This window comes from Rhinoderma darwinii, chromosome 1 (genome assembly GCF_050947455.1).
Source record: "Rhinoderma darwinii isolate aRhiDar2 chromosome 1, aRhiDar2.hap1, whole genome shotgun sequence".
Taxonomy (NCBI): domain Eukaryota; kingdom Metazoa; phylum Chordata; class Amphibia; order Anura; family Rhinodermatidae; genus Rhinoderma; species Rhinoderma darwinii.
In genome coordinates this window covers 67,660,355-67,948,091 of record NC_134687.1, presented here as the reverse complement: position 1 = coordinate 67,948,091, position 287,737 = coordinate 67,660,355, and the positions used below count along the sequence as shown (strand labels likewise).

At 42.6% G+C, this 287,737-nt stretch overlaps 1 protein-coding gene across 1 annotated transcript; it reads left to right on the top strand.

Annotated features, from left to right (window-relative positions):
* Window positions 1-81,489: 81,489 nt before the first annotated feature.
* KCTD8 (potassium channel tetramerization domain containing 8) lies at window positions 81,490-247,986 on the top strand. The gene is made up of 2 exons (XM_075859498.1): window positions 81,490-82,615; window positions 246,909-247,986. The coding sequence occupies exons 1-2, from the start codon at window positions 81,817-81,819 to the stop codon at window positions 247,367-247,369; spliced, it is 1,260 nt and encodes a 419-aa protein (XP_075715613.1). The 5' UTR covers window positions 81,490-81,816; the 3' UTR covers window positions 247,370-247,986.
* The last annotated feature ends 39,751 nt before the right edge of the window (window positions 247,987-287,737 follow it).

Here is a 287,737-nt window from a genome sequence, read left to right as displayed (position 1 = left end):
AACTCCAAAGTGCAAGGTAAGGGGCAATCCGTGATCAAGGTGTATGAAAGAGATGTGTCTGACTAAACTTCACAGTCAGACACATTTGTAACAGTTTAGCTGTGCTCCTATAATGCAGTGGGACTGTTAGTTCATCTCCATTAGATTACTGTGCTTTGTTATTCGTAAAGGCTACAACTACAGCAGGAAGCCATATGCAGACATAGAGCCAGTATGACATGCTGTGAGATTTAAAAGGGTTGTCTCGCAGCTCTGGAGATCCGTGGGAGTAGGAAGGGACGCTCTATAAGAGTAGCTCTGGTGGACCGGGCACGTCCGTGCATTTTATAGAAGGCTATTTATTTTGATGGGTGGCATGTAGTCCTACATTTCCCCTGAAGCAATTGCCAAGGCATAGAGAAGCTGAACCCGCGGCGATCAGCTGGATTCTTTTTCAGAAGGGGTTGTGTTAATGAGACAACCCCTTTAAGTTGTAAAGTCTGCCATATTGTGAATACAGCTTTGACTATAAGGGTGTGTTAACACTGGTTGGATTTGCTGCGGATAAGGCTACATTCAGACGAGCATGTATGATTTGCGCGGCATTTTTGCTACATTTCATGTTCATGTGCATTGTATATTGGCATCACTGTGCTTTGCGTGTGGAATGAGTTTTTCATGTCCGTACAAGCACTTTTTTAATTTTTTTTATTTCTCTGCTGTTCTATGTAACTGATGCGTGAGACACAGACAGCACACAGATGTTGTCCGTGTGCTGTCCGTGGTTTTCACGCACTCATAAACTTAAATGGGCGACTAGATGTGCAAAAATGCACCAATATAGAACATACAGTGAGTTTCATGCAACTGCCACTCGCTGCGTGAAAACTCACGCATGTCTGAATAGCGCCATTGAAATGAATGGGTCTCGACTTAATGAGCCCTAAGTCTGCTGGAAATCCGACAAAGTTTCGGCAGGGAATTTCGCCAGAAATTGTGTGAATTTGGTGCACACTTTTGAATGGATTTGCCACTACGGAAGCAGAAGATGGGATATAAAAATACTCACATTTACCTCCCCTGATCTACCGTAAGCTCATTAGGAGTTCACTGACACTACTGGCCAGACAATTCAAGCACTTCTATTAGAAATATTACACCACAGCTTGTCAATACACCTCGATAATCATATCAAATTAATAAAAATATATAGAGATGAAGCAAAGGGACAGGGGGAACGCTGGGCTATATAGGCACTTGGCTTAAGGGTTATGAAAATATAAAAATTTATTTAACAATAATATAAAATATAAATAAGCCAAAAATCAGCATAATGGGTGATCCTACATCACCAAAAGGATGTCACATATCCGGCCAGGAAAAGGTATTAAAACCACATTTTGGAAATAGTGCACAAAAACCCAGTTAGGGGAGTACATATAGTAACCTAATTCACATGTGAAAATACAATGCAGATAATGTGTAGGAATACGATGGCAAGCATATATGTACATCCAAGGTTATTACAGAAATGTAAAAATAGGTAGAAAACACATTTGGATTTATGTGCTAACATATTTTCTACCTATTTTTAGCCCCTTCAGGACCAGCACTAGTCCTTACAGTGTATCCGTTTTGCCTGGCGTGTTCCTTTAAGTAAAATCAATCACAGTTATAAACCAGTTATAACGTTTTTATTTTATTTAATAAGCAAATTACCACTTATTTGATATGTACTGTATGAAACGTAACGTAACCTATTTTTGCTGTTTGACACCATTTTGCAGTTTACATATAGAATTAGCCTAAATAAAATGCTGAGCAACTTTGTAAATATATTTATTTACTTATCTTGTCCTTATCCTGAGTTAAAGCCTCTATTATAGTCCAGTGCTTTATTCACAATATTCTGTTGGTTTTAGAGCTGAAATCGCTCAGCATTCTTTGCTGGCTCAATGTATGTACCAGGTGCGGACATATCGACAATGCAGCCAGATCCGGCTGCACAGGGGCCAGGAGGGTGTGGGGGCCCACTCAGCTGCCCTAAACGCTGTGCGCATAGATCAGCACCGGGCCCCCATCCTCTCTGGGTTCCCATGCCCGAGCCATAAGGAGGCCCGCGCCGCTCATCATATTGCATTTATGGGCCGGGCAGTTCGGGCCCCCTCATGCTGGTAGTGTCGCTAGCAACAGAGGGGGCCCCGGTGCTAGCGACAGCCACATTCAATTGTATCTGCGTCCTCAGGACACAGATATAATTGAATTCTATAGGCTACAGGCCACGTTAGGCCTGCAACCTGTAAAGCGCTGGGAAGACTCCCTGTGCAGGCCGGCATGATGACATCACTGCATCACGCTGGTCTGCGCATACGTCCCGCCCGGAGTCTTTGCAGCGCTCCGTCCATTACGGGAACGGGGCATGGTAAGTAGAATTATTTTTTTTTGGGGGGGAGGGGCTATGTGACAATATATGGGGGGGCAGGGTAGCCCTACATACAAGGGGAGGGGGGCTGTGTGACAATATACAAAGGGAGACTATGTGGCACTATGTACAAAGGGGGAGGGCAGTGTGGCGCTATCTACAGGGGATTCAGTGGCGCTATATACAAGGGGGCACAAAGGGGGCACAGTTACTGATGGGGCACTTTTATTGTGTCAAGCACTGAGGGATCATTATTACTGTCTGGGCCACTGGATTACGAGATTGTTTAGAGGATGTGGTATAGGTGGGGAGGGTGCTGGAAAAGCGAGCAACCAAACATGTCTGTGTGCCAAATTCTGCAGAGACGAGTCGTGGCTGGAATAAGTCATCACCGTGGTCTGGGCCAGATGGAGGAAAAAAAAGGAAAGTGAACGACTCTAATCAGAGAAACCATCACCTGTGAGTCACTAGACATAAATGTGCTGTAATCACTTATATGGTCTGCAGAGCTCCTGTGTATAACTGGCATCTACCATTACATAGTCACTACATGGTGGTAATATTGGTCTTTGTATAGTGTTTTTTATTCAGTAACAGTATGGGGGTATTATTCAGTAACAATATGGGGGTATTATTCAGTCGCTATATGGTTATGGTGTGGTGGTATTATTCAATAATAATATGGGGGTATTATTCTTTAACATTATTTGCATTATTTATGTTTGTTACTTGTGTTTTAAACTAGTAATAAAATGTGCAATATAGATTTGTATAGTTTTATATGCACCCGGGCGTGGTTAGGTTATGGCCGGCCCAGGCACATTCTTTGCACAGGGGCCCTCTGCAGTCTGTATCTGCCTCTGGTCTGTACAGTACGTTCTCTGTAACCTTTACACCAATCACTGTACCATAATCCTATAGGAGAAATTAACTCTTCCACAGCCTTATAGAAGCTCAGTTAAGCTTGAGGGATGTGCTTAAAAACAAGCCTGCTGATTGTTTCCGATAAGGACTTATAAAACTGTAAATGCCAATCTAGTTTATAACACATAACTCAGGATCATTGTACGTAATGCAAAGTGTTTACAAAGTTACTCAACATTCTATGCAGATTAAGCCTATATAAAAACTCAAGAATGGTGTTTAATGGATGACATACCCCTCAATGTAACAGTAAAGTCATGAAGTTCATGAAACAGCAAATGCAATCACCTTCAACAATACCTCTCTGGGATTCGGATATGATGAAGATGAACAGAGTGCTGTGTTATATTGGATTCTAGCCTGTGAATTTCATGTATATCTGATATTTAGGGCTTCTAAGCTACAACATACAGAATTTAGAGTTCAGGCATAGGATCAATTGTTACAATGTTGCTTTTGTTTCCTGTACTGTAATGTCAAGTGCTACATGTTACAGTTCCATTATACTACTTGAATATAGTATAATAACATGATAATAGATTATGAAGGGAAATGGAGGATTTTGTAGCATTTTTATGGACTTCTGCTTCTTACCATAAACGTTAACAGCAATATCCTGTGCGCCAATACATTATGAAGACAGGAAGGAAAGGTCAGGACTGTCCGCCTTGCACCTTTATGTGTAGAAAAAATGACACATTTCTCTGCTGCTCTTTAGGTCATCCCAGCTGGTAAAATCCGATTTTACTTTCAATTTACTTTCTTTGTATTGACCTTTTCAACTGACTACATAAGATCTTTGCAGTTTGTTCAAAGGTTTTTTTGTGAGATCTGGTTGAAGTTTTAATGGATTCTTATGAATAAAGTAAATTTTACTAGTACTCACTCCATAGTACAGTATACGGAGATGGGACTCTTTCTCTATTCTGCCTCTCCATGGACTTGCTAAATCTTACCTAAACGAAATATATCTCAATTGGACCAAGGAATCATGAATAATTCTGTACTCGTCTTATTACCAGTTAATTTATAATATAGTCTTTAGTAAAAATGGCTACAGTCATTTACTCTTCATCATCTTCATCTTCATTTTTGCTGAGTACAATCTATTTTTTGTTAAAAAGGTCCTTTAATGATAATGTTATCGCAGGGGGTCCCACTGCAGCCACCCCTAGCGAACAAAGCAAATAAAACATTATTACGTTTTTATTGAAATCAATGATAACGGGTTGCTGATGGATTAGCATGGCAATATGGAACCTAAATGTATGTGCCTATTTGGCCATGCCAGACTACAAGTCATTCTGCAAAAAATAAGCTATCATGCAGCTATAGCGATGGGAAATTAAAAAATGATGGCTCTTGGAATGCGGCAATAAGAAAAACAAATACAAAATCACTTGGTCCTCAAGGTCCAAAATAGACCAGTCCAAGGGGATAAGAGATGGGGTTTTCCTTGCCTCATCTCCCATTAAATGCAGAGCTGATATAGATGCCTCAAATATAGATGACTTTAATTTATTTAGATTTAGATATAGAAAACTAGACATTTTGCTGCCACAGATATAAAGCGTTCCATTTGCTTTATTAGGATCTTGTACGTTAGACAGTTAACTTTTTCTTTTATCACGTTATGGTCTTCTTTTTATCAGAGTGGTGTGAACAGAGCCTGTACAGCAGCACGCAGGGTGTTCAAAACTCCCAATCCCATATTCTCCCATTAAAAAAAAAAAAAAAAAACACTTGTAGAAACCAACGATGGATTCATGGGACTTTGGTCCAAATGTCAGTTCACCATATTGAGGCATCTCTGTACCCCTTTGGTCCCTAACTTTTTACTAGAACAACCATAATAGCTTTTTTTTAATTCTTTGATTTTCTTTTCAAAGCAGCTTATCTAATGCTGTAACCATGCAGTCAGCCATATACACTATGTTTGCTTTAACATGGAGACAAAATGCATCAGGAGATTGCTCCATTTACTTTAAAAGGATGCAAATGTATCTCCTCCAAATGGAGGAAAATGGTCTCATAGTTCATTGATCTCATAGCTCAGCACTGATGGAGTATAAAGACTGGAACACGTGATCATAGATCTGTCCTCTGGTCATTGTAGATTCCTTCCAGAGTGATGCATTGATTGACATAGGAACAAACGAGATATAGGAGCTGCACTGTAGCATAAAGGTATGGGTGCTATCCTCAGAGGAATCTTGAAAAAAGACCTCAGCAAAGTTCAACCACAATCCAAAAGAAGAGGCAGCACTCCAGTAATGTAGGAAAATCCAAAATTTATTCACCCAACATACAGGCAACGTTTCACCTTCCCATTGAAAGTGCCTTCACTGGAGTGCTGCCTCTGTTGGATTGTGGTTGAGCATTGATTGACATGGTAGCCCAGTTAATGGCACTTTAGAGACAGTTTTACTATTTTTGAGGATAACTTTACATATTCTGTCTCAGGGAGTATTTCCTGAAGTCTCCTGCTGTCTCTTTTTAAGGAGAGTTGGTATTCCGTCAAAGCTTCAAAGGAGTCTTAGAGATGTGATAGGTACTATTCTTACAAGCTGCTCCTGCCATCATCTTACTATTGTGATTGAGAGAGAGATATCGTCCACTAAACTGTCTAATAAGCCTTTATTTAACAGAAAGGTCAAAATAAATATTTTAGTAGCCAATTTGCTGAGCTGATAGAAGGACACAATGCAATATTAACATTTGTATGGGAAATGCAACCAGTTACTGAATGTCAGCCCAAGATGTCTTGTTTTGATGATGTCTCAAAACAATTCCAACTCAAAATAGACAGATGGAAAGATAATAGATAGAAAATAGATAGAAAGATAGTAGAAGATATATATATATATATATATATATATATATATATATATATATATATATATATGTGTGTGTGTGTGGGTGTGTGTGTGTGTGTGTATATATAGATAGATGGATAGATAGATAGATAGATAGATAGATAGATAGATAGATAGATAGATAGATAGATAGATAGATAGATAGATAGATAGATAGATAGATAGATAGATAGATAGATAGATAGATAGATGAATAGATAGATAAATAGATAGCAAGATAGTAGAAGATATATATATATATATATATATATATATATATATATTTGTGTGTGTGTGTGGGTGTGTGTGTGTGTGTGTGTGTGTAGATAGATAGCAGACAAAAAATGGCGACAGCACCCTGCGACACTAATGCCACCTAAACCACTAAATATAAATAAATATGCACTAAAACTAAATCTACTTACAAATAGGGAGGTTCTTAGTGCACATTTTGATCAAAAAGTGTTAGCCCACCTGCCACGACAAGGCGACCTCTGTAAGGTGGGAACCTACGCTGCACATACACCCAGAACTGGGACTAAGCCTACATATATACCTGGGGATGGTAGGATCCAGCATTGAACTGATTAAAATCACTCAGGGCAGAATGGGAGGAGTGCAAGAACAACAAGTGGAGGCAGTCACTAACCCCACATATATGGATCACATAAACACAACAAAAATTGAACAGCACATTCCAACTAAATGATACAAAATGTATGCAGGTGCAAGAACACCTATGACTGCAGATATACAGCAGACAAAAAATGGCGACAGCACCCTGCAACACTAATGCCACCTAAACCACTAAATATAAATAAATATACACTAGATAGATAGATAGATAGATAGATAGATAGATAGATAGATAGATAGATAGATAGATAGATAGATAGATAGATAGATAGATAGATAGATAGATAGATAGATAGATAGATAGATAGATAGATAGGTAGATAGGTAGGTAGATAGATAGATAGATAGATAGATAGATAGATAGATAGATAGATAGATAGATAGATAGATAGATAGATAGATAGATAGATAGATAGATAGATAGATAGATAGATAGATAGATAGATAGATAGATATGAGATAGATAGATAGATAGATAGATAGATAGATAGATAGATAGATAGATAGATAGATAGATAGATAGATAGATAGATAGATAGATAGATAGATAGATAGATAGATAGATAGATTGATAGATAGATAGATTGATAGATAGATAGATAGATAGATAGATAGATAGATAGATAGATAGATAGATAGATAGATAGATAGATAGATAGATAGATAGATAGATAGAAAATATATAGAAAGAAAGTTAATAGAAGATATAACTGTAAATGTGTATATATATAAAGATAGATAGATACATTAATAGAAAATAGATCTATAGATAGATAGAAACAAAGAAACCTATGACTATATTGTACATCCCGTAGCTTTCCTACAGTGCCTTGCTTAGCATCTATTGTATGGTACTGTATGTTTTAGTCTGATATTTGCACACTAATGTACTTAATTTATGGCATTTTATTTAATTTTGGCCTTCTGCCTTTGTTTTGATTATACACATTTTTTAATCTCTATCCCCAATAGAGTTGCTGTAAATAAAGTATTTTGCTCTGTGTTTTAATGTTCATTCCATCAGAGCTATTGAACTGAACAATAATGATTTCCTTACATGATATCCCCAGTCTACATCCATCTGTTCCCATTTTAATGTTACACTGAAGCATTCTTAATTTCATCTACATTGTCTAATCACGAATAATTTATTTTATCTCCAAAGGCTTCCGTAATGTCAAGCAATTTCCCCATACGTTAGCTGCCTAAACCCCTCTGAGTGTGAATGGGGGAGAGGGATATTGGTGTTTACCACAGTTATACCTACATTTTCAGATTCGTAATGAAATGAGGAGCTTTTTTTTACGTTACTATTTATTTTTATGGCTCTAGTACAGGGGTCAGCAACTTGTGGCACCAGTGCCATTCACTACTATGACAGTTACGGAAAGAGCGTAGCTCAGTGATTTATGCTGTTTCCTCAACTCCTGACCATGTAATCAGGAAGTGGCCGGGAGTCGGCATGAGCACAAAAAGCCAGAATGTGTTTTAGTATACCCCGTTCTAGAGATAGGTGTGGGTACCAGAGGTGGGAGCCACATCTATCTGACATTTATGATCTATCCTGTGGATAGGTCATAAATGTCCTTCATGGGAAAACCCCTTTAACTTCTCTGGCACTGCAGCAAAAATAGAACAAACAAACAAATGTTTAACTAAGGCTTCGTTCACATCTGCGTCAGGGCTCCGTTCCGACGTTCCGTCTGAGCTTTCCGTGGGAACGGAGCCCTGAAAGACACAAACGGAAACCATGGGTTTCCGTTTCCATCACCATTAATTTCAATGGTGACGGATCCAGTGCCAATGGTTTCCGTTTGTCTTCATTGTGCAAGGGTTCCATTATTTTGACCGAATGAATACCGTAGTCGTAAACGACTTCTCTTTATGCACCAAAAGTTACTGCTGGCCTTGGACTTCCAAAATTGATGGACCCCATGGTTACCTTTCATAAAAAAGACTGTCTTACTGAGATAAATAACCATTGAAAAAGATCTACTACATGAACTCTTATAGACCTTTTTATGTGGTTCAAACCTTCAGATCGTTTGATTATTTTGCGCCGACTCCTCACTTCTTCACTAGATTATGGGACAGACTTAAAAATGTGTACAGGTTTATATCAGCTGCTGCCCGATTATTTCCGAATCCTCACTTTTTCCAAGCATGCATACACAGACCTTCGAGTAGTGGACAGATACAAACCTGTATCGTATTGGGGATATGTACAAACTGGCTGAAGATGAAGTATTCAGGTTAATCACTTTTTGAACGCTTTGAAGTCGTTTTCCACAGATGTTACTGTGTATTCAACATTCGAGGGCCTGAGTTTACATTCTCCTGATGGCCATCACATTCTTTCTCATATTTACTGTATGCTTGCTTTGTTTCTCTAATAAATAAACTTCCCTACATGATTTTATGGGAACAGGAGCTGCAGTAATCTAAATTCTTCTCATTGTGCGAATGGTAAGACATGGCGATTAGAACAGTCAAAATCTCGAAAAATTTGTCTTTAGTGGAAGCCAATTATAAAGTTTTCATCTAGTACTGGCTGGATTAGCTAAAATATTCCCTTCTCCATCACCATTATGTTTTAGAAACTGGGCATGTAGAGACGCCCTTTCATGTATGGGGGGTTGTTCAGTTTTTGGAGTTATCTATAATATATTATACTCTATTAATTTAATTGATCTTTGGTTATTCTCTTCTCATGCTTTGTTAAATGAGACTGTCTCGGGAGTGTCTAAACATTCTCATAAATTAATCTCTCTTATATTTTTAGCATCAACAATTGCATTCGCTACTTCATAGAAGAAAGCAACTACTAAACTAGAACTAGTTAAATCAATATTGAATGGGACAATGGTTGCACTACATAATGACAAAAAAAAAACGCTTCTTTGTCAAATTACTTGAATTCCCTTGCCCGTCTTTGTTTAATTCTCTTCAACCTCATTCCAATATTCCCTGTTACCTATTTTTTTACTTCAATCTGTAAACGTAAGAAACATTCACACAAAAGTTTGTTATTTTATTGCAAGTTTTTTTAAATCTCAATAATAACTATTGAAAACCAAAGTACAGAAGTGACCGGTGAGGTCAGGGGGCAGTCATACTATATGTTAAACCTGTGCAGCTGCAGCGGCCCTGTGAATAAGGGTGCCAATTGCTACTTTTAAAAGAAAATAGCTGTGCTCTTTACTTTTTCTTGAAGGGAATGTACTAATGTTTTCCAGACTTTAAGATCACTGGTGAATCGCAATCCATCAGAGAAATTGGTACATGTTTTATAAAGTGCTATGAAGGATGTGCTCTATGACAAGTACCTTGCTCTAAGCAAATTAGATGTAGGAGAACAAGAGGCATCTTTTCTCTTCTTGCATAGACGGTCTCTGTTGTAGAGGCCCAAAGAGTCTGAAAGGTGTCATATTACATAACGATTCTTTCCTAAAAGAACTACTTTTATGGGGCTATTCAGACATCCATGAGATTTCACGCAGCGAGTGCCTGTTGCGTGAAACTCACTGCATGTCCTATATTAGTACATTTTTGCGCACATTATCGCCCATTGAAGTCTATGTGTGCGTGAAAACCACAGATTGCCCACGGACGGCATCCGTGTGCTGCCCGTGTTTCACGCATCAGTTGGCAAAGAAATGCAGAGGATTAAAAATAAAGAAAAGAAGTGCTTGCACGGATGTTAAAAACGCATGCCACACGCAACGCACACTGATGCCATATGCAACGCACACTGATGCCATACGCAACGCACACTGATGCCATACGCAACGCACACTGATGCTGTAATGGCAGGAAGGAGGTGAAGGGAAAGTGAGCCCTAATCTACCCACCGCCCTGTCCCTGCCTACTTGCAACGACTCGCCCTAGGCGACGAGGTACAACTGGGCGGCGGTCCCTACGCTGGCTAAGTGCACAGGAAGACAAACAGGGGACACGCAAGGGAAGGGGCAGTAGCCACGGAACGCCACGAGGAAACGGGGCGGCGAACGAACAGTCAGGACCAGGACGAAGTGAGTACACCCGAGCGGGCACGGAGACAGAAGCAAGCCAGGGGCAAAGCAAAGCAGGTCAAGCAGAACTGCAGCAAGGCAGAAGCACGGCAGAAGCAGGCTGGAGCAAGCAGCAGTGGGGCCAGGAATCCAAAAGAATTACAAGCACTGAGGGAGAGCACAGGGCAGGTAATAAAGGGCAGGGGGCGGAGCTAACTCCGACAGACCAGGCCGCGATAGGCTCTCCCACTCCTGAGCCTGCCACCCTGGTTGGTGGGAGATGGTGTCAGTCGAACAGGTCTGGCCTCAGGTGTGGATTGATTAATCCCAGGAGAATAGCTAGATGAAGTACCTGGCAGATCCCTAACAGATGCCATACGCAATGCACACTGATGGCACACAGACATTAACTGCATGAAACACGCTGCATTTTTTACGCACGTAAATCTAACACGCTCGTGTGAATGTAGCCTAAGGCTACCATATTACAGCTCTGTACAACTAGGAGGATCTACGGAGCTGCAATAGTCTTATATGACCCCATAATTGAGCAACCTGGACTAAACCCTACGACAATGCTGTGTAATTGCCCTGATAAGGCTAGCTTTGCATAGATGATGTCTCTAAAGCTATAGCTGTATTTCTAGGTGAAAAAAACTGCTGCATATAGCAGCAGAACTGTCGTGTGGGGATATGCATGATGGACCATGGTATTGCTATATAGGTTATCTATCCCACTGAATAGCTGCTGAGGGCACCAGTGTGTGGCACCTGGACGTTTTTTTTGTGAAGCATTAGGGTTTTGAATTCTGTTACCATGAAGAAAATATTTAGGGGCTATTTTTCTCACCTCTAAAGCCATATTCATCCAAGGATGCTGATTTTATTTATTTGTGAATTTGATAAAGCTTGAATTGCACTTTAAATATTTACCAGGTTTTTTTTACCATGGGATCTAAGAAACATGTAAAGATTTTAAAATTGTAATTCTCATCCAGATTTCTCCAAACAATATAATGTTAATGTTGTTGTCCATCACACTATATTTTACTTTATTCAATTGGCCTCTAGAGTTAGCCTTTTGCAAATTAAATTACAACTTACATAATTTACTAACACATTTTAACCACAAAGGAACATCAAAATCACATTAAGAATGAAGAAAAAAACATTTGTTATAAATAATTTAGGATCATAAAAATCTTAGGACTTGACCCAGATAAGCTTGTCAGTTCTGGCTTGCAAAGAGCAAGAAATGCAGATTTAACTGCTCTGAGTGGAGCTCAAGAAAATTACTCAGACCTTCTCATAAAAGCCAGGAATTCAGATATAACAATGCTATTCTGTGACATGTTGCTATAACTCTTTTTAAGGAGTGGTATAAAAATTAGGCTCTTCCAGGCGTGCATAGATGGAAAACGGAGAATGTTAGAGAGGGGAATGTTAGGTGAGGTCAGGCGTGGGGATCATTTAAATGCTAAGCAAACAAATTTTGACCTACCTTTAGAAAGCAAGCTACCAGCAAGTCAGAAAATGACATGATTTGCGGTGCCACTCTTAAAGAGATAATATATGGAAAAATGGTCAGTAAAATTACCAGCAGATTAAACCCTATTACTAACGTTGCAGATTTTTAGCTCTAATCCATTCTGTGATCCATTCTGTAATGCAAATGAAATTGGACGTCACATCGCAAGCCTAGGGAGGCAACCAGTGTCGACAGAAACCATCAGAAGGTGCTTGCACGACATTGGGCTACGAGCCAGATGTGCAGCAACAGGTGATTCCATTGACCACACGCCACCGCTCTCAAAGGCTATCATGGTGCACAGCAAGATGGCAATGGAGGCTGTAATGGAGGTCTAGCCTCTTCAGGGATGAGTCCCGGTTTTGTCTCGGACTGAATGATAGCCAGAGATTGGTCTGGAGACAACGTGGGCAACGCCATGAAGAGGCCTTCACAAGGGAACGTCACACCTCTCTTACTCCCGGGATTATAGTGTGGAGTTCCATAATGTATGGTAATCAGACCCCTCTAATTTTCATTTCAGGTACACTAACAGTTCAGTGTTACATAAATTTGGCCATGTTACCAGTGGTACGGCCAGTCCTCCAAAGTTTTTCACCATGTTGCTTGTGCTATTGTGAGCAGCCTGCATGGCTTAAACGTGCTACCATGGCCTGCAGTGTCTCTGGACTTGTATCCTATCGAGCACATCTAGGATGTCATTGGTCGGCAATTGCAAAGGGAAAAGCCAGCTGCCAATCTTGAAGTGCATTCACTGTGGCGTAACATTTCTCAGACAACCATTAATAACCTCATTGTAGTATGCCAAAGAGTGTAAGTGCGTGTATTTTAGTGGGTGAGGCTCAAACTTGATACTGAATACATCAAGATGTTTGGAATATTTTGTTTCCATTTGTTTATAATTTACATATCATTAACATGTCTGTTAATCCTGTGATTTCCACAATTCCACAATTTATATATATATATATATATATATATATATATATGAAAAATTGTCCACAATCTAGCAGCACTGGTAATAGTGAGCTGGTGCACGTCCCAGGGACTTAACCATTGTCCCCAACTGAATATAAATCTACAAAATAGACAGCACTCCAAAATTTGGTGAAAAAATATTGAGCTTTTATTAGCTTTGGTGCGAAGTTTCGGCTCCACACTAGAGCCTTCCTCAAGCAATCTTCAAGTGTACAAACAGTGGTATATATAAGGCAGTGACAATCAACAGTTATCAACATCATCATTAAAGAAGAGATGTAAATTTAATACAAAGTGAGCAAAATACGTTTCAAAATACAAGTGGTTATATGACCACATGCGTATATTTGCCATTGTAACATAGGACAAAGTGTCTAAGTGCTACAAAATAAAAGATATACATGACTTTACGTAACAGACTGATGATTAAGTGTAAGTGACATCTGCAACTTTGATGAGCCTAGTGAGCTTTCTCTTGCATCTCTTGTGTGTCTTTTTATTTCTGTCTATTCATAAGAAAATTATCTAATTTTAGGACAAGTGCAATCTAGAAATAATTAATCTTTCTGATTATTGGAAGGCCTCAGGCACATAGTTGTATTCAGGATCAATATTACACTGATCCAGAGTACAGTGCCTGCAGCCTGCTATGGGACCGTACTGTGCCTCTGTCTACAGTTGGTGGTATACAAAGGTACATGATGTGTCCATAGCCAACTATGGGTGACTCAAATATTCTTTTGGTAAACAAATAGGATGTCATATTATGAAGATATTCCCACGGAGGAACCATATGACACTGTACGGAGTGTCTACGGCTCCAAAATATGGACCTGTAGCCATTTTGAGTTCTGCAAAACAGGGTACATGCATGAGCCCTTAAAAAATGTTTAAAAAAGTAGCACAAGTACAGTTTTAACTTTTGAAGCAAAGATCTATGTAGAAATATAAGGCACCCAAAGGTGGTTGTGTAATGCAACATACTGTATGATTCAGCACAGTTGCCCAATACTGCATCTCTACTCAGACTCACATGGACAAAGTCCGCAACTCCCCAGTCTTCCAAGTGTGTGAGGCAGGGGCGTAACTAGGAAAGACTGGGCACCATAGCAAACTTTTGACTGGGCCCCCCCCCCTCCCCTGGGTGTCACACAACCCCACCTGGGTGCCTTTTTTACAAACCCCCCCTTTTGATAACGCCATACAGCCCCCCTGTAGATAACGCCATACAGCCCCCCGTAGATAACGCCATACAGCCCCCCTGTAGATAATGCAATACAGCCCTTTGTAGATATCTACAGAGGGGGCTGTATGGCGCTATCTACAGAGGGGGCTGTATGGCGTTATCTACGGGGGGACTGTATGGCGTTCCCTACAGGGGGGGGTATATGGCGTTCCCTACAGGGGGGGACTGTATGGCGTTCCCTACAGGGGGGACTGTATGGCACTATCTACAGGGGGGGGGCTGTATGGCGCTATCTACAGGGGGGGCTGTATGGAGCTATCTACAGGGGGGGCTGTATGGCGCTATCTACAGGGGGGCTGTATGGCGCTATCTACAGGGGGGCTGTATGGCGCTATCTACAGGGGGGCTGTATGGCGCTATCTACAGGGGGAACTGTATGGCGCTATCTACAGAGGGGGCTGTATGGCGTTATCTAGAGGGGGGACTGTATGACGTTATCTACGGGGGGGGCTGTATGGCGTTCCCTACAGAGGGGGCTGTCTGGCGTTATCTACAGGGGGGACTGTATGGCGTTACCTACAGGGAGTCTGTATGGCGTTCCCTACAGGGGGGGTCTGTAGGGAACGCCATACAGCCCCCCCTGTAGGGAACGCCATACAGCCCCCCCTGTAGGGAACGCCATACAGCCCCCCTGTAGGGAACGCCATACAGCCCCCCTGTAGGGAACGCCATACAGCCCCCCTGTAGGGAACGCCATACAGCGTCCCCCCCTGGTAGGGAACGCCATACAGCTTCCCCCCTGTAGGGAACGCAATACAGCGCCCCCCCTGTAGGGAACGCCATACAGCGTCCCCCCCTGTAGGAAACGCCATACAGCGTCGTCCCCCCTGTAGGGAACGCCATACAGCCCCCCCTGTAGGGAACGCCATACAGCATCGTCGTCCCTGTAGGCAACGCCATACAGCCCCCCCTGTAGGGAATGCCATACAGCGTCCCCCCTCCCAAAAAAATGCAACCTACAGTGTGTCCCAATAAAAGACATGTATCCCCTATCCACAGGATAGGGGAGACATGTGTGATCGCTGGCAGCGATAGGGAGAACGGGGGAGCCAAAGTCCCCCTGAAGTTCTCCATGACTAACCTCTGACTTCCGGCGTCTGCGCAGCTCTGTAGAAATGAATGGAGCGCTGATCACGCATGCGCACAAGCCGGACCGGCGCTCCATTCATTTCTACGGAGCTGCCGACACAGACCCCGGATGTCTGAGGTTTGTGATGGAGAACTTCAGGGGACTTTCAGTCCCCCGTTCTCCCTATCAGAGCCAGCGATCACACATGTATCCCCTGTCCTGTGGATAGGGGATACATGTCTTTTGCTTAATGGCAGAGCGGGGAGATACCTCCCTGCTCTGCCGTACTGTTCAGTGGCGTCCCGCTGTAGCAGCCATAGCGGCTGCTAGCGTAGCCTCCGGCCATGGTGGGGGCCCGTGCCGGCGGGCGACACGGGCCCCCTCATGCCGCGGGCCCCGTAGCAGCCGCTACTGCTGCTACGGCGGTAGTTACGCCACTGGTGTGAGGGTCCAGAGTACCAGGTTATACAGGATTACAATAGAATTATTTTGCATTATGTTTAGAATTATACATTAAAATCCGGTTTGGGATTATTTTGGCAGGATTTTTAGACTATCTTGGGCGTTTGATTACATTCATTCACAATACTGTGAAAAAATGTTTTTCTTGTCTTTCATGCTCCTTATTGGTCAAATGAATATTTTCACCGAATTGGACGTGTTGCCTGGTTTAACCATATGTTTTTCTGCCACCATTAGGCTGGAATTATGCATGCAGTTTTCAGGACAGTTTTTGCGGCAGTTTTTGTTTCAGTTGTTTTATAGCCAAACACGAGAGTGGATACAATATAAATGAGATTAGTCTTTCCTCTATACTTTTACTCCTTTTTGGATCCACTACTGGCTTTGGCACAAAAAAAACTCCATGGAAAAACTGCCACGAAAACTGCATGATGTGATTCCAGCCTTACAAAACACATAAAATTACAGGAGTATTTTCCTCCACAAATGCAAACGCCCATTGATGGTTCTGATTCATCTGTTTACAGCCTATTTAAATACCATATTTAGTCATAAAACCTATAATATTTTTGATGCCTGCGGTCAGAGCTGTTCCCTGTCATTTTTTAGCATTATGAAAAGGACATTTTAATCTTCCCAGCTGCTCTTATCTGAAAGGTAATAATTTTCAGTAGAGGCTGTTATCCTGACATGCTGGGTCATGTGTAAATAATAAATGTATGTTATCTCAAAACGTCATTTGGTCTGCAAGGTAGAATTTTTGTAGTTTCATAAAATGTTCTTACTGTCTCAGTCATCATCTCTGTTGATAAGGTATGGCTGGAATGGGAAATAATGTAAATATATATATATATAACAAAAAGTACAGAAGCAGCACCATTTTTCAGAACTGTGGAGTCAGGGTGCAATATTCCCGGTTGGACACGTGACCAGTGTCCCTAGAAATGTAATCAAATCCTCCAAAATACGAGACAGTACTCCTTAGTTAGTGGAAAAAGCGGGTTTATTCACCACATGCGACGTTTCAGCCCTACTCCATGGGACCTTTCTCAAGCATGAGAATTTTGGAGGATTTGATTATATACATGCATCATTATAAACAATTGCTGGTGTGACCGCAAAATGTAGCAATTTTTCTGTCAATTCAATAGATATTTTACATGCTGCATCCATAGTCAACAGTTAAAGTTGTATAATAAAACATTACAGCTTCTCCTGATAACATTTAACGGGGCTATTTGCAAATATCGAAGGTTCAGATTACACTAGGTTATTCGATGGGTGCATAGATAGGGGCCCAGCCCACTATAAACTGTGAAGAAGTATAATGCACACCAATAGGAGTAGATTCAAAAACAAGAATATTTATTTTATGCTAGTGTGCACATTGGCATAACATAAATATTCTTGTTTTTGAATCTACTCCTATTGGTGTGTGTTATACTTCTTCACAATTTAAAGGGGCTATATCACCAAGACAAATTTTTTTAATTTAAATAAGCAAACTGGCTTCTCAAACCCATAGTGATTAGCTGTCATCGGCAGGGAAAGCCTGCCTGTCTGAAAGCCTGTCTGGTCACTCATTCCCCATGCAGCAGCTATGTAGCATGTAGCAAATGAATGACTTTCTATGTAATTCAAGGAGGGATGGGTCCACCAGAGTGGGAACCGCTCTGACGTAAAGATGGGGGGTATTATGGAATCATTAGTTGAGCAATTCCAATGAGTGAAAGTTGATGGAATTGCTATGTGAGCGATTCCCCAAAGTCAGCTGGAGACTGTCTGGAACAAGCGTGCAAGTAAATCCGCTACCTCAAATCCATCACAACTCTAAACAACAGAGTCTAGGGCTACTCCATGGTCTCCACCAGAGCCCACCGCAAGGCAGGTTGGATTTGGCTGCATAGAACCCAGGTTACTTTAACAGAATTCGGTGTTGGACAAGAGGTGCAATGCAGACAATACCAGATCAGGTAACTAGACAGCCATAGGGTAAACATAAAGTCCAAATCACAAAGCTAGCGGATATCAGGAAGTGCAGAGGTCAAAACCAGCCAGGAGCAGAATGTCCAAATCAGTATGCAAGGGGTAAATCCAGAGACAAGCCTAGGTCCAGTTCCAAAAGTTCAAATAGTCAAAGGTACAGGGTAGAATCAGGACCTTAATCAAACACATGCAAACAAGGAGAATCACAAGCAAAAAAGACGGAACCAAACCAGATTTAAATACTCCACCCTACAATCTGATAGGAAGAAAGACAGAGAAGTAGGATAGGCTCTGCAACTAAAACCAGAGCTGCCCAGAAGCTAGACTAGTAGTCAAGACAATCTTAAAGGGACGGACGTTTCCTAACAGGGGGTCTCTCTGTATATAGACATCACCCTCTGTGATGTCCATATAAATTGGCAATAATAATTGGCGAACCCAAAGAACCTCTAGAGAGATTTGGGCCATTTCTGGATGAAAGAGACCTTTTCAGGATCGTTATGAAGACCCTAAAAGGAAATTATGTAACTGAGGAATATAGGCTCCTGTTTCTTGCACATGCAATTCTCCAAATTAGCATAAAGAGAATTTTCATGAAGCCGTAGGAAAAACATATGAGTCCTCAGATCCTTGGAGTATATGAGAATATCATCAAGGTAGAGCAATACTTATTGATACTGAATGTACCAATATATTAAACAAGAAAAACGTGTATCACACTGCACCTCTAATATGAATGGAATAACTTTATTACATCATCACATAATACAAAAAAGACACAAACAAAATTAAGAACATTTGAAAATGCACAACCAAGTGCCAGACCCAAATCCTAGCCCTCCGATTCATCCACACATAGTGTATATACAGAGAAGGTGTCTTATCTATGGCGGCCAAGTTGCGGTTTTGAGTTGATCCGCAATGTGTATTCCAATGTGATCATTATATTCCGTCCCTGGCAAGAGAGGGCTTTAGAGCAGTAATGAGATGCACTCTCAGTCTCTCACTGCGCATTCGGCTGATGGTGGTAGTGTGGCTTCCGGGTATGTCAACTGACGGCCGGGAGTCACATGGCCAGACGTCACGGATGAGGTGGGCCATTGTGATTGGCTGTTTGTAGGGGCATTGCCTCAGCCCTGGGGGAGGAGTATTAGCTATATTAACTCCTGGTCCCGAGTGAAGCGTGCCGCTAACATCCATGCGAGCATGCTTCCGTGTTGTGTAGCAGAATATCTGTTACTGTCTAAATATCGCTGGCATCATAGCCAGAATGACGAAGTTATAGACCCCTGATGAAATATATGTATAGAAACGCGTAGGGTCAGTTTATTGAGGGATCATAGCGTAGGTGACGCCGGCATCGTTGTTTACCCTAACACCAGGTGATTTAGGAGCGGTAACTGCAGGCTCTGGTGTGTTTTAGGGTCCAATCCACTGATACACCAATGTTTAAACGCTGATCCCATATATATCTTTCAAGAATACTCAGTTAGATGTGGGTTCACAAATGAACCAGTAATTACAGTATTTGTTTAATACGTTTTTAAATAGCACGGTGGGGCTTTTTCACAGTGGTGATTGTACCCCTGTTTTTAGAGAGTTCTCAAATAAAATGTATAAGTTTTACTCATTTATCACTTCAGTGAATCACAATTTCCTATACCTTGTGGGAGCACAAGTAAAAAATATCGTAAAATACAGTGAATTACCTAGCCCGCGATAGGCTTGAAGATAACCTTTCACCTCCCCATACATGTGCAGCTGAGTGCAGCACGTAATAGGGAGGGCTGCACAAACCCTGGGGCAGTTTACATTTTTTTTCTACCTCCCTCCGTTATTTAGATATTGGTGCCGTTATATTTGGCGCCCGATATTTAAATAACCCCCTAAACAGTCAACGGGGCATGTACTGGCAAGGGGGCGTGTTACTATGGCTGTGACACTGTCCAATCAGATATGGACAGTGCCACAGCAAGAGCAAGGAGAGAGAGTGTGCGATTGCAGTCTTTTCACCCGAACTGCCAAGGGGGCGTGTCATTCTACGGACAGTGTAAGAGCTGGGGAGTGCTTGCACTGTCCGTAGCAGTAACACTTCCCCTTGCCAGTTCGGCAGACAATACAAGACTGATCTCTCGCAAGAGCTGAAGAGAGGAGAGCGCGCTCCCTTCTCCACAGCTTTTACACTATCCGTAGCAGTGACACGCCCCCTTGCCAGTTCGGCAGAAGATTAATCTTGAAAGCTTGAGAGTGAGAGCGTGTGTCACAGCCATAGTAACACGCCCCCTTGCCAGTACATGCCCCGTTGACTGTTAAGGGGGTTATTTAAATATCGGGCACCAAATATAACGGCACCGATATCGAAATAACGGAGGGAGGTAGAAAAAATTTAAAGTGCCCCATGGTTTGTTCAGCCCTCCCCATTACATGCTGCACTCAGCTGCACATGTATGGGGAGGTGAAAGGTTCTCTTTAAGGACAAATCACTCATGGAAAACAGATAATTTTGAGTAATGAACTATGAAATACAAGAAGTATGAGCAAATATACCCAAAAGCATGTGAATATCAAAAGCTTATCTCCTTAACAGATCTAGAAGCTTAAACCAATATGCTGATCCCTATAATACAGGAAGAGCAAATGGAAATGAATGTAACAGTGTATGTGATCTCACAAAAATTGTCAGGAAATGGGAATCGGTTCATGACTCTGGCTCCATGACGGTGAGAGGACCACGCGCATAATTTGGCAATACACATGGGGACCTTTTTGTTCACAATAGAGACATGGTGTCAACCATGGAGGATGTGGACCCACTGGGCCACTCCATCGTAACGGAGTAGCAGCTGGCCAAACAAATATATATATCAGTCACTTGGTCGTCACAGACACAGGACTTGACATGGACACTGGACATGGATACTGAAGTCGTCACAGACACAGGACTTGACACGGACACTGGACACAGATACTGAAATTGCCATAGACACTGGACTTGACACGGACACGGATACTGAAGTCGTTACAGACACAGGTCTTGACACGGACACCGGACTCGGATACTGGAATAGACCATGGAACCTTTGCAGACTAACACAAGGTTAGAACAACGTTGCTCAGTCACTGGGCTAATGGGCAAGGTTCCTAAAATAGTCCACCGTGTCTAGGGATAGGCTGGTGACACTTTTACTGGTGCGCACGCTGGCTCTTTAAGAACATGCACCAGCATGTGTGCCCTATGGGTACAGTCTGAGGGAAGTGGAGGCAGAGAGCAGAGTGCGCCACTGTCCCTGGGAAGGGAGACGCTAGCGGAGACCGGAAGAAGGGAATGCCGGTGTTCAGCCACTGCGGGCATTACACAAGGACCTTGAGTCAAACGGTTTCTCACTTCAAATGACAGGACTGTGCAATCCTATGGTATGGGTTCATATGGAAATACAGCTACAGGATTGTTGGAGGCTAGAACCAGGTCAGGGTAACAACGGGCATGTTCCCATTTCTGTGTTCTCCTGGAAAATAGACATCCACTCTGATATCTAGGGAAATTAGTCTAAAACAAAGGGGGGAAAAATAAGCAGCAAAAAAGCCACAAGTGTGCTCACCCAATCTACATTCTGGGATTTGTAGTTCCTCAATGGAGTGCAATAGGAAGGGGGCTTGTAGGCAGACAAGAAATTCAATGTAAGAAAGAAAGAAAGTTCCTTATCACATCCATAGAATATATAGTATAAAAGGAGCTTAAAGGGAACCTTTCACCTCCCCCTACATGTGCAGCTGAGTGCAGCATGTAATGGGCAGGGCTGCACAAACCTTGGGGCACTTTACATTTTTTTCTACCCTCCTCCATTATTTAGATATCGGTGCCGTTATATTTGGTGCCCGAAATTTAAATAACCGCCTGAATTTTCAATGGGGCGTGTACTAGCAAGGGGGCGTGTTACTATGGCTGTGACACTGTCCAATCAGATATGGACAGTGTTACAGCAAGAGTGAGAATAGAGGAGAGAGTGTGCTTGAGTGCGCGCGCACATTCTCACTTTTCAGCTTTCAAGATCAGTCTTCTGCTGAACTGGCAAGGGGGCATGTCACTGCTATGGACAGTGTAAGAGCTGAGGTGCGCTTGCACTGTCCATAGTAGAGACACGCCCCCTTGCTAGTTCGGCAGACAAAGTACAAGACTCATCTCTCGCAAGAGCTGAAGAGATGAGAGCGCGCATTCGCGCTCTCCTCTCCACGGCTCTAATACTGTCTGTAGCAGTGACACGCCCCCTTGCAAGTTCGGCAGAAGACTGATCTTGAAAGCTGAAAAGTGAGAGCGTGCGCGTGCGCTCGCGCACACTCTCTCCTCTATCCTTGCTCTTGCTGTAACACTGTCCATATCTGATTGGACAGTGTTACAGCCATAGTAACACGCCCCCTTGCCAGTACCCAACCAATTGACAGTTCAGGGGGTTATTTAAATATCGGGCGCCAAATATAACGGCACCGATATCTAAATAATGGAGGAGGGTACAAAAAAAATTTAAAATGCCCCAGGGTTTCTGCAGCCCTACCCATTACATGCTGCACTCAGCTGCACATGTTTGGGGAGGTCAAAGGTTCTCTTTAAGAAATCTGGAGCGCAAATGTACAGGCCAGGACAGGGGCATAACTAGGAAAGACTGGGCCCCTAGCAAACTCTTGACCGGGGCCCCCCAGGTGCCACAAACAGCCCCCCTTATAAATAGTGCGCCCTGTAGAATGTGCCATACAGCCCCCCTGTAGAAGTGCTATATAGCCCTGCCTATAGACAGTGTCACACCCCATATGTAGATAGCGCCCCACCTCCCCCTTGTTGATAGTTCCATACAGCCCCCTGTAGATTTCGCCATAAAGCCCCCACTGTATATAGCGCTATACAGCTACCACTGTATATAGTGCCACACAGCCCCCCCTTATTAGATAGTGCAGCACAGCCCCCCTTAGTAGATTGTGCCATACACAGACCCCTGTAGAATGGCGCCACACTCAGCCCCCTGTAGATAGAGCCACAGTCCTCCTTGTAAATAGTGCCATACAGTTCCCCCTTGTGTATAGTGCCACACAGCTCCCCCTTGTGTATAGTGCCACACAGCTACCCCTTGTGTATAGTGCCACACAACCCCCCTTTGTGTATAGTGCCATAAGGCAATGGCACATCCGAGAAAGTTGTATCAGCCAGGGGTATGTCACTCAAACATGGAAAGGTGGGATTGGAGGCAGGACTATGTGACTCTTCAGGATAGCGGCACTGCCCCATGACCCGCTAATGAGTAATTAGCATATAGCGTGCGCCGGTTTAAGAGTGGATTTTAAAGATTTTGCTGCATCTGAAAAAAACATACAAGGGAATGTTTGGAAATATTGTCAGGTTATGTATTACGGTTCAAGGGGTTAAAACTACCTGACAGATTCCCATTAAATATACAATGAATTGAGAACAAATCCATCTGCCCTGCAATTTTGTTATTATAAATATATCCTACATAATTACAGATCCAGAACCAAGCTCTTGTCACGTTGGGTTCGTCGACCCACCGGGCCGTACCGCCTTGGCGGTATGGCAGCTGGCCAACAGGGTGCAGGTAACAGTCTATAGTTCGTATAGGGTACCTGTGGCAGCTCGGACAGTAGCAAGGCAGGCTCGGCTGGGTCTAGGAAGCAGGCAGACGTCAGGCGTGGTGTAGCAGGACAGCCGTGGTATGCAGCACAGCACGACTACAGCTCAGCACGGCACTTGACCAGGATAGCACGGGATACTGGATACAGGATACAGGTACGGGAAACACTGGAAACTGGAAGACACTAGGAGACTATTTGCATAGACAAACTTTGGGTATGACAACAACGCTCAGGAATGGGACGAAGGGGCTGGGCCCTTCTTATAGCCCAGGGTGCTCTGGGAGCAATCAGCTCAATCTGCCACTTGCGTGTGCTTTGGCTTCTTAAGTCTGGACCGAGCTCGCGAGTGGTCACTGTGGAACAGGACGGCCGTATGTGCAGACATCTCTGGAGAGAAGAGCGTCGACTGGATGGAAGGAGTTCGTGGTCAGCGACCACGGACGTTACAGCTCTGACATATATACAGTTCCACAAACAAGCTCAGTACATATATACAGCACCAGAACCAAGCTTAGTACATATATACAGCACTAGAATAAAGCTCAGTACATAAATACATCACTAGAACCAAGCCCATACATATATACAGCACTAGAACCAAGCCCATACATATATACAGCACCCGAACCAACCTCAGTACATAAATACAGCACTAGAACCAAGCTCAGTACATATATACATCCCCAGAACCAAACTCATTACATATATACAGCACCAAAACCAATCTCATACATATATACAGCACCAGAACAAAGCTCAGTACTTACATACAGCATCAGTACCAAGAGCCAGTACATATATACAACACCAGAACAAATACAGCTAAATTTAGTGCAACCCCTGCCATATAGGTTAGTAAAACTACAGCTCCAAGCATGGCCCGAACAATGGTATGGATATGATGGGAGATGATGTTTCACAAAAAAAAAATCATACCACCCATCATCTCAATGCAGATCATACAGTGACTACAGTGCTGATTAGAGGCAGAATAAACATTTACATTAAGTAACTCACTGGTGATGTCTCAGATTATAGTTATTTTCTTCTCCCTCCGGTCTAGACATCTATGATGAATTTCTCACGGCCACGACCCATTTCTGCAGTTTTCCACTCAAATGTCTTCAGCTTCTCACTTTTAAAACATTTCTGCACGAATAAACAAAGTTAAAATTCTCAATACCTCTAAATATAATAAAGCGCCATACACTGCACCTCTAACTATAATAGCGCCATACACTGTGTCCCTGATTATAATAGTACCATACACTGTCACACACACACACACACACACACACACACACACATACACACACACACACACACACATACACACACACACACGCACGCACGCACGCACACACACACACACACACACACGCACACACACACACCATGCCCCCTGTAGATAGTGCCACATAGCCCCCTGTAGATAGTGAACCCCATGGAATCTCTGTAAATAGTGTCGTACATAGAAGCCCCTGTAGATAGTGTCCCACATACAGCCCTCTGTATATAGTGCCTACATATGTACTACAGAGCTGCAAGGCAATAGTGCTAACCACTGAGCCACTGTGCTGCCCTAAATATAGCTTCCCCTATAGATAGTGCTCCACGTATAGCCCACCTCTGTAGATAGTCTCACATATAGCTCCCCCTGTATATAGTGTCCCACATATAGCCCACCCCTGTAGACAGTGCCCTACATATAGCCCCCTGTAGCTAGTGCCCCACAGGTAACCCACCCCTGTATATAGTGTCCCACATATAGCCCACCCCTATAGAAAGTGCCCTAAAAAATAGATCCCCTATTGATAGTGCTCTACATATAGTCCACCCCTGTATAGTATCTCACATATAGCTCCCCCTGTATATAGTGGCCCACATCCACACATATAGACCCCCCCTGTAGATAGTGGCCCACATATAGACCCCCCCTGTATATAGTGGCCCACATATAGACCACCTCTGTATATAGTGGCCCACATATAGACCCCCATATATATAGTGGCCCACATCCCCACATATAGACCCCCCTGTAGATAGTGCCCCACATAAAGACCCTCTCCCTGTATATAGTGGCCCACATATAGACAACAACCTACTATAGATAATGCCAGTCACAGTTTTACATACTCACATGATCCCGTTCCCACGCAGTCCGATGGCAATACAAATCTGCTCTCTTCTGAGCAGGTCTGCTGGAGCTGAACGCCGCCGCTAGCGTCATTGAAAGGCGCTGATTGGCGGGGCAAGTCATTTTGCCCCGCCAATCAGCGTCATTGTAAGGCGCTGAATGGTCAGGTACGGAACATGCCCGGCCATTCAGCGCTAATGCATGTACTTGGTTGTCGCTAGCACCGGGGCCCCCTCCGGTGCTAGCGACACCTACGGGCATATGGGGGGCGTGTCGGCTGGTGGCATGGGCCCCTAAAAAGCTGCGGGGCCCGTAGTGGCCGCTATGGCGGCTACAGCGGTAGTTACGCCACTGGGCCAGGAGCTGCACATGTGCGCGATCAGCAGGGTAGAGACACAAAAAAGCAGCGGCTTAGAAGGGAATGTCGTGCATGGAAGCAATAATATGGCAAGTTATGGGAACTAGATTACTAGAGTTGTGTAGTTAATCCAGGAATTTATTCTGACTTCCATATCTGGAGTAGGGAAGAAATGATTTTCCTAAGATGAGGAAACTTGTCTTCTGCCTCATGGGGTTTTCCCTTTTCGGTGGATCAACATTGCGGGAAAATAAGTTGAACTCGATGAACTGACGTCATTTTTTTAACATTACTATGTTACTATAGTACTATGTTAAGACTTTGTACAACTTTGAACATGAGTTGTACGGAGCTGTGATATGGCACCCATAGACGTCCTCTAACTTCATAGATGTAGCCAATTGCGGATTAAGTAGACCATAGGCACTGGGCAGTTCCCCAAACTTGGGCCCCCCTCTCCCACCGCCGCTCTGCTGTGCCTATAGTGAACATCACCTTCCTGTGCAATCATTGACAAATTTTTACGATTCTCCTTGTCAATGGGCTGTGTCCCTACATGTTGACAGTCTCCAACCATCGCTGACAGTATCACACTTTGTAGGGACACATCCTCTTGACAATTGGAATGGTAACACCAATTTTCTATTAGACCTGGGCTACACAAAGACTTTATGTGGATTACAAGGATTTGCAATTACAGGCATGTCAGGAGAGCTGACAGATCCTCTATAAATCCAGTGAGTCACAAGTGATATCTTCTCTGATGGGAGTCAATCTCTTCTCTTTTGTTCTCCATCTGACACAGACCGTTATGGTAACTTCTCCTGATCAGACATCTTTGCCCCTCGCTTCTGCAGCCATTTCAAGCCTCTAAAGAAACACAACAATTCAGACACCAAGGCCCAGGCCCATATATAATAGGGGTTGTCCGAGCACAGACCTGTTTTTCATACTCATGAGCTATCCACAGGATAGGTCACCAGTATATGATCTTTGTGGGTCCGAAATCCGTACCCTGCACTTATCAGCTTATGTGGCTGCCTCCGGGCACTGGATGTTGTGCAGTGTTCAGTGCCCATAGTGCCGGAAGCAGATGGCTCCATATACTGCATAGCAGCTGTGCCGCAGAACTTCAACTCTGCTTCTGTTCACTTGAATAGGAGCAGAGCTGCAATATTGCAGCACACCTGCTATACTCTGACCGGAGACATCTGCTTCCGGTACGGACATTCAGTGCCAAGAGGCAGACAGAGTAGCTGATCGGTGCGGAGTCCGGGGGTCAGACCCACACCGATTATATACTGATGACTTATCCCGTGGATAGGTCATCAGTATGAAATAAAGATTCGTGCCCGGACAGCCCCTTTTACTCAGACTAATACATTTTGACCCAGACCAGACCCTGGAATACATAGACCTCAGACCTTCTAAACTATTGCAGTCCCCATACCAGATCCCCTAAACAAACATAGACCCCAGAACAAGCACCCTAAATAAATACGGACCCCAGATCAGACCCCCTAAATACAGACTTTGGCCCAGACCCCTAAATACAGACCCAAGACCTGATCCCCTAAACTAATAATGCAGACCCCTTAAACTGATACAGACCCCAGACCAGACCCCCTAGATACAGACCCCAGACTCCTTAACCCCTTAAGGACGCAGCCTAGTTTGGGCCTTAAGGCTCAGAGCCCATTTTTTAAATCTGACATATTTCAATTTATGTGGTAATAACGTTGGAATACTTAAATCTATCCAAGCGATTCTGAGAATGTTTTCTCGTGAGACATTGGGCTTTATGTTAGGGGTAAAATTTGGTCGATATATTCAGTGTTTATTTGTGAAAGATTGCAAAATTGAGAGAAAATTTAAAAAAAATAGCATTTTTCTGAATTTAAATGCAACTGCTTGTAAAACAGATGGTTATATTACCCAAAATAGTTACTAGTTCACATTTTCCATATGTCTACTTTAGATTGGCATCATTTTTTGAACATTCTTTTATTTTTCTTGGACGTTACAAGGCTTAGAACATGAACAGCAATTTCTAATATTTATAAGAAGATTTCAAAAGCCTTTTTTCAAGGTACCTGTTCAGTTCTGAAGTGGCTTTGAGGGGCCTATGTATTAGAAAGCTCCATAAAACACCCCATTTTAAAAACTAGACCCCTCAAAGTATTCAAAACAGCATTTAGAAAGTTTTTAACCCTTCAGGCATTTCACAGGAATTAAAGTGGAGGTGAAATTTGCAAATTTCATTTTTCTTGCTGAATTTCAATTTTATTCAATTTTTTTCTGTAACACAAAAGGTTTTACCAGAGAAACACTATAAAATATGTATTGTCCAGATTCTGCCGTTTTTAGAAATGTCCCACATGTGGATCTAGTGTGCTCGTGGACTAAAACACAAGCCCCAGAAGCAAAGAAGCAGCTAGTGCATTTTGAGGCCTCTTTTTTTATTAGAATATATTTTAGGCAGCATGCCAGGTTTGAAGAGGTGTTGAGGTGCTAAAACAGTAGGAATCCCCCAATAGTGACACCATTTTGGAAACTGAACCCCTCAAGGAATTAATTTATGATTGTTGTTACCATTTTAACCCCACAGTTTTTTCACAGTGCGTAGTTTGAATTGGGCTGTGAAATTAAAAAAAGACATTTTTTTCCAATAAGATGTCAGTTTTGATCAAAATGTCTTATTTTCACAGGGAATACAATGTCCCATTTGTTGCCCAGTTTGTCCTGAGTGCAGCAATACCCCATTTGTGGTGATAAACTGCTGTTTGGGCCCATGGGAGGGCTCAGAAGGAAAGCAGCGCTATGTGTCCTTTGGAATTCAGATTTTGCTGAATTGGCTTTCGAGTGCCATGTCGCATTTGCAGAGCCCCAGAGGTATCAAAGCACTGGAAACCCACCAGAAGTGACCCCCATTTTGGAAACTACACACCTCAAGGAATTCATTTATGGGTGTTGTGACCATTTAGACCCCACAGTTTTTTCACAGAATTTATTTGAATTGGGCTGTGAATTAATAAAAATTTAATTTTTTCCAATAATATATTGTTTTGGCTCAAAAATTCTTATTTTCACAAGGAAAAAAACACCCCATTTTGTTTCTCAATTTGTTCTCAGTGCAGCAACACCCATTTGTGGTGATAAACTGCCGTTTGGGCCCATGGGAGGGCTCAGAAGGAAAGCAGCGCTATGTGTTCTTTGGAATCCAGATTTTGCTGGATTGGTTTCCGGGTGCCATGTCGTATTTTCAGAGCCCCAGATGTATCAAAGCAATGGAAACCCACCAGAACTGACCCCATTTTGGAAACGACACTCCTTGTGACCATTTAGACCCCACATTTTTTTCACAGAATTTATTTGAATTTGGATGTGAATTTAAAAAAATGAAATATTTTTCCAGTAAGATGGAATTTTTGATCAACATTTCTTATTTTCACAGGGAACAAAATACCCCATTTTGTTGCCTAATTTGTCCTGAGTGCGGCAATATCCCATTTGTGGTGATATACTGCCATTTGGGCCCATGGGAGGGCTCAGAAGGAAAAGAGCGCTATGTCTTTGTCGGAGTCCAGATTTTGCTGGATTGGTTTTCGGGGTGCCTTGTTGCATTTGCAGAGCCCCAGAGGTATCAAAGCAATGGAAACCCACCAGAAGTGACCCCATTTAAAAAAAACTACACCCCTTAAGTCATTCATCTAGAGGTGTAGTGAGCATTTTGACACCACAGGTACGGTGTAAAAGATAATGCGCAGCAGATGGTGCAGAGTGAGATTTGCAATTTTCTATATATATATACCATGTCAGTGTCCGATATATTGTGCCCAGCATGTGCCACCGGAGATATACACCCCATAAACTGTAATGTGGGCTCTCCCTGGTACGGCAATACCCTACATGTGGCTGTTATCTGCTGCCTGGGCACATGGCAGGGCTCAGAAGTGAGAGATGAGGGGGATAAGCTGTGCGGAGTGCATCAGGGTAAATTAAAAATCAAGGGATGTATGATCAATTCTAAAACAATCTTTCATACAGAGCCCTGGTTTTTCGGGACATGTGTCACATTGGTATATTGTGTCCTTCCTTATCCCCCTCTTATAGCAGACTTTGCACCTCTTTTGACTTTTTCCCCTTCTTGCCAGTTTGGGGAACTTCTCCTGGAAAGTGTTGCCCTGGTACGATGCGTGTGGCCTCACTTCCAGAAGTACTGGGTGCTCCCTCTTCTTAGCCCCTAAAGATTAGGTTCTTGATAGCCACCTCTTGAAATTCCAGGAAAGTTCCCCTCTGGCCTGCACATCGACGTAGCATTGTACAATGCCATCTGTATGATGTGCACGGCCAGCTTCTTATACCACACCCGCGATTTCCGCATGGCATTGTAGTGCTTCAGGACTTGATCTGACAAGTCCACCCCTCCCATGTACCTATTGTAGTCCAGGATGCAGTCTGGTTTGGGGGTCTCTGTACTGGTACCTCGTACAGGTGCATGGGTACTGGTGTGGCCATGTATTGTTGTCAATACAAGGACATCTCTCTTGTCCTTGTTCTTGACACACAATATGTTGCTGTTAGAATGTGCCCTGCTCTCATCCCTTCTGAGTGTTTGCCCAAGCAGTGTTTTAGGGAGGCCGCTCAGATTTTTTCTAGCAGTGCCGCATGCCACAGTACTTCTGGAAGTGAGGCACTTGAAGAGTGGGACGCTGGTATAAAAATTATCCAGGTAGAGGTGGTAATCCTGGTCCAGCAGTTGGTGCACCAAATCCCACACGATTTTTGCATTAACTCCCAGTAAGGAGGGGGGGGGGCATTCTGGGGGCTGAATACTGCTGTCCTTCCCTTCATATATTCTAAATTTGTACGTACACCCTGATGCACTCTGGCACAGCTTATATATCTCCACACCATACCTTGCCCTCTTACTCGGCAGGTACTGGCGGAATTGAAGCCTCCCTTTAAAATGTACCAAGGACTCATCAATAAAAATACACTTCTTGGCGGTGTATGCTTGTTCAAACCGGGCACTGAAATGGTCTAATAGGGTTCTCAGTTTATACAAACGGTCAAAACTGGGGTCATCTCGGGGTGGACACTGCTCATTATCAGTATAATGTAAGAAGCGAAGTATTGCCTCATAACGCATCCTGGACATGGCCATACAGTACATCGGGGTGTGGTATAAGATGTCCCTGCTCCAGTAGGTCCTAATGGACGGCTTTTTCTGAAGACCCATGTTCAAGTGAAGTCCCCAGAACTTGCCCAACTCTGCTGCATCTACAGGGGTCCACGTGTGGGATTGGGCATTAAATGATGTGGGGTTCCTAGTAATATACTGTTGGGCATATAAATTTGTTAGGACACCATAAGCTCTATAAAGTCAGAAGAAGAACTTGAAAAAGTCCATTTCACTGAGCCCCGCCGTATTAAATTTTATTCCTGAGCTGCCCGTGTACTCGGGGATTTGGGGCTCATAAATGTCTGGTGTGGGGTCCAAATTGGGTCACTTTGCTCTGGGGTTTCAACTGCGGAGGGGTCATTTCGCTTGGGGGTTTCAACTGTAGTGGTGGTCCTCGGGCGTCTCCTAGGGGGTTCCTCTTCTTCATCACTGGATGAGGTGGTGGATAAATAAAACAGAGTCTCACCATCCGACAATTCTGTGTCGGAGGCAAAAAATGAATATGCCTCTTCGGCACTAAATGTCCGTTGGGACATGTTTGTTTGCTTCCCTAGCTAGGAGCAATAGGCTGCTACCTAAACCAGCCCAAAAAATTGGTGTTTTTATAGAACGAATGGGCTTCCCTGAGACTAATCCTAACTACGGCGAGGGTTCCTAACACTAAACCTAACTAGATTTTATTTGAACTTCCCTGACACTAAATCTAACTACGGCGCCTGTTCACTGACACTAAATCTAACTAGATTATTCCGAGCTTCCCTAAAACTAAACCTGACTACGGTGACGGGTGCCTGACACTAAGCCTAACTAGATTATTCCGAGCTTCGCTGACGCTAAACCTAACTACGGTGATGGACCCCTAACGCTAGATCTAACTACGGTGACGGATTCCTGATGCTAAATTCCCTGACGCTATACCTCACTACGCTTTTTGACGGTTCCCTGACACTAACTAACCCTAATACTAAACTAACTAGTTAAATTGTCTAAATTAACTGTTTTTTTGTTTTGTTTTTTAATTTTTATATATTTTTTGTTTTCTATATTTTATATAGAAAAAAATAATCCCCAGGGACCAAGAAATTGGTCCTGAAGACTAAGAAGTAGTCAGTGATAGTCGATCACTGACCAAAAACGTGGGGGAACACAAGGAGGAAGGGTACAGGAGTGGGTAGTGGATGGGAGAGGTGGGATGCAGAAAAAAAGCCGTTTTTTAGACTTTTTTTTACTTTTTTAGGACTTTGCTCTTCTCTCTCTCTTCTCACAACCGCTGTGAATGCCTCACTATCTCCAACAGAGGTGTTCAGGGCGGGTGCGGCAGGATGTGATGTCAGGGAGAGGAAGTTTAGACATCGATCGCCGTTATTGGACAGTTACTCACTGACTGACCAATAGCGGCGATCATGGAGGCGGGTCCATCGCGACAGGTCCCGACGTATTGAGCTGTGGTAGTTTGCTGTCCGAAACAGTAGCTGTCACAACTCATGCACGCGCCGGCGGAAAATGGTGCTGCATTTTCCCTGTGACGTACTATTCCGTCACTGAGCGGTCAGCATGACGGCATTGTACGTCACTGAGCGTTAAGGGGTTAAACTAATACAGAATCCTGAACAGACCCCCTAAATACAGACCCCAGACCCCTTAAACTAATACAGACCCCAGACCAGACCCTCTAAATACAGACCCCCTTTAAACTAATCCATCCCCTTATACTTACATAGCAGCTCAGTCTTCTCTCTGGAATATTGCTGCTGTTCTAGGACCTGCAGGTCTCTAAACAGTAACAAGAACTGCAGACATAAGGTCATGTGACTATCACTGTGGCAAGAAACATTAATTTTACTTTTTCACTGGCTTTTCAATTGCTTTGGTTGTGTGACATCATGCTGCAGCAAGTTATAATGAGTCAAGATAAACTTGGCTACATCGGTATGCTTTTGATTTCATTCATAGGCATATTGAGTTTTTTTCTCTTGGATTCATGTGGAATATATAAAATATTTAAATTGTGGAATACTCCCAAAAAATTGAAACAGAAGTGGCAGCTGCTATATCGATAGCAATAATCACATAATAAGTAGACTAGAGGAACAGATACCGTAGCAGTAAAACATGATTAAGGATTCTCCACAACACAGCTAATAAAGTTACTTTTACAATTAAACTTTTAAGGTTAGCCTTAAATGCTCATTCTTAGGCTTAAGATTTATTAACTACTGAGCGTCTTTTAGCAGCTACTGTAAGTCATTTATATAAAGAATTATGGAATAGGCCTAAATTGGCTTTTGGTTTTGAATTAGTTCTTAAGATTCAATTCACTTTTTGCATACATAGTCTATCACGAAAAGGCAATTGAAACACTTTGTATTCATTAGAAGTTCACATTCGTTTGCCTTTCTCTGAATCAGCAAAGTTGCTGGAAAGGTTCACACAAGGTCTTTTTCAATCAGGCTGTTATGTGGTTGTATTTTAGATGGGAACAGCATAATAATACTTTTATTTATCGGTATTGTGAAATTCAAATGTTAACCCACTTATAGAGCAATTACATTTTTCACTTGTACATTCTCACAGTGGGGAATTTTAAAATGTCGCTTTGTAACTGAAAAGGGGTCTTCTAAAGCTAAAAAGTCAAGCTTGTAGAGTAGGTGCTGTGCTGTCACAATGTTTTTCTGATGGTGCAACAATACCTTCATGTTTCTAATGTATGAATTTACAAGATAGTATTGGCCCCTGCAATGGGAGGCTAGGTTTGATAGAGAGATATAATATACATAATGTAGTAAACACTTTCAGAATATTGGACCAAACCATTTTAAATAATTCTTATGTTGGCATCACCTGGATTTTCTTTGCAATAACATTTATTATCTTGGTAAGTAAATTTTGCCAATTATCAGCTACTAGGCGCCAAATACGTACTGTAGAAGTAGCGATCTTCAACTTTTAACGCATTAAATCACAGTGGCAAGAAACTTTAACTTTACTTTTTCAATGGTTTTCAATGGATTAAGTGTAAGTTATTATGCTGCAGCAAGTTATCAGAGTCAAATTAAGGATTGCTACATCTCTGAATGCGGTGCCATCTGAGGGCTGGCATTGAAAAAGTAGTTACTCTGCCGTACGAACAGAAGTAAGATGCTTAAAAAATGGACTCTTAATATTTTTTTCTGGTATGTAGGTATCCTTTAAGAAATTGTGTTATTATCTTTTTAACTTTTAAGAATTTTTATTTATTCTTTTTAATCATTCTATCTGCGGAAATCCACAACGTGGATCGGAAGCAACATGCCGCACACAAGTCTGTTTTGTGTGGCTGCTGACTGGCTGCTCAAATGTAAGTTCCTGTTGGTAAATTAGAGACCAGTGCAGAACCATGTATGAGGCAATGTGTTATAAGAACACTTCTGTATCAGAAACTACTCTATGAGCGCTAATGATTGGCACAATTTTAGAGGCACACAATTCTTGCTAGATGTTATTACTGTATGGACACTATCATTTGGCTTATTCAACTGCAGGGCACTGCAGGGTGGAATATCTGAAAGGTGACACAACTGTATAGGTACTTGGTAGCCCTAGTGTAGGGATCATCATATGCTATAGGCACAAAAATTTGGAAAAATGTAGGGGCATCATTGGCATCTCTACGTCTGAGCAATCAGAGAACACAATATTCTCGATGTATGGTTGGTTTTAGAGCTGGGGTCAGAATAATAAGGGATAGGCATTATTATGGTACCACAAAGTGGCCACCTTGCCTCCCCTTTCTCTATACACTACAGTTGTAGATTGTTCTTTAACAATAACTGACCCCCTTTTGAAATTTATTTGACCCTTGGTACTTATGATAAAAAGGAAATATTTTAAGATGGCTGAAACCTCTAAACGGAGCGGTCGCATGGTCTAAGCGTTCCCTGCAGTCCTGTGCTTAAGCGGCTCATGGCGGTGATTTCTTGCGACTTTCTCTTCATCTGGCAATCCGGGTCAATGTGGTAGTGCACTCACCTGCTTCTAGACGATTTCGGATGGCAAGGTCTCCGTTCTGTGTAAGAGCCAGTGGACTTCCGGCGGACTTCCGGGTAATCCTGCGAGGGACGGCGCCGCTGCATCCCCGGTTCCTGTCGGCATCTGCTCCTGTCTGCTCCTGTGGGTATCTGCAACCTCTAGCTGGCTTCGGGGACCTGCACTGTCTGGAGGATAAGATTGGTGGTCATACTCACCTTGGGATGATACTGGAGCCTCCCTTCTCAGTTCACTCCATTTTGCGGCCTATATTTCGGTTGGATCCCCGGACTAAATTAAAGTGCGGGTGGACTTACCGGTACTTACGGTTTCTTGCACAGGCCATCAACCTGGTTGTTGTATAGTGAGCTATATAGGGAGCTTACCGAACATATCACTGCTAAATTAAGTGGAGGATATGGTGAAACGGAGGGGCAAAGCTGTGGGCCCACGGAAATTGACGGCCTACTTCAATGTGGAGGCTGATAACCCAATAGTTAATACTAACGTTCTATTCTCAGGGGATGCCCCGCTGGGGGTATCTTCCTCTCCCCCGCTCTTTCACCCTTGGGGGTACCCTCTTTGGTTCAGATGGAGCCCGAGATATGTGTGTTGGATATAACTTCTCAAATGCAGCCATCCGCTAAAAATGGTGGAAGGACAGAGTCTAATGATAGGGCAGTGTGTGACCCCGCGGTTGTGGGCTCTGTTACTTTGGAGGGGTTCCCATCCTCCTCAGCTCCCCTGACTGAGGATTTCCTTAAATCTATGTTGATTGTTCTACAGAATAATATCTCCCTCCAGGTTTCTGCTCTGACTACTACTTTAAAAACCAATATTAATGCTCTTGGTGTACGGACTGACCAAGTAGAGAGAAAGATGGTGGAGTTTTCTTCAGCTCAGAATGAGTTTGTGGATGCCCACAACACGCTGGAGGAGGAAGTTCACTGGCTAAGATCTAAGTCTGCAGATGCGGAGGATAGATCCCGGCTCAATAATATAAAAGTGAGAGGAATTTCTGAAAGTGTCTCGTCATCTGACATCGCAGGATACCTTACATAATTGTTTAAAGCTTTGATCCCCACTTTATCAGAGATGGACTTGATTTTATATAGGGCCCATCGCATACCCAAACCTAAGACGGCTCCGGATAAGGTTCCTAGAGACATTTTAGTGCGAGTTCATTTCTTTCTCATTAAGGAACGATTGATGTCGACAGCTAGATCAATGGAGCATCTCCCGGAACCATTTTCGGATGTCTCCCTTTTTCCGGACTTATCGGCAGCAACGCTGCAGGCCAGGAGGCAGTTTTCAGCTATTACACAGGCCTTGCGAGAAGCCCGTATCAAAGATAAGTGGGGGTTTCCAGTTAAGTTACTGGTCTATAACAATGCAGGTATGACAGTGATTTCTTCGGTGGACGAGGGGTTCTCCTTGCTAAAAAAGCGGAATATTTCCTCACAAGGCCTTGCTTCTTCTTCCCGTCGCCCCCTGGTTTCTTTACCCTTGCAGATTACTGAGGAATGGTTTTCTGCTGGTCGCTCCTGGGGCTCAACCTGAATGTGCTAAAGGCTGTCATGTCTGTTGATGATTTGTTTTTTGTTTTCCTAGTATAAGCACAGGAATATATTCCGTATTTTTCGTGTCCCTCCGGGTTTTTTCTTCCAGAGTTACAGTGCGATGATGCACCAGGACTTTTTTTTTGTTTTTTTCCCATTTGTATTTGTCCTATTTATTCCTTTCTGTGTGTATGTTTATTTGTACTTCTTTACAGGGATTTAATGTTGTGCTTAATAGCTCTTCTAATGTTATTTGGGATGTCATGCTTATTTCTTCATCAAACTATAGGCTGGATAGCCCGATCGGCTACATGGCACTCCCCGTCTCTTCAACTAAATGCCTCTTATACTCTCCTCTATTAATGCTCATGGGCTAAATAGTCCGCTTAAAGATAGTCTATTGTGGAAAGAGGCTTGTAATTTAAGGTGTGATGTCCTGCTGGCTCAGGGGACTCATTTTCGTTCTTCCTGGGACCCAGTGTGCACACACAAAGCTTTCCCTCATGTTTTTACTGCCTCTGCTGATATTAAGAAAAAAGGGGTGCTTATAGCTGTCAAAAATTCTGTAGCTTTCACTCTTCATACATTAGAGGCGGACCCCTTGGGTCGTTTTCTCATATTAATTTGTAATATTAACAATGTGAAATATACTATTGTAAATGGGTACTTTCCCAATAAGAGACAAGGCAATTTTTTTTACAGGTTGGCATTAAAGGTGGAGGAACTTAAACAGGGCCGTCTTATAATTGTGGGAGATTTTAATACAGTACTAGATGGTGACTTGGATTCTACTAGGGTTGGTAGGCGGAGTGATTTTCTTTCATGTCAGGTATTGGAGGAAGGGTTATTTGATGTATGGCGATGCCAACATGGTTCTGAATGGGATTATACGCTCTTCTCCTCTCCTAGATTATCTTTCTCCCGAACAGATTACCGTATTTTTTGGACTATAAGAGGCACCCAGATTTTAGAAAACAGAGAATAGGAAAAAAATTATTATTCAGAGAGCCAAATTTTTTTTAATATTTTTTTCATCGATTGAGCAGTGGGAGGGCTTACTTTTTGCGGGACGAGCTGTAGTTTTATTGGCACCATTTTTTGGTACATACGATTTTTTTGATCACTTTTTTTTTTATTTCATATTTTAAGCACTAAGGTGACCAAAAAACTATTTTGATGTTTTCAATTTTTAAACTCACCGTTCGAGTTAAATAATGGTATATTGTAATAGATCAGACTTTTACAGACACAGCGATACCAAATTATTTTATTTTTTACATTGTGCTTGGGGAAAAATGGGAAAAGATTTTTTTTTTTACTTTTAATATATATATTTTTTTTACTCTCCTGAAAATGTATCTAACATTTTTTTTTATATACATTTTGGCTACATGTGGAGTTACTGAAACAGCGTAACTACACTGTTTCCCTAACTCCCATAGTAGTGAATGACAGTTACGGAAGCAGCATAGAATGCGAGGTGCGCTGTTTCCGTAACTACTGTTCAGTTCTATGGGAGTTACGGAAACAGCGTAGCTCCGCGAGTTACGCTGTTTCAGTAACTCCACATGTAATCAAGTGGCCGGGAGAGCACAGAAAGCTAGAACAGGGTTTAGGGGGCCCCGTTCTAGAGATAGGTGCGGGTCCCAGAGGTGGGACCTGCATCTATCTGACATTTATGACATATCGTGTGGATATGTCATAAATGTCCTTGATAGAAAAAACCCTATAAATGCCGCAGTCACCATTGACCACGGCATTTAACTAGTTAAAGGGGTTTTCCATAAAACACATTTTGCGGGACGAGCTGTAGTCCCACTGCTGGGACCCCAAGCGATAAGGGGAACAGGGGACCGAAAGTCACCCAAAGCGCTACATGAGAAGCCTGGATTTCCGGGTTTTGTGTCCATCTTATCTGTTCCGCAGCTCCATAGAGATCAATGGAGAGCCGCTCGCGCGCGCGCAGAAGAATCCTATTGATATCTATGAAGCTGCCGGACACAGAACGCGGAAGTCACATCTTCTCATGCAGTGCTCTTGGTAACTTTCGATCCCTGTTCTCCTTATTGTTCACACATGTATCCCCTATCCTGTGGATAGGGGATGCATGTGTTTTATGGCACAAGCCCTTTAAACTGCCAGGAACAGCGAAATTGCTGTTCCTGGCCGTTAGAGCAGCGTGTCAGAAGCGGACACCTGCAGTGTATGGAGCGGGCTCAGTGTGTGAGGCCGCTCCATACATAATCCCCCTCCAGCTCTATGATGTATCAACACGTCATGGGTCGGGAAGGGGTTAAGTAATGAAGCGGTCATGGCGCCCGGCGATGCCAGGTCCCTTGACTGCGGACTATAAGACGCAGGGAGTTTTTAGCAAGATTTATTCTTGCTAAAAACGGTGTCTTATAGTGTGAAAAATACGGTACTTTCTCTCTGATAGACAAACGCTATTGTTGGCAAGATCATCCTCTATAGGGGGCATTACCTAGTCTGATCATGCTCCGGTTTCATTAACTGTTGAGGAAAGGTTTAAATCTCCTCCGCCCTCTCAGTGGAAGCTTAATGATTATAATTATCTCACCCTGCTTACCAGACTAGGATTAAGGATGCTCTCACTACTTATTTTGATATTAATGCTCCATCTGTTACTAACCCTTATTCTTTCTGGAATGCTCACAAGGCTTACATGAGGGGTATCCTCTTTCAGGCCTCTGCTCAAGCGAAGCGACTAAGGGAAAAAGATGTCACAGATACGGTCACTAAGATTTCTCAAATAAAGAGTCTTAATAAAGCTTCCCATTCGATATCTCACATGCACACATTACGTAACCTACGGGCGCACTTAGGAATTTTGTTACAATCTAGGTATGATTATACCCTGAGAAAGTTTCAATTAAGCTCATATGTACATAACAATAGAGCAGGCACTCTCTTGGCTAGGAAGGTAAAGCAGTCTGCTGGGAGATCTAAAATTGCACACCTAAAGGGGGAGAAGGGAAGGAAAGTCCGCGGTTGACAATTGAACAATTTTGCATATATTATGAGGATTTATATAATTTGTCCTCAGACCCCTCTACTTATCAACCTTTACAACAGGAGATTTCCTCAGTTTTAGATAGCGTACAGCTGCCTTAGATTAGTTTAGATTCTCTGAGATCCCCATCTGACGCTATATCTAGTACAGAGGTCTCTAAGGCTGTCTTCTCACTTAAACCATTTAAAGCGCCAGGGCCGGATGGTTTTACAAACACATTTTACAAAAAGTTCTCTGATCTATCATTACCTCATTTAGTAGCGGTATTTAACAAAGCGGCAGACGAGGGATCCTTGCCAGCAGAAATGCTCTCGGCACCTATTGTTGCTATTCCTAACCCTGGAAAGGATCCTGACACCCCATACAATTTTAGACCTATCTCTTTGTTAAATTCAGATGTTAAGATATTCTCCAAGGTGTTATCTGACAGGTTGCTTCATGTCATTCCAGATATTATCTCCTCTGACCAAGTGGGAGACAGGCACCTGATGGTACCAGACGTTTTATTGATCTAATTCAATGGGTCGAGCATAAAAAAACTCCTTCTTTATTATTAGCCTTGGACACAGAAAAAGCATTTGACTGAGTGAATTGGATGTACCTTTCTAATACCTTGGAGAAATTTGGTTTGTCGGGTTATAGTAAATCTGCCATTTTAGTGTTATACTCCAACCCTTCGGCTAGAGTTCTAGTTTCTGGTTTCCTTTCAGAGCCCTTTTGGATTTCGAATGGTACTCATCAGGGGTGTCCCCTCTCTCCGCTTATTTTCGCTTTAATGATGGAACCTCTTGCTGCTGCGTTTAGAGAAAATGGGGGGATCCAGGGTCTATTCACAAAATAGGTCTGTACGCTGACGTTGTTATTTTAGCACTATCACATCCTGAGTTATCTCTGGTAGAAGTGCAGGCCACTCTGGAGAGGTTTGGCCGGGTATCTTATTATAAGGTTAATCCAAATAAATCTCAGATTTTGAATATGGGAATATCTAACTCCACCCAGTCGTTGTTAGCTGTTAAGTATCCATATAAGTGGAACGTTGATAATTTACAGTAGTTGGGTATTAAGCTTTCCTACTCAAGTTCTCTCTTGTTTTGCTATAATTATTCTCCATTGGTTTCTAGAGTTCCGCAGCTATTGGAGAAATGGTCTACTTCTCTTATCTCCTGGGCCGGCAGAATAGCGCTTATTAAAATGTTGTTTTTACCAATTATCCTATATACGTTTCGTACGGTCTCTCTGCACAAGTATTATATGGCGAATATTTTAGACCAAGTTAAAAATTTGTGGATGGCTAATGGGAAGCGCTGGATGGGCATAAAACAGTGTGCGGCGGGTACTTCCCTCATAGCCTGCTTGAACAGGGCTTCTTTCTCAAGGGCCCCTTTGCGGGTCCCTCTGTTGAGGATAAAAGCTTCTATTCAAGCGTGGTCTTATCTGCTTCGCTGCCGTATAATGGATGAGGGTGGGTCATTGAAAAATATGCCTCTTAGGTACTTGTATTCTTTGTTAGATAATGTTAATATTGATGCCTGGGAGTCTGCAGGCATGAAGACTATCTCTTCTCTTTATAACGACTCTACCTTTAGATCATTTCAGGATTTATCCGCTTGTTATGGTATCCCTGGAACAGATTTTTATAAGTACCTCTGTATAAGACATGTGCTTTCCTCAGTGGATGTGTCAAGCCCGTTTCTCCCACGTCAAGCCATACTGTTTTACGCTAATAAACTTCCTAAGGTTAAGGGCATTTCTCTTGTTTATGGCTTATTTACTTCCCTTACTCCTAATGTTAAATTATCATATATATCGACATGGGATGGCAATCTAGGTTTAGATATATCTCTTCCAAATTGGTTTAAGGCCTTGGCTTGGGTGAGACGGGTTTCTAAGAGCTTGATACATTGGGAGATGTCTAGGAAAATTGCTTTCCGATGGTATCTTACATCTGCAAGTGTGGCTAAAATGTCTGACACAGCATCGGAGTCTTGTTGGAGGGGTTGTGGAGCAAAGGGCACGTACATGCACATGTGGTGGGAATGCCCAATTGTTTTCTCCCCCTGGTTGATCACTTTCCGGCTCATCTCCAATATCCTGAAATCTAACATATTTGCGTCTCCTGGATTGGCCCTGTGTTTCCTGGGGGTGGAATTCCTTCCTGCCTCTGGGCATAAAGTTATGTCCCATGTTATACTTGCTCATGATAGCGCGTAAATGGAAGTTGTCGGATCCTTTGACTAAGATGGAATTAGTTAATCAGGTTCAGTTTTCTTACCTTATGGAGAAGTCGTGGGCTACTAAGACCCTCTAGTTAGTTTAATTTGAAAGAGCATAGAAACCTTGGAGAGAATTTGCTTTAGTTCCAGATTTGACCTGAGCTCCACTTTCCCCCTCTTGACTCTGTATATAGAGTCGATATTCTGATTGTTGTCAGTATACTTTGATCGCTTTGTCTCCTGTTATATATAGATGTCTCCTGTTATATAGAGATGTTATATGTAGATCAGAGCTGCTCTTTTGTATATTTTGATTGATGCTTATGAATCTCTGTAATGTATGTGTGAATCTATGAATCTCTGTAATGTATGTGTTATTTTTTGTTTTGTTTATATGTCCTAGGGACATCCTCATGTTGAGTATCCTCCCTTTGTCGGAAATAATTCAATAAAAAAATCTAATAGAAAAAAAGGAAATATTTTATTTTTTTAAAAACTGCAATAATTCTTGATAATGATACATTTGTTAAACCACAGTTTACATGATAACCTTATATTATTTAACTGATTAGTAGTTCCTCACATAGACCTTGCAGAACATGAAGTGATTGTTCTATACGATAATACGATTCTAGAGGACAGCTACAGCATCTCCATAATGAAGCCATTAGCTATACTGCATGTTTTCTTATATTAGAATATGAGCACTCAAAGCAGCATGCATATGGAATAAAGCTGACTTTGTATGCACAGTATAATTAACATTATAGATTGCACGCATCCTGATCTTCCCCTGCATGAGTAATCGGGCTCATGTGTTTCATTTTGGACTTTTACCGATTTAATTTTTTTCTTTGCTCTTGAGCCTGGTTTACACGAGCGTGTGCATTTTGCGCACGCAAAAAACGCTGCGTTTTGCATGCGCAAAAAGCACTTAACTGCTCCGTGTCTCATCAGTGTATGATGCGTGGCTGCGAGATTTTCTCGCAGCCGCCATCATTATGACACTCCCTTTGGATGTTTGTAAACAGAAAAGCACGTGGTGCTTTTCTGTTTACATTCAGAGTTTGACAGCTGTTGCACGAATCACGCAGTTCGCACGGAAGTGCTTCCGTGCGGCATGCATGGTTTTCACGCACCCATTGACTTCAATGGGTGCGTGATGCGCGAACAGCGCACAAAGAAAGGACATGTCGTGAGTTTTACGCAACGCACTCGCGCTGTGCAAAATTCACGCACTGACTGCACTGCCCCATAGCCTAATATAGGTGCGTACGACACGCGTGAAAAGCACGCGCGTCACACGCGCGTATATTACGCTCATGTAAATGATGCCTTAGGCTAAGAGGTTTACTATTAATATAACCCTCCCGTGAAATGCACATTTCAACTTTTAGAATTGCATTCATTTAAATTATATTTAAGCTGCTCACATATTTTGTTTCATTTTAAGGGCCAGAAGGGGCTGTGGCAATGTGTTTTGATTTTGGAAATGTATTCATACTAATCAATTAAATTCCACCCATAACCTTAATTTTATACCAGATGTACTCAAAAATGTGACGTACGATTTCTTACAGACTTACACTTTTTTGGGGTTAGGCTTAAGCTGGCCATACTCATAAGGTATCTGTCGGGTGAACGCACTGTCAGACACTTCTAACAGTGACTTATCTCTTATGAGAAAGAAAGGATTGGGTATTTCAAAATCCAACGTGCTTAGCCATTGTTTCCCCAGACATCTGCAGTCGAGGGACAGTCCAAAGCTCACACATCTCTGATATCTAAAACTGCACAAACATATTAGAATCTGTCAACAATCTAATGTCAGATTTAGGCTGAATTCAGACGAACGCAGGGAAACTTAGACGTGAAAAACTTACGTTTTTCACATCCGAGTTGCCCCGTGCGTGTCTCAGAACCCCATAGACTTGAGTCTATCGAGGGATCCGTGAAAACGGAAGAAAATAGGACATGTTCTATTTTTCAACAGACCCTTCACACGGTTCATTGTAACAAAGGCAGTGTGAACGGGCCCATTTTTTTAATGGCCGTCACACAGACATATACCACGGTCATCTGAATTCGGCCTTAGATAGCAGAGAAGTGTGAGAAACACAATCTATCTTTGATAGCCCTGAATTTCCCTTCACTGATAGCATTGAAATTATTTCTGCACTTCCCCTGCTTGCTTCACTCTAGGCAGATACGTTGGCTAATAGATTGGAGAAAACAGGGCTCTGATAGATCTTTCTGTCTCATTTCTGCTCTCTATGCAGTACTACATAACACAGTTAGGCTGGGTTCACACGACTTATTTTCAGGCGTAAACGAGGCGTATTATGCCTCGTTTTACGTCTGAAAATACGGCTACAATACGTCGGCAAACATCTGCCCATTCATTTGAATGGGTTTGCCGACGTACTGTGCAGACGACCTGTAATTTACGCGTCGTCGTTTGACAGCTGTCAAACGACGACGCGTAAAATGACTGCCTCGTCAAAGAAGTGCAGAACACTTCTTTGCAACGTTATTTGAGCCATTCTACATTGAAGTCAATGAAGAGCAGCTCAAGATTTACGAGCGTCACAGACGCCTCGCAAAATACGAGGTGGAGCTTTTACGTCTGAAACGAGGCAGCTGTTTTCTCCTGAAAACAGTCTGCCATTTCAGACGTAAAAGGCACTTCTCGTGTGCACATACCCTTATAGTACAGGGTGCAAGATTTGTATTTTTTTTTGTATTTAGTGTGTTCTGCCCATTCATATAATTCAATAATATCTTTTAGAAACACCCTAAAACTCTAAAAATCTTTGCAAATGATAAAACAACATTTATTGAGCATCAGCTCTCGTTGCATTTCAGTTCTGTCTATTCTCAAAGTCAGACCTGAGTATATTGCATAGATTTTACATGACAGAAAGTATAGGTGCTCCTCCTAATTAGACACCCCTTGAGATCCGGAATCAGGAGCTCTTCATTATCGTTTAACAGCTGTGCTCTCTGCAGGATGTGTTCCTGTGAATAGAAATGGCTACTAGTGTTGGAGTAAGTGTCCTCTAAATAAATAAAACTGACATACGAGAAATAGATACAACCTAATTAGTCTGAAGGTTACATATTATAACTCATGTATGCTAATATTAGATCTTATTGAACTTTTATATAAAAATGTGTTGTTTTGTGTTCTTTTTTTTATCTTTTATATATATACTATTGCATTTTAATGTTTAAATGTTATCTGTTTCAAGCAGGAAATTATCCAGGGGCCAACATACTGCATAAGCAAATGGCTTCTGTAGTCATGGGGTCATGCTGCCGCCTTAGGGTATGTTCACACGGCCTATTTTCAGACCTGAGTCGGGCGTTTTACGCCTCGAATTACGCCTAAAAAGACGGCTCCATTACGCCTGCAAACATCTGCCCATTTCTTGCAATGGGTTTTATGATGTTCTGTTCAGACGAGGTGTAATTTTACGCGTCACTGTCAAAAGATGGCGCGTAAAAAGTCGCCCGCGTCAAAGAAGTGCATGTCACTTCTTTGGACGTTTTTGGAGTCGTTTTTCATTGACTCCATTGAAAAACAGCTCCAATTACGTCCGTAATGGACGCCCCGCGAAAAACGCCAGTACTTGCAAAAACGTCTGAAATTCAGGAGCTGTTTTCGCCTGAAAACAGCTCCGTAATTTCAGACGTAATTTGTTAAGACGTGTGAACATACCCTTAGGGTATGTTCACACGCAAACGCAAAAATTTCTGAAAATACGGAGCAGTTTTCAAGGGAAAACAGCTCCTGATTTTCAGAAGTTTTTTAAGCCACACGCGATTTTCGCAGCGTTTTTCGCGGCGTTTTTTACAGCCGTTTTTGGAGCTTTTTTCAATAGAGTCTATGGAAAACGGCTCCAAAAACGTCCCAAGAAGTGTCCTGCACTTCTTTTTCGCGACCGTTTTTTTTACGCGTAAAAAAACGCTGCGAAAAACGCTCTGTCGGAACAGAACGCCGTTTTCCCATTGGCTGTTTTTCGGCCGTTTATGTCTCGAAAAACGGCCAAAAATAGACCGTGTGAACATACCCTGAAAGGGGACTATTTACAATAATGAGCCAAAAGCTCACAATCACTGCTTAATTCGTAAATTGTAACCACCCTGAGAAATTTGGATTGTAAGGCATATATTGGAGGTGCTTAATCAGGTATTTTATGACAACACCTCCCTCTCAGCTCATGAATTGTATGGTCACTGGTGGCAAATTTATTTTGCAGAAACTAGTGATTTAACGGACCGTGTAAAGGGTATAGCGTCCACGGCCGCGGACCGCTGTTCCTACGCAATCCTTGGCGGCCGCGGCCATGGATCTGTTAGTGTTGTGTCCCGTAGGGAGCGCGCGCACACTCGTGCCCAGCTTTAAAGGGCCAGCGCACGCACATGTAAGTTATCAATAATTAGCCCATGATCACCCTGGACTATTAATAGGGCCCTGCCCCTTCACACCTTGCTTGAGCGTTGTTGTGTTATTCCATGTTAGTCTTAGCAAATGGTCCCTTAGTGTCATCCTGTTCCAAAGTGTTCCCGTGCCCTACTATCTGTTCCTGTATCTTGTGATGTGTTGCATCCTGAGCCGTATCGAGTGTTGGAGTCGTGTTTTGCCATTGGTCACACCTGCTGTCGTACACCACGTCTGATGCCATCTGCCATGCCTGATATCCTCTGCCACGTGTGGCATCCTCTGCCGTCAAAGTTCCATCTGTGCCTAGCCACTGCAACTGTCAAGACTATTCAGATACCCTTGTGCTGGATTTTGTATTGAATGGATACTCTGTTGTTTGGCCAGCTGCTACTCCGCTACGGTGGAGCGGCCTAGTGGGTCCACATACTCACGGAATGTGACAGTACACTAAGGCCATGGACCCCGCTGGTCAATTCAAGACCATGATGACGTCACAAGCCATGCAGGCAGACATGCGAGACCTTCAGTCATGACAAGACCAACTCTTTCTGGCGGTGAACGCCATTGCACATCAGCTGGATGCGCAAGCCGCAGTCATCACAGCACCTGTTCCTGTCCCTCCTGCTACACCTTCTGTCAGTAGCGGTGCTGACCCACGATGCTCCCTGCCACTACCTCTTCAGTATGACGCAGACACGAGGACCTGCCAGAGATTTCTGAACAAGTGCCAGATCCACTTTAGACTACATGCAAATTCCTTCCCTTCTGATGATGCAAGGATTGTCTTTATAATATCTCTCCTTACTGGCAAGGCATTGGCGAACCCCATTTGGGTATGTCAGGGACCAGAGACCAGTGACATACAGTGTTTCTTACAGACTTTCCGTACTATATTTGAGGAACCTGGGAGAGTCTCTTCTGCTGCTGCATCTCTGCTGACCCTACACCAGGGAGACATCTCAGTGGGCGAGTATGCCATTCAGTTTCGTACCCTGGCTGCAGAACTAACCTAGAACAACGAGGCCTTGGTGGCTACATTCTGGCAGGGGCTGTCTTCTGGGATTAAAGACGAGCTTGCTAAATGATCGGCCACCTACCCTGGATGATCTTATTCTTCTAGACACTCGGATTGACATGAGGATCTGGGAGTGATCCCAAGAGGTTCGCCGGGAGAGAAGAGGCTGGCTCCTACTTTCCAGCAATCCCTACTGTCCTCATCAGTTGTTCCACCAGAGGAGCCTATGCAGGTGGACTTGGTCAAATTATCTACCCAGGAGAAACGACACAGACACACTTCAGGACTTTGTCTGTATTGCGACCTCGGATCACATTATGTGTGTTTGTGTCCCCAGAAACAAAAAAAAATCCAGTGCCTAGGATTTTTTGGAGAGACAACCCTCCGGGGAGGACTTTTGTGCGGTTGGCAGACAGGAGGAGAATCCTTCGCTGGGGACACAGCTCCAAACTGGCTGGACACGCGTTTGTTCGTAGGACTTTAGACCTGATCACTCGTCATTTCTGCTCCTCGACTGGCTAATCTCTTCAATCAGCACATCTTCCGCTTGCATGGCTTGTCCCTTCAAATCATGTCTGATCGGGGGGTTCAGTTCACCTCGAGATTCTGGAGAGCTCTCTGTAAACTACTAAATGTGAAGTTGGACATTTCCTGCCTACCATCCCCAGTCCAATGTTCAAGTCAAGAGGATAACCCAAATCATGGAGAATTATCTTCGTCACTTCATCTTCATGCATCATGATGACTGGATACAGCTTCTTCCATGGGCCGAGTTCTCATACAACAACCTCACAAATGAGTCCACTGCTTCCACACAGTTCTTCATGGTCTATGACCAACATCCACGAGTTCCTCTCCCTGTTTCGGCTACTTCCCAGGTACCCGCAGCTGACTCTGTATTTGGGGACTTTGCAAATCCGGCAACAGACCCGATCCTCCATTCTGCTGGCAATCGATCACATGAGGCAAAAAGCGAATACTAGGAGATGAGAGCCGCCTCAGTTTCTTCCGGGTACCAAAGTCTGGCTGTTCTCAAGGAATATCCATTTAAAGATGCCTTCGTACAAGTTTGCTCCCAGGTTCCTCAGACCCTTTGAGATACTACAATAGATAAACCCTGTCTCCTATAAGCTTCGGCTGCCTCAGAATCCGCAACTCCTTTCATGTGTCCCTCCTGAAACGTGTGGTCCTGAACTGCTACAGTAAGACTCCTAGTCCCGCAGTTGCTCCCAGCGGTTCATCTGATGTGTTTGAGGTAAAGGAGATTGTGGACTGCAAGAGGGTACGAGGAAGGACTTTCTATTTGGTGCACTGGAGAGGGTTTGGTCCTGAGGAGAGGTCCTGGGATCCAGAAGAGAACCTTAATGCCCCTACCCTCATTAAGAAATTTTTCTCTCGTTTTGGATCCAAGAAGAGGGGGCGTAAGAGGGGGGATATTGTAGCGTCCACGGCTGCGGACCGCCGTTCCTACTCGCCCCACGGCGGCTGCGGCCATAGATCTGTGTGTGCTGACCGGCATCTCTTTCCTAGGAGATGCCAGCACTGACTTCCGCTCCGCCCGGCTGTGTCCCATAGGGTGCGCGCGTACGCTCGTGCCCGACCATAAAGCGCCAGCGCGCGCACATGTAAGTTATCAATAATTAGCCCATGATCACGCCTGATATCCTCCGCCACATGTCGCATCCTCTGCCGTCAAAGTTCCATCTGTGCCTAGCCACTGCGACTGTCTGGTCTATTCAGGTACCCTTGTGCTGGACTTTGTATTGATCGGATACTCTGTTGTTTGGCCAGCTACTACTCCGCTACGGTGGAGCAGCCTAGTAGGTCCACATACCCACGGATCGTGACAAAGGGTTAATTGAAAAATAGACCATGGTTTACGTCTGTGTGATGGCCATTAAAAAAAAAGGGCCGTTCACACGGCAGTTGTTCCACAGATCCCTCCATAGATTCAAGTCTATGGGGATCCATGAAAAGGGGTCCCCAACGGGTGAAACTCGAATGTGAAAAACGACTATTTTTCACGTTCAAGTTTCCCCATGTTCGCGTGAATAAGCCCTAAAAGGCGTTTGAAATAATCACATATACATGATGCACTACCAGATTAAACTACCTATTTAAACTACCCATAAACTACCCATATTGTTCCTGCTCGGGTAAAATCTGTTGTCTGTCGGCCCTCAGCAGCGTAAAGAGAAGCAAGGAGGCTCCATAATTAAGAGCTAAATAGGCACCTAGTTATGATGCTTAATTTTGTTAGGTCTTTCTTCCCTCTCAATGCACTTTCTATGAACCGTTGGGCAATTTCCAAAATAACTCACTGAATGTGAGATGAAAATTATTTAATATCTTTAAAAAATGGCATACTTACTGATACAAGGACAGGTTACAATACCCGTTCCCAGGAGGATGCAGACAAGCCATAGTCCATAAAGATATTGTAGGAGGTGTTTGGTTTGGAAGAACTCGAGTAACCAGCACACAGCCCTGACCTTAATATTATTAAGCCACTTTGGGATAAATTGGGATGTCCAGCATCAGTGCCTGACCCCATAAATGCTCTTTTGGCTAATTGGGCACAAATTACCACTCTCTAAAATCTTGTGGAAAGCCTTCTCAGAAGAGTGAAGACTATTATAACCGCAAAACTGGGGCCAAACTGAATATTAATGCTCATGTTTTTTTAAAATGGGATGTCCAACAAGCTCATATAGGTGTAATGGTCAGGTACCTATGTATAAAATACCTATAAGGACATATATAGACACAATAAATACAGAATATGAATCACCAATAGTACAAATATAGCAGTATCCAATATATAAAAAAATATCTTTATTAGAATATATTATAAAAACATATATAGGCCATCACACCAAGTATAAAACAACATACAATAAAATGTGGTGGTGGTGTGAGGGATCACAATGCATCACATTACATATACATGCGACAGGGCGGTATAGTATATAAATATTCAAAGACACTGTACATAATTACACCTCATATATTACCAGTACATGAATACATAATCACTGGATAAGGGGTACAGATGAAACTGTAAAAAAGATCAAAGATCCAGATTAAATCAAATACCACCCCGTATTTGCATATTTATCCCTCAATAAGAAAAAACACAAAGCACAACCAAGCATCCTGACGCGCGTTTCGCCGTCAGCTTTTTCAAGGGGTAAGGGTCAGTGAGGAGTCTTAACCTTAAATAGGAGGAACAGGAACTTGTGCTCCAATCAGAACATCTCATCCATCTCATAAGCAGGTGTGGTATAAATTAATACATAACAATTGGTTCACGCATCTTGTAAATAGCTGTCATGTCGCCATGCTGCGCCGCCATGATCCCGCCATCCCGGAGCAGCGGGGAGGTGGATTCCCGCATATTCATGCATACCCACGTCACCACACGGTGCTGGAAGGGAGGGAGCAGGACGGCGCATACACATTGCATAGATGCCATCTTACAGAAGTGTATATATTTATTAATTAACCGATCCGTGATGGACGCGAAACACCAGCCATTCCAAACCAGAGGGTTCAGATGCATCACAGATGAGTGTAAACAGAGGTTTATAAAATATTTAAAAAAACATATATAGAGCATAAGCCAAGTATATCAGCTCAAAGCTTACTGAAGAGCCATCATTTATATCAGTATAACATTTCTATATAGGAATATATCATCATAGCTTTATATGGATATACAGACCAGAGAATTTTTAGATCAAAAACAGTGAAAAAACAAAAATGTGAACACACGTGAATAAGTGCCAAGTGCTTGGTTGTGGTCTGTGGTTCGTCTCGTTGAGGGATAAATATGCAAAATACGGATTGGTATTCGATTTAATCTGGATCTTTGATCTTTTTTACAGTTTCATCTGTACCCATTATCCAGTAATTATGTATTCATGTACTGGTAATTTATGAGGTGTAATTATGTACAGTGTCTTTGAATATTTATATACTATACCGCCCTATCGCATGTATATGTAATGTGATGCATTGTGATCCCTCACACCGCCACCACATTTTATTGTATGTTGTTTTATACTTTGTGTGATGGCCTATATATGTTTTTAAAATATATTACAATAAAGATATTTTTTGATATATTGGATAGTGCTATATTTGTACCAGAGGCGTAGCTAGGTTCTACACCACCCGGGGCAAAGATTCAGTTTGCCCCCTCCAAACCACTTTCCCGACATTACCATCCGCCTCGCCAGGTTTGCTTTCTCTACCAATCAATGACATGTAATTTTTTTTTTCATCTTTTTTTATGTAACTCGAGCATAAAACCATTTGTACATTTGATAAGCGATGTAGTTATATAAAGTAGTTAACATAACAATAAATTAAAAGAAAATAAATAAAGATGTCAGTGTCGGACTAAACAGATTGTATAACAGGCTAATGAGAATATATATGGTGAAATAATGAACAGTCTACTCTTGTAGATGATAGTGCCACACCCATCCCTTGTACATAGTGCCACACACACACCCTTCTCTAAATAGAGCTACACCCCCCTCCCTGTACATAGCGCCATTGGGGCTTCCTAGAGGAGCTCCTGACGTCACTGTCCATATATGGATAGTGGCATCAAGGGCTTCTCCAGGTGCAGAATACCCAGGAAGAACGTCGACAACGGTTTGACTAGGGATTCCACTATACCTCCCAACTTTCAAGTATCGCAAAGAGGAAAAACTGATGCCGTGCGCGTAGCAACACCGTATAATGCCCTCTAGCTGCCCCCAGGGACTGTGTCCCTGATTATAATAGTACCATACACTGTCACACACACACACACACACACACACACACACACATATACACACACACACACACACACACACACACACACACACACACCGTGCCCCCTGTAGATAGTGCCCCCATAGCCCTCTGTAGATAGTGACCTACATAGAAGGCCCTGTAGATAGTGTCCTGCATACAACCCTCTGTAGATAGTGCCCACATATGGACTCCAGAGCTGCAAGGCAATAGTGCTAACCACTGAGCCACCATGCTGCCCTACATATAGCTTCCCCTATAGACAGTGCTCCACGTATAGCCCACCACTGTAGATAGTCTCACATATAGCTCCCCCTGTATATAGTGTCCCACATATAGCCAACCCCTGTAGACAGTGCGCTACATATAGCCACCCTGTTGCTAGTGCCCCACAGGTAACCCACCCCTGTATATAGTGTCCCACATATAGCCCACCCCTATAGAAAGTGGCCTAAAAAAATAGCTCCCCTATAGATAGTGCTCTATATATAGCCCACCCCTGTATAGTGTCTCACATATAGATCCCCCTGTATATAGTGCCCCACATATAGACCCCTGTAGATATGCCCCACATATAGACCCCCCTGTAGATAGTGGCCCACATATAGACCCCCCTGTATATAGTGACCCACATCCCCACATATAGACCCCCCTGTAGATTGTGCCCCACATCCCCACATACAGGACCACCCCTGTAGCTAGTGCCCCACATCCCCACATATAGACCCCCCTGTATATAGCGGCCCACATATAGACGACCCCCTGTAGATAGAGCCCCTGCTATATATAATGCTACTCACTGTTTTATGAGAAAAAAAAAAAAAACTTTACATATTCACATGTCCCCGTTCCCTCTCTGTTCGCTGGCGATGCAGATCTGCTCTCTTCTGAGCGGGTCTGCTGGAGCTGGATGCTTGACTTGCCCTGTCAATCAGCGCCTTTCAAGCATGGAAGCAGCGCGATGACGTCATCGCGCCGCTAGCCAATCAGCGTCATTGTAAGGCGCTGAATGGTCGGAACATGCCAGGCCATTCAGCGCTAATACATGTATTTGCCTGTCGCAGGCACCGGGGCCCCCTCCGGTGCTAGCGACGCCTACAGGCATGAGAGGGCCTGTGTCGCCCGGCCCATACTTGTTGGAGGCTCGGCGGCGCGGGCCCCATAGTAGCCGCGCTACCGCTGTAGCAGCCATAACGGCTGCTAGCGGTGCCACCGGGCATATGGGGGGAGGCGTGTCGGCTGGCAGCATGGGCCCCCTCAAGTTGCAGGCCCCGTAGCAGCCGCTACGGCTGCTACCATGGTAGTTACGCCACTGCACACCAGGCTCTGTTATTAGCTTTTAGCTGTTATCGCTGCTTAGGTCTTATATGACAGGAGGAGAGCCTGATGTGAACTTCCGTGACCTGCTCTCTGCCTGTACTGTCTCTGCAGACTTCCTTCCCCTCCCTCCTGCTCGTCCCCGACTGCTGACAGCTAATGATAGAACAGCTGGAGCAGAGAAGGGGACATGCAGGGTGGAGAAACAAATCCTGCGTGATGCAACAAGAGAGATTTTAACCAGCAAACTGGTCCGATGTTTACAGCGTCTGTGTGGTGGCCTCTTGTTTGATTCCCCCACACAATCCTGAAAGCTGCCGCCTGAAGCCAGCAGCTCATCCTGACACATGGTATGTGCGCCTAGCCCGGCGCCCCCCCCCCACCTTCTCTCTTAGTTGCGCCCAGGGCCCATGCCCTGCCTGCCCCCCCCAGCTACGCCCCTGATTTATACTATTGGTGATTCATATTCTGGATTTATTGTGTCTATATATGTCCTTTTAGGTATTTTACTTCTAGTGTTGATATATATGGACGTTTATTGTTGAAACTGGTTTTTTTGTTTGGCTTGGAACTTATAGGTATTGATATATCTTTTGATTGTGTTTCTATACAGTTCACTGGTGATACTGCAGGACCCATTAATACTAATCAGATAGGGATTGCTGAAATTCAAAGGAATCTAAAAGATATGTTACAACGGAGCACGAGGATATGGTGGAACAAGGCATCCCTGGAACAATAGCTAATAAGGGACCTCATTCCAAGGGGCCTGCATGTTCAGGTTTTTTCCTCATTCCCTAGATGGGAAGAGGCATGCAGACTATGTTCCTGCACCTTTATTGAAGTATTGATTATATGGGACAAAAAACAGTTGGAGGAGATTGAGAATTCGATTATACCACTACAGGAGAAATTAAAATCTACCCTTACTCCAGAAATGTTGGTGAAGTTTGAACAGTAACTTAATCAAGAATATATTAAATGGGAAAAAGACAAGAAGTTAATGCTAAGAAATTCCAACGTGATGTGGTCGATTTTCACGAACAGAAAGTATACAAATGGCAGAAAAGGGGAACTTCCACTGTGGTTCGGTCAGAGTCATCATCTCCTTTGGAGAGTACTAGCTCTGGAGTATCACAGGGACATGTGCAAACTAAGAATAGGAGGTACGAGACCAGACGTGCCCCTATAAAAAGGAAAACAAACCTTGGAGATGAAAATACAAGTGGCAAATTAAAGGTAATTAACCTGTCTGATGTAGCACTTACTCCCTGTCAGATTTCTGTTCTCTCACTTAGTTTATCGTTTTGTCCTGTATCTGGATTTGACGACTTTACAGCTATTCAGGATGTATTTCTTTTTGCTAGTAAGTTGATTTATAAAAAATACTATGCTAAGAGTGACCCCCATCATTTATTTTCAGCCCAAGAAGAATTGGAAGCATTCCGGGCATTAGAGTCTTTGTTAGAGGAACAGTAGGTGATTGATGATAAATTTCCTAAGCACATACGTCCTAAATCCACTACATTTCCACCCTTATCATTAAATTGATCGGTGGAAATGTTTGTGAGGATGGTGGTTGATGCTTTACGCAAGTTACCTCAGGATCGGGGCTATGATAACCTCTCGCGGGCACAGCATAAAGCTTTGACTGAGCTTAAGACCATGAAAAATGTGGTTTTCAAACCCGCAGATAAGGGTGGAAATGTAGTGGTTTGGCCAGTTGATATGTACGAGTTTGAGGCATATAGACAATTGCGTGATGGTAATTGCTATAGACGTTTGACATCCAACCCGGCTGAAATATCCAAGGGTCAACTTGATAAACTACTTTTGGAGGCATTTGAAAACACTATAATCTCTAAAAAAGTTTTTGAAGAATTGGTGGTCAAACAGCCCATCATTCCAACTTTATATTTGCTACACAAAGTTCGTAAGGATCAGAAAAGACCTCCTGGCTGTCCAGTAGTGTCAGGTTGTGGGAGCCTCTGTGAACCCGTATGCCGTTTTTTAGATTATTTCCAACATCCATGTGTGGAGAATCTACAATCGTATATTAGGGACTCCACTGATGTTTTAAAGCGTCTAGATGGGGTAATAATGGAACAGGATATGTACCTAGTATCCTGCGATGTTGAGTCCCTTTATACATGTATTGATCATGGACTGGGGCTTCGTGACATGTCATACTTTCTATGTATGCAGAATTATGACTCTGAATTGGTACAGTTCCTTTTCACTCTCATATGTTTTATCCTTGAACACAACTATTTTGTGTTTAGGGACAGACACTATTTACAGCTGTGTGGCACAGCCATGGGGGCAACTTGTACCCCTTCATACGCAAACCTTTTCCTGGGTTTCTGGGAAGAAGATTGTGTACAGGAGGCAATGGACATGGTCTCTGGATGTGTTCTAACATGGATGCGCTTTATTGACGACATCCTTTTTATTTGGCAGGGGACGCGGATGGAATTAGATCGATTTCTGACTATTTTAAATAGCAACCAACAGAATATTAAACTCACTTATATGACTAGCCAAGAGATGATAGCATTTTTAGACATCAAAATCACGACCAACAACACAGGTAGGCTTAATACCACCATCTTTCGCAAAAAAAATATCAGTTAATGCTGTTACATGCATCATCTTTTTATCCCATACACGCCATTCCTACAGGCCAATTTTTGAGAGCAAGACGGGTCTGTGATTCTAAATCAAATTTTGAAAACGAGGCATACCAATTGAAAAATCGTTTTTTACAGCGGGGTTACCACAGACGAGATATTGAAAAAGGATATCAAAGAGCATGTACAACTGACCGGAATAATCTTCTGACTCAACATAAACGAAAGCATCCAGATACTGTTGTAAGATTGATCACAATGTATAATACACAGCCGACAGAAATGAGGGAGATTGTGGCTCGTTTTTGGCCAATTTTACTATCCAATCCTGATCTCAAAAAATGTTTACTTTTGAGACCACAATTGACAGCCAAAAGAAGCGACACCTTGAGGGATTATCTGGTTCGTAGCCAATATAGTGCTCCGAAATCAGATACATATCTCTTTTGGCTTTAAGGGACCTGACTGGGCTTCATTCTCTTGTGGTCACTGTTCTATTTGTGAATTGATTGTAAAAACAAATACATTCTCTGATTCTGATAATCAGAAATCCTTCAAAATTGTACACTTCATCAACTGCAGTATTACGGGTGTGGTGTATATGGCGATTTGCCCTTGTGATCTCTCATATGTGGGGATGACCACAAGGGAGATGAGAATACGAATTCAGGAACATGGTTACATGAAGTGCACTATGCTGGCTAGTAGCTTATTAGTCACACCCAAACCATTAGATCAGGCATGGTGCCCAGTACCTTTTTAGTATGCTATACAATGTGCTGGTCCATTTTGCATGCTCTTTTTTGCTAACAATTCATTTGTCCTAAGAGAGAATCCAGAGAAGTCCTGTACCGGTTTGGCAACCTAGTAGCAAATGGAATGGGACCGACCTGGACTGAGCCCCCTCTCATCAAGGGCCCCATAGCAGCTGCATGGTCTACCTCTATGGTATATATGCCCTTGTCTGCTCTTGAAATTATCAGTGATCTATCACAATCCCCTTTTTTAGCACTAAGTTCAATAGGTAATGGATTGGACAACTGATGTACAGAATGACATAATTTTGCCTCAGCTTTGCAAACCATATCCAATCAGTTATTACTAACTTTAAACTTACCTATACCTGGTGAAGGAGAACCCACCCCAAAAAATATATGTCACACACAACATTTCTGGCTGCACTATATATAATAGATATCTTTAGCTGCCTAAACAAGATAGATGTTTAGATCTCCTATTGAATTTTAGAATTGTATTCTAAAGCCATTCAGTGTATTTGCACTGTATTAGAAAAACAGAGCTTCGACCCCAGTAAAATATTAAGAAATTAATCAGCACAGAATTTTAGACAAAAATAAAGTGATGCTAGGAGTTGGAAGTACACTTCAATAAGAAAATCTTTCTGACCCAAATGGAAGCTTTCCCAACTCTCCTCAGCTTGGACCCAATTCTATTTTGGGAATAATATACAGGAGTAACATGAACAGTAACTATGACCTGTAAAAAAAAATGCTCTAAAGAAAGTCTAAAATACATTTTTCTTTTGCTACTATCTTAAAAAGAAAATGCTGATAATCCTAGCACTGATAAAATACCATGACGCCATTCAGGTTGGGAATGTAGAGCTATATTTAGATATGTATATTAGTGTGTATATTTGTACTGCTTATATATGCATTCAATTTTTCTTTCCTTTCCAGACGATAATAAACTCTTCTTACTGTCAGAAATACACATGAGCCTATATAAGACAATTTAATTTTGCTTGTTTTATAACTATCCCTGCGATTCAATGTAGTAATCAGTGTATTCTACAATGTCAATTTCTTTGCAAATGTGATTCTCTCCAGACATGAATATCTCAGCATAAAATCATCTTTGTCAGTGTAACTCAATCAAATGCAGGGTACAATCTGTTTTTCTATTTTTATAGGGTAAGAACATGACAGGAAACTCCATGAAATGCCATTTTCAAGATACGCTAAGGAAATTATATTTAATGTATTTCCTCGAGGGATTTTGTGTGGCATGTGAGAGCTAACAGTGATAAGTACTTCGGGATAATCCTGTGGTATAAATTTCAATCAACTTCATTCCTTTGATTCTCTTCCCTATTTACTATTTTACATTAATGTGCATTTCACTCTTGTGATTGTAAAAAACACATTTTTCTTTCTTCAAATGTAGTTTTTCGGTTTCCAGCTACGGGGGATCATTCTTCTTGCCTCAAGCATGTCAGCTCTGACATTATATCTGAATGCAAAACCCAGTTCTCCTTTAAACTGCCACTATATGCTTGCAAACACATTTTTAATTCTTCATTATGTTATGTAAGAAGCCATGATTCCTATAAGATGAAAAGAAAATTATATTTGAAATGAAATACAGCTTCTACCAAAATGCTGGTGACGGAAATATTTTTAAATGTACTGATATAGTAGAGCTGTTTTGGTCAAATGTATCATAATCACATTTTTTTATTAGGTTTAGTTTATCTTTTAACCAATGGCATGTTATCAGTGGCTTTTATATACAGATATAGCAGACTTGAATTTGTCATTGAACTTTTTATTTTGTGCATTACTAGATTTATCTGCACCAGAGCCATATCAAGAGTTGTGATGGTTCCTCAAATTACATTTTGTGGATTACCTCCTTTTATTGCAAGAAAAAAAGTTATCTCAGAAAAATCAGGCTGCAGGTAAAAAATAAAAATGAAACAGCTACAATATATTAAAACATTTAAAGCAGCTGCACAATTACAACAGTCATACAAAAGCTACAAATAATACCATACACTGTGCAAATAATACCACCATGCAATGCACAAAAAAAAATGCAATATAAATGCCATACAAAGCTCTAATAATATACCACCTAAATAACAGTACTATGTAATACTGTATCTAGAGCAAAGACTTGTATTAAGAAAATGCTGTAAATTTTTCAGAGGATGGCGACGGCCCAACTGTAGAGAAAGACCTAGAGAGCCCCTTTTGTCTTCCTTACAATCTGGCCTTGATCTAATGGAAAGCCACAGATGACACATCAAGATATCCCAATAGCATCTGTTACATTGCCCAGCTCCAGTATATCTGTAGGACTGAAGGTAAACCTACTTCTTTATATTAACCCTTTTTTTGACCTTCGGAAGTGTTTTGGGCCTTGATGCCCAGAAAAAAATGTCACCTTTTGGAATGCTGCATTCTAAAGATAAATATACATTTCTAAGGTTACCCAAAAACTTTTTGTTTCAATTTTTGAAGGACATATATGGCTTTCTTATTACTTAAAATTGAAGCCTATATCAATTGATTTTGTAGGTCTTTTTTAGGGAAAAATGGTCTGAAACAGGAAAAAAATGTTCATGTTCTGTTTTGAAGTAAATGAATAATATTTGCCCCAAAAATTAATCCTTTAAGTCTGCCATTCATAGTGATGCCAAATATGTGTGCATTGTGTACTGCATGATGTCACTATATTTTATATGTATCTCCATCCCTTAACTTTAAACACAGCCTCTGTTCATGGAAAAAATTAAATATAGGAGCTGTACTGCAGCATAAACAAAAAATGGTGGGTGCTATCCTCAGAGGAATCTTGACAAAAAACCTCAAGCAAGCATCAGACCACAACCCAAAGGAAGAGACAGCACTCCAGTAATATAGAAAAATCCAAAAATGTATTCACCCAACATACAGGCAACGTTTCAAGCCTGACAATGCCTTCAATGGGAAGGTGAAACGTTGCCTGTGTATAATCATCCTGGTATAGAATATTTTAGTGGAGGCACAAAGGCAGATAGGACTGAAGCAGAACAGCATAAAAGGATAATAATTGCATGTTTAGGCTAATGTACATTCTGTGTGAGACAGAAACATATTAATGCCTTAGCACCTGACACCCATGCAAAGTAAATTTGTGTCATGCAGGATGTCAAAAATTGGAGCGTATGGGTTCGGAGAGTTGTGCAATTTTTTTTTTTAAAAAGGGGAGGGGGCTTTTTTATATTATTTTCTTTTTTTATTTGTTTTACTATTACTATTAGTTATTTATTTTACATTTAACTATAAATTATATTAATTTATTCATTCATTCATTTAATTTTAATTATGGCAGTATACATTAGAAGGGAACATATGATCTATTGTTCCCTGTTTTTCCCATATACAATTCACTGAACAGTGATCTAATGGTAACAGCCCCCTCTGTACAGGAAATCCCTGTAATGACATTAATGACGTCACAGGGTTCCCTAATAGCGGCTGCTTCTACATTCGGGAGCATAGTACTTCATATGAGAACTGTGTTCAAGGATATTCTAGTTTCAGGGAACTGATTATTTCAGTTCCCTGTCACATTACAGGATTGGACTGTCTTTATGAAAGCCTAACCCTGCCGATGGCACTGTGTGCAGGAGAGCACAGTGACATCAAAGAGAGCATGTAAATTAATGGGCTTTTGGCCGAGACTGTGCCATTAGTCTGTTAATTTATGTGGGTTATGTGGGAAGAAATTTAAGTCTCTTATTATCAGCAGAAAAGTGCAGTAATTTGCAACTGGACCATCCAGCCTATGGTTGCGGCTCTCCCCGAGCCATGTCAGACTTTGAAAATGTGTAGGATATTTACTGTTCAGTAAGAAAATATTTCTGTGGCGTCCCTATTAATGTGTGGTATTGACCCAATGTCCACATACCCACAGATCGTGACAGTACGCTCAGGCCATGGACCCCGCTGGTCAACCCAAGACTGTGACGACATCACAAGCCATGCAGGCGGATATGCTAGTCTGCCAATTACGACAGGACCAACTCCTCCAGGCGGTGAATGCCATTACACATCGGCTGGATGCACAAGCTGCAGTCATCTCAGTATCCGTTCCCGTTGCTACGGCTGTTCTTCCTACAACACCTCCTGTCAGTACTAGTGCTGACTCCTGATTCTCGCTGCCACTACCTCCTCGCTACAACAGAGACGCAAGGACCAACAGAGGATTTCTGAACCAGTGCCAGATTTACTTCAGTCTACATGCCAGAGCATTTCATACTGATGGTGCAAGGATCGCATTTATAGTCTCACTCCTTACTGGCAAGGGCCTAGCATGGGCAAACCCTATCTGGGAACGTCAGGGACTAGAGACCCATAACTTCCAGTGTTTCCTACAGACTTTTTGCATGGTATTTGAGAAACCTAGACGAGTCTCCTCAGCAGCTGCATCTCTTCTGAACCTTCACCAGGGGGACACCTCCGTCGACGATCCTGGCAGCAGAACTGTCCTAGAACAACGAGGCCTTAGTGGTTACATTCTGGTAGGGACTGTCGCCTGAACTTAAAGACGAGCTTGCCGCTTGTGATCTGCCACCTACCCTGGATGACCTCATACGTCTAGCAACCCGGATTGACATTAGGATTCGGGAGCGATCCCAAGAGGTTCGTTGGGATCCTATCATCCAGCAAACACTGTTGCCTTCACCAGTTGTCCCACCAGAGGAGCCTATGCAGGTGGACCGGCTCAAACTGTCTGCCCAGGAGAAACACCACAGACGCACTTTAGGACTTTGTTGGTATTGCGGCCTCAGAGGCCATGTTGTGCGTTTGTGCCCTCAGAAGCAAAAGAAACTCCAATGCCTAGGATTGGCTGGAGAGACAACCCTCGGTGGAACGGCGCTAGATAGAAAGCTCTCCTTTGCCAATTCCCATGACCATAGTGTCTGGTGAAAAGACGCACCGGGTCTCTGCTTATCTGGACTCAGGGTCCACAGCAAACTTCATCCAAAAAGACCTAGTGGATCTTCTCCAGTTGCCCACAGTCCTTCTGGAGACGACTTTGGCTGTTGCCTCGGTGAATGGGCTGCCTGTGCCGGTCCCGATCGGATCTGAAACCAAGCCGCTGAAGCTCCAATTTGGAGCTCTTCATTCGGAACTAATTTTGTTTCTTGTTTTGCCTAAAGCTGTCAATCCTATCCTACTGGGCCTGCCTTGGCTCGGACTACATGTCCCAGTGCTGGACTGGAATTCCGGAGAAGTTCTCCAATGGGGCTCCAAATGTCGCAGCCGCTGTCTGATACAGATCCATCCTGTCCAGCCTCCTCTGCCTCAGTCATTAGCAGGACTACCCCCTCATTTCTTTCAGTTTGTGGAGGTCTTCAGCAAGAAGGAGGCTGAGACGCTTCCTCCACACCAGGCGTATGACTGCCCCATTGAACTGGTTCCAAATGCATCCCCTCCCCGTGGTCGGGTATACCCTCTCTCCCTGCCAGAGATTCAGTCTATGTCGGCCTATATCAAGGAGAATGTGGAGAGGGGTTTCATACAAAAATCCTCCTGCCTGGCCGGGGACGGGTTCTTCTTTGTCAAGAAAAAAGATGGATCTCTTCGGCCTTGCATTGACTACCGTTGTCTCATTCAAGTCACGGTCAAGAACAAATATCCGTTGCCACTAATTTCCGAACTATTTGACCGCATACGAGTATCCAACTTCTACTCTAAACTAGACTTGCGTGGGGCTTACAATTTGATCCAAATCCGTCAAGGTGATGAGTGGAATACAGCGGGCACTACGAATACCTGGTGATGCCCTTCGGTCTGTGTAACGCTCCCGCGGTCTTCAAGGAATTAGTCAATGATATCTTCCGAGATCTTCTCTATGTGTGTATTGTGGTCTATCTCGATGATATTCTGATTTTCTCTCCAGATCTGACTACTCATCGGAGGCATGTTAATCAAGTTCTACTGCGATTAAGGGAGACTGCAGCAAAGCTGGAGAAGTGTGTCTTTGAAGAGAACTCTCTGCCCCTCGTGGCTTACATTATCTGGGATCAAGGTCTCAAGATGGATCCTGAGAAAGTAAAGTCCGTCCTGGAATGGCCATGTCCTCAGGGCCTGTGGTCCATACAGCATTTTTTGGGATTCACCAACTTCTACCGGCAGTTTATCCCAAACTTCTCATCGTTGACGGCTCCCATCTTTATCCTTACCAAAAAGGGTGTGAATGCCAAGGTGTGGACTCCAGAGGCAGAATCTGCATTTAATAGCCTCAAGAATGCTTTTACCTCAGTATCAATACTCCATCATCCTGACATCTCTCGACAGTTCTCGTTGGTGGTGGACACTTCCTTTGTTGGTGCAGGTGCACTTCTGTTCCAGAGGGGCCTCAAAAGGCAGTGATATGTTGTTTTTATTCGAGACTTTTTTCCTCCGCAGGGCGCAATTACTCTATTGGGGATCGGGAGTTACTGGCCTTTAAATCGGTTCTGGAGGAGTGGAGACATCTGCTAGAGGGTGCAGCCCACCCCATCCTGATATACACCATCCACAAGAACCTTACATATCACCAGTCGGCTCAACAGCTGAACCCCCGTCAAGCCAGGTGGTCGCTGTTCTTCGCCCGGTTCCAGTTTGTGCTCCACTACCGGCCCGCGGACAAAAATGTGAGGGCCGATTCCCTGTCCAGGTAATTTGAAACAGAGGACACTGTGGAGCCTCCACAAAGTATCATTGACCCATCCTGTATTATTTCTGCTAATCCTCTGCAAGTTAGAGACATCCCTCCGGGGAGGACTTTTGTGCGGTTGGCATACAGGAGGAGAATCCTTCGCTGGGGGCACAGCTCCAAACTGGCTGGGCACGCGGGTGCTCGTAAGACCCAAGATCTGATTGCCCATCGTTTCTGGTGGCCCACGCTACCCAAAGATATTGTGGACATTGTCTCGTCCTGCACTGTGTATGCTTCCAACAAAGTTGCTCACTCCAAGCCTGCCGGTCTGCTCCAACCTCTGCCTGTGCCCAATGCTCCCTGGCAGCATATAGCAATGGACTTGGTCACTGACCTTCCTTCCTCTGCTGGATGCAATACGGTCTGGGTGGTAGTGGACTGGTTCTCGAAGATGGCTCATTTTATCTTGCTGACCGGCCTATTTTCTTCTCCTCGGCTGGCGAATCTATTCATCGAGCACATCTTCTGTTTGCATGGTTTGCCTCTTCAAATTGTGTCTAATCGGGGGGTTCAGTTCACCTCGAAATTCTGGAGAGCACTGTAACTCGTAGATGTGAAGTTGGACTTTTCTTCAGCCTATCATCCCCAGTCTAATGGCCAAGTCGAGAGGATTAACCAAATCATGGAGAATTATCTTCGCAACTTCATCTACATGCAGCATGATGATTGGGTACAGCTTCTTCCATGGGCCGAGTTCTCGTACAACAACCACACAAGTGAGTCCACCCCCTCCACACCATTCTACATTGTCTACGGCCAACATCCATGAATTCCTCTTCCTGTTCCGGCTACATCCCTGGTACCCGCAGCGGGCTTTGCATTTTGAGATTTTCTACAGGTCTGGCATCAAATCCAGTCCTTTATTCTGCGGGCAGTCGATCGCATGAAGCGAAAAGCAGATGCCAAAAGAAGAGAGCCACCTATGTATCTTTCAGGCACCAAAGTCTGGCTATCCTCAAAGAATATCCGGCTGAGGGTGCCGTCATACAAATTTGCTCCCAGGTCCCCAGGAGACGCCAGCGCTCACTTCTGCTCAGTTCTGCTGTGTCCTGTAGGGTGTTCTTGCCCAGCCTTAAAGGGCCAGCGCACGCACATGCTGAGCGTTGTTGTGTTTACCCATGTTAGTCTTGCTAATGGTTCCTTAGTGTTATCTTCTTCCCAGTGTTCCCGTACCTGCTACCTGTATCATGTATCCCGTGCTACTGTTGTTCCTGTGCCTTAGAAAGTTGGAGTCATGTTGTGCCATCGGTCATGCCTGCTGTGTTACACCACGCCTGGTGTCTGCTGCCAAGGTCCTATCTAAGGCTTGCCGTTACTACTGTCTGAACTGCCACGGGTAGCCTTGTGCTTGTGGATTATATAGACATTGACTTGGTTCACTGTTTGGCCAGCTGCTATCCCGCTACAGCGGTACGGCCCAATGGGTCCACATCCCCACAGATCGTGACAGTAGCTGGTTTCATTTACCATGGTGGGGAATTAGTTATTTTATGATTACTACATATTTTCTCTTTCAGTTTAAATTAATATGAAAAACTCATGATACATTCTCTTTAAAATACCAGGACTGAGTTAGTAGGTTGCTATGACAGCAAAATCTGGGGAAAGAAGATTAGGAAGAGTGACTTTGGTAATAACAGGTACAGAAGAATCAAGGTTACTTGACTGCAAGAAGATATTTTTCCCAATTAGTTAACTATAATTTTATAGAACTGTAATGTACCACAAATAACCAATGAAGAAAAATACACGTTTGAAAAAAGAATGGTGGGAAAAAATGCAGGTTAAAATTAAGTAAATTATGGCTATTAGGGTAGAAGGCATAAGGTCAAGAGATGCTAGTCAGATAAATAAGGATAATTCAAATAAGGGATAGGAAGCAAGTTGTTTGTAAAGCCCGCAATCGCTGACCATCAGCATTCCCTACTTACCGACAGCCGCGATCGCAGGACTCTGAAGCCTTCCCTTGAGACTTCCCTTCCCGGCACACACTGCTCTCACCTCCGGCCGATGACCGTAACCCCAAACCAATCCCAGCACACCCCAGACTTTAAAAGAAACTCTGCCCACTTCCTCATTGCCTGAGCAATGTTATGTCTAACCCTGTGTTGGTCTGCAAAGGTTCCCAACCTGTATCCTGCATCTTTTTTCCTATATCCAGTGTCCGTTTTAAGTGTCAAGTCCAGTGTCCGGTGTCCATGCCAAGTTCTGTCTGCAACAACTTCAGTATCCGTGTCCAGTGTCCGTGCCAAGTCCTGTGTCTTTGACGACTTCAGTATCCATGTCCTGTGTCCGTGCCAAGTCCAATGTCCGTGACGACTTCAGTATCCGTGTCCAGTATCCGAGACAAGTCCTGTTGTCCAGCACAAGCCAGCTTCTGATTATCCAGCACAAGCCTGCTTCCGATAGTCCGACACAAGCCATTCTGATCTTCCGGAACTAGTCCTCTACCCAGGTACTCTTGTCCTAGAGACTATTATTGACTCTCGTTTGTCCAGCTGCAACTCCGCTACGGCAGAGTGGCACTTGTGGGTCCACATACCCCACAGTTGTGACATTTTCTATGTCATGTTAAGATTAGGCATATAATTTCTCAATTCGGCCATTAGATACTCAAAGATGTACAGGCGTGGCTTTAACGTTCCATGCCGATTTATTAGGTAGGGTGTGACATATACAGTGCATCATGGTCGTGATTTATAGATGACATATTGTTTATTTGGCAAGGTTCTTGCAATGATTTGGAAAGATTCTCAGGGGGATTAAATAAAAAAAAATTTAATATTAACCTGACTTAAAAAAACAGCCGTACACATGTTGAGATCTTGCATATCGCCATTGAAAAAAATACTAATGAATATTTATCCACTAATGTATATAGAATATCAACTTACACCAATAAACTCTTACATGCAAATTCCTCTCACTACTTCAGGTGAAAAATAGGATCCAAGTGGGTCAGCTTTTAAGATAGATTAGAGAAACAACCATGTGACCTGTCTATGAGATTCCACGAGTGATAATATGGTATAAAAACTATTAATAAAGGCTATCCCCATGTGAGATGTTTAAAAATAAGAAGACCTGCTGGTGAGTACCATTAAAAAGAAGTCTAACAAGGAAATCCAGCTCAGATTTATTACTAATTTTTAATCAAATTGGGGAGCCCTTAAGGCCATGATGGCACAACTCTCTCCAGACCAACTATTACATGGCGTAGATCTAAAAATCTATGTCACTTGCATCTAGCCATTATGTTCCCCGCATACTTATTACAGATTTGTCCTTCCTTACTTTTTCTCATATCTCAACATGTCCTGAGATGTGTGGTGCAAGAATACCAGCTTTGAAGAAAAAACATGATTTTGCGATGCAATACGCTGTCACGAGATGTGTATGCTATATGTGTCTTTATGTGGCCACCCTGTGGGTGTGATGGAAATTGCAGCCTGTCAAGGGTTTTGCTAGCATGTTGCGCTATTGTATTGAATTGAATCATGAGAAATTGCATTTCGGACCTAATTTAAGCAAAGGTAAGTGTGGATACATCTGTATTTGATGGAGCTCTTTTTTGTGTGGATTTTGCTGCTTGTAAGTATATTATAATAAAATAGAAAATATTCTTCAATTATTTGTACATACGTACAGTAGGAACAATTAATGTAGAATCACTGGAAGTATATTCCTATTAAAATATAACCTTTACTTAAATACACCGAGTTCCAAATTATTATGCAAATGTTATTTTTTGCTGATTTTCCTAAATAGTCGATGCAAATGACAGTCAGTATAATCTTCAAGCCATCAACCGTTGGAGTATAATGCAAATTTTATTGAACAAATCTCCTAATGATAACAGATTTTTTTTTAGAAGTAAAAAACTCTAAATGCACTGTTTCAAATTATTATGCACAACAGAGATCAAAACATTTTAAAGGTTGTAAAGAGAATTAAAATAGTAATTTGTTGAATTTGCAGCATCAGGAGGTCATAGGTACAGAAATCAAAAGCTCTTTCAATCAAAAAAATCTTAGCAGGCCAAGTTACATGTTAACATAGGACCCCTTCTTTGATATCACCTTCACAATTCTTGCATCCATTGAATTTGTGAGTATTTGGACAGATTCTGCTTGAATATCTTCTGTTTTGATGTAAACTGCCTCCCACCCTCATAGATATTTTGCTTGAGGATGATCCAAAGGTTCTCAATAGGGTTGAGGTCAGGAGAACATGGGGGCCACACCATGTGTTTCCCTCCTTTTATGCCCATAGCAGCCAATGACACAGAGGTATTCTTTGCAGCATGAGATGGTGCATTATCATGCATGAAGATAATTTTGCTACGGAAGGCACGGTTCTTCTTTTTGTACCACGGAAGAAAGTGGTCAGTCATAAACTCTACGTACTTTGCAGAGGTAATTTTCACACCATCAAGGACCCTAAAGGGGCCTACCAGTTCTCTCCCCATGATTCCAGCCCAAAACATGACTCCGCCACCTCCTTGCTGACGTCGCAGCCTTGTTGGGACATGGTGGCCATTCACCAACCATCCACTACTCCATCCATCTGGACCATCCAGGGTTGCACGGCACTCATCAGTAAACAACACGGTTTGAAAATTAGTCTTCGTTAGTCTTCATGTATTTCTGAGCCCACTGCAACCGTTTCTGCTTGTGATCATTGTTTAGGGGTGGCCGAATAATAGCTTTATGCACACTTGCAAACCTCTGGAGGATCCTACACCTTGAGGTTCGCGGGACTCCAGAGGCACCAGCGGCTTCAAATACCTGTTTGCTGCTTTGCAATGGCATTTTAGCAGCTGCTCTCCTAATCCTATTAATTTGTCTGGCAGAAACCTTCCTCATTATGTCTTTATCTATGCTCTGAATCAGCCACAAATCTTTTCACAGTACGATGATCACGCTTAAGTTTTCTTGAAATATCCAATGTTTTCATACCTTGAGGTATTGAACTATTTCACGCTTTTCGGCAGCAGAGAGATCCTTTTTCTTTCCCATATTGCTTGAAACCTGTGGCCTGCTTAATAATGTGGAACATCTTTCTTAAGTAGTTTTCCTTTGATTGGGCACACCTGGCAAACTAATTATCACAGGTGTCTGAGATTGATTACAATGATCCAAAGAGCCCTAAGACACAATACCATCCATGAGTTTAATTGAAAAACTAATAATTAAATGTTTATGACACTTAAATCCAATGTGCATAATAATTTGGAACACGGTGTAGTTTATAAAATTCCCGTCTCAAAAATTATAGTGTACATATACAAATAATTGACATATTTTAAAGGGTCATAGGCTTGAAAAAAATCAAGAGAAAATGAATGTAAGCTTGGTTACTTACTACCTAATATATACATGTATATGGCACCCATCAAACTCACACTGACTCAGATGTCTAGTAGCTTGGGAGAAGTATTTCCAGTGCTTGATGAATGGATGCTTTTACCACAAAGTCCAGGTAATCAACTCCTCATGAATTTGCCTGAGATGTAGGAATAAGGATGACACCAGACACTTCAATTATGTCCCCAGAAGGGTATGTCTCTATCCTGTCCCTTAGCAGAGCATCCACCCTGTAAGTAACTTAACCCGAGTATGTCTACCCAGATGCATTTCTGCTGGTCAATAAACCAGAATTTTCAGTGGGTCTCAGAAAATGGGTTCAGATCCAAAAAGCAGTTGGAGTGCTTGGCTCTATTGACCTAACATACTGTTGAATGTTGAGCATATTTTAACTAATAATCCACTGTGCAATGCCCCATTAAATAGATGAAACGTTTACCTGCATCAAATCAGCTCAACACCATTTGCCAATGCGGGATTCTGTTAGGGGTCGAGTGTCAAAACCCTTCAACATAATAGATGGGAAAAAGAAAAAAATTATGAATAATGTAATGAGGCAACATTGCTCTCTGCAGTTAATTCAAACTTACCCGCCCATAATGATGACTGGTGTGCTCAATTCATGACCTAAAGGTCACACTGACCAATCATGTAGTGTAATATCAATATCCCATTGCAACCAGTAAAAAGTCAGTGCGGCGAAAGATCATTTACACATTTTAGCCAGAGAAGAGACGGCCATTATGGTTCTGTTTACGGTGGGTCAGTATAATTGCGGAATATGGAAGGCGGGAAACATGCTCCGACATCACTCAGTTCGCTTGGGATGTGTAACACCTAGCCCGTTTTCATGACCACCACTGACACAAGATTATTCTCATCAGTTCAGTGCAGTCATGGGGCTTGAGAAATGTGCTGATGTTACCCAAGTAAATGTAATGTAACACAAGACAAACCGCACCTCCCCCCATTGTCATAGCCATCCATGATGCAGGATTATGTTTATCTCCATTAAGGCCTAAACTCTAGTGACCGAGAGGTCGCTTAAGTCTAGAACCGCTTACTGAGCACAGTGCATTCACCCTACTCAGTGGATTTAATCCGTGGGCATGATGACATTTGCCATCATGCCATTATTGCCGTTCTTAAAATAAAGCCTATGCAAAGCACAAAGTGTGACCTTTGCATGTATAACCCAATTGAATGCATACTGACGGAAATGTTCCCAGAAACTAGTTGTATTAACCCATAAACACCCCAATCATCTCATGTAGTAACTCGTGAACCTAATATAATTATGACTCATGGGTCCGTCAGAAACCAGTGTTGCCTCAAAGTTTACTTAGGGTAAAAAAAACAAGTAACAATTAAGTGAATGCCCTTTCCAGCACAGTATCTTTTGTATGTACTGAGAACATGATGTTAGGAAAGGTGGATAATAGACAATGTACTAAAATACAAAATGTACATCAATTGCTCGTGGAGAAGGCAGGCCCAAAACAGGAACTTTTTTCTAATGTCCATCCTAAAAAACCCACTTTGCCTCTTTTTGAAGAATGGTTGGATCCCAATTACCACCCCTAGGGGAGGGCTGCACCAATTCCATGTCACAAAAATGTAGTGCTCGCCATTTCCCATTATGAACCTCTAATATGTCTTGATACCGGGTTTCCCTTTCATTAATGATGTCCTCAATGTGGTCCCTTATCCTTCTCCTAAACTCTCTAGGCGTCTTACCAATCTAGTCTTCAGGGCAGGGAAAACTCCTACAGATTTAAAATTGATGAAATCTCTAATCATGTAGGTCTGGCCCATAGTTACACTCCTAAAAGTTTTAACTACATCAAAAGAGCTACAGGCAATACATTCGTCACACCGGCCACAGCCTAATGGTTTTCTATCCAGTCAGATTCTAGCTGGTTTTTCTGCTCTATTGTGACTCTACACTAGTTTGTCCTTTCCCAAAGGTTATGGCTGGGCTAGGTGGTAATAATTCACACAGGTCATTATTAAGTAGGAGAATGTTCCAATATTTCATAAGGATTCCTCTAACCATCCCAAGATCCATTATCAAATCAGCTAATTATTCGAAGATCTGGACTTATTGTTGGTAAGTTCAAAGAACCCTTGGGTACCAATAGAGAGGATCGACTACTGCACAAGGCATGTTTGTAAAAATCCTTGAGTACAGTTTCAGGGTAACCTCACCTTAGAAATTGTTGGCGTAAATCAGTGGCTTGAGATTTAAATATACTTAGGTGTGAGCAATTCCTGCTTAGCTAGAGATACTGACCCCCTTGGTATTCCTCTAAAAAGTGCCTTCCGGTGAGAGCTCTCCTATCTGAGGAGGCTATTTGTTGCTGTTATTTTTCTGTAAACTTTTAGTCTAAAGCATCCATCAGATCCTTGGTGATAAGGACATCAAGAAATGGGAGGGAACACTCCTATATCTGATACGTGAAACTTAAAGAGGCTCTGTCACCAGATGATCAAATCCCTATCTCCTATTGCCTGTGATCGGCGCTGCAATGTAGGTAACAGTAACGTTTTAGTTTTTTTTTAAAACGATCATTTTTGGCCAAGTTATGAGCAATTTTATATTTATGCAAATGAGCCTTTCTAATGGACAACTGGCCGTGTTTTCTCTTATTTCCAACTGGGCGTGTATTGTGTTTGTAACATCTGGGTGTGTTTACTTGTTCAAAATTCCTTCAGGAATTCACAGCGTTGATTGACCCAAGATTATTGACATTGGTATTGACTCAAGTTTTTTTTTGAGCCATTGAAGCTAATGCAAAAGACGCAGGAAAAAAAGCTCCAAACGAGCGCCGCAGGTATTTTCTGCCTCCTATTAATTTCAATTGGAGGTCAGAGGCGGAAAGCACTTGAAGACCATCAGCCCCCCACTCACAGTAAAATGACCATCAGCCCGCCTCTCACAGTAAAATGACCATCAGCCCCCCATTCACAGTAAAATTACCATCAACCCGCCACTAATAGTAAAATTACCCTCAGTCCGCCACTCACAGTAAAATGACCATCAGCCCCCCACTCACAGATTCCCCCTGTACGTAGCGCCACACAGCCCCTTGTAGGTAGCGCCACACAACCCCTTGTGGGTAGCGCCACACAGCCCCCTTGTGGGTAGCACCACACAGCCCCTTGTAGGTAGCACCACACAGCCCCCTTGTAGGTAGAGCCAGACAGCCCACTTGTAGGTAGCGCCAGACAGCCCCCTTGTAGGTAGCGCCACACAGCCCCCTTGTAGATAGCGCCACACAGCCCCCTTGTAGATAGCGCCACACAGCCCCTTGTAAAGAGCGACACACAGCCCCCTGTAGAGTGCACCACACAGCCCCCTGTAGGGAGCGCCACATAGCCCCCTGGTAGGAAGTGCCGCACAGCCTCCTGCTATGGAGTACCGCACAGACCCATGGTAGTGAGTGCCGCAAAGACCCCTGGTGGGGAGTGCCACACAGCCCACAGCCCCCAGGTAGGGAGTGCCACACAGCCCCCTGGTTGGTAGTGCCCCACAGCCCCCTGGTTGGTAGTGCCACACAGCCCACAGCCCCCTGGTTGGTAGTGCCACACAGCCCACAGCCCCCTGGTTGGTAGTGCCACACAGCCCACAGTCCCCTGGTAGGTAGCGCCACACTGCCCACAGCCCCTGGTTGGTAGTGCCACACAGCCCACAGCCCCCTAGTTGGTAGTGCCCCACAGCCCCCTTGTAGATAGAAACACCCCCGCCAATCCCTTCCAGTATAGATAGCGCCACTGTAGCTCCCTGAAGGAGCGGAATCCCCATGTGGCTGGGGATTCCGCTCATGGAGCGCTACTTGATGTCTCAGTCCATATATGAAACTCCTGAAGCAGAATCCCTGTCCACAGTGTTGATGATGCTGTGACCGTTGCTTCAACTCCAGGAGAAGCTCCTGTCGCCTGTGTCCATGAAGTCATTGACTTCTCCTGGAGTGGAATCCCCGGTCATAGCATCTGCAACACTGTGACCGGGTATTCCGCTTCAGGAGTTTCCCCTGATGTCACTGTCCATATATGGACAGAGACATCAAGCAGCGCTCCAGGAGCGGAATCCCTGGCCACATGGGGATTCCGCTCCTTCAGGGAGCTACAGTGGTGCTAGTAGATTGCAGAGCAGGGAGATACCTCCCTGCTCTGCTATAGTGCCGGCGCCACCGCCCTCATGCCCGATGTCACCGCTAGCAGCCGCTATGGCTGCTACAGCGGTAGCAACGGCAACTTACTTAACCCGCGCCCGGGTGGAAAGGCGACAGCATGGGGATACACACACCCGCTGGCGCCCCTCTTGCAGTGTGGCGGCTGGTGTCCTGTGCGACTACACTGGTCGAACGTATCCAAGGCCGGCCATGAGAAGAGTTATAGTTCTGCAGCACGGCCGCTATGCAGTGTTTGGAGCCATCAGCTTCTGGCTCCAAACACTGCATACCCTGCATAACATCTGGCGCCTGAAAGCAGCCGGAGCGGCTGATCGGTGCGAGGTCTTGGTGTCAGACCCCCACCCATCATATACTGTTGACCTATCCTGTGTATAGGTCATCACTTGTCCGTGCCCGGACAACCCCTTTAAGATTACAATATTCCCGCCTTTATCCGAAGACTTAATGACCAATTTGTCATTAGCATCCAAGGCTAGCAAGGCTTTCATCTCCACATGGGACAAGTTGTTCCCCCATCCTCTAGAGACATCAATTTGTCAAAGTTCTTTGGTTACAACATCCCAAAAAGTATCTACACATGAATAGTCTGGAAGAGCTGGTGGTGGTCTAGTACATTCAGATCCTAAATCTGTAAAAGGGCCTTCACCCCTACCTGATTTCTCCTTCTCACTAAGGCCCCATGTACACGGCCGTAAAAATCATCCGTAATTGCGGACTGCAATCGCGGTCCGCAATTACAGACCCATTCACTTCTATTGTCCACAGACGCCTTCCAGTTTATCTACAGGAAGGTGTCCGGGCCGTAGAAGTGTACCGCAAAAGATAGGGCATGTACTATCTTTTGCCTTTTACGGGCCCTGCTCCCATACTTTACATTCGCGGCCCATGGATGGGGCCTAAGGGAATGCAGAATTACTACAACCTCAACGTCAGGGAGATCAATACCAAGTTCCGCGTATTCTCTTTTATCTTTACTATATAATGTCATGGCCCATGTCACGTTCTGAATGAAAAAATGTATATCTTTCATCAATACGAAACTATCAAAGCAGGTAGTGAGTACAAAGGTTAGTCCCTTACTTAACACAGAGACTTCATATTCAGATAAATGATAATCAGATAGATTTACAATCTGCATGTGATTTTGGTTACATATAGAAATTCCATTCAGGCATTCGGTTTGTTACGTAATTGATAAGGAAGTTATTGCCTCTGCGGGCCTAAAAAAGAGAAAGATGAAGAATAGGTGGTAAAGGGGCCTTTTTTAAAATATTGATTTCCTGCAACTGTGGCTATCTGCTTCAAGATTATTAAAGTTACGATTCGATCTACCACATGGGGATTTCAGGCGGAGGAGTCTATCAGTATCCAAATATTCTGCTTCAGATAATAAGATATTTGTTTCTGCTTCCCTTAAAATCCGCTAGATCCCTTAGAAAGAGATTATATTTACGCCCTTTAATATTCACCCGATGTCCAGTCAGATTATTTTGAAGTTCGGCTTCCTTTGATTTAAATTCAGACTTGTTCTCAAATCTAAGTGCCAGGCCAACTTCATCCTTTAGTTTATTGGTAAGAGTGTTTAATGTCACTCTCTCCTAATCCAAGAGGATTTGCATAAACCTCAAGAGGATTCTGTGGCCTCTTGTAAGTTTATTAAGCGAACTGATGTGTTTTCAAATTAGAAACAAACTAAGAATTTAACATCATACATCTTATTTCATGTAACACAAGGGGAGTTATCAATTATGCTACATGTTCCTGTATATATATTGGGATGACAACGCGTGTCCCACTTGGAGCAGCATGTTAGGGGTATTCAGAAGACTAAAAATGAAAAGAACTTGGAGACATTAATACCTATCCCCCAACACTTCAGTGAATTTCATAACTTTCCATAGTGCCTTGAATTGCGAGGAATAGATAGAGTGAGAGTTTTCGGGGAGGGGGAGACCTTAAACACCTATTGTTACATAAAGAATGTAAGTGGATGGTAGTCTTAAACACAGTGTGACCCTCGGGTTTAAATGAGGCCATGAGCTTTAGGTATTTTCTTTAGAACTTTGCACCATTTTAATAGCGAGGTGGTGTCATAGAGGTTTTATATTTCTGTGAGTCTCAGGCCTCATGCACACGAACATATTTTTTTCCTCCCGTAAATACTGGCGTAAATACGGGTCCTTGGTCACACGTATTCGACCCGTATTGCACCAGTATTTACAGACCCGTGCCCATAACTATGGGTCCGGTGTCACCAGTATTCCCCCAGTATTTACGGGCACGTTTTTGCTGCAAAATTGCACTGCAATAATCGTCAGCCCCTTCTCTCTCTCTCAGTGCAGGATAAAGAGAAGGGGCAGCCCTTTCCATAGTAAAAAAAAAATCATACTTACCCGGCCGTTGTCTTGGTGACGCGTCCCTCTTTCGACATCCAGCCCGACGTCCCTGGATGACGCGGCAGTCCATGTGACCGCTGCAGCCTGTGATTGGTCTGTGATTGGCTGCAGCGGTCACATGGGCTGAGACGTCATCCCGGGAGGCCGGACTGGAGGAAGAAGCAGGGAGTTCTGGGTAAGTATGAACTTCTATTTTTTTACACGTTGATCTATATTGTGATCGGTAGTCACTGTCCAGGGTGCTGAAAGTGTTACTGCCGATTGTTTAACTCTTTCAGCACCCTGGACAATGACTATCGCCTGACTTCGCCTAGCAACGCTCCCATAATTACGGGTGCACACACGTAGTCACCCGTAATTACGGAAGCCCCATAGACTTCTATGGGCCTGCCCGTACTGTTATTACAGCCTGAAATAGGACATGTTCTATATTTTTCAACGGCACGGGCACCTTCCCGTAAGCATACGGGGAGGTACCCGTGGCCAATAGAAGTCTACGTTCGTGTGCATGGGGCCTTACTTGTTGCTTTATGCTTTTTTAGGTGTGAACCTGTGAATCTATATTATATTACTTGCATTAATATCTCCTTTTCATTATAACATCTATGCTGCAGACAAGGAGGAGGAATAGATCTAGGAAGTGGAGAATGAAGACTAATATTTGATTAACTGCATATTGGGATGTCTTTTTTCTGTAACCTCTTTTCACACCAATTTAGCTCTTTATTATTTTCACGAGCTGTCCTGATGTTTTCAGTACGTAGAGCATTATAGTATAAATTTCTGATCAAGTTATTGATATGTATATTTTTAATTTATATGTTATTGTTAAATATATAATGTATATCCCTATATTTGGTCCACCGTTATAGAAAGATGGCTAAAAACTTCCGAAAATATCAAATTTCAACTAACTCGAGAACATGTAGGAGCATATAGGCCATGAATAACTTCAGTTAGAATTAAAAAATAATATATTTTATTAAGCAATAATATAAAAAAGACAAGGTGAAACATACGAGTTAAAAAAAGATGCTTTCCACAACATGCCTACACCGCTTCTATGTATCAAATGAAAGCTGCCAGTTATTTTCAAAGACTTTTGTTATGTATCAAATAAACATGATCACATTAGTGTGCCACTAGGGAATAAGCCCATACTCAAACAGTAATAGTGAAAAAATAAAGAACAATCACATAAATACAGAATGATATTATATAAGTTAACATGAGTGTTCTGCATAAATAGCAATAGCTGGCCTGATGCGGTCATACACGCCAGTCACCCTACTATTTTTGTGTTCACCGTGTCATGTAAATAAATCTGCTTTGTTGGTCTGTGTGTGAATCCCTATCCTAACATCATTATTGCTATCTACAGGGACATTATTTGAGCTAGCTGAAGCATAACAAAAAGTCTGTGAAAATAACTGGCAGCTTTCATTGGATACATAGAAGCGTTATATGCATGTTGTTGATAGCATCTTTTTTTTAACTCGTATATTTCACCTTGTCTTTTTTATATTAGTGCTTAATAAAATATATTATTTTTAATTCTAACTGAAGTTACTCATGGCTTATATGTGTTCTCGAGTTAGTAAAAAAAATATATAATGTATTTGATTACCCAATGAATTTTTATTGCATTTTTATCTTATTTGTGTATTTTTGTACAAAACATTGATGACCACAATTATTAAAGCACTTAGTTATTTTGTTTATCCTTTTATTGTAACTCTTCTCTGTATATATACCATGTGGTGTTATCTCCTTGCAGTGGCCACTTACATGGTCACGTGAGCCCTTGCTCGATGGCACCAAGGTATACACGCGGGACATGCGCCATTATTCACAGAATCCAGGTAATTGCTCATGTTCTTTTCAATATAAATAGCACCCTCTTTTTAACACACTTGCCTCCTGATGAAGCTATTGGATACATGAAATGCACATCAAGGTAGCTATTTTGGTGTCGTGCACCATGGCCGACATGTAAAGGCATCACAGCAATATGTATTTTGCTCTATTTTGTTTCCCCTTTTAGTGCTTTGCAGTATACTGTATGTTGACACAGTGTTTCCATGATTTTCTTGTTTATTATATTTCATCTTCTAGGGTATTTCACCTTTATTAGATTCAGATAATCACTTTGTATTTTTTGTAGACACATTGATCTAAGCTTGTTACATATTGTCCATTGTTAATTTGTATGATATACAGCACTATTCAAACTATTGTGCTCTGCATTCGTGCTCTGGGTTTGTCATTCTTTTGTGAATATTTTTGTGGCAGGTTCACGAATTGTGATTGCCACTATCTGATCTATATATTACTAGCAGCATTATGCTCTCTAAACTGTATCATATAGGAGGGAGATTTTATTATTTCTTTGCTGTTTTGTCTCTCTTATTCATGCTGATTGACACACTGTCGTAGTAAGTGCAAATACATTTCTGTTTCTGGTTAGGTCTGGTGAGAATTTTGTTTTTCGGAATAATTATTAGAGTATGGTTTACTTTTTATATTGTAATGTATTAATAAAGAACTTTTTTTGAACTTTTTGGGCCTTTGTCTGTTTTTAGGCTGTTTATGATTCCAACATTGTTAGGTTATATAATTCTAATATAACTAACCAGTAAAATAAATATCAATGTAACAAGTCAGGTGTGATAGGTTAGTGTGACATGTCCGTAACGCAACCTATAAGATGGTACTAGGTGGCTGGAGACATGTAAAATGAACCCCTAGCACTTAGAAAACAAATACCTAAAATACTTGCAATGAGCACTAAAAGAACCTGTCTAGCTACAGAGTTATAAATACACAACAAATAATTGTCAGGGCTTTCATCAAGTCTCCAGAGAAAACAGACAAACTGTTTATTAAAGAAACTTAAAGGGGTTACACCATGAAAATCATTTATCACGTATCCACAGGATACGTGATAAATGTATGATTGCTGGGGCCCTACCGCTGCGACACCCACAGATCCCTAGAATGGGGGTCCTGAGCTCCCAGTTGCTCCTTACTGCATGACTGCAGGGAGGAGGATTTTTATTGGAGTGGTGGTTATGCATGTTCATTACCGCTCCATTCAATGTCTATGGGGAAAACTGAAACAGCCAATCGCTGTACTTAATAATACAAAGTAAAAAAGGACACGGCGTACTTGGCTGTTTCTGACGGCCCCATGAATGGATAAATGATTTAAGTGGGATAACCGCTTTATGCATGTTGCAATAATGCTGTACTTTTTATAACCTTCTCTATGAAAACCATCAAGTAACCTTTTTATTAACAAGTTATTAACGTCTGCAATGTCAGTATTTGGGAATTCTCTGGTAAGGATGCCTCTCTTCCTCTTTCCTAGGGAGGAATGTCAACAGTACGCGTCTGACTTCAATCATGTTAGTGGACTATTTATCAAAAGTTAGGACATTTCCAGCATCCCACTGTTGTGTCTAAGTTATTGGCATAGAGCCGAAGTTTCATGTATAGGAATGTATGTCCCAGCCCTCTATCACATGCCTTATACCTTGCTTGTGATCCTTCAGCGCATTGTTAATCAGTAAAATACAGCAAGAAATCTGATGTCCCTCTTCCTATTCAGAGTTTCAACAGTTCACCCTAAAATCCACTGCAAAGTCTGGAACAAATATGCATTAGATTAAAGCATGCTCTCATATCTCTGTCCCCCCCCCCTGCATGTGGATAGAATTTTTTTAAACCCCATTCCCATGCATTATACTGTACTTTATTGCATATTTCCATGCATTGAAACGGAAACAGATCCACCATTTGTGCAGAGGGCCTCAGAAATGAAAGCAATCCAAGCGATAACCACTATTGCAGTTTAAACTAAATAGGCATCTTTCTAGATATTTAAACCAGAGTTCAATAAGGGCGGGTTCACACATAGCGGAATTTCACTTAAATTCCGCTGCGGACACTCCGCAGCGTTAATCCGCAGCGGAGCCGTTTCTCCATTGACTTTCACTTTAATTTAGCAGTGTTCGTTTACACGATGCGTACAATTCCGCTGCGGAGCATAGGCTGCGGAGCGGAATTTGGTGTCCGCAGCATGCTCTGTCTGTTGCGGAGCAGTGGCGGACTCATGGCGGAATTTCTCCATTGACTTCAATGGAGATTCAAAGTTCCGCAATGAAGTCCGCAGCTGTCATGCACATGTCATGTGTGCTGCGGATGCGTCTTGCTTTTTTAACTTGACATTTCTTCATTCTGGCTGGACCTATGTATTTCTAGGTCTACAGCCAGACTGAGGAAGTCAATGGGGCTCCCGTAATGACGGGAGCGTTGCTAGGAGACGTCAGTAAATAGTCACTGTCCAGGGTGCTGAAAGAGTTAAGCGATCGGCAGTAACTGTTTCTGCACCCGGGACAGTGACTACCGATCTCAATATACATGTATCTGTAAAAAAATATATAAGTTCATACTTACCGAGAACTCCCTGGGTCTGTCTCCAGTCCGGCCTCCCAGGATGACGATTCAGTGTAAGTGACGGCTGCAGCCAATCACAGGCCAAGCACAGGCTGCAGCGGTCACATGGACTGGCGCGTCATCCAGGGAGGTCGGGCTGGATGCCGAAAGAGGGACGCGTCACCAAGACAACGGCCGGTAAGTATGAAAGTCGTTTACTTTCACTAGGGAAAGTGCTGTCCCTTCTCTCTATCCTGCACTGATAGGGAGAAGGGAAGCACTTTTCCCGCAGTCCGCAGCAGCTAGTCCGCATCAATGTACTGCACATTTTGTGCAGATCCGCAGCAGAATCTGCAACGCAGATTCTGTGCGGCATGGATGCGGACAGTTGCGGAGGAATTCCGCCATGTGTGGTCATGCCCTAACTGTTTGATTGCACATTAAAGCAAAGATTTTTTTTAAAAGAATATATATATATATATATATATATATATATATATATATATATATATATATATATATATATTTCAACTTAAATTGATTAGACTCAGCTTTCCGACTGCAATACTCCCAATTCTGAATACCATGGGCAGAGTAAATGGTTTATGTTTAACATGACTTTATATAGTTGCCATGCTTAAGTGTTCACTGTTTTGAGTAATCTTAGTAGGCAGCATAATCCTGCAACTGTGAACAGTGCACCAAAATGTGAAATCATGTCATTTTCAAACTGACATAACTTGTATTCCTTTTGTTTTTATTATTATCAATACCTAATATAATTATTAGTAACTCTATTATTTCCGATCATGTACTGAAGAATCCTAACTGTTCCACATAAAGAAAGATTTCTGAGATGAAGTGTAAAAAATGTATAATAAATGAAATAGAGGCAGCTGACAGCAGCAAAGTAAAAAACGAAATGTTTTCTAGTAATAGTGATGTAGAACTACTGTATATTTAGTATTATGTTTTTCATAGTATATTAATTTGCTATCTCTTGTATATGGGCTCATGGGGACACACAACGTCCAGCTCATGTAAAAGGAACATGCGCCTTTAAAAGACAGATGTGGGAAAAGTTTCCTGAAGCCCAGCCTGCAGTTGGAGTGACGTCAGCTCTGTTCCCTGGAAGCTCTCAGTGCAGTGTACAGTGTTATGTGCTGCTGTCAGTGGTGCTGATCATTGCTCGGCTGCGCGGCTGAATAGACTATTATGTGCTGCTGTCCTTGGTGCTGATCCTTGCTCTGCTCTGGAGCTGCATAGACTATAATGTGCTGCTGTCCTCGGTGCTGATCAGTGCTCTGCTGTTGGGGCATTTAGACTATTTTGTGCCATTGTCCATGGTGCTGAAAGCTGCTCTGTGTGGAGCTGAATAGAAGTCTCGGAGCTTTAGCGGAGTGCTCTGGGTGTGGATTTAATTCAAAGCTATTGCACTGGACACTGTGCTCTGAATCCATCACTTTCTGCATGTTGATGTGGAGACATGGCTCTGAAAGATACAATCCTCCCTATCAGCGAAATGTCTTATCCCTTTCCGGACGTGGTAGAGCTGAACGTGGGCGGCCAAGTTTATGTTACAAAGTACTCTACACTTACCAGCGTTCCGGAAAGCACTCTGTACAGTATGTTCTCTAGGAACAATGTCAAGGAGCTTCCCAGAGATAACAGGTCTCGATTCTTTATAGACAGGGATGGCTTCCTCTTCAGGTATGTACTGGACTTTCTAAGAGACAAGCAGCTCTCTCTCCCAGATCACTTCCCAGAAAAGGAAAGACTTTTAAGAGAGGCTGAATATTTCCAGCTCGGCGACCTGGTGAAGCTACTGACGCCTAAAGTAACCAAACAGAGCTCTTTGAATGATGAAGGTTGTCAGAGTGATCTAGAAGAGAACTCACAAAGCAGTGACCTGATCAGAACTGCAGCCCTAGACAAAAAATCTGGTTTTATCACTATAGGCTACAGAGGTTCCTACACCATGGTGAGGGATAACCAGGCTGATGCTAAGTTCAGAAGAGTGGCCAGGATTATGGTATGTGGTAGAATAGCTCTGGCTAAAGAAGTTTTTGGAGAAACTTTGAATGAGAGTAGAGATCCTGATCGTCCTCCAGAAAAGTACACTTTTAGGTTCTACCTAAAATTCACTTACTTGGAGCAAGCTTTTGACAGGCTTTCTGAAGCTGGGTTTCACATGGTAGCCTGCAATTCAACTGGAACAGCAGCCTTCGTAAACCAGTATAGGGATGACAAAATCTGGAGCAGTTATACCGAGTACATCTTTTACAGTAAGTCACTTTACTTCTTATACATTTACGTTGGTTTTATATATAAATCATGTAATTCAAAACTGCACAAACTGTTTCTTTACAATTTTTCAACAAGATGCCTTGAACACAAAGGTAGAAATCTAAATAAATAAACATGCTAGCAAATACATATGGAAAGGCAACAGTCATAGTGTTAATAAAATAGGTTCACAACACTAAATCAATGATAAATGGCACGAGACTTGAAATGTACAGATGAAGCAGAGCTAGTGTTTCCTCTGAGCATCATGATCACTCGCTAAGTTGAGACACCTGCAATTCTGTGGAGAATCTCAGATAACATGTATTCATATCACAAAAGTTGTGCCACTTGGCAAACTCAGCTCTACAATGTCTTTATATTGGTCCCCTTTAAGCAAAACAACATCTGAAAGGGACCAAGATGGAACTCTGTCCTGAAAGGAAGTTTGATTGAATATCTCATATAAAAAAAGCTGCTGAGCATTATCAAATGATTCTTGTTTTGTTTTCATTACAGTGAATGCTGTGGTTTGGCTTTGATTTATTGCCCACATTTGTTTTGGCACAAAGGATTAAACCATGTCTGCAATTCCTCTCTTTCTCATTAGCTATAAAATCAACACTCTCCATCTGGAGTAAGCATACGATGGGTAAAAGCAGATTAAATGTGTGCTAGAGACAGAAACCATGAGGCAAATACTGATCTTTTTTTAGTACATAAGAAAATACTATATATTAAATTGATATCGAAATGGACAATTTTACATATTTTATGTTAGTCAATTCTACAATCATTAAGGTGAATGTTATATATGTCATGCTAGTATCTCTTCTAAACATCCTCTGTTTGTTGCTAACCCCAAACCTTTCAAATGTATCCTAAGTGTATAATAAAAGCACAGTAGTCCTGAGTAATGAGGTTTAATGGTAAGTCATCTACAAGACAAACAGGAAAATACTTCAGAGTATTTTTCTGTCAAGAGTCAAGAGCCGTCGTCAAGCAGTTTAATGGGATTCTTAGCTGCTGTAGAGGCTTTGAGTGAAACAATCATATTGGTGGGTACTAGGCCATTCTGTGATATTGCTGTGTTAACAGTTAATGCAAGAGACTGGAATTGTAGAAAATATCAAATTTGGTTCTGCAGCCTAAAGTAGCAGTTGCTGACAAATGTCATAAGCGGAGGGAGAGAAAAATGCAATTCTTTGGAAATAAAATGTTTGAATTTAAGACAAGTGATATGTGTAAGAATGGATAGGTAGCTAATTGTGTAAGTGTTAGGTTAAGAAAATAATCCTCTTACATTGTGTCTGCTTTTTTTTCCCAGAAACACTGCCACCCTTGCCCATAGGCTGTGTTTGGTATTGCAGTCCAGCCTCATTTACTTAAATAGAGCTGAGAAGCGATACCAGGGACAGTCTAAAGACAATAGTGGTGCTGTTTCTTGGGGGAAAAAGGAGACCTTCTCTCTAATGTCATAAAGCCCCTTCAAATTGTCTAATAGACTTTGGATTTGAAAAAAAAGACACATACAAATGAAGAGATGTAACCGAGCTATATATGTCAATGTAGCAGACTGGATTCATCATTTGGTAAAACTCATCAAGATATCATGGTGTTATGTGTGGTATGCTATAGAACTGCAGGTAACCCTGTTATATTATTTAATCATCATTAATTTGCATTATATAAGATTTTAGAATTTCATGATTTAAAAAAAAAATAATTTTTTAAGATATCACAGGGATTGTTTACAAGTAGAAAAAGGTATAAATAAAACATGAAGGTAAAAAAAGTGTTTAATAGTATCTTTAACTTTGTGGTAAAAAGCCATGGGAGCAGTGTGAGTAATTTAAAAAAACAGCAGAAAATTCCAGGGAATTTTCAATTTTGTACAGTTACTCTTAGGCCTTATTTACACGAGCATGGTAAACGGCCGTCCCATGGACCTTTGTAATTCAATGTGGCCGTTCACACAGCCGTTGTTTCAACGGACCGTGTGAAGGGTCCGTGAGAAAATAGGACATGTCCTATTTTTTCATGCGTCACGCATCCCTCCATAGACTCTCATCTATGGGTGATGCGAGACATCGCGTCCCACAGTGCAGAGCACGAATGCACCTCGGACGTAAAAAACTTCAGTTTTTCACGTCCGAGATGGCCTTAGTATCCGTCAACAAGCGACAGCATAGACTTTTATTTCTAGTGGGGTGTCGTCAGTTGTAGGTATGAATCAATTGACTCTCTTAGATTAACTCAAACATGTTTCACACAGATTTCTAGTGTTGAACCATGTCTTGATTTAAAGGTTTAGCAAACCAATTCAAAGTAACAGGACTATCTTTTATTCGATCACTGAAATGATAACACTCTGCACTTTAGATGCTATAATTCTGTGTGTCACTGGTGAATAAGGCACCATATTAATAGCGAGGTTGTAGAATGGTAGGAGGGGAGTATAACCGAATATATAGAAAATGAGGATGAGCAGAGCGTGTAATGTTTTTCAGAAATCTCACCTTTGATTTGATGTTTCATTGAGCAGCATTTCCCAATTTCTTCTCTGAATATATTATATTGCAAAAAAAATAATGTAAGACCTGTTTTATGTGGTTGGCTTAAGTGTTAATAAAGGGTCTCTAAAACTAAGGAAACATTGAACAAGTTTTTTCAATGGATTACACTGGAGTTCTCAGTCAATTCATAAGCCATGGGGGACAGTTCACTTTATTCAATAAAACCTACAGGATAGGCCATAAATGTCTGATAGTTTGGGACCAGCGCCTATATGAAAAGTGGGACTCTCCTGACAAAAGTTCGATGAGATGAGGTGGGCAGTGGTGGCCACATCCAGGTAAAGACTGTATGGAGAGGTGCATACCATAACTATCTAAACTGGGATAACAATTGGTAACTCTTTGTTACTGCTTGTAACAAATAGGTTTACTCACACAGTACTACCAACAATTTTCCCTAACAAATTACACAGTGTGCTCAGACACTGTTTAAACTCTATCGTGTCCCAATAAAGAATGTTTTTCTTGTGTAATAACGGTAATCAGGAGATGTTTTGTTTCTAAATTGTATAGTTTAGCAATTTTATTTAGCCTTATTTACCCAAAAGTTTTGATTCTTTAAAAAAAAAAAAAAAATTCCAGTGCATGGAGTATTACATATAACCTAATTGGTCTGATTTTAATCCCAGAGCTGTAGTTAATATCTTAAGGTGAATGTCTTTCACACAATCGACGCACATAAGATCACAGAAAACATAATAAGTTGACATTTACAGTTTTGCCTCAAGCTGTTGCATGCTGCAGTTGTATCCAAGTTTTTCCTCAGGAAATGAAGTTTTTTGGCTTTGAGTAATGGATGAGATATTTGCGTTTACAAAGTTTCATTTACTATGATTTAGCCAAATCATGCTCTTACAACTCCTCTGGAATCTTACTGGTGACATTATAGTGTTATTTTGTGTGATAATGTATGTGTAATTTTATTTAATTGCCAATTATAAATGTAAAAAAATTTGATGGGTAAGGTATAGATGTGTCATATAACAAGAATATTAGCTTATTAATAATAATAATAATAATAATAATAATAACAACAACAATAAATAAAGTGCTCTCCACGCTTACTTAGAACAATTGCCATGTAAAATAATTACTTATTGGGTTCACTGAGGTGTTATGTACAATTCAATAGGAGCAACCACCATCAACGGCATGTTATGCTCATGTTACACTCATGTCATCAGTTCTTTCTCCTTGGAGTATAGGAGCACCTACAGAATAGTTGTGGAGGTTGCATAGACTAAACAACTATTTTCATAGTAGTATATCTAGTAAGGATTCATAAAAGGCATTTGTAACGTGTATTTAACATGAAAATCCAAGATACTTTTTCCAATACGTACAATGAACCCACTAGGGTAATTTTTCCTTTGGTCCCCCAAATCCAGTTACTAAGGTTCTCTGTTCACTATAGGTCCAAGACCCACAGGACATAATAACCACATTTTGGGGGAATTCTGCAGTGGTTTTCAAAACCAAACCTCCTTTTATAGCATCATATCAGCTATTGGCTGAAGCTATACACCATTAATGTCATGTTTTAAGCAGCTGAAAGCTACTGATAGGTAGCACAGCCATGGTGTCAAGCGAAACCCATCAATGACCCTTACATGCTCTATGCACTTGACACTACTAATGCTGAGAACCCTCTTACTTCTTTTACGTTACCTTCTTCTGTATTTCGATTGAAAGGCGGAAAAAAGCAGCTGAATTGGAGCAGAAAGATCTAAATATCATGTGAGCACACCGTGCAAGGGGTGAAACTTTATTTCAGACTGTTGAGCGTCAGCCAATAGCGGCAGAAACTGACTGATGTTCGAAAGAGAGGTGTGGTTTTGACAACTACTGCTGTATACCCTGTAACGGACCGCAGCAGTTGTTATTGACTGTGGTGCCATCGAACTATAAATTAATGAGCAAAGCATCTTAAAAACTTTCATTTGGGCGACCAATAAAATAAAAAGATTATAACCCTGGTAGGTTCAATTATCCTGGTAGGTCCAATTTACCAATTATAAAAATGTGCCCAAAGATTCACTTTGAAGACTTATATATATCTGAGAATAAGTAACAACATTTATTTGTGTGTTCATTTGTTTGCATTTTCGTTTACTTTATCGTAACACAATGTGACTCTGACTTCTTACAAATCTGTGATTTTCTGTGCGTTAGATCATTGAATTTTTAGTGTTTGTACAGTTATATGTTGCTGATTGTACAGTATATGTATATATGACAGATGCCAGCACTTTTTTAGTCATCCTTTTGGTTTGCTTTACAGTAGGTCAGCAGTTAAGTAGCATAATGAAAACTGGAAAAACACAATCAGCATTTTATCTATAGGTATAAATACACTTCTATCATTTGAGAAGGTTATCCTACACTAGAAGACCCAAAATCTTACAATAAATGAAACCTGATATGTTGGACATATATTAACTAAGACAGCTCATGTTGTAATGCACTCAAACAATGTCCTTTAGAAATGCAAATATAAATTATACATTATATATATATATATATATATATATATATATATATATATATATATATATATATACATATACATTATGTTGTTTGTCTTTACACAGATGTGTGTATAGGTTTTTGCACTTTAATATATATATATATATATATATATATATATATATATATATATATATTTATATATATATCATTACATTTCATACTAGTTATATTAGTTCACATTGCATAACTAGCAATTTTATTATTTTGTAATAAATGTAATACTATTTTTTTTAAATTAATTATTTCATATTAAAGGGGTTTCTCATCTTAGACATGTCTAGCATACGTATGCACAGGTTGTGCATGGATATACCATAAATGTATGATAGAAACATGTCTTCTGGCCCTGTGTGATTGGTGCAACTTTGTAATTACATTTTATTAAAAATGATTTTTACTTTTTTATATACAGCTGCCTTGTATCTTCTATACAAAGCAGCTATATCGTGCTCTGAAATCTGTATCCGTCAGGTCAGCGGCACTGATGGGTTCAGTGAAAGTGCGTCCTACGTGTCTCTGTCACACAGGATCGATAAGTTCATAACTTACCGTAGATGTGATCGAAAACAGGTAGATCCTCCGTGTCAGAGACAAGCAGGACCCGCATCCACTGAACCACTGACCTGACAGATTCAGGTCTCAGCTCTCAGTGCAAGAAACAGCTGCTCTGTATACAGGATACAAAGTAGCTGTATATCAAAAGTAAAAATATTTTTAAATAAAATGTAACTACAAAGTTGCACCAGTCACACTTGTTTATATATATAAACTTTTTCAATGGTGTACATAGCATTTAAGATATGCTAGGTATAAACATGAATTAGGAAAAAAAACCTACTGAAAAATCCTTCCTTTTTTTCAGTCAGCAGGACTGTGTAGGGTACGCAATCGCCAACCCGCCCGACACTTCATCAGCCCAGTGGGATGCCCAATGGTGCACCCTGACATTGTCTGCATCTAATATGGAATGTTACCTACACGTTTCTCCACAAACAATTAGGGTATGTTCACACGCACTGTTTTACGCCTCGAATTACGCCTGAAAAAATGGCTCCATTACGCCTACAAACATCTTCCCATTTCTTTCAATGGGTTTTACGGTGTTCTGTTGCCACGAGGTGTCATTTTACGCGTCGCTGTCAAAATACGGCGCGTAAAAAGACGCCCTCGAAAAAGAAGTGCTTGTCACTTCATGGGACGTTTTTGGAGCCGTTTTTCATTGACTCCATTGAAAAACAGATCCAATAACGTCCGTAAAATACGCCGCAAAAAAACGCGAGTTGCTACAAAAACTTCTGAAAATCCGTATTTTCAGATGTTTTTGGTCACTGCGTGTGAACATACCCTTAGGCTTAGGCTGGATTCACATTTGTATTTCGGTTTTTGTGTTGTTCTGCTCATAGGAGCAGAACAAAGAAAGACCGGAAGTGCTAGATTCTGTCGCATGACGGGCACCAACAGCGCCCAACAGAATCCATTGACTTTAATTGGTTGGGTCGGGTTTCAGTCATAGTTTTTATTGTTTTACCAGAAACTGCATTTTTGACCAGATCTGTGACGGAGGTCACGCAGATGTAAACAAAGCCTTACAGAGTAAACAATTGTCTGTCTCGTGAACCCCTCCATCATTGGCTGGAAGAATGAATAAGTGGGTCTTAAGGATGATTTACACTGACAGGTTATAAATTAAACAAGCTTCGATCGACATGTTATTAGCAGCTCTCATCCTTTGTTTGAATCCTCTTTACATGGGCCGGTATCAACTGTGTAGAGACAAACGATTGTTAATACGATCATTTAGTCCTCATGCAGTTTACATATTGTCGTCAACACATCCCCTTTTTACTCGGGGAGTTGTGCTGCCGACAACCATGATTTTTAGGCCTGCATAAAAGATGTCATCATTTGACAAAGCCATGAATAAAGCATTCAAAGCGCCATCTGTTTGCAAACATACTTTTCACATGCTGTAGCACTTGGGGATTAAAAGGAGGAAAATAAGAACATTAATGTGTTTTGGGACACATATACAAGACTTTTATAGGTATTTTTTGCTGTTTAACTTGAAATATGGGACAGTACAGGATCACAGCGGAGAATAAACTGGCCAATATATTTTTAAATAAAATGTGATAACCATCCCTGAGCAATGCTGCATCTATAACTGCAATTAGTGGAGGGTTTCTTAAAATAGCTCTTTAAAGGAGTTTTCCGAGCTTATGAAAACAAAAGAAACTCTCTATATGTGTCTGAATGCTCAGCAGATGGAGCCACCATAGTTCAGAAGTAGTTATTTTTCATTTTCATTATGTTGTCCAGATCAGTGCAGCTCTGTTATTTTCATTTTGCTAGAATTGCTGTGGGAGGGATTACCATATAAAGAACTACAGTTCCCATCATTCCTCTCTCCTCTGACATACATTATTTCTATTTACAGCTGCCTGCGTGCCCCTCTATTACCAGGTTTAACATGGTGCTGTAATTACTCCGGCTGTTCTACTTACTATTCTGTTGCTCACTATCGGCTACCCAGCATGTGAAACATTATCCTTCCAGAGACTGGGAGGGAGTGCAGGGAGAAGTAGAGATAAGAGGCATGTCATTTATGACCTCCAGTACTTCAGGCAGGTGGAGAGGGGAGACAACCACGTGTTCTGTATATGAATGTCACACAAGCAGGAGATAAACACTAGGGGCATGATCATGTGACTGCATGTGAGACTGGCTTACAGAGGGCATTTCTGCTACAGACAGTACATTAGTAAGTGACTAATCTTACTGCATTTAAACTATTTACACACAATATTTAAAGATGAGAAAACCCTTTTTAAAAGTTAATGCACATAGTTCTTTATGTGCATATTTTGTGGTTTTAATTATTTATTCCAGTTGGTTTCTTGACAAAATATATAACTGTAATTCTATTTCTAGTATGCAATTTTCTTTCTGTGAATTAGGTGCACCTGCACCTGTCAGACTCTCTGGTTAACACTGAGCAGCACAGATGCACAGACAATAATCAGTTCTACTTAATAAATAATGCATGCTCCCCCAGACAGTTTATAAACATTTTTTATGGAACGGCTTTGAAATGCAACTTTGAAAATTAGTTTCCACAGAAAATATATTTATGGGAATAATTAGAGTCAATGGGGCTATTCAGACATGCGTTGTTTTTCACGCATCGTGTGTCCGTAGCGTTACACTCACTGCATGTCCTATTTTGGGGCGTTATTGCGCACTACGCAGCCCATTGAAGTCAATGGGTGCGTGAAAAAAACGGACAGCACACGGACGTCATCCGTGTGCTCTCCGTGATTCACGCAACAGTTGCTAAAGAGATGGTGAGGAAAAGAAAACCCACCTCCTTTTTTTGCGGACGTAACAAAAACGTGACATATGGATGACAAATGCAGACGCGCCCCCGTACACTGATGTCATATGGAACTGCAATGCAAGAGAAATGCTGCTTTTTTTTCGCATGAAAAACGGACATGTTCGTGTGAATAAGGCCTTATGAACAGTACAAAGCATTGTAGACAGAATTGCACATTTAGGTAAAAAAATGTTAGGACATTATCTATGGACATTATTTACTGAAGTATCTTGGGCCCTTCAAAGAAAATTATTCTGAGGGCCCACTATGCAGCTATATCAAACTATGTTTTCTTTGAATTGTATGGTAAGCTTAGAAGTTACCACTCTCCAAGGACATGTTAGTAACAAGGAAAATTAGCAAATTTGTGCAATAGCCTCGAAAAAATGGACACGCGCCCTATACTATTGATGAGTCACACTATAATTTCAGACCCAGGAGTATCCTCTGGAGTATCCACTGGAGTATCCTCTGATCCCCTGGTGGGTCAGTCTGACCCTGTCTATAGATATTGCTGAGAGCTGGTTTGATCAATTCTAAATAGGGTAATCGTTTTTCAGCCATATACTGTATATGACAAATGCACATCTGCTGGTTGGTGTGTATACAGCTTTTAGCATGTCTGCCAGCGGCGTAGTTATAAGGGGTGCAGAGGTAGTAGTCACACTTGGTGCCTCAGTGGGTCCAAAGGCCACATTAGTGGACACTCTGCCACATTATAAGACATAAGTATATTAAGTGGCACATGAAAGGTGGAGGACCCTGTTACAGATTAGGTTGCACCTCTGATATCTGCTAATATTACAACAGTGACAAAGTAATCAGTACCATCCATATTTACATCATGTATGCACAAAACTGTTCTATGAATCAAATGTACAGATGTGTCCTTCCTTACCTTTCCTCTTATCTTAACATATCCTGAGATGTGTGGCGCGAGATGTTCAACTTTGAAAATGAAAAAAACATTATTTCACAATACTCTGTCACGAGATGCTTATGCTATATGTGTCTATGTTTGACCATCCAATGGTTGTGATGTGGATTTACAGCCTGTCAAGGATTTTGCTAGAATGTCGCAATATTGTATTAAATTGGTTGTATATGTGGATGGCGCTAATTATATTAACTTCATAAACAACAATTAACTATATTAACTACATAAACAAAAATGTTCTAGTATTTTACCATTCTTTTCATACTAAGTGGAATAAAAACAAGATATATCTATCTATAATGTTCAAACTAATATCTATGTCCTTTCTGACCCCCTTCTGGTAATCGGAAAGATTCCCAGATCAATAATCTACTGCACATTGTTAAAGGGGTTTTCCACTACAGGGCAACTGATGACCTATCTACCGGATAGGTCATCAGTATATGATCACCGGGACCCCGCACGATCAGCTACTCTGGCTGCCTGTGGGCACCGATATGTTATTGGACAGTATGCAATGTACGGAGCCGGAAGCAGTTGGCTCTGTACATTGCATAGTGGCCGTGCTGCAGAACTGCAGCTCTGCTCCTACTAACTTGACTGTGACCGGGGCCATCTGCATCCAGCATAGACCTCCGGTGCCCGAAGGCAGACGGAGCAGTTGATCAGTGCGGGGTCCGGGTGTCGGACAAACACCGATCATATGTTGATGACCTATCCTGTGGATAGGTCATCTGTTGTCCAGTAGTGGACAACCCCTTCAATACCAGTATCCCTGTACTGTATGTTGGGTTTCTCAAAGAAAATGTTTAACCTTTCTTAAATCTGTGAAAATGTTCTGCCATCACTATTTCCTGTTAGGTATTTTTTATGGCTTTACGGTTTGGATAATAAGGTAATGGTTTTATATTTTGAGTTAAGCTAATCTTCAGATACAAGCAGTGACCTTGTGTTCGGTAAAGGTCTGCTAATAGTTTATCAAACTTTTATAAGGGATATTTATATAAATGTATCATACCCCCAAGCCTTCCTTACTCTAGGGTAAGTCTTTGACAACTTTTTCTTATATAATTACTGGGATCTTCCAGTCCCCTAATGAATAGAATTGCCCTTATTTCACTTTTCCTAAAGAGGACTTGTCACCTCGCCTGACTTGTCAATTTTAGTAAAAACTCGTATTCCGAATAAAAAAAAAAAACTAAATTTTTTTTGAAAAACATATTTTCTTAGAACTCTACATTGTGCTATTACTCTGTTATTCCTCCTAGAAATTAATTAATAAATTGACAAGTGGGTGTTACAACTTCCCTTGTCAAAGGGGTACGTTTCTACACAGTTTCACTCTGTTAGTACTGATTGGACATTATCAGTCTGTGTAAGGACACACCCCCCCCCACTAGTAACACCCAGTTTCAATTTATTCATACATTTCTAGGAGGAATAACAGAGGAATTACACAATGTTGAGTTCTGAGAAAAGATGCTCTGTAATTGTTGTTTCATGGGGAATACAAATACTTAATAGAACAGACGTGTCAGGAGAGGTGACAGGTCCTCTTTAAGACTCTTGACAACCTTTTTAGTAACTGGTGCCCAAAACTGGACTTCACTCTAGAAGCCATGACCTTCTTAATACAATATAATATTTTGTTAGCTTTAGATGCAGCAGATTGGTATTGCATGCTATAATTTAATTTATATTATATATTACTAATTTCACCTGAATTATTTTCCATTGTAGACTCAACGTTAATCCATTCAGGGTATAAATGTGATGTATATTACTAACTTCTTTGTAGGATTAGTATGTTTTGGTCACCAAACCAGTGTGCTCAGTCATTATATCTCAGTAGAATTTATATTTTCCCAATCAAAAATTTTCTAGAGGCTACTGCATGATGTATTAAAATTTGTTTGGATTTATCAGCATTCAAGGCACGTTCAATCAAAAGCAAATTACTAACTCCAGATTTTGTTCTAAATACTTGGACTGATCCTCCACCATGCTTTATTGATTGTTGTAGTTATCTTTTGCAGAGTCTTTACTCTTCCAGCAGAGTACATACTGCCTTCTGTTGTTTCTTAAAATCTAAAAATTAGACTCATTAGACCATAAACCGTATTCCACTTACCAAATGTCTAACTTCAGTGCTCTAATGCAAATTAGATTTTTTGGGCTATTTTTTGGAAAATCTATTCTCTGTTATTGGATTCTTCTATCTATTTTAAATCTTACATTTTTTTTTTACATTGAAAAAAATGTATAACTTTAACTTACTGGCTGTTTTGACTGTAAAAAATAGAAAAGGGTGGTCTCTGTCAACGGATACCAGTGGGTGTACCATTAAGTAAGAGTCATAGTTGGATTATAGTGTGGGCAATCAGGTTCATTGTCCTGGGGCCACCACCATTTTGGGGCCTGGAGGGGTTCTCCACCATTTCTAATGCTAAATTCTTTCAAGTTTAAAATAGAAGTCAACTGCACCAAAAGCTTGTCTTCTGCTCGGCCTCTCTTTTTTTAGGGATAGGGCCACCAGCACAATTTTGACTCACATTAGTTTTCTTCTGAACATTTATTGACATTAACAGGTAAGTTGTATCATATATTACTGTGTATTGCAAATAAGATGCAAAAACTGAATTAGTTTCTGGGTGCCATGTCACATTTGCAGAACCTCTGAGGTACCAGTATAGTGAAAACTCCTGAGATTTGACTCCATTTGGGAAACTACACCCCTCAAGATATTCAACTAGGGGTGTAGCGAGCATTTTGACTCCATATGTGTTTCATAGATTTTATTAGAATTTGGCCGTGAAAACAAAAATATTTTTTTTTCCAATGTTATGTAGTTTTAGCTCCAAATTTTTCATTTTCATAAGGGGCAAAAAGGAGAAAAAACACTCCACAATTTGTTATGCAAATTCATCGAGTACGGCAATACCCTATATTTGGTCATAAACTGCTGTTTGAGAAGATGGCAGCGTTAAGAAGGGAAGGAGCGTCTCTTGGCTTTTTGAGTGCAGTTTTTGCCTTATTGGTTTTCGGCCACGATATCGCATTTGCAGAGCACCTGAGGTACCAGTACAGTGAAACCCTCAGAAGTGACTTAATTTTGGAAACTATACCCCCTAAAGGCATTCATTTAGGGGTGCAGACAGCATTATAACCATACAGTTTGTTACACTATTTCTCCCGAGTACAACAATACCCCACATGTTGCCATAAACATGCTGTTTGGGCACTTGGCAGGTTTTAAAAGGGTGCGCTATTTTACTTTATGGAGCACAGATGTAGCTGGATTGGTGTTCGGGTGCCATGTCGCATTGCCCTGAGGTGCCAGTACAGTGGAAGCCCCCGAGAAGTGACCCCATCTTGGAAACTGCACCCCTAAGGCATTTATCAAGGCAGGTAGTGAGCATTTTGACCCTACAGGCATTTTCCAGAAATTGATGCGCAGTTCACGGTGCAAAGTGAAAATTTTTCCTCTGATATGCCAATTCAGTGCCCAATATGTTGTTCTCAGCTTGTGCCACTTAAGACACAAAACCCATAAATAGTTAAACAGGTTCTCCCGGCGATCGCAATGCCATACAGTATATGTGGATGTAATCTGCTGTTTGGACACACTCAGTGGGGGGGAGGGGGAGGGGGGATTAGTAGGGAGGGAGAGCCATTTGGCTTTTGGAGTTCTGATTTTGGTTGGAAGTAGGTTTTGTTTGGGGTTTTACTGGTATTTCCATTTATAATGTGGGGGCATATGTAAGCTGGGCGGGATACATCAGGACATAATAAAAAGGAATAATAATGGGGTAAATAAATCATAAAAATAATCCATAGATGTGTGGTATGCTATGAAGCAATCTTTCATTAATACCTTCCCTCTTTCGCCACTTTTGACCTTCCTGAAAGAACCTAATTTTTCAAATCTGACATGTTTCAATTTATGTGGTAATAACTTCGGAATGCTTTTACCTATCCAAGCGATTATGAGATAATTTTCTCGTGACACATTGGACTTTATGTTACTGGCAAAATTTGCTTGATACATTTAGTATTTAATTGTGAAAACACCAAAATTTAGCAAAAAATTAAAATTTTTCTAAATTTAAATGTATCTGCTTGTACAGATATGTAGAATAAACCCAAAAGCACTCCAAAGATACTCGACTGTATTAATTTCCAAGGAAGAATTATTTATTTTCATTCATTCCAAAATAGTATTTGTACAAAACAAAATTTATTTAATGCAAGCGATAGGCGTTTATAAAGTTTCGGCCCATCCAAGGCCTTTCTCACACTCGCTGCACGTAATATCGGAGAGGTATGCTGGTGTATCGGCGTCTGCCAGACGCTCCAAGTTGTCAAGGCAGACGCCAGTCCGGCGTTGAAACGCGTTGAAACGCGTAGCAATTGTCTATTTATACTACCTCAATTAAATGTATTAACTCTTTATCAAGCAGCGCCTCAGTATCCCGTTTTTTATTCTTTATCAATCAATTTTGGCATCTCTTTGGAGTTTTGCGTTGGGATCGGCAGCAGCTTTGAACTCGCGGATTACTTTTAACTTTACAGGTGAGCAGTTACGATCTTTTGCCCATCAAATTCATAATTGATACACACATGTGGCACCGTGTTTTTTCACTCTACTTTTAGTATCTCCGATATTACGTGCAGCGAGTGTGAGAAAGGCCTTGGATGGGCCGAAACGTTATAAACGCCTATCGCTTGCATTAAATAAATTTTGTTTTGTACAAATACCATTTTGGAATGAATGAAAATAAATAATTCTTCCTTGGAAATTAATACAGTCGAGTATCTTTGGAGTGCTTTTGGGTTTATTCTACATATCTGTGAGCGGGGTACAACCCGAACCTGAATAGCACCAACGAATTGGAGTGCATCCTTACTATTTTTATCTAAATATTACCTCTGCTTGTACAGGCAGGCAGTTATACCACACAAAATTGTTGCTAATTAACATCCCCCATATGTCTACTTTATGTTTCATAGTTTTTTTTGTACATCCTTTTATTTTTCTAGGACGTTACAAGGCTTAGAACTTTAGCAGCAATTTCTCACATTTTCAAAAAAAATTCAAAAGACTATTTTTTACAGGGGCCAGTTCAGTTGTGAAGTGGCTTTGAGGGCCTTATATATTAGAAACCCCCAATAAGTCACCCCATTTTAAAAACTTCACCCTCAAAGTATTCAAAACAGCATTTAGAAAGTTTCTTAACCCTATAGACGTTTCACAGGAATTAAAGCAAAGTAGAGGTGGAATTTCATTTTTTTTGTTGCCGAAATTTATTTTTAATCCATTGTTTTTGTAACACAGAAAGTTTTACCAGAGAAATGCAATTCAATATTTATTGCAGAGGTTCTGCAGATTTAGGAAATATCCCACATGTGGCCCTAGTGTGCTAATGGACAGAAGCACCGGCCTCAGAATCAAAGGAGCACCTAGTGGATTTTGGGGCCTTCTTTTTATTAGAATATATTTTAGGCACCATGTCAGCTGTGAAGGGCTCTTGCGTTGCCAAAACAGAGGAAATACCCCAAAAGTGACCCCATTTGGGAAAGTACAAACCTCGAGGAAATTATCTAGGGGTATAGTGAGCATTTTGACCCCACAGGTTGATTGCAGAAATTATTGGAATTAGGCCATAAAAATTAAAATCTAAATTTTTTTAAAAGAAAATGTAGGTTTAGCAAATTTGTTTTCATTTTCCCAAGGACTAAAGGAAAAAAAGCACCACCACATTTGTAAAGCAATTTCTCCCGAGTAAAACAGTACCCCACATGTGGTCATAAACGGCTGTTTGGACACACGGCAGGGCTTAGAAGGGAAATAGCGCTATTTGGTTTTTGATGCTCAAATTTAGCAGGAATGGTTTGCGGAGGCCATGTCGCATTTGCAAAGCCCCTGAGGGGACAAAACAGTGGAAACCCCCCACAAGTGACCCTATTTTGGAAACTACACCCCTCAAGGAAATTATCTAGAAGTAAAGTGAGCATTTTAACTGCACAGGTGTTTTGCAGAAATTATTGGAATTAGGCCGTAAAAATTTAAATCTAAATTTTTTCAAAGAAAATGTAGGTTTAGCTAATTTTTTTTTCATTTCCACAAGGACTAAAGGAAAAAAAGCTAAATTTGTAAAGCAATTTCTCCCGAGTAAAACAATAACCCACATGTGGTCATAAACGGCTGTTTAGACACACGGCAGGGCTCAGAAGGGAAAGAGTGCTATTTGGCTTTTGGAGACCACATTTAGCAGGAATGGTTTGCGGAGGCCATGTCGAATTTGCAAAGCCCCTGAGGGACCAAAACAGTGAAAACGCTCAAAAAGTGACTCCATTTCACCCATTGAGGAATTCATCTAGGGGTGTAGGGAGCATTTTAACCCCACAGGTGTTTCATAGAATTTATTAGAATTGGGCAGTGAAAATAAAAACAATCCCTTTTCTTCAACAAGACGTAGCTTTAGCTAAATATTTTTAATTTTCTCAACAAGTAAAGGAAAATAGAACCCCAACATTTGTAAAGCAATTTCTCCCGAATACAACAATATCCCATATGTTGTAATAAACTGCTGTTTGGGCACACAGTAGGGCTCAGAAGGGAAGGAGCGCCATTTGGCTTTTGGAGTGCAGATTTTACTGGTTTATGGGCGCTATGTCCGATTTGCAAATCCCCTGTGGGACCAAAGCAGTGGAAACCCCCCCAGAAGTGACCACATTTTGGAAACGACACGCCTCAACATATTCACCTAGGGGTGTAGTGGGCATGTTAACTCCGCAGGTGTTTTACATAATTTAGTGTGCACTCGATGTTGCAGAGTGAAAATGGGATTTTTTGCATAGATATGCCAATATGTGGTGCCCAGCTTGTGCCAGCATAACAAGCCAGCTCTCTAATTATTATGGTCTGTTTCCCGGTTTTAGAAACACCCTACATGTGGCCCTAATCTTTTGCCTGGACATTTGACAGGGCTCAGGAGTGAAAGAGTACCATGTGAAATTGAGCCCTAATTTGGCAACTTACACAGTATTGGTTCACAATTGCAGAGCTCTGATGTGAAATAATAAAAGAAACCGCTGAGAAGTGACCCCATTTTGGAAACTGAACCCCTCAAGGCATTTATGAAGATGTGTAGTGAGCATCTTCACCCCACAGGTCTTTTCCATAAATGATTGCGCTGCGGATGGTGCAAAGTAAAAATTTTAATTTTTCCCTAGATATGCTATTTCAGTGGCAAATATGTCATGCCCAGCTTGTGCCACTGGAGACACACACCCCAAAAATTGTTAAAAGGGTTCTCCCGGGTATGGCGATGCCATATATGTGGAAGTAAACTGCTGTTTGGGCACGCTGTAGGGTTCAGAGTGGAGGGAGTACAATTTGGCTTTTGGAGCGTGGATTTGCTTGGTAGTAGTATTGTTTGAGTATTGCTGGTGCTTCCGTTTTGTAATGGGGGAGCATATGTAAGCCGGGCAGAGTACATCAGGGACATAGTCAGGTGGTATAATAATTGGGTTAAAAAAAAACAGTAAAATAATCCATATTTGTGTGTTACGCTGTGAAGCAATCCTTTCTGCACAGGTCAGTGTCGCACTGATAAATGTCCTTCCTTATCCCCCTTTTGGTCCACACTCCGCATATAGTTTTTTAGTTGATTTTTTTTACGGCGTTTACCGTGCAGTACAAATACATTTAACTTTATTAATTAATGAAAAAGAGTGAAGCAGCACTCCTTCCAAGCTGGAAAATTCCTCTATGGATGAGGTGAAACGTTGCTTTAAACCTTGGATGAATAAACACTGATTCTCACTTGGAAAGAGTGCTGCTGTACTGCTTTACTTTACTGCATGTCTTAGTGGGGTAAGGTCAGACCACCAGATGCTTAGCACCTGCATCACTATACTGTGCTTCTCCGCTTTCTACACGTTTGTTAACTTTATTCTGTGGGTTAGTGCGATGGCGGAGATACCAAATTTATATAGTATTTATTTTAAGTTTTACAGCTTTTGCACAATTAAATAAAATAAATTTTTTTAAATAATTTATTGTGCTGCCATATTCTAAGAGCCATAACTCTTTTCATTTTCCGTCGAGATTGCTTTTTTGTGGCACGGGCTGTAGCTTTTACTGGTACCTTTTTGGGGTGCATGCACCTTTTTTATCACTTTTTATTACGTTTTTTTAGGTGAAGTGACCAAGAAACAGCAATTCTGGCATTATTATTTATCATTTTTTTTTACGGCAGTCACACTGCGGAATAAATAATGTTATAGTTTGATAGTTAAGGTCGTTACAACCACAGCAATACCAATTATGTATAGATTTTTTTTTAGAATGTCAACTTAACTTTATTCTGTGGCTCAACACGATTACGGTGATGCCAAATTTATATAGTTTTTTTTTATATTTTGCTACTTTAAAAAAAAAAATCTTTAGTTAAAAAAAATAATTTCTTTCACCACATTCTGAGGGCCATAACTTTTAGATTTTTCGTTGGATTGAGCGGGATGAGGGCTTATTTTTGCAGGACGAGCTGTAGTTTTTTTGGTATGATTTTTTTGGTACATATAACTTTGAAATCACTTTTTATTAACATTTTTTTTACGACTAAGTTGACCAAAAAAGTGCGATTTTGCCATTTTAATTTTTTGTCTTTTACGGTGTTCACAGTTTGAGGTAAATAATGGTACATTATAATATTTTGGACTTTTACGGAAGCAGTGATACCAATATAGTTTATTTACTTTTATTTTTACATTACTTTAGAGGACAAATGGGATAAGTTTTTTTTTGTAAATTTTTTTTTCACTACTAATACCGTTGGTAAACTTTTTTTTTACACATTTTATCAGCCCCCCCCCCCCCCCGTAGGGGACTCCAACCAGCGATTGTTAGATCGTTGGTACAATACACTGCAATACTAATGTATTGCAGTGTCAGGCCTTATTGACACGAACGTTGAATATATCCATCTGACGGGCGTTAAAACAACGGCCGTCACACAGACTTATGCAATTCAATGGGGTCATTCAGACATGAAGGTTTTTCACGCAGCATGTGTGAAACTCACTACATGCCCCATTCCTGTGCATTTTTTTGCAGATCACGCAACTATTGAAGTCAATGGGTGCGTGAAAATCACGGACAGCACACGGACGCACGTGATTCACGCACCAGTTCCTTGAAATGCAGAGTAAAAAAATAAAAAATAAATAAATGTGCACCAACACTGATATCAACAACTGATGACACATAGAACAAACACTGATGGCACACAGAACTGCAACGCATGAAAAACTTGTCAGTTTTTTGCAGATGTAAAACGGAAACGCTCGTGTGAATCTAGCCTAAGGCAGAAAGAACCTTCATTAGGCCCCTGGGCTGCCATGACAACCATCGACACCTCATCGCATTGTGGGGGCGCCGATGAGATGTCAGAAGGGGCCACCCCCCTTTTTTCAATGCCTCAGATTCTGCGGTAACGATTTAACGCAGCATTTGAGGGGTTAAACGGCCAGGAACAGAACGATCGCTGTTCTTGACCATTAGTCCCGGCTGTCAGCTGTAAAACACAGCTGATGCCCGCTGAGTATAGAGCGCACTTAGCCTGTGAGCGTGCTCCATGCTTCCCCTTGGAACTTGAAGGTTCAACTGCCTGATTGCTGTTATAATACATTGCACTATTTATGTAGTGCAATGTATCATAACTCTTAGTTTTACACAGACAGGCAGCCTAATAGGCTTTCGCAGATGTCAGACCTGGAAGCCATTGTTCGGCCTCTGGTTGACATAGCGACCATCAGCGATGGGCGACAAACCTCTTAGGTGTCGCGGTCGCTATTTGCCACGGCATCTAAGTGGTTAAACTGCCAGTACAGCTGACACATGTTGGTGATGGCACTGGCTCAGTTTCTAAGAGCTGTAACTGTACTGCGGTTTGCGGGAATACTTTGCCTTCAGAACCGTATGTATACACCGAATGTCTGGAGAGGGGTTATTATTTTGTAACTATTAATGATCAGTCTTATTGAAGCAGAGTACTTGCTCAGTCCTAGGGTGAATAGATGGAACATAAAATATGTTTTTATAAAAATATTGTTTTATTTAAGAATAACCTGTTTGCAACCAGCAATTCAACTTCCATGACTTTTTTTGTTTGCATGAAAGTGCAGCCTAGATATGATGCAATAGCTTACCATGTCCCTATTTGCATTAGCAAGCCCTTTATTTTCATAACCACACCCACAATTATTGCACAAACCGGATAGCTCCGCAGCTTACTACCTTATATATTACATATATATATATATACTATTATAGCCCTGGCAATTTTTTTTCTTCAGTATAACATTTCTGGTTGTAACACTAGCCGTAGATCAATAATAAGACAAGAATACCTTAACATGAAACATGGTGCAACCCTCTACGAGAGATAATGTTACGGGAGCTTGCTCTCTACGATATATTCAATCGATTTCAACATATTTACAAAGCTGTTTTGAGCCTGTTAATCATGTGTCAGCTAAGTTGATGGCCCATCAGAAGCCTCCAGTGTGAATTCTGGCATTGCTTTTCCCTAATATTTTATCTCATATTGAATTTTTTCTTTCTTGCATGCCTAAGAAATCCTGGGTTAAAACAATGACAGCAGAGCTTGTATGGATTTCATTGCTTTCTCAGCAGGACAAACTATTCAATATACATAATTCCCCACACATTACATTAGGAACATAAAATGCTAATAGTTTCTTTAGAGGGTTATAACAAAATCATTATCCTAATTATCTATTTACATACACAACAACTTTAGGGCTGTGGCTTTTAATTGTCAATTTGAGTGATTCCAGACTGTTTTCTTGCTGCATACTGTGTGATTAATAACACAATCCACTTCCTGCAATTTGGATAATAGACATGTTCATTTTTTATGAGTATCAAAGAGTATTTTTTAATTTATTGTCTGTTATTATCTATATTGTGTCCATGAGTACATTGGTGGACTTAAGCTCAACTTCTATTCTTTCCATGGGCACAACCAGACAAGTGCTATTCAGTAGCGAGGACAGTTTTATTCTCTAGAGTGTCTAGTCTTCGCCTTTGGCAATGATGCTCTCGCTCTCAGCATGTTGTCATAGTCATTTAATTAACTCAATTCAAATAACTCTTTCTGTGCTGAAAATAATCCTGTATGCACAAAAATATTCTCCTAGTGTATTTGAGACCTCCTACATATATCCATAAAGGCAGGGTTGTAGTTCCCGCAAAAAAAGTGATCTAAGGCATTATAGGCAAAGCTGTCAGCATATGCGGAACTTGCAATAGAGGCAGAGCGACCCATTTAGCGTCATACTTGTCGGTGGGCTCATGAAAATTAAGGGCGTGGTTGTGTAAATAGGGAATGTGATAAGGTATTGTATGATTTCTAAGCTGTGTGTGTCTTTGGGCCGGTCTAGCTAATTATCAAAGCAGCATCTTAAGGCCAGTCTTGCACTTTATCAAAGGGGCATCTACTTGAGGCCAGTTTTGCTCTTTATCAAAGGGGCATCTACTTGAGGCCAGTCTTGCTCTTTATTAAAGGGGCATCTACTTGAGGCCAGTTTTCCTTGTTATCAAAGGGGCATATACTTGTGGCCAGTCCTGCATGTTATCATAGAGGCATCTACCTGAGGTCATTCCTGTCAGTCAACTGAACACTGAAAAAAGCAGCAAATATTTTTAATCTGAATCATTTTAATAATTTGTGTTTATGTGACATTGACTGTAAAGACTATGCTTTCCATAAAGCCTTAACCCCTTAATGATCGGGCCAATTTTAGTTTCTTCATTTTAGTTTTTTCCTCCCCTGTCTTCCAAAAGCCAAAACTTTTTTATTTTTCCGTCGACGTAGCCATATGAGGGCTTTTGTTGTGGGACGAGTTATAGTTTTCATGGCACCATTTAATGTACCATATAATGTACTGGGAGACTGAGTGTGGCACTCTTCCTGGGAGTGCCACACAGCTTCTCCTCCCAAGGAGTGCCACACAGCCCCTCTTCCCAGGTAGTGCCAAACATCCCCCCTCCATGGTAGTGCCAGACAGCCCCGTCCTTGGAAGTGCCACACAGCCCCCCAATCTGGTAGTGTGCCACACAGCCCCCTACCAGGTAGTGCTACACAGCCCTCCTCCCTAGTAGTGCCACACAGCCCCTTCCCTGGTAGTGCCACACAGCCCCCCTCCCAAGTAGTGCCACACAGCCCCTCCTCCCAAGTAGTGTCACACCCCCTCCTTGGTAGTGCTACACAGCCACCCTCCCTGGTAGTGCCACACAGTCCCCCTCCCTGGTAGTGCCACACAGCCTGCCTCCCTGGTAGTGCCACACAGCCTGCCTCCCTAGTAGTGCCACACAGCCCAACACCCTGGTAGTGCCACACACATCCTCCACCTTGTAGGTTAAGCCTTTGGGGCTGCCTCTAGGTGTGGAATCCCAAACCAGAGCATTGCCGACTCTCTGGCTGGGGATTCCGCTTCAGGAGGAGCCCCTGACGTCAGTCTCAATATATGGACAGTGATGTTGGGGGCAACCCCAGAGCCATAGTGTCGGGCAGAGCGCTAATAGCACTCTGCCTGGGACTCCTGCTTTGCTCTTGACATCACTGTCCATATATGGACAGTGATGTCAAGGGCTTCCCCAGAGATAGAGTCCTGGGCAGAGCCACTTCTAGCGCTCTGCCTGGGACTCCTCTCCTCCTGGCATCACTGTCCATATATGGACAGTGATGTAAGGGGCAACCCCAAAGCCGGAGTTCCGGGCAGAGCACTAGTAAAGGCTCTGCTCCGGTTCTACGGCACTGGGGAAACCCCTGACATCACTGTCCATATATGGATAGTGATGTCAGGGGCAATTCCAGAGCCAAAGTCCCGGGGAGAGCGCTACTAACACTCTGCCTGGAACACTGCTTTGCTCCTGACATCACTGTCCATATATGGACAGAGGTGTCAAGGGCTTCCCTAGAGACAAAGTCCCGGGCAGAGTGCTATTAGCGGTGTGCCTGGGACTCCAGCTCTGCTCCTGACATCACTGCCTATATATGGACAGTGATGTGAGGGGAAACCCCAGATCCGGAGTCCCAGAGCAGAGCAATGGTATAGGCTCTGCTCCGGAACTCTGTGGAAGCCCCTGACATCACTGTCCATATATGGACAGTGGTTAGGGGCTTGCCAAGTGGTGGAGTCCCGGAGGAGAGACACTTCTAGCACTCTGCCTGGGAGTCTATAGCCTAGTAAATGGAGTAGAGACCTACCTCCCTGCTCTGCCATAGCAAAGGGGGCTCCCTCCAGAAGCAGAATCTCGTCAGCAACACTCTGGCCGGGGATTCCACTCCTGGAGTAGCCATGCAGCGTCAGCACCCGGAGGCCGATTGGGCCAACCAAAGGGTAGTGGGCCCCTGCACTTGCCCGGGTTTGCCAGGTGCTGACGCCAGCCCTGATTAGGCCCCAGGCTGCCATGACAACCATTGGCACCCCGTGATCGTGCCGCGAGCGACAGACTGTTGGAGGGGGCTGACCCCCTCTTTCTAACGCCTTAGATGCTTCTGTGGGGATTGACAGCGGCATCTAAGGGGTTAAACCGGCGGAATAAAACTGATCTTTGATTCTGCCTGTTGCTTCGAAGTGTCGGCTGTATTACATATGCATCACCCGCTTAGTATGGAGCGAGCTCAGCCCGTGAGCCAGCGCCATACTTATCACGTACATGTACATGATATTGCGTTCAGGGGTTAAAGGGAACCTGATGAAAAAGCAGCCCAATCTGTGGGCAGCATGTTATAGTGGAGGAGGCACTGGATTAATATATAGTTTTGTAGCAAAAGATTCAGTATAAGTTGTAATTTATTCATTTAAACCTCTGCTCATTCTGGGCAAAGGAGTCAGGTGGGTGGTCCTAATCAGTGGTTGACGGCTATCTCTGTATTTACACTCACACAGGAAAGGCTGTTAATCACTTAGTAGGACCTCCCACTGGACTCCTAAGCCCAGAATCAGCAGAGGTTTAAATAAATAAATTTCAAGTTATACCAATTCTTTTCCTATAAAAAAAATATGTTTATGTCAATCTGCTGAGTTCCTCCTGCTCTATAACATGCTGCCAGTGGCGTAACTACCGCGGTAGCAGCAGTAGCGGCTGCTACGGGGCCCGGGGCTTGAGGGGGCCCGGTGGCGCCGCTAGCAGCCGTTATGGCTACTACAGCGGTAGCGCCGCTACTGTGGGGCCCGCGACGCCGAGCCTTACACAGGCCCTCTCATGCCTGTAGGTGTCGCTAGCACCGGAGGGGGCCCCAGTGCTAGCGGCAGCCAAATACATGTATTAGCACTGAATGGCCGGGCATGTTCCGTGCCTGACCATCCAGTGCCTTACAATGACACTGATTGGCTAGCGGCGCGATGACATCATCGCGCCGCTTCCATGCTTGGAAGGTGCTGATTGGCGGGGCAAGTCATTCTGCCCCGCCAATCGGCGTCATTGGAGGACGCTCTTTCAGCTCCTGCAGACATGCTCAGAAGAGAGCATGTCTGCATCGCCAGTGAACAGCCTGGGAACCGGCGAATGTGAGTATGTCAAGTTTTTTTTTTTCCCCTCATAAAAATGTGAATGGCATTATCTATAGTGGGGGGGGGGTCATCTTTATGTGGGCTATTATATATAGGGGGTCTATATGTGGGGCAGTAGCTACAGGGGGGTCTATATGTGGGGCAGTAGCTACAGGGGGGGTCTATATGTGGGGGTGTGGGCCATTATATACAGGGGGCTCTATATGTGGGCCATTATATACAGGGGGGTCTATATGTGGGGGCCACTATATACAGGGGGCTCTATATGTGGGCCATTATATACAGGGGGCTCTATATGTGGGCCACTATATACAGGTGGGGGTCTATATGTGGGGGTGTGGGCCACTATATACAGGGGGGGTCTATATGTGGGCCACTATATACAGGGGGGTCTATATGTGGGGGTGTGGGCCACTATATACAGGGGGGTCTATATGTGGGCCACTATATACAGGGGGGTCTATATGTGGGACACTATATACAGGGGTGGGTTACCTGTGGGGCACTATATACAGGGGGGTCTATATGTGGGACACTATATACAGGGGTGGGTTACCTGTGGGGCACTAGCAACAGGGTGGCTATATGTAGTGCACAGTCTACAGGGGTGGGCTATATGTGGGACACTATATACAGGGGGAGCTATATGTGAGACACTATATACAGAGGTGGGCTATACGTGGAGCACTAACTATAGGGGAAGCTATATGTAGGGCAGCACGGTGGCTCAGTGGTTAGCACTATTGCCTTGCAGCTCTGGAGTCCATATGTGGGCACTATCTATAGGGGCTTCTATGTAGGTCACTATCTACAGGGGGCATGTTGTGTGTTTGTGACAGTTATATTTAGATGTGTTGAGAATTTTAACTTTGTTTATAGGAGCAGAAATGTTTTAAAAGTGAGAAGCTGAAGACATCTAAACGGAAAACTGCAGAAATGGGTCATGGCCGGGAGAAATCCATCATAGATGTCTGAACCGGAGGGAGAAGAAAAGAACTACAATCTGAGACGTCACCGGTGAGTCACTTAATGTAAATGTTTATTCTGCCTCTAATCAGTATTGTAGTCACTGTATGATCTGCAGCGAGATGATGGTGATAGGATTTTTTTTGTGAAACCGCATCTCCCAGCATATCCTTACCATTGTTCAGGCCATGCTGGGAGCTGTAGTTTTACGCCGTACAAACCTATACGCAGTGGCGTAACTACCGCTATAGCAGCCGTAGCGACTTCTACAGAGCCTGCAGCATGAGGGGGCCCGTGCCACCCGCCGGCACGGCCCCCTCCCATGGCCGCAGGCTCCGCTACCAGCTGCTATGGCTGCTACAGCGCGACGCCACTGAAGGGGTTGTTCCTACATAAGACATGTATCCCCTATCCACAGGATAGGGGATACATGTGTGATCGCTGGCAGGGATGAGGAGAACAGGGGACCAAAAGTCCCCCCTAAGTTCTCCATGACAAACCTCAGACTTCCGGGGTCTGTGTCGGCAGCTCCGTAGAAATGAATGGAGCGCCGGTCGCGCTTGTGCGCATGCGTGACCCGCGCTCCTTTCATTTTTATTGAACTGCGCAGACGCCGGAAGTCCGAGGTTAGTCATGGAGAACTTCGGGGGACTTTCGGTCCCCCGTTCTCCTTATCGCTGCCAGCGATCACACATGTATCCCCTATCCTGTGGATAGGGGATGCATGTCTTTTGTAGGACAAACTATAGGCCGTTTTTTTTTGGGGGGGGGGCTATATGGCGTTATCTACAGAGGGGTTCTGTATGGCGTTATCTACAGGGGGGGCTGTATGGCGTTATCTACAGGGGGGGCTGTATGGCGTTATCTACAGAGGGGGTCTGTATGGCGTTATCTACAGGGGGGCTGTATGGCGTTATCTGCAGGGGGCTGTGTATGGTGCTATCTATAGGGGGGCGCTGTGTGGTGGAATCTATAGGGAGGCACTATCTACAAGGGGGGGTTGTGTGATTCCCAGCAGAGGGGGGGCCCCAGTCAAAAGTTTGCTATGGGGCCCAGTCTTTCCTAGTTACGCCCCTGCATGCTGCCCACAGATTGGACTGCAATTGGCTGCATTTTCAACGTGACAGGTTCCCTTTAAAATAGTTTATTGCATTCTTTTCTACAATAGTGTCATGGAGTGAATGTATTTCAGAACTGCAGGTAATGGCTAGGCATAGCACATTACCAGGCAAGTGTGAAATAACTATTTTGTGCTGATTGGACTTTGCTGTTATGAATGTTATGTGATGAAAAGCTCTTATAAGCTCTTATATATTGCAGTTAAAATCATTTTTGTCATCTTGCATACAGCTTTCTCTAATTGTAATGTGCTTTGGAACATGTTGATGCTATATATTAATAAAATGTGTTATTAATTATTTTACAACTATTATAGAACTTGTTTAATCACTTTATTAAGCCTATCCCCGAATTAATAAATATAATTTCTGTTTGCTTTATGCTTTACAGGTAAGGTTCAGATATAGTTTATTGTGAGATAAGGAAGGCTTGTTCGCAGCATAAAACCGTTTCATCCTGAAACAAGACTTTAAAGTGAGAGATGACAGAAAGTGAGGTAGATAGAGCTCTCGGTGTAGTAGAGTTTGTCAGCCGGCAAAGGGCAGCAGTGAGCACCTTTTTCTCTAATGTAAACTGTCAGCTCTGGAGGGAGAGTGTACTATAGTAAATTAGGGATTTAGTACCCACTTGTAAAGTCCACCCGGCGTTTGTCAGCCAGTCTCACCTCTGCACTGGCTATGTGTGAGAATGGCCAACGTCGCAGTCATGTGAGCGCCAGGAGATCTCCATAGAAACTTCACGAATGGCTCTTTTACAAAAAAAAAAATCCAGGGTGCAAAGGGGCCTCAAGAAGTCGAAAAAGGGCTAGGGTGGCTTTAGTGGATCAGTCACATACTTATTAGGGCCCAGTCTAAGGGCAGCATAAAGAAGTGACAGACACGCTGATTTCAGTGTGCTGCCAGTTACTCAGTAATGTTCTGTCGTTTATGAGTATTTAGAGCTTATACTTGCGGTGCACGGCCAGCACCACAAATATATAGTGTCAATCAGTGGCTGAAAGGAGGGGAGAGCGGTAGTAGCGTGAAAATATGAATTTACTTGGACTCATATTTGTGGCACTGGCCATGCACTGCAAGCATAAATTCGAAATACTCCTAAACTACTTAACGTTAACTAATAAGTGACAGCACACCGAAATCAGGATGTCTATCACTTCTTTACGCTGCCCTCAGACTGTGCAGCATAAATATATGACCTATCTACTTTAAGAAGTTAGTTAAGATTAGGAAGTTAAATTATTACTCTTTGGTCTCAAGCCCATGGTAGAGCCATGTATGTAGCCGTACGACCTTGATGTGCTTCCATACAGACTCCATTGGGTGCGATAAGTACAGACCTATTTTCTCCTTGAAGTAAAGCTCCTAGGGGAGAATACCTTTGTACGTACGGCATCTGATGGAGCATGTCAGGACAGAAAAAAAACTGTGAAAGCCAGCATGTAAAATTTGAGGCATATGGATATACAGTGAAGGCTCCATGCTCTAGAAAGGGAACCCTATTACTACTCTGTTCAAAATTACCTATAATACGGCCATTTGTTTGAGGCCATACATATTAAAATAAAAGTAATCAAAACTCTACAATTTTGGTGGGATATAAGTCACAGAAGAGGTGCCTGCCAGCAGCCTCTTCCCATTCACTATGAAAATAAACATGCACACTCGACCAAACCGAGCCTTATAGTATGGATTACAATTGTGTGACTTTTAGATATTGTATGTTTTATAAATAATATACATGTGTATTTTTGTATTATTGTTTATTGATTAAATTTTGATCTATCCCAAATGTAGTTTAGACCTTTGCAAAATATTACTACATTTTTTTTTCTCTTCTATGAGAAACTCTTCTATGAGAAATTTCTCTCTAAAATGTCCCGATTTTTGTTATGATACAGACCCTTACCTTTGTTTGAATTTGGTTAATTAGGGGCGTGGCTTGGCGGTCGATCCGAATGGCCGCGTGAGTACTGAGCTCCTGCACCAGAACCTACAAAAAAGCTACTAAAGCCTCAGAACCAGCACAACTTCTGGCCGAAATCAGCTCCCCACACAGACCGGAGCACTAACCAGACATGCCGAGACGTCGGAGGCCCGTTCCGAGACCTACCAAGCTCACGGACTTCTTCCCGCCACGACAGGCAGAAGAAATCCAAGATGGAGGAGACTCGTGCTCCTTGGCGGGCTCCCTTACCTCCGAACCACCTTCACATTCACCGCATTGCCTCCATAAGGCCACAGCTACTCAGAGGAGAAGTGCCTCGGTCCCGATGACAGCTCCTCCACTCACTGCAGCAAAGACGAGGAAAAAGATACAGGGTTTCCCAGCTTCAGCCCTCGCGCATTCAGGAAGACGGGGGCGCCATCTCCAATCGTCTGCACTTACCTCTGCATCTCCGTCGCCGCCATTGCCGAGCTCTAGGAGTTCGTCTCAAGAGAGGCAGAAACGATTCTCTCCGGCACCTCTAGCGACTCAGGTAGGAGATTGTATAACCCCTGGGGGCCCTTTGTCAGAGGGAAACAACTTAGATGATATGCCCTCCTCAGCTAATTTGGTCACAGAACTTGCAATGAAGACCATGCTTCAGGCTCTTAGCACCTCTCTGCAAGCAGGATTTGCTAAAATGTTACATCCCTTGTCATCAGCAATACAAGATGTAGAACTGAGAGTTCAGCATGCTGAATCCAAACTAAGTGAATTTGTTGTATCTCATAATGAGGTGATTGATGCACACTACGACCTAGAAACAGAAGTTACTCAGTTAAAAGCTAAAATGGCTGACCTAGAGGACAGATCGCGTAGAAACAATATTAAGATCAGAGGGATCCCTGAAGAGGTCGCTGCGCCAGATCTGCTTAAATTTGCACAAGAATTTATTAAAACCATGCTTCCTGGATGTTCCCCAAGGGATATTATTATAGACCGAATTCATAGACTTCCAAAACCAAAACATCTTGCGGACGAAATACCACGTGATGTAATAGCCCGTATTCATTTCTATCATATCAAGGAACAATTGATGTCATCGCTCAAGAAAAAAGAGGCTACGCCAGCACAATATAGTATGATATCCATTTTTACAGATCTCTCAGCGGCGACGATGCAGTTACGAAAACGTTTGGCCCCTATAACAAATGCCCTACGGGTCAACAAGATCTTATACCGCTGGGGATTCCCGGTCCGCCTAATTATTCATCGGAATAATTCTTTACACGTGATCCGAAGCATCTCGGAGGGAGTGGACTTGCTGAAAGCTTGGGACATAACGATACAGATACAAGAACAACCATCTAACCACCCCCCCCAAAGAATAAGAGATGAATGGCAGATGGTGGATCATCGGAAGCAACACAAAAGATGAAAGAATTGATATGTGTCTTCTTCTCTCCCCTGCCTCGGCTGGTCGAAGACGTGATGGAATATTCTTCATCGAAGGCTTAACCGAAGCTTAGCTAATATTGGTGTAGTTGCGGTCATGTTGGCCCGACATCAAGCTGACGGTCTTTGCCCCTTTTCTGATGAACAGTTTTATCTGTTCATGGTTCGTGCTAGATTTATATAGAATCTATTGTTCTTTGTTTATTTCTTTTTTATGTTCTTGTGCTAGCAGCAGAGAAACATATTGTGAATATGATCGGCAGGAAATTAATGAGCTGAACACACTATACACAGGTAAGGGGGAAACAAAACTATTACCTCCTCAGGTAAGACAACACACAGCTTCTCTTTATAGGTATAATGGTTATTAAATTAGCCTCACTTAACGTTAACGGTCTTAACAGTCCGCATAAAAGAGCACATATGTGGCAAGAAGCAAAATCTATAGTATGTGATATTTTATGTGCCCAAGAAACACATTTATTACAAACAGATGCGAATCGCATCAATCACCATTTATTTCCTCATACATTCCAAGCACATTACACGGCCAAGTCCAGGGGAGTTTTAATAGCTATAAAAAACTCGGTAGCTTTCCAAAAGATTCAGGCTCATATTGACCCAAATGGTAGATACATTATATTAATCTGCATGATTAACAACGTAACTTATACAATTGTAAACGTTTATGCTCCCAATCGTCACCAAATTCGTTTCCTTCATAAAATATTCCGAATAGTGAACAAATTTCGCCGGGGAAGGGTGGTAGTCTGTGGAGACTTTAACGCTATAGTTGATGTCTCTCTGGATACCACGAATCCCACGCGGCAATCTCAGGCTCTACTTGGATCTTTGGTATTAAAACAAGAACTATATGATGTTTGGCGGGCTCAACATAGCACAGAGAAGGATTACTCATTCTACTCCACAACCCATAATAGCTACTCCCGCATAGATATGTTTCTAGTGGACAAAGAATTGCTCTTTTCTACTACAAAATCATCTATAGAGACCATTAAATGGTCGGATCATGCGGTAATAACCTTGACAATTGAGGAAAGTAATATAGCTAACTCTACCTACCTCTGGAGATGCAACCCTTTTTTACTGTCCCATTCGGAACATAAACAAACTATTGCTAGTGACCTTCGGGAATACTTCCAACAAAACGACAATTCCCAAATTAATGATTTTACCCTATGGAATGCCCACAAAGCCTTTATTAGAGGTACTCTTATTCGCTTGGGACATATAGTTAAAAAACAGAAAATGGCCTTAATCTCTTCCCTTACAGCAGAAATTCACCACATGGAAACCCAAAATAAAATTAGGCAGACGCCACAAAACGCTGAAAAGCTTTTCACTCTCCGACAACGCCTTAGATGCAGTTTACTCTCAGATTACGAGAAAAACTTTAAAAAAACCAAAGCGAGGTATTACTCACAGAACAATAAGGCCGGCAAGCTGCTGGCAGCTAGACTGAAGGCGCAATACCAAAAAGCCAAGATCCCATATCTGACAGATCCCCTCACCCAAATGAAAATAACACACCCCACAGACATTGCTAACCAATTTCGAGCTTTTTATGCTTCTTTATATAATTTGGAAAAAGACCCTTTCTCCCCACATCCGTCGGAAGTAGACATCCAAGCCTTCTTGCAAAAAATAAATCTACCTCATCTTTCTGAGACCCAATTGGCTAGTTTAAATGCCCCGTTCTTAGAAAAGGAAATTTCTGATGTTCTTAAACTAATGCCCAACGGCAAATCCCCTGGCCCAGATGGACTTACCAATATGTATTATAAATCACTACAGGAAACATTATTGCCGTATATATGTAGATTTTTTCAGAAAGCAATGGACTCGGGATCTTTGCCAGCCGAAAACCAAGCTGCCTTAATCGTCACCATTCCGAAACCAGGGAAAACTATAGATGCCCCTCAAAACTTTCGTCCTATCTCACTATTGAATGTAGACGTTAAAATATACGCAAAAATACTGGCTATGAGATTGGCCCCCCTACTGCCCACACTGATCAAGGAAGATCAAGCAGGATTCATAAAGGGTAGACAGGCCTCAGACAATACTCGTAGAGTGCTAGGGATCCTACACACTATAGAACAATCAGAGATACCTTCGGTAATGCTAGCCCTAGACGCTGAAAAAGCGTTTGACCGTATCCATTGGGGATATGCCTTTTCTACGTTGGGAAAGATGGGGTTCAAAGGATGTATAATCGATGCGATCAAAGCTCTATATTCGTGCCCGTCAGCCCAAGTATATACTAACGGAGTACTGTCTGACACTTTCCAAATTACAAACGGTACTAGACAAGGTTGCCCTCTATCCCCCCTTGTGTTTATACTTTCTATGGAACCCCTAGCCCACATTCTACGAACACACACAAATATTCATGGTATATGTATTGACAACCAAATTCATACAATCTCTTTATATGCAGATGACATTATACTTTCCTTAGCCTCCCCAGAGGATTCTTTAGAAGCCACCTTAGATTGCATTCAGAAATTTGGACAAGTCTCACTATACAAATTAAATACTCAGAAGTCTCAAATATTACCACTAAACATTTCTCCCTCTGTACTCCATTTCCTTAAATATAGATATCCATTTGACTGGAGAGATAAAGGTATCACATACCTGGGGATAACTCTAACAAAATCCCACAAGTCGTTATACAGATCTAACTATGAGCCCCTTTTACAAACAATCCAGGTTGAAATGGCTAGATTGCATAAATTTGAAGTGTCTTGGATAGGCAGGATTGCAGCCTTTAAAATGTTATTATTACCTAAACTGTTATACCTGTTTAGAACGGTCCCAATAGCCGTTCCAAAATCCTTCTTTAAATGTATCCAACAAGCTATCATGAAATTTATTTGGTCCTTTCGCAAGCCACGTGTTGCAACACATATTTTGACCAGAGATAGAAGATCAGGGGGATTGGGTATACCAGATATTTATGCCTATTATGCTTCCACTTTGGTGGCACTTTTCAGTCCGGGTTGGGCGGCTAATCTCTCAGTGCCTTGGGTTCAAATAGAAACATCATATGTATATCCTTCTAGCTTGAAAGCCCTCATGTTTCTCGAGTTTTGGAACATAGCCACGCCTTCACAAGTATCCCCATTCACTAAAGCAGCCCTAGGGTGTTGGTCCTATATACAACAACACTCCACTAATCGTACGCCTCTTACCAACTCGCAAATTCCTTTAGAAGTATTGGAATTGGCCATTCCTCATTTAAATTTAAACAAATGGAAGTTGGGGGGAATCACCCAAATATCGCAGTTGTACTGTAATGATGTATTGAGCTCCTTTGAATATTTAAAGCTCTCATACTCCCTTCCAAGAAGCGATTTTTATAAATATCTACAGGTCAGACACTTTATATCAACCTTAAAAAATTTACATCCTATCTGTAATGTAAAACTTTTCAGCTTGCTGGCCAAACATACTAAGATACTTAAAGGGGTTTATGACACACTGTCAGGGCACACTGACTTTCGTAAAACTCACAATGTTTTATTATGGGAGCGGATGTTGGGTAAAACATTTGGAGAGGAAGAATGGAGGAAAGCATATAACCAAATCCATAGTTCGTTGCAATGCAGCTCCCAGGTAGAAGCGGCTTTGAAAACCCATCTACAATGGTACTACACCCCGGATAAATTACATATCATGTTCCCAGATGTTTCAGAAACATGTTGGAGGAGTTGTGGCAATAGAGGCACGCTATTACATGTATTATGGGAATGTCCAGTAATAATAAGCTACTGGAAAGAGGTATTTGCTTTACTAGAGTCCTTGTTTGGAACACGGATTCCTGTATCCCCTCACTTAGCCCTACTGTTCTTAAATATGGAAGACATCCCTCCAAAAGATAGAATACTGTCATGTAAAATATTGGCTATGGCGAAGCTAGTTGTAACTAGGCATTGGAAGAGTGCTGATACACCCACTCAGGCGGAATTGTTGTTACTAATCAATTCTTCTTATGCTTATGAAAGAATAATTGCATATGGCAATCTTAGTTTCCCTAAATTTTCCAACGTCTGGAATTGCTGGATAACCAGCCCTCTATGCCACCAAATATAGCTCTTACACAAGCAACTAATACCATATTATTATTATCAATCTGCTTCATAAGAGACCTTTTGAAGATATATAAGCTGCTAGCGATGTTGTTGTTTTGTTATATTGTTGTATTGTTATACTATTTTACCAACACAAAGCTGTCACGATGAATAAGATGCTGTAATTTTGCTATATATAGTTAACATGCTGCGACATGTAAATTATGCATCTACTCTTTCTGAAAAAATTAATAAAAATGATTGAACAGAATTTGGTTAATTACATTTTTCATGAAACCAATTCAATATAATATTGTGACACGCTAGCAAAACCATTGACAGGCTGAATTTCACATCACAACCTGGGTGGCCACACATAGACACATAAAACATAGACATATTGTGACAAAGTATCGCAAAAACATGTTTTTTTTTCAAAGCTAGACATATTGAGCCACACATCTCAGGATATGTTTAAAGTAGAGGACAGTTTAGGAAGGACATATCTGTATTCAGGCTTCTTGATGTTCTGTTTAATGGTATGGAATGAATTAAAGGGTTTCCCCAGTAATAAAACCTTTAGGATCCTTTACTGTTCCCTCAGTAGCACAGTTTGGCTCCCCCAAGCATTTCTACTTGCACACCTGTATAACTACGTGTCATCCATAAGGACAACATATTATGGGATCAGCAGGGCTTAACTAGGAAGGACTGGGCCCCAAACTTTTGACTGGGCCCCCCAGGTGCCACACGCAGACCCCATTATAGATAGTGCCCCTTATAGATTGTGCTATAGAGCCCCCCGTGTAGACAGTGGCACACCCCACTTGTAGGTAGCGCCCCCCACCTCCCCTTGTAGGTAGTGCCATACAGCCCTCGCTGTAGATATCACCATAAAGCCCCCCTGTAGATAGCGCCATAAAACTCCCCCTGTATATAATGCCACATAGCCCCCCTCCTTTGTATATAGTGCAACACAGCCCGACCCCTTAGTAGATAGGGCCACACAGCTGTAGATAGTGGCACACACAGCCCCCTGTAGATAGCGTCACAGCCCTCCCCCATGTAAATAGTGCCATACAGCCCCCCTAGTAGATAGTGCCACACAGTCTCCCTTAGTAGTGCCACACAGCCCCTTGTATGTAGTGCCACACAGCTCTCCCTTGTGTATAGTGCAACAGAGCCCACCCTGTATACTGCCACACAGCCCCCTTGTATATAGTGCCACAGAGCCCCCCTAATATATAGTGCCACTCTGCTCCCCCCTTGTTTATAGGGCCATCCTGCTCCGCCCTTGTATATTGGGCCACCCCACTCCCCCCTTGTATATATTACCACCCTGCCCCCCCTTGTATATAGTGCCACCCTGCTCCCCCTGGTATATAGTGCCACCCTGCTCCTCCCCCTTGTATATAGGGCCACCAAGCCCCCCCCCCCAAAAAAAAATATATTGTACTTAACTTGCCCCTTTCATGCGACGGACAGAGCACTGCTCAGGCTCCGTTCGGGACACATGCGCAGACTAGCATGATGCAGTGACGTTATCACACTGGCCTTCTAAGGGAGTCTTCCTGGCCTCTTATATGCTGCAGGCTTGAAGTGGCCTGCAGTGCAGCAGCCTGTAATATTCATTTATTTCTACGTCCGGAGGGCGCAAATACAAGTGAATGTGGCTGTCGCGAGCACCGGGGCCCCCTCTGGTGCTAGCAATGCCATTGGGCATGAGCGGGCCAGTACCTCCCGGCCCATAAATGTTTGAGGCCGTGTGGCGCGGGCTCCGTAGTGGCGTCGCTAATGCTGTAGAAGACAGAATTGCTACAGCGGTAGTTACGCCACTGGGGATCAGGCTGGCCAAAAACAGCTTGCTTTGGTGATTTCACTTTGAACGACACATCAGCACACAAGTTTGTAAAGAGAGATATGGTGGGGGAGCCAAACAATGTCAATGAGGAAAAGCTGAGATATTCTGAAGTATATTGACAAGTTTAATATATGACATTTTAAACAATTTTGACTCAGCAGAAATGTGTTTTTTTTATTTTTTCTATCTCTCGAAAACCCACCAGTGTTTTATTTGACTGTATCCATCTTTCATCTTCTTCTTATTCTTTCAGCCAGCTTAATTGTCTTATCCAGTGAGGTATTTTCATAGTATGTACTTACTATGGTTTTTCTATCAATGTGTCATCATCATAGGGGTCCAAACCCCATTACCCCCAGAAAGATTGAACCATGATGCTCCAGTGAGCGAATGAGCTCCTTTACTCTAGGACTCATCACATTTTCATCCAAATACATGTGGTTGTGTCTAGTACTGGACCTCTGCCCATTTAAGTTAATGGGGCTGAGCTGAAGCTAAGCTACAGTAGCAGACACAGCCACATGAACGAGAGTGGCAGCTACTGCTCACCGGTGGAGGTTTTGGGAGTGAAGCCACAAGATAACACAAATGGGCCTACCCTATGGATAGACCATCAATGTTAGAACCTGGAAATCTCCTTTCAAACCAAATGGCAGAAACTATAGATTGCTTTGGAATGCCAATGTAGCCTAGTGTATTCACAGTACAGGACAGAATTTACATTTTAATGGTTAATATAATAGAATACTTTTATTTTCAAAAGTATCACAGTTTTCTGCCAATTATAGTAAATGTATGAATGTTATAGAACCCTTTAATTTAAACATTTGACTTTTTTCTTTCTCTATGAGAGCACAGTGAATTAAGTCATCTGAGTAGGTTTATCTGCAGTTTTATAGAATACCACAGATATCACAAAAGAATATAATATATTGTTAGTCCTTATTGAGAATACATAGCAGGGAACAAGTATTCATAGCTCCTTCACTAAAAGCCTACAATCTTTTTTACGTTGTAGGGAAAGTGTCACGTAGGATGCACAGTGATCATAGTCCGTCAGTGAAGGAACTATAATTACTTGTTCCCTATTATGTATTCTTAGTAAGGTACCATGCACACGACCGTAAAGATCGTCCGTAATTATAGTCCGTAATTACGGACCCATTCACTTGTATTGTCCACGGACACCTTCCCGTTTATTTACCTGAAGGTGTCCGGGCCGTAAAAAGATAGGACATGCGAGTGGCTGTCCGTGGCCGTCGGCGGCCGGACGTGCCCGCAATCACGGGTAGTGATTACGGACACGGCCGTGTGCATGGGCTTAAGATGGATTTATATGCCTTCATTGTGAATACCGCATGTGCTTCCTGCTTTTTTGAATGGATTTTTGTGGGTGACTTTTTATGTCACGGTGCACCACCGTCGATATTTATCTGCTATTGTGACTAAAGTCTATGTACATCTTAATTTTTTTATTTGAATAAAAATGTCTCAGTGTGATTGTTGCAATTTTCAAAATACTTTTTATTAAAAATATTTTTACTTTTTGAGATACAGCTGCTTTGCATTCTGTAAAAACAGCAGCTGTGTCGTGCGCTCACGACAGGGTGATTAAAGCTGTCTTTTTTGGAAGTGCTACCTCTTTGTCTATTTGCTTGCCGTGTCGTGCGCTAAGACTTGAATTCGTCAGGACTGATGGGTTCAGGGTCAGCAGGTCTTGCGTGTCTCTGACACACAGAATCCACCTCTAATCGATCACGTCTTAGTTATGAATTTAGATATGATCCATAACAGCTCGATCATGCGTGACCTGAGACATGCAGGACCCGCTGACACTGAACCCATCAGTCCCGCTGACCTGACAGATACAGGTTTCAGCGCTAGATACAACTGCTCTGTTTACAGGATACAAAGCAGCTGTATCTCAAAAAGTAAAAATCATTTTTAATAAAAAGTATTTTGAAAGTTGCACCAATCACACTGATAGACATTATTATTAAAAAAATAAAATAAAAAAAAGAATGATTTCAAAGGTGTACATAGCCTTTAAGTATGTGCACTTTGTGTTCCAATATCGTCAAGATTCTGGTCAATGTCAAATTCAGCTTTTCTACATCTGCATTACTGCTATCAGTGAGGGCTCATATACACAACCTCTGAGTTGTACGGAGCCACAATACAGAACCCATAGACGTCTAGGCATCCATACCGTAAATGCACTATGGAGGTTATCTCCCCATGTAGCACTGCCTTAAGAGGAGAATACCTCCATAATACAGTAGCCTACAGAGACATACAGCTCTGCAGTACAGGGCCCTAGTGTGGCTTCCATACAGGCTCCATGGATATAGCATGTCAATGCAGGAATACATTACTATTTCATCTTCTGTTCAATGCCACATTCAACAACACGGATACCATTTTTTTTGTAAATTTCTTCTTTGATTGCAAAACACTTTACCCTTGTGACACAGAGTAAATGTCCATGTTTTTGTGGTCTAATCACGCTTTCATTGTCAGATGTACTTATTGTGAAAAGGAAGATTAACTAAGACAATACAAGATACAGTTTGAAGAACAATTCTATATAAGTCTGAGCCTGTATAGTGTAAGAAGACACAGAAAGCTGATGAACTCTCGATGGAGATAAAATGTCAGGAGCGGTTAATTCTAACAGAAGATACAAAACAAAGAAACCATTTCATTCCCATTGGGACCTTCCAGTAAAAGCATAATTTCTACAGCAATTCAGAGAAGATTTAATGTTGATGAGGGATGAGGTCAGACTTGCACTTTCAAAACTTTAAAGTTATTTTTTTCTTAAACTTTAGACAGCTGAAATTGATTTTTTTTTTCAGATCCTTATTTTCTATATCCTTACCTTTCTAAAAATGTTACTATTTTGTCCAAGTTCTTTCGCCAGCAGTACATCTGCTGCTTCCCGGCACAGATGAGCATGTTGTAGTAAATGCACACGTGACTGCACAGTAAGTTCTGCATCCTGCATATCCAACATTTCTCTGTGCGCTGTGCTGCCCCCCTTCCTTTACTTTGCATGCCCAGCTTCACATATTGATTTCTATGTATTCTATAGAGATCTATGGAGCACGCTGATGAGCATGCGCAGAAAAAAGAAGAGCTAATCTCTGCTATTGCAAGGCACACTTTATTCTGAGCATGCAAAGGATTGCACATGTCAGATAAGAAACGTATATCAATGAAATGCACAGAATCGGCCACCTTATCCTGAAACCAGCAGCAGAACAAAATCCAGTTTAACAAACAGCTTCCTTGATTTTAAACATAGGCTATAGCTAAAGTTATAACAGTCATATCACAGAAAACGGGATGAAATCTACATACCCATTGACACAAGGGCAAGTTAAAAAACAATTCACAGCAGCATGCAAACAAGCCTCTCCTATCATCCATGGGGTGAGTAGCTGCTAAGTATCATAATTGCACACAGATAAGGCTACGGTAAGGATTCCAGTCGCACAGTTAGGTGTAGTGCACCATGCTGGCACACAGCCTGTTAGTTACTTCCATATTATTAGATCAGACGGGCTGCCCAGCCCGTTTCAAGTGTACCACACAAAGTACTGACACCGCATTTCCCCGAACATCACAAGTCTCTTAAGTAAGTTTCTTAATAGACAACTGGGCGTGTTTTTACTTTTTTACCAACTGGGCGTTGTAAAGAGAAGTGTATGATGCTGACCAAGCAGCGTCATACACTTCTCTACATTAATTTTTAGCAGTACTCGCAACCAGGGCTGGCCCTAGGATAGATGGCGCCCTGTGCAAAATTATCTTTCGGCGCCGCATCCCCATCATTAAAAAAAAATGACCCATAACAAAATTATAATGTCCCTTTAGTGCCCCCATACTGTATAATAATAATATTTAATAATATATTACAACCCCTTCAAGGACACATTATTTTGTCCTCTAATTGTGCCCACAGTATTATGCCCCATTTAGTACCCATACACAGTATAATGTCCGCTTAGTGGTCCCCACACAGTATAATGCCCCCCTGTAGATTTTGCCATATAGCCTCCCTGTAGACAGTGCCATAATCCCCACCTCCTTTTTGTAGATCATGCCATACAACCCCCCCACCTGCCCCTTGTAGATAGTGCTCCCAAACAAAAACAAAAATTGTACTCACCTAGGCCCCGTTCCCATGACGAACTGAGCTGCTCCACGGCATGATCCTGTCGCCTAGTACAGAACCCCTACCAAAATTGTTTCGAGAAAGACAGAAAATGGCTAAGAACAAGCACTACACTCGTAGGGTATGTTCACACAGCGTTTTTTGTAAGGCAAAATAAATTTGCCTCAAAATTCCTTCAGGAAGTGACAGCGTCGTGTGACCTTTTTTTTGTGTTTTTTCTTAAGCCGTTGAAGCGAAAGACGCAGGAAAAAAAGATCCAAGCGAGCGCCGCAGGTATTTTCTGCCTCCTGTTCATTTCAATTGGAGGTCAGAGGCAGAAACCACTTGAAGACCATCAGCCCCCACTCACAGTAAAATGACTATCAGCCCCCCACTCACAGTAAAATGACCATCAGCCCACCACTCACAGATTCCCCCTTGTAGGTAGCGCCAGACAGCCCCCTTGTAGGTAGCGCCAGACAGCCGCCTTGTAGGTAGCGCCACACAGCCCCTTTGTAGATAGCGCCACACAGCCCCCTGTAGGGAGTTCCACACAGCCCCCTGGTAGGAAGTGCTGCACAGCCCCCTGCTATGGAGTGCCGCACAGCCCCCTGGTAGGGTGTGCCGTACAGCCCCCTAGTAGGGAGTGCCACACAGACCCCTGGTAGGGAGTGCCACACAGCCCCCTGGTAGGGAGTGCCACACAGACTCCTGGTAGGAAGTGCCACACAGCCCCCTGCTATGGAGTACCGCTCAGCCCCCTGGTAGGGAGTGCCGCACATACCCCTGGTAGGGAGTGCCGCACATACCCCTGGTAGGGAGTGCCGCACATACCCCTGGTAGGGAGTGCCGCACATACCCCTGGTAGGGAGTGCCGAACATACCCTTGGTTGGGAGTGCCACACAGCCAACACAGCCCTCTGGTAGGGAGTGCCACACAGCTCCCTGGTTGATAGTGCCACACAGCCCACAGCCCCCTGGTTGGTAGTGCCACAGCCCACAGCCCCCTGATTGGGAGTGCCACACAGCCCACAGCCCCCTGGTTGGTAGTGCCACACAGCCCACAGCCCCCTGGTTGATAGTACCACAGCCCACAGCCCCCTGGTTGGTAGTGCCACACCGCCCACAGCCCCCTGGTTGGTAGTGCCACACAGCCCACAGCCCCCTGGTAGGTAGTGCCATACTGCCCGCAGCCCCCTGGTTGATAGTGCCACACAGCCCACAGCCCCCTGTTTGGTAGTGCCACACTGCCCACAGCTCCCTTGTAAGTAGTGCAAGGACTACAAAATGACCCTAATAGCTGGCAGGCAATAGACTTTCAAAAAAAGGACTGTGCAGGAGTACACAAAATACCCAGCTTTCCCAGCTACTAAATAAATGTGTGGAAATAAACTGATCTAACTTTTATTTAGTCTAGCTAAAAGGATTAATCCTTTTAACTAGATTAAATAAAAGTTACAGTGAAGGAAATAAGTATTTGATCCCTAGCTGATTTTGTAAGTTTGCCCACTGTCAAAGACATGAACAGTCTAGAATTTTTAGGCTAGGTTAATTTTACCAGTGAGAGATAGATTATATAAAAAAAAAAAAAAAAATCACATTGTCAAAATTATATATATTTATTTGCATTATGCACAGAGAAATAAGTATTTGATCCCTTTGGCAAACAAGACTTAATACTTGGTAGCAAAACCCTTGTTGGCAAGTACAGCAGTCAGACATTTTTTGTAGTTGATGATGAGGTTTGCACACATGTTAGATGGAATTTTGGCCAACTCCTCTTTGCAGATCATCTGTAAATCATTAAGATTTCGAGGCTGTCGCTTGGCAACTCGGATCTTCAGCTCCCTCCATAAGTTTTCAATGGGATTAAGGTCTGGAGACTGGCTAGGCCACTCCATGACCTTAATGTGCTTCTTTTTGAGCCACTCCTTTGTTACCTTGGCTGTATGTTTCGGGTCATTCTCGTGCTGGAAGACCCAGCCACGAGCCAATTTTAATGTCCTGGTGGAGGGAAGGAGGTTGTCACTCAGGATTTGACGGTACATGGCTCCATCCATTCTCCCATTGATGCGGTGAAGTAGTCCTGTGCCCTTAGCAGAGAAACACCCCCAAAACATAATGTTTCCACCTCCATGCTTGACAGTGTTCTTTTCAAAGAGCTCAATTTTAGTCCCATCTGACCACAGCACCTTCTCCCAATCACTCTCAGAATCATCCAGATGTTCATTTGCAAACTTCAGACGGGTCTGTACATTTGCCTTCTTGAGCAGGGGGACCTTGCGGGCACTACAGGATTTTAATCCATTACGACATAATGTGTTACCAATGGTTTTCTTGGTGACTGTGGTCCCAGCTGCCTTGAGATCATTAACAAGTTGCCCCGTGTAGTTTTCAGCTGAGCTCTCACCTTCCTCAGGATCAAGGCTACCCCACGAGGTGAGATTTTGCATGGAGCCCCAGATCGATGTCGATTGACAGTAATTTTGTATGTCTTCCATTTTCTTACTATTGCACCAACAGTTGTCTCCTTCTCACCCAGCGTCTTACTTATGGTTTTGTAGCCCATTTCAGCCTTGTGCAGGTCTATGATCTTGTCCCTGACATCCTTAGAAAGCTCTTTGGTCTTGCCCATGTTGTAGAGGTTAGAGTCAGATACCCCCCTGCTCTGCTATAGTGCCATCGCTACCATTGTAGCAGCCACAGCGGCTGCTAGCGGCGCCACCCCCCTCATGCCCAATGTCACCGCTAGCAGCCGGTATGGCTGCTACAGTGGTAGCGATGGCCACTAAGTGAAGAAGCGCCCGGGCGGAAAGGCGACTGCCTAAGGCCGGCCCTGGGTGCAGTTAGCGAGTGGCACCTGACCTGCTGGTAGTTGCAACAGCGCAGGGATACACAGACCCGCTGGCGCCCCTTTTGCAGTGTGGTGGCTGGTGCACTGTGCGACCGTATTGGTCGAATGTATCTAAGGCCGGCCATGCTTGCAACACAGCGTGATCTCCCGAGATCACGCTGTGCGGTCACATACTCCCACATTAACTTTACCAAAGTGTCTTGAGAGTGAATAGACATCACCTCCAGCCAGAACGCGATGTCTATTTACATTCCCGACACTTCGGCAAAGTTTCTCTGAATGACAGCACAGAGATCACACCGTGCTGTGTGAGTAAGTCCCCAAGAAACTTTACCGAAGTGTCGTAAGTGTGAATAGACATCGCGTCCTGGCTGGAGGTGATGTCTATTCACTCTCAAGACACTTCGGTAAAGTTAATGTGGGAGTATGTGACAGTACAGCGTGATCTCGCGAGAGTGTTGCAAGTACTGCTAAAAATGAATGGAGAGAAGTGTATGACACTGATTGGTCAGCGTCATACGCTTCTCTTTACAACACCGAGTTGGTAAAAAAAGTAAAAACCTACCCAGTTGTCTATTAAGAAAGTCATTAGGATAAATCTAAAATTGCTCCTAACTTGCTCAAAATTGATTGTTTTTCAAAATAAAAAACACTGTTGTTATCTACATTACAGCACTGATCACATTATGTAGGAGATAGGGCACTTATAATGTGGTGACAGAGCCTCTTTAACTTAAAAGTCAAGGTAAAGACGGCTATATCTGTATGTATAGTTTATTTTTAATTTTTCTTTTTTCCAATAATAAAAGATTTGATAATGGAAAAAAGGCAATTTGTATTATTTGAAACTGAAATTACAATTTTTATTTTTCAAAATCATTTTCTATAACTATTTTTTTTTAGTCCCACTAGGGGAATTGAAGATCTAACTGTCTTATGTAGTGCACTGTTTTATAGCTGTCAGTTTTACACTTAGGCCTTGGCAGGGGCCTCCGTATATGACAGACCAGCAGGTCACTGTTAGGCTTTCTGGTTGCCATAGCAACCATTGGCACCCTGCAATCATGTCTTGGGGGCAATGAGGGAGCCCTCTCTCTTTGTCAACCACAAAGATGTCGCAGTCAGCATTGATCGGCCGCGTTCGGAGTTAGAGCCCAATGTCAGCTGTAGTATAGCCCATGCCATCAGCGTCCAAACAGAATTTTGAGGCAGAATTTTCTGCCTGCAAAAAACTCTGTGTGAACATGCCCCGAGAAATCAGCGAGTGTGTGTAGTATTTTATGTAAATGTAAAAATATTATTATATCTAGATCATTAACTAGTAGTAGTAGTAGCAGTAGTAGTAGTAGTAGTAGTAGTAGTAGTTTATTTATAGAGAGAAATAATGTTGTTTAATCTGAAAAATTATAATTATCTCACTCATTTAAATAATTATATGCCGGGTTATATGTCCATAAATGTAATTAATAAGCAGCGACCAAACACCATTCATTCTCTGTAAAGGCTGTGAGATTTTTTTTCCACTGTCAAAATTAATTTAATATAATTTAATGAGTGTTTAATGGACTGTGAGTGACCTTTATTTTACCTTCCACACAGATCAGATTAAAGTAATCAGTTATATCTTAAAAGTGTCATTTTACTAATTTGATGCTATTAATGAGTGCAATATCATTTCCGGGATTAAGCTACAACAGTTTGCAAAAGATATCTTATCTTCCATAAAATATTACAATATTTAATTCACAAAGCACTCCAAAGTGGATATTCAGCAAAATCAATCACTTATTGTAAGAACAATCCCCAAAGATAAGCTAACTAGACGGTGTCCTGATTCCCATTTATTAACTTAAAATTTCCTAGTAGGGTATTTAAAAAAGGGATTTCTACACCCCTTCCACTAGTGTGAACTCGTAGATATTTAAATATGTTTATTACCCATACGCTAGGAAATGTTAATGGTAGTTCGGATCTTGCTAAATTACATTTATTGATAGGATAAATGGAAGATCTTAGTAGACTTGCCCTTATTGGGGCCTACATGGGGATTCTGTATGATCTTTAGTACAACCTTATAAACATAAATACATATATATATATATATATATATATATATATATATATATATATATATATGTAAAAAAAATAAAGAAATTCTTTTGTCCAGTGTTTTATGAAATGCTTACAGTACCACAGTCAATAATTTTGCCATATGCTGCTGAACAAATTAATTCCAGCGTAAGAAATAGTAAGGAAGAGCAATTTTTATATTGTTTAAACCATTTAAAATAAAAATAAAGCCACTGCAAATAGTTTTGATTAAAAAATACCCTACCGTTTTGTGCCAACTGCTCCTATGCCCACCTATATACAGTATCTTTATGGTTACAAACTATAAACAAATCTTCTGCGGATTCTGACCTGTGGATTCTGATTCAGTAACCCACTTCTCTGGAAGAGATTAACACGTGACTGTAGGATCAGACTACACACAGGATTTGCTGGTATTCTGCAGCCATGGTGTTACACAGGTCCACAACAGAACTACAGTATAGACTCAAACAGTACGATAGTTTTAGTCATGACTATCTGCAAAGTTGATTATATTATTTTATTTTATATTCAATGAAGCAATAAACTATTTTCATAATGTCCAAAACGTTTAATGTTTAGTGGTAAGTATGGATATTAAATATTAAATGTCACATTTTAGAGCCTGTATGTCAGCCCGTAGTACAGTATTATGGATCCATAGGCACCGTGTCATGTGCCACCATATGGTGTCTCTGTAGAGTGCCATGTTTTCTTTGAAGCAATACTTCTAGGGAAAACTGTGTCTATCGTACAGTATGCAATAAAACATGCAACATATTTATTTCTCAAGGATTTCCTATGAATATGTGAGAAAACAAAGCAGTCAGAGCTAAGGATAACAGCAATATAATAACTTCTCTGTTCTTTTCTAATTATCGTTTCAGAATATAATAACTTTATTTCACGTATAATTTCCAGTAAACAGGAACAGTGCTCACTTGCGAACCAGACACTATGACCTGAATCCATTAGTGGTTGTTATATCTAGGTTAAAGTGCAAGCTGAAATATTGACCACCGAAGAGATTTATAACTGTTTTCTTGTAAAAGGAAAGAAAAGCCTAAAATGTTGAAAAACATAAACGTCTCATTTTGTGGTTGGGCTTCAATTCTAGAAGTAAAGAATTTGGGAAAAAAAACTTTGTCTTTTTGTTTTTCTCCCATGTAATCAATGAGATCTTATAAATTAAGTCAAATTAAGAAACGTAATAACTGCACATAGAAATGTAATACATGTATTGTAAAAAATATATAGAAAAAATATATATTATATCCAGCTTTTGAATTAAAAAATAATACATGGCCTGTTTATGTTTTCCATTTTCAGCCAAATATATTGTATATATTTGTTAAAGGGGTTGTCTCATAAACAAAACCCTTGTGCAAATGCCCTGTTAGGGCGTATGGATGTCATAAAGGGGAGTCCCCCACTCTATGACCCCGAATGGAGATAATGTAATACTACATTTATCCTGCAGCACCTGCAGGGAAAAATGACTGGTCAGTCACAGCTTCCCTCAGTTCAACTGTTTTGCCTGGGGTGGCGGGAGCTGGCACTGACTGAATGGTGTCGTCTCTGATGACACAACATCTTTCATTTAATGATTGAAAATATGGCAGGGGCGCTCCCAGGGGGCGTTGCCAGTTGCCTGTAAATTCCCTGTGACCAGGGTCGGAAGTCCTTAGGACGTGGACACAATTGACGGCCCTGTTGAGGCAAGGGAACCATCAGTTTACGGCTATTTCGCGCTTCTGCTTTGCAATTACATCATCATGCCACATGTGTCGTTCCGCTGGAGCAGGCCTGGTCAGAGGAGACCAGGCCTGCAATGCTGGAGGAGAAGACATCGCGGGAATGGGGACAGGTGAGTGACACTATCTACAGGGAGTGTGTGCGGGGCTGTCTACAGGGGGTGGTGTGTGGCGCTATCTACAGGGGGTGGCGTTTGACACTATTTTCCGGGGTGTGGCGTTTGACACTATCTACAAGGGGTGGTGTTTGACACTATCTACAGGGGGTGGTGTTTGACACTATCTACAGGAAACACTGTGGCACTATCTAGAGGAGACACTGAGGCACTATCTACAAGAGACACTGTGGCAATATCTATAGGGGGCCCTGTGGCACTACTTACAAGGGCACTGTGGAACCATCTATAGGGGACACTGGCACTAGTTACATGGGCACAGTAGCACAATACATGAGCACTGTGACACTACCTACATAGGCACTGTGACAGTACTTACATCGGCACTGTGTATGTGGCACTGCCCACATAGGCACAGTGTGTGACAATACTTACATTGGCACATTGTGTGGCACTACCTACATAGGCACTGTGTGTGGCACTACCTACATGGGCACTGTGTGTGGCACTACCTACATGGGCACTGTGTGTAGCACTATTTACATGGGTACTGTGGCACAACCTACAGGGGACACTGTGGCACTACCTACATGTGCACTATGGCACTTCCTACATGTGCACTGTGACACTAACTACTGGAGACACTGTGGCACTAACTACTGGGGACATTGTGGCACTACATACATGTGCACTGTGGCACTACCTACATAGGCACCGTGACACTACCTACAAGGGCACTGTGTGTGGCACTACCTACATGAGCAGTGTGTGGCACTACCTACATGAGCAGTGTGTGGCACTACCTACATGGGCACTGCGGCACTACCTATATGTGCACTGTGGCACTACCTACATGTGCACTGTGGCACTATCTACGCGGGACACTGTAGTACTACCTACATGTGCACTCTGGCACTATCTACATAGGCACCATGAAACTAGCTACATGGGCACTGTGTGTGGCACTACCTACATGGCCAGTGCATGGCACTACCTACACGGGCACTGTATACACTATGTACAGGGGGATACTGTGGCACCTTCATGAGCACTATGGCACTATCTACATGGGCAATGTGGCACTATGTACAGAGAACACTATGGCACTACCTACATGAGCACTTTGGCACTACCTACATCGGTATTGTGACGCTACATAACATAGGCACTGTGTATGTGGCACTGCCTACATAGGCACTCGGTGTGACACTACCTACATTGGCACAGTGTGTGTCACTACGTACATGGGAACTGTGTGTGGCAAGATCTTCAAGGGCAGTGTGTTCCACTATCTACAGGGGGCACTGTAGGACTATCTACATGGGCACTGTTGCACTACTTACAGGAGACAATGTGGCACCACCTACATGTGCACTGTGGCACTACCTACATAGGCATAATTACACTATCTACATGGGCACTGTATGTGTGGCACTACCTACATGGGCAGTGTTTAGCACTACCTACATGGGCACTGTGTGACAATACCTACACGGGCACTGTGGCACTACCTACATGTGCACTATGGCACTACCTACAGGGGACACTGTGGCACTAGCTTCTTGTGCACTGTGGCACTACCCACAGGGGACACTGTGGCACTATCTACAGGGGACACTGGGGCACTACCTACATAGGCACCGTGACACTACATACATGGGCACTGTGTGTGGCACTACCTACATGGGCAGCGTGTGGCCCTAACTACATGGGAAGTGTGTGGCACTACCTACATGGGCAATGTATGCACTATCTGCAGTGGGCAGTGTGTGAGACTATTTACATGGGCACTGTGGCAGGGGGCAGTGTGGGGCACTATCTACAAGGGGCACTAAGTGTGGCACTCTATACTATGGTGTTTACGCTACGAGAAGTGATCAGCACATATCCACTAGCCTATCCATTTTTTTTAAATTAGAGCTTGTATTATAAATGGCTAGTGGATAAGTGCAGACCAAAACTCATAGCGTAAAAACTGGAGGGGAGAAGGAGAGTAAATAACTTGTTTTGAAAAGTATGTGTTTGGAAACCCCCCCTTTAAAAATACTGCGTTTGCCCCTCTATGGATCCATATTTTTGAGGCTTCATTAATTTCAATTAGGAGAATACAGTATGGAACAAGTGTGGAAATACGGTCGAAATTTAAATGTTTGAATTCCTCCATGGAATAACATTAGGATCTACTTCAGACAAAGAAAAAACATGCTGGTGTCAATGAGGCCTAAGGCTGGGTCTACACAAAGACTTTTGTAGTACAACAGCTTCTAAAATACCCTTCACATATGTCTGGTGATCCAGTTTTGTTTCCCTTCAGTGGGATTAAAAAATGCTGGAGGGAAACTGATGCCAGAAATGATTCCATGCTTTCCTATGGAAGCAGTTTTAGCATCAGTTGCGGAACTCCCTTCGCAAGACATGCAGCATTCTTTTGTCTGACTATGTCAGGCTATGATGTCAGGCTATGAGGGACAGACCGATGCACAAAGTGCACAGAATGTCGTAGTTGTACATTATGTAGTTCAGGCATAAAACAACCGGCTGAACAAAACTGATATATATAAACCCAACTTTAAAGGGGTTCCGCGTCTTCTATTTGCTTAACCTAGGATATGTTCTATGCAGGTATGTACGATGCTCAGTACAAGGATTACACTTGATTGGAATGATTAGGAACATCTAGCAATGCAAAACTGTTTTACTGTCAAATCAGTATATCCCATTGTGCAGGTTTGGATGTACCTGTATAGGATGTATTCTAGGACAGTACTAGGGAAAAAAAATTACATACACCCTACAGTATTTACTTCTTAAAGTGGTTGTCTACTATTTGTTAGAAAAGTCAGCAGACATTAAGCTTATTACAGGGTATTCCTCTATCGGAACCTCCAAAAAACGTCTGTTATCTTGGGGGGAACACAGTAGCAAATATTTACTTGCCCTGCAGTTCCACCACAGGGTCAATAGATAGTTTCCTTAAAAATCAAGGACTGTCCTTGTAGTGCCTAGACCTGTCAAGTCCTAAGAGAATTTCTTTGTAGCCACTCTTCTCCCTGACTGATAGATGAAAGTCCTGAAGGTACCCTATTACATTAACTAAAAAATTCCTAATAGGTTATTTGAAAATATGTTATCTAAACCAGACGACTGCTTTAATGTAATCTAAACTGTATTGCTCTGTAAAATGAATATCTATTTCACAAACTTCTTCACCTTACAGTCTAATTCATTGATTTTCCCTCCTCGGCACATAAGCCTATGCAATTTGCCTTCATGACATTGCATAATATATGTGGAATGTGCGGGTGCTGTGTTCTTAAATATGATTATAATGGGCTATCAAGGTGCATAGAAGCAGTAGCATCTTACTCCCTGCATTTACTGAACCAAGGTCAAAAAGTTAAAATTTTTTCAACATGACACAAAATTTAAAAGATCATTTATCACACAGAATTCATCAAAATTTATACAAAGAATATAAAAAACCCTAAATGATAAGGTTAACTAATAAAAGTGAATTCAAAGAACATCTTCCCTCTTCACCTCTCCTTGTCTCTGCAGAGAGCATAAAATTCATAAGTAGCCAAGAAGACGTTAATATAATATATGACTTCAGCTAGGAAACAAAGTCATCCGGTAAATGGTTGTGATCTAGACATGACAGATGAGTAATATGTGAAACATTAGTGATAATATTACTATCACTCATAGAACCTTCCTAAGACATTGTTCTGAAGACAAGTCTAATTTGTCATTTCACACACACTGTAGAGGGGCCGGTAGATTGAGGAATAGTGGACAAATTTGTGTAAATTTATTATTCTAGATCATGATCCAAGAGCAAATTGATATTTAAATACATTATGTAATCTGACTTTTTATTTTACTATTTTAATATCAGGAGTGTTGGAGTTAGCAATAGCCTGAATATTGTTCATTTTGAACATATTTAGTGTTTTGATGTTTGTCTTAAAAAGATCTCCACTGAAAAACTAAAAATTGGTCAACTATTGGTACATCAGAAGTTGGAGAAGTAAGCAAAGTTTGGTAGTTATTTTTATTTTATTCTCTTACAAAAATATTGGTATTTTTATGCTTTTTTGCAGAGATCATTATTGTAAAAGTGACAGCAGGAGCGGTTACATTTTGTAGCCTCCAGGATGAATCTTTATTTAAAAATTTTATTTTTCCCCCAAAAAAATTCTCATGATTGATAAGGCTGTTCTCCATTTTTTCATACACAGAGCTCGCCAATTTGGATGAGCTTCCTTCTGACCATCTGCTATAGGCAGGGCTTGTTTATGTAATAAAAATATAGCCTAATAAACATCAATATTATGGCCACTGAACACATTTCCAAATAGGCTTTCAACTATGATAGGTAGAATGTTTCTCTCATCCAGTGCTACTCGATCTTTTCACTGGCCATCAGCCAGAAAGTGATGATATCTGGGCTTCACCATTGGTCAAAGTCCATGATAAATGTAAAAATATATCTCAGCTTTTTATGTATATTTGTCTCCTGAATTCAGTATCACATTAAAATAAGCACAATGGGAGACAATTATGTAGTTATGTATCTAAATCAGTGATTCCTGCAGCCAGAGAAAGTCCTGTGTAACATATGATTTTCTTGTCAAAGCTGCCTCTTCCACTGAGTCCTGACTCACAATTCAATAGGCACTGCTACAAACAACCATTAAAACCACAGTGAGCATTTCCCAGAATGCAATTAGGCAGTATACGGTCTGCATAGACACAGTTAAATTAGAATTAATGAAAAACTTTTAAATTCAGCTCAGGATGAGAGAGAGGACTATGATTAACCCCTTAATGACCGGGCCTGTTTGTCACTTAACCCCTTCCCGTCGTAAACAACTTTCAGATTTTCATTTTCGTTTTTTCCTCCCCATATTCCAGAAGCCATAACGTCTTTATTTTTCCGTCTATATAGTACTATGAGGGCTTGATTTTTGCGGGACGAGTTGTAGTTTTTAGTAGCACCATTTATTTTGCCGTATAATGTACTAGGAAACGGGAAAAAAATTATTTGTGGGGTAGAAAATGAAAAAAACAGCGATTCCTACATGGTTTTTTGCGCGCCGTTCTTACGGAATTCAATGTGCAATTGAAACAACATGTTAACTTTATTCTGTGGGTCAATACAATTACGGCGATACCAAATATATATAGTTTTTTTCTATATTTTACTACATTTACATGTAAAAACCTAAGTGTAAAAAAGAAAATGTATTTTGAGTCGCCAAATTACGAGAGCCAAAACTTTTTTATTTTTCCGTCGATTAAGTGGTATGAGGGCTTATTTTTTGCAGGATAGGCTGTAGGTTTTAATAATACAATTTTGGTGTACATGCGACGGTTTGATCACTTTTTATTTGATTTTTTGTGGGAGAGGAGGTGACCAAAAAATAGAGACTCTGGCTCTTGTATTTTTTCTTTTACACAAAAGAAAACTTTATTGAACTCATTTTTACTTTTTTTATTAGTCCCCTAGGGGCCTTCAACCAGCAATCGTTAGATCGCTTGCACGATATACTGCAATACTAATGTATTGCAGTATATCGTGATTCTGACAGGCACCTATTAAGCCCTGCCGGAGGCAAGGCTTAATAGGTGTACAAAGATGGCAGACCTGGGGGCGTTCATTAAGCTCCCAGGCAGCCATAGCAACCATCGCCCCCCTGCGATTGCGTTGCGGGGGGCACGATGAGCTGTTAGAGGGAGTCGATTTAAATGCTGCGGTCGGTATTGACCGCAGCATTTAACGAGTTAAACTAGCTGGATCACGCTCGAGCGCGATGCTGCTAGTTACTCTAAAGTGTCTGCTGTAACGTACAGCCGACACCGGCATCGTATGGAGCGAGCTCACTGCGTGAGCCCGCTCCATACTTCCCCTACCCGACTTTGGCGTATGGATACGTCAAATGTCGGGAAGGGGTTAAAGACCAAGCCAGATTTTGATAATCTGGTATGTCTGACTTTATCAGAGAATAACTCTGCAATACGTTTGCATATCCAAGTATCATATTTTTCAGACTATAAGACACACCTGACTATAAGACGCAACCAGGTTTTAGACAACAGAAAATAGGAAAAAATTCATATTTTACTACTTTTACAAAGAAATAACTATTTGTTCTGTTTTACCTCATTCTGAGGGCTTATTTTTTGCGGGGCAAGCTGTAGTTTTTATTGGCATCATTTTTTTTAATTTTATTCTTTTTAGCGCTTAGGTGACGAGTCTGGGGTTTGAATTTTTTTTTTTTTACGACGCTCACAGTGCGAGTCAAATAATGCTATATTGTAATAGTTCAGACTTTTACAGATGCAGCGATACGGGAAATATGGGAAAAGTTTTTTTTTCTTAACTTTTAATAATTTTTTCCACTGCTTTTTTTTCCACACATTTTATTAGTTCCGCTAGGGGACTTGAACCAGCAATCATTAGATCGCTGGTACAATACACTGCAATACATGGAAGAGTTACAGAAACAATGTAACTCGCTGAGTTACGCTGTTTCCGTAGCTACCATAGTAGTGAATGGCAGTTACAGAAGCAGCGTAGCGTAATTTCTATTCTGTTCTATGGGAGTTACTGAAATAGCATAGCTCAGCGAGTTACGCTGTTTCCGTAACTCGACCATGTACGCTGTTTTCGTAGCTACCGAGTTCCGTTAACAATGTAGCTCGCGGTTCTGCGCTTTTCCGTAACTCCCATTCACTTCTATGGGAGTTACGGAAACAGCGTGGCTCAGCGAGCACTCGGCTGTTTCCGTAACTCCCGACCACTTAACCAGGAAGTGGCAGGGAGACAGCGGAGCCAAGTAAGATAGAATGGGGTTTAGGGGGCCCCGTTCTAGAGATAGGTGCGGGTCCCAGAGGTGAGACCCGCATCTATCTAACATTTATGACATACCCTGTGGATATGTCACGAATGTACTTCATGGGAAAACCCCTATAAATGTCGCGGTCGCTATTGACCGCAGCATTTAACTAGTTAAACATCGCTGTTTTTGCCCGTTAGAGCAGCGTGTCCGCTGTAAAACACAGCTGACTCTTGTAGTGTATGGAGCGGGCTCAGCGCATGAGCCGGCTCCCCTCAAAACATCATTCCCTCCCTGCTCCATGCTGTGCCGGCAGATCATGGGTCAGGAAGGGGTTAAGTAAGAAGCGGTCAGGGGGCCAGGCACAGCTGACTTTAACCCCTTCCCGCTCGTGGACGTACTATTAGGTCATGGCAGCTGTATCGTTCGCGCTCCATGACCTAATAGTACGTCTCGGGAATAACGGCCGTTTCGGCCGTCCTCCCGACACATACAGGAGCTGTGACAGCTGCTGTCTTGTTCAGCAGCTGTCACAGCTCCTACAGCGGGGACCGATCGCTGTGTCCCCGCTGATTAACCCCTTAAAAGCCGCGTTCTATAGAGATCGCGACTTTTTAGGGGTTAAGCTGCCATAGCCGGCCTGCTAAACGATGGTGACTATGGCAACCGGACACCAAACAATGGCGTCCAGCTATGCCATAGACGGAAGCCTAGTGGGTCCTGACAACGTCAGGACCCACTATGCTTGCTGTCAGTGAGTAGCTGACAGTTCTAATACACTGCACTATATTAGAATAGCGATCAGGGCCTCCTGCCCTCAAGTCCCCTAGTGGGACAAAGTAATACAGTAAAAAAAAAGTTAAAAAAAGATGTGTAAAAATAAGAAAATAAAAGTTTTAAAAGTGATAAAAGTAAAAATCCCCCCTTTTCCCTTATCAGTCCTTTATTATTAATAAAAATATATAAACAAACAAATAAACTGTACATAATTGGTATCGCCGCGTCCGTAACTGCCTGAACTACAAAATTATTTTGTTATTTATCCCGCACGGTGAACGCCGTAAAAGAAAATAATAATAAACCGAACCACAATCACAATTGTTTGGTCACTTCACCTCCCAAAAAATAAAATAAAAAGAGATCAAAAAGTCGCATGTACCGAAAAATGGTACTGATCGAAACTACAGTTCGTTACGCAAAAAATAAGTCCTCGCACGGCTTTATTGATTGAAAAATAAAAACGTTCTGGCTCTTAGTATATGGTAACACAAAAAGTGAATGATTGTTTACAAAACTTATTTTATTGTGCAAATGCCATAAGACATAAAAAAAAAACTATAAACATCTGGTATCGCCGTAATCGTCTCGCCCCGCAGAATAAAGTGAATATGTCATTTATAGCGCACGGTGAACGCTGTAAAAAAAAATAGAATAAAAAAACAATAGTAGAATTGCTGTTTATTAGTCACCACGCCACCTAAAAATAGAATAAAAACTGATCAAAAAGTCGCATGCACCCCAAGAAAACTACAATGGATTCCTCAAGGGGTCTAGTTTCCAAATTGGGGTCACTTTTGGGGGGTTCCCAATGTTTTGGCACCACAAGACCTCTTCAAACCGGACATGGTGCCTAATAAAAAAGAGGCCTCAAAATCCACTAGGTGCTCCTTTGCTTCAGAGGCCGGTGCTCCAGTCCATTACCGCCCGAGGGCCACATGTGGGATATTTCTCAAAACTGCAGAATCTGGGCAATAAGTATTGAGTTGCGTTTCTCTGATAAATCCTTTTGTGTTATAAAAAAAATGGTATAAAGTCAATTTCACCTCTACTTTGCTCTAAATTTCTGTGAAACACCTAAAGGGTTCATAAACTTTCTAAATGCTGTTGTGAATACTTTAAGGGGTCTAGTTTCTAAAATGGGGTATTTGATAGGGGTTTATAATATATGGGCCCCTCAAAGCAACTTCAGAACTGAACTGGAACCTAAAAAAATAAATAAATGAGGCAATACTTCGCTTCTTACATTATACTGATAATGAGCCGTGCCCACCCCGAGATGACCCCAGTTTTGACCATTTGTATAAACGGAGACCCCTATTAGACCGTTCCAGTGCCCGGTTTTCCCAAGCATACACCCTCGAGAAGTGTATTTCTATTGATGAGTCCCTGGTACATTTTAAAGGGAGAGTTCAATTCCGCGAGTACCTGCCGGGTAAGAGGGCAAGGTATGGCTTGAAGATGTATAAGCTGCGAGAGTGCATCCGGGTATACCTACAGGTTTAGACTATATGAAGGAAAGGCCACCCCCAAACCAGACTGCATCCTGGACTACAATAGGTACATGAGAGGGATGGACTTGTAAGATCAAATCCTGAAGCCCTACAGCGCCATGCGGTGTGGTATAAGAAGCTGGCCGGGCACATCATACAGATGGCATTGTACAATGCGTACGTGCTACGTCGATGTGCAGGCCAGACGGAAACTTTCCTGGAATTTCAAGAGGCGATTATCAAGAACCTAATCTTTAGGGACCAAGAAGGGGGAGCACCCAGTACTTCTGGAATCGGGCCACACGCATCGTACCAAGGCGGCAACACTTTCCAGGAGAAGTTCCCCAAACTGGCAAGAAGGGAAAAAGTAAAAAGAGGTGCAAAGTCTGCTATAAGAGGGCGATAAGGGATGACACAATATATCAATGTGACACGTGTCCCGAATAACCAGAGCTCTGTATGAAAGTCAGTTTTTAAATTTATCATACATCCCTTGGTTTATAATTTACCCCAATTTTACTTACCCTGATGCACTCCGCACAGCTTATCCCCCCTCGTCTTTCCTCTCTGAGCCCTGCTGTGTGTCCAGGCAGCTAACAGCCACATGTAGGGTATTGCCATACCCGGGAGAACCCACATTACAGTTTATGGGGTGTAGGTCTCTGGTCAAAATGCTCACTACACCTCTAGATGAATGCCTTAAGGGTGTAGTTATTAAAACGGGGTCACTTCTTGCGGATTTCAACTGTACTGGTACCTCAGGGGCTTCTGCATACATGACTTCGCACTAGAAAATCCCCAGTAGGCCAAATGGTGGTCCTTTCCTTCTGAACCCTCCCATGGGCCCAAACGGCAGTTTATCACAACAAATGGGGTATTGCGGCACTCAGAACAAATTGCGCAACAGAATGGGGTATTTTGTTTCTTGTGAAAATAAGAAATTCAGCCAAAACTACATATTATTTGAAAAAAATAATTTTGTTTTCATTCCCAGCCCAATTCAAATAAGTTCTGTGAAAAAACTATGGTGTCAAAATGGTCACAGCACCCATAAATGAATTCCTTGAGGGGTGTAGTTTCCAAAATGGGGTCACTTCTGGTGGGTTTCCATTGCTTTGATACCTCTGGGGCTCTGCAAATGCGACATGGCACCCGAAAACCAATCCAGCAAAATCTGCACTCTAAAGAACACACAGCGCTCCTTCCCTTCTGAGGCCTCCCATGGGCCCAAACAGCAGTTTATTGCCACAAATGGGGTATTGCTGCACTCAGGAGAAATTGGGCAACAAAATGGAGTATTTTGTTCCCTGTGAAAAGAAGAAATTTTGATTAAAAATTACATCTTATTGGAAAAAATGACATTTTTTTAATGTCACAGCCCAATTGAAATAGGTGCTGTGAAAAAACTGTGTGGTCAAAATGGTAACAACAACCATAAATGAATTCCTTGAGGGGTGTAGTTTCCAAAATGGTGTCACTTTTGGTGGGTTTCCATTGCTTTGATACCTCTGAGGCTCTGCAAATGCGACATGGCACCCGAAAACTAATCCAGCAAAATCTGGACTCCAACAAACATATAGCGCTCCTTTCATTCTGAGCCCTCCCATGGGCCCAAACGGCAGTTTATCACCACAAATGGGGTATTGCCACACTAAGGAAAAATTGGGCAACAAAATGGGGTATTTTGTTCCCTGTGAAAATAAGAAATTTTGATCACAAATGACATTTTATTGGAAAAAATTAATTTTTTTTCATTTCACAGCCCAATTCAAATACGTGCTGTGAAAAAACTGTGTGGTCAAAATGGTAACAACAACCATAAATGAATTCCTTGAGGGCTGTAGTTTCCAAAATGGGGGATTCCTACTGTTTTGGCACCTCAACACCTCTTCAAACCTGGCATGCTGCCTAAAATATATTCTAATAAAACTCAAAATGCACTAGGTGCTTCTTTGCTTCTAGGGCTTGTGTTTTAGTCCACGAGCGCAGTAGGACCACATGTGGGACATTTCTAAAAACTGCAGAATCTGGACAATACATATTTAGTAGTGTTTCTCTGGTAAAACCTTCTGTGTTACAGAAAAAAAAAATGAATAAAATTGAAATTCAGCAAGAAATTTGCAAATTTCACCTCCACTTTGCTTTAATTCCTGTGAAATGCCTGAAGGGTTAAAAAACTTTCTAAATGCTGTTTTGAATACTTTGAGGGGTCTAGTTTTTAAAATGGGGTGTTTTATCAGGGTTTCTAATACATAGGCCCCACAAAGCCACTTCAGAACTCAAGAGGTACCTTAAAAAAAAGGCTTTTGAAATTTTCTTAAAAATATGAGAAATTGCTGTTTATGTTCTAAGCCTTGTAACGTCCAAGAAAAATAAAATAATGTTCAAAAAATTATGCCAATCTAAAGTAGACATATGGGAAATGTGAACTAGTAACTATTTTGGGTGGTATAACCGTCTGTTTTACAAGCAGATGCATTTCAATTCTTAAAAATGCAATTTTTTCTAAATTTTCTCTAAATTTTGCAATTTTTCACCAATAAAGACTGAATATATCGACCAAATTTTACCACGAACATGAAGCCCAATGTGTCACGAGAAAACAATCTCAGAATCGCTTGGGTAGGCTTAAGCATTCCGGCGTTATTACCACATAAAGTGAAATATGTCAGATTTGAAAAATGGGCTCTGAGCCTTAAGGCCAAAACTAGGCTGCGTCCTTAAGGGGTTAAGAAGCAGGGACTTTTTAGCAAGATTTATTCTTGCTAAAAACTGCTTCTTATAGTTCGAAAAATACGGTAATTCTGACATTGTTTTTTCGTCACATGTTGTACTTTATTTTACTGGTAAAAGTAGACTGATACAATTTGCGTAAATTAATTAAACAATACCAAAATGTATTAAATATTTTAAAAAAAATATATGTTTTTGCCCTAATTTGAGCTGAGTTGTGTTACATATGTACATACATACTGTAGATTTTTTTAAATTAAATATATATATCCATCTCTACTGTATTTTGGCAGCTCTTTTGAAAAAACAAAACAAAACCATTTTTGAGAAATTCAGAATACTTACAAATTTAATAATAATTTTATAAATTTTGAAGTACATTTTGTTTTTCTGCACCAAGCCAAGTTTTCAGAGGCTCATCATAGGTGTCACAATGATGGAAACCCCCATAAATGACCCCATTTTGAGGTATTTATTAAGTGGTGTTGTAAGTATTTTGAACACACAGTTTTTTTGTAAGATTTCATGCAAAACAGGTGTATATAAAAATATACTGTATTTTTCTGACTATAAGACACACCTGACCATAAGACACACCCAGGTTTTAGAAAACAGAAAATAGGAAACATATTTTATTAGTTCCCCTAGGCGACTTAAACCAGCAGCCACTTGGTTACATGTGGAGTTACTGAAGCAGCGTAACTAGCTGAGCTACGCTGTTTCCCTAACTCTCGTAGTAGTGAATGGCAGTTACGGAAGCAGCGTAGCATGCGAGCTACGCTGTTCCCGTAACTACTACGGGAGAGTACAGAAAGCTAGAACGGGGTTTAGGGGGCCCCGTTCTAGAGATAGGTGCGGGTCCCAGAAGTGGGACCAACCTCTACTTGACATTTATGACATATCCTGTGGATTCATCATAAATGTCCTTCATAGAAAAACCCCTATAAATGCCGCGGTCGCTATTGACCGCAGCATTTAACTAGTTAAAGGGGTTTGCCATAAAACACATGTATCCCCTATCCACAGGATAGAGGCTACATGTGGGATCGCTGGGGGTCCGACAACTGGGACCCCCAGCGATAAGGAGAACAGGGGACTGAAAGTCACCCAGAGCGCTACATGAGAAGCATGAACTTCCGGATTCTGTGTCCGGCTTATCTGTTCTGCAGCTCCATAGAGATCAGTACAAAGCTGCTCGCACATGCGCAGAAGAATCCCATTCATCTCTACGAAGCTGCCGGACACAGAACGCGGAAGTCAAAGCTTGTTATGTAGCACTCTTGGTGAGTTTCGGTCCCAGTTCTCGGACCCCCAGCGATCCCACATGTATCCCCTGTGGATAGGGGATACATGTGTTTTATGGCACAACCCCTTTAAACCTCCAGGAACAGCGAAATTGCTGTTCGCTACAAACTGCGTCTTATAGTCCGAAAAATACAGTTATTAAATTGTTTTAAAAAATTTATGATTTTAAAGACAGATTTCTTTGTAAAGCAAACATGAGAATAAAGAAACGCACTGCAAAATCTATCACCCTGTTTCTCCTGTGTTCAAATATACCCCCATTGTGGTCCTAATGCGCTGAATGGACACACGGCAGGGCCCAAGGGAAGGGAGCACCCGGTGTCTTTCAGGACACGTATTTTGCTTGAAAATGTTTTAGGCCCCACTGCACATTTGAAGAGGCTTTGAGCTGCCAGAACGATAGAAACATCATAAATGAGCCCATTTAGAAAACTATACCCCTTAAGGTAATTATCTAGGGGTGTTTTGAGGATTTTGACCCCACAGTTTTTTGGGCTGAATTTAATGCAAAGACAGTGCAAAAAATACAATTTAGATTTTTTTTCACAAATATGTCATTTATAGGACATATTTTTTGTACAAAATACATGAAATTAAGGAAATGCACCCCAACATTTATTGCGCTGCTTCTACTGTTTTAAAAAAATGCCCCCACTTAATTCATTGCCTAGTCGCATGGTGGGGCACAAGATGACAGGAACACTGCTATGGTTTTCAGGACATCATTTTAGCTAGAATGACTTACAGGCCCCACTCCTTCCTTAGAAAGGATTTGAGCTGCCAGAACGATGTAACACCCCTAAAAGTGACCCCATTTTGAAAACTACATTCCCTAAGGTATTCATCCAGGGGTGTAGTGAGATTTTTAATTTTGTTGGGGGATCTTTCCCTAATGGTATTTATCTAGGGGTATAGTCAGAATAATTTTTTTTTGGTGGGGAATCTTTCCCTAATAGTATTCATCTAGGGGTGTAGTGAGATTTTTTTTTGGGAGTTTTTCTTTCTATTCCAATTTATATGTGGGCTATAGTATAATAAAAATTGAAGTGGAAAAAAAGTCAATGGATTGGATAATAAAATGGTAATGAAAATGCAGAAAAGGGCTAAAAATTTTTTTACATCAAATTATTAATTTAGGGATGTATGGTAAACACGGAAACATTTCCTAATGCAGGGCTCTGGGCAGGTGTCACATTGGTAACTTCTTTCCCTCCATATTCCGTTCCTAACACATATGCAACATTTCTTTTGGGGTCTGCTTTTTTTGGCAGTAGGGGGGACTTCAGATGGGAAATTGTTGTCCTGGGACAATTCTGCTGGCTTGACTAGATGATGCCACCCCTCACCTCCCCTGGGTCTGGACTCCAAATATAAGATTTTGAATTACTTTTTCTTGGTAATTAACAGGTTACCGACCGCTGGCTGTGTTTTTACGGCCAGCAGTCAGGGTCTCTGAAGTCCGCCGTATAGACTAATTACGGTGGCACTTCAAAGTGTGAACGCGCGATCGTGTGAAAACAGCCCTGTGCCCTGGCTGTTGCTAACAGCCCTGGGCACTGGGCAGAGTATCAGGGGCCAATCTTTTGGTCCCTGAACATGTGATCGCTGTGAGAACCAATCACAGCAATCACATGCACTTCTATGTAAAATATAGTGTGCAGGGGATCGCGTTCACATCCGTGTGCCCACACTGTTACCATGAGCTCTGGGCACTAGGCAGAGTATCAGGGAACAATCTGTTGGTCCCTGAACTTGTGATCGCATTTTGTTTTTATTTTGACATTTCTTGCAGCAAATCTCCTGCCTTTTTTCTTCTCCTCACAGATTGTTTCAATGTGAGGAGAAGAAGAGACTAGAATTGCTACCAGAATAATACTGTGTAAAAAAAAAAATACAGTGTTACACTATAATACATTCTTTGTATAGATAGATTTCTATCTATCTATACAATTTATCCATCTATCTATCCATCTATGTTTGTTTGTCCATCTATCTTTTGTTCTATCTATCTACCTTTCCATCTTTACTAGAATATTAAAATAGACTTGTAGGGAATATATAATTATATATATATCAATAGCGGTTTATTTTTTTGTTAGTGGTAGTGTAGATAGTCTGTTCAATCATATATAATTTTATATATATATATATATATATATATATATATATATATATATATATATATATATATATATATGTTATGTTTGTTTGTGTGTGTGTGTATAAAGATAGATGGATAGATAGATAGATAGATAGATAGATAGATAGATAGATAGATAGATAGATAGATAGATAGATAGAGATAGATAGAATGTTTTATTAAAAAAATATATATAAACAAAATAATTGTTTGTTTAGTTAGTGTTAGTTACATTATTGCAAGGAAGTTGTTTAGCGCTGAGGAGGTATACGCCATGCTGTGGTCAGAGTCTGAGACCGCATCAGAGATGACGTCAGAGATGGAACCTGTTTTAGGTAGTGACGATGACAGCGTCACTTCAGGTTCATCTTCAGGGGACGTTATCCCTGACGCAGTTGAAACTGCAGAACATGAAAGTGCAGGGCCAAGCAGCGCTGTAGCATGGCACAGCCTGGTCCCTCCAGTTCAGGCTCTCGTATGGGCACCTGCTCCATCTTTTGGGCCTAGAATCCACAGACTTACTGCCACTCCTGGCTTAACAGTGGACAATGCAAATTTTGTCCAAATGGAATACTTCCATTTATTTATTACCAATGACCTCCTAAATACGATTGTCCACGAAACCAATTTATATTCTGCTCAGTATATAAGACAGAAACCTTTATCCACCCATGCCAGAGATTGGACGCCCACCAATTTGCCAGAATTAAAAACATTTTTGGGGCGCACCCTAAATATGGGTATTGTAAAAAAAGCCCCCCATTAGGTCTTACTGGTCAACAAGACCCACCCAAGCCACCCCAGTGTATTCTGCATTAATGCCCAGGTCTCGTTACAAAACCTTAATGAGGTTCCTCCACTTCAATGACAATGCACAGGCCCCTCAAGTACCGATGCAAACCGTGATCGGTTGTTCAAAATAAGACCGCTAATAAATTTCCTCAATAATTTTTTTCTGCAAATTTACACCACTGAAGGATAGGGCCGCTCAGTAAATGTTCCAGGATGCCCCCCTGATCTTTCCACCAGCAGTAAGATAGTGTGGGAGATAATGCAGCCTCTGCTTCACAAGGGGTACCACCTGTACTGTGACAATTTTTATTCTAGTGTGCCTCTGTTTAGACATTTGCATGCTGCAAGGACCGGGGCATGTGGTACCATGCGCAAAAAATGAATTAGTTTTTCCGCAGCAATTAGTGGGGAAGCGCATGGTAAAGGGGGACTCCTGTGCTTATGCATCTGAGGAATTGCTGGCGGTCAAGTACAGGGATTGCAAAGGCGTATATGCGCTAAGCACAATACATACCACAGCAACAGTGGCAGTGAGGGAAAGAGGGGCAACATCGGACAAGCGCAAACCAGTGAGCGTGTCCGAATATAACAAGTACATGGTGGGGGCGGGTGGATTTAAGCGATCAGGTTTACGGCCCTTTTTAGTGAAACGCAAAACAAAAACCTGGTATAAAAAAAAGTGCCCACTTATTTTCTACAGGTGGCAATCCACAATTCATTTGTGCTCTTTTAAAAAAAAAACGGAGGAAGAGACACATAACTGGATTTCCAGGAGAAAGTTATTGAAGGCCTCATTTTTGATGTTCAGGGCACCAGAGAATGCCCCCAGTCTGATGATGTCAAACGACTGACTGAAAGACATTTTATCACTTCCGTTCCCCCAAGACAATTAGAAGTAACCCCCAGAAAAAGTGCCGCATCTGCAGAAAAGGTGGGCGCCACAAAGTTTCCCGATATTTCTGTCGCTCATGTCCCTCACAACCAGGCCTGTGCATTCACCCATGTTTTAAAAAATACCATACTGTTCTGCATTATTAGATTTTAGTTAATTATTTGAAAATATATTTGCCCTACTTTACATTTTTATTTTTCCCCTGATTTTTCTCCAAGGGTGAGGGAGGGAATGGGTGAGGGGGTGGATGTTATGTTTGCATATTTTCTAAAATTCAACTGCTGGAAAGCCCCATTTGCATAAACCTGCAATTTCTTATTTTTGGAAACCCCAAAAAATAAATTCCCATTATACCCCTAGATGAATACTTTGGGATCTCTGCTTCAAGAGCAGATATTTTGAAAGTGTTATAGAAACTCTTCTGAGTTTTGTAAAATCAGCTTTTAAAAAAGGTGATTTGTGAAATAAGCTTCTTCTATCGTCCGCCCTCCTACATCTCTATGTGATAAATAAGGCACACATATTTGGTATCCCCATGCACGGGTGAAGTGGCAGAACGTGAAAGGAGATTCATTTTGTCCGTGGTTTATACTGTGTGTGGAAAATGCTCATGTAAACTGACGCATTTACCCAAAAAATAAATTTAATTGTATTTTGTTCCATATTATCCAAGAAACTTTCAGAAGAAAACTGGACTTTCTAAAAAGATAATATACCCCTTGAGGAAAATCGTGTGGGGTCTGCTTGTGTGAATAAAGTCATTTATGGGTGTTTCTAATGTTTCAGCAGCATTAGACCCCCAGAAAAAAAGTATGCTTCTATAAAATCCAATGCAGAATTCCTGGACCGAAAAGGCTAAAAAAGCCTCCTTTTATGATTTGTGAAATAAGCTTCTTCTATCGTAAGCCCTCCTATATCTCTATGTGAAAAATAAGGCACACATATGTGGTATCACCATGCACGGGAGAAGTGGCAGAATGCGAAAGGAGATTAATTTTGTCCGTGGTCTATACTATGTGTGAAGAATGTTAACATAAACTGATGCATTTGCTATATTCTTACATTTTCTTTTAAAATTTGCCCACTTTAGGAAAAAAAAAAAAATATTATGTATACTGACAAATGCCATTAAAACAAAGCCCTATCTGTGCTTTAAAAAGAGTGTGAAATTAAAAGATGAACTTTATTCACCTGCAGAGTTATAATCATCTAAAGAAGTGCATAGCAAAACACCATCAGCATAACATTTAAAAACTGCCCCATACAATAAAGAAAGCCCTAATGAGTTGTAATTAGGGTAAATAAGGCAAATAATATATGATTTATGTAGCCTCACCACTACCATAGTCCAGCAGCAGCGTTCTCAGGCTGGTGTGGGTGGGACGTGTTAAAAATGAAAGTAAAAATCCCAACATGCTTGTCTGCTTGTCATCTTGTGACAACACCTCAGCTACCACTGTACAGCTGTATAATAAAGTGTATCTCACTATACACCCCAACACCATAATATAAAGGGTACAATTCCCCCATTCCCATCTCTGAATAAATATTTATTACATCCCCCCCTAAAACTGTGATTTATATTTCTCTACACACGTATATGTACATTTAAACACACACACATATATATATATATATATATATATGCATATATGTATAGATAGGTATGTATCCATATCTCTCTCAGTAGCGTCTCTGAAGGCATCTCACGTGACTCTGAAATACGTGCATTTTCCCCCTAACCTCTAACAAAATAATAATTTTATATATATATATATATATATATATACACACACACACACACACACACATACACACACACACAAAGTAAGTTAGATAACGATATTGTAATGACCGGGGGGTAGGGAAACGGACAAGTGAGCCCTAATCTACCCGCCACTCTGTCCCTGCCTACTTGCAACGACCCGCCCTAGGCGACGGGGTACAACTGGGCGGCGGTCCCTGCACTCAGTAAGTGCACGACAAACACGACAAACATACAAGGGAATACAAGCAAGGGAAAGGGGCAGTTGCCCACGGCAACACCGTGAGCAACCAGAGTGGTGAACGAGCCGAGTCAAGCCAGGAGTGTGCGAGGTACCAAACGAAGAGCAGAAGAGTAGTCAGTAAGCCAGGGTCTGTATGGAGCAGGAACAAAATAGAAGGAGCTGTAGCTGGGCCAGGAAACCACACGAAAAAGAATAACAAGCAAGGAAGAACAGGAAATGCAGGTATAAATAGACAGAGGGCGGGAGCTAGCTGAGTCTGGCCAGGCTGCGATATGCTCTCCCACTCCTAAGCCTGCCAGCCTGAGTGGTGGAAGCTGGAGTCAGTCTCAGGGATGTTGATTCAGGTGCTGACTGATTAATTAAGGGAGTTAACCCCGAAGCTGTGCCTGGCAGATCCTTTACAGATATATAAATAAAATTAGATAGATATAGACAAAAGGGTATATACAATTTATATGTACATAGATAGCCGTATGTATCTCTCCCTCAGGTACCACCTCATTTGCGATATGTATATATACACACACACACACACACACACACACACACACACACACACACACACACACACACACACGGGGCACACGCAGTAAGAGGGTTTCCAGTTGCTTGGAAACCCCCCTGTGACCAGGGCCAAAAGGCCCTTACATACTATGGGACTCAATACAATTGACAGCGCTGGCTATGTAAGGGAAATCATTCGGCGCTTTTCTTGTGATGCGGACGGCGCCAGGGCCAGCATTAGGGGAGGGCAAACTTGGCAATTGCCCAGGGCCCCCTGCTGTTACGGGCCCGAGGGGTCCCACGTCTCAGGCCCATAACATTTATGGGCCGTGCGACACAGGCCCCCTCATGCCCGGAGGTGTCGCTAGCACCGGCAGAGGCCCCAGTGCTAGTGACAGCCACATTCCCTTGTATCTGCAACCTCAGGACGCAGATACAAATGAATACTATATGGTACAGGCCATGTTAGGCCTGCAGGCTATAAGGCACTGGGAAGTCTCCGTGCAAAGGCCAGTGTGATGACGTCACTGCATCCCGCTGGTCTGCGCAAGTGTCCCGCCCGCAAAGCAGTGCAGCGCTCCGTCCGTCGTGGGAACAGGGCAAGGTAAGTACAATATTCTTTGGGGGTGGCTGTGGCAATATACATGGGGGGATTTCTGTGTGACACTATATACAAGGGAGGGGGCTGTGTGGCACTATATACAAGGGAGGGGAACTTCGTGGCACTATATACAAGGGGAGACTGTGTGGCACTATATACAAGTGGTTGCTGTGTAGCACTATACACAAGGAGGAGGTTTGTGGCACTATATACAAGGGGGGACTGTGTGGCACTATACTAATGGGGGGCTGTGTGGCACTGTCTACTAGCGGTGGCTGTATGGCACTGTTTACAAGGGGGAAAGACTGGCGCTATCTACACGGGCACGGTGTGTGGCACTGCCTATATGGTTACTGTGTGTGGCACTATCTACATAGGCACTGACCCTTTATATGTGGGCACTGGCACTAGGGGCAGCTAAGGGGCATTATACTGTATGGTGGCAGCTATGGGGGCATTATACTATTTGGTGGGAGCTTTGAGAGCATTATACTGTATCGGGCAGCTATTTGGCATTATACTGTGAGGGAGGCACTATGGGAGCATGATACTGTGTGGGCTGAATCAGGTGTATATGGGCGGGGATTGAGCGGGATTAGAGCTGTGGCTTAAAAGGAAAAAAGGGTTGTCCCTCTTTGTGATTTTGAAAAGTTGGGAGGTATGCCAATGTTGCACTGTTACATTATGACTATGATAGTGAATGTGGTTGCATTGAGAGCCACTATATACAACAAACGCAACATGACAGATAACAGGAACCCAAACCTGATGAATTTATGTGATTCTACATTCACGGCTAGGACTTCATGGTGACTTTGTCCATGACGCCCATCACATGACTACCAGCATCACAAATAAAGAAAGCGAATGGGGCGGCATTGTGACTTGCAAGTAGAAGCAACTGCCATAGCACAGTCAGAAAAAATCCAGCAGGCTTGGATATCTTGTGACAGTCAAGTCTCAGTTGCGGCAATGTAAGTTTCATTAGTAGCAGTGCAAGCAACTCGACAGTGCTACCTTTGGCTGTGCCACAGATGACGCGGCCAAAGTCGCCATGTCGCCCTAGACTTAGTTACACATAGAAACATATACATATATGTATACTATGTATATATCTCACATATTTATCTATATTTGTGAGATATATAGTGTACATATATATGATATATACATACTGTACAGGAATATATATATATATATATATATATATATATGTGGGCATATATTTATATTTTACATATAGATTTATGTGAGAGATATATATATACTGTATATATATATATATATATATATATATATATGATAGATGTATATATATATATATATATATATATATATATATATATGCTAACTACCGACCTATCTCTAATCTGCATTTCATCTCCAACTCCTGGAACACTTGGTCTACTCTTGCCGTATCCGCTATCTCTCTGCTAACTCCTTTCTAGACCCCTTACAATCTGGTTTCCGCACTCTACACTCCACAGAATCTGCCCTTACTAAAGTCTTAAATGATCTCTTGGCAGCTAAATCGGATGTTAAATACTCTCTCCTGATTCTTCTGTATCTCTCTGCAGCCTTTGACACTGTGGACCAAAAACTCCTACTTAACATGCTCCACTCTATTGGCCTTAAAGACACAGCTCTCTCTTGGTTTTCCTCCTATCTCTCTGACCACTCGTTCAGTGTGTCATTTTCTGGTTCTATTTCTTCTCCTCTTTCTCTTGCTGTCGGGGTTCCTCAGGGATCAGTACTAGGTCTGCTCCTCTTCTCTCTCTACACAGCGCCTATTGGACAAACTATTAGCATATTTGGCTTCCAGTACCATCTCTACGCTGATGACACCCAATTATATGCCTCTTCCCATGACACACCCCCCCCCCCCTATCTTATACAAAACACCAGTGATTGTCTGTCCGGTGTCTCTAACATCATGTCTTCTCTGTATCTGAAATGCAATCTTTCTAAAACTGAGCTCCTTATGTTCCTGCCATCTACTAACCTACCTAAACCAGATATCTCCATCTCAGTGTGTGGCACTACCATAACTCCTAGGCAGCACGCCCGCTGTCTCGGGGTTAGTTTTGACTCCGATCTTACCTTTATTCCTCACATTCAATCACTTTCACGCTCCTGTCATTTTCACCTCAAAAACATCTCCAGAATACGACCCCTTTTCTTACTGAGAAAACAGCCAAAACTCTATTTGTGGCTCTGATTCACTCTCGTCTTGATTACTGTAACTCATTATTAGTCGGTCTTCCTCTTACTAAACTCTCCCCTCTCCAATCTATCCTCAATGCAGCAGCCAGGCTCATCTTTCTGACCAACCACTACACCAATGCCTCTACCCTGTGCCAGTCACTGAACTGGTTGCCCATACCCTTCAGAATTAAATTCAAACTTATTACTCTCACCCACAAAGCTCTCCACAGTGCTGCACCTCCTTACATCTCCTCCCTCATCTCTGTCTACCACCCTCCTTGTACTCTATGTTCTGCCAACGACCTCAGATTAAAATCCTCCATAATCCGAACCTCCCACTCCTGTGCTTGCAATTCGCTAATCCGTTTTGCGGAAGTAAGGGTATGTTCACACGCAAACGCAAAAACGTCTGAAAATACGGAGCTGTTTTCAAGGGAACACAGCTCCTGATTTTCAGACGTTTTTTAAGCCACTCAGGATTTTTGCTGCGTTTTTACGTCCATTTTTGGAGCTTTTGTCAATAGAGTCTATGAAAAACAGCTCCAAAAACGTCCCAAGATGTGTCCTGCACTTCTTTTTCACAGACGTTTTTTTACACGGCCATTTTTCAAAACGGCCCATCGGAACAGAATGCCGTTTTCCCATTGATTTCAAGGGGCAGATGTTTGGAGGCGTTCAGCTTCCGATTTTTCGGCCATTTTTCGGTCGTTTCCGGCCTGAAAAATAGCCGAAAACTCTCTGTGTGAACATACCCTAATCACTACCAAAAATAAGGTTTTATATGAAGGAAGCTTGGGGCTTATACTCTGAAGAGCGTCAACTGGGGCACAGCAAACATGTTTTAAAACAATGGGCAACTGCCAAGAGGGCAGTGGATTATGATACTATGGCTTCAATTTTTGAATCGTTTTTAAGAATCTAGTTATTAACCCCTTCCCGCTCCTTGACGTACTATTACGTCATGGCAGCTGTATCGTTTGCGCTCCATGACGTAATAGTACGTCTCGGGAGTAACGGCCGTTTCGGCCGTCCTCCCGACACATACAGGAGCTGTGACAGCTGCTGTTTTGTTCAGCAGCTGTCACAGCTCCTACAGCGGGGACCGATCGCTGTGTCCCCGCTGATTAACCCCTTAAAAGCCGCGTTCTATAGAGATCGCGGCTTTTTAGGGGTTAAGCTGCCATCGCCGGCCTGCTACGCGATAGCGGCCGGCGATGGTGACTATGGCAACCGGACACCAAACAATGGCGTCCGGCTATGCCATAGACGGAAGCCTAGTGGGTCCTGACAACGTCAGGACCCACTATGCTTGCTGTCAGTGAGTAGCTGACAGTTCTAATACACTGCACTACGCATGTAGTGCAGTGTATTAGAATAGCGATCAGGGCCTCCTGCCCTCATGTCCCCTAGTGGGACAAAGTAATAAAGTAAAAAAAAAGTTAAAAAAAGATGTGTCAAAATAAGAAAATAAAAGATTTAAAAGTAATATAAGTAAAAATCCCCCCTTTTCCCTTATCAGTCCTTTATTATTAATAAAAATATATAAACAAACAAATAAACTATACATAATTGGTATCGCCGCGTCCGTAACGGCCTGAACTACAAAATTATTTCATTATTTATCCCGCACGGTGAACGCCGTAAAATAAAATAATAATAAACCGTACCACAATCACAATTCTTTGGTCACTTCACCTCCCAAAAAATGAAATAAAAAGAGATCAAAAAGTCGCATGTACCTAAAAATGGTACTGATCGAAACTACAGTTCGTTACGCAAAAAAATAAGTCCTCGCACGGCTTTATTGATTGAAAAATAAAAACGTTATGGCACTTAGAATAAGGTAACACAAAAAGTGAATGATTGTTTACAAAACGTATTTTATTGTGCAAACGCCATAAGACATTAAAAAAAACTATAAACATCTGGTATCGCCGTAATCGTATCGCCCCGCAGAATAAAGTGAATATGTCATTTATAGCGCACGGTGAACGCTGTAAAAAAAAAACGAAAAAAAAAACAATAGTAGAATTGCTGTTTTTTAGTCACCACGCCACCTAAAAATAGAATAAAAACTGATCAAAAAGCCGCATGCACCCCAAGAAAACTACAATGGATTCCTCAAGGGGTCTAGTTTCCAAATTGGGGTCACTTTTGGGGGGTTCCCAATGTTTTGGCACCACAAGACCTCTTCAAACCGGACATGGTGCCCAATAAAAAAGAGGCCTCAAAATCCACTAGGTCCCCCTTTGCTTCGGAGGCCGGTGCTTCAGTCCATTACCGCACTAGGGCCACATGTGGGATATTTCTCAAAACTGCAGAATCTGGGCAATAAGTATTAAGTTGCGTTTCACTGATAAATCCTTTTGTGTTATAAAAAAAATGGTATAAAGAGGATTTTCTGACAAAAAAAATAATTTAAATTTCACCTCTACTTTGCTCTAAATTTTTGTGAAACACCTAAAGAGTTCATAAACTTTCTAAATGCTGTTGTGAATACTTTGAGGAGTCTAGTTTCTAAAATGGGGTGTTTGATAGGGGTTTCTAATATATGGGCCCCTCAAAGCAACTTCAGAACTGAACTGGAACCTAAAAAAATAAATAAATGAGGCAATACTTCGCTTCTTACATTATACTGATAATGAGCCGTGCCCACCCCGAGGTGACCCCAGTTTTGACCGTTTGTATAAACGGAGACCCCTATTAGACCGTTCCAGTGCCCGGTTTTCCCAAGCATACACCCCCGAGAAGTGTATTTCTATTGATGAGTCCCTGGTACATTTTAAAGGGAGGGTTCAATTCCGTGAGTACCTGCCGGGTAAGAGGGCAAGGTATGGCGTGAAGATGTATAAGCTGTGAGAGTGCATCAGGGTATACCTACAGGTTTAGGATATATGAAGGAAAGGCCACCCCCAAACCAGACTGCATCCTGGACTACAATAGGTACATGGGAGGGATGGACTTGTAAGATCAAGCCCTGAAGCCCTACAGCGCCATGCGGTGTGGTATAAGAAGCTGGCCGCGCACATCATACAGATGGCTTTGTACAATGCGTACGTGCTACGTCAATGTGCAGGCCAGACGGGAACATTCCTGGAATTTCAAGAGGTGATTATCAAGAACCTAATCTTTAGGGACCAAGAAGGGGGGGCACCCAGTACTTCTGGAAGCGAGCCCACACACATCGTACCAGGGCAACACTTTCCAGGAGAAATTCCCCAAACTGGCAAGAAGGGAAAAAGTCAAAAGAGGTGCAAAGTCTGCTATAAGAGGGCGATAATGGAGGACACAAAATATCAATGTGACACGTGTCCCGAATAACCAGAGCTCTGTATGAAAGTGTTTTAAAATTTATCATACATCCCTTGGTTTATAATTTACCCCAATTTTACTTACCCTGATGCACTCCACACAGCTTATCCCCCCTCGTCTTTCCCCTCTGAGCCCTGCTATGTGTCCAGGCAGCTGATAACAGCCACATGTAGGGTATTGCCATACCTGGGAGAACCCACATTACAGTTTATGGGGTGTAGGTCTCCGGTCAAAATGCTCACTACACCTCTAGATGAATGCCTTAAGGGTGTAGTTTTTAAAACAGGGTCACTTCTTGCGGGTTTCAACTGTACTGGTACCTCAGGGGCTTCTGCATACATGACTTCGCACTAGAAAATCCCCAGTAGGCCAAATGGTGGTCCTTTCCTTCTGAGCCCTCCCATGGGCCCAAACGGCAGTTTATCACAACAAATGGGGTATTGCGGAACTCAGAACAAATTGCGCAACAGAATGGGGTATTCTGTTTCTTGTGAAAATAAGACATTTTCAGCCAAAACTACATATTATTTGAAAAAAATAATTTTGTTTTCATTCCCAGCCCAATTCAAATAAGTTCTGTGAAAAAACTATGGGGTCAAAATGGTCACAACACCCATAAATGAATTCCTTGAGGGGTGTAGTTTCCAAAATGGGGTCATTTGTGGTTGGTTTCTATTGCTTTGATACCTCTGGGGCTCTGCAAATGCGACATGGCACCCGAAAACCAATCCAGCAAAATCTGTACTCCAAAGAACACACAGCGCTCCTTTCATTCTGAGCCCTCCCATGGGCCCAAACGGCAGTTTATCATCACAAATAGGGTATTGCCGCACTCAGGACAAATTGGGCAACAAAATGGAGTATTTTATTTCTTGTGAAAATACGAATTTTTGAGCTAAAATTACATATTATTGGAAAATATATATATTTTTTTAATTCCCAGCCCAATTCAAATAAGTTCTGTGAAGAAACTATGGAGTCTAAATGGTCACATTACCCATAAATGAATTCCTTGAGGGGTGTAGTTTCCAAAATGGGGTCACTTCTGGTGGGTTTTCATTGCTTTGATACCTCTGGGGCTCTGCAAATGCGACATGGCACCCGAAAACCAAACCAGCAAAATCTGTACTCCAAAGAACACACAGCGCTCCTTCCCTTCTGAGGCCTCCCATGGGCCCAAACGGCAGTTTATTGTCACAAATGGGGTATTGATGCACTCAGGAGAAATTGGGCAACAAAATGAGTATTTTGTTCCCTGTGAAAATAAGAAATTTTGGTAAAAAATTACATCTTATTGGAAAAAATTTCATTTTTTTTAATGTCACAGCCCAATTGAAATAGGTCCTGTGAAAAAACTGTGTGGTCAAAATGCTAACAACAACCATAAATGAATTCCTTGAGGGGTGTAGTTTCCAAAATGGGGTCACTTTTGGTGGATTTCCATTGCTTTGATACCTCTGGGGCTCTGCAAATGCGACATGGCAACCGAAAGCCAATCCAGCAAAATCTGGACTCCAACAAACACATAGCGCTCCTTTCCTTCTGAGCCCTCCCATGGGCCCAAACGGCAGTTTATCACCACAAATGGGGTATTGCCACACTAAGGACAAATTGGGAAACAAAATGGGGTATTTTGTTCCCTGTGAAAATAAGAAATTTTGATCACAAATGACATTTTATTGGAAAAAATGACATTTTTTTCATTTCAGAGCCCAATTCAAATACGTGCTGTGAAAAAACTGTGCGGTAAAAATGGTAACAACAACCCTAAGTGAATTCCTTGAGGGGTGTAGTTTCCAAAATGGGGTCACTATTGGGGGATTCCTACTGTTTTGGCACCTCAACACCTCTTCAAACCTGGCATGCTGCCTAAAATATATTCTAATAAAAAAAGAGGACTCAAAATGCACTAGGTGCTTCTTTGCTTCTAGGGCTTGTGTTTTAGTCCACGAGCGCAGTAGGGCCACATGTGGGACATTTCTAAAAACTGCAGAATCTGGACAATACATATTTAGTAGTGTTTCTCTGGTAAAACCTTCTGTGTTACAGAAAAAAAAATGAATAAAATTGAAATTCAGCAAGAAAAATGAAATTTGCAAATTTCACCTCCACTTTGCTTTAATTCCTGTGAAATGCCTGAAGGGTTAAAAAACGTTCTAAATGCTGTTTTGAATACTTTGAGGGGTCTAGTTTTTAAAATGGGTTGTTTTATCAGGGTTTCTAATACATAGGCCCCACAAAGCCACTTCAGAACTCAAGAGGTACCTTAAAAAAAAGGCTTTTGAAATTTTCTTAAAAATATGAGAAATTGCTGTTTATGTTCTAAGCCTTGTAACGTCCAAGAAAAATAAAAGAATGTTCAAAAAACGATGCCAATCTTAAGTTGACATATGGGAAATGTGAACTAGTAACTATTTTGGGTGGTATAACCGTCTGTTTTACAAGCAGATGCATTTAAATTCTGAAAAATGCAATTTTTTCAAAATTTTCTCTAAATTTTGCAATTTTTCACCAATAAACACTGAATATATCGACCAAATTTTACCACGAACATGAAGCCCAATGTGTCACGAGAAAACAATCTCAGAATCGCTTGAGTAGGTTTAAGCATTCCGACGTTATTACCACATAAAGTGAAATATGTCAGATTTGAAAAATGGGCTCTGAGCCTTAAGGCCAAAACTAGGCTCCATCCTTAAGGGGTTAATGGATGGTTAGAAAACTTCCCTTCTGAATTGGCATTAATGGCTGTTAAATGCACTTTTAACGTATTGGGCTTGAGGCCTTTCTTGTGTCCTTCTTGTAGGAACTGCAATACTGTGGAGACTGCATCTGGTAACCTGATATTGTCTTGACACCAATTTGAAAAGATAAGCCATATCCGAGAATATACCTTCATTGTACTGGGTTTTCTGGAGGCCAATACGGTATTAATTTCTTCATCGAAGAAGCCCTTATTTTTCAGAGACTGTAGTTCAGTTTCCATGCTGATAGATGCAACCTGTCTATCGTGGGATGAAAAAAAACTTTTTGTAGGATGAGATCTGGATGTAATGGATATTTCCAGAAGTTGCTGTTCGAGAGATTCAACACGAGCCGAAACCACGCCTCTATGGGCCAATGAGGGATGATCGCTATCGCCTTCACTTTCTCGTCCCTTGTTTTCCTTAATACTCGAGGAATGAGGGGGGGGGGAAACATAAATGAAGATTTTCTCCCAACTCAATGATAGGCTGTCCATGGCATATGAGTGATCTGTTCTGTCGAGGGAGCAGAATTTCATTAATTTGGCATTCTCTGCTATTGCTATGATATCTAGAGTTTGTCTGTCCATCCTTCTGGTAATCTGATGGAAGACTTCTGGATTTAAGCTCCATTCCCCCGGGTGAATCATATTCCTGCTCAGCCAATCTGCCTTCAGATTCATAGTTCCTCGGATGTAGTCCGCAGAGATTGATTTCAGGCTGTATACTGCCCAGCGCATGATCTGAATGCATTCCTTCTTCAAGAAATTGCTTCTGGTGCCCCCCTGTTTGTTTACATAGAAAACTGCGGGGAGATTGTCTGACTGAATTTGTACTTCCTGATGATGGAATAAATTATGATAGTGCTGTAGGGCTAGTTTGATAGCTCTGAGCTCTTTCATGTTGGATGAAAGATGAATGTCGTGTTTGGACCATGTCTTCTGCACCCAAGATTTTCCCACATGTGCACCACAGCCCGAGCCTGAGGCATCCGTAGTGAGGAGTATCTGATGGACTGGCGTCAGAGACCTGCCTCGACTGAGATGGTAGGGCACCAGCCACCACTGTAGATCCTGTCTCCCGTATGAAGTTATTGGTATTAGAGTGTCAAGAGACAGTTTTTTCTTGTCCAATTTTTTCAGTATACAGGATTGTAACATCCGGATGTGTGCCCTTGCCCAGGGTACCGCCTCGATGGCCATCATTAGGAGGCCTAACACTCTCATGGCCTGACGGATGGAGCATTGATCCAACATTCTCAGTCGATGAAGTCCCTGACGGATAGAATCTATCCGGTCGCTGGAAGTTTCAGAGACATTTCTTGTATGTCTATCATGAAGCCTATGTATTTTAACCTGGTGCATGGTGTTAGATGAGACTTTTGGAGGTTTATCATGAAGCCATGAGAGATGAGCATGTCTAGAGTAATTTTTAGATGTTGGATAAGGGTGTTTTGTGATGGAGCTCTCACCACTCAATCATCTAGGTATGGACATCCCTTTCATACGTAGTTCTGCAGATAATACCACCGCTACCTTTGTAAACACTCGGGGGGCTGATGTTATCCCAAAAGGTAGGCAGGTGAATTGAAGATCTATCACTTGATGATGAAGAAAAATAGCCACCCGTAAAAATTTCCTGTGTTTCTTTAGAACCGGAATACGAAGATATGCATCTTGTAGATCGATAGTGGCTAGAAAATCTCCCTCTTGAACGACATTTATTGCTGATTGTATGGACTCCATTTTGAACTTCTTTTTCACAAAGAATTTGTTCAGGTACGTTAGATCTACAACTAAACGCCATTTGTCTTCCTTTTTTTGAACAGGTAAGTAAACTCCTTGACCTCGCTGTTGATAAGGGACTTCTTCTAATGCTCCCTTTCTTATGTAGTTTTGAACGAGACTGAGAACTACAGAATTTCTTCCCCTGTTTATGCAGAATCTGTTTTTTGGAATGATATTTAGTTCCAACGAATAGCCATTCTGGATGGTGGATATAACCCAGGCGTCCGAGGAAGTTTTTAGCCATAAGTGAACAAACTTTTTTAGTCTTCCTCCTACTGGACAATCCCTCATCTTGGCATCATAAGTTAGAACTTTTTTGACAGGGGGATTTCTTCTTGAAAGGAGGGTTAGCCTCTTGTTTGTTTTTGTATCGTCGCTGCTTGTCGGACCCTCGAAAAAATCTTTGATTTTTAGGGGACCTACTGGAACGGCTTTGAAAGGTTTTGAATGGCTGCCTCTTTGGAGGGCGAGGAAAGGAAATACCTTTCTCGTCATTTATTGATTTAAGGATCCCTTCTAACTGTGGTCCAAACAGAGAAGAAGGATGAAATGATAGGGAACAGAAATGATTCTTGGATGGAACGTCCCCTGTCCATTGTTTGATCCAAAGGGCTCTACGAGCCACATTAGAGTGAGCTAATGATCTAGTAGAAAACTTCAAGACATCCAGCGACTCATCACATAAAAATTATTTTTTCATGAGAGGAATATTATCTAAGATTTTCTCCCTTAGTACACCATCTTCCAAATCTTGTGAGAGTTGACTAAGCCATGTCTGGAGAGCCCTGGCAACAAGGATGGAGGCTGACGTCTGTATTAGTTTATGGGCTCTGTATTTAGTGGGCCTGGTCTGGGGTCTGTATTAGTTTAGCAAGTCAGGTCTAGGGTCATTATTAGTTTAGGGGGTCTGTATTTAGGTGGCCTGGTCTGTGTTCTGTATTAGCTTAGGGAGTCAGGGGGTCATTATAAGTTTAGGGGGTCTGTATTTAGGGGTCTGGTCTGTAGTCTGTATTAGTTTATGGGGTCTGTATTTAGGGGGCCTGGTCTGGGGTCTGTATTAGTTTAGGGGGTCAGGCCTGGGGTCTGTATTTAGGGGTCTGGTCCGAGGTCTGTATTTAGGGTGCTTATTTTGTGGTCTGTATTTGTTTAGCGTGCTTGTTATGGGGTCTGTATTTGCTTAGGGGGGGGGTCTGATCTGGGGACGTCAATAGTTTAGAAGGTCTGGGGTCTGTATGCATTCTAATTTATTAATCTGAGTAAAAGGGGTTGTCCGGGCACATCAATAGGTCATCAGTATGAAAAACCCCTTTAATTTATGGTCCTGGGCCTTGGTGTCTGAATTTTTGTGTTTCTACAGAGGCTGGGCATGGCTGCAGAAGCGAGGAGCAAAGATGTCTCATCAGGAGAAGTCGCCTTACCGGTCTGTGTCAGATGGAGAAGAAAAGAGAACGACTCCCATCAGAGAAGACAACACTTGTGAGTCACTGGATCTATAGAGGATCTGTCCCCTCTCCTGACATGTCTGTTGTAGGAAATCCTTGTATTTCACATAAAGTCTTTGTGTACCCAGGACTAATAAACAAATGCGTGTTACCATTCCCATTGTCAGGAGGATGTGTCCCTACACAGTGTTAAACTATCAGCAATGGTTGGAGACTGTCAGTATGTATGGACACAGCCCTTTGACAAGGGGAATCGTAACACCCATTTGTCAATGCTTGCACAGAAAGGTGGTGTTCACTATAGACACGACAGAGCGGCGGTGGGGAAGGTGGCCCAAGTTTGTGGAACAGCCCAGGGCCTATGGTCTACTTAATCTGCCACTGCTTACTTCCACTAGGGTTCAGCTGCTTAGACAAGGGCAGAAACCCTAGATTTGCGGGTCTTTTTAAGCCCGCTGAAATCCCGCGAGATGCGCATGCGCAGCTCCGCCTAAACAAGAAAAGTGTACGGCACATGCGCCGGATGCCAAAATGTTTCAATACATTTTTAACTGTCGACAGCCACGTTGCTACAACCGCATGAACAGACAGAGTTACAGGGGATCCGTTTCTTCGAACCGAGTGACAGGCCAGCCTGTGTGCCGCTCGATAATATCCAGCATGGTTTCTATGAGCAGGTACATCTTAGAAACCAGATATGGATATAATTTATCGTAAGTCACAGCCTAGGGACAGAGGAAACCCTCTGTAAAAAAGGGTTTTATTCCCTTCAGGACCCAGCCTGTTTTGAGCTTCAGGACACAGCCGATTTTTTCAAATTGGACATGTGTTACTTTATGTGGTAATAACATCGGAATGCTTTTACCTATCCAATCGATTCTGAGATTGTTTTCTAGTGACATGTGGTACTTTGTGTTGGTGAAAAAATTTTGTCCCATATGTCTACTTTATGTTTGCATCATTTTTTGAACATCCTTTTATTTTTCTAGGACGTTACAAGGCTTAGAACTTTAGCCGCAATTTCTCATATTTTAAAGAAAATTTCAAAAGGCCATTTTTTAAAACCCCCTCAAAAAACAAGGTTCAACCTGCAGAAGCGACAAGCCTTCTTTACTGTGAAAACTGTGAATCTATGGAATAGACTACCGCAGGAGCTGGTCACAGCAGGGACAGTAGATGGCTTTAAAAAAGGGTTAGATAATTTCCTAGAACAAAAAAGTATTAGCTCCTATATGTAGAAATTTTTCCCTTCCCTTTTCCCGTCCCTTGGTTGAACTTGATGGACATGTGTCTTTTTTTCAGCTGTACTAACTATGTAACTATGTAACTATGTAACCCCTTGGAGACACAGACAGTTTTGGCCCTGTAGACACAGACTATTTTTTCAAATCTGACGTGTCAGTTTATGTGGTAATAACTTGGGATTGCTTTTACATATCCAAGCGATTCTGAGATAGTTTTCTCGTGACATATTGTACATTATGTTAGTGAAAAAATTTGATCTATAAATTTAATATTTATTTGTGAAAATCTTTAGGGAAAATGTGGAAAAATTTGCATTTTTCTAAATTTAAATGTATCTGCTTGTAAGACAGATAGTAATACCACACAAAATAGTTACTAGTTAACATTGCCCATATGTCTACTTTATGTTTGCATCATTTTTTTAACATCCTTTTATTTTTCTAGGACGTTACAAGGCTTAGAACTTTAGCAGCAATTTCTCATATTTTAAAGAAAATTTCAAAAGGCCATTTTTTCAGGGACCAGTTCAGTTCTGAAGTAACTTTGAGCGCCTTATATATTAGAAAATGCCCAGAAGTCACCCCATTTTGAAAACTGCACCCCTCAAGGTATTCGAATCAGCATTCACAAAGTGTTTTAACCCTTTAGGCGTTTCACAGGAATTAAAGCAATGTTAAGGTGAAATTTACAAATTGGATTTTTTTTGCCGAAATTCATTTGTAATAAAACAAATCTGTAGCACAGAAGGTTTTACCAGAGAAATGCAACACAATATTTATTGCCCAGATTCTGCAGTTTTTAGAAATATCCAACATGTGGCCCTAGTGTCCTAATGGACTGAAACACAGGCCTCAGAAGCAAGGAGCACCCAGTGGATTTTGAGCCTCCTTTTTTTTTTAGAATATATTTTAGGCACCTTGTCAGGTTTGAAGAGCTCTTGTGGTGCCAAAACAGTGGAAAAACCCCAAAAGTTACCCCATTTTGTAAACTACAGCCCTCAAGAAATTTATCTGGGGGTATAGTTAGCATATTGACCACACAGGTTTTTCACTAAATATATTGGAATTAGTCTGTAAAAATTAAAATCTACTTTTTTTCTGAAAAAACATAGAAATTTGTAATATTTACAAGGAATAATGAAGAAAATGCACCCCAACATTTGTAAAGTAATGTCTCCCAATTATGTCAATATCCCATATGTGGTAATAAACGGCTGATTGGACCCACAGCAGGGCTCAGAAGGGAAGGAGCGCCATTTGGATTTTGGAGCACGGATTATGCTGAATTAGTTTTCGGTGCCATGTCGCGTTTGCAACGCCATGGAGGGACCAAAACAGGGGAAACCCCCCAAAAGTGACTCCTTTTGGGAACTACACCTCTCAAGGAATTTATCTAGGGGTATAATTAGCATTTTGACCGCACAGGTTTTTCGCTAAATATATTGGAATTAGTCTGTAAAAATGAAAATCTACTGTTTTTCTGAAAAACATAGACATTTTTAAAATTTACAAGCAATAACGAAGAAAATGCACCCAAATATTTGTAAAGCAATTTCTCCCGATTACGGCAATACCCCATATGTGACAATAAACTGCTGATTGGACCCACAGCAGGGCTCAGAAGGGAAGGAGCGCCATTTGGATTTTGGAGCACGGATTTTGCTGGATTGGTTTTCGGTGCCATGTCGCGTTTGCAACGCCCTGGAGGGACCAAAACAGTGGAAACCCCCAAGTTACCCCATTTTGGAAACACCCCTCAAGGAATTTTTCTAGGGGTATAGTGAGCATTTAGACCCCACGGGTCTTTTGCAGAATTTATTAGAATTAGGCCGCAAAAATGAATATCACAATTTCTTTCCACTAATATGTTGAATTTTCTTATTTTCACAAGGGATAAAGGAGAAAAAAACAACCAATTTTTGTAAAGCAATTTCTCCCGAGTACGGAAATACCCCACATGGGGTCATCTTTTTTTTATTAGAAATGAATTAACCCTTTCAGAACTGATCCATTTTTTGCTTTCTTATTTTCGTTTTTCACTCCCCGCCTTCCAAGAGCCATAACTTTTTCTTTTTCCGTCAATAGAGTGGTGTGGGGGCTTATTTCTTGCTGGAGGAATTGTAGTTTCTATTGACACCATTTAAAGTACCATAAAATGTACTGGGAAACTGCAAAAAAATTATATGCGGGCTGATATAGGAAAAAAATCTGATTCAATTTTTTGGGGTTTTCGTTTTTACAGCTTTCGCCGTGCGGTAAAAGCGAAAACTTTACTTTATTCTACGGCTCAATACAATTACGGTGATACCAAATTGATATTGTTTTTTTATATTTTACTACATTTACAAAGAAAAATCTATTAACGTAACTTTTTTATTTATCGGTTGATTGAGCGGTGGGAGGTCTTATTTTTTGCGGGATGAGCTGTAGTTTTTATTAGTACCATTTTTTGGTACATAAAAAGTGATCAAAAAGTTGTATTACATTTTATTTTTATAGCTAAGGTAACAAAAAAAACAGCGATTTTGGTGGTTTCAATTATTTACGTTTTTTACGGTGTTCACTGTGCGAGATAAATAATGGTATATTGTAATAGTTCGGCCTTTTTTACATTACTTTAGAAGTAAAATAGAAAAAGTTTTTTTTTTTTAACTTTGAACTTTTTTCTTTCTCACTACTAATAACTTTAATTCTTCTACACATTTTATTAGTCCCCTTAGGGGACTTGAACCAGCGATCATTGGATCGCTGGTACAATATGCTGCAATACTAATGTATTGCAGCATATTGTTATTTTTACAGGCTTCTGTAAATATAAACCAATTGGTACATGCAGGAAGAAGGTCTAGTTAGTATACATATGTTAGTATATGCTACACTAGTGCCTATATATAAAGGCTAGACCTCAGTAGAGCCAAGTGAACCTTGGTGTATTGCCCTAAACAGCTGATATAGAACCTATAGAGTGTAGGGCACAATTAACACAAATGTATTTGAGAAAGAATATATACATTTTATTGAGTATCACAACATTAAAAATAGGTCATACTGAGCATGAACAAAAAGACGTCTGACAATTAGGGTATGTGCACACACACTAATTACGTCCGTAATTGACGGACGTATTTCGGCCGCAAGTACCGGACCGAACACAGTGCAGGGAGCCGGGCTCCTAGCATCATACTTATGTACGATGCTAGGAGTCCCTGCCTCGCTGCAGGACAACTGTCCCGTAATGAAAACATGATTACAGTACGGGACAGTTGTCCTGCAGCGAGGCAGGGACTCCTAGCATCGTACATAAGTATGATGCTAGGAGCCCGGCTCCCTGCACTGTGTTCAGTCCGGGACTTGCGGCCGAAATACGTCCGTCAATTACGGACGTAATTAGTGTGTGTGCACATACCCTTACAGAGGACATACAAGAAACCGTAAATGACAGTGTCAAGGGTAGTATAACAATCTACTTCTAGGTTAAATTAGCCTGATCAGATCAATAGTAATAAAAACCTCTGTATATATATTTTTTGGCATGTAAATTGCAAAATGCAAAATATACAGATGAAAAAGAGACTGCATGAAAAATAACTGCAAACAGTGCAAATAAAACAACAAGCACAGAGCTTGATGCTAGGGTCCAGTGTATGGTACAACCAGTACCTTCGGTGTATGATACAAGCAGTTTAAGTGAAGTAACACCTAGAGGATAAGATGTATAACATACCCATTGTAGTCCTCTGCAAGGAGAGAACGTCAGTCCCGACGCGCGTTTCGGCGAAATGCCTTAGTCCGGGGGTGGCGTCTCTCCAGCAGGGAGCTCCCCTTTACGTATATAGCTGTCCAATCATGTCAGCAGCATGGATCACATGGGGCAGTAGGCTTGTATAGAGTGGCATCATGTGTCGGGGGCAGGAAAGCCCGTCACTATCCCATGGCCGCGCGTCATCCAGGGGGCGTGGATCAACGGCGAATATATTGTTATTTTTACAGGCTTCTGTAAATGCACGATCACTGTTCCAGAAGAGGCTGGACGCAGCTGCAGGCTTAAGGGAAGCCGACATGACCATCCTGGTAGGGAAAGGGTTAATGTTACGAGGTCAGGGAAAGTTGAAGGAGCTGAAGGAGGGACGGGGAGGAGTTAAGGGGGGCGGGGGGGCCGTTGCTGCGCTTCCCGCTGTTTCTCGGCATTGAGCCGGAAGCAGCGGGAGGAGTAACACACAGTAAGCAAAGCTCCCCGTTGCCCGGTTTTTTAGTAATGGCAGAGGCCTTGATTTTAGAGCGGCTGCGCGCCGCTGCTGTGCACCACGGTCCCGGATGGCTGGAGGAGACCGTGGCTGCATTAACGCGGATCCCGGACGCCGTTTCGCCACGTCGGGCACGGCGTTCGGGGTCTGTTGTAAGGGACAGGCTCCCCTCCCCCGGCCCCCCTACGAGCATGGCTATGGCGGCGGGGGGGGAGTCGGCAACAACCGCTCCTGCGCTGGGCAGGCAGAGAGCGGTGGCAGGGGTGACGGCGATGCAGGCTGTGTCGACCCGTCCCTCTCGGCGGTCCCGACCTCCAGAGCGCCTTAGTCCGGAGGTAGTCCCGCGGACACGGCGTCGCAGAGGGAGCCCGATCCCGGACGCTGCAGGCCAGGCAGCTGGGAGGACCGCCCCTTCCCAGGCCCTGCGTCCTGGCAGGAATCCCAGGCCGCGACGGGGTCCGGCGGTAAGCAGGGAGTCGCAGGCTGGGCTCCCTGTCACCCCTCCCCCATCAGATGGAAGATGTCGAGAGCAAGGTACGGCCGCCCCGCATGGTGATGTTCCGGCCAGGGGGCAGGCTTCGTCAGGATCGTCTAGACGGACGACTAGATCTGCAGCGACGTCGAGGCAACAGGTCCGGTCGGAAGTCTGGGTCCCGGCGGTCGGGCGGCAGGTTGCCGGCCCATCGGTCAGCGCGTCCTCATCCCCTTTCCGAAGATGTCGTTGGGAGGGACAGTCGTCGGCGAGAGAAGAACTGGAGGAAGGTGAACTGGACGTCTATCGTCGAGGTCAGGATGGTCCGGCTGACGGGAACACAGCGCCTGTGCAGCCCGGTGAGTGTATAACTCCATTATTGTCTTATCCAGCGATTTTTATGTCGGGTGTCGGCGGGGGGGCTGCTAGCATAGCATCGGTGGCCGGTAGTGGCGCGGGCGGACGCGACGGAGCGGGTTTGGCAGATTTAGTGGGTTGCTTACGGGAGCTGGTGGGGCGCCTTGATAGGGCCGCGGCGCCGGTAGTAACGGAAGTGTCCCCTGCGGTAGTTTGGGAAGGCCCCAGGGACGTGGGATCGTTGCAGGCGCGTCCTGTGGTGGCGGTTAGAGAGGCGGTCGCGGTGTCGGTGCAGACTGAGGCACAGAAGGACGGCGATCGAGTGCGCATGGACGATCGTGCTCGGGGGGAGGTGTATGTTTGTTTTGAGGGTCCGTTGGGGGCGCATTTAAAGCAGGAGGTGCGTGATCGGATCTGGAAAGATGAATACGTTGAAATTTTTTCTCTCTTGCCGCTGGCTAAATTCAATTTGGATAAGAGCAAGCGGGATGAGAGTAAAAAGGACGAGGAGGAACGGCGGCGGTATAGGCTTATCCCGCAGACGTTCGTTAATTGGTCGCAGGCGTTCGCCATATTGGCTAGTGTGATAGGGGAAAAGGCGCCGGAAAATTGTTCGGCGTTATTTTGTTATTTTTGATGCTATTGGGGAGGCTCATAGGGCGTATGGGGGTCAGGCGTGGCTGCGATATGATGAGCAATTCCGTCAGCGGAAGGCGGTTCGGCCGGCGATTCGGTGGGACCAGAAGGATATTGCTCTCTGGTTACGGGTTACGGCTCCGGTTAGGCAGCCCTTTCCCGGGAGCGGTGGCCAGGGAGGCCAGTCTAGTCAGAGTGGACCAAGCGGCGGGGGAAAGGCGGGGTTTTGCTGGCAATTCAATGAAGGCCAGTGCAAGTTTGGGGCCACGTGCAAGTTCAAGCACGTGTGCTCCGAGTGTAATGGTGCATCACACGGGGCGGCAAAATGTCTGCGGAAAAAGAGGTCCGGGAACCAGCACGGGGCTGGTCAAGGGGGTGTCGCCGGTGAGGGTGGAAAGGATGGCCCCTTATCTAAATGAGTATCCGGATAGGGCGGCAGCTAAGCTGCTTTATGAAGGGTTTAGTGTTGGTTTTGTTATTCCTCCGCCTCCTTATGAGGTTCCGGTTACGCGGAGAAATTTAAAATCGGCTTACTTGCATGCGGAAGTCGTGTCGGAAAAGTTGTTAAAAGAAGTTTCGTTGGGGCGCATGTCGGGGCCATTTGTGGAGTCGCCGGTGAAAGATTTAGTTGTGTCCCCTTTGGGTATTGTCCCTAAACGCGAGCCCGGAAAGTTTCGTTTGATTCAACATTTATCGTATCCCAAAGGTTCGTCGGTAAATGACGGGATTGATCACGAGTTGTGTTCCGTAGTTTATACCTCATTCGATAAGGCGGTGGGGTTAGTGCGGGCTGCGGGTCCGGGGGCGCTGCTAGCAAAAACCGACATCGAGGCGGCGTTCAGGTTGTTGCCGGTGCATCCAGAAAGCCAACGGCTGTTGGGTTGTTTTTGGAATGGGGCCTTTTACGTGGATCGGTGCCTTCCGATGGGGTGTTCTCTTTCTTGTGCATACTTCGAGGCGTTTAGTAGCTTCGTGGAGTGGGTAACGAGGGGAGTATCCGGGGTCGATTCGTTGATCCATTACTTAGATGATTTTTTGTGCGTTGGCCCGGGGGGTTCGCCGGTTTGCGGTAACTTGCTTCATGCCCTGCAGAAGGTGGCGAGGGATTTTGGGATCCCTTTGGCGCCGGAAAAAACGGAGGGCCCGGTAGCGACGATTTGTTTCTTGGGAATCGAAATTGACTCGGTGGCAATGGAGTGTCGGCTCCCGGCGGATAAGTTGGGTGCTTTGAGGCTGGAGGTGCGACGGGCTTGTAGAAGGAAGAAAATGTCGCTGAGGGAGCTTCAGTCGCTGCTGGGGAAGTTGAATTTCGCCTGCCGGATTATGCCGATGGGGAGGGTGTTTGGTAGAAGGTTGGCGGCGGCAACGGCGGGAGTGCGGGCGCCGCATCATTTTGTGAGGCTCAAGGAGGAGCACCGAGCTGATCTTCAGGTTTGGGATGACTTCTTGGGCCAGTACAATGGTCGCTCGCTATGGATGGCCCCAGCGCAGGATACGAGTGATCTGAATATTTTCACGGATGCGGCTGGGGCGGGTGGCTTTGGAGCTTACGGGGGAGGTCCGTGGTGCGCAGGTCAATGGCCGGCTAGCTGGGTGTCCAGTGGATTGACGCGGAATCTGGCCCTGCTCGAGCTGTTTCCCATCGTGGTGGCGGCTACCATTTGGGGGGACAGGCTCAGGGATAAGAAGGTCCGTTTTTACTGCGACAACATGGGGGTGGTGCTTGCCATTAATAACATCACGGCGTCCTCTCCTCCGGTAGTTCAATTGTTGCGACATTTAGTGTTGGTGTGTTTGTCGTTGAACGCGTGGGTGGTGGCGGTGCATGTCCCGGGTGTACGGAATTGTGTTGCTGATGCTCTTTCTCGCTCGCAGTGGGACCGGTTTCGGCAATTGGCCCCGGGAGCGGAACGTCTCGGTTTGGCGTGTCCGGATCATCTATGGGATCTGGTATCGGTCCCGTAGAGCAGCTGTTACAAAGGTCTTTGGCGCGCACGACGTGGAGTGCTTATGCTGCTTGTTGGAGGCAGTGGGAGGAGTGGGTAAGAGGGTTGGGTGATGTCAATACGGATAGAGACAGGTTGGTGGCACTTTTGTATTGGTTAGGGGATGCCTGGGAGGGGGGGTTTTCAGTAGCGAAGGTGAACCGGTTTATATCCGCGGTGGCGTTTGGGCTTAAGTTGCGGGGCTTGCGGGATGTATCGAAGGAATTTCTGGTATCGCAGGCTTTGAAGGGGTTGCGCAGAGGTAGGGTGGAGGCGGATAGTAGAAGGCCGGTGTCGTTTGCTTTGCTGGGCTTGTTGGGCGGTTCATTGGCATCGGTATGTCGTTCTTCAGATGAAATGGATTTGTTTCGGTTGGCTTTCTCGTTGGCGTTCTTCGGAGCATTTAGAATAGGTGAGTTGGTGTCGCCAAGTACTAAACAGGCAGGGGGGCTGAGATCTGGGGAGGTGAGCCTTTTTGCAGATCGGTTGGAGGTATGGTTGCGTAGATCAAAAACTGACCAATTAGGGAAGGGAAAACTGATAGTTTTGTTCGCTCTCCCGGGGTCGGTCATGTGCCCAGTAGAGTGCATGCGGGGTTTTACAAAAAACAGGGGGTCTCCAGATTTGCCTTTGTTACGTCATGTGGACGGGTCGTTCTTGTCCAGGTTTCAGTTTGGAGCTGTTTTTAAAAAATGTTTGACGGCAGTTGGGGTTGCGGCAGGCTCATATTCATCTCATTCCTTCCGGATTGGCGCAGCAACGGAAGCAGGGCGCTGGGGGTTGGATGATGAGGGGGTGAGGCGTATTGGTCGTTGGGAGTCTAAAAGGTTTAAGTCTTATGTCCGCCCCCATATGTTGTAATTTTGTTGTTATGCTTGCAAATGTTATATGGTGGTGCCTAACTGTGTTTTCCGTTTCAGATTCGCCTCCTTGTCTGGTGTGGTTGATGGGTCATTCGTACGTGCACTGGGGGGCTTTGAGGGCGGACGTCCGCCCGGATGGTCGCCAGTTGCGCATTCCGCGACAGGATGCGGTTGTGCATTGGCTGGGGTTTAGAGGTATGTCGTGGAACAGGGTGTTGGCGGAATTCCAGACATATGTGCGGCTCGATAGGGTTCCGGAGGTTTTAGTGTTGCACGTGGGTGGGAATGACTTAGGAGTCCGCCCTTTTCGTGAGTTGGTGCGGGATATCAAACATGATTTGTTGTGTTTGTGGGTATCTTATCCCAAGTTGGTGGTAGTGTGGTCGGACATAGTCCCAAGGAAGCATTGGCGGTTAGCTAGATCGGTGGAGAGAGTCAATAAGGCTCGGATAAAAGTTAACCGGGCGGTGTCCCGTTTTGTGGCGAAGAACGGGGGCATTTGCGTGAGGCATAGGGATTTGGAGTCAGGATTGGGGAATTTCTGGAGGAGTGACGGGGTTCATCTGACCGAGGTTGGCATTGATATTTGGAGCTTGGCTATAGCAGAAGGCATAGAAAGGGCGGTGGTGGTGTGGAGGAACTCACAGGCTTAAGGTGGTCAAGGCCTGTTTCGCGGTGGCGGGGGGAGTCCTTGAGGCCAGTCAGTACAAAATGGTGGGGGGGTCGCATCGGGGGTATGCGTCCCCCAAAAAAGGTACATGGTTGAAGACTTCATCGGGTGTTATCCCTTTGAAGTGGTCTTCTGGTAGAAGGTATGTCACTTGAAGGCTTCATCGGGTGTTATCCCTTTGAAGTGGACTTCTAGTGGTCGGTATATCACTTGAGGGCTTCATCGGGTGTTATCCCCTTGAAGTGGACTTCTAGTGGTTGGAGCCATCTGCAGAGGTGAACGGTGCTTCCGAGCTGGTTTACGGCTGGAGGTAATTAGTGGTTTGCAGATGGCTAATTCGGTGTGTTCTTGAAAGGAACATCTGAAGGGGCTTCAAGGACTTCCTCTGCTCGGGTTAATGTTAACGTTTAATTGTTATTTATGATTCTGACCCATGTTGGGTCATGTGAATTATTAGGAGGAATTCTCTGGTGGATTCCTAACTAGTTATCCGAATGTTTCGGATTTAAATTGTTTTTATAAAACTGTGAAATTAATAAACGGCTGCTGTGGCCATTTCACATCCAACCTCGGTGTCATGTGTCGTTACTAAATGGGGATGGGGAATAGTATGGTTTAAGGTTAACACACGACTCTACCTAGGCAGGTCAAGAAGAGGCTGGACGCAGCTGCAGGCTTAAGGGAAGCCGACATGACCATCCTGGTAGGGAAAGGGTTAATGTTACGAGGTCAGGGAAAGTTGAAGGAGCTGAAGGAGGGACGGGGAGGAGTTAAGGGGGGCGGGGGGGCCGTTGCTGCGCTTCCCGCTGTTTCTCGGCATTGAGCCGGAAGCAGCGGGAGGAGTAACACACAGTAAGCAAAGCTCCCACCCTCCCACCCTTGTTTTGTTACTCCTTAGGTCTTATGTACGTCTGGCTATGAGCGTTGTGTTTTATTTTGTGTGCTTATTTAACATGTTTTTCTTTTTTCCGGAGTAGGTTCTGTTGTCATGGCAGCTGGCGGGGGGAGTCCTTGAGGCCAGTCAGTACAAAATGGTGGGGGGGTCGCATCGGGGGTATGCGTCCCCCAAAAAAGGTACATGGTTGAAGACTTCATCGGGTGTTATCCCTTTGAAGTGGTCTTCTGGTAGAAGGTATGTCACTTGAAGGCTTCATCGGGTGTTATCCCTTTGAAGTGGACTTCTAGTGGTCGGTATATCACTTGAGGGCTTCATCGGGTGTTATCCCCTTGAAGTGGACTTCTAGTGGTTGGAGCCATCTGCAGAGGTGAACGGTGCTTCCGAGCTGGTTTACGGCTGGAGGTAATTAGTGGTTTGCAGATGGCTAATTCGGTGTGTTCTTGAAAGGAACATCTGAAGGGGCTTCAAGGACTTCCTCTGCTCGGGTTAATGTTAACGTTTAATTGTTATTTATGATTCTGACCCATGTTGGGTCATGTGAATTATTAGGAGGAATTCTCTGGTGGATTCCTAACTAGTTATCCGAATGTTTCGGATTTAAATTGTTTTTATAAAACTGTGAAATTAATAAACGGCTGCTGTGGCCATTTCACATCCAACCTCGGTGTCATGTGTCGTTACTAAATGGGGATGGGGAATAGTATGGTTTAAGGTTAACACACGACTCTACCTAGGCAGGTCAAGAAGAGGCTGGACGCAGCTGCAGGCTTAAGGGAAGCCGACATGACCATCCTGGTAGGGAAAGGGTTAATGTTACGAGGTCAGGGAAAGTTGAAGGAGCTGAAGGAGGGACGGGGAGGAGTTAAGGGGGGCGGGGGGGCCGTTGCTGCGCTTCCCGCTGTTTCTCGGCATTGAGCCGGAAGCAGCGGGAGGAGTAACACACAGTAAGCAAAGCTCCCACCCTCCCACCCTTGTTTTGTTACTCCTTAGGTCTTATGTACGTCTGGCTATGAGCGTTGTGTTTTATTTTGTGTGCTTATTTAACATGTTTTTCTTTTTTCCGGAGTAGGTTCTGTTGTCATGGCAGCTGGCGGGGGGAGTCCTTGAGGCCAGTCAGTACAAAATGGTGGGGGGGTCGCATCGGGGGTATGCGTCCCCCAAAAAAGGTACATGGTTGAAGACTTCATCGGGTGTTATCCCTTTGAAGTGGTCTTCTGGTAGAAGGTATGTCACTTGAAGGCTTCATCGGGTGTTATCCCTTTGAAGTGGACTTCTAGTGGTCGGTATATCACTTGAGGGCTTCATCGGGTGTTATCCCCTTGAAGTGGACTTCTAGTGGTTGGAGCCATCTGCAGAGGTGAACGGTGCTTCCGAGCTGGTTTACGGCTGGAGGTAATTAGTGGTTTGCAGATGGCTAATTCGGTGTGTTCTTGAAAGGAACATCTGAAGGGGCTTCAAGGACTTCCTCTGCTCGGGTTAATGTTAACGTTTAATTGTTATTTATGATTCTGACCCATGTTGGGTCATGTGAATTATTAGGAGGAATTCTCTGGTGGATTCCTAACTAGTTATCCGAATGTTTCGGATTTAAATTGTTTTTATAAAACTGTGAAATTAATAAACGGCTGCTGTGGCCATTTCACATCCAACCTCGGTGTCATGTGTCGTTACTAAATGGGGATGGGGGATAGTATGGTTTAAGGTTAACACACGACTCTACCTAGGCAGGTCATGTCCGTTAGTCCTGGGTGTCAGCTGTAATATACAGCTGACACCCGCAGAGTATGGAGCAGGCTCAGCATGTGAGCCGGCTCCATACATCAACCCCCGCACCATGAGCACCATGACATGCTTTTAAGTCATAGTGCGCAAAGGGGTTAATGCACAGCGGATGGTGTGAATATTGCAATTTTCCACTGGTATGGCATTTTAGTGCATAATATGTTGTGCACAGTTTGTGCCACTGAAGACAAATACCTCATAAAACGTTAAGCGGGTTCTCTCGGGTATGGCGATGCCATATATATGGGCGCAAACTACTGTTTGGGCACGCTGCAGAGCTCAGAAGGGAGGGACGCCATTTTGCTTTTGGAGTGCAGATTTTGCTTGGTAGTAGTTATTTGGGGTTTTACTGGTATTTCAGTTTATATTGTGCGGGCAGATGTAATCTGTGCAGAGTACATCAGGGCATAATAAGAGGGTATAATAATGCGGTAAATAACTAATAATTCATAGAAATGTGGCCGGTGTCGCACTGATAAATGGCGCCGATCTTATCCGATTTTGGAATACTCAGCACATTTTGCATCACGATATGCTGACAGCTAGAACTTTATTTCTTCCCTACCGGAGCTGTGTGAGGGCTTATTTGTTGCGGGACAATCTGTAGTTTTCATTGGTACCATTTTGGGGTACATGTGATTTCTTTGATCACTTTTTATTACATTTTTTTGCAAGCCGGGTGACCAAAAACAAGCAATTCTGACAATGTTTTTTTAGTTTATTTTTTGCGGTGTTCACCGTGTGCTGTAAATGACAGTTTTACTTTATTTTGCGGGTCGGTACGATTACGACGATACCATATGTATATAGGTTTTTTTTATGTTTTGCAGCGTTTGCGCAAAAAAACACTTTTTATAAAATAATTTATTTTCTGTGTCACCATATTCTGAGAGCCATAACCTTTTTACTTTTTAGTCAAAAAAGCTGTGTAAGGGCTTGTTTTTTGCGGGACGGGTTGTAGTTTTTATCGGTACTATTTTCAGGTATATGCGACTTTTTGATCACTTTTTATTCTCTATTTTGGGAGGGGTGGTGACCAAAAAATAGGGATTCTGGTGTCGATTTTTATTGATTTTTTTTGGGGTGTTCATCGTGCTGGAAAAATAACATTATAGTCTTATAGTTTGGGTTGTTACGAACGTGGTGATACCAGATATGTGTACTTTTTTTAACGTGTTAATTTTTTTCCTATAATGAAAGTCTTATAGGAAAAAAAGCATTTTTTGTTTATATAACTTGTAACTTTTATTTTTACACTTTTTAAAAAAAAAAATTATTACTTTTTTTTTACTTTATTTACTTGTCCCACTAGGGGACATTTAGACTTGCAGCTCTGATCGCTACCTACGTATTGTAATGTATTCTTAGGCTTTATTCAGACGAACGGGAATTACGTCCGTTCAACGCGCGTGATTTTCACGCGCGTCGCACGGACCTATATTAGTCTATGGGGCCGCGCGGACATGTGCGTGAAAAAAAGTCACGACATGTCCGTTCTTTGTGCGTTTTGCGCGAATCACCACCCATTGAAGTCAATGGGTGCGTGAAAACCACGTGATTCGCGCAACAGCAGTGAAAAGGATGAATGAAAACAGAAAAGCACCACAGGCTTTTCTGTTTACAAACATCCAAATGGAGAGTCATAATGATGGTGGCTGCGCAAAAAGCACGCAGCCGCGCATCATATGATGCTGCCACACGGAGCTGTTAAGTGGCTTTTGCACAGGCAAAACGCCGCGTATTTGCGTGTGCAAAAACGCCACGCTCGAGTGAATCCAGCCTAACTGTCATTGTGATGTGACAGTCACACTGACAGGAAGCCTCGGATGACCTGCCGGAGGCTGCTCCTCCGAGGCTTCCGTACATGGCAACCCGGAGGTCATTGTCCAGCCTCCGATTGCCACGACAAGCATCGGCATCCACCACAATCACTTAGTGGGGGCCCCTTAAATGCCCCTTAAATGCGGCGATCGCAATCGGTTCGCTAGATTTATGGGGTTAATTGCCAAAATCAGCGGTGATGGTCCGCTGACAGGCAAGACTGGAGTATCAGTCGGGGACAGCTGACCTCCCGGTTCCTGGACACTGTCCGTTAGGACAGTGTGCGCTGGTAAACGCTCCGCAACTGTAAGTCCTGGTGCGGGAAACAAGCCCTCTGCAGGACGTACAGTTGCGGTGCAGCGCGTGAAGAGGTTAAGCATAGATGTCTTCAATAGAGATGAGCGAACCGGGACAACCGAACCCGGTTTCGGTCCGAACTTCCGGAAAAGTTCGGTTCGCAGCGAATCCGAACTTCACCGGGTTCGGCCGAACCCGTTTTGACCGAACCCGGCTACATTTTGGCGCCTGCCACATGTTACATCTAAAACGGAGGATTTCACAAGATCACCTGACATCAGGCTAACCCATAATGCCTTGCAAACGGCTCTCCCAGCCAATCGGGAGGCAGCATAGGGGCGGGCTCAAGCCTGCAATAAAAGTCAATGCACGGAGCTCAGCGGCCATTTTACAGACAGGAGCTGTAGGGATAGCATCTCTGTGCAGTAAGGGAAAGCTTTAGGAATCTAAAAGGCAGGAATCCAGCAATCGAAGGGGCTCATCCACTACTCACTACTCAGCCAGTGTGTGAATACGCTTTTATAAGGGGCTCATCCCCGTTGCATCTAACTTGCAATACAGGCAGGCTTTGTAGTACTACAACGCCCAGCATTCCCTGAGTCAGTGCACAGTGGCTGATAGAAATTCTCATTCATTGCCATTTGCCAAGCCAGTGTCAGTGTGTGAATACACTTTTAGAAGGGGCTCATCCCCGGTCCGTTAACATAACAAACAAATAACAATACAACTTGCAATACAGGCAGCCTTTGTAGTAGTGGTAGTAGTAGTACTACAAGGCCCAGCATTCCCTGAGTGCACTGCGGCGTGGCTGATAGAAATTCTCATTCATTGCCATTTGCCAAGCCAGTGTCAGTGTGTGAATACGCTTTTAGAAGGGGCTCATCCCCGGCCGTTAACATAACAAACAAATAACAATACAACTTGCAATACAGGCAGCCTTTGTAGTAGTAGTGGTAGTAGTAGTAGTACTACAAGACCCAGCATTCCCTGAGTGCACTGCGGCGTGGCTGATAGAAATTCTCATTCATTGCCATTTGCCAAGCCAGTGTCAGTGTGTGAATACACTTTTAGAAGGGGCTCATCCCCGGTCCGTTAACATAACAAACAAATAACAATACAACTTGCAATACAGGCAGCCTTTGTAGTAGTGGTAGTAGTAGTACTACAAGGCCCAGCATTCCCTGAGTGCACTGCGGCGTGGCTGATAGAAATTCTCATTCATTGCCATTTGCCAAGCCAGTGTCAGTGTGTGAATACGCTTTTAGAAGGGGCTCATCCCCGGCCGTTAACATAACAAACAAATAACAATACAACTTGCAATACAGGCAGCCTTTGTAGTAGTAGTGGTAGTAGTAGTAGTACTACAAGACCCAGCATTCCCTGAGTGCACTGCGGCGTGGCTGATAGAAATTCTCATTCATTGCCATTTGCCAAGCCAGTGTCAGTGTGTGAATACACTTTTAGAAGGGGCTCATCCCCGGTCCGTTAACATAACAAACAAATAACAATACAACTTGCAATACAGGCAGCCTTTGTAGTAGTGGTAGTAGTAGTACTACAAGGCCCAGCATTCCCTGAGTGCACTGCGGCGTGGCTGATAGAAATTCTCATTCATTGCCATTTGCCAAGCCAGTGTCAGTGTGTGAATACACTTTTAGAAGGGGCTCATCCCCGGCCCGTTAACATAACAAACAAATAACAATACAACTTGCAGTACAGGCAGCCTTTGTAGTAGTGGTAGTAGTACTACAAGGCCCAGCATTCCCTGAGTGCACCGCGGCGTGGCTGATAGAAATTCTCATTCATTGCCATTTGCCAAGCCAGTGTCAGTGTGTGAATACGCTTTTAGAAGGGGCTCATCCCAGGCCGTTAACATAACAAACAAATAACAATACAACTTGCAATACAGGCAGCCTTTGTAGTAGTGGTAGTAGTACTACAAGGCCCAGCATTCCCTGAGTGCACCGCGGCGTGGCTGATAGAAATTCTCATTCATTGCCATTTGCCAAGCCAGTGTCAGTGTGTGAATACGCTTTTAGAAGGGGCTCATCCCCGGCCGTTAACATAACAAACAAATAACAATACAACTTGCAATACAGGCAGCCTTTGTAGCAGTGGTAGTAGTAGTACTACAAGGCCCAGCATTCCCTGAGTGCACTGCGGCGTGGCTGATAGAAATTCTCATTCATTGCCATTTGCCAAGCCAGTGTCAGTGTGTGAGTACGCTTTTAGAAGGGGCTCATCCCCGGCCCGTTAACATAACAAACAAATAACAATACAACTTGCAATACAGGCAGCCTTTGTAGTAGTGGTAGTAGTAGTACTACAAGGCCCAGCATTCCCTGAGTGCACTGCGGCGTGGCTGATAGAAATTCTCATTCATTGCCATTTGCCAAGCCAGTGTCAGTGTGTGAATACACTTTTAGAAGGGGCTCATCCCCGGCCCGTTAACATAACAAAAAAATAACAATACAACTTGCAGTACAGGCAGCCTTTGTAGTAGTGGTAGTAGTAGTACTACAAGGCCCAGCATTCCCTGAGTGCACTGCGGCGTGGCTGATAAAAATTCTCATTCATTGCCATTTGCCAAGCCAGTGTCAGTGTGTGAATACGCTTTTAGAAGGGGCTCATCCCCGGCCGTTAACATAACAAACAAATAACAATACAACTTGCAATACAGGCAGCTTTTGTAGTAGTGGTAGTAGTAGTAGTACTACAAGGCCCAGCATTCCCTGAGTGCACTGCGGCGTGGCTGATAGAAATTCTCATTCATTGCCATTTGCCAAGCCAGTGTGTGAATACGCTTTTAGAAGGGGCTCATCCCCCGGGTTTTGATTCAACTTGCTGCACTCCAGCAGTGAAATGTCTGGGGAAAAAAAGGTTGTGAAAGGACGGGGTAGAGGAAAAAACACCCATGCCGTCTCCTCTTCCAGTCCAAATGTTGGATCTGTTGTTGCCAGACCCAGTACCAGCATTTGTGGCACAAGACATGTGCCCAATTCCACTAGTAGCAGCTGCCATGCGCCTGCTGGTAGTAGTATCACCAAGCCAGACTTGTCCATCTCCTCCGGTGGGCGGGTTACTTTAGACAATACGGCCATTGTGGACTGGCTCGCGGTCATCTCAGCAGGAAGACTCTGACGATCTGGCTTCAAGCCAGGTTTCGTTGGATTCCAGATCCTCTACAGTTCCTTGGCACAGTGACAGTAGTAATATAGGTATTTCTAGCGTTTCCATTCCATCATCTATGTCTTCGCTCCCCCTTCCTAGCGGGAAGCCATATTTCCTGAGAGTCCTAAGAGACATCTCCTCGGGTGAGAAGGAAGATACTGAACAACATAGTGATGATGATGATGATTTGTTTTCCGCGAGTCAGCCAACGGAGTGTGTTGCGGCGGTGGTGGAGGTGGAAGCGGTGTCCGAGACGCATAGCTGCGGTAGTAGGGGTGTTGGTGGTGGTAGCCGTGGTGGCAGACGCAGTAATGAGGGGGGGCATGGAGCCGCCATGATGTCACATCACATTCACAACACAGTGACAGAAGTGGCGGGGATGATGAGGAAGGCTATGATGATGATGTTGTTTTAGACAGGACGTGGGAACCAGGTGACGAGGTGATGACGGCGTCAGAGGAGGAGGGTAGTAGTGGCGACACTGGCCGTGATAAACAGCCAAGCCGAGGTAGGGGCAGAAGTCAATCTGCAAAACGTTGCAGCGGTAGGGTCAGCTCAGGAGCCGGTGACGGCGACACTGATGCTGGTGTAGGCTCCCGAAAAAAGCCTGCCAGACAAGGGGCAAGCTCTGGTGGTGGTGGTGGTGGTGGTGGAGGTAGGACGTGGTACTACCTCTTTACGGTACTCTGCCGTGTGGCAATTTTTCTGTACCTTCCCGGAGGACGAAAACATGGCACAGTGCCGTATCTGCAAGCAGAAAGTAAGATGTGGGCAGGGCAGCAATGTAGGAACTACCGCTCTACGTAAACACACGGAGCGGCATCACAAGGCCATGTGGGACAATCTACATGCCCCACCATCATCATGTACATCTAATGAAGACCCCTCTTCCACTGCTGCTGCTGCTGCTCCGAGTCCCTGTCATCTAAGTAGTAGCCAGGCCTTATCCACCATGTTGTTGTCATCATCATCATCACTGTCATCTAGAGCTCCTCCTACGTCCCGTCAGTTATCCATTACGGAATCGTTGTCCAATAAGCAACAATATATACCCAGTCATCCACTTGTCGTGCGGCTTAATTCACACCTGGCTAAGTTGTTGTTGGTGCAGTCGCTGCCGTACCACCTGGTCGACTCCGCCGGCTTCAAGCAATTGATGGCGTGCGCTCAGCCTAGGTGGCGAATACCTAGCCGACATTACTTCTCCAAAACAGCTGTCCCTGCCTGGAGGAAAAGGTGTGCCAGTCCTTGCAATTATCCGTGTGCAGCAGGGTACATGCCACCGTCGACACGTGGAGCAGCAACTATGGGCAGGGACAGTACATGTCTTTCACGGCCCACTGGGTCAACATTTTGCAGTCCGATGCACCACCGCAGCAATGCCAGGCATTACCACCTCCACGCTTGTATCTTTCTGGTTCAACTCCGGACACCAGGCACCTACCATCCTCCTCCTCCTACTCCTCCTCCTCCTCCTTTCCTTCCTCCTTGGAGGTCTCCGACAGGACACAGCGTATCTTCCACTCCTCCTCCCTCCTCTTTTCATAGGTGCAAGGTGAAGCGCCACAACGCTGTCTTACACCTGCTGAGCCTGGGCGAGAAAAGCCACACAGGGCAGGAGCTGCTGCTGTGCATTAAGGAGGAAATCGCACGCTGGCTGTCTCCTCTGAAACTCACACTGGGCAATGTTGTCTCTGATAACGGCAAGAACGTTGTGGCTGCACTGCGTCTAGGTCACCTAACACACGCTCCTTGCATGGCACATGTGATCAATCTGGTCATAACACGCTTCTTAAAGTTATATGTTGGTTTGAAGGGTGTGCTGGCCATGTCCAGGAGGGTTTGCGTTCGCTTTAGACGCGTAGGAGGGACTACCGCGATAGGAATTAAATTAACAAGACACACCGCCTTTTGGGTAACTTCTTTGCTTTAGCGAGCAAATAACAACAACTTCTTCTTTATGGAGCAGACAGGAATCCTGAGGTTGAGGACTTCGATCCCGCTGGAAGTCCCCCGGAGAGAGGTTGTGCCTGACCCCACGTTTCCGGCTTGGCTAAGGATACGCCGCTGTCAGTCACGGCGGGAGCTACCCACTACTTACAGCCTATCCTAGGGTAAGAGTCACACTCTCGGCCCACGGATCGCGTCGTGGGAATCAGCGACTAACGTACCTACTAGCACCGTCACGGGTCCTTGCGGAGCTATCCGCTACCTTTCATGACAACCCTCTCTCTCCTCAGTCGGTAGTCCGAACGGTGGACCCCCTAGTATGCAACTGAACTGGCGGGCTGACGCTAAGGGTTACACGAAGTCCAGCTAATAGTCCAACAAAGTCCCGTCAACCCGACCGTTCCTTCTGTCTGCTCCTATTCCAACAAGATTCATAAACAACAGTTCCATGCAAGTATTACATGCGGTGCTCTAGCTATAACAGTTCCATGCAAGGGTTACATGCGGTGCTTTATCTATAACAGTTCCATGCAAGAGTGACACGCGGTGCTTTATCTATAACAGTTCCATGCAAGAGTGACGCGCGGTGCTTTATCTATAACAGTTCCATGCAAGAGTCACACGCGGTGCTTTATCTATAACAGTTTCATGCAAGAGTGACACGCGGTGCTGTATCTATAACAGTTCCATGCAAAAGTGACACGCGGTGAATGAGATAACAAGTCCTCTGCCTTTGGGCCTTTCTCAGAAAGTGTTGTTTGTCCCTTTTGAGACTATTCTTTTGGGAGTAAGGTGGGAGTAAGGTGGCGGTAGTTAGCGAGGGACGTCACGCCAGAAACGGTCACGGACTAGGACACGGGCACTTTGGTCATGGCGGGAATCTAGTTCTTGGTCAGGGGTCTTAAGGTCTGGGCACGGTACCTGTGGCTGTTGGAACACTCCTTGTGCTTTGGCCGGTCCTCTGTCCTCCTCCTGGATTTCCTCAGACACCCGTGCTGTCCTTCTTCCTCTATTCTGAGGCTGCAGCTGAGAGCCCACGTGCTGTCAGGCTCCTGCCTTCTCTATTCCGGTGCCTTCCTGCACCTCTCACTTCGCAGTACACCTCTTCTCTCTTGTTCCCTCTCCGTACTGCTCCTTCTTCACCCCCTCACTACTGCTCTCTCCCTCCCTCTTCTTCGCGCCACTCTCTTGCTCCGCCCCCTCCTTTTTGGCGCGCTCTCTCGCTTGCTTTCTCCTTCCCGCTTGCACACACTCTCCTCCTCTGTCCTCACTCTTGCTCCCGTCACGGCCCCTCCTCCTCCTGCTTTCCTTCTCTCTCTCTGCTGGAGCGTCTGCGATGGCCGTCGGCACCGCAGCCATTTCCATGGCGACCAGGACGCTCCTCCGCACGACTCCTGTGCCAAAGACCGGCGGTGATTTCCTGCGGGGTTCCCCCTCCAAGAGGACAGGTAAGTGCACCCCTTACACTCGTTCGTATGCATTTAAGCACGCCCTCCTGGACTTGCAGTGTCAAAACAATCTCCCAGAACACAGCCTGATTTGCGACGTTCCAACACGCTGGAATTCCACCCTGCACATGTTGGACCGTCTGTACGAACAGCGGAAAGCCGTGACTGATTTCCTGATGCAGCAGACGGGCAGCGTTTGGAGCCAGTGTAATTTCGAGCTCAGGCACTGGCAGCTGGTTAGAGACGCATGTCGCGTTTTGAGGCCCTTTGAAGAGGCCACAGGATTTGTGAGCCGTGACACTAGCGGAATGAACGATGTTATGCCGCTGATATTCATTATGGAGCAAACGCTCACAGCGATGATACAGCAAAGGATGGAGGAAGGATCACATCTGGCTATGGATGTTGAGGAGGAGGAGGATGAGGATGAGGAAACAGGACCTGAAGAGGAGCTGGATTTGGAGATGGAATCACAGGAAGGGATAGAGGACGAGGCAGCCGCACAACATGACAGTGATGGTGGTGATGACGAGTCTGAAGACGACCTTGATGATGGACAACCATGGCAGTATGGGGCGGAGATGGAACCAACCGGGCCCTCTGAAACGCTGGCCAGGATGGCGAGCTGTATGCTTCTTTACTTGCGCGCTGACTGTCGTATTGTTAGCATGAAGCAAAGAGATGAGTACTGGATTGCCACACTTTTAGACCCTCGGTATAAAGCCAGAATGGGGGAGTTTTTTGCGCCTTCCGAGAGGGAGGCAAAATTGCCTTATTATCGAGAGAAGCTATGCAGCCAGCTTGTCACGGCTTTCAAACGGCAAACACCTGCTGCAAGCATGTCTGACCGGGGGGCCACTCTCCGCTCCCCACTGTCGCATCGTTCCACCGCCTCTGGCAGAGCTACCTCTGCAATAGGCGGCAGCAGCGGCGGCAGCAGCAGCAGCAGCAGCAGCAGTAGCAGCCAATTCAGTTTGAAAAATATGATGACAACATTTTTACATCCAATACCCCGACCTGACACACATCGTAGTCACCAAAGGGATGTTCACCATCACCAGGTGCAGCACCTAAACAACCAGGTTCACTCGTACCTGGACTGTGCCCTTTCTCCGTCAGAAATGCTGATCCCAGACCCCATGGACTTCCGAGTCAGCAGACTGGATCATTGGCAAGAACTGGCCCAGTTTACCATGGGTGTACTGTCTTGTCCACCCTCCAGTGTAGCGTCAGAGAGGGTATTCAGCGCGGCAGGGGGCTTCGTCACCCCTAAGCGAACAAGATTGTCCGCCAACAGCTTGGAAAATCTCACGTTTCTGAAAATGAATCAAGCGTGGATCGGTGAGGATTTTAAAACCCCTGTGCCTGATGCCACTGATTAGATCTGACATTGCTGCTGCTGACGCCTGTTACTGCCGCCTGCTACTACGGGATTCTGTCCTGTCCACTCTTTTTTTAATGTTTCGCTGTTGGTGCTGCTACTACTTCTACCACCAATCCACCCCCAGTGCCCTCTGCTACAAGCAGGCCTGCCCCACCACAAGGCTTTGTCCTGTGACTGTTGTCCAGTCTCTTTTTTTAATGTGCTGCTACTACTACTACCACCCTTGCTGTCTGTGTTGGCTACCTCTACTACCACCAATACACCTCCACTGCCGTCTGCTACAAGCAGGCCTGCCCCACCACAGGGCTTTGTCCTGTGACTGTCGTACAGTCTCTTTTATAATGTTCTGCTGCTACTACCAGTCTACCACCCTTGCTGTCTGTGTTGGCTACCTCTACTACCACCAATACACCTCCACTGCCGCCCGTCTGCTACAAGCAGGCCTGCCCCACCACAGGGCTTTGTCCTGTGACTGTCGTCCAGTCTCTTTTTTTAATGTTCTGCTGCTACTACCAGTCTACCACCCTTGCTGTCTGTGTTGGCTACCTCTACTACCACCAATACACCTCCACTACCGCCCGTCTGCTACAAGCAGGCCTGAGGCCTGCCCCACCACAGGGCTTTGTCCTGTGACTGTCGTCCAGTCTCTTTTTTTAATGTGCTGCTGCTACTACCAGTCTACCACCCTTGCTGTCTGTGTTGGCTACCTCTACTACCACCAATACACCTCCACTGCCGCCCGTCTGCTACAAGCAGGCCTGAGGCCTGCCCCACCACAGGGCTTTGTCCTGTGACTGTCCAGTGTCTTTTAATGTGCTGCTACTACTCACCCTTGCCAATAAAAAGGGTAAATTTTTGGAGGGCTTGTCAAAAGCCATTGCTTGTTGCTTTTACATCCATGTATGGATGAACCCCGGCAGGCATCTGCCACCATAAAGGGTCAATTTTTTGAGGGCTTGTCAAAGCCATTGCTTCTTCTTTTACCACCTTATATGTATGAACCCTGGCAGGCATCAGCCGCCTAAAATGATTAATTTTTGTACCTTTTTTAACAATGCATTAAGCATACAACATGCACAAGTGCAGTGGTTTCTGTTAGTTATCACCGTGTCCCATCCGTTTTCCTATAGCCATACATGTTGGCGTAACTTTGACACTAACGTTGCCTTAAAGACAGCTCAAAAGTACTTGTATGGCTATGGCTGCTACAGCGCGACACCTCTTAACACTACGGCAGAGCAGGGAGGTATCTCCCCGCTCTGCCATTAAACAAAAGACATGTATCCCCTATCCACAGTACAGGGGATACATGTGTGATCGTTGGCAGCGATAGGGAGAACGGGGAACTGAAAGTCCCCTGAAGTTCTCCATCACAAACCTCGGACTTCCGGGGTCTGTGTCGGCAGCTACGTAGAAATGAATGGAGCGCCGGTCGCGCTCCTTTCATTTTTATTGAGCTGCGCAGACGCCGGAAGTCAGAGGTTAGTCATGGAGAACTTGGGGGGACTTTCGGTCCCCCGTTCTCCCTATCGCTGCCAGCAATCACACATGTACAGCCCCCCCTGTAGGGAACGCCATACAGCCCCCCAGTAGGGAACGCCGTACAGCCCCCCCTGTAGATAACGCCATACAGCCCCCTCTGTAGATAGCGCCATACAGTCCCCCCTGTAGATAACGCCATACAGTCCCCCCTGTAGATAACGCCATACAGTCCCCCTGTAGATAACGCCATTCAGTCCCCCTGTAGATAACGCCATACAGTCCCCCTGTAGATAACGCCATACAGTCCCCCTGTAGATAACGCCATACAGCCCCCCTGTAGATAACTCCATACAGCCCCCTGTAGATAACGCCATACAGTCCCCCCTGTAGATAACGCCATACAGCCCCCTCTGTAGATAGCGCCATACAGTCCCCCCTGTAGATAACGCCATACAGTTCCCCCTGTAGATAACGACATACAGTCCCCCTGTAGATAACGCCATACAGTCCCCCCCGTAGATAACGCCATACAGTCCCCCTGTAGATAACGCCATACAGTCCCCCTGTAGATAACGCCATACAGCCCCCCTGTAGATAACGCCATACAGCCCCCCTGTAGATAATGCCATACAGCCCCCCTGGAGATAACGCCATACAGACACCTCCTGTAGATAGCGCCATACAGTCCCCCTGTAGATAACGCCATACAGTCCCCCTGTAGATAACGCCATACAGTCCCCCTGTAGATAACGCCATACAGCCCCCCTGTAGATAACGCCATACAGCCCCCCTGTAGATAGCACCATACAGCCCCCCTGTAGATAGCGCCATACAGCCCCCTTTGTAGATACCTACAGACGGGGCTGTATGGCGTTATCTACAAGGGGGGCTGTAAAAAAGGCACTATCTACAAGGGGGGGGGTTGTGTGACACCCAAGGGAGGGGGGGCCCTAGTCAAAAGTTTGCTATGGGGCCCAGTCTTTCCTAGTTACGCCCCTGTTCACACGCACTGTTTTTAGACGTAATTTGGGCGTTTTACGCCTCGAATTACGCCTGAAAAAACGCCCCTAATACGCCTACAAACATCTGCCTATTGCTTGCAATGGGATTTACGGTGTTCTGTTCCCACGAGGTGTAATTTTACGCACCGCTGTCAAAATACAGCGCGTAAAAAGACGCCCGCAAAAAAGAAGTGCATCTCACTTCTTGGGCCGTTTTTTGGAGCCGTTTTTCATTGACTCCATTGAAAAACAGCTCCAATAACGTCTGTAAAATATGCAGCAAAAAACGGGAGCTGCTACAAAAACGTCTGAAAATCAGGAGCTGTTTTCGCCTGAAAACAGCTCCGTATTTTCAGACGTATTTTGCTAAGCCGTTTGACCATACCCTTATATGTCTGTTCTATTCGGTCAGATGAAGGATCCTTAACCTTAAGTGTGCTGCCGTAGGACGATCAGGAAATATATATATGAATATATATATATATATATATATATATATATATATATATAATATATATGTATATGATATAGACGTGAGATATATATGTGAGATATATATATATATATATATATATATATACACTACCGTTCAAAAGTTTGGGGTCACCCAGACAATTTTGTGTTTTCCATGAAAACTCACACTTATATTTATCAAATGAGTTGCAAAATGACTAGAAAATATAGTCAAGACATTGACAAGGTTAGAAATAATGATTTTTATTTGAAATAATAATTTTCTCCTTCAAACTTTGCTTTCGTCAAAGAATGCTCCATTTGCAGCAATTACAGCATTACAGACCTTTGGCATTCTAGCTGTTAATTTGCTGAGGTAATCGGGAGAAATTTCACCCCATGCTTCCAGAAGCCCCTCCCACAAGTTGGATTGGCTTGATGGGCACTTCTTGCGTACCATACGGTCAAGCTGCTCCCACAACAGCTCTATGGGGTTGAGATCTGGTGACTGCGCTGGCCACTCCATTACAGATAGAATACCAGCTGCCTGCTTCTTCCCTAAATAGTTCTTGCATAATTTGGAGGTGTGCTTTGGGTCATTGTCCTGTTGTAGGATGAAATTGGCTCCAATCAAGCGCTGTCCACAGGGTATGGCATGACGTTGCAAAATGGAGTGATAGCCTTCCTTATTCAAAATCCCTTTTACCTTGTACAAATCTCCCACTTTACCAGCACCAAAGCAACCCCAGACCATCACATTACCTCCACCATGCTTGACAGATGGCGTCAGGCACTCTTCCAGCATCTTTTCAGTTGTTCTGCGTCTCACAAATGTTCTTCTGTGTGATCCAAACACCTCAAACTTCGATTCGTCTGTCCATAACAATTTTTTCCTATCTTCCTCTGTCCAATGTCTGTGTGGTTTTGCCCATATTAATCTTTTCCTTTTATTAGCCAGTCTCAGATATGGCTTTTTCTTTGCCACTCTGCCCTGAATGCCAGCATCCCTGAGTCGCCTCTTCACTGTAGGCGTTGACACTGGCGTTTTACGGGTACTATTTAATGAAGCTGCCAGTTGAGGACCTGTGAGGCGTCTACTTCTCAAACTAGAGACTCTAATGTACTTGTCTTGTTGCTCAGTTGTGCAGTGGGGCCTCCCACTTCTCTTTCTACTCTGGTTAGAGCCTGTTTGTGCTGTCCTCTGAAGGGAGTAGTACACACCGTTGTAGGAAATCTTCAGTTTCTTGGCAATTTCTCGCATGGAATAGCCTTCATGTCTAAGAACAAGAATAGACTGTTAAGTTTCACATGAAAGCTCTCTTTTTCTAGCCATTTTGAGAGTTTAATCGAACCCACAAATGTAATGCTCCAGATTCTCAACTAGCTCAAAGGAAGGACAGTTTTATAGCTCCCCTAAAAAGCAAAACTGTTTACAGCGGTGCTAACATAATTGCACAAGGGTTTTCAAGTGTTTTCTAATCATCCATTAGCCTTCTAACACAGTTAGCAAACACAATGTACCATTAGAACCCTGGAGTGATGGTTGCTGGAAATGGGCCTCTATACACCTATGTAGATATTGCATTAAAAACCAGACGTTTGCAGCTAGAATAGTCATTTAGCACATTAACAATGTATAGAGTGTATTTCTGATTAATTTAATGTTATCTTCATTGAAAAAAACTGCGCTTTTCTTTCAAAAATAAGGAAATTTCTAAGTGACCCTAAACTTTTGAACGGTAGTTCTTCTCAATGAATTAGAATATCATGAAAAAGTTAATTTATTTCAGTATTTCAATTCAAAAAGTGAAACTCATATATTATAAGAGGTCAGAAGAAGCGCGATCTCCAGCGCGAAACAGGCTGTAACCTACAACTAGCTGTCCTCCCTGTAATGCTTTTACCCTCGCCAAGGTGACACAATAAAGTTAAGAAGATTTGCAAACAGGTGAGTGCCGCATTTTCATTTCTTTCATCTATATCATATATTATATGAATTCATTACAAACAGAGTGACTTATTTCCAGCATTTTTTTTCCTTTTAATATTGATGATAATGGCTAACATTTAATGAAAACCCAAAATGGATTCTTTCAGAAAATTGGAATATTGGGTAAAAGTTGAAGATTGTAGACTCATGGTGTGACACTCTAATCAGCTAAACAATACAAAACACCTGCAGAGGTTTCCTAAACCTTTAACCCCTTCCCAACATGTGACGTATCCATACGCCAAAGTCGGGTAGGGGAAGTATGGAGCGGGCTCAGGCAGTGAGCTCGCTCCATACGATGCCGGTGTCGGCTGTATGTTAAAGCCGACACCTCAGAGTAACTAACTCGAGCGCGATACCGCTAGTTTAACTCATTAAATACTGAGGTCAATACCGACCTCAGCATTAAAATTGTCAGAAAGAGGGGGCGACCACTTTTAACAGCTCATCGCGCCCCCCGCAACGCAATCGCGGGGGGGGGGGGCGATGGTTGCTATGGCTGCCTGGGGGCTTAATGAACGCCCCCAGGTCCGCCATCTTTGTACACCTATTAAGCCTTGCCTCTGGCAGGGCTTAATAGGTGCCTGTCAGAAGCACGATATACAGCAAAACATTAGTATTGCAGTATATCGTGCAAGCGATCTAACGATTGCTGGTTAAAATCCCCTAGTGGGAAAAGTAAAAATGAGTACGCCAGAATGTCTATTTTTTGGTCACATAATCTCCCACAAAAAATGAAATAAAAAGTGATCAAACCGTCGCATTTACAGCAAAATGGTATTATTAAAAACTACAGCTTATGCCGCAAAAAATAAGCCCTCATTTGGCGCCGCAAAATAAAAAAAAATTTACACTTAGGTTTTTACATGTAAATGTAGTAAAATATAGAAAAAACTATATATATTTGGTATCGCCATAATAGTATTGACCCACAGAATAAAGTTAACATGTTGTTTTAATTGCACAGTGAATTCCGTAAAAACGGCGCGCAAAACACCATGGAGGAATCGCTGTTTTCTAGTACATTACACGGCAAAATAAATGGTGCTACGAAAAACTACAACTTGTCCCGCAAAAATCAAGCCCTCATTAGTACTATATTGACGGAAAAATAAAGACGTTATGGCTTCTGGAATGTGGGGAGGAAAAAACGAAAATGAAAATCTGAAAGTTGTTTACGACGGGAAGGGGTTAAAAGGACTGGTCTGTTGTTCCGAGGTCCAAAGTCCTGTTTTCAGATGAAAGTAAATTTTGCATTTCATTTGGAAATCTCGGTCCCAGAGTCTGAAGGAAGAGTGGAAGAGGCATCAATCCAAGTTGCTCGCGGTCCAGTGTGAATTTTCCAGTCAGTGATGGTTTGGGGGCCATGTCATCTGCTGGTGTTGGTCCACTGTGTTATATCAATTCCAGAGTCAACACAGCCGTCTAGCAGTAACTTTTGGAGCACTTCGTGCTTCCCTCTGCTGACAAGCTTTATGGAGATGATTTCATTTTCCAGCAGGACTTGGCACCTGCCCACACTGCCAAAGGTACCAATACCTGGTTTAATAACCACAGTATCACAGTATCACTGCTCTTGATTGGCCAGCAGACTCGCCTGACCTAAACTCCATAGAGAATCTATGGGGTATTGTCAAGAGGAAGATGAGACACCAGACCCAACAGGACGAGCTGAAGGCCGCTATCAAAGCAACCTGGGCTTCCAAAACACCTCAGCAGTGCCACAGGCTGATCGCCTCCATGCCACGCCGCATTGATAACACCTCAGCAGTGCCACAGGCTGATCGCCTCCATGCCATATTGATGCGGTAATTCATGCAAAAGGAGCCCCGACCATGTATTGAGTGCATATACTGGACATACTTTTCAGTAGGCCAACATTTCGGTACTAAAAATAATTTTTGATTATTTAATATTATAATTTTCTGAGATACACAATTTGGGGTTTTCATTAACTGTTACCATAATCATCAACATTACAAGAAAAAAAAATATATATATATCATATATATCTCATATCTATATATATATATATATATATATCTTATATATATATATATATATATATATCATATATATGTGTATATATATATATATATATATATATATATATCATATATATAAGACCCTATATGGGCAATCTTTATTAAAAATCGATTTTGTGCCACAGGATAAGGGATACATATGTGATCGCTGGGGGTCCGACCGCTGGGACCAGGGCCGCCATCAGGGCAGTACTAGTAGTACTCCCGTCATGGGCCCGGCCACATGGCTGAAGAAAAGGGGCCTGTCGTGCTGTCGTCGCCCCCCCACCTTGTCAGCCCCCCTTGCAACGCTCGTGAGCCCCACCTCGCAATGTTTGCAGGCCCGCCGCACAACGCTCTCGGCGCCCCCCTCGCAACGCTCGCGGCCCCCCCTGCAGACCTGTTGTAACTTCACGAACTGGACAGGGAAGATGCAGCATGTAAGCAGAAGCTCTGTGTGGAGATCCCACCCCCAGCCTGCTCCTTCTTTACACAGCTAACTGTACCTGCAGGCTGGTGAGTGTTTCCCCCTCTCCATCCTGCTTCCCATTCCTCCTGACCCCACTTGTAGAGTATATAAAGTATGTTAAAATGTTTTTGTTTCTGTTTTCTTTTAGTTTTCATAGCGTCCTTTTTGCCACGATTTTCGCAATCGTGGCAAAAATTGCACAGTTTTTCAACGGTTATATAAAAACCGCAGCAAAACCGTGTGATTACAAAAATTGCATAAAAAAAGGATAAAAAACATGACAAAATAGTGCTGTTAGGCTATATTCTCACAGTGCAAATCACGTTGAATTTGACCGCACTGTGTAACTAGACTAAGGCCTTATTCAGACAGCCGTGTTTGTTCCGTGATATACGGAGCGTGTATCTGCCGTATTTCCCAGGCCGACCACAATTTATGGAGCCGGACTCCTAGCATCACAGTTATCAATGCTGCTAGGAGTCCCTGCCGCTCCGCGGGCATCCTGTCCCATACTGTAATGATGTTTTCAGTACGGGACTGGGGACAGTGTTCCCACGAGAAGGCAGGGACTCCTATGATTATAGATAACTGTGATGCTAGAAACCCGGCTCCCTGAACTGTGGTCGGTCCGGGAAATATTGCCGATACACGGTCCGTATATCACCGACCGAACATGGACGTCTGAACGAGGCCACTTCTCTCCTATTTTTGGTGCGGATTTCGCACTGAAAATTTACTGCAAATTACAATATAAGGCTATATTCAGACTAACGTGTGTGAAGTCAGCCGTGCATAACAGCCGTTTTTCACGGTCGATTTGCACCCATGTGGGACCCGTTTTCACAGATCCCTCATAGACTTGAGTCTATTGAGGGATCCGTGAAAATGCACAAAAATAGTCCTATTTTTTACAGGCCCTTCACACGATCTGTTAAAGCAACGACCATGTAAATAATCCCATAGAAATACATTCAGACGTGTGACGGCCATTAAAAAAAACATCCTTCGCACGGACGATTAACACGTTAGTCTGAATAGGCCCTAACTCATGTGAATTGGTTTTGTCCAAACCTCATGCACGTGCAGCAGAAAAAAAAATCTGCATGGAATTTAGGACAAGCTGCTGATTTTTAATCAGCTGCATGCCTATTATGTTGTAGAATTGTAACGTATTTCATCCTTTACAATGTAAAGGGTTAATTTGCTGTAAATCCCTAGCAAATTTTGTAACGCACACATTGAGGAATTTCATGCACAAAATCCGCATCAAAACCGCAGGTAATTTAGCAGGTAAAATCGATTTTTTTTTTTTTATACCTTTTTAGGTGTGGTTTTTACATTTTGATGCGGAAATAGGTGCAGGTTTTATGCTGCAGATTTTTTTATTTTTTTTTTAAACTAGTCAGAAACAATTCACAAGCAGAAACACAAGATAAAGTGATATGTATCATATTTTCAAATACGCATCGCAGGTCAATTTTTATGCAGAAAGTGCGACATGTAGATGAAATTTCTTGATCTCATTTACTTTGCTGGTACTGTATTACACTGCGGATTTTCCGTACGAAAATACCCGCGACAAATTTGCACATAATAAGTATCGTGTGAATTTGGCCTAAAAGATTTTTTTAACTCACCCTAAGGCGCCGTTCACACATGTTGGATTTGATACGGATTCCGATTACATGCGGATGATTCTGCATCCCATGCATATGAGGTTTCCGCAACGCAGTTCACATGCTGCGAAAAATTTTCCACGTGTATTTTTGTCCGCATGATAAGAAATCCACCACAGCAACAAGTGGCATGCGACTTATTTTACACGAAAAAGCCGAGGATAAGCAAATTTGAATGACAATGGGACTTGTTCAGACAGTTTTTCTCAGGCAGAAAAATCTGCCTCGAAATTCCTTCAGGCTTTCTCTGCCTCCCAATGATGTCAATGGGAGGTCAGAGACGGAAATGCCTGAAGAAATTGCATGTCGCTTCTTTTTCTCGCGAGCATTTTTTTCCGCTCGTGGGAAAAAACCGCCTTCGCTTCCCGTTGAAATCAATAGGAGGCGATTTCAGCTGTTTTTTGCCGCAGTTTCCAACGTGGTTTCCGCTGCAAAAAAATGCGGCAAAAATCTCTGTGTGAACAGGTCCTTATTCTTGATCTGCTACAAGCTTGTGGCACATCTGCGTCAGAAATCAAAGGGTAAGCCTCCAATTTTTGCTGTGGAAAAACACATTGAACTTTAATGGCAACGTAAGAGCAGAGGATTAGTGCTCCCTACATCCTCACAAGTGCTTCTCCCTCCCTTAAGGCCCCTTCACATCATGTTGTTGCCCTAAGTTTATCGTGTACGTCAGGAAATCTCCTAACGTACACTATAAACAACGTAGACGATAATTCACAGGGCTCCATTATTTCCTTTTAGCCTACGTCGGGCTGGTAGACGTCGGTTTACCTTCTTTTTGAACGATGGAATAGCGTAGTAGACGTTGTTATTCCGGAGTCCCCAGGCAGCATCACAAGTGCTCTACCCGTGGACTTTGTCCCTGGGAAAGCTCCTGACATCACTGTCCATATATGTAAAGTGACGTCAGGGGATTCTCCAGGGCCAGAATCCCTGGCCAGAGCGTTGCCGACGCTCCGGCCGGGTTCTCAGGCTCTGCAAAGCTTCAGACGTCACTTTACGTATATGGACATCAGGAACAGCGACATAATCTCTGCGCAGAGCGCTAGTAGAAGGCTCCAGCCCTGTTTATGGACAGTGACTTCAGGAGTTTCCCCTGGGCCATTCCCCGGGCGACGTATCCGACTGTATGCCATACAGTCGGATACGTTTTGGCTAAGTAGATCAAAATCCAGATCATTAACCGGTCACTGCCTGCTCCATGGTTTCGTTCACTGTAATTGACATCAGCACCAAAATCAGTTAATGCATATAACGTACAAACGTGAGCGCCACACTTTCGGTTGCCCACCCCTGGTAATGGAGGGGGGGCCAGACATCTTGGCTGTATGGGGCCCAGAAATTCCTGATGGTGGCCCTGGCTGAGACCCCCAGCGATAAGAAGAACAGGGAACCGAAAGACCCCCTAAGTGCTCCATGAGAAGCCTGGGACATGCGTGTTCTGTGTCCAACTTCTCCATAGCAATGAATAGAGCGCCGATGCGCATGCATGACCGGCGCTCCATTCATTTTTATGGAGAAGCCAGACACAGAACCCGCAAATCCCAAGCTTCTCATCGGGGATTTTTGGTCCCCTGTTCTCCTTATCGCTGGTGGTCCCAGCGCTCGGCCCCCAGCGATCACACATGTATCCCCCTATCCTGTGGATAGGGGATACATGTGTTTTGTGGCAAACCCCTTTAACGCGTGTGATCTTCCTGAGCTGACACATGCGCATAACGTTCTCAAAGTGAGGACATACACAGACGCCGCCCGAGGAGTTTCCAGTGCACTTGTGCAGTTCCTGGACAAGTTGGAAACCAGCGCAAGCGCAGAAGAGAGGCCGGAGGTTCCGGCATGGACGAGCTCAGTCTTCTAGCTCTCCATGTCGCGTGCTATCATGGACGAGGGCGGCGTGACGGCAGGGGATAGCAGGTTTTTCACCAGGGGGCGTGGCTTGCCGTAATTGGCGAAGAAGACCGAATAGCAGAAGGCATTATATTAGTAAGTATGTTGTTTTTTCTCAAGACACAATTTTAAAGCATTTTATAGTAAACTGGCCAACCCCTTTAACCAGTTAAGATGGGATCCCTGGTTCCCTGCCTTTCTAAAAATGACAAATGAGTTATATGGGGCTGCTTGAATGAGGTGAACAGCCAGTTTTTCATATCATATCCGGGATTTCCAGACAGCATTGTAGGGCTGCAGCATCTGGTCTGCAAGGTCTAGCCCACCCATAAAGTTATTGTAGTCCTCTATACAAACAGACTTACAGACGGTACGACTTGTCCCGCGTACAGAAATGTGGCTGCTACTGTCTGGGTGAATTAATGTAAGCATCAGGACATCTTTCTTGTTACGAAATTTGACAATCAGCAAGTCCTCATTATAAAGTACCCTGATTTCCCCAGCTTTTAATTTTTGGTTGACCAGGGACTTTGGCAGGCCTTTTTGAGCTACGGTGCCACAGGCCACGTTTTTTTTGGGTTTTTTTGCAGTCAGGCACCTGAAGAGGGGTATGCTAGTGTATTAATTATCCACATATAAATTGTACCCTTTATCCAAAAGAGGGTGAAAAGGGTCCCAGACAATTTTTCCACTGCTGTTGAGTGAAGGGGGGCATTCTGGGGACAATTTGGGAGTCTTTCCCTTCATACACTCTGAATTTGTGAGTGTAGCCTGAGTCACTTTGACAAATTTTTTTACCTGAATTGGGCCCTCTTATTTGGCAAATATTGCCTGAATTGTAGGCAACCTTTGAAAAGAACTGGGGACTCATTCACGGCGATATTTTTTTCTGGGGTGTATTTCTCCGCAAACTTCCCATTTAAATAATTTAAAAGTGGCCACATTTTAAAAATCCGGTCATGGTTGTGGTCACCACTGGGTGGGCAAAGTTCATTGTCAACAAAACGAAGGAAGCGCACTATGCTCTCAAAGCGCTGTGTCGTCATTACCTCTCTGTACATGGTGATGTCTTACAGGACATCAGATGTTCAATAGGACCAAAACCATGTTCAAATGGAGGCCCCAAAATGTTAAAATGTCTGCCACAACTACTAGGAGCCACACGCTATTTTTGGTGTAATAAGATGTGGGGTGACTGGCGATAAATTGAGCAGCATATAAATTGGTCTGCTGAACCATCAGGAGTAATATTTCCTCTGAGAAGAAGATTTTAAAAAAATCCTCTTCCCTAAACCCCTCGGTGCTGATTTGGATGCCAGCTACAGAATTAAATTCTGGAACACATGGGGTGTATGACTCCATGGGCACCCAAACGGGGTCAATGGCACTAGTGCTAGGCGGACAATCTTGCCTGCGGCGCCTTGGATGTGGCTCCTCATCACTAGTGCTAGTGGACGATGACAAAATTTTAAATTGCTCATCAGTCTCACTTGCACTTTCTGTATCCGAGCAGATCATGGTATATATATATATATATATATATATATATATATATATATATATATATTTAAATTTCTAAATATAATATAGAACAAAAGAGGGGGGATGAATTGGGTACTGGGGGTACAAGGGGTGAACAGTATGTATTTTTTTCACTCTTGAACTACACAAAGCACACAGCTCCGTTCTCCTCAAAGATCTGACAGGAATGAGAACGGAGCTGTTTGCCTTGCCTCCCAGCCTTTAACCCCTACCCGCACGAGTAAGTAACTGTACGTCGTTGGAGGACGTACAGTTACTGAGTTTTTTCCGGTGCACACTGTCGGCGACAGTGTGCACCGGGAATCGGGAGGTCAGCTGTCGCCGACAGCTGACACTCCACTCTTGGCGGCCAGCGGTCCTTTGCCACTGATTTCGGCGAATTAACCCCTTAAATTCGGCGATCGGTTGCAATCGCCAAATTTTAGGGGTTTCTAGCATATCGGCAGACCCCGGTCCAAAATCGCGGGGTTTGCCGATAGTTAGCATGGCAAACAGAAGCCAAACAATGGCTTCCGTGTCTGCCATTGACGGAAGCCCATCAGGACCATCCTTCGGCTGGTCCTGATAGGCTCCCTGTCAGAGTGACAGGAAGTCACTGTGTCGTTCCCGATGCACACTGTCGGCGACAAGGTGTGCATCGGGAACTGGGAGATCAGCTGTCCCCGACAGCTGACACTCATGTGTTGCCTATCAGCGGCTCATCGCCGCTGATTTAGGCAATTAACGCAATAAATGTGGTGCTCGATTGCAATCACAACATTTAGGGGGTTTGTAGCACATCAGCAGCCCCCATGCAATTGTTCGGGCTGCTGATGCTTGTGATGGCATCCGGAGGCCAGGCAACGGCCTCCGGGTCCGCCATGTATGGAAGCTTAGGAGGACCAGCCTCTGGCCCTCGTAGACTAACTGTCAGAGTGACGTCACACTGACAGTTGGAATACATTACACTACCTAGGGAGTGTAATGTATTCTAGCAGTGATCAGAGCTGCAGGTAAAAAAAAGAAAGTGTCAAAAGTAAAAAAAAAAGTTAATAAACAAAAAAATAAAGTGTAAAAAGTAAAAAAAGTTAATACAAATGTTTTATAAAAGTATAAAAATAAAAGTTTTTGTTTTCTTATAAGTCATTTATTAAAGGGAAAAAATGAAAACGTTAAAAAAAGTACACATATTTGGAATCACCGTGTTCGTAACGACCCAAACTATGAAACTATAATGTTCTTTTTTCCGCATGGTGAACGCCGCAAACAAAATAAACGGAAAACTATGTCAGCATCGCTATTTCTTGGTCACCACCCCTCACAAGATATAGAATAAAAAGTGATCAAAAAGTTGCATTTACCCCAAAATAGTACCAATAAAAACTAAAACCCGTCCCGCAAAAAACAAGACCTCCCACAGCTTTTTTGACGAAAAAACAAAAAAGTTACGGCTCAGAATATGGTGTCTCAGAAAATAAATTATTTTATAGAAACGTAATTTTTTGTGCAAACGCTGCAAAACTTAAAAAAAACTATACACATATGGTATCGCCGTAATTGTACCGACCGGCAGAATAAAATCAAATGTAATTTATTGCGCACGATGAACGCTGTAAGAAATAAAGAATTTAAAGCGCCAAAATCGCTGTTTTTGGTCACCTTAGCTCTAAAAAAGATCCTGTGGGGTCAAAATTCTCACTATACCCCTAGAAAAATTCCTTGAGGGGTGTAGTTTCCAAAATATGGTCACTTTTGGGGGGTTTCCACTGTTTTGGTCCCTCCGGGGCGTTGCAAACCCGACATGGCACCGAAAACCAATCCAGCAAAATCTGCACTCCAAAATACAAAAGGCGCTCCTTCCCTCCTGAACCCTGCTGTGGTTCCAAATATCAGTTTATGACCATATATGGGGTATTTCCGTAATCGGGAGAAATTGCTTTACAAATGTTGGGGAGCTTTTTCTCCTTGTAAAAATGAAAAAATTCTATGTTTCCACAGAAAAAAAGGTGATTTTCATCTTCACAGACTAATTCCACTAAATTCTGCAAAAAAAACTGTGGGGTCAAAATGCTAACTTTACCCCTATAAAAATGCCTTGAGGGGTGTAGTTTCCAAAATGGGGTCACTTTTGGGGGGTTTCGGCTGTTAGGTACCACAAGACCTCTTCAAACCTGACATGGTGCCTAAAATATATTCCTAAAAAAGGAGGCCCCAAAATCTCCTTTGCTTCTGAGGCGGGTGTTTCAGTCCATTAGCACACTAGGGCCACATGTTGGATATTTCTAAAAACTGCAGAATCTGGGCAATAAATATTGAGTTGCATTTCTCTGGTAAAATCTTCTGTGTTGCAGATTTTGTTTTTATTACAAATGAATTTCGGCAAAAAAAATGAAATTTGTAAATTTCACCTCTACTTTGCCTTAATTCCTGTGAAACGCCTAAAGGGTTAAAATATTTCTGAATGTGGTTTTGAATACCTTGAGGGATGCAGTTTTCAAAATGGGGTGATTTATGGGGACTTTCTAATATAGAAGGCCCTCAAAGCCACTTCAGAACTGAACTGGTCCCTGAAAAAATGGCCTATTGAAATTTTCTTGAAAATATGAGAAATTGCTGCTAAAGTTCTAAGCCTTTATAAAAATAAAAGGACGTGAAAAAAAAATAATGCAAACATAAAGTAGACATATGGGAAATGTTAACTAGTAACTATTTTGTGTGGTATTACTATCTGTTTTACAAGAAAATACATTTAAATTTAGAAAAATGCAAATTTTTGCACATTTTTGCTAAAATTTGAAGTTTTTCACAAATAAATATTGAATTTATCGACAACATTTTTTCACTAACATAAAGTACAATATGTCATAAGAAAACAATCTCAGAATCACTTGGATAGGCAAAAGCATTCCGGAGTTATTACCACATAAATTGACACATGTCAGATTTGAAAAAATCATCTGTGTCCACAAGGCCAAAACAGGCTGTGTCCTAAAGGGGTTAAATGCTGCGATTGCTCAGTCATATTTGACTGACCAATCACAACGATCACTGTACGGGGACCACTGTGATTGCTCCCTCCACAGCTCCCTGTGAAAATCAGCTGTCTATGACAGCTGTCGCCAGGGACTTGTCAACGTTTACACACGGTGACAGTTTTAGTACAGGACGGATATATCCATCCTCCAGCGTGAACTAGCAGCCGCTGAGGATGGATATATCCATCCTTCGTCACTAAGGGGCTAAACTCAAAATAATTTAAACAAAAGTAATTCAATGATATGAAGCTAAAGGTAAAGTGTGAAATAATTATGTTTTAATTCAAACTACATTTTATCAATCATAGTGTCCATCTTTTCCAAAAATGTATAATGTTTTTTGTCTCAACAGTCCCCATCGTAATTTTAATACAGGGGCATTGGATTACTTATTATTCCCCAAGCTTTGATTATAAGGGTATGTGCATACGATATCGACAATTACGGCTGAAATTACGGAGCTGTTTTCAGGAGAAAACAGCTCCTGCATTTCAGACGTAATTGCTCGTACTGGCGTTTTGCGAGGTGTCAATTACAGCCGTAATTTGGAGCTGTTTTTCATTGAAGTCAATGAAAAACGGCTCAAATTACGTCCCAAGAAGTGTCCTGCACTTCTTTGCCGAGGCTGTCATTTTACGCTCCGTCTTTTGACAGTGACGCGTAAAATTACAGGTCGTCCGCATAGTACGTCGGCAAACCCATTGAAATGAATGGGCAGATGTTTGCCAACGTATTTGAGCCGTGTTTTCAGGCGTAATTCGAGGCGTAAAACGCCTCGTTTACGCCTGAAAATAGGTCGTGTGAACCCAGCCTAAGGGTATGTGCACACGATATCGACAATTACGGCTGAAATTACGGAGCTGTTTTCAGGAGAAAACAGCTCCTGCATTTCAGACGTAATTGCTCGTACATGCGTTTTGTGAGGTGTCTAATACGGACGTAATTTGGAGCTGTTCTTCATTGAAGTCAATGAAAAACGGCTCAAATTACGTCCCAAGAAGTGTCCTGCACTTCTTTGCCGAGGCTGTCATTTTACGCTCCGTCTTTTGACAGTGACGCGTAAAATTACAGGTCGTCGGCACAGTACGTCGGCATACCCATTGAAATGAATGGGCAGATGTTTGCCGACGTATTTGAGCCGTGTTTTCAGGCGTAATTCGAGGCGTAAAACACCTAGTTTACGCCTGAAAATAGGTCGTGTGAACCCAGCCTAAGGGTATGTGCACACGATATCGACAATTACGGCTGAAATTACGGAGCTGTTTTCAGGAGAAAACAGCTCCTGCATTTCAGACGTAATTGCTCGTACATGCGTTTTGCGAGGTGTCTAATACGGACGTAATTTGGAGCTGTTCTTCATTGAAGTCAATGAAAAACGGCTCAAATTACGTCGCAAGAAGTGTCCTGCACTTCTTTGCCGTGGCTGTCATTTTACGCGCTGTCTTTTGACAGCGACGCGTAAAATTACAGGTCGTCGGCACAGTACGTCGGCAAACCCATTTAAATGAATTGGCAGATGTTTGCCGACGTATTGGAGCCGTGTTTTCATGCGTAATTCGAGGCATAAAACGCCTAGTTTACGCCTGAAAATAGGTCGTATGAACCCAGCCTTACAGTCACCCATACTTAAATGAGTTGTCCCAAGGTTAAATGTTATTCCCTAACCACAAGATATGTGATAACATGCTGACCGGTGGTGGGGGTCCGACTGCTAGGAACCCCTCCGATCATGAGAACGGGGGTCCCGTTCCTCTGAATAAATGGAGCGGCAGGTCAAGCATACGCACTGCTGCTCCATTCACTGTCTATAGGACTGCCAGAGATAGCAGAGTACAGCGCTCGGCTATGTCCAGTAGTGCCATAGAGAATGAATGGAGCAGCAGTGCACATGCTCGACCTGCTGCTCCAATAATTCGTAGGAACGGGACCCCTGTTCTTGTGATCGGTGGGGTTCCCAATGGTCGGACCCCAACAATCAGCATATTATCACCTATCCTGTGGTGAGGGGATAACATTTAATCTTGGAACAACTCATTTAACAGAAAATAAAATCCCTGCAACATGTAGTGATTTATAAAAACACTTCTGCTGATATATACCCTTTAGATTAATTCTATAAATATGTATCATGCTAATTTCATGATTGACCCACATCTTGTCTTGATTTCTAAAATGACTTTGCTCATAAAATGATGTTAACTGTGAAGCACATAGTAATATACTTTAAAATAGACATTGCAGCTGGTTTAGTTTAGTAAAATGTAATCAGGCTCTAGACTGTTTAAATATGCAGATAAGTGCTACTTTTTCTTGATATGAGGAATCAGTTACTTTTAGGATAAGACACGCATCAGCAAATTCTTCATGTCAAAAAATGCCAGTTTTGCATACATTTTAGAGACATTACAATACTGCAAGTCAAGAGATAAGAGGCTTTTTAGATTTTTGTTCATGGATTAAATAAGGACGCTAAGATAGTCATGAGAACATATCCAGATCAAAGTCAGATTGGATGGTTTTATACAGGAAAAAAAGATACTAAACAGACAATAAATAGGGAAACATTAACAATGGTAATTATTACAATGAATAAGGCCCCATGCACACGACACCCATGACGGCGGCCTGCATTTTTGGGCCATGCTCCCTTAAAAAGTATGAGAGCACGGCCCGTGAAACACGAAAAAACGGACATGCTCCATAATTCCCAGCACAGTTCTATGGCATGGACACCCATCCGTAGCGATATGGAAAGGTGTCCGCGGCCAATAGAACTGAATAGGTCCGTAAAACCACGGACCCTGTTATGGTCCGCAGTTTTACGGTCGTGTGCATGGGGCCTAAGGCTTTAGTTATTCAAAGCCTGTGCACCTCACATTTAGTGTCTGAATGGGGTTCCTTGGGCCCACTAGAGGATGGCACTAAAGAGCTACCCTCCATCTATACAGAACATGTGCAGGGCCACTTTTAATGACATCATAATCTTTGTTGTTGCACACACAGGACATATTCTCAATAAGGTCTAATAGGGCATTTGTGAATCATCCAATAAGAAATAGACTGCGATTGGCTCCAAAGTCAGCTCCTAATGGGGTTATTTTCTACTGGATCCATTATTGTATCAGAGCCTCGGCTCACCAGAGCATATTCTGCTAGTTTGGTGGACCAATCCGACCCTGCCTGCATCTCATTGTTGCCTGTTTTTATCATGTGCAAATAATGGGAAACATAGAAGGGCAAGTCATTGAGTTATGATAGATTTTTCAGTGTATGAAAGTGCAGAAAACTGTACTGTACATTTGTCCACCTTTGAATCGCAACAAAAGCGTACAAAGGGCAATAATCAATTAACATGGCTTTCATTGTGGATATATTTTTTACTTGTGATTTTCAAGACAATGGATTATATACCTCATTATTAGGCCACATATACAATAGAATAGGAAGATTTTGTGTTGGAAGAAACAAATATACCAATATAGCAGTCCAGCACTTGATATGTATTGGGTTTATTGTATATATCAATCCGGAATCAGCATTTAAACATGGGCATAACAATAGTTTTGACCCCAAACCAAACTAGAGTCCGTGACATCCGCACCGGAAACTCCTAATGCTAAGGTATACAACAATGCTATTGTTCCCTATGCTAAAATTCCGGGTCGGTTGTTAGTGTGGTTTGGAGTCAAAACTATTGTTATGCCCATGTTTAAATGCTGATTCCGGATTGATATCTTTATAATACACTGAGTCATAGAGGGTTCACTAACTGAATCAGGACTCGGTATTTATTGTTTAATACGTTTTTAATACACACGGTGGGGCTTTTTCACAGTGGTGATTGTACCCTTGTTTTTAGAGAGTTATAAAATAAAGTTATATTTTACTCATTTATCACTTCAGAGACATCTATAGGTGGGAAGAAAATCTCCTATCTATCTATCTATCTATCTATCTATCTATCTATCTATCTATCTATCTATCTATCTATCTATCTATCTATCTATCTATCTATCTATCTATCTATCTATCTATCTGTCCTATTAATGCAGAGCCACATCCAGATGCTGTTACTTATCTGGCAGGCAATGTACGTCTTTGAAAACACTTTACCTGTCACTGGTGTTGTATTGCTCTGTGACCAAGCATTCAAATTTGATCTTTCACAACATTATCTTAACTTGATAAAGCGGCCACTGTCATTGCTTTGCTCATTGCCATGCCTCTTTGTCTCACATTGGCTTTCTTCAGGCAACTGAGTACAGGCCATATATATTTTGTCTCTCTGAGAAGAGCAGAGGAAAGCCAATGAAACCAGAGTGGATATGCTTCGTTCTAGTAATCGGGAGGGTCTCAGAGCCTGGACCTTACCAATAAAACGTTCTGCCATTTTGACCCAATATATTGTAAATACAGTAGGTTGCAGATAAGGCTTTGTTGGAGTTGTAGTGCACTGGCGTGCTGCTGCTAATGAGGATGATGATAATGTATTGCAAAAACTCATTAAATTATTATTACGTTTTATGGAGGCAGTTACTTTTTCTCATAAATGATTAGAGAATATTGTTAATAAATAATAAAGGCATTTAAGTGTTATCATGTGTAAACAAGACCTATAATTCTGGGTCTGACTTGAGCTGAGTAAATAATTTACTGTAGATGTAGGTAATGACATACATTTATAGCACAGGGATGGCGCGGACACAAGAGCGTTAGCACTCCATTAGCACTCCCTCAATGAGATTGAGGAGTGTGATGGGTTGTTATGGCAGCCAGGGGCCTGACAAATGTTTTCGATGTGATGTTATGCAAAAATAAAAACAATCACTGCATTCTGAAGGCCCTCCATAACATGAAAATGAAAATGATCCAAAATCATATATTTGTGACTGCCAAAAGTATCAGTATCGGGTGTGACCCCCCTTCTGCAGCAATAACTGCATATAATTGTTTCCGGTAATTGTTGATTAGTCCTGCACATCGGCTTGGAGGAATTTTAGCTCGTTCCTCCGTACGAAACCGCGTCAACTCTTATGTTGGTGGATTTACTCCCATGAACTGCTCACTTTAGGTTGATTTGGGCCCAGTGTTATATATTTAAAAGGAATGTTTCAAGAGAAAATGTCCTTTCTCCTTATTTGTTAGGTAGAAAACCTGGAGGAGGGTCTGGGTTGCTAGAGTGGAGAGAATAGTGGCGTTCCACTCCTTCTTTAGGACGGTCCAGGGTTTAGGCTGCCTTAGGAGTCTAATTAGCTGCCACCTGTTAAAGGGAATGTGTCGCTAGAAATTATTTTATTTTTTTTAGTTAAACAATTATTATTTAACCCCTTAATGACCAGCCTATTTTGGACCTTAATGACCAAGCTATTTTTTACGTTTTTCAATCAATTTTTTTTGGGGGGAATAGAAAAAAATCTGAAATTTTGCCACCCTTTGTTGCGTCCTAAATCTACGCCGTTTACCGTGTGATATAAATAATACAATAACTTTATTGAGCGGGTTGTTACGATTGCAACGATACCAAATTTGTATCGTTTTTGTATGTTTTACTACTTTTACAAAGTAAAAACACTTTTTTTTCTAAATTATTTGTTTTTGTGTCTCCATATTTGAAGAGCCGTAACGTTTTTATTTTTTCGCCGATGCGGTTGTATGAGGGCTTTTTTTTTACGGGACGACTTGTAGTTTTTATTGGTACCATTTTGGAGTAGATGCGACTTTTTGATCACTTTTTAATCAGTCAGGATTCACAGAAAACAGCAATTTTTCTGTCGTTTTTTATTTATTTTTTTACAGCGTTCACCGTGCAGGTCAAATAATGTAATAGATTTATAGTCAGGGTCGTTACAGACGCGGCGATACCAAATATGTGTAACTTTTTTACTTTATTTTGGTTCTTTCATAGTAAAGCAGTTTGTAAGGGGAAAAAGTGGGTTTTTCATTTTTTTTTCACATTTTTTTTTATTAACTTTATTAAACTTTTTTTTTTACTTTTTTACTAGTCCCATTAGGGGACTATAATATGCGATTCTGCGATCGCTATTATAATATACTGCAATACTTCTGTATTGCAGTGTATTATGCCTGTCCGTTTAAAACGGACAGGCATCTGCTAGGTCATGCCTCCGGCATGATCTAGCAGGCATTCGCTCCAGGCAGACCTGGGGGCCTTTATTAGGCCCCCGGCTGCCATTGGAGACACAGACACTCGGCGATCGTATAGCCGGGTGTCGGTGGGGGAGAGAGGGAGCTCCCTCCCTCTCTCCAAAACCACTCAGATGCGGTGCTAGCTATTGAGCACCGCATCTGAGGGGTTAAACGGGTAAGATCGATACCAATATCGATCTCACCCGGCAGAGCAGGGACGCTCCTAGCCCTCAGCTGCCTCTAGCAGCTGAGAGCAGGGAGATTTGACAGCTCCCTGCTCTGTTTACTTATTCCGATGCCGCAACGTAAAAAGTCTATGGCATCGGAATAAGGCCCGTTAGTGACCGACGTAGAAACACGATGGGCCGGTCACTAACGGGTTAAGTGATTACACATTGTTTTAATTTTTTTAATTTTTTCACAAGTCAGGAAATATTATAAATTCGATTCTAATTTATAACATTTCCATGTGCTGGCCACTAGAAGGAGCAGTTCCAAAAATTGCAGCATGGTCAATGTGGTAAAGCAACCTCATTGCTTTATGCTGCAAATTTGGGGTAGACACTCTCTCTAGTGTCCTCACACAATCCCCCCTCCCTTCTTCTAGCTAGTGCCAGGAGAAGGAGGGGTTTGAATCTTAAAACCTCCCACACTGTATGCCGCCATTTTCTGAGCGACAGCACAGTGTAGGAGGATTAGATACAGTGCTCAGCAGACAGTATAACACAAACATACACGAACATAATACACACATGAAAATGCTTCCATTGAGGAAGTGAAACATTGCATTGTTGGGTGAATAAATTTCAAATTTTTTGCTATTGAGTGCTGCTTCCGTGCTCAATTCTTTCCATACACACATCACATACACAAACATAACTTACCTGCTCCTGCCGCCGCCGCCTCCGCTCCTATTCCTTGAGCCTTCACTTCCTTGAACATATGGCCGGAAGCCGCAGCCGGAAGTCGTCATCTTACTGTCTGGCAGCAGTTTCCGGTCCACATGAAAATGGCGCCGGATTTCGCTCTGCGAACGAACTTCATTTTGGTTTTTATGGGAACGGCGCATGCGCCGTTCCCATACAGACGGCGTATGTTTCAGAGAATGGAACGGCTCCCATTTGCATTCTCTATGGGGTTGTATGTGCCGTATTCCATCTCTGTATGTGTCCTTAATCGACACATACAGAGATGACAAAAAAATGGCAGCCCCCATAGAGAAGTAAAAGTAAGAACAAAGTAAAAAGTAGAACATGAGAACACAAATAAATAAAATGTATGTTAATATCATATTAAAAGCTATATGATAAAAAAAAATAAAAATTCATGACACCTTCCCTTTAAGGATCCATTAAGAAAGGTGTGATCTAATCACACAATGCTCCCAGTCTGAGGAAGACAGGTATTGCCAGCCAGTGGGAATCAGAAGTCCTGATAGCTAGGGAAGCTGTATGTTTAGTTAGAGGCTGGACGGCCTAGGGTTTATTCTTTAACTGCCTTGTAAAACTGCTGTTCATGTATGAAGACAATAAAGCTGGTTGCGGCCAGTTTCATACCGAATCCACTGTGTTGGAGTGAAAATTCTTAAGTGTGCCACACACACACACACACGCATTGTACACAAACACACACACACACACACACACACACGTACACACAGACAGACACACACACACACACACATATACAGTACGTCTCAGTGCCTTAAAGCACTGTAATACAGGACGTCCTGGTACATTAAGGGGTTAAATAAAACATGCCGCCCACTCACACCTGATTGTCATCCCATTGATTGAAAACATCTGACTCTAATTTCATCTTCAAATTATCTGCTAATCCTAAAGCTATGTTCACACACCTAACAAAAAACGGCTGTAAAATTTGTAGCTTTTTTCAAGGAAAAATAGCCTCTGATTTTCAGCCATTTTTTATGCATCAAGCGTTTTTTGATGCGTTTTTTTACCGCCGTTTTTGGAGCTATTTTTCTATTGAGACAAACGGTCGTGTAAAAAAAATGCCCCCTGGGAACGAAACTCAGTTTTTCCCATTGAAATCAATGGGCAGATGTTTGGAGGCGTTCAGCCCCCGTATTTTCAGACGTTTTTCGGGGCACACACTTTTCCCACTCACAGGTATGTGATGTTGGATCATTTTCCTCAATAAATAAATGACCAAGTCTAATATTTTAAACTCATTTGTTTGATGTGGTGTGAAAATCTGATGTAGTTTTAGGTCAAATTTATGCAGAAATATAGAAAATTCTGAAGCGTTTCAATTCTGAAACTTTCAAGCACTACCGTATATACACATATATACAGTGTGTATATATATATATATGTATATATATATATGCAAGGCTTATCGTGCTCTTCAGATTTGTGCACTTATGCTAATGCTGATTGAGGTATATAAAAAAAAATAAAAAAAAATAAAAAATATATATATAGATATATATATATATATATATATATAAACATAGTGTTAAAGAGGGGCCTTTAAGATGCAGTGCTTATTTTTTGCTATTATATATACTTGTGCTGGGTTCTAGCAAAAATGTTTGATTTCATCCGCATGTTACGGATAGATTATTCCTTCATACAACCAATACACAGTGATTGCATTACACTGAAGCAATTATATCAACACATGCTGAAGTGTTCCTTTCTGCCCAAAAATAATGTCACTGCACAGTGATTGTGCCAGTACAATAGCATATTGTCCCTACAGTACAAACCACAAAGTAAAACCACATAGCATACTGTTACCATATAGTAGTACCGGCGAGCATATTGTTACCAATGTAATTTCATATGACACAGACATATATAGAAGATGGCAGTTAATACGCTGATGCTTGATACCTATATTAGCATTGGGCCTATGGCACTGCCCATTAATATTGGATGCTGTTAATAGTGAATGGATAAGGCAATGACTATTACCATATTCCCTCATTGTAAACCATGTATGTATACATCTTGGTTTAAAAGCAGTGAACAGAATAGCTTTTGGAATTGTGATCGCAAGTCTGCCATTGTTGACACTAAATGAATAAAGAATCATTTTCATAGACAATCATGACCACAGTTTAATCTTTACTGCCACAGATAGTTTAACCATGAAGGCATACATTTAACTAGCAATGTGTGACATACTTAGTATTAGCACTTAGGAATTCTTATCTTGAATTACATCTGACACTAATACTACTACCGTTCTTTCTCTTGTGAAATATTGCCATGGAATACATTACTGCAAATTACAAACTAAAGAATATAATTTTAGCATAATAGCTCATGAGATCTCTTTTTTCCTTGAAGGAGATGTTAATGTGCAATTATGTAACTTTAGTCAAGTGTAATCAGGAATTAATTATCTACTGTCCCACGTATAGTCAAGTGCTGCATCTTCCTTTGATCAATGTAAAATGCACTGTACAGCATCAAAATATACTCAAACTCGGAATAATAAAAACTTGCTATAGCATCATTTGATCAGTTCAGTAAGTAAATAGGTCAGAATAACCTTAAACTGCTTTCGTTGGTCATTATAATGAAACTATTCTACCATGCACATAATGGTTAAGTCAATGGGGAAGATTACTATCATAGGGACAAGTTTATGCTCACAAATTGTTAGCAAACAAGCACATGGTCCCCCTTACCCCAAATAGTCACAGCAGTGCCTCCTTTTTGACTTTGTAGTCACAGCAGTGCTCTCCACCATCTGCAATAGCCCAGCAAGGCTTTCCTCTTCCTCCAGTGCTAACACCAGGTCTCCCTTGCCTGCCACCCTTTATCAGTAGTCAAAGAAGAGCCTTCTAAAGGTATTTTTCCATGCAGATAACATTAAAGGCAGAGATTTAAATATTGTCATAGGAACAAGTATAACAGGATGCCGGCCGCTTACCTGTTCTACGTGGTGGATGTGCCGTCCTCTACGCCGATAGGCTTAGCATCTTAGGCTACTTAAGGCTGGTTAAAAACACTTCTATGGGCCTTTAATCAGCAAATCTATTAATTGTTTCATATAATCTGCAAAAGTGTTTCTCAGTTATGTTTCCTTGGTTTGACTACTGGCTTTACTTTTGTACACTGCTTGCCCTGACCCTATTTGTCCATTCAACTAGAATTCCACCTGCCCTGACCCCGAATCACCCATAACTAGTCTCTGTTTCTCTTTCTGGTGCTGCACTTCAGTTTTCCAGCCTGTCTTCATGTCAGCTGTTGCTAATGGTGACTATTTAAAGGTGAGGACGTAGGATTCCCGATAGGAAAGTCCATACCTCATTAATGGGATTAAGAGTGTAGAACGGATAATCCTTTAGACTCCACTCTCTGGTCTAGCCTACACCAAATCTTTAAGTAACCCAGTGGACTCACCATCTGTCTGCTGGCCTCCCTGACAACAGGTTTATGCTCAGAAAGGTTCTCACAGAGGTACATGCTATATATGAAGTCTAACCTGTTGTATATTTAGGCCAGTTTTGTACAAACAAATTCTATAACTGCTGAAACAAACATGGCATGCCTCTTCCACTCCTTTGTAATGCCCCTTTTGAAAGACCAAATTCAATGTCAAGTGTTTTTACTAGTCTGTAAATAGAATTATTAAAAGTAGCTCAGGTGGGTAATAGAGCGGTAGCTCCTAGCAACCAATCAGATTAGGGGTTCTTATTTTTTTTTTCAGAAGGTCCTTGGAATTCGAAATTAGCAACCTGATTGGTTGCTAAGGACAACTGTTCCACTTTTCCTAGAACTAGTTTTGATACAGTTCCTTATTTTCTTGCAGTGCACATCAAAGACTTCCATTAGCTAGAGAGTTTCCACCTTGTATATCATCTATATGCCACAGACAGATGTTTGCTAGATAATCTAGCAGTGGGGATACAGATAGTAGAATACATTTGCCAAGTTAGAGATTTACAGCAATTCAGGTCACCGCATATATTTGAAAATCAATGGAGAAGATATAAAAAAAATATCCTTGTCTGTATAAAGTAGAAGAATTAAATCACCAACTAAATATTTGGAAAAGTATCAGGCGGATTTGCCTCCTTTGAAATGAAAGGAAAAGCATTTTATCAAGCATTAACTCATATCTATAGACTGTCACAAATTTATATTTCTAAATCTTGTAGACAGCTCTCCAGTAAGATTTCGATCTGCCAAGTAAATGTAACAGACAGGTCTAGCCCTGCATTACGTTAAGCTTGAGATATGGATATGGGTTGGCAATCGGTTCCTGTTTGATCCCACTCACGCATCGGGAAACCGAGATGCACTATTTGCATATTGGGATTACGTAATGTAAAGCACCCTGCCACTGGACTCTGGAGGAGTAAAAACATGTTCTGTTGAGTGATCAATCACACTTCAATCTGGCAAAGTTATGGACGAGTAGCGGTTTGGTGAATGCCAGGAGAACCTTAGCTGCCCATTGAGTGTTGGAGGAGGTATAATGCTATGGAGTTGCTTTTCAGGGGTTAGCCTAGGCCCGTAAGGTCCAGTAAAGGGAAATCTTAATGCTTCAGCATACTAAGACATTTTGGACAATTGTAGCTTCCAAATTTGTGGGAACAGTTTCGGGAAAGACCATTTTCTGTTCTAGCGTGACTTTGCCCCAGTGCACAAAGCATGGTCCTTAAAGACATGGTTTGGTGAGTTTGGTGTGGAAGAACTTGACTGGCCCTGACCCCAACCCAATCAAACACCTTTGGGATGAACTCCCACAGACACAATCCAAAATCTTGTAGAAAGCCTTCCCAAAAGAGTGGAAGCTGTATTAGCTGCAAAGGGAGAATCATGCCGATATTAATGCCTTTGGAATTAGAGTCGGATGTCATAAATACACCTGTAGGTGTAATGTGTAGTTGTCCTAATACTTTTGTCCATATAGTGTGTGTGTGTGTGTGTGTGTGTGTGTGTGCGCGCGCGTGTGTGTATATATATATATATATATATATATATATATATACATACTTTGATGAGGCACATTGTTATGGTTATGTGGAATTGCTAACATAGGTAATATGCATTGTTATGTTATGTTATACCTGGCCACCTAAACTAGGTGTATTAGTTTGGCATCCTTCATGCTAAATGCCTTATATTTGTTGTGTTTTTAACTATTTGTGCAATAAAAACCACAATTATTTATTTGATCAATACAATATTCTGGGTATGATTAAGTACTTCATGGAAACTATTCCACCAACTTTTTCCACTAACCCTGAGGAGCAGCTGCCCTTTGCTCCTGGGCTGCACACAGGCATGGGTTTCTTCTATCTAATGGAAAATGTTACCCTATCAATAGATCAGCCAAACACAGAGGATATATTACAACTTGTCCACTTAAGGGGGAGTTCACACTGAGTTATTTGGCGAGTTTTTTTATGCAGAAACCGCGCCGCAAAACGCACTAAAAAACGTCCGGAAAATGCCTCCGATTGATTTCAATGGGAGGTGGAGGCATTCTTTTCCGCGAGCGGAAAAACCGGCTCGAAGGAAAAAAACGGGACATGCCCTATCTTCGGGCGTTTACGCCTCTGACCTCCTATTGACATCAATGGATGGCAGAGAAAGCGTATTTCACGGCGCATTATGCCTGCGGCGCTCAATGGCCACGGGTGAAAAACGCAGCGGAAATTGGCGTGCAGGCAGAGGAAAATCTGCCTCAAAATTTCAAACGGAATTTTGAGCCAGATTTTCCTCCTGCAAAAAACTCTGTGTGAACTCACCCTAAGATAGAAAACCTGCAATAAAAAAAATTGTTACACTAATCCACAAAAATGTCTACCAACTTCAGCATATGTTTTAATATATTGAAGTGTAAGTAAAAAGTATTTAATTTGCTTAGAATTCATTACTTCTATCCTTTTACTTTTTGGAAAACAGTCTGACATAACTACTGGGCTATGCAGAATTTGTTGTAACTAAATTATAACTATATATATATATAATTTTTCTGGAGCTACGACATTACTGCGCATGGAATTTAAAGATCTTCTTTGTCACCCTTGGAATAAATGAGATATTATTAATCATTGAGATTACATTTTGTGTATAATAATCCTTCAAGTTTTTCGGGGCCAACTTGACAGTATGTTTTGCTTTCTGGTTATGTGGGACATTTGGGTATATCTTATCACCATATGGGTATATTTTTGTATACATTTCATACATAAACAGACTATTCCCTTTGGACCATTCGACAAATTCCAGCATTATTGTGTGTTGTTTCATCTTTTATATAGAATATCATTATTATATTCTTTGTACATAGATGTTTTAATGTCTCTGACAAATACTGAACGTATGCGTATGCTGTCAATAGTGAAGAGACATACGATGTAATAAATGATCATAAAATGTATTGACTGTAGAAACTGAATCCCTGAATCTACCTGACACTGTCATAGATCAAGTCTTACATTCCCATGCTGCTGCTCCTGGTGATTTCATGCAGAAAAAAATCAAGTATTCAATTATTTATATTCTGCTGAAAATAGACATTAACAAGAAGTGATTGGCATGGTGTACTTAAAGTGTGTTATATATATTTATGCAACAACTAACTGCAAATATGAAGTTGCAAATTAATACCTTGGAACCACTCTTAATTGTGTCCATTCTATTGTTAACACTCACTTAACCAGCACTCATTAGCCACAGAAATGTCAACATTAAAGCGGCTCTGTCACCACATTATAAGTTCACTATCTCCTGCATCATGTGATCGGTGCTGTAATGTAGATAACAACAGTGGTATTTATTTAGAAAAACAATCAATTTTGACAAAGTTATGATTTATTTTAGATTTATGCTAATGTCTTTCTTAATGCCCAACTGGGCGTGTTATTACTTTTTTTCAAGTGGGCATTGTAAAGAGAAGTGTATGACACTGACCAATCAGCGTCATACACTTCTCTATTTCATGTACTCAGCAGATAGTGATCTTGCGAGATCACTATGTGCTGTCACATACTCACACATTAACTTTACTGAAGTGTCTTGATAGTGAATAGACATCGCTTCCAGCCAGGACTAAATGTCTATTTACAATCCCGACACTTCAGTAACGTTTGTGTGTCACTTACTCACGCAGCACATCGAGATCACGCTGTGCTGTCATTTACAGCGTGATCTCACGAGATCACGCTTGCTCTCATTAAGTCTCACACAAACGTTACCGAAGGGTCGGGATTGTGAATAGACATCGCGTCCTGGCTGGAGGTGATGTCTATTCATTCTCAAGACACGTCAGTAAAGTTAAAGTGTGAGTAAGTGACAGCACATCGTGATCTCGCAAGATCACTATGCGCTGAGTACATGAATGGAAGAAGTGTATGACGCTGATTGGTCGCTGATTGGTCAGCGTCATACACTTCTCTTTACAACGTCCACTTGGCCAAAAGCTAAAAAACGCCCAGTTGGGCAATAAGAAAGTCATTAGCATAAATCTAAAATAGGTCATAACTTGGTGAAAATTGATCATTTTTCTAAATAAAAAACACTGCTGTTATCTACATTACAGCGTCGATCACAGTATGTAGGAGATAGGGCACTTATAATGTGGTAACAGAGCCTCTTTAAGGCTCGTGAGGCTTAACTGTCAAGTTTTACAAAACTTCCCAAACACATAATATATACAGGCATGTTCCAATATTTCTTTACCCTATATGAGTTAGTAACCTATATGACAAAAAGTAAATTTTAATTGAAAGCTCATTGAATGTTTCCCTCCCACCAGATTATTGATATAAGAAGGGTAACATTGGATGTTCTTAGACATGAGAAAACTCACTACTTAGCAAGATGGTTGCATGCTCAGTTGCTTAAGAAAATGATCATGAACCCATTTAGAATATACTGTTGACTATAATCTTCTGACTGAATATGTAATCTCTTTCAGTGGTGAAGCTCTTCAATTGTTAAATGATCTACACTACACTTCAATGCATAGTCACATATAAAACCAAATTACAAAGTCAGCAGTAAGAACTGTACACCAGTATTAAAGAGAATGTGCCATGAAGATAAATGTTTTAATAATGATGCAAAGTGCAGCTCCATGCAGGGCTGCTTTAACAGATTGATAGCCCAATTACAAAAGGTTTTATGAGTGAGCCCTCTTTTGTGACCCACACAGTAATAGTGCCCTGTTTTGTTCACCTTACACAGTACTAATGCCCACTTTGTGCCCCAGTGCCCCACATAGCATCATATGATGGCTTTTAGATGCAGGTAAAAACAAAGGGATCTATGTTGGCGCTGCTGCTTAATGTGGACAGGGTACAGATCCAGAAGATCAGTTTTGAGTTTTATAAACTGTTTAATTGCAACGCGTTTCAACGCCGAACTGGCGTTTTCATCAGGCATAGGGATACAGAAAAAAAGACACATGCTTATATATGGCCAGTTCAGACTAAACAATTAGGTAAAAAACCGCGAAAATACTTCAGCAGGTCAAAGTTCAGATGGAACGATCTATTGCAATGTCAGTATGAGTTTTAATACAAACACATGAATAAAAGGACAAATAAAAGTATATAAGTAATAAAAGACGGGATGTCACATCAAAGAGTGATTTTGGAACGGAGTAGATTAAAACATTGTGTAGTGTATACGGGACAGGCACCATTCTGTTGCTTATATCGTTAGCTAGTGTCATCGGGAGAGAGGGGTGAGCAAATTGTATCTGATTTTATTATTTGTTTGTTATGTTAGTTGTGTGTTGTGTTTGGGAAGTAAACGATTCAGTTTGATGGTTATATTGTTTACACGTTGCCTCGGAAACCAACTGTGTTACGGAAGCCGATGCGCTCCACACGAAGATGGAACGCATGGTGAACCGCATCGCGCGAGGGATCGTTGAGCTGCTCAGAGGGGACCATGAACAGAGAGCGTATCTGCTAAAAAGAAAAGAAAAGAGAAGATCGGGCGGAGGGTGAGTAAAATGAAGTACCATACGTGGATATGGACAAAATGCCTTGGTTAGTATGATGATTTGTTAATTGTAGGTGTTAGTTTGAGGGAACGCTGACCAGTATTAAGGGGTAAGGATGGTTTTGTTAAGATGGTCCATACCTATATTCTTTAATGGTTGGTTTCAATTATATGTGTGACTTGTGTACTTCTTACAGGAGGATTGAATGTATTTCGGTTTAATGTGAGATGAAAACCGCAAATAGAAAAATGGGTTAATGTATAGTTGTTGCTAAAAGGACAGGATGAAGATTATTAGGGTGCTATTAGGAGATATGATGTCTTGATTTACATTGTGTACTAATATACAGACAATTTCATTGGTCTATGTGGCGTTATAGTTTTACATGGGTACAGAAGGGATCCAAGAGGTGTTTATTGTCGGATATTTTTTGGATATTATTCATTTTGGAGTCAGTCAATTAATTAGTCCAAAGATGACTCTGTGATGTCATTTAGACCCAAAGGGTGTAGTGTATTCATTTTAAAAATCCAGTAGTTTTCCCTTTGTTTTAATTTGCTGAATCTGTTTGGGACGTCAAAATTGATATGTTCAATGGGTGTGATTTTAATTTTATTAAATTGGCACTCATGCACTTGAGAAAAATGACGGGATATACTGTGTTTGAGGTAACCAGTGTTTACATTGAACCTATGGTTGTTAACTCGGGTTCTTAAACATTGGGTGGTTCTTCCGATGTATTGCAACTGGCACGGGCACTCCAATAAGTAGATGACGTAGGAGCTGCCACAGTTGAGGAGAGTTTGAATTGTGAAGGTTTTGTTGGTGACTGTGGACGTGTAGTCATATTTTTTGTGGCTGATGGAATTGCAGCAAAGGCAGCGTGAATGTCCACATTTGTAGGACCCTTTGAGGCTGGAGAGAAAATTTGCATGAGGTGTAGGATGTTTTTTCACTCTGCTAGGGGCCAAAATATTTTTGAGGGTTAGGGACCGTCTGAATGTGATATTTGGTTTATATGATAATGTGTCTTTTAGGTGCGGATCATTTTTTAGGATGTGCCAATGTTTGGAGAGGATGTTCCTAATTGTTTTATTGCCTCTGTTGTAGGTGGTGATGAAGTTGAGATTAGAGTTAGTAGTACCTGATTTGGAATTCCCCCTACCGCCCCTGGCTGAAAAATATACCTTTTGGGCAATTCAGGAGGATAAGGAAAAATTGTAGCACTGATAAGGACTTCAACAAAGAGTGCTTAGTCCTTGAAAAAAGATTCAAAGACAAATGTTTCCCCACTAATCTTATAAAAGGCGCACGATCAAAAGCTTCAGAACTTACACAAATGTCCTGTCTAAACCCCTCCCTCAAGTCCCGGACCAAACACACTGCAGGGAGCTGGGCTCCTAGCATCATAGTTATGTACAATGCTAGGAGTCCCTGACTCGCTGCGGGGCAACTGTCCCGTACTGTAATCATGTTTTCTGTAAGGGACAGTAGTTCCACATCTTCATGCAAGACTTTTATGTAGATGCTTTCCATCTTTTATTTATTGTGTGCTTACAATGATTATATATGACTATTGCCATTCACTAAATGGATTTTCTGGGATTTCAGACAGATGCTGTAAAGGATTTGCCTGACACAGCTTCTGTGTCGACGCCCGTGGTTAACCAGTCTGCATCTGTTCCTAGGTCTGCTAGACTAGAACAGGATAGAAAAAGAGACACGGCGCCACATGGTGCAAAATAAAAGCTGGGTAAAACAAGGGAGCACACTTGTGAGGAATATGCTCACCTTGATCAGTAGACACTGGTGAATGTCAAAATCGCATTGAAGCTGCTGCCAGGTCCTTAACACAGCAAACGGAGTTTGTTGTCCAACAAGAAACTTGATAAAATAAAAAAGTTGGGACCACCGGCGCTGCTAGGTGAAGGAGTAATGCAAGGACTTTTAAACGGACATCACAGAAAAGGTTTTAATGACAAGGGCTACGCGTTTCAGCACCGGCCTGATGAAGGCACCAGTTCGGTGCTGAAACGCGTAGCCCTTGTCATTAAAACCTTTTCTGTGATGTCCGTTTAAAAGTCCTTGCATTACTCCTTCACCTAGCAGCGCCGGTGGTCCCAACTTTTTTATTTGATCAAGTCTCTAGGTCTGCTAGAGTGACTCGATCTGCTGCCACTCAGGCTGGTAGGCTGAGGAGTGGGAGAGCCTATCGCAGCCTGGCCAGACGGTTCTAGCTCCGGTTATACTTATACCTTCATTTGCTGATTGTCCTTTGCCTGTGATTCTCCTATTTCCTGGCTCTGCTGTTCCTTCTGTTACAATTGACCTCTGCTTCATATTGACCCTGGATTGACTGACTATTCTCCTGCTCTGCATTTGTTACCACATACACTCCTGGTTTGACTCGGCTCGTTCACTACTCTGTTGCTCACGGTGTTGCAACTGCCCCACTTCCCTTGCTTTTGTGTACCCTTGTCTTGTTTGTCTGTCGTGCACATATTGATCGTAGGGACCGTCGCCCAGTTGTACGCCGTTGCCTGGGACGGACTGTGCAAGTAGGCAGGGACTGAGTGGCGGGTAGATTAGGGCTCACCTGTCTGTCTCCCTATCCTGACATTACAGATTCCCTATCCTTTAGATAGGCCATCAATGCGTGAGCACTGGTAGAAAAACCCACAGCCACATTGTAATGGCAGGAAGGAGGTGAAGGGAAAGTGAGCCCTAATCTACCCACCGCCCTGTCCCTGCCTACTTGCAACGACCCGCCCTAGGTGACGAGGTACAACTGGGCGGCGGTCCCTACGCTGGCTAAGTGCACAGGAAGACAAACAGGGAACACGCAAGGGAAGGGGCAGTAGCCACGGAACGCCACGAGGAAACGGGGCGGCGAACGAACAGTCAGGACCAGGACGAAGTGAGTACACCCGAGCGGACACGGAGACAGAAGCAAGCCAGGGCAAGCAAAGCAGGTCAAGCAGAACTGCAGCAAGGCAAAAGCACGGCAGAAGCAGGCTGGAGCAAGCAGCAGTGGGGCCAGGAATCCAAAAGAATTACAAGCACTGAGGGAGAGCACAGGGCAGGTAATAAAGGGCAGGGGGCGGAGCTAACTCCGAGAGACCAGGCCGCGATAGGCTCTCCCACTCCTGAGCCTGCCACCCTGGTTGGTGGGAGAAGGTGTCAGTCGAACAGGTCTGGCCTCAGGTGTGGATTGATTAATCCCAGGAGTGTAGCTAGATGAAGTACCTGGCAGATCCCTAACAGTACTCCCCCTTTTATGAGGGGCCACCGGACCCTTACTAAGGGGACCCGGTTTAGTGGGGAAGAGGAGGTGGAACCTCCTGATCAATACCCCAGCGTGAACATCCCGGGCAGGTACCCAAGTCCTCTCCTCCGGCCCGTATCCTCTCCAATGGACCAGGTACTGGAGGGAGCCCTGGACCATCCTACTGTCCATAATCTTGGCCACCTCGAATTCCACCCCCTCAGGGGTGAGAACGGGAACAGGAGGTATCCTCGAGGGGGACCAGGACGGGGAGCAGCGTTTAAGGAGGGAGGCATGGAAGACGTCATGTATGCGAAAGGATGGGGGGAGCTCCAGACGGAAGGATACAGGGTTGAGGACTTCAATGATCTTATAAGGTCCAATAAATCGGGGAGCAAACTTCCTGGACGGGACCTTAAGGCGCAAGTTCCTGGACGACAACCAGACCAAATCCCCGACGACAAGCCGGGGGTTAGCAGAACGTCTACTATCCGCCTGAATCTTTTGTGCGCTCTGGGACGCCTCTAGGTTCTTCTGAACCTGGGCCCAGACAGTGCACAGTTCCCGATGAACCTCCTCTACCTCAGGATTATTGGAACAACCAGGGGAGACGGAGGAGAACCTAGGGTTAAACCCGAAATTACAGAAAAACGGGGAGACCCCTGACGAGTTACTGACCCGGTTATTCAGGGAAAATTCAGCAAGGGGAAGGAATGAGACCCAATCGAATTGACAGTCAGAGATGAAACACCTTAAATATTGTTCCAGGGATTGGTTGGTCCTTTCCGTTTGGCCATTGGTTTCGGGATGGAAGGCGGAGGAGAAGGACAGATCAATCTCCAACTTTTTACAAAAAGCTCTCCAAAATAAGGAAACAAATTGTACCCCTCTGTCAGAAACGATATTGACTGGGGCCCCATGGAGACGCAGGATGTGTTTCACAAACAAAGAAGCTAACGTCTTGGCGTTAGGTAGCTTCTTAAGGGGCACAAAGTGGCACATCTTGCTGAAGCGGTCGACTACCACCCACACCAACGACTTGCCCTGAGATGGAGGCAAATCGGTGATAAAATCCATGGAGATATGGGTCCAAGGTCTCTGGGGAATGGGCAAGGAACGTAGTAGGCCCGCAGGTCGGGACCTAGGGGTTTTGGACCTAGCGCAAACCTCACAAGCGGCGACGTAAGCCCTAACATCTTTAGGCAACCCAGGCCACCAATAGTTTCTGGTAATGAGGTGTTTGGTGCCCAAGATGCCAGGATGACCGGATAGAGCGGAGTCATGGTTTTCCCTGAGTACCCTCAGCCGGTATTGCAGGGGAACAAACAGTTTGTCCCCAGGGACGTTCCCGGGAGCTGCACCCTGATCAGCCGCGATATCAGAAGCTAAATCAGAATCCGTGGCAGAGACGATTATACCAGGGGGTAAAATACAAGCGGGATCCTTCTCGGAAGGAGGATTGGCCATGAAACTACGTGACAGAGCGTCAGCCTTAATATTCTTGGACCCAGCCCTATAGGTAACCAAGAAATTAAATCTGGTAAAGAATAGTGCCCACCGAGCTTGTCTAGGATTAAGCCTCCGGGCCGATTCTAGGAAAACCAGATTCTTGTGATCCGTAAGGACCGTTACCTGGTGTCTGGCCCCCTCCAGGAAGTGCCGCCACTCCTCAAAAGCCCATTTAATGGCTAGAAGTTCGCGGTTGCCAATATCATAGTTACTCTCCGTGGGCGAAAACTTCCTAGAGAAGTAAGCACAGGGGCGGAGATGGGTGAGGGAGCTGGTACCCTGGGACAGGACGGCCCCCACTCCCACCTCGGAAGCGTCAACCTCCACAATAAATGGCTCCTCTTGGTTGGGCTGAATCAGCACGGGGGCCGAGATAAAGCACTTCTTGAGAGTCTCAAAGGCCTGGACGGCCTCAGGGGGCCAATGGAGGACATCGGCACCCTTGCGGGTAAGGTCCGTAAGAGGCTTAGCGACGACCGAGAAGTTGGCAATAAATCTCCTGTAATAGTTGGCGAACCCTAAAAAACACTGTAACGCCTTAAGGGAGGCAGGTTGGACCCATTCCGCCACAGCTTGAACCTTGGCAGGGTCCATGCGGAATTCATGAGGAGTGAGGATTTGCCCTAAAAATGGTATCTCCTGTACCCCAAAGACACATTTTTCAGTCTTAGCAAACAGATTATTCTCCCGAAGGACCTGGAGCACCTTCCTGACATGCTCCACGTGGGAGGACCAGTCCTTGGAAAACACCAGTATGTCATCAAGGTACACAACAAGAAAATTACCCAGGTACTCTCTCAGGATTTCATTAATAAAATTCTGGAAGACAGCAGGGGCATTACACAACCCAAAGGGCATGACCAGGTATTCGAAATGACCCTCGGGTGTGTTGAACGCAGTTTTCCACTCATCCCCCTCTTTGATGCGGATAAGGTTATATGCCCCCCGTAGATCGAACTTAGAAAACCATTGGGCTCCCTGAACCTGATTAAAAAGATCCGGAATCAAAGGAAGTGGGTACTGGTTCCTTACGGTGACCTTATTCAGGTTACGATAATCAATGCACGGCCTAAGACCACCATCCTTCTTCCCCACGAAGAAGAAGCCAGCACCTACAGGAGAAGTCGAGGGGCGAATGAAACCCTTGGCCAGGCATTCTTGGATATACACCCTCATCGCTTCACGTTCAGGACATGAAAGATTAAATATCCTACCCTTAGGAAGCTTGGCACCAGGCACCAAATCGATAGCGCAATCGTAATCTCTATGGGGGGGCAACACCTCGGAGGCCTCCTTAGAAAACACATCGGCGAAGTCCTGAACAAACTCAGGAAGTGTGTTTACCTCCTCCCGGGGAGAAATAGAGTTAACAGAAAGACATGACATCAGACATTCATTACCCCATTTGGTGAGATCCCCAGTATTCCAATCAAATGTGGGATTATGCAACTGCAACCAGGGAAGGCCTAAAACCAGATCAGACGATAATCCCTGCATCACCAGTACAGAGCACTGCTCCAAATGCATGGAGCCAACCAGGAGTTCAAAAACAGGAGTATGCTGAGTAAAATAACCATTAGCAAGGGGTGTTGAGTCGATTCCTACTACAGGGATAGGATAAGGTAAATCAATACAAGGCATCTTTAGAGACATAGCAAATTCCACAGACATGATATTAGCAGATGAGCCAGAATCCACGAAAGCACTGCCCGTGGCAGACCGGCCAGCAAACGAGACCTGAAAGGGAAGCAAAATTTTATTGCGTTTCACATTAACGGGAAATACCTGTGCGCCCAAGTGACCTCCCCGATGATCACTTAGGCGCGGAAGTTTTCCGGCTTCTTATTCTTGCGCCTGGGACAGGTGTTCAGTAGATGCTTGTCGTCCCCACAGTAGAAGCAGAGACCATTCATTCTGCGAAACTCCCTACGTTGTCGAGGGGACATGGAGGCCCCGAGTTGCATAGGTACCTCCGAGTCCTCCGTGGAGGGGCGAGGAGACGGGACCTCGGGGGGAATCGCAGAAAAGTCAGAGGGGAGCACACTGAAGCGTTCTAGCTGACGTTCCCTGAGACGTCGGTCAAGTCGTACTGCTAGGGCCATAACCTGGTCAAGGGAGTCAGGCGAGGGGTAGCTAACCAGCAGATCCTTCAGGGCGTCAGATAATCCTAACCTAAACTGGCACCTTAGGGCCGGATCGTTCCACTGAGAAGCTACGCACCACTTCCTAAAATCAGAACAGTATTCCTCAACCGGTCTTCTACCCTGACGTAAGGTCACCAGCTGACTCTCGGCTAAAGCAGTCCTGTCAGTCTCGTCGTAAATGAGTCCGAGGGCAGAGAAAAAACGATCAACAGAGGAAAGTTCAGGGGCGTCAGGAGCCAAGGAGAAGGCCCACTCTTGGGGCCCTTCCTGGAGTCGGGATATGATGATACCCACCCGCTGGTTCTCGGAACCTGAGGAGTGGGGCTTTAGGCGGAAATACAGTCCGCAACTCTCCCGGAAGGAGAGAAACGTCTTACGGTCCCCTGAAAACCGGTCAGGTAACTTGAGGTCGGGTTCTAGAGGTGAGGTGAGGGGTACTACTAAAGCAGCGTCACCCTGATTGACCCTTTGGGCCAGGGCCTGGACCTGTAGGGAGAGGCCCTGCATCTGCTGGGTCAGGGTCTCAAGGGGGTCCATGATAGCGTCAGCGTAGGAGAAATGGTAGACTAGGTAAGGGCTTGTAATTATGTAATGGCAGGAAGGAGGTGAAGGGAAAGTGAGCCCTAATCTACCCACCGCCCTGTCCCTGCCTACTTGCAACGACCCGCCCTAGGCGACGAGGTACAACTGGGCGGCGGTCCCTACGCTGGCTAAGTGCACAGGAAGACAAACAGGGAACACGCAAGGGAAGGGGCAGTAGCCACGGAACGCCACGAGGAAACGGGGCGGCGAACGAACAGTCAGGACCAGGACGAAGTGAGTACACCCGAGCGGACACGGAGACAGAAGCAAGCCAGGGCAAGCAAAGCAGGTCAAGCAGAACTGCAGCAAGGCAAAAGCACGGCAGAAGCAGGCTGGAGCAAGCAGCAGTGGGGCCAGGAATCCAAAAGAATTACAAGCACTGAGGGAGAGCACAGGGCAGGTAATAAAGGGCAGGGGGCGGAGCTAACTCCGAGAGACCAGGCCGCGATAGGCTCTCCCACTCCTGAGCCTGCCACCCTGGTTGGTGGGAGAAGGTGTCAGTCGAACAGGTCTGGCCTCAGGTGTGGATTGATTAATCCCAGGAGTGTAGCTAGATGAAGTACCTGGCAGATCCCTAACACACATGCTCATGGATCCAAATGTGATCATCCTGTAAGGCCCTCTTCGCATCGCGTTTTGGCCTACCGTTGGAGGTATATGTCAGGAGGACTCCCGACATATACCTCCGACAGAAGGCTGCAATATATCCCACTGTATAGCATACAGTGGGATACGTCGCCCATGGACTCTTGCCCTGAGGGAGCTACTATCGTCTCTGTCCATATATGAACAGTGACACCAGGAGCTTCCCCAGGGCCGGGAGTCTACAGGCAGAGCAGCTGAGCAGAAAGCTCCAACTACATAATTGTCCATATATGGACAGGCATATAACTGGAGCTTCCCGACGTATATCCTTAGCGTATATATTTGACGGATGCGTAACAGTGACATCCGTCACCCGTAAGATTCCATGTTAAAAACGTATACCGTGCAGTATACATTAATTTTTTTTGCAAGATCCCAGAGGATGGAATAGCTACTTTTCCTTACAAAAATAAAAGGTATACCAATATATACCAGTCTGACGGAGGCCAAAAGGACATTCTTTTTGCCTCTGTCGGGTTAATGGAGCCCTATAGACAAACATAGTTCTATATAGTAACTATTAACGTGCGCCCGCTATTTCTATTCAGATGATCAGAAGGAAATTCAAGAAAGAACCCATAGGAAGTTATAAAACAATTCTTAGAGGAAATAGGAAAAATGTAAATAGGGGGTAGCTGGGTTAGGTAATGGAACCACGAGAAAAGGTAATAAAACGACCCTTTTTTTAATTCTAGGAATAAGTCACCTAATGCGTCATAGGGATATACTAATCTAAAGTCAGTTTTAATGACCCCTCTGTTAGGGATCTGCCAGGTACTTCATCTAGCTATACTCCTGGGATTAATCAATCCACACCTGAGGCCAGACCTGCTCGACTGACACCATCTCCCACCAACCAGGGTGGCAGGCTCAGGAGTGGGAGAGCCTATCGCGGCCTGGTCTCTCGGAGTTAGCTCCGCCCCCTGCCCTTTATTACCTGCCCTGTGCTCTCCCTCAGTGCTTGTAATTCTTTTGGATTCCTGGCCCCACTGCTGCTTGCTCCAGCCTGCTTCTGCCGTGCTTCTGCCTTGCTGCAGTTCTGCTTGACCTGCTTGCTTGCCCTGGCTTGCTTCTGTCTCCGTGCCTGCTCGGGTGTACTCACTTCGTCCTGGTCCTGACTGTTCGTTCGCCGCCCCGTTTCCTCGTGGCGTTCCGTGGCTACTGCCCCTTCCCTTGCGTGTTCCCTGTTTGTCTTCCTGTGCACTTAGCCAGCGTAGGGACCGCCGCCCAGTTGTACCTCGTCGCCTAGGGCGGGTCGTTGCAAGTAGGCAGGGACAGGGCGGTGGGTAGATTAGGGCTCACTTTCCCTTCACCTCCTTCCTGCCATTACATAATTACAAGCCCTTACCTAGTCTACCATTTCTCCTACGCTGACGCTATCATGGACCCCCTTGAGACCCTGACCCAGCAGATGCAGGGCCTCTCCCTACAGGTCCAGGCCCTGGCCCAAAGGGTCAATCAGGGTGACGCTGCTTTAGTAGTACCCCTCACCTCACCTCTAGAACCCGACCTCAAGTTACCTGACCGGTTTTCAGGGGACCGTAAGACGTTTCTCTCCTTCCGGGAGAGTTGCAGACTGTATTTCCGCCTAAAGCCCCACTCCTCAGGTTCCGAGAACCAGCGGGTGGGTATCATCATATCCCGACTCCAGGAAGGGCCCCAAGAGTGGGCCTTCTCCTTGGCTCCTGACGCCCCTGAACTTTCCTCTGTTGATCGTTTTTTCTCTGCCCTCGGACTCATTTACGACGAGACTGACAGGACTGCTTTAGCCGAGAGTCAGCTGGTGACCTTACGTCAGGGTAGGAGACCGGTTGAGGAATACTGTTCTGATTTTAGGAAGTGGTGCGTAGCTTCTCAGTGGAACGATCCGGCCCTAAGGTGCCAGTTTAGGTTAGGATTATCTGACGCCCTGAAGGATCTGCTGGTTAGCTACCCCTCGCCTGACTCCCTTGACCAGGTTATGGCCCTAGCAGTACGACTTGACCGACGTCTCAGGGAACGTCAGCTAGAACGCTTCAGTGTGCTCCCCTCTGACTTTTCTGCGATTCCCCCCGAGGTCCCGTCTCCTCGCCCCTCCACGGAGGACTCGGAGGTACCTATGCAACTCGGGGCCTCCATGTCCCCTCGACAACGTAGAGAGTTTCGCAGAATGAATGGTCTCTGTTTCTACTGTGGGGACGACAAGCATCTACTGAACACCTGTCCCAGGCGCAAGAATAAGAAGCCGGAAAACTTCCGCGCCTAAGTGATCATCGGGGAGGTCACTTGGGCGCACAGGTATTTCCCGTTAATGTGAAACGCAATAAAATTTTGCTTCCCTTTCAGGTCTCGTTTGCCGGCCGGTCTGCCACGGGCAGTGCTTTCGTGGATTCTGGCTCATCTGCTAATATCATGTCTGTGGATTTTGCTATGTCTCTAAAGATGCCTTGTATTGATTTACCTTATCCCATCCCTGTAGTAGGAATCGACTCAACCCCCCTTGCTAATGGTTATTTTACTCAGCATACTCCTGTTTTTGAACTCCTGGTTGGCTCCATGCATTTGGAGCAGTGCTCTGTACTGGTGATGCAGGGATTATCGTCTGATCTGGTATTAGGTCTTCCCTGGTTGCAGTTGCATAATCCCACATTTGATTGGAATACTGGGGATCTCACCAAATGGGGTAATGAATGTCTTATGTCATGTCTTTCTGTTAACTCTATTTCTCCCCGGGAGGAGGTAAACACGCTTCCTGAGTTTGTTCAGGACTTCGCCGATGTGTTTTCTAAGGAGGCCTCCGAGGTGTTGCCCCCCCATAGAGATTACGATTGCGCTATCGATTTGGTGCCTGGTGCCAAGCTTCCTAAGGGTAGGATATTTAATCTTTCATGTCCTGAACGTGAAGCGATGAGGGTGTATATCCAAGAATGCCTGGCCAAGGGTTTCATTCGCCCCTCGACTTCTCCTGTAGGTGCTGGCTTCTTCTTCGTGGGGAAGAAGGATGGTGGTCTTAGGCCGTGCATTGATTATCGTAACCTGAATAAGGTCACCGTAAGGAACCAGTACCCACTTCCTTTGATTCCGGATCTTTTTAATCAGGTTCAGGGAGCCCAATGGTTTTCTAAGTTCGATCTACGGGGGGCATATAACCTTATCCGCATCAAAGAGGGGGATGAGTGGAAAACTGCGTTCAACACACCCGAGGGTCATTTCGAATACCTGGTCATGCCCTTTGGGTTGTGTAATGCCCCTGCTGTCTTCCAGAATTTTATTAATGAAATCCTGAGAGAGTACCTGGGTAATTTTCTTGTTGTGTACCTTGATGACATACTGGTGTTTTCCAAGGACTGGTCCTCCCACGTGGAGCATGTCAGGAAGGTGCTCCAGGTCCTTCGGGAGAATAATCTGTTTGCTAAGACTGAAAAATGTGTCTTTGGGGTACAGGAGATACCATTTTTAGGGCAAATCCTCACTCCTCATGAATTCCGCATGGACCCTGCCAAGGTTCAAGCTGTGGCGGAATGGGTCCAACCTGCCTCCCTTAAGGCGTTACAGTGTTTTTTAGGGTTCGCCAACTATTACAGGAGATTTATTGCCAACTTCTCGGTCGTCGCTAAGCCTCTTACGGACCTTACCCGCAAGGGTGCCGATGTCCTCCATTGGCCCCCTGAGGCCGTCCAGGCCTTTGAGACTCTCAAGAAGTGCTTTATCTCGGCCCCCGTGCTGATTCAGCCCAACCAAGAGGAGCCATTTATTGTGGAGGTTGACGCTTCCGAGGTGGGAGTGGGGGCCGTCTTGTCCCAGGGTACCAGCTCCCTCACCCATCTCCGCCCCTGTGCTTACTTCTCTAGGAAGTTTTCGCCCACGGAGAGTAACTATGATATTGGTAACCGCGAACTTCTAGCCATTAAATGGGCTTTTGAGGAGTGGCGGCACTTCCTGGAGGGGGCCAGACACCAGGTAACGGTCCTTACGGATCACAAGAATCTGGTTTTCCTAGAATCGGCCCGGAGGCTTAATCCTAGACAAGCTCGGTGGGCACTATTCTTTACCAGATTTAATTTCTTGGTTACCTATAGGGCTGGGTCCAAGAATATTAAGGCTGACGCTCTGTCACGTAGTTTCATGGCCAATCCTCCTTCCGAGAAGGATCCCGCTTGTATTTTACCCCCTGGTATAATCGTCTCTGCCACGGATTCTGATTTAGCTTCTGATATCGCGGCTGATCAGGGTGCAGCTCCCGGGAACGTCCCTGGGGACAAACTGTTTGTTCCCCTGCAATACCGGCTGAGGGTACTCAGGGAAAACCATGACTCCGCTCTATCTGGTCATCCTGGCATCTTGGGCACCAAACACCTCATTACCAGAAACTATTGGTGGCCTGGGTTGCCTAAAGATGTTAGGGCTTACGTCGCCGCTTGTGAGGTTTGCGCTAGGTCCAAAACCCCTAGGTCCCGACCTGCGGGCCTACTACGTTCCTTGCCCATTCCCCAGAGACCTTGGACCCATATCTCCATGGATTTTATCACCGATTTGCCTCCATCTCAGGGCAAGTCGGTGGTGTGGGTGGTAGTCGACCGCTTCAGCAAGATGTGCCACTTTGTGCCCCTTAAGAAGCTACCTAACGCCAAGACGTTAGCTTCTTTGTTTGTGAAACACATCCTGCGTCTCCATGGGGCCCCAGTCAATATCGTTTCTGACAGAGGGGTACAATTTGTTTCCTTATTTTGGAGAGCTTTTTGTAAAAAGTTGGAGATTGATCTGTCCTTCTCCTCTGCCTTCCATCCCGAAACTAATGGCCAAACGGAAAGGACCAACCAATCCCTTGAACAATATTTAAGGTGTTTCATCTCTGACTGTCAATTCGATTGGGTCTCATTCCTTCCCCTTGCTGAATTTTCCCTGAATAACCGGGTCAGTAACTCGTCAGGGGTCTCCCCGTTTTTCTGTAATTTCGGGTTTAACCCAAGGTTCTCCTCCGTCTCCCCTGGTTGTTCCAATAATCCTGAGGTAGAGGAGGTTCATCGGGAACTGTGCACTGTCTGGGCCCAGGTTCAGAAGAACCTAGAGGCGTCCCAGAGCGCACAAAAGATTCAGGCGGATAGTAGACGTTCTGCTAACCCCCGGTTTGTCGTCGGGGATTTGGTCTGGTTGTCGTCCAGGAACTTGCGCCTTAAGGTCCCGTCCAGGAAGTTTGCTCCCCGATTTATTGGACCTTATAAGATCATTGAAGTCCTCAACCCTGTATCCTTCCGTCTGGAGCTCCCCCCATCCTTTCGCATACATGACGTCTTCCATGCCTCCCTCCTTAAACGCTGCTCCCCGTCCTGGTCCCCCTCGAGGATACCTCCTGTTCCCGTTCTCACCCCTGAGGGGGTGGAATTCGAGGTGGCCAAGATTATGGACAGTAGGATGGTCCAGGGCTCCCTCCAGTACCTGGTCCATTGGAGAGGATACGGGCCGGAGGAGAGGACTTGGGTACCTGCCCGTGATGTTCACGCTGGGGTATTGATCAGGAGGTTCCACCTCCTCTTCCCCACTAAACCGGGTCCCCTTAGTAAGGGTCCGGTGGCCCCTCATAAAAGGGGGAGTACTGTTAGGGATCTGCCAGGTACTTCATCTAGCTATACTCCTGGGATTAATCAATCCACACCTGAGGCCAGACCTGCTCGACTGACACCATCTCCCACCAACCAGGGTGGCAGGCTCAGGAGTGGGAGAGCCTATCGCGGCCTGGTCTCTCGGAGTTAGCTCCGCCCCCTGCCCTTTATTACCTGCCCTGTGCTCTCCCTCAGTGCTTGTAATTCTTTTGGATTCCTGGCCCCACTGCTGCTTGCTCCAGCCTGCTTCTGCCGTGCTTCTGCCTTGCTGCAGTTCTGCTTGACCTGCTTGCTTGCCCTGGCTTGCTTCTGTCTCCGTGCCTGCTCGGGTGTACTCACTTCGTCCTGGTCCTGACTGTTCGTTCGCCGCCCCGTTTCCTCGTGGCGTTCCGTGGCTACTGCCCCTTCCCTTGCGTGTTCCCTGTTTGTCTTCCTGTGCACTTAGCCAGCGTAGGGACCGCCGCCCAGTTGTACCTCGTCGCCTAGGGCGGGTCGTTGCAAGTAGGCAGGGACAGGGCGGTGGGTAGATTAGGGCTCACTTTCCCTTCACCTCCTTCCTGCCATTACACCCTCATTTTCTCACATGTTAGTTTCTTAATTTCTCCTTACTTTACGGTTTCGGCTGTTTTGACTGATGAAATTCTCTGTACTGGCACATAGATATGCTTTTCATCTTTTTAATTTGACAACAACTTTCCTTTTCATGAAAATCAATGAGGAGATGTCACAACCCTGTCCTTGTTAGAAGTATCACTGAGTAGTAATGTGCACTTGTTTTCGGTCATGACTTGCAGTATTAACCCCTTTAGGACACAGCCTGTTTTGGCCTTGTGGACACAGATGATTTTTTCAAATCTGACATGTGTCATTTTATGTGGTAATAACTCCGGAACGCTTTTACCTATCCAAGCGATTCTGAGATTGTTTTCTCGTGACATATTGTACTTTTGGTCGATAAATTCAATATTTATTTGTGAAAAACTTTTCTAAATTTAAATGTATTTGCTTGTAAAACAGATAGTAATACCACACAAAATAGTTACTAGTTAACATCCCCAATATGTCTACTTTATGTTTGCATCATTTTTTTTTACGTACTTTTATTTTTCTAGGACGTTACGAGGCTTAGAACTTTAGCAGCAATTTCTCATATTTTCAATAAAATTTCAATAGCCCATTTTTTCACGGACCAGTTCAGTTCTGAAGTTGCTTTGAGGGCCTTATATATTAGAATCCCCCAATAAATCACCACATTTTGAAAACTGCACCCTCAAGGTATTCAAAACCACATTCAGAAAGTATTTTAACCCTTTAGGCGTTTCACAGGAATTAAGGCAAAGTAGAGGCGAAATTTACAAATTTCATTTTTTTTTGCCAAAATTCATTTGTAATAAAAAAAATCTGTAACACAAGTTTTTACCAGAGAAACGCAACTCAATATTTATTGCCCAGATTCTGCAGATTTTAGAAATATCCAACATGTGGCCCTAGTGTCCTAATGGACTGAAACACAGGCCGCAGAAGCAAAGGAGCACCTAGAGGATTTTGGGGCCTCCTTTTTTTAGGAATATATTTTTGGCACCATGTCAGGTTTGAGGAGGTCTTGTGGTACAGTCGAAACCCCCAAAAAGTGACCCCATTTTTAAAACGACACCCCTCAAGGCATTTTCCTAGGTGTATACTTAGCATTTTGACCCCACAGTTTTTTTTGCAGAATTTAGTGGAATTAGTCTGTGAAGATGAAAATCACCTATTTTTCTGTGGAAACATAGAATTTTTTCATTTTTACAAGGAATAAAGGAGAAAAAGCCACCCAACATTTGTAAAGCAATTTCTCCCGATTACGGCAATACCCCATATGTGGTCGTAAACTGATGTTTGGACCCACGGCAGGGCTCAGGAGGGAACGAGGGCCTTTTGGATTTTGGAGCGCAGATTTTGCTGGATTGGTTTTCAGTGCCATGTCGGGTTTGCAAGGGACCAAAACAGTGGAAACCCCCTAAAAGTGACCCTATTTTGGAATCTACACCCCTCAAGGAATTTTTCTAGGGGTATAGTGAGCATTTTGGCCCCTCAGGATCTTTTTTAGAGCTAAGGTGACCAAAAAACAGCGATTTTGGCGCTTTAAATTCTTTATTTATTACAGCGTTCACTGTGCGCAATAAATTAGATTTTAATTTATTCTGCCGGTCGGTACGATTACGCCGATGCCATATGTGTATAGTTTTTTTTAAGTTTTGCAGCGTTTGCACAATAAAATTACGTTTCTATAAAATTATTTATTTTTTGAGACACGCTATTCTGAGCCGTAACTTTTTTATTTTTTCGTCAAAAAAGCTGTGGGAAGTCTTGTTTTTTGCGGGACGGGTTGTAGTTTTTATTGGTACCATTTTGGGGTAAATGCGACTTTTTGATCACTTTTTATTCTATATCTTGGGAGGGGTGGTGACCAAAAAATAGCGATGCTGACAGTTTTCCGTTTATTTTGTTTGCGGCGTTCACCGTGTGGAAAAATTAACATTATAGTTTCATAGTTTGGGTCGTTACGAACACGGTGATACCAATATGTGTACTTTTTTTTAACATTTTCATTTTTTCCCTATAATAAATGACTTATTATAGGAAAACCAAACCTTTTATTTTTACACTTTTATAAAACATTTTTATTAACTTTTTTTAAACTTTTTACACTTTATATTTTTGTTTATTAACTTTTCTTTTACTTTTTACACTTTCATTTTTTGACCTGCAGCTCTGATCGCTGCTAGAATACATTACACTACCTAGGTAGTGTAACGTATTCCAACTGTCAGTGTGACGTCACAGTCACTCTGACAGTTGGTCTACGAGGATCAGCAGAGGCTGATCGTCATAGGCTGACATAAATGGCAGACTTGGGGGCCGTTGTTTGGCCCCCGGGTGCCATCACAAGCATCAGAAGTCCCCACGATTGCATGGGGGCTGCTGATGCGCTACAAACCCGCTACATGCGGAGATCGCAATCGAGCCCCGCATGTAACGGGTTAATTGCCAAAATCAGCGGCGATGAGCCGCTGATCGGCAACACTGGAGTGTCAGCTGTCGGGGACAGCTGATCTCCAAGTTCCCGTTGCACACTGTCGCCGACAGTGTGCAATCAGGAACGACACAGTGACTTCCTGTCACTCTGACAGGAAGCCTATCAGGACCAGCCGAAGGTTGGTCCTGATGGGCTTCCGTCCATGGCAGACCCAGAAGCCATTGTTTGGCTTCCGTTTGCCATAGTAACTATTGGCAAACCCCGCGATTTCGGACCGGGGTCTGCCAATATGTAAGAAACCCCCAAAATTCGGCGATTGCACCCGATCGCCGAATTTAAGGGGTTAATTCGCCAAAATCAGCGGCAAAGGACCGCTGGCCGGCAAGAGGGGAGTGTCAGCTGTCGGTGACAGCTGACCTCCCGGTTCCCGGTGCACACTGTCGCCGACAGTGTGCACCGGGAAAAACTCAGTAACTATACGTCCTCGTGCGGGAAGTAACCTCCTGCAACGACGGACAGTTACGTCCTGGTGCGGGTAGGGGTTAATATATGGATGTACTGTAGCAAGCCTTACACTGCCATCTAAGGCTATGTTCACATAAAACCGCCTCACGGGAAAAAGAAGCGACATGCCCTATCTTCGGGCGTTTACGCCTCTGACCTACCATTGACTTCAATGGGAGGCAGAGAAAGCATTTTTTTCGGAGTTTTAATGCCCGCGGCGCTCAATGGCCGCGGACTAATAATGCCACAAAAAACGCTGCGAAAAATCGGCATGCAGGGAGAGGAAAATCTACCTCAAACTTTCAAACGGAGTTTTGAGGCAGGAATTCTGGCAGCAAAAAACTCTGTGTGAACATAGTAATACTGGGCATTCTTTATATTTATTATTGCATTAGTAAACATAAAGGATTTACATCATATGTATTATTTATGTTCTGCAGAGCTGAAAATGATGGTACGTAATATTCAGTGGCACTTTAAAGTATTCCCATACATTGTGCTGAATGAAAGTGAGCCCCTTGTTCACATTTCCCATTAAAGAAACATTTCAGGCAAAATGGATACGCTATGTTATGCCAAGAGCGGACACTGAGGGATCCCAAAAATCGGCTGGTTTAAGTTCCAACTAAAGGGGGAGAGCAGGGCAAGCAGGCACGCTCAATCTCCATTTAAATGCATGGAAGTCACATAAAGTGGCAAGTGTGCGCCAGACCCTCACCAATCAGTGTTTTTTTATATGCCCTATTGATAGTATCTCAATTCTGACCTTTTTAAGATTCTTAATCTATGTATTTTCAAAGTTTAAAATAAAAAACACCTGGTGTTCCCATAGCAACGCATCCCTGGTCCCCCAGGAGGCCGGAGTACTGGGATGTGTTGCGACAGACCGTGACTATACTGTTTTTTGGGGTTTCTTTTGAAGCTTGTCTGCTCTCCGGAGTGGAAAATCCGCTACAAAATCTGCACCAAAATTAGCGAGGATTCTGGGGCAGATTTTCCGCTATAAATTCGACACGTGTACACTGACCCTTAGGGTGCCTGTACACGCTGTGTTCGTACTTTGTTAGTTTGACACGCGGCCTAGAACTGGTATATTTGGCATATTGTCACGGATTTGCAATGGAGTTTTTGCTACACTGCCACGGCACGGCTGCAATGTGTACAAGCACACTTATCAGAGCTGTGTCTTCTCACAAGTCATGAACCTGTGTGAGATCATCAGATTTATAATAATGGAAGTTTCTATTAAATGACAGTAAGCAGAAGTCTTGAAAACTTTAAGAAACTCATAGAGAAAATATATTGGAAAATTTTATAACTTTTTATTATACAAATAATGACTTTTATTGGCTAAAAATGTATTACCCCTTTTACCTTCAACAACAATCCTAGATGTTATTTCATTTGTGTGTTTTTCTATATTGCTGTTATGTTGTAGGTAGTACACATGGAACAATTGTATAAAGCAGCAAACCTCTAAAAAAACAGTAAAAACAAATTATAAAATTGCTATTTAAATAAGAGAACAGTTCTGCATTTCTTGTTTCAAAAGTAAACTGAAAAAAGGAAGAATATTTGTGTCTTGCAGTGGACATAGTTACAAATCCAATAGCAGCAGCTTGCTTGTGCGTTTATTAATGAGATTAATTATCCCGTACATTGGCAAGTAGACATTTTTACTGCCAACTTAGATATTTTCGGTACCCAGAGGTTTTTACAGAAAAGCAGGTTTAAACCATTCTGTAATGGCATTCAGCTGATGAAAATTGATAAGGGAATCCATTTAAAAGTTTGTTCCTGCAAATTATAAACCGTCAGTAAAACAAGAAAATGCATAAAACATTTTCTTTTAAGGCTATTGTGTGCTTCAGTTTGGTGCGTTCAAATAAGCCAAGAGTGAATTGTTTAACATGTATCTATGATTTGTGTTTTCTATTTAATATGTCCCAAGAGATTTTAATATCATTTTACGAGTAAGCACAAATCCTTCTCTGAACATGTAGCTCTATTACAAATGTGTTACCTTATTCTTATTTAACGAAAAACAGCCCCTAACATTGTAACCCAGTAATGCAAAATTGGCTGTTGTCTGTTCCACTAATTTAAGTTTCCTTTCAAATGTAAGGATTAGATATTGTTATACAGTGAAGTTCCAGTAATGTAGAGTACACTGGATTATCACATTTTCTGGATTATTGCTCATTTCACTGTTTTGATATTGTTGCTGTTTTTCATACATACTGGACTTTCTGGATTACTGGATCAACACATATCAATTTTCATTCTTTATTTCGTTTTATATTTCAATTTGTATTTCTCTAAAAGACCATGAAATTTATGTGAGGGCTCCATCTACAAGTAGCTCACAACTGGGATTAAAGTGGTTGTCTCATCACAGACAACCCCTATCAAATTGGAGCACCCACCGTGATCATCTGATCCAGGGGAATCCTCTGCCAGCCAGACAGGAGAAAAGTAGTATTACTGCATGAGGGCCATTTAAATGAATGACTGCCAATGTAATACATGGACAATTCGAGTCCACCAGAGCAGTAGCCACTCTTACAGAGTGTCTCTCTACTCTAGCTCATAGATTGGGTCCCAAGAAAGGGGACCCCTTCTATAACATCCAGATGCCCTAATTTATTTCCATGGGACCACTACTTTAGTTATTATGTTCCATTAGCGGAAGCAAGTAGGCAAACACAGGATAAATTCTCCCTAGTTTATTAACAGCCAGTGAAACCCAAAGAGGAAAGGAGAAGAGGAGTGGACTCACAGTTTGTCAAGTAGGTAAGGTATTCCAGCATCATCCAGTTAATCATTCAATAGTGTGTTCGTGAAGAGTTTAGTGCGATCATAGAGGCAACAGTTCAGCTCTTAAATCACAAAAGTCATCATCTTTATCCCCTGCCTTTACAGATCTCTTCCATTGGTATCAGTAATAGGAATATAAAGTATCAGCGGTTTAGTCCCCATTGACAGTGTCTAGATATTGGGACTGCTTCTGGTGTCAGCTAAAGCAAACACACACACACATATATATATATATATATATATATATATATATATATATATATATATATATATATATATATATATATATATATATATATATATATATATGTATTTATATATATGGCATATACTGTATATATATATTTAAAAAAATTGGAGAACATATTGGTCAAATGTTGTTTACTCATTGGAGACATTTTAAATAAGTATTTCATGATGGTGCCACTATTGTTTCAACAAAAATGTATCAGGAATGTATAAGGAACACTATAATTGAACTTGCCCATTACATTTGTCAGTCTGTACAGTTTTCTGCATGTTCCTGAAAACAGGGTTTAATTTCTTTCCAATTTTCTTCAATTTTCAGCTGACAGATTGCTGAGAAAGTGGGGTTTAGTCAAGGGGCAGGGCTAAACATTATTTGCCACTTATTGCAGACAGGGCAGAGGGAGGAGGAACCTGCTACTGCCAGTTGTCTTACAGTCAGGCACATGAGGGGGACTGTCTGATCACCTGTGACATATATAAATATAATTCTTCATATATTTCTCAGTTTGTCTCAATATGAGACAAAATAGGATCAGGGGAGAGAAGGACATAAGGGATGTGTTGCTGGAATCTTCTTTAATTTTTAAAAAATATTTTCTATGTTTAGTTTTATGTTATGCAGTAATTACTCTAAGGTCTAGTTCACACACAGTTTTTTTTACCCCGTTTTTGACAAGGAAACCGCGTAGGAAATGTGCCAAAAAACACCCAAAATCGCATATCGTTAATTTCTCGTGGGAAAAATAAGCTACATGCTCTTTCTTCCCGCATTTCCGTCTCTGACCTCCCAATGAAATGAATGGGAGGCAAAGAAAGCACTTTTCGCTGCGTTTTATGCCCGTGGCGCTCAGTGGCCGCGGGCGAAAAACGCCGCAAAAAAAACACGCCAAAAAAGTGCAGGCAGGTCAAAATCTGCCTCAAAATTCCTGAAGGAATTTTAAGGCAGCTCTGCCTGCAAAAAACTCTGTGTGAACATGCCCTTATACTATTCTAAAGTCCTATGTATAAGGTAGAAGGTCGATAAAACATGTGGATAGAGAAGACTTTAGTGGTCAAAAAAAGTTACAGCTTTCTTAAAAGTGCATTATATGACAAGGCCCTACACACATTTCTTCCAAAAACATCAGACATGTAGTTTTCTGGCTAAAATAAGGTTGCAGATCATTGCTATGGATGGCATCCAGTAATACATCATAAAATAATATATGCATACATGCATACATACATACTTACAGTATATGCATAACAATTTTACATACACAAATGGAATACAGTAAACATTATTCTTTAATGAAATTCTAAAAATGCAAATACACATACATTGTGAGATCAATGAAGCTATAGTGTTACAGTAACAAGGGTTAAAAGATATTTTTATAAATTGAAGTTAATAACTTTAGATAAACTTCTTCAGACATCGAAGTCAGCACGAATAGTGCAAAGAAAGCAAATAGCAGAACTCTTCTAGAAAGCAGCAATTCTAGTAAATAACATACTTCCACAGGGTCCACACAATGAATTTAAAATAACAATGAAGAAGTAAAAGACAATTTTCCAGGTCTAAACTTGATTTAATGCGCTGCTCATTAATAAACTTGACAAAAAGAAATATTGGGGGAAATTTATCAATATTTTCATAAAAGGCATGGATTTATGAGTGAAAATGTTGCAAATGTAAAAAATGTATGAATACTGGGCACATGGCATCCATATATTTGGTGCAACGCACTAGACCGCAACTGGGCACTTCAAAACTGTCGAATTTGATATAAAAACCATTAAAAAAAACAAAATATTGGGGGCATGTCATGCACTAGTTGTGGCTACGGTTTGTAAATTTGGTACACTGTATCTTTTCTTCATTCTCAAGCAGGGTTAGGCTCCCTCCACATGGCCATGCCCGTAATAACGACCGCTGATTACGGGCACGGCCGGCCTTGGACGGACGGACAGTCACCCATTATAAAGTATAGGCGCGCGGTCCGTAAATTCAAATAATAGGACATGTTCTATTTTTTCGGTTCATTTCTATGGCCCGGACTCCTTCCCGTAAATATACATATCTGTGGGCAATAGAAATTAATGGGTCTGTGCTTTGATCTGTAATTACGGCCCATAATTGCAGATCAAAATGGCAGCCGTGTGCATGTGGCCTAAATCTGTAAACGTAATAGACTTGCCACTGTAGTGCACTTAAATAATTGCTTAGGTGTACAGAAGGATTCTCAAAAGCAAAGTTTTTGTATGGAATTTTCAAGGATGCAGACAGTTATATCATAACACTATCAACCTCTGTCGTCTTGGGATTTGCTTTGTACTGTACATGCAAAACAAGTGTGCAAATACCCCAAAGGACCACCCCAGCTGTCCTGTGCCCTTCAAGTCAAGAGTACTTCTAGCTCTTTTGCTGTCTGCTTTAGGTTTTGTTTTTTTTTGTAATATTGACGTCAAAGGAGACCTAAGGGTATGTGCACACGATAACTGCAATTATGTCTGAAATTACGGAGCTGTTTTCAGGAGAAAACAGCTCCTGAATGTCAGAGGTAATTGCATGTACTCGGGTTATGCGGGGCGTCTTTTACGGACATAATTTAGAGCTGTTCTTCATTGGAGTCAATGAAAAACAGCTCCAATTACGTCCCAAAAAGTGTCCTGCACTTCTTTTGACGAGGCTGTAATTTTACGTGCCGTCTTTTGACAGTGACGCGTAAAATGACAGGTCGTCGGCACAGTACATCGTAAAGCAGATTGAAAGTAATGGGCAGATGTTTGACCACGTATTGGAGCCGTTTTTTCCAGACATAATTCGAGGCGTAAAACGCCTCCATTACGTCTGAAAATAGGTAGTGTGAACCCAGCCTAACAAAAGAAAATGTAAAGAGAAGCCGGTTACATATAGTAGCAATTTTTTCTTAAAAATAAATAACACCGATAGATGATAGATAGATAGATAGATAGATAGATAGATAGATAGATAGATAGATAGATAGATAGATAGATGATAGCTCTATGTTCCCTGGACAGAGCCATTCAGTATACAATGCCCAAATAATAAAAAGTCCTAATAATATTGTCCATATAAAAAGGTGGGGAGAAATATGCATAATGACCAATCAGATTTCAGCTTTCAATTTCTAACCCGTACTGGAAAAATAACAGTTTTTCAAAATGAGGCATACCATTATTAAACTGTAATAAGAAAAAACGTCCAAATAACAGATAAGGCACACAAAGAGTGTAAACTGCAGGCCCCATATTGCACAGAGAGTGATTAGGGACATACAAATATATATTCCAATGCATTATTTGTTAACAGTAAAATCAGTAATAAAAATACCAATTATTGAATAAAAATGATCAAACATAGAAAGAAACTGAGATTTCTAAAATGTACAAATACTACAGCAGATAATGTTGCCTTTTTTGAAAATGCGTGGACAATTAATGAGACAAACTCTTTAAATAAATCAAATTATTCAAAAGGGTTGTCTGGTTTCAAAATTTCAATACAGGAGAGGGAAAGAGCATCTTTCGCTCCGTTGGGCCCAACAAATCCATAAATGATATGGTTATTGATTGCAGTGGGCACTGTGTAATGCTTCATTTTCCCTTGCGGCGGCACTGCAGGTAAATTTAATACTTGTTGCTGAGTGCCCTAACTGATTACAGCTCATTGCTGGGGTTCCCAGCATCGGGATACCCTGTGATCAGCTTATTTTCAGGGGACTGATTAATCAATAAGGGAAGCTGGCAACCCCGTTAACATTTTTGAACCAAAAAAAAACAAAACAAGAAAAACTAATTTCAATTGATAAATTCATAGATCTCTTTTAATCAATTATTGTGGTTCATGTCAATGCTTGTGCGCAACATACTATGCTGATGAATGGGCACACACATTTACATCTCTATATGATGTTGTACCTGATAATTTACTGCTGTACAATGACTTTGGATTTAATTTCTGCACTCAAGCTTGTAATTGCTTACTTTTTCAATATTAATTCAGAAAAATGTAGATCATCGCTATTTTAATTGCGAATAAAAAAAAGCCAGTTATGGCATGGGGTAAATCAGCTTTATCACTAGTTTGAAAATTTTTAGTTAAATTATTTGACCTCACATTAGATTATAGAATTGTAGTGTTTTGACTTAGAATAGTCCATGTGTTCTGTAAAATCAAATTTGTTCAGCGTTACAAAATCATGCTTTTTCTATAATATAATTTACAAATTTATGTACTTGATATTTACAGAGCCCTACGCTTTACTTTTTAGGACCAAATTTCCAACCCAATGTATTTTTGGCTTTCTGAGAGCTTAGCATCTCATCGTATGTGAAAGAACAAAATTGAGCAACAATAATAAGATGTAAGTAATAAGTAAATTTTTTTTTAGTAATTTTATGGCAAGTTTACAGTAGTTTTCCACCTTTATTTTGTGTCTAGACCCTGCCGAACATTTATAATGGAAAAAATATAACAATTTTAAAATATGGTATTCACACCAAAATTATATTAAAAAAACGTATGACTTATTTTCAGCTAGTTTGGATTTTGATCCTTATTATTTATTTTATATTCATAATTCTTTCTTTATATCACCATGTTTTAATAAAAATTTCAAAAAAAAATAAAAAATCTTCATTTAATTAAAAATAATGTAGAACAGTGACTTACAAATCTTTTACTATGGGGGAGTCCCGAAAATATCACTTTCAGGGAACTCCTACTTAAACCCCTACTCAAAGAAGTGTGGTGTGGGGACAGTCAGAGCATTCCTTGTTTGTTGTTGGTACTATGATCTAGCCAATAGTTATAGACTGATTTACCTGCCCCATATCAAGCATCCACAAAACATTTCAAGAAACACATTAAAGCCCTTACTGGAAAACACTGTAAAACATTTGAATATGATAACAAACAAGCTTTACATTACTTATACCACTGTAACAATTTTAAAAGTTGAGTATGTGTATGTATATATATATATACTCAAACTTCCAGTGCACAGACGATATGTCTTGGAGAGGGAGGATATCTGGCAATCTTCGAATATGAAATTTATCTGACTCTATGTGGCTGGCCGGCTTGATTAACATTTGCACAGTGGGTTGAGTAGTAAATCAAATAAATATTTAATGTTAAGATTGACATCAATTATCCGTGAAGCCATGAATTATCCCTGGGGAGATTCCTGGTCAGTTATCATATTGCTTTCAAACCTAAGGCAGTTAATCTTGTAGAAGTGCTCCATTCAGCAGATGTATCTTTTTTTATTGTCAATTAAATGGGTAAAACAAAAAAATATTTTATTTAAAAAAATAACTAAATAATTATATATTAATCAAGTAAAAAAAAAAAAAAAGGTAACCAAAATAAATTATACCTTTGATGGGTTATTGCCTACTGTAACATATTACCAGCGTTATAATTTTTTTGTAAATATATAAAATGTAAATTGAAAAACCGCCTAATGGTATCCTCTAACTATGTTTAATAAAAACATTGGAAGAAGAGATGCCAGGGAAGCTATTGTCAACTATGCCTTATAGATTTTTCTGTAACTAAAAGCCAGAAACAACAGCCCCCAATAAATGCATGGATAATTAAATGGGTTGAATAATACTAAATGCCCACGACTTGGATAATACATGAACTTTCTAACACACAATGGGCAAATTTTTAAATTCTATCCTAATGTAAGACAGAATATAACTAGACCAAACAGGTGGAAACGATGCCAATATTTCACACAGTGGCGCATGCCATATGATAAATTTGGCACATCTGGCTAGAAATTATTTTCTTGGCTGTTATACTTTACACCAATATTTTGCGCCAACAAGATCGTGTCTGCCATGAATCAATTTGGCGCATTTTATGACTCCTCTTAGCCATGCCCCTTTTTCTAGATGCTTTTCAAAACTGTTGAGCAAGGGGAAAAAAGTCTCTAAAACACATAATAAATTTGGGGCACGCCATGTACAACACTTTTTTGAAGGAATTTGTGCCAGAATTCTGGCGCTTTTTGTTTAGTAAATCTGCCCCATTGTTTTAAGTTTGTACCTCAGCTAAGATCGAATTAAATTGCTAAACAGATATGCAGATGTGAATAAACATGCATGCCTCCATACAGAGTGATAAGAGGTGAAGTTAAAGCGCGGAATTGCAGTCATACCCAGGTCCTGGTGCCTGAGGGGCCCAAATGCCTGTCTGCCACATAAAAAGACGACAGAGGCATAACTTAAGGCTCCTGGGTCCTAGTAAAAAAATCTGTAACATTGTCCCCCCTACCTACCATGTGCTATTTGTATTACTGATGTTTTCTTATGTGGTAGAGGGGCTTTTGAGCCCCCACAGACATGAGTGCCTACCTTAAAACCACTGCCTTAGAATGTCTTATAGCTACATGCCTGGAAGACACCAGTATTTTAAATTGGACATGGTAAATGAGGACCTCTGTTACCGTTTTTGTACTGTAGTCCCCAAGATATCAGCTCAGGGACCAACCTTACATCCGGAATTCATTACAAAGTTCATGTACTTTACATCCGAAGAGCAATTAGCACTATTCATGAATTCCAGACAACCCAATTAAACTTTTATAGGGTCAAGAATAAATATTTAAAGCTATTATACAGATCAGTTAGCTATTTTTTTCCCATTTTTCTACTAGAACTTTTAATCTGTACTTTGGTTGTGGATGCATATATAATGTAAAATTGTGTTTGCAACATCTGTATAACAAGATATTATTAATGTTAAAATTTGAATATATGTATTTAAAATTTAAGCAAAATGTGAAAGGATCATTCATGTGTTTGGCTAAAAGCTGTTGTAGAATAAAATGATTACTTTTTTCAAATCAATAAATGACCATTTTCTAGCAAAGCACTCCATGTTATCAGAATTAGTAGCAAAAAAAATTCCATTGATCCTCAGAAATGCAAAATGCTCTAATTCATTGTGAATCTCAAACCTGGCAAAAGGACTCTACTAACTGTATCCACCCAATGGGTTAGAGGGGTTTAGTATAATGTCACTTTGCAGTTCAAGACCTGTTCCTTAGGGTAAACATCTATTATAGATATGTGTAGTATGGATCCATAAAATAGCGCCCATAGAATATGAGCCCATTCATGAGGATAGGTGATAAGTGTTTGATCGCTGGGGTTTCGACCACTGGGACCCCCTCTGATTAAGAAAACTTGGGTCCCAAGTCCCCTGTTTAGACTAAGCGAAAGTCTGGCATGTGTGCTGCCGCTCCATTTATTCTCTATGAGACTGCCGGAGATAGTACAGCGCTTGGTCATCTTCAGCAGTCCCATAGAGAATGAAGAAGAGATGAAGCTGCAGCGCACATTCGTAACCGCTGCTCCGTTTCAGACAGGGAACTCAGGACCCCCTTTCTCTTGAGTAGTGGAGCTCCTTCGTGATCAAACTCTTATCACCTATCCTATACATCTATATTGCATCTACTTGTACATATGGTATTATATTAATTTAAATCTTAAGGGGAATATATATTGAAAAATTGAAATCTGACTAAGATACTAGCTACAGGAAAAGCAAATATAACTGCTCCTATATTGTGAAAAAGTATTGAAAGTGTATCTTGAAAAGATATCAACAACCATATAAATGGAATATTTATTATTGTATTTAAAAATTTGAGAGAGTGGGTGGGATCTCATTCCTGCTCAGAGGAAGGGGCTGCTTTCTCTTCTGTGCCATGGGACTCCTCCCTTCATACTGTCTCACTGTCACGCAGATGTGGTGCAGAGGGATGGGGGACCGCTATGACCCCTATGACTATATCACTGATTTACGGAGATGGAAGTGGTATTCATTAGATATCAATCGGTAAAGAGTTAATAATATAATTGTGACTAAAATAAAGTAATTAAGGGATAGAAAAATTTCAATGTTTGCTCTGCTTAAAATATTTTAGCATAAAGGGCATGAAAGATGGAATCGTTCTACTAGAAAGGGTTTCCTTCTTCATTTTTGTTGAGGGAGTGGATTAATGGTTTTGTAAATCTAGTGAATTTTATCATGATAGTTTTTTCCCCAATTTTCTCTTGTGCTGTTGTTTATAAATAATGTAACAAGGAATGTAAGGCTTTGTTTACACTTGCATCATGGCTTTTTATTACAGGACCGGTGGCACGTTCCTTATGATCCATTTTTTTTTAACAGATTAAAATTATAATTATAATAGGCCCTCAGGTTTCCATCAGGCATCCATTTTTCTACTGGATAAAATAGCGCAGTGCAAAATAAATCATGGAAGTGTAAACAGAAACTTAATAAATAAAAAATAATATAAATATATATTTTTTTTACTGTACTGTTGTATTTGTAAGTTAAAATACTATATAAAACTTTTAAAACTGTTTATCTGTATAAAATATTGCATATAAATGCAAACAAATGTAATTTTTTTCCTTAAAGCCTAACTGACCCAATAACTGTATATGCACACATATATATATATATATATATATATATATATATATATATATATATATATATATATATATATATATATATATATAAATAAAGATGGTCAAAGAACATTTTATCTAGGCACTGTGAAGGAGGTTCTCTGTTCACTACCTTCTATCTAGGCATTGTGAGGGAAGTTCTCTGTTCAATACCTTTTATCTAGGGACTGTGAGGGAGGTTCTCTGTTCATAACCTCCCTCACAGTGCCTAGATAGAAGGTAATCTGTTCACTACCTTCTATCTAGGCACTGTGAAGGAGGTTCTCTGTTCACTACCTTCTATCTAGGCACTGTGAGGGAGGTACTCTGTTCACTACCTTCTATCTAGGCACTGTGAGGGAGGTTCTCTGTTCACTACCTTCTATCTAGGCACTGTGAGGGAGGCTCTCTGTTCACTACCTTCTATCTAGGCACTGTGAAGGAGGTTCTCTGTTCACTACCTTCTATCTAGGCACTGTGAGAGAGATTGTCTGTTCACTACCTTCTATCTAGGCACTGTGAGGGAGGTTCTCTGTTCACTACCTTCTATCTAGGCACTGTGAGGGAGGTACTCTGTTCACTACCTTCTATCTAGGCACTGTGAGGGAGGTTCTCTGTTCACTACCTTCTATCTAGGCACTGTGAGGGAGGTTCTCTGTTCACTACCTTCTATCTAGGCACTGTGAGGGAGGCACTCTGTTCACTACCTTCTATCTAGGCACTGTGAAGGAGGTTCTCTGTTCACTACCTTCTATCTAGGCACTGTGAGAGAGATTGTCTGTTCACTACCTTCTATCTGGGCACTGTGAGGGAGGTTCTCTGTTCACTACCTTCTATCTTGTCACTATGAGTGAGGTTATCTGTTTACTACCCTCTATCTGGGCACTGTGAGGGAGGTTCTCTGTTCACTACCTTCTATCTGGGCAATGTGAAAGAGATTCTCTGTTCACTACCTTCTATCTAGGCACTGTGAGGGAGATTCTCTGTTCACTACCTTCTATCTAGGCACTGTGAGGGAGGTTCTCTCTTCACTACCTTCTATCTAGGCACTGTGAGGGAGGTTCTCTGTTCACTACCTTCTATCTGGGCACTGTGAGGGAGGTTCTCTGTTCACTACCTTCTATCTGGGCACTGTGAAGGAGGTTCGCTGTTCATTACCTTCTATCTAGGCACTGTGAGGGAGGTTCTCTGTTCACTACCTTCTATCTGGGCACTGTGAAGGAGGTTCGCTGTTCATTACCTTCTATCTAGGCACTGTGAGGGAGGTTCTCTGTTCACTACCCTCAAGTCCATCAACAATTCAATTAAAGTACATTGCTAAAATGGTAGTAATAAACACACAAAATACTAAATTACTGAAAAACCAAAAATACCAAAGCAAAATGTGCTAATAGTTTGTAGTAGATTAGGAGTCGGACCATGATATAGTAAGATTATATTGGGAATGATGTACACTTGCTATATAGTGTCAATGTTTTATTATAATGATTAAGAATTCAGAACCATGCCAAGCTATCGGTGAACATACATTTTAATTATTTATTGTTAATATTATTTTAACTGCTACTATTATTATTATTATTATTATTATTTATAAGCACTTAGTATAGGTAATGTTTTACATGTTACTACAATATATTTTATATCCACTTTAATGCATTGTTTCACTCTAAGGCTGGGTTCACACAGAGTTTTTTGCAGGAGGAAAATCTGCCTCAAAATTCCGTTTGGAATTTTGAGGCAGATTTTCATCTGCCTGAACGCTGATTTCCACGGCATTTTTTACTGCGTTTTCGCCCGTGGCCATTCAGCGCCGCAGGCATAAAACACCGCTAAATACGCTTTCTCTGCCTCCCATTGATGTCAATGGGAGGTCAGAGGCGTATACGCCCGAAGATAGGGCATGTCCCTTCTTTTTCCTGCGAGACGGTTTTTCCGCTCAAAAAACTCTGTGTGAACTCCCCCTTAAATTATAACCCTGTGGAGTTAGACTTATCATTATAACCTTCATATAAACTGTCCTGTTCACTAAAACATTTAACAAAATCCCAAGTGATAGAATACAAGTAAATGGCAAGTAAAAAATAATTACCAAGTGATAGTAATTATGCATTTTATTGGTCTCCAGAGCACAGCAGGCACCTAATGTTATATAATTCTACTTCTCTGACTATAAGCTATGGAGAAAATTCAGATAATTATCTGTAATATAATGAACACAAGTTTTTGCATTTCGCTGCATCAACACTATAGGTTAAACTTGATGGACATTTTTTTAAATCTTACTATGTTACTAATATGCTTATGATGAATGTTTTTATTTAAGAGCTGACATTTTTTGTTTTTTTTAAAGGGGTTGTCCAATATAAGAAAAAGGGTCTGCTTTTTTTTCCCCTGAAACAGCGCCAATTTTATCTGTAGGCTGTGTCTGGTATTGTAGCTTACCCCTTCAAGTGAATTAAGCTAAGCTGCAATACTTGACACAGCCCATAGACAATAGTGGCACTGTTTCTAGAAGAAAAGAAGTAATCCACATCTTTATTATTCATGATTGTCCTACATTTTGTTAATTTATGTAAGTAATGGCACAGTCAGTTTTTAAATAACTTTTTTGTCTTTTTTTGTCATCACAGGATCCCCACAAAAGTTAGTATCTCCAAAACAAGACTGTGAAGATATAAAGTCAGAAAAAGTGTTAGACAAAGGTAGTGAAAGTGGAACATCATGTAATGAACTTTCTACATCTAGTAGTGAAAGCCAATCAGAAGCTAGCACCCCTCAAGAAACTGCATCTGTACTTCAACAATCAAGTTCTCATCAACCTAGTACCCTAACATTGGATCGGCCATCAAAAAAGAATCAAGTCCAATGGGTTCCACCACCCGATAAACGTAGAAACAGTGAACTTTTCCAATCACTCATGAGTAAATCTAGAGATAACAACCTTTCTAAAAGAAAAGTCAGTGAGAAACCAAGCATTGAAGAAGAAATGAAAAAATGTATACAAGAATTTAAAAAAATTAAAATTCCAGATTACTTTCCGGAGAAAAAACGTCCATGGCAGATGGAATTACTAGAAAAATATGATGTATAGGAACCTCCTCTTTACAATGAATGATATGTGATTTGTGTGTTCCTCTACTGAACTCTTGTTATCACAACCTCCTTGATGTATACAATTCTGTGCATCTGGCATATACATTTATAAGTTGTAATTTTGTGACAATTAAAATACCATCAGTTCTGAAACAGAAACTGTCAATTTCCACTAAAAATTCTAGGAATAAAAAAAATGTAAAATATCATGCATGTCTTCAAGGGACCACGTCTACCATTATAATTCTTTCAGATACCTTTTCACTTCTGTATTTATTATGACATTTTGTGAAAACCTTATAATAAAATAATAGTTACAGTATTAATATCAGTAGTATACCTCCCAACAGTCTCTTTATTCTCGTGACTGTGTGCTTTTCAAAATTTCCAAAAGAGATGTGTCTATGTGATTTTGTGGTATTTCTGGTTGAAAAGAGGCTTGGGCTTAATATGTCCCATGATTTGCCAACCAACTGTTGGGAGGTATGCAGTAGATTATACCAACATGAACTTCTGAAATAAATGTAAATGCAGTAAGATATATTTAGTTTGCATGACCACCATCTTAGAAATAAAATACAAAGACAACTTACCCTTGGACTATTTCTTCTCTTGTTATTTATTATTAATCCTTCCAACCTATGGTACAGAAATATAGTATATGTGAGACTTATTACAGTTGATTTTTTTTATTGAGATTTGTTTATTGTGTAAACATTTATAAATGCCTACAATACATTACATATACAGTCCTGGCCAAAAGATTTCAGACTGACACAAATTTTGGTTTTCACAAAGTTTGCTGCTTCAGTGTTTTTAGATATTTTAGTCAGATGTTTCTATGGTATACCGGAGTACAATTATAATCATTTCATACGTTTTTAAACTTTAATTGCCAAATACATTTTACAAGTTTATGCAAAGTATATATTTACAGCAATATTTATAGTGTTGATCCTTCTTTTTCAAAACATCTGCAATTCAGCGCTTAGAGTTTATCACAATTTCTGTATTTCTGTTTGTCCACCTGTTTTTTGGGGATTGATCACAGGTTCTCAATGGGATTGAGAAATGGGGTGTTTCCTGGCAATGGACCCAAAATGTAAATGTTTTGTTTACCGAGCCACTTAGGTATCCCTTTTGCCTTGAGGCATGGTGCTCCATCATGCTGGAAAATGCATGTTCGTCCCCAAAGTGCTCCTGCATCGTTGGGAGAAGTTGCTCTCGGAGAATGTTTAGATACCATTCTTTACTCATTGAAGTGTTCTTAGGCAAAATTGTGAGTGAGCCCACTCCCTTGAAAGAAAGGCAATCCCACATATGAATGCTCTCAGGATGCTTTACTCTTGGCATGACACAAGATTCATTGTCACGCTCACCTTTTCTTCTCTGAACAATCATTCTTCCAGATGTCCCACTCAGTCTGTAGGGGGCTTTATAAGAGATAATAACTTTACCCCATCCTCTGCAGTCCAATCCCTGTACTTCCTACAGAATGTCAGTCTGTCCTTGATGGTTTTCTTGGAGAGAAGTGTCTTGTGGCTTCTTTGCTGCCTTTCTTGACACCAGGCTAGCCTCCAAAAAGCCTTCGCCTAACTGTACGTGCAGATGCACTGGCACCTGCCTGCTGCCATTTCTGAGCAAGCTCTATACTGCTGTTGAACTTATCCAATAATTGAATCCTCTTTAGGAGACGTCCTGGCATTTGCTAGACTTTCTTTGGTGCCCTGAAACCATCTTCACAGCAATTGAACCACTCTCCTTGAAGTTTTTGATGATCAGATAAATGGTTGATTTAGGGGCAATCTTACAAGCAGCAATGTCCTTGCCTGTAAAGCCCTTTTGATACAAAGCAATGATGACTGCACGTGTTTCCTTGGAGGTAACCATGGTTAACAGAAGAAGACAATGATTTCAAGCACTATCCCCCTTTTAAAGCAACCAGTCTGCTCTTAAAATTCAATCAGCATGACAGAGTGATATCAGCTGCCTTGTCCTTGTCCTTGAGTTAACTGGAAGTTCACTGAAATTATGTTAGCAGGTCATTTTATGGCAGGGCTGAAATGCAGTGGAAATAGGCTTTTGTGATTAGGTTCATTTTCATGGCAAGAAATGACTTAGCAATTAATTGCAATTCATCTGATCATTCTTCATAACAATCTAAAGTTAATGCAAGTTGCTTCTATAAAAAGTGAAGCATCAAACTTTGTATAAAACAAAATTTGTGTCAGTCTCAAAACTTTGGCCAGGACTGTACAGAGGGAAGCATTAAAATAATTGCATGGCTACATACAGTTATTGTGTATCATTAAAGAAAATATATACATTTTTATAAGATCAAGGGCTTGCTAAAGTGTAAAACTCATAACACTATGTATGTTTTTGTCTATGTTTTTTCTTGTGTGGGGGTAAATTTTTTATATTAAGACAAACCCTTTGTCTAGCTGAAAAACTCTTTGGCGAACATCTGGACAGGTATTTCCCCTGCAATATAGTATTTTAGTATTCAGCTAAATGGACAACCATATAATACATGGACAGATGCGTGCGCCAGAGTGAGATCCACTCTCTGCTCTGATTCATTGGTTTTCTTGAAACAATTATTTTCTTGAAACAACCCTCTTTAATCTGGCATTAATGGGACCTGATTGGTGCCAGATTATGAAATATTCAGAATTAGCAGACTGTCATAGAAAAGTATATAAACTTCACTTGTAAGAGATAAAAATCTTTGAAAAGAAATTACAAAAATCTGACATTATAATGTCGTGTTTTAACTAAAAGTTCCTAGATTGTACTCTCTGCTCTGTCTCCACAGTTTCTTGAGAAATTGCAGAGTTCTGTGCTGAACACTAATGCTGGATTAGCATATATTCTGGACTATAATATGTCAGACTAATGGAATCTGGCCAATATAATAATTAAGTGGGCACCACAAATGATATAGTGTAGTGCAATCCAGTACAAGTCAAGTATAAACAAAAGCTTCCAAAAAGTAAAGAAACACATTCACATAAAACTGTGCCTCCATAATATAAAAATATATCTTCATACACAAACAAGTAATTAAAATAATTTTAAAACACACAAAAAAGTGGGAAAAAAATGGCCCCCCGACTATTGGTAGAGTCAAGAAGCCACCCACATAACATAACTTTCATTTCACAAACTACAAGAGCAAAATATCTTATTGTAAAAGAGTAACCCCTTGGTAACCACCCATTGCCGTTTTCAATATAGAATGCCTGTTTAATGATAAAGGGTAAGGGAAAAAAATGCATCAAAAGGTGAAAAATTGTATCAGAAAAGAAGCCTTTATAAAACTTCAAAAATGTATATACCAAATCAAGTATCACTCCTATGGGTAAGTACTTCACACACGTATCGCCACATGGTTTGATTAAAATTAAAATAATTTTTGAGTACTTCTTGTGCACTGATATTACATGGAAAACTGAAAACAAAACCATTATTCTTAAAAAAAAAGCAGACAAGAAAAATATAGTCACATGTTTGTATATTGTATTTTATTCCTTTTTATTTTACATTTGCCTGTGATATGCATATTATACATACGTAGTAACTGGTTGTTATTCACTACGCTGAACATTCACAGCTAAGGTAATTACTCGGTTTGAGTTAAAAGGTTGTATGCTCGTAATCAGGAATGCTACATTGTCGGACAAATCCAATCACATTCAAAATAGCTCCAATTACAGGCTTGATTGAATAAAGCTATTACATATCTTGGTGGATCTTCCATGCTTAATCATGTGTCTGGTAAAAACTGATGTGATATAGAAAGGAACAAAAACACAATGATCTACAAAACTATACTAATGTACTGTAATGGCAACAGGTTTTGGTTGGAGTTGTAATGGACCTCAATTTGTAAATTTAACATAAAACAAACTAATTATGTTGTATGATGTTCTAATGGAAGCTGTTTTATTGAGAATAGTTATGTTTGGTCATTCTCGCTGTATATATATATGGGTATGTGAACTACCATGTATATATCTGTGTGTGCACATACTGTATGCACACACCAGTGGTATGAGCATTTGTCAACTATTTCTTTTATGTACTGTAATGAATCACATTACGCATAGTAAATAACAGATAACACATCTTCATATAGTGATGATGCCATGAAATTCCAAACTCACCTCTGATATATCTGTAAATACCTTTGGAATTTAATTTAAGGAACTTGAGAAGGTAGAAATGAAGGTCTCTGTTAGTTATATCTCAGTGCCAGTTGGACGGTTTCCCTAAAAGTATGAGATATTGAACTTTGAGGAATAGACAGTCAATTTAATAAAACATTAGGATTTATATGAACATCCACCCACTCCCACAGGGACAAGCATAGTGACTTTATACAGTAACATTTCCTATCTATCAGTAGAAATCAGAGCTTTTTCTGACAATAATATTTCACCAGCATATCGACAGGGTTCCCCAGTGATTTTATCAACTGGCATTATCCCCATGACTGGACAGATTAGCAGGGATTACAAGGCTGTCCAAAGACAGTCCCTTGTGTTTAGGCATAGGTTGTTATGCCTAACATTAGCCTAAAAAATAAATCGCCGATAGGCTAATGTTATGGCAATGTCATTTATGTGAAAATATTGTGACGTTAAAAAAAATAAAAAGCCTTGTGGGCTTACAAGTAAAACAATTAACAAAATAGTTACAAAAAAATCTTAACTTCTCACACACACACACACATTTTTCTAAACTTTGGCAGCATTAGGGAAAATAGGAGGATGTTTGATCCTGTTCCTATCACTGTATGACTCTAAAAAACACCTGCAGAAAAGATAACCTGAATCTTTGTTCATGTTATCATCCTCCTTATCAATCATAGAGCATATATGTTTTCCGATTGCCACATATAAGGGAAGGGGGTTTCAAGAAAAGGTGTAAGAAGATGGGCAGTTGCTCATCGAATAACAGTCACATAGACATTACAGGCACTCACGGACCACCTAGCAAAAATCGCTTAGAGAAATGGAAGTGGTGGTGATGCTCAGCAGCAAAAATGAAGCACAGTATTGCAGGAAATTCACAATAAGGCCTTATGCACAAGACCATTGCCGTTGGTCGGCCCACAAACTATGGATCCTAGTGTCGGTATTTGGGTCTGTAATGCCTCAGAGGTTTTTTTTTTCCGCAACCGTTCCGTATTTCAGTATATTATGGTCAAACAAAATATATTTTTTTATATAATGTACTACTTTAATAAAGAAAAATATTTGGTAAAAAAAATTCCTTGCGTCGCCATATTTAAAGACCCATAACTTTTTTATTTTTCCGTCGATGAAGTGGTATGAGGGCTTGATTTTATTGCGAGGCGAGCTGTAGTTTTTATTGGTATACATTTTAAGTACATACGACTTTTTGATCACGTTCTATTTTTTGGGGGAAGCGAAGTAACCAAAAAACAGAATTTTTTTTCTTTATAAGACACAGCTTCTATGTATCATGTATACACAGAAGTGGCATAGTTCTGTCTGAGCCCAATCCATCAGTTCAACTAAACTGACTGCTCGGCTGAAAGCGGTTCCTGCTTGTCTCTGACTCACAGAATCTAGCTCAGGGGTCAGGAACCTTTTTGGCTAAGAGAGCCGTAAACGCCACATATTTTGAAATATAATTCCGCGAGAGCCGTACAATATGTTTAAAGGGCCATTGACAGATCAATCGCTCCAATGTTCACTTAGTACAGCAAGGAATGCTCCTCCCTGCTGTATAAAGCCACAACTGGACTGAAACAATGGTAATTAGCAGTAAAAAAATTAAATAAATAACTTACATTGTGAGCTTGCGATGCATGACATCAGTCCAGCAGTCTGGCTTCTTCTTTTTCCTGCGCATGACTGGAAGCTGGCATTCTTCCCACCTGATGTTGAGAGAATGCCAGCTTTGAGGCATTCGCAGAAGAAAGAATGCCGCTTCACTAGGGGACGCAGGTGCGTGCTTGCAGACGGCGCGGCTATGCAGGGAGTTATGGGAAATGTAGTCCATGCTCCCTGCCGCTCACCACTGCCGCCAATGCTTATCAGGCCATCAAAGAACTACCAATATCAGCGTGCACCGCGGCCTGATGGAGCGCGGTGCACGGGCTGATGGAGCGCGGTGCATGCATCCTTCCCATAGACAGGTAGGAGCAGTGGCGGATTAAGTAGACCATGGGCCCTGGGCTGTTACCCAAACTTGGGCCCCCCTTCCTCACCGTAACTATTTTTAACACTACCTTTTTGGGCAAGCATTAACAGTGTTACGATTCCCCTTGTCACAGCGCGGTGTCCCTACATACTGACAGGATCACACTGTGCAGGGACACAACCTCCTGACAAGGGGAATTGTCTATCAGTCCTGGACCGCAGAAAGACTTTTTGTGAAATACAAGGATTTCCTATAATAAACATGTCAGGAGAGGTGACAGATTCTCTATAAATCTAGTGACTCACAGGTGACGACGTCTCAGATTCTAGTAGTTTTTTTCCTCTTTTCTTCTCCATCCGGTCCAGCGCTCATGACGACTTCTCCCGGCCATGACTCATTTCTGCAGAATTTGCCACTTAGACGTCTCCTCACTTTTCCAACATTTCCACACCTATAAACGAAAATAAAGTTATCATGGTGCCACATAGTGTACCCCTAAATATAATAGCACCAAACACTGCGCGCCTGAATATAATACCACACACTGTAAAACACCATACACACAGCCCCCTGTACATAGTGCCACACACAGCCCCTGTAGATATTACACACCCCCATAGATATCGCCATACACAGCCCCCTCTATATATCACACATCCCCCTCGTAGAGAGCGTTACACACAGCCCCCTATAGATAGTGCCATACAGCCCCCCTGTAGAGAGCGCCACACAGCCCTCCCCCTCTTGTAAATAGCACCAAAAAGCCCCCCCTATAAAGAGCGCCACACACATACCACGGTGGATAGCACTACACAGCCCCCCCTTGCCTCACAGCGCTCCCCCTTGTATATAGTGCCTCACAGCGCTCCCCCTTGTATATAGTGTCACACAGCGCTCCCCCTTGTATATAGTGCCACACAGAGCTCCCCCTTGTATATAGTGCCACACAGCGCTCCCCCTTGTATATAGTGCCACAAGGTTATGTACACATTTAAAAACTTTATATTATAATTATACATATATATATAGTATGTCTGTGTATCAGTGTGATTGATTGATTTTATTAAAAAATATTTTTACTTTTTGAGATACGGCTGCTTTGTATCCTGTATCCGTCAGGTCAGCAGGACTGACGGGATCAGTGACACGCAGGATCCACCTCAAATCTATCACATCTAAGATTATAATTTAGCGCAGGGCCCGTTTCACTGATCCCGTCAGTCCTGCTGACCTGACGGATACAGGATACAAAGCAGCTGTATCTCAAAAAGTGAAAATATTTTTTAATAAAACGTAATTACAAAGTTGCACCAAACACACATTTTTATAAAAAAAAAATAAAACCGACGTTATTTTTGCGACGTTTTTTCCGTAGACAATGCAGGTTTCGTTTTTTATCGTTTTTATGCACACATTTTTTGCCATTTTAGAATTTTTATTCATAAAGTTTGAAAATAATAGTAAAAAAATAAGCTTTTTTACGTTTCAGCTATTTTTTTTTGGTAATAACATAGTTTTACCCTAAAATAGACCTTTTATTTGTGATCGTCATTGTCTACCGTAAATTTTAATATATTACATGTCTATATTAGGGTAATTGGGTCAGCGCTAGCGTTACAACAATGATTGGCGGGGGGAACGTTTTTTTTGGGGTGGGTATTTTATGTGTATTTATTATTATATTTTTTTTTTGCACTTTACTATTTTTTATTACTATGTTCTGATCCTCAAAGGTCAAAAAAGACCTTTGGGGAACTTTATATCTACTTTCTCTTTGTTTTACACCATGTTTTTCCACTGTAACTGGAGCTGCACAGCAGCCCCAGTTACAGGGGAAATCAGCCCTCTCACAGTGACGATTGTCACTAATAGGGCTGTGCTGGGTCTAAGACCCAGCAACAGTCTGCCACTAACGGCACCCGGCGATCATGTGACCTGTCACATGATCACCGGGAGGAATAGAGACAGCGCCGCTGCTGCTGTCTCTATTCCTGTACACAGCGTTCATTGAACGCTGTGTAAGAAGACATCGGAGAAGAAAGAAGCAGCGAAAGCTGCTTCTGTCTTCTCCTCAGGGTCCCCGGCAGTCACTGACAGCCGGAGACCCGACATTCAGCTGCCCGATCGCGCGGGCAGCAAGTTAAAACCCGAGCCGTAGAAAGTCTATGGCTCGGGTTTTAAGCACCCGTCCCTGACCGCTGGCCGTAAAAATACAGCCAGCGGTCGGGAACCAGTTGGGCAGGAGGATAATCCTGTACTGACCTCAGCGCCGGTGACCGCCCGCCGGCTCTTCTCTTGCTGCTTTGGAGTAACAGAACAGCCGTCCGTCGCTGTTCTGTTACTCAATGGCGGCGGCCCGCACTGTCAGGGAGGCGTGTCCTACCCCTGGATACCGGCGAATTCCCTGCTCCTCCCCATCTTCGGCCGTTAGCAGCGCTAGCGCGCTGAATAGATTTAGGAGATAATGTGCGTTTCGGGCTGCCATGGGCCCCCTGGGAGCCTCGGGCGGCCGCCCGAAACGCCCATATGATAATCCGCCACTGGGTAGGAGCCCTGTCTGCGAGCCAGATACGGCCATCAAAAGAGCCATATCTGGCTCGCGAGCCATAGGTTCCCGACCCCTGATCTAGCTGATAATCAGGGGCGTAACTAGGAAACACTGGGCCCCATAGCAAACTTTTGACTGGGCCCCCCTCCCCTGGGTGCCACACACAGCCTGGCCTTGTAGATAGAGGCCTCCTGTAAATAGTGCCATACAGCCCCCTCCTGAAGACAGTGCTATACAGCCCCCCTGTAGACAGTGCTATACAGCCCCTCTGTAGACAGTGCTATACAGCCCCCACCGATAGACAGTGCTATACAGCCCCCCCTGTAGAGAGTGCTATACAGCCGTCCTGTAGACAGTGCTATACAGCACCCCCGTAGACAGAGCTATACAGCCCCCCATGTTGACAGTGCTATACAGCACCCCCTGTAGACAGTGCTATACAGCCTCCCCATACAGTGCCATACAGCCTCCCCTGTAGACATTACCGTACAGCCTCCCCATACAGTGCTATACAGCCCCCCTGTAGACATTGTTATGCAGCCTCCCCAAACAGTGCTATACAGCCCCCCTGTAGACATTGCTATACAGCCTCCCCATGCAGTGCTATACAGCCCCCCTGTAGACATTGTTATACTGCCTCCCCATACAGTGCTATACTGCCTGTGTAGTGCTATGTAGACTGTGATATACTTTCAAGTATCACAAAGAGGGACAATCGATTTTTCTTTTAAGCCACACCTCTAGTCCCACCCAATCCCCGCTCATACACAACCGGTTCAGAGCACACAGTATAATGCCCCCATAGCTGCCACCATACAGTATAATGCCCCCATACAGTATAATGCCCACACAGATGCCCCATACAGTATAATGCCTCCATGCAGTAAAATGGCCAAATAAATTCCCCCATACAGCATAATGCCCCATAGCTGCCCCATGCAGCATAATTCCCCCATACTGCCCCCACATAGTATAATGCTCTGCATATCTGCCTCCACACAGTATAATGCCTCCCATAGCTGCCCCCACACCGTATAATGCCTCCCATAGCTGTCCCCACACTATATTGCCCCCATAGCTTTCCCCACAGTATAATGCCCCCCATACAGTATAATGCCCCCCATAGCTGCCCCACAGTATAATGACCCCATAGCTTCCCCCACACAGTATAATGCCCCCCATATTTGCTCCCACAATATAATGCCCCGCATAGCTGTCCCCACAGTATAATGCCCTATACAGTATAATGCCCCCATAGCTGTCCCCACAGTATAATGTCCCCATAGCTGTCCCCACAGTATAATGTCCCCATAGCTGTCCCCACAGTGTAATGCCATCCATTCGTGTCCCCACAGTATAATGCCCCATACAGTATAATGACCCCATAGCTGTCCCCACAGAATAATGCCCCCATAGATGTCCCCACAGTATAATGTCCCCCATTGCTCTCCCCACAGTATAATGTCCTCATAACTGTCCCCACAGTATAATGCCGCCATAGCTGTCCCCACAGTATAATGCCCCATACTGTATAATGCCCCCCATAGCTTTCCCCACAGTATAATGCCCCCATACAGTATAATGCCCCCCATAGCTGTCCCCACAGTATAATGCCCCCATAGCTGTCCAAACAGTATAATGCCCCCCATACAGTATAATGCCCCCATAGCTGTCCCCATGGTATAATGCTCCTCATAACTGCCCCCACAGTATAATGCCCCATACAGTATAATGCTGCCCCATATAGTAAAATTCTCCTATAGCAGCCACCCTATCAGCCCCCCTTCCCTACCCAGTATAATGCCCCATAGTGCCTAATAGAAAAATAATAACATAATTACTTACCTATCCCCAATCCCACAACGGGTGGAGGATCCTTCTCCTCCAGTCTGTGCTGTGAGTGACTTGGCGCAGACAGGCGATGACGTCACTACATTGCGCCTGCCTGCGCCAAGCCACTCACGGCAGAGTGAATGCTGGATCACGGAGCTGTCAGCTCCTTGCTCTAGGATTTAGGAAGCGGGACCAGCATGGTGAGCACTGTGTGCTACGGGGGCCCAGTCACAATTGCGACCGTTGTGGCCCCTAGAGCTACGCCACTGTATATGTCCTCTAATCCAAAGTAGTCTAACAACCGAACATGTAATAAAACACAAACACAAAATTACCTTTCCTGGGTCAGTGACAGTAAAATCAGCAGTGACAGCTCTAATCTGTCATTGGTTAGTTTACATCACGTGGACCCAGGTTACGTCAGTTTATTGGCCTACTTTTAAATGTAGGAGAATGAACTGTGGTAACCGGGCACCACATGATGTAAACTAACCAATGACAGATTAGAGCTGTCACTGCTTGGTTTACTGATGCTTATAAGGGGCGCAGAATCAACCAAGGTGTGTCAGAATTTTGGAGCATCTCAGGTGCATGCACCATTAAAAAAAACCTAGTGTGGGGACTACTTCAGATACAATCCCTGCGCTAGGAGTTATTAGCGGTCATTCACCTACTTTCAAAAGTATGTGAATGTTCGCTAGTAACCAGGTAAGGCACTGTACACATCTGCATTCGCCATCTGTCAGAGGAGCAGAACAACTAAAATGCCGGAAGTGCAGGCTCCATTGAACAATGTTGACCACTGGCGCCCGACGGTACCTATTGACATTAATGGGTTCCGCCGGGTTTCCGTCTGGGTGTCCGTGAATCACATCATGTGTGATACTGTCTGCTGGGCCCTGTATCTAAGCCTACCACAGATGCTGACGAGATTCAGCGTCACGACGTTGTGTGTGGCTCACATGGAGTCATGACGTCATGACACTTAGAGGCGTCTGGACCAGCGTCCGGACACGTCTCAGGAGCGAGGAGGATAAGTATACTGTTACTATAGTAAAAAGGGAGTTGTGTAGTTTATTAAATACATCCCAGTTATTATAGTAATAGATGTGTTACAGTGGGGGCCATGGGACACCCTGTCTTTGGGGCCCGGTCAATTGTGACCGCTGCAACCCCTATAGCTATGCCACTGTATGAAGCAACATGCGGAAGGGGTTTACGTCTCCTGCCCTTGGAGTATTATCATCTTGCAAATGCTTCCAGATGTTGTAGTTTAATGTTTAATGAAAAATTTTTGCACAATGGGCATATAGGGGATAGAGTGGTGACACACAGGGGACAGTAATGGCATACAAGTAACAGAGCGGTGGCATACCCAGGGGTCAAAAATGGCAATGGCATACAGGTGGCACAGTGATGGCATATTAGGGGGGGGGCAGACTTTTCTAGAGCCCGTTGTATTTTTTCACATAACTAGCTTTATTGCTAGTCTACTATAAATGATGCAGGGTTGTAAATGAAGCAGTATTACATTGCCAACTTTTCAGATTGATTCAGATGAATGGCCAACCATGTAATGCATTGACAGCTCAAATTTGCCTGAGTAGCAGTTACTCTTAGCGGCTCTCCAATCTAGCTGATCAGGAACCCCCGTATGATATCCATGTGCACTAAAAGGCATAAATTAAAACTGAAGAACAAAATGATTAGAACTTAAGATTACAGATGTAAAGAAAGACACTTCGCTGGGAATGCAAGGACACTTGAAAACAATGGAACATTTCCAGTAAATTACAGATGTAGGATGTCAGCTCTCCACTCTGGGTCCTAGAAGGGAGGGGTCCCAAGCAGGGTCCCTTCCCCTATGACATCTATTTGCCCTAATGAAACATATACTACCCAGTTTAAAAAAACATGTTTTACTACCCAGTATCTGTCTCGAAACATGTTGTATATACAATAAATACGTTTTTACCTTTGCATACATATTATGGTGGCTTCTTTTTCTTTTCCTGATAATAATAGAACGTGTGGATAGGGGCTATCATGGTTAGACCCCTTTAATGCTGCATTCTGTCTTATCAGCTGCATTAACTTTATATATTTTTGTATTTATTCAGCCACTAAGAAGCTTCAATTTCACTGTAACAGAAAGCTAAGACGCTTTTCTCTCTTTTTAGAATGAACAAAGGAGAAAAGTGGTAGGAATTTGACAGTGCACAAAGTCAATTCAGATTCCATCAGCAACCGCCAGGTCTCAGTAGGGAGTGACCTTTAGAACTGTGCATTGATTAGATATTAATTAATTCTGTTACACCGTGACATATTTTGACAACTTCTAATAAAAGGTAGGCACATGCCAACATTTTGCTTAATTCCTCCTTGGATGTAAAAGCCATGCAAAGTTAAAAATAAACCTAGGATAATTATCACTGAACAGATGAATAGAAAGTAGAGATGAGAGAATTTCCCGAAATTAGTTTTGGGTCCAATTCTATTGAATCAGCCATTAGATTAGAGTCAGTCCAAATATTTGTCACAAATCAAAAGTGCTCCGATTGACCTGTAAGTTGTGTATGACATTCTGAGGTCTTCTAGGACAATATCCAACCCCTCTCAGCCAAAAATATATGGCTATGGGTAAATGGATAGTATCCGGAGGTAACAAACAGCCTGTTTAAAAAAAAAAAAGAACTTTCTGATTTTTTATGCTTTTACAATTAAAAAAAGGTCCAAAAAATATCCCTTTTTGGGGGCAGATGCCTGCCAGTATTTATAAAAATATGGTGGCATCGGAAGTAGCAATAGCTTTTTAACAAGCAGTCCAAAAATGTACAATTTTTGGGGCATAGCGACAACTTTGGTGCTATTTTAAAGAATATATATATATATATATATATATATATATATATATATATATACACAGTGAAGGAAATAAGTATTTGATCCCTTGCTGATTTTGTAAGTTTGCCCACTGTCAAAGTCATGAATAGTCTAGAATTTTTAGGCTAGGTTAATTTTACCAGTGAGAGATAGATTATATAAAAAGAAAAACAGAAAATCACATAGTCAAAATTATATATATTTATTTGCATTGTGCACAGAGAAATAAGTATTTGATCCCCTACCAACCATTAAGAGTTCAGTCTCCTCCAGACCAGTTACACGCTCCAAATCAACTTGGTGCCTGCATTAAAGACAGCTGTCTTACATGGTCACCTGTATAAAAGACTCCTGTCCACAGACTCAATTAATCAGTCTGACTCTAACCTCTACAACATGGGCAAGACCAAAGAGCTTTCTAAGGATATCAGGGACAAGAACATAGACCTGCACAAGGCTGGAATGGGCTACAAAACCATAAGTAAGACGCTGGGTGAGAAGGAGACAACTGTTGGTGCAATAGTAAGAAAATGGAAGACATACAAAATGACTGTCAATCGACATCGATCTGGGGCTCCATGCAAAATCTCACCTCGTGGGGTATCCTTGATCCTGAGGAAGGTGAGAGCTCAGCCGAAAACTACACGGGGGGAACTTGTTAATGATCTCAAGGCAGCTGGGACCACAGTCACCAAGAAAACCATTGGTAACACATTACGCTGTAATGGATTAAAATCCTGCAGTGCCCACAAGGTCCCCCTGCTCAAGAAGGAACATGTACAGGCCCGTCTGAAGTTTGCAAATGAACATCTGGATGATTCTGAGAGTGATTGGGAGAAGGTGCTGTGGTCAGATGAGACTAAAATTGAGCTCTTTGGCATTAACTCAACTCACCGTGTTTGGAGGAAGAGAAATGCTGCCTATGACCCAAAGAACACCGTCCCCACTGTCAAGCATGGAGGTGGAAACATTATGTTTTGGGGGTGTTTCTCTGCTAAGGGCACAGGACTATTTCACCGCATCAATGGGAGAATGGATGGAGCCATGTACCGTCAAATCCTGAGTGACAACCTCCTTCCCTCCACCAGGACATTAAAAATGGCTCGTGGCTGGGTCTTCCAGCACGACAATGACCCGAAACATACAGCCAAGGCAACAAAGGAGTGGATCAAAAAGAAGCACATTAACGTCATGGAGTGGCCTAGCCAGTCTCCAGACCTTAATCCCATCGAAAACTTATGGAGGGAGCTGAAGATCCGAGTTGCCAAGCGACAGCCTCGAAATCTTAATGATTTACAGATGATCTGCAAAGAGGAGTGGGCCAAAATTCCATCTAACATGTGTGCAAACCTCATCATCAACTTCAAAAAACATCTGATTGCTGTGCCTGCCAACAAGGGTTTTGCCACCAAGTATTAAGTTTTTATTTGCCAAAGGGATCAAATACTTATTTCTCTATGCACAATGCAAATAAATATATATAATTTTGACTATGTGTTTTTTTTTTGTTTTTTTTTTAATATAATCTATCTCTCACTGGTAAAATTAACCTAGCCTAAAAATTCTAGACTGTTCATGTCTTTGACAGTGGGCAAACTTACAAAATTAGCAAGGGATCAAATACTTATTTCCTTCACTGTATATATATATATATATATATATATATATATATATATATATATATATATATACATAGATAGATAGATAGATAGATAGATAGATAGATAGATAGATAGATAGACAAAAGGATCCAGCAGCACCGGTATAGAGTGGGTGCAAGCCCAAAGGGATAGACCAAGATCCCAATGTCATATAAAGGCTCCAGGGGAAGGAGCTGAAATGTTGCCTATGAGACAAAAAAAGTACCCTCTTTTTTCACCTTCATAAACGGAGTGCTGCCTGATTTTTGCTGGCCACTCCATTACAGATAGAATACCAGCTGCCTGCTTCTTCCCTAAATAGTTCTTGCATAATTTGGAGGTGTGCTTTGGGTCATTGTCCTCTAGTAGGATGAAATTGGCTCCAATCAAGCGCTGTCCACAGGGTATGGCATGGCGTTGCAAAATGGAGTGATAGCCTTCCTTATTCAAAATCCCTTTTACCTTGTACAAATCTCCCACTTTACCAGCACCAAGGTAACCCCAGACCATCACATTACCTCCACCGTGCTTGACAGATGGCGTCAAGCACTCTTCCAGCAGCTTTTCAGTTGTTCTGCGTCTCACAAATGTTCTTCTGTGTGATCCAAACACCTCAAACCTCGATTCGTCTGTCCATAACACTTTTTTCCAATCTTCCTCTGTCCAATGTCTGTGTGTTTTTGCCCATATTAATCTTTTCCTTTTATTAGCCAGTCTCAGATATGGCTTTTTCTTTGCCACTCTGCCCTGAAGGCCAGCATCCCAGAGTCGCCTCTTCACTGTAGACGATGACACTGGCGTTTTGCGGGTACTATTTAATGAAGCTGCCAGTTGAGGACCTGTGAGGCGTCTATTTCTCAAACTAGAGACTCTAATGTACTTGTCTTGTTGCTCAGGTGTGCAGCGGGGCCTCCCACTTCTCTTTCTACTCTGGTTAGAGCCTGTTTGTGCTGTCCTCTGAAGGGAGTAGTACACACCGTTGTAGGAAATCTTCAGTTTCTTGGCAATTTCTCGCATGGAATAGCCTTCATTTCTAAGAACAAGAAAATGACATTTCTGAGTGACCCTAAACTTTTGAACGGTAGTATTTCAGCCCTCATCATGGGCCATTCTTTGAGATAGCTGCCTACTCTATTAATTAATTTGCCTATATATATATGCATACATACCATATTTTTCGGACTATAAGATGCACCTGACTATAAGACGCACCCATGTTTTAGACAACAGAAAATAGGAAAACATTTCATATTTTACTTCTTTTACAAAGTAAAAACTATTGGTTAAAAAAAAAATTTGTTCCACCACATTCTGAAAGCCATAACTTATATTTTTCTATCATTTGAGCGGTGTGAGGGCTTATTTTTGGCGGGACGAGCTGTAGTTTTTCTTAGCACCATTTTTTTGGTACATACTATTTTTTATCACTTTTTATTTCATTATTTTTAGCGCAATGGTGACCAAAAGACAACGATTCCGGGGTTTTAAATGTATATTTTTTTTTTACACCGTCCACTGTGTGAGTCAAATAATGCTATATTATAATAGTTTCGGATGCAGCGATACCTATTTTTTTATTTTTATTTGTACATTGTGCTTGGGGAAAAATAGGAAAAGCTTTTTTTTTTAACTTTAACTTAAAAAATTTTTTTACACTCCTGAAAATATATCTGTTTTTTTTTTACACATTTTATTAGTTTCCCTAGGGGACTTGAACCAGTGATCATTAGATCGCTGGTATAATACACTGCAATACATGGATGAGCGTAACTCCCATAGTAGTGAATTGTAGTTACGGAAGCAGCGCAGCATGCTACGCTGTTTCCGTAACTACTATTCAGTTCTATGGGAGTTACGGAAACTGCGGAGCTCAGCGAGTTACGCTGTTTCCGTAACTCAATCATGTAAGCAGGAAGTGGCCGGAAGACAGCGGAGCCGGGTAAGATAGAACGGGGCTTAGGGGGCCCCGTTCTAGAGATAGATGAGGGCCCCAAAGGTGGATATGTCATAAATGTCCTTCCTGGGAAAACCACTATAAATGCCACGGTCGCTATTGACATTTAACTAGTTAAACGGTCAGGAACAGCGCCATCACTGTTCCAAGCCGTTAGTGCAGCTAGTCAGAAGCTGACACCTGCAGTGTATGTAGCCGGCTCAGCACGTGAGCCCGCTCCATACATCATCCCCTCCCCGCTCCATAATGTGTCGGCACATCACGGGTCGGGAAGGGGTTAAGTAAGGAGCGGCATTGGGGGCCCTTGCACTGCCGGATCCCCTGACTGCTGACTATAAGACGCAGGAACTTTTTAGCAAGATTTATTTTTGCTAAAAACTGCGTCTTAGGCCTCATTTACACGAGCGTGTGCGTTTTGCGCGAGCAAAAAACGCTGCGTTTTGCGCGCGCAAAAGGCACTTGGCAGCTCCGTGTGTCATCCGTGTATGATGCGCGGCTGCGTGATTTTCGCGCAGCCGCCATCATAGAGATGAGGCTAGTCGACGCCCGTCACTGTCCAAGGTGCTGAAAGAGCTAACTGATCGGCAGTAACTCTTTCAGCACCCTCGACAGTGAATGCCGAACACAATATACACCAACCTGTGAACAAAAAAAGACTTTCATACTTACCAAGAACTTCCTGCTTCCCCCAGTCCGGGCTCCCGGCCGTTGCCTTGGTGACGCGTCCCTCTCTTGTCATCCGGCCCCACCTCCCAGGATGACGCCGCAGTCCATGAGACCGCTGCAGCCTGTGATTGGCTGCAGCCTGTGCTTGGCCTGTGATTGGCTGCAGCTGTCTCTTTGACTGAACTGTCATCCCGGGAGGTCGGACCGGAGTTATCGGTAAGTCAGAACGTCTTTTTTTTTTTACAGGTTCATGGATTTTCGGAGCGGAAGTCACTGTCCATGGTGCTGAACCAGTTTAACGCTTTCAGCACCGTGGACAGTGACTGTCTCCTGACGTCGCGTACCCGAACATTTTTTACCGGTTTCGGTCAAAACGAGTTTGGCCGAACCCGGTGAAGTTCGGTGCGCTCATCTCGAATTTGACACTCCGTTTGGATGTTTGTAAACAGAAAAGCACGTGGTGCTTTTCTGTTTACATTCAGGAGTTTGACAGCTCTTGCGCGAATCACGCAGTTCGCACGAAAGTGCTTCCGTGCGGCATGCGTGGTTTTCACGCACCCATTGACTTCAATGGGTGCGTGAGTGCGCGAAAAACGCACGATTATAGAACATGTCGTGAGTTTTTTTCTGCGCACACGCGCTGAGCGCAAATCACGCATCGTCTAAACTGCCCCATTGACTAATATAGGTGCGTACGACATGCGTGCAAAGCACGCGCGTCGCACGCGCGTATATTACGTTCGTGTAAGGCCTCATTTACACGAGCGTATTATACGCGTGTGCGACGCGCGTGCTTTTCACGCGTGTCGTACGCACCTATAATAGTCTATGGGGCTGTTTAGACGATGCGTGAATTTTGCGCTGCGTGAGTGCGTTGCGTAAAACTCACGACATGTTCTATATTCTTGCGTTTTTCACGCAACACGCACCCATTGACTTCAATGGGTGCGTGAAAACAACGCATGCCACACTGACGGTCCTGCGTTGCATGCGCGAAAATTGTGTTCGGCATTCACTGTCGAGGGTGCTGAAAGAGTTACTGCCGATCAGTTAGCTCTTTCAGCACCTTGGACAGTGACGGGCGTCGACTAGCCTCATCTCTATGATGGCGGCTGCGCGAAAATCACGCAGCCGCGCATCATACACGGATGACACACGGAGCTGCCAAGTGCCTTTTGCGCGCGCAAAACGCAGCGTTTTTTGCGCGCGCAAAACGCACACGCTCGTGTAAATGAGGCCTAAATGAGGCCTTATAGTCCGAACAATACGGTATATATTTTTTATTTTACCTTTTTGTATATGTTTGTTCCTACATATTGTTATTTTTTAACCCCTTAGTGACCAGCCCATTTTAGGCCCTAATGACCAAGCTATTTTATTCGTTTTTCTATAGTCGCATTCAAAGAGCTATAACGTTTTTATTTTTTCGTCTACATAGCTGTATGAGGACTTGTTTTTTGCGGGATTAGTTGAGCTTTTTAATAGCACCATTTTTGGGTACATATAATTTTTATATTAACTTTTATTAACCCTTTTTGGGGGGATTATAAAAAAAAACTGAAATTCCGCCATTGTTCTATGCGTTTTTAAATTGACGCCGTTCACTATGCGACGTAAATAACATGTTACCTTTATTCTATGGGTCGGTACGATTACGGCGATACCACATATGTAGAGGTTTTTTTATGTTTTACGACTTTTGCACAATAAAAACACTTTTGAACTAAAATTATTTGCTTTTGCATCGTCGCTTTCCAAGAGCCGTAATTTTTTTATTTTTCCATCAATGTAGTGATTTTTTGGGCTTGTTTTCTGCGGGACAAGACGTAGTTTTGAATGGTACTGTTTTGGGGTGCATGGGACTTATTGATTCATTTTTATTATGACTGTTTTGGGGGGCAATGGAAAAAAATTGCAATTTCGCCATGGTTTTTTGCGTTTATTTTTTACGGTATTCACTTTGCGGTTTAAATTACATATTAACTTTATTAATGGAGTCATTACGGTCGCGGCGATACCACATATGTGTACTTTTTTTTTTTTTTTAGACTTTTACTAAATAAAACCACTTTTTATGGAAAAAAATGGTTTTATTTATTTTTTTACTGTACTTTTTATTAATAATCTTTATTTCACTTTGATGACTGATTTTATTAGTCCCACTAGGGGACTTTACTGTGCGATCTTCCGATCGCTGCTATAATGCTCTGGTATACTTCGTATACCAGAGCATTATTGCCTGTCAGTGTAAATCTGACAGGCAATCTGTTAGGACGTGCCTCCGGCGCGTCCTAACAGGAATATGTCCAGGGCAGACCTGGGGGCTTTTATCAAGCCCCCGGCTGCCATGACACCCCATCGGAGACCCGCGATTTCATTCGCGGGCCGCCGATGGGTGACAGAGGGAGCGCACTCCCTCTGTAAACAAAGTTAAATGCCGCGGTCGCTATTGACGGCGGCATTTAACGGGTTAAACGGCCGCGATCGAAGTAAACTTCGATCGCGGGTGTTGGAGCAGGAGCTCAGCTGTCATCAGACAGCAGAGCCCCGGCTCCAGCCTGCACGGGAGACCCGTGCAGGACTTAGACTAGGCTGACGTGAAAAGGCGTCAGCCTAGCCTAAAGCCCATTAGTGACCGACGTAAAAAGGCGTATTAGTGGTCACTAAGGGGTTTTTAATCATTATTGCTCTCTCTTTTTTCATAGATATTTACTTATTTGGAAATTAATGGACGTTGTTTTGAAAAGGAACAGAGGCCGTTTTGGGTACCTACATTTATATTCTCTATAATAGGGTTATCTATGCATCTTTTAGATTGCATTTGTTTGATCTTTAACCCCTTAAGGACGCAGCCTAGTTTTGGCCTTAAGGCTCAGAGCCCATTTTTCAAATCCGACATATTTCACTTTATGTGGTAATAAAGTCGGAATGCTTAAACCTACCCAAGCGATTCTGAGATTGTTTTCTCGTGACACATTGGGCTTCATGTTCGTGGTAAAATTTGGTCGATATATTCAGTGTTTATTGGTGAAAAATTGCAAAATTGAGAGAAAATGTTGAAAAAATTGCATTTTTCAGAATTGAAATGCATCTGCTTGTAAAACAGACGGTTATACCACCCAAAATAGTTACTAGTTCTTATTTCCCATATGTCTACTTTAGATTGGCATTGTTTTTTGAACATTATTTTATTTTTCTTGGACGTTACAAGGCTTAGAACATAAACAGCAATTTCTCATATTTTTAAGAAAATTTAAAAAGCCTTTTTTTAAGGTACCTCTTGAGTTCTGAAGTGGCTTTGTGGGGCCTATGTATTACAAACCCTGATAAAACACCCCATTTTAAAAACTAGACCCCTCAAAGTATTCAAAACAGCATTTAGAAAGTTTTTTAATCCTTCAGGCATTTCACAGGAATTAAAGCAAAGTGGAGGTGAAATTTGCAAATTTCATTTTTCTTGCTGAATTTCAATTTTATTCATTTTGTTTTTCTGTAACACAGAAAGTTTTACCAGAGAAACACTACTAAATATGTATTGTCCAGAATCTGCAGTTTTTAGAAATGTCTCACATGTGGCCCTACTGCACTCGTGGACTAAAACACAAGCCCTAGAAGCAAAGAAGCACCTAGTGCATTTTGAGGCCTCTTTTTTATTAGAATATATTTTAGGCAGCATGCCAGGTTTGAAGAGGTTTTGAGGTGCCAAAACTGTAGGAATCCCCCAATAGTGACCCCATTTTGGAAACTACACCCCTCAAGGAATTCATTTATGGTTGTTGTTACCATTTTGACCGCACAGTTTTTTCACAGCACGTATTTGAATTGGGCTGTGAAATTAAAAAAATTTCATTTTTTCCAATAAAATGTCCTTTGTGATCAAAATTTCTTATTTTCACAGGGAACAAAATACCCCATTTTGTTACCCAATTTGTCCTTAGTGTGGCAATACCCCATTTGTGGTGATAAACTGCCGTTTGGGCCCATGGGAGGCCTCAGAAGGGAAGGAGCGCTGTGTGTTCTTTTGCTGGATTGGTTTTCGGGTGCCATGTCGCATTTGCAGAGCCCCAGAGGTATCAAAGCAATGGAAACCCACCAGAAGTGACCCCATTTTGGAAACTACACCCCTCAAGGAATTCATTTATTGGTAATGTGACCATTTAGACCCCATAGTTTCTTCACAGAACTTATTTGAATTGGGCACGGAATGAAAACAAAATTATTTTTTTCAAATAATATGTAGTTTTGGCTGAAAATTTCTTATTTTCACAAGAAACAAAATACCCCATTCTGTTGCGCAATTTGTTCTGAGTGCCGCAATACCCCATTTGTTGTGATAAACTGCCGTTTGGGCCCATGGGAGGGCTCAGAAGGAAAGGACCACCATTTGGCCTACTGGGGATTTTCTAGTGCGAAGTCATGTATGCAGAAGCACCTGAGGTACCAGTACAGTTGAAACCCCCAAGAAATGACCCCGTTTTAATAACTACACCCTTAAGGCATTCATCTAGAGGTGTAGTGAGCATTTTGACCAGAGACCTACACCCCATAAACTGTAATGTGGGTTCTACCGGGAATTTGCAATACCCTACATGTGGCTGTTATCAGCTGCCTGGACACACAGCAGGGCTCAGAGGGGAAAGACGAGGGGGGATAAGCTGTGCGGAGTGCGTCAGGGTAAGTAAAATTGGGGTAAATTATAAACCAAGGGATGTATGATACATTTTAAAACTGACTTTCATACAGAGCTCTGGTTATTAGGGACACGTGTCACATTGATATATTGTGTCATCCCTTATCGCCCTCTTATAGCAGACTTTGCACCTCATTTGACTTTTTCCCTTCTTGCCAGTTTGGGGAACTTCTCCTGGAAAGTGTTGCCCTGGTACGATGCGTGTGGCCCCGCTTCCAGAAGTACTGGGTGCCCCCCCTTCTTGGTCCCTAAAGATTAGGTTCTTGATAATCACCTCTTGAAATTCCAGGAAAGTTCCCCTCTGGCCTGCACATCGACGTAGCACGTACGCATTGTACAAAGCCATCTGTATGATGTGCCCGGCCAACTTCTTATACCACACCGCATGGCGCTGTAGGGCTTCAGGATTTGATCTTACAAGTCCATCCCTCCCATGTACCTATTGTAGTCCAGGATGCAGTCTGGTTTGGGGGTGGCCTTCCCTTCATATAGCCTAAACCTGTAGATATACCCGGATGCACTCTCGCAGCTTATACATCTTCACGCCATACCTTGCCCTCTTACCCGGCAGGTACTCGCGGAATTGAACCCTCCCTTTAAAATGTACCAGGGACTCATCAATAGAAATACACTTCTCGGGGGTGAATGCTTGGGAAAACCTGGCACTGGAACGATCTAATAGGGGTCTCCGTTTATACAAACGGTCAAAACTGGGGTCATCTCGGGGTGGGCGCGGCTCATTATCAGTATAATGTAAGAAGCCAAGTATTGCCTCATTTATTTATTTTTTTAGGTTCCAGTTCAGTTCTGAAGTTGCTTTGAGGGGCCCATATATTAGAAACCCCTATCAAACACCCCATTTTAGATACTAGACCCCTCAAAGTATTCACAACAGCATTTAGAAAGTTTATGAACCCTTTAGGTGTTTCACAGAAATTTAGAGCAAAGTAGAGGTGAAATTTACTTTTTTTTTTTGTCAGAAAATCCTTTTTATACCATTTTTTTTATAACACAAAAGGATTTATCAGAGAAACGCAACTTAATACGTATTGCCCAGATTCTGCAGTTTTGAGAAATATCCCACATGTGGCCCTAGTGCGGTAATGGACTGAAGCAGCGGACTCCGAAGCAAAGGAGCACCTAGTGGATTTTGAGGCCTCTTTTTTATTAGGCACCATGTCCGGTTTGAAGAGGTCTTGTGGTGCCAAAACATTGGAAACCCCCCAAAAGTGACCCCAATTTGGAAACTAGACCCCTTGAGGAATCCATTGTAGTTTTCTTGGGGTGCATGCGGCTTTTTGATCAGTTTTTATTCTATTTTTAGGTGGCGTGGTGACTAATAAACAGCAATTCTACTATTCTTTTTTATTCTTTTTTTTTTACTGCGTGCACCGTGCGCTATAAATGACATATTCACTTTATTCTGAGGGGCGATACGATTACGGCGATACCAGATGTTTATAGTTTTTTTTATGTCTTATGGCGTTTGCACAAAAAAATACGTTTTGTAAACAATCATTCACTTTTTGTGTTACCTTATTCTAAGAGGCATAACTTTTTTATTTTTCAATCAATAAAGCCGTGCGAGGACTTATTTTTTGCGTAACGAACTGTAGTTTCGATCAGTACCATTTTTCGGTACATGCAACTTTTTGATCTCTTTTTATTCCATTTTTTGGGAGGTGAAGTGACCAAACAATTGTGATTGTGGTTCGGTTTATTATTATTTTCTTTTACGGCGTTCACCGTGCGGGATAAATAACGAAATAATTTTGTAGTTCGGACCATTACGGACGCGGCGATACCAATTATGTATAGTTTATTTGTTTGTTTATGTATTTTTAGTAATAATAAATGACTGATAATGGAAAAAGGGGGATTTTTACTTTTAATACTTTTAAAACTTTTATTTTCTTATTTTTACACATCTTTTTTTAACTTTTTTTTACTTTATTACTTTGTCCCACTAGGGGACTTGAGGGCAGGAGGCCCTGATCGCAATTCTAATACACTGCACTACATGCGTAGTGCAGTGTATTAGAACTGTCAGCTACTCACTGACAGCAAGCATAGTGGGTCCTGACGTTGTCAGGACCCACTAGGCTTCCGTCTATGGCATAGCCGGACGCCATTGTTTGGTGTCCGGTTGCCATAGTCACCATCGCCGGCCGCTATCGCGTAGCAGGCCGGCGATGGCAGCTTAACCCCTAAAAAGCCGCAATCTCTATAGAACGCAGCTTTTAAGGGGTTAATCAGCGGGGACACAGCAATCGGTCCCCGCTGTAGGAGCTGTGACATCTGCTGAACAAGACAGCAGCTGTCACAGCTCCTGTATGTGTCGGGAGGACGGCCGAAACGGCCATTACTCCCGAGACGTACTATTAGGTCATGGAGCGCGAACGATACAGCTGCCATGACCTAATAGTACGTCCAGGAGCGGGAAGGGGTTAAAGAGGCTCTGTCACCAGATTCTCAAATCCCTATCTCCTATTGCATGTGATCGGCGCTGCAATGTAGAGAACAGTAACGTTGTTTTTTTTTAAAAACGTTCATTTTTGGCCAAGTTATGAGCTACTTTATATATATGCAAATGTGCTTTGAAATGGACAACTGGGCGTGTTTTTTTTCGTATGTCCAACTGGGTGTGTATTGTGTTTTTAACTGGGCGCGTTTACTTGTTTTACTAACTGGGCGTTGTGAACAGAAGTGTATGATGCTGACCAATCAGTGACCAATCAGCATCATGCACTTCTCTCCATTCATTTACACAGCACATAGTGTGCTTACTAGAATGATGTGCAGCCACATACACAAGTGTCCTGATAATGAATACACATGACCTCCAGCCTGGACGTCATGTGTATTCAGAATCCTGACACTTCTGAATCTTTTCTGTGAGATTCCAGCAAGCCACGAGTAATCTCGCGAGATTACGAGGTAAACGAGATTTTGTTTCCCTTGCTGGAAATCTCACAGAAAAGATTCAGAAGTGTCAGGATTCTGAATACACATGACGTCCAGGCTGGAGGTCATGTATATTCATTATCAGGACACTTGTGTATGTGGCTGCACATCGTTCTAGTAAGAACACTATGTGCTGTGTAAATGAATGGAGAGGAGTGCATGATGATGATTGGTCACTGATTCGTCAGCATCATACACTTCTATTCACAACGCCCAGTTAGTAAAACAAGTAAACACGCCCAGTTAAAAACACAATACACGCCCAGTTGGACATACGAATAAAAACACGCCCAGTTGTCCATTTCAAAGCTCATTTGCATATATATAAAATAGCTCATAACTTGGCCAAAAATGAAAGTTTAAAAAAAAAACAACACGTTACTGTTATCTACATTGCAGCGCCGATCACATGCAATAGGAGATAGGGATTTGAGAATCTGGTGACAGAGCCTCTTTAAAGGCTATGTACACCTTCGGGTTTTTTTAATTGTATTTTTTATAAAAAAAATTGTGCATCAGTGTGATTGGTGCAACTTCCTAAATACATTTTATTAATTATGTTTCCTTTTTGATATACAGCTTTGTATTTTGCCCTAAGGGTATGTTCACACACAAACTCGAAAACGTCTCAAAATACGGAGCTGTTTTCAAGAGAAAACGGCTCCTGATTTTCAGAAGTTTTTTGTGCCACTCGCGATTTTCGCAGCGTTTTTCGCTGCGTTTTTTAAGGTAGTTTTTGGAGCTTTTTTCTATAGAGTCTATGGAAAAAGGCTCCAAAAACGTCCCAAGAATTGTCCTGCACTTCTTTTTTGTGGCCGTTCTTTTACACGTAAAAAAAGCAGCGGAAAATGCTCTGTCGGAACAGAACAACGTGAGATGTATGGCGCGAGATGTTAAACTAACATCTATCAGCCATCAGTCACTCTTAGACTTCCATGTTAAAAAACGTATATGTTTGATGAACTTAGATGTGATAGATTTTAGCTGGATACTGTGTGTCAGAGACAGGCAGGAACCACTCTCAGCTGAGCCGTCATTTCAGCTGAACTGACTGATTCAGTTGAGAGAACGATACAGATTCTATGTATACAGGATATATTGAAGCTGTATTGTAAAATGTAAAAAAATATATTTTTAAAAGTCAATTTGAAAGTTGCTTAAAAACACATACCACATTTATTTAATAATAATAATAAAAAATCCTTCCAAAGGTGTACATAGCTCTCTTCTAGGAAAGACTAATGCATGTTTGTGCAGTCTCGCTCTCTCTCTCTCTTTTTGCAATATTTGTTGTGGTTTTTCTGTAAATGCAGAGACTTCGAACAGTTGCAGTAGCCAGGTATAGGGGGAAAGAGGCATCTAATATATGGAGAAAGAGGCATTTTTCTTTATAGTTCTTCAATATATGTTAGAAAGTTTATGTTTGCATGTGCTACTAATGTTCATTTAAGGCCCTGTTCACATCATTTGTGATGTATATACCATATAGCATGTATGCCGTGAAAGCTACCGAAGCACACGCTAAATCTGTCCAAGAAGTGTCCTTTTGGTCTTCATGTGTTGGTATGAGTCATCATACTGCAAAAAAACTGGATGGAATATTACGCTATTCTATCCACCGGAATCCAGTAAAAAAAAAATTATAACTCTTGGCATAGTTTTTTTTTTTTTTTTACATAGAAGCCTATAGGTGACGGATACAACTGTATGGCATCTGTCACAGGCCTCCGTCGGACAAATATGTCTCCTCACAGTCCAGCAGCAGGGAATTGGGGGCAGTATTGTGGTTGTCAGCTTTCTTGTTTATGTGCCTAGCTTAATGTGCTGCCGCTGTCGGGCAGTTATGTAAATGCTGACTCTCACACTACCCCCTCCATATGTGTGGACTTAATATAGAAGAGGAGAGGAAGCTTTACTTTGGCTATATTCATCCTTGCACTAGGACCCCGCAGTTCCCCTTCCACCTAGGTCCTCCATTTCCCTCTCCCACCCAGGTCCTCCATTTCCCAAGAAACCGTTCAGCCCACCTCGCTCCTCATCCCGCCCTCAGTCCACTGCATAAAAAGAAGTGAAAGAAATTGTTTCTCAGTTTTTGCCTGTGGATGGCCGGATGTTTACTTCATCATTCACCAAACAGAGTCATGTTTGCAGCAAGTCCAAAGTAGACCCCCAAGCCTGTGTGTCACTGCAGCGGCCGTAGTGTGTAGAGAAGAATGGGGGATACATTGGCAGTGGAGGGAACATAGAGTGTAGGCAACGTATCTGACGGAATGTCTATACAGTGGCATACATTGCAGCCATCCGTCAGAGTTCTACATCTGGAGTTCACCCATCCAAGTATAGCGGAAGGTTTTGAACATGATGTGAACAGAGCCTTAGCCATAGTTACTCTGAAGCTGTCTATCTACGGATATAGGATTGGCGTTCTGAGGGGAACTGCAGGATGGAATATTGTGGAATATTGACTTTTCTGTTTCTGATAATATTTACAATATAGTATGATCACATTTACTAAGCAGCTTACATCATAAACTGCATAAAAGCTGCAGATCTGCAAAAAATGCAGGAAAAAAAAACGCTTCAAATGGTAACGTGTGACAAATATCCGTAACAAAATTTTACTTGTCACTCACCAAATTATAAAAGTGACAAGAAAAGTGGTTGTTGTCTCCAAAGAAAAATACTTTAAATGAGTTCTCTCACCTCGTATGATTATTAAATGAAGGTATGTTATATAAGCTGATGCAAGAACAAAGAAATGTATATGGTTTTTAAAAAAAAAAGCTTAACTAACAGTCTTTTTGCGCCTCGATTGCTGCTATACATTTTACTTACTTTTACATTTTCAGGTTAGGGGGTGGGCCAACCCCCACATGACTTCTGTAGTGCATTTGGCTTGGTCTCCTCTGTACATCCCTCTCCCTCCAACATTGTTGCAGACTCTCCCCCAAAAATGCATTACATTTATTAAGAGGCATGTACCTTTTTAGATATTTGGTGCAAATCACATTAAGTATCTTCTTCTACTTCTAAGAATGGCGTCAAATATATTAGTCTTAGCAAATATGGGCCAGTGATTGTACTTTTTATAACTAGGAACCTGGTAATATGGAGGTCGGGTTCTGTAGAATCCCATGAGGGTCGGGCATTGCAGCTATAAATATGTTGTTTTTACTCATCTGTCTGTCTAGCTCTCGATCATATTTATCTTTATACATATATACATATATATATACATATTTTGTAAGTTTGCCCACTGTCAAAGACATGAACAGTCTAGAATTTTTAGGCTAGGTTAATTTTACCAGTGAGAGATAGATTATATAAAAAAAAAAAAAGGAAATCACATTGTCAAAATTATATATATTTATTTTCATTGTGCACAGAGAAATAAGTATTTGATCCCTTTGGCAAACAAGACTTAATACTTGGTGGCAAAACCCTTGTTGGCAAGCACAGCAGTCAGACATTTTTAGTAGTTGATGATGAGGTTTGCACACATGTTAGATGGAATTTTGGCCCACTCCTCTTTGCAGATCATCTGTAAATCATTAAGATTTCGAGGCTGTCGCTTGACAACTCGGATCTTCAGCTCCCTCCATAAATTTTAGATGGGATTAAGGTCCGGAGACTGGCTAGGCCACTCCATGACCTTAATGTGCTTCTTTTTGAGCCACTCCTTTGTTGCCTTGGCTGTATGTTTCGGGTCATTGTCGTGCTGGAAGACCCAGCCACGAGCCATTTTTAATGTCCTGGTGGAGGGAAGGAGGTTGTCACTCAGGATTTGACGGTACATGGCTCCATCCATTCTCCCATTGATGCGGTAAAGTAGTCCTGTGCCCTTAGCAGAGAAACACCCCCAAAACATAATGTTTCCACCTCCATGCTTGACAGTGGGGACGGTGTTCTTTGGGTCATAGGCAGCATTTCTCTTCCTCCAAAAACGGCGAGTTGAGTTAATGCCAAAGAGCTCAATTTTAGTCTCATCTGACCACAGCACGTTCTCCCAATCACTCTCAGAATCATCCAGATGTTCATTTGCAAACTTCAGACGGGCATTCATTGGTGAGGCCTCTTTAGTGTTTAATAGGCACAGCGCCATACACTAGCGTAGCGGCTGTGCCTGGGATTGCAGACCAGACCTATTCACTTGAATGGGTTCAGAACTGCAATCCCACACAGCGTACGTCGCTGTGCCTGTAAACTGGGAAAAGGCCACGGCTACAAATGCTGCAGATAGACAGGGGTGCCAGGAGTCAGACCCCACCGATCTTATATGGATAACCTATCCTCAGGTGATCAAACCCCTTTAAGATTATATTTCTGTGAGGAAAATCCGCAGCAAAGTGGATAAGATTTGTTCAAAACTCATCCACACACTGCGAAAAAAATGACAATTTCTTTTGCGAAAGAGCTGCAGAATATCTACACAGGAAATGCTGTCAGAAGTTCCACAATGTTTACATTATGTGTGAACATGCCCTTAGTATTCCCCGGTGGCTTCATCTACAGTCCTGTGGGAAAGCTTAGATAAGCAATGCAGATATGTCAATTATTTGAGTCTTTGCTGGATTGCTGTGCTACAACAGTATCTTTTGTTGCAGCTGGAAAACAAACTTTTCTACATTATCCTTCAATAGACTTCTATGCTAAACATAGGGATACAATCTGTTCCCAAAGTAAAATTTATTTTTCTTAGCTTCTGCTCTGTTAAGCCTGTACAAGGTCACAAGGTTATGTATAAATGTAATTAGATGCCATGTTATAAGATGCAGCCTGTATTTGAGTTGCAGTATTCCTTGTATATGTACAGTCCATTTCCATGCATATACTGCAGAAAGTAATGTGGCCTTCATGCAGTGTCTTTAAACTATTATATGCAGAATCAATATTCATTACAGCAAATTCTAATTAAAATATATACAGAAAGACAACTGAGGAGCGCTGTAATGTGAACACAAGACAGGAATTACACTGAGTGGTTACATAGTATGTCGGAAAGAAATCGAATTCACTATAACACCGCAGCTCAGGTCTTAGAATCAATGTCAGCTCATTCAGTTCAGTTTAACTGAGGACATGCATTCACTGCGTAGGGTTAATGAACTTAAAAGGAAAATAATACAGTAAATTTGCAACATTCTGTAAAGATCTTGACTAATATTACATTGTCATCATTAGAGGTAAAAATATATAGTATCTCACAAAAGCACTGGATAAAATATTTTTCTGGAGGTTTCCTGAATATTGATTGTCAAATTGACTAAGCTATTGTACTGTAGATAGAGCTGTAATATCTCCATTGATGCAAATGTATCCTGCATACATTTTATGTCAAAATATAGTACAACAAAAGGACATTTACATTCATTTTAAAATATTATATGGGGAAATGTACCACATTATAGATAATATTGAGACAGTTTGATCCTAGCTATACACCTGCTCTGATCTGTTGGAGCATCATATAAGCATCAAAAAAGATATTATATTGCACTCAAATAAACTTTAAAGAGGCTCTGTCACCAGATTATAAGTGCCTAATATCTCCTACGCAGTGGCGTAGCAATAGGGGTCGCAGCGGTCGCAATTGCAACCGGGCCCCGTAGCCAGGGGGCCCGCGGCCCCCCGCACCACATCAATAAAAAGTTAATATAGTAACTGGGGCCTCAGTCCCCTGTTAGGGTATGTTCACACGGCGGGGGTCCGTAACGGCTGAAATTACGGGGATGTTTCAGCCTGAAAACATCCCCGTAATTTCAGCCGTACCGGCATGTGCAGGCGCTTGAACGCCGCGTCAATTACGGACGTAATTAGCGCTGCTATTCATTGGAGTCAATGAATAGCGGCTCCAAATACGGCCAAAGAAGTGACAGGTCACTTCTTCTACGCGGGCGTCTATTTACGCGCCGTCATTTGACAGCGGCGCGTAAATATACGCCTCGTGTGAACAGACAAACGTCTGCCCATTGCTTTCAATGGGCAGATGTTTGTCAGCGCTATTGAGGCGCTATTTTGGGGCGTAATTCGGGGCAAAAACGCCCGATTTACGTCCGTAAATAGGCCGTGTGAACATACCCTTATTATAGTAACTACAGCACTTACCTTCCTGCTTCCGGAGCGCAGCGGAGGTCCTGATGTCACAGCGCTGTGCACAGCGCATGAGGTCACAACGCTATGCGCCGCGCACAGCATCCTGATCCCGGATAGAGTCAGGACATCCGCTGCAGCTGAAGAGGAGGGTAAGATTAATATCCCCCGCCAATCAGCTGTTTTGAAGGGGCCGCAGCGCTCGTACGACAGCTGCTTCCCCTTTATTCCGGTCACTTGCTCACATTGTGAATCCGTGTCAGCGATTCACAGTGTGAGCCAGTAAGTGAAATGAAGGGGAAGCAGCTGTCGTATGACAGCTGCTTCCCCTTCTTTCCGGTCACTTTCTCACACTGTGAATCCGTGTCAGCGATTCTCAGTGTGAGCAAGTAAGTGAAATGAAGGGGAAGCAGCTGTCGTACGAGCGTTGCGGCCCCTTCAAAACAGCTGATTGGCGGGTCCCAGGAGACGGACCTCGACCCATCAGCTATTGATGGCCTATCCTGAGGATAGGCCATCAATGTTTAGGGACTGGACAACCCCTTTAAGCATACGATGTAGCAGGCTTAGAGGGCCCATGAGACAGGATCACAGATTGTGTGATGCTGTCTGCTGGGCCCTGTATCTAAGCCAATCACATGGTAGGCTTAGATACAGAGCCCATGTGTGATCCTGTCTGATGGGCCCTGTATTTAAGCCTACCTTGACAGACAGTATCACACATGGGCCCTGTATCTAAGCCTACCACATGTGTTACTAATCGTTTTTGTTGTGTTTGTGGTTTTTTTACAGGTTCGGTCGTTGGACTACGTCGGATTCGAGCACTACTTCGATGACGGCTTTTTTTTATTATCAATAAAATGGTTAATGAGGGTTGTGTGTTTTTTTTTTTATTTCAATAAAATATTTTTTTATGCCTTTGTGGGTTTTTTTTTAAACTATATTACTACGGCCTTAGTAATGGCCGCTGGCTTAGTGACAGCATCCATTACTAAGGTGGGGCTTAGTGTTAGCCGGTGCAGAGGCTAACACTAACACCCATTATTACCCCGGTACCCACCGCCACCAGGTGTGCTGGGAAGAGCCGGGTACGATCCAGTACCTGACCATTTGTAGTGATGGGCGGTCACCGGGGCGGCCGCAGGCTGGTATTATCAGGCTGGGACAGGCCATAAACAGCGGCCCTTCCCACCCTGGTAATGCTAGGCTGCTGCTGCTTTATTGTATCTGACTGGTTATGAAAAATGGGGGGACCCCACGTCATTTTTAAAAAAAATAAAAATAATTGGAAAGAATGATGTGAGGTCCCCCCCAATTTTCATAACCAGCCAGATACAACACAGCAGCAGCAGCCTAGCATTACTAGGGTGGGGAGGGCCACTGCTTTTGGCCTTCCCCAACCTTATAATACCAGCCTGCGGCCGCCCCGATGCCGACCATCAGTACAGATGGTCGGGTACTGGATCATACCCGGCTCTTCCCGGCACCCATGGTGGCGGTGGGTACTGGGGTAATAATGGGGGGTTAGTGTTAGCCTCTGCACCGGCATAACATTAAGCCCCGCCTTAGTAATGGAGGTTATCAATCAGCCAGCGGCTATTACTAAGGCGGTAATAATAAAGTTTAAAAAAAATACCAGGACATTGAAAAAATATTTTATTGAAATAAAAAAACACACACAACCCTCATTAACCATTTTATTGAGAATAAAAAAACACACTCATTGAAGTTGTCCTCGAATCCGACGTAGTCCAACGATCGAACCTGTAAAAAAACACAAGAAAATAATTAGTAACACATAAAAAAGCAAAACAATTATTATTCTTACCTTTCCTGGGTAGTGCTGGAGCCGCAATGTCAGCGAGCTGGGACCTATATCTAATCCCATCATGTGTGATACTGTCTGCGGAGCTGTGTATCTAATCCAATCATGTGTCATACTGTCTGCTGAGCCACTGTATCTAATCCTATCTATAGTTTATTGGGTCGTAGTGCTATAGATATGCTGTCTCCTATACACACACACACATTTTTTTGGGGGTATATGTATTGGGGCTATTTCCCCTGACGCCCCTGGCTGCTAGTGCTGCATTGTTGGGTCACTTAGGAGACCCAGCGATGCAGCTGAAAGCCATCGGCCATGAGAAGTTTTCAGGGAGGGCCCAATAAGAACTTTTGCATCGGGGCCCATGAGCCTTTAGCTACGCCTCTACTCCTACCTAATCTGATAGGCGCTGTAATGTCGATAACAACAGTGGTTTGTACTTTGAAAAACGATAATTTTTTAGCAAGTTATGAACAATTTTAGATTTATGCTAATTTGTTTCTTAATGACCAACTGGGCGTTTTTTTTACTTTTTACCAAGTGGGAGTTGTAAAGAGAAGTGTATGACGCTGACCAATCAGCATCATACACTTCTCTTCGATCCAGCCCAGATCACGCTGTGCTGTGAGTAAGACCCACAGAAACTTTACCGAAGTGTTGGGATTGTGAATAGACATTGCATCCTGGCTGGAGGCAATGTATATTTACTCTCAAGACACTTCAGTAAAGTTAATGTGGGCGTATGTGACACGCGAGATCACGCTGTGCTGTGAGTACATCTGGACATGAATGGAGAGAAGTGTATGACGCTGATTGGTCAGCGTCATACACTTCTCACCGCAACGCCCACTTGGTAAAAAGTTAAAAAACGCCCAGTTGGTCATTAAGAACTAATTAGCATAAATCTAAAATTATTCATAAATTGCTCAAAAATGATTGTTTTTCAAAAGAAGAACCACTGCTGTTATCTACATTACAGCGCCGATCCGGTTATGTGGGAGATAGGTCACTTATAATCTGGTGACAGAGCCTCTTTAATATTGCAAAATTACAGAAACAGCAATGCCATAAAAGCGAGAATGTTCTTTCCAAAGTATAGAGAATATACATTTCCAGTGGTTTCCATGTCAGCCCTATAGCAGACATAGGTTGTCTGCACTCTGTTCCATACATGCAAACGGATTCATCAATCCAGCCTATATTCTGAATTTGTATGTTTCAAGTAGAATTCCCATGTGGAATTTCCATGAACTCTGCATGGTGCGCTTCCCCTGTTATTCCTCCTAGAAATGAATGAATATATTGACAGCATTGAGTTCTAGGTGTACGATGCCTTAACGTTGTTATTTGATGTGTCAAGATACAGTAGATTTTTTTTATAATGATAATGTCAAAGAGTATGGTTCTAACTAAAAACTCCCTACCTGTATATACATAGATACAATGAGATATACTATACAGCATATTTAAAAAATAATAATAATAATAATTATATATATATATATATATATATATATATATATATATATATATATAGAGGAATGGAAGATCAATCAGTCTTTAAGGCATTATAACACATCATAAATTAACATGACTTATACATTGTAACCCATTTATCTTTGTAGCAGTAGAATGTATTTTATAGAATTTTATTATCAAAATGGACAAGATAGCTAAATGAAAACTGGAGTGTTTTGGCACATTCTGTCAGCACATACTAAAGTAAAATAACTTACAGAAATAAATTGTTCCAAAGAGCAATGGGGCGTATAACATAAAAAAAAAAATCACAAAACACAAAGTACCAGTGATTTGCTAACAGGGAGCCATGTTTAAAATTATTGATCCCGTTTACTAATGCTGCATCATGAATTTCCCTGAGTAATCTTTATAGGATTTTCATGTACATTTAACTGATTCTGAATGTAATATCATAAAGATATATTAGAGAAACAACTAGTGCAGAATTTGGGTCATTTGAAATATACTATCTATTTTATCCACTTGCCAGCAACACTCACTACAATTTATAATTACAAATAGTGTAAGTTTCAATAAAAGATACATAATATAGTTATGCGCAAATCAATCTCATAAACTATACATATACTTCATGGTGATAGGGTAACCAATAGGGAAAACACTACATATGGCCTTCAAATAGTGCAGGAAAAAAAAGCAGTCATGAAGCTCATGTAGTGAATATCTAATTTGGACGATATAATTATGTAGAACCTATTGCCTAAGAAACTTGGCAGGACCAGTGCTGGAGTCGAATGGAGAAAAGTGATGATGTCATCAGGCAGTGCAGAGATACAGAAGATAGGAATGAAGAGAAGTAAGTAACAGTACCCTCTTCTTATGGCCCTTCCCTCGAACCATATTGCCAGTTATTTTTCCTCAGGCTCTATTTCACATATAATTCTGTTTACAAATTCAATGTGGTCGTCTTTCATTAAAGGGGTTGTCCAGGAGTATACGCCTATTAAAAAAGTTGTTATGGTATATTAAAAAAATAAAATACAAAAATACAAAAATGAGTATAGAAATCTGCTGCTGAAGTAAAAATGATACTAAGTTACTACTGCAGTTTGATTGATAGCTCTGGTCTAAGGTTCTGCTCCACAGTCCTGTGCTGGGAGAACATGAACACTCTGTTATCGTCATTTTATTTCAATATATTTTTATTGAGAAAAATGTTATAACATATGAGCTTGACATGCAACCCGGCATAAAATATATAACATAATAGTATGCGGCACGCAGGCCTAAAAGGAGACATAAAAACATATGGCAAGTACAGTATTAATCATATTTGTATGCTTCGTGAACCTGGCCATATATGGCTTTATTAAAGGTCTACATGTCGTATCCATTTTATACCTATTAAGGCATACCAGCATTATCTATCAGGGGCATTTCTTTTTGACAACTGATAAACAATAACATAAATAAACCAACAAAATAAAATAAAACAGGTGACCACCATGAGAGCCTAGTAAAGTCAATGTATGCATTAGTAAGCTCCTCTTCTGTGTATGAGATAGTGACCTATGTAAAGGATAGGTCAGGTCAAGTCAAAAGGGAGGGTGTCATATTATGGCTATATACGGGGCTCTTAGTAAAATCTACCCAACTCTTCCACGTATTTAGAAATTTTACATGTGTGCCACTCTCCCACCCCGCAAGTTCTTCCATTCTGAAGATTTGTCTGTTTTTTTCTAGCCATTGAGGGATTGTAGGCGGGGACTTAGATTTCCAATTCATAGGGATGAGAAGTTTAGCTGCTGTCAGCAGGTGGGTTGCTAGAGAATGCTTAGATGGTCTAAACGAAATGTTAGGTAGCCATATCAGGACCAATTCGGGGGTAAGGCATATGTTCGCCCCACATATTACATTAATAAGACTCCCAACCTCAGCCCAGAAACTCTGTAGGACTGAACAGTGATACCATAAATGTGAGATAGACCCCATCTCCACTCCACACCTCCAACACATTTCATCCGTAGTAAGCCTCCATTTATTGAGGATCTGAGGAGTTCTATACCATCTTGTCAATGTCTTAAAGGAATTCTCTTGGATCTTAACACAACGGGAAAAACCCTGCGAGTTGGACAAGACCATGGAGACTTCAGAAGGGGTAAAGGTGACAGATAGCTCCTTTTCCCATGCTATCATGTACCCAGGTTTAGCCAGAGCTAACTGTAGGAGTTTAGTATATATTTTAGAGAGGAGACCTTTAGGTAAATTGGGAAATATCAAATAATGTTCTAGCCAATTAATATCCCTTAGTGGTTGTGAAAACCTATCACAAAATTCTCTACATACCCTATTGAAAGCAAATTCATGTATAAACGAGATGGGGGTAGGGTCTAGTGTGGTTAGTAGGTCCGCTAGATTCGGTAGAGCTGATACATTTTGTAACGTAGGGTATATTGAGATTCGCTGTAGATGGGACCAAGGAAAATGAATCGGGGTGACCGCTGCTTTCAGAAAGGCCGGGAGGACCCCCAAAGGCATGAGAGGAGAGGGTCCTGTATCTGGTATCAATTTTGTGAAGAAGTGCTGCCCCACTTCCACCGTGCCCCTTAGAGTGTCACTCAGCTGACCTGTCCTTATCGGAACTGTGGACCACATGTGTATGATCCCATCCTCCCCAAGAATGTGTCGTTCGACATGGGTATGCGGCCACACAGACTGCTGTGGGTGCACTAGCGACAGCCACCTAGCCAGGTGGATGGCTCTATAATATGTTTGAACATCCGGTAATCCGCATCCCCCCTGTTTTCTGCCAAGTCGCATTTGAGCGTATGCCAGCCTAGGATGAGCAGCGTTCCATATAAACTTTGAGAATAAGCGATGTATTTGAATAAAAAAGGATCTCGGGAGCCATATAGGAACAGTCTGCATCACATACAAAATTTGCGGCATTATGTAGCATTTGAGAATATTCTTTCTTCCCATCCAAGAAACGTACGGGATTTTCAAGCCCGCTAACCGCGAACTAATTTTCTTATATAGCGTTTTATAGTTATACTAAAACAACTTAGAAGGGTCTGAAGAGATGCGAACCCCCAGGTATGTTATGTCCGTTGAGTTCCATGTGAAGGGAGTGGACAGTTTAAGACGCTGGATTTTTGACTTTGACGCCGTGATGTTTAGGGCCACTGATTTCCCTAGATTAATCTTAAAATTGGAAGCTTTTCCAATTTCCTCCAGAATCGCAAGGATTGCTGGAAAAGCCTGGAATGGGTTTGATATAAATAGAAGGAGGTTGTCTGCAAATGCTGCCGTTGAGTGCGTAACGTCCCCAATCTTAAGGCCCTGAACTTCTCGAGACTGAATGAATTTCTGGATTAGGGGTTCTATGGTTAGTACAAATAGAGATGGGGACAACGGGCAGCCCTGTCGTGTTCCATTGTAAATATCAAAGGGTGATGAGAGGGCCCCATTTATTTTGATCCTAGCGGATGGCTGATGGTAAAGCGTGAGAATGGCTCTCACAAAGGTGGGAGGAAACCCATATCTAATGAGAGTCGCTGTCATAAAGTCCCATGCCACGCGATCGAACGCCTTTTCTGCATCAGTACTGAGAAGGACTAATGGGATCTTGTGTTTTTGTGCCCAGAAGATCGCGTTAATTACCCTGGTAGTGTTAAATCTCCCTTCTCTTTGCGGAACAAAACCTGTCTGTTCAGGGTTAATCAATTTAGGGAGTAATAAATTTATGCGGTGTGCCAGTAATTTTGCCCACCATTTTACATCTGTGTTCAGAAGGGAGATTGGCCTGTAGCTACTACAAATCATAGGGTCCTTACCTTCTTTTGGGATAACTGTGATATGCGCGTCAAGCATTCGTTTGGAAAGACCCTCCCCCTCCAGTAAAGAATTGCTAAGCTTCACAAAGTGTGGCAACAAGGTTGCAGCAAATGTTTTATAATAAAATATTGGGAATCCGTCAGGTCCAGGACTCTTACCACTAGGTATAGAGGCTAGCACTTCCCTAACTTCTTGTTCTGTAAAAGGGGCCATCAACCCTTCCAAATCACCCTCCCCAATTTTAGGTAAGGAGATTGAGTTAAGGAAAGAGTCAATAGTGGCAGAACGATCTCCCATATGTGATGTTGAACCACCAGTCTCCAAGTTATAGAGAGAGGAATAGAATTTGTGAAACTCTGCCGCAATCTCTTCTGTGGATAGGACTACCTCACCTTTTTCTGTTTTCAGTTTGGTAATATAAGATTTCTCGTTTTGTTTTTTAAGAAGTCCTGACATAATTTTGACCCTTTATCTCCGTGAGCATAATATTTGAATTTACATCGCTGGAGAGCTTTGGCTGCTTTAACATTCAGGAGATCCCTGAGATCGTTTTTCAGTTTCACGAGTTCAGATTGAGATTTCTGTATGGCCGATTGTTTTCTAAGTGTTTCTAAGGCTGAAATTCTGTTCAATAGGGAGTTCACAGTGGCCTCTCTGGCTTTTTTAATTCTAGAGCCTAGTGCAATAAACTCGCCTCTAATACAGGCTTTGTGAGCCTCCCATACGATCGGTACAGGGGTCCCCGGAATGTCATTAAAGTGAAAATACTCCTGAAGTTTGCTTTCTATCCTCAAGATATCCTCTGGCGAGCCCAGCAACGTTTCATTTAATGACCAATTCAGAGTTTTCTAGGAAGGGACGAAATGGATAATGACATAGAGACTAGTGCGTGGTCAGAGATTAATATGGACCCTATATCTAAGGCAGTAACTTCACCAATGTGCCTATTAGAGATATACATGCGATCTAATCTGTGGTAGGTCCTATGTACTGTGGAATAGTATGTGAAATCTTTCGTGTCAGGATGTGTTGCTCTCCAAGCATCGACTAGCGAGAGATCAGCTAACGCCCTCTTCATTGTCCTAAGTGCTTTGTTGGGTATAGCCGAAGATTTAGAGGTAGTATCCAATTTGTAATCCAAGACACAGTTGAAATCCCCTCCTAGAACCAGGATTCCTTCTTTGAAAGTTTGTATCTTATTTAAAGTGCTGGCTAACCATTTAGCTTGATTTCTGTTAGGGGCATAAATATTTGCTAAAGTAATCATAGTATTCCCTATGGTTCCTTTAATGAAAACATATCTAGCGGCTGGGTCGATTTGCTGAGCCAATAAGGTAAATGGAACTGATCTACTAATAGCAATGCTAACTCCCCGTGATGCTGAGGAGTGTGTGCTATGGAACCACTGTGAAAATGAGGTGTGGGTGAGAGAGGGGGTATGTGTGTGTCGGAAATGGGTTTCTTGCAGAAACAGGATGTCTGAGCGAGCTTTCTTAGTTATAGCAAATACTTGGCTGCGTTTTTGAGGAGTATTAAGCCCTCTTGCATTTAATGAGACAATATTAACCTCAGCCATATGTACCTACGTCTAATGAAGGGATGAAAATGTATAAGAGCCCACCATGTGTCACCTTAACTTCAAACTTAACACAAGTTGTATGAATAAACAAAACATTGCAAATATTGTAATCTTTTCCACATAAGAACCAAGCAGAAAGGTCAGAGATCAAACAGGTCCCTGATCCCATGGGTATGAAATTAGTTCTGGATACGATTA

What these genes read in the sequence shown, in the direction of transcription:
- KCTD8 (XM_075859498.1), top strand. Translation starts at nt 81,817, where the DNA reads ATGGCTCTGAAAGATACAATCCTCCCTATCAGCGAAATGTCTTATCCC. An exon ending in TACCGAGTACATCTTTTACA is followed by an intron (nt 82,616 to 246,908) that starts GTAAGTCACTTT and finishes TTGTCATCACAG; the next exon opens with GATCCCCACAAAAGTTAGTA.